This window comes from Manacus candei, unplaced genomic scaffold (assembly GCF_025592945.1).
Source record: "Manacus candei isolate 608988 ecotype Guabito, Panama unplaced genomic scaffold, ASM2559294v1 h1tg000124l, whole genome shotgun sequence".
In the NCBI taxonomy this organism is placed as follows: Eukaryota; Metazoa; Chordata; class Aves; order Passeriformes; family Pipridae; genus Manacus; species Manacus candei.
In genome coordinates this window covers 16,860-286,520 of record NW_026138172.1, presented here as the reverse complement: position 1 = coordinate 286,520, position 269,661 = coordinate 16,860, and the positions used below count along the sequence as shown (strand labels likewise).

Sequence of the window (269,661 nt, the reverse complement as noted above, 5' to 3'; positions counted from 1 at the left end):
TCTTGGCTAGTTTTTAATATTCCCAAAGCAAAAGCAGGTCATCCCTTCTTTTAATTCAGCAAGCATTTATTTTCCTTTTTGTACAAAAGCTTCTAACAAAATTACATGTTTGGGATTCTAAACTTCTGAAAATCCACTTTTTCCCAGGATAAGATGGGAAAATATCCTCCTCAAGAAAGAAAAAAAAAAAAAGAAAAAGAAAAAAGAAGGAAGAAATAAAGGAAAAAGAGCTCGAGAACTTGCTAAAAAATTTAGCCATTAATTTTTCTCAAAGTCTGGCCTCGGTCTGAGCAAGAGTCTGACTCTGTTGCTTTGTTAGGACGGAATGATAGTTCCATGGTGGAATGATAGATAGAAGAATGGATAGTTTGTGATCTGATATCTCATAAGGAAGCAACAGAAGAGTTGCTTAAACATCCCAGCCCCTAATGTGTTGAACCAGAGTCCTGCTCTTCCCCTTCCATCTGTTCCAGGAGAAGCCAGAGCACCACAGACTTCTTCTTTCAGCCTGACAGATCCAAAGACACTCTTATCTGGGAGAAAAGTGCCCTCAGGGGGGAACAGTATGACATAAACCTTCTGCCAAGACTGTGCTTGCTCAAGGGCTGGCACTGGGGACATCATTCAGGAGAGCTCAGGAGAAGTGGGATTAGAGCAAAAACTGCTGACACGTGTTGAATGAGACCTGTGCAAGACTGTTGGTCAAACAGCACATTCCCTAAATTTGCATCTATTCCAGGGGCATGCTGTGATTGGTCTCCACAGGGGGTAGGGCCGAGCCAAAGGGAAGCAGATCAGAGGGTTTGGTTTTGGCATCCACAGATTTGGGTGCACAGCCACACCTGAGCAGGATCTTAGCCTGCCATATGGATGGGGCATCTTTATGAGGGAGAACCTTCCAAGCCTGGGTGGGCAAATGGAGCACCAGGAAAGGTGCTCCAGGAGCACCTGCCAGAGCAGGAAGCCAAAGCCTTGCTCTGCTTTGTGTCTGCAGGAGTGGCTGCTTCCATCCTACAGCCCCAGCCTGAAAGAACCAGCGTTGGGCAGGGAAAGCTATTCCTGGAGCTGCAGCAAAGCTGGTTGAAGGACAGAGGTGGCTCTGTGTCCATTCCACCATTTCCAGTGCAGATTTGTGGAAGCAGCAGAACAGTGTTCCCTTTGCACCCATCCAGCTGCTTCCTAGACCCCAGTGCACACACCCAGCTGTGCCCCAGCCCAGCTCAGCTGGGTGACCTTGGATCTGACTGCTGGGAAAGAGCTGAGAAAAGCCTTACTGGGAGGCTCTCCTCTTCCCTTGGGAGCCACCTTTAAGTTCAGTCCCTCAGTCTTTGCATGAGCTACAGAGCAGGTCACCTCAGTGATCCATGCCTGGGTCCTGACTCATTTTTCCAGACTTTTCTGGCCATCAGGGATCTTCTGGCTCCTCCTGCTCTCTGGTGTTCAGGTCCTGTGACATTTTGCATTCAGATTGCACCTGGTTGGTGAGGGTTGGAGACACCACCCTCTCCAACCTTGTGGTCTCCATCAGCTCCCAGATTGCCTTCCCATGGGAAGCAGTTCCTGGTATCATTAAACTCTCTGCTGTAGCTGCTTCATCACACCAGTGAAGACTCAGGAGAGATAGCTAAGCCATGTTTATTTACCACCTCTTTAAATCAGCTGGATTTAGGGACCTGTTTCTGATGTTTGGTGACCAGAAGAGAGCCCCTGTGTGTCCATTAAGAGTGGGAAAGGCTTCTGCATTTGTTTTTGCTATCAGGAAAATATTGTCCCCTGCAGTGTTTTCCCCAGAGATGCGTCCTGCTTATCTTCATGTGACTGAGAGACTGGAAAATTCATTATTTCCTAGAAAGACTATCATGCAGCCTAAAAAAAAAAAAAATCTCAGCATTATGAAATACTAAGAAAGAAAGAACTTTGTGACACATGGACCACTGAAAGTGTGGCCCACAAAAATCCCAGAGAAATCAACCAATATGTCCCAGGGAGCAGCTCTCCCATTGCCAAAGGTGCCAGAACCACTGAAAGCCACAGGAACTCAGATATCTGAGGTGGCAGGTCTTTACATTCCCCACCCATTCAAAGACTCCCATGAGCTCCTAAGCAGCTTGGGGACCTCCAAGGATCTCCCTGTTCCCTCATAGTTTGTTGCAGTTATGGCAAAGCTGTGTTTCAGGCAAGATGACATAAATGTCCATAAGGACAATTTGCTATTCAGGGAGAGCTGTCTTTGTGCAGTTCATGAAGACCTGACCTGCCATGACTGTTCCTGTGATTTGACACTACAATAAAAGAAATAAAGTCCCATGGAACCATTTGTTCTCCTTTTTCAGCGACCATCCCAACCTGACACAGCTGTCCTCTAATATCCTTCCCCTTTAGATTTATTATTTCCTAATCACACAGTATTTTTTAAGCATTATGAGTGAAGAAGGAGAGAGGAAGGAGATTCATTTTAAAGGCAGTGCAGTGCCTGTCTGGAAGCCCCTTTCCCAATCCCTATCCAAGTGTGGGAGGGTGTGTTTCTTTAAGGCTGGTTGTGTGTTCATGTAACAGGGCAAGTGCATACGTGAAACAAGCTTCTGCTGAAGCTTTAAGTCTGCAGGGAATTTTCTAATGATCGTTTTTAGTTAATAGGCACAAGTCGTTAGCCTGAGCTGGGAAAGCCTTTTTTTGTGTGTGCCAATTCCACCCCCTCTTTTTTTTTTTTTTTTTTGTCATGGATTTAGTTCCCACAGCTAATGCACCTAATAATGAGACTGGGCAAGCGAATGGCAGTGTAATGATACGGAGCTTGTTTGGCCCTGACAAAGAACACAGAGAGCGGCTGGACGGCCTGAACGACAGGCCAAGGGCTCTTTTCATCCCAAATGATCTCTCCCCTTGCCTGCCACCGAATCTCTCAGAAGGAAGGCTGCACCTCAGGATGGGAGAGGTGTCCAGCAAAGGCTCAGCTGTGCCCCACAATGCCCCCCACAATGCCCCCTGAGCCCTTGTCACAGGGCTTTTCACTAAACAGGCGTCGAAACAGAGGAACAATCAAGGGTTAAGCCCTCGACTGGATATTTTAATTGCTGTTTCCTAACACACATAGGCACCAATCAGCTACAGGGAGGGAAAACATCTTTAAAACCCACCGGGCAGGTTACAAGGACCTTGCTCAGCCACAGCTCCCCAGCTTTGGTGGAGAGTATTCTGTGTTTTTAACCAGCATTTCCCCTGCAGTGGTTTCACAGATTCATGGAATCATAGAATCAGCATCCCTTTCCCCTTCCCCTCCCTTTTCCAGGCAGAGTTAATGAACACCCAGCAACTCACTCTATGGCGTCTGTGTGCAAACAGCTCCCACTGAGCCAGTGAAAGCTGCTCCTGCAGGAATTCCATCAGGGCCTTTTCCACTCTGGCCTCCCAGAGCACTCCACAAAGGAAGGCGATGCTCCTGCGTATCCTGCCCAAACCCCTTCCCATGGTTCATGTTCCATAAGTTCAGGCACCAGGACTCCCAGATGTCCTCTATTGCTACGGGTTTGGCTTCATTTTTGCACTTGTCACAGCCCACCATATCCTCCTCAACTCAAGGAATGGGAGAAAAGCAGATTAAAATCACTGTGGGCACAAAAGACATTGGGGTGGGATAGGGCTGGCAGCAGATGGAAGCTTAATCATGTCCCTAGAAGACCCTACTAGGACTCCTTCCCTTTAAGAGGGATCCAAACAGAGGAAATTGTTATGAGCTAAGCCTTGATAATCATAAATACGAGGAAATTATTACGGGCTAAGCCTTGGTAATTAGAAATATTTAGTATTACATAAAGTATTTTATGAATGGTACATTTTCTGAATGGTACCTTTTCTGAATGGTGTTTTTCAAGTTTTTTTCCTGAAAATGTTTCTTTTTCCAGAAAAATTGCCTCATATTTTACAGAAAGAAAAAAAAAAGAAGAAAAATACTGAAATTTTTTCATCATCTGTAAGTCTTTTATCAGGAAGGAGAAGTAACAGATGAAAGTCTATCTAATACTCTGATTTTCGTTCTGTCAACGTTGTTCATTGGAGTGAACAAGATCTTTTTTTAAGTAGCTCTATGGATAAGTAATTTGAGTGAAACTACAAAAGAAAATACAATTTACTTTATTGTATTTTACTTCTTACAGAATATCTGCCAGAAAATGATCATATTCTCTGTACTGTACAAAAATATTCAGCACTGAGGAGATTTTTTTTAATAATTTACATACTATTGCATTATTTTAAACAGATTTCTCTTGTTGCTAGAAGAAATAACTTGCTTTGGTGTAGCTGAGTCTATGACATATGTTTCTTGTCCTGAGCTGGATGACCATGAACATGAATGTGGAAATATTGACCTACCCAAGGCTGGGTATAGACTGGTTGTTTGGGATAAATAACTGTGTAAATGCTCCCAGACAGCTGAACTGAGTGGAATATTAGTATGGCTTGAGCAAATTCATGGCTGGATTTTAATGAACACTCAGGGAAAAACGTTTGCAGAACCAGTTTGATGTGAAAGTGTCTGATGAGACCCTTCTCCAGTGCTTGATATATTTATTGACAAGACCGCCATAAAACTACCTTGGACTCTCTTTATGCTCTTGCAATTAGGCACAGGGTAGATTCCATGACACAGAAATCAGGTTCATTGCTTCTCTCTGAAGAAAAATACTGATGAAGCTTCGCCTTGGTTACGTCAGGCAGGTAGATGGCACGTGAGGTTATGGATTCTGCTTTGCTGCTACATGCTCTAGAAGGAAACTCAAGACACAGTGGTCTGGGTTAGAGGTACTACTGAGGTGTAACATTATTATTTTTTTAGTCAGAACCTTTTAGTGTGCACTGTAAAACCCCCCATTAGCATTTTCTTTTCAGATGCTTTGCTGCATCGCAGCTGCTGTGACTCTGCAGTCAGGAAAGCAGAACCTGTGTGACTGCAATTCAGGAAAGAAGCTGAAAAGAGAAAAGGAATAAAATAAGGCTTTCTAAGACAGCTTGAAGAAAGCATGCCAATTAAATTTTTAACGAGAGACAGAGGGTGGGAAGGAAAAAAAAAAGAAAGCTAAAAAGCTGGACAAACCTGAGGGAAACTGCGGAGGGGAGAGGGGAAGGAGCACAAGGGAACCATAGAAATGAGAAATGGGATGAAGGATGAGGTGAGGAAAGTTAAGGCATTGAACAGCAGAAGCACATGCATTGAACCAAATTACTGAGGGAGGAAAAGGAACGGAAGACCAAGAGAGGGCATATGATGAAACAAGGAAAGAAAAGTCCTTGCAAGGAAAGAAGAATCCACACAGAAACAAGGCAGAAAGCAAAATGGAACATGATCAGGACAAGAAACCTTTCTCAGAGCAGTGTTGTCTCACTGAGCAGTAAGAAAAAGGGAGAACTGATATGAAATGTGTGCTACCAATATAGTGGGTTGGTTGCCTGCCTTTGCTCAGCCTCTGTACCTCATTGCAAACTTCAGGTGTATTTCTTGGAGTTGGTGGAATGTTTCTGAAAATGAAATGTAATATTAAGGGCATTTTTATTGACCATCCTTCATCATAATAATTTCAGAGTGAAAACTATGGCTTATATGACAAGAACACACAAATGTTAATATTCCAGAATAATAATATTCTAGAAAATCCTAAATAATTTGCTCCAACCTATCAAGCTAGAACAGTGAGGAAACACAACTCATTCTCTTCTTAGGACAAGCCTCATATATCGTTCAGCGCAGTGAGACGCTTAATTTGACTAGCAAATAATTTGATTTCTTGTGCACATACAGAATACTTGGCCAAACTGGAACTTGGACTTCCTGCCACCAAATCAGCCACTTTCCAATAAAACCATCAGAATTGCAGATTAATCCTCAGGTACTAAATGATGAATCACATACAAATACTCTTTTTCCTAACTACACTTCTGTAAGACAGTCTTGGAAGTTAAGGTTGATAAATATAAGACTGGAAGCTCATTGATGTTGGTAAGCTGCACAGTTGTGCTCAAAGCTAGGGAAGGCTGGAGCTTTGCTTCGTTTTCTGGTGATTAAGGAGCAGTATCAGAAGCAAGAAAACAAATGTATCCCAGGGACCATAATAATGGTTAAATAAATATATCCCAGGAACCACATCCTATAGTCACACACATTTCCAAAAACTGCTGAATTAGAATACAAAGTCCCACCTTCAAAATTCTTTAGCCCACCAAAGGTATTAAATTCTAGTAAAAGTTCAAAAGAATTGCTCCTTTTCTGTCCCTTTTTTGCAGAAATATAATTAACATTTAGGAATTCTGTTCTCCACGTATACAGCATATTTTACTCAATTGTTACCCCTGTATTGCAAAGAAACTTTGCCTTTGGCTTGTTTAAGCTGATTTTTTTAGCTGTGTAGGTGCTTTAAAACAAACCCTGTCAAGCAGAGACCATCAGAAATTATATACTCTTTCTGGAACCTTCCTATGCTCTGATATCTTTACAGAGTATAGACACATGATCCATTTCACTTCTGTGGCACAAGAATCAGAAAGTTTGGGGTTTTTTTAACCTATCTCCTACTTTCACTGTCCCTTTTTTTCCTGTCTTCATTCTATTCTGACTTTATTATTTTGACTATTGCAATACAGGTAGAAGATTTGTGTTAAAAGACCTGTGCTGAATAGCAAGCTCGAGAAGTAGTCCCTGGGAACCTCATGGGGTTTAACAAGACCAAATACAGGATGGTGCAGCTGAGGAAAGGCTGAGAGAGTTGGGATTGTTCAGCCTGGAGAAGAGAAGCTTTGGGGGGACCTAATTGTGGCCTTCCAGGACCTGAAGGGAGCCCACAAGGATGATGGAGAGAGACTATTTACAAGGGGCAATGTCTTCAAAGACAGAGGATAGGTTTAGATTGGATATTAGGAAGGAATTCTTCCCTGTGAGAGTGGGGAGGCCCTGGCACAGGTTGCCCAGAGAAGCTGTGGCTGCCCCATCCCTGGAAGTGTCCAAGGCCAGGTTGGATGTGGCCCTGAGCAACCTGGGATAGTGGAAGGTGTCCCTGCCCATGGCAGGGGGTTGGAACTGCATATTCTTTAAGGTCCCTTCCAACCCAGGCCATCCTGTGATTCTGTGATTCTGCACCAATTTGGCCTCACTTTGAGGTCTACCTGGGGGCAGTTTTGGGCATCACAATATAAAAAAGACATTAAGCTATTACAGACCACTCAAAGGAGGGACACAAGCATGGTGAAGGGTCTGGAGGGGAAGCCATATGAAGACCAGCTGAGGGCACTTGGTCTGTTTGGCCTGAAGAAGAGGAGACTGAGGGGAGACCTCATTGTGGTCTGCAACATCCTCATGAGGGGAAGCAGAGGGGGAAGTACTGATCTCTTCACTCCCATGACCAGTGACAGGGTTGGAGGGAATGGCCTGAAGCTGAGTCAGGGAAGATTTAGTTAGGTATCAGGAAAAGTTTTTTCACCCAGAGTACTGGAACAGGCTCCCCAGGGCAGTGGTTACAGCACCAAGCCTATCTGAGTTCAAGAAGCACTTGGACAGCACTCTCAGGCCCCTGGTGGGATTTTGACGACTGTCCTGTGCAGAGAGAGGAGTTGGACTTGATGATCCTGATGGGTCCCTTCCAGTTCAGCATATTCTCTGATTCTATGACTGGTATTTCTTGGAGGACATTGAAGCACTCGGAAATGAGTCATTACCTTACAACAGTATTAGGGAAAGAGCTACTTCTGTTGGTTTGAGGTAAAGCACATGTTCAGTGGAAGCAGGAGCTCTGAATGGGACATCTCAAACATAGCTGGAATCACAGTGTAGTCATGTCAGTAATTTGCACACTGGTACCAAGAATAAATATTTATTGAGCCTTCCTTAAAAAAAAGTAACAATTGTTTTGCTTATCATTATTGTAGATGGCAGGATGTCGTGTACAAACATTTACATTTTCTCATCGTTCCCAGCAGCCACAGCAAACAGTGGCTTTGCACTTGGTGGGGAACACCAAGTGTCACATCACAATTTTGGGGGCAGTGAAGAGCCCTCTCTCAACACCACGGCTCAGGTGAGGAACCTCTCCAAGGAAAGGTGTCTCCAGGTGTGGGGGAGTCAACCCTGCAACTTCATTGAGATGCTCATTGCACTGCTGTGTGTTCCACGTGGATATGAGTCTATGCAGCCCCTCACACAGTAACTCCTAGCAGAGTGGCTGTGCTCTAATGCCATTCAAAGCACAAGATTCAAGTTGTACAGCCTACAAATGACATTTCTGAGGCTCCCTAATATTTCCCACCCAGCTCAGTTTAACCAGATCCTGAAATGAGAGAAACGGAGGCAGCTCTTGTGCTCTCCATGCCTGTCTCAGGGGCCTTCTGTGTTATAGCTGCTCTGGAGACCTCTCTTTTGGCCAGAGAAAAACATCTTAGGGACAGACTGTTGAAGGTATGTATGCACCTAAAGGCACAGCCAAACACCCACAGAATTTTTCAGGAACACCCTGGTGCTTTTCCAGGGCCAATCTGCATCTTAAGGTGCCCACATGCCTTTGAAAAGTTGGCCTTTGGCCCCTTATCCCTATAAAACTATTTCCCCGGGAATAAATGACAGGCAATCAGTTTAAGAATGAGGCACTCCCTCTTAAATCCAGTACAAATAGTGAGAGAAGATAAATCGCCACAAGACCGGTGACTCCAGATAGACATTTTGCCAAAGTAACTCATAACAATATAACTTTTAAGCCATCTGAGTATGTTAACGAACAGATAAAGTGGTTAAATCCTGTTACAGACAGTTTTTTAATATAGTTCTCACTTTGCAACTGTTTTCCAAAATTAAGATACTAATGTCAGAGTTAAGGAATGTTAAAAAGAGGTTTCCTGAAAGCTGATTTCCATACTGATTTACTGAGACGCAGATGTGAATGAACTATTAGATGTTTTAAATAATAAAAATCTTATAGTATTGAAAAAAACTAACACAAAATCCCTCAACTATCTGGAGCAAGGAAGAAAATTCTTTCATGAGCACAACGGTGCAAAATTCTTCATTATAATGTAGGTGATCAACTACTTTCAAAGATACCAAATTATACAGATACAATGAGATAATCCCCCAAGAGATGTTTTTCACATGTGCTTGAGTTGCATCTGTGTGTTCTCTTTGCTGAGCTGTAATTGTCCAGAGTGATGAGGTTTCAAAGTCCTGAGACCTTTCTACACGTTACCAGTTTCCTGCAGGTGAATGAACGGCCAAGAGTTTGTACTGGCCTTCTAATCACTTCTGGTGTTCTTCCTAGTATCTAACCTAAATTTCCCCTCTTGCAGTTTGAAGCCATTTCCCCCTTGTCCTGTCACTCCAGTTCCCAATGAAAAGTCTCTCTCCAGCTTCTTCGTAGGTCCTTCAGATACTGGAAAGTGCTGTGAGGTCTCCACACAACCTTCTCTTCTCCAGGCTGAACAGCCCCAACTTTCTCAGCCTGGCTTCATAGGGGACATGCTCCAATTCCCTTGTCATCTTTGTGGCCTCCTCTGGACTTGCTCCAACTGTTTCATGTCCTTCTTATGTTTGGGGCACCAGAACTGTGTGCAGTATTCCAGTTGTATCCTTTCTGTATCAGCTCTATATCATTTGCTATACCCACGTGTCAGCCCATGCTTCTTTTACACATCAGGGCAATGATGCCTTTCCTGCCCATCTAGAAGGGAAAAGATATCTATTTGTCTCTTCCCCACAGTAACTGGGAATAATAGTAGCAAAATTCATTTAGAAGCTTCTGGCAAACAGTTGTGTGTGCTAAGAAATGAGAAAATCTGTGCTTTCTACTGACATTGCAAAATCCTTTGAATTAGAGAAAATGTTTCTCCAACCAGAAATCACACTGATTTTCAGAAAGATATTTCTGATTCAATTAGTGTCTTAATGGTTCTGGCTCACACATCTGTAAAGGGAAAAAAAGGCACACATATGTCAACAATTCTTATGAAGAGGTGGGGGGAATACAGAAGGTATTGAAATATACTCAATATATTAAATTATCTTCATATTTTTGTGATCTATCATTAACTTCTATCCAAACACTCATTCAGTGCACCTTTACTTAAAGTTTATAATAGCTGTGAAACAATATATAGAGTGAACTCTCACTTGGGGGAGCTCTCTTGGCATTGTTGCAGGACAAACTTTATTAATAAAACAATAGCAATAAAAATACTGAAGTTTACATTCATCTCTATTAATGCTCACTGACAAAGATTCTCAATGACCACTAGTTATAAAAAAAAACCCTTCCAGTGAATTCAGACATTCAGGGATGACTGACTGATAGGGAGGAATGAAATCCATTAACAAATGAGGACAAGGAGGAGGAAAGTTATTGTTGAGTTAAAAAGAGCAACAATGAACTCCTTTTCAAAGTGTATCATCAGTTCCAGAAGGACAATAAGCCGGAGTTGTCTGCAGAGGAATGAATATCCTGTGAGTATAAACTGTTGGTAAATGGCAGGAAAGAGACCCCCTGGCACTTGTGAACATGTAAGAAACATCTGGCATCCCAAACCTCAGCTGACATAAAGTGCACAGTGACACCCTGGACTTCAGAGGGCAAGTAGCCTGACGAAATTTCAAAATCACAGGATGAGAGGTTGTGGGACATATATGTGGGTTTTAGTTTGTTGTGTGTTTGTCTAGTGAAATAATAATTAAAAAAAAAATAAATAGTTCTTGAATTTTGCTGAAAATTAAGTAGTCTTACATAGACAGAAAACCCAATGAAACCCATGGAGATTTTATCTACTTTGCCATAATTTTAACCTCTTTGGCTGCAAAACTTGATGCTGATTTACATCTTCTGAGGTAGCATCTCCCTTTCTAGAAAGTGTTCAAAGAAACAGAAAAATGTTCAGTGTGGGAGAAGTCTAAAGGGTTTGGGTTTAGTTGCATTTCAAGAGCACCTGAGGGGGCAGAGGAGCAAAAAAGATGCTGTAGTCTGAGTTGTGAGTCTCTCCACATTAGGAGAAGAAGGGATAAGTAACTGAGAAGAGAGTGACATAGTCAGAAGAGACAGTGCCATTAAAAACAGAAATAGGAAATAAAATAACTTTGTTTGGAAACAGGTTTTTTTTTAATTGAGAACTTTCCACATTTTATTTTGACTGATTATGAAGCAAGAAGAGAAGTGATGATGGGAAACCAACGTGACAAAAAAGGCATTGGGAGAAGGAAAGAGAGAGACGAGGACATGAGATGCTGCAGGCAGGAGTTGTGACAGTAAAATTCTCTTTACTCAGCCATGACTGTAATGAGATCCAATGGCTGGAACAGGAAACAAGACCAGCTTAACAAATAAGAAATAACATCAAGGCTAATAATGGCAACCACCCACCAAGGGAGTTGCTAGAGGCTCCAACACCATCAATATTTAAGTCAAGAACGTTTTTCTAAGAGCTTTGCTTTCAGTTGTCTGAATGAAGTGTGTGGGCTTTCTGCAGAAAGCTCTAAATTCTGCACCATACAGATGATCCAAATAGTATTTTCTGGCCTTGTACCATGACCACAAGACGTTTAGCCCCGTTCCTGGGAATAACATCCTGAGGTAGATCCCCCCCAGTGGTCAGTCACACCTCCCAGACCCACACACCAGATCTCCTCGAGAGCACCACCAGTGTAAAAGCATATGCAAGCAAGAGAGAAACCAGACTTCTTACCCTCAGCCTTCCCCACTCAGAAAACAGGACAGCTGCAGAGGCTCAGCTTAAAGATGTGGTGTGTGAGGTGGTGGCCCCAAGCCACAGATGCATATTTCAAATGTAGAACAGACCACTGTTTAAGAATTTTTAAGCTGGAAATGTACTTCAGCCTCATAGCAAGACAACAACCTCCTGTGAAACCCAAGTATAGATTTGAACTTCACTGTTCCACCAAAGCGTGGGTATGTTCAGTGAGCTCCACGTTTAATTTAGTATCATTGTCTAGCTAATCAGCACTGAAAAGGAGATATGCTCATGTAATGCATTGGCTACTTCTCTGCTGCTACCTTAGGAAAGACATTTTGGGTTATTTATTTATTTTTTGTGTGTGAGAAATTGTGTCCCCAAGCATATCCATATTCTTTAGGAACACTGATGCTCAGCCCTTCCTTATCTCCCAGCAAGCAAATTTAGCTCCAACATTAGCAACTGCAACATTTTTTTCTGATCTTGAGATCACCTTTTTACCAATTTTGCCCAAAGCAAGACATACCCTTTGCATTTGTACCATGTTTGTGGTCAATTAAACACCATGGCCACCAGCAGAGCTACGATTCAGAGCTCTGGAGGCACAGATCCTTATCAGTCAGGCTGGGGAATAATCATGGAATGGTTTGTGTTGGAGGGGACCTTAAAGATCATCTTGTTCCAATCCCCTGCTTCCAACCTTCCACTAGACCAGATTACTCCAAGCCTTGTCCAACCAGGCTTTGAACACTTCCAGAGATGGGGCAACCACAATTTCTCTGGTCCACCTCTTCCAGTGTCTTTACTGCCTGGACAGTAAAGAATTTCTTTCTAACATCTAATCTGAACCTACTTTCTTTCTGTTTGAAGCCAGTCCCCCTTGTCCTGTCATTACAGTTCCTGATGAGGAGTCCTTCTTTGGGAATAATAATAATAATAATAATGAGGGAAGGGCTTGCATCCATGTACACTTCTAACATATAACAGGGTCATTTAACAGATTTTCAGACCAGAAAGTTTCATTGTGATCATCTGAGACTTCAGAATCCAGGCAATAATGTCCATATTAAGGCCAGAGCTTCTAACTGAGTTAGATCAAACCATGACACTAACCCAAGAAAGCAATGAAGATCCTTTCAGCACTCCCCTGAGAAGCCATGCCAACAGTTAGTGCCTGTCCTCATTAAAAATGTGCATCTTGTTTCAGACATGAGCTACCTGGGGAGATTTATAACTGGATTTTGTTACACGTTCATCTACACTGAGAAAGGGGATTGTCCCGCTCTGCTCTGCACTGGGGAAGAGCATCTGGAATGTTGTGGTGGTTTTGGGCACCACAATATAAGATAGATATGAAGCCATTAGAGAGTGTCTAAAGGAGGGCAATGAAGATGCTTGAGGGGAAGCTGTGTGAGGAGCAGCTGAGGGCACTTGGTGTGTTCAGCTGGAGGAGACTGAGGGGAGACCTCACTGCAGTTACAACTTCCTGGGGAGGGGCAGAGAAGGGGCAGGCACTGATCCCTGCTCTGTGGGAACCAGTGACAGGACCCCAGGGAATGGCCCAGAGTTGTGTCAAGGGAGGGTTAGGTTGTATATTAGAAGGAAGTTTTTCACCCAGAGGGTGGTTGGACACTGAAGGCTCCCCAGGGCAGCGGTCACAGCACCAAGGCTGCCAGAACTCAAGAAGTGTTTGGATGATCCTTTCAGGCCCATGGTGTGGCTCTTGGGGATGGTCATGTGCAGGGCTAAGGGTAGGACTCAATGATCCTTGTGGGTCCCTTCCAAGTCAGCATATTCTGTGATTCTGTGATTCAGTGAAATGGTTCCTCTCCAGCTCTAATTATCCCCCCTCACGGAGTTGCTCTCAGTCAGATCACAACTTCACCTGCAGTGGGCGGCTTGTGGGTTTGACCATTCCAGGTCACAGGTTGACACCAGCACCTGAGTATTGCACCTGAAGCACCTTCTTCCTGGGCTTTTCCCTGCCTGCCAAACTTCCAGCTGTCCAGCAGCATCAACACACAGATCAGTGCCAGGCTCTGGACACCTCTGCAGCTTAACAGGGAAAACACACGTGTGTGTGTGTGTGTGTGTGTGTGTGTGTGTGTGTGTGTGTGTGTGTGTCCCTGGGATCTGCTGATTAAATGTTTTCCTTTCCCAGGGGATATATTTGACATCAAGATAAAGGGGCAGCGTGGAAAACAAACTTACTTTCCACCACCCACTCCCCCCCTCCCTGGAGTTTGGTATTGTAAAACAAGCCGCTCTGGCTGAGATTCCTTTTGAAAGCTCCCAGTTATCTTAGCAGCTGCAATATAAACCGCAGTCTCCTTGAAGTATCTCCCTGCCACAGATCCCTTCCTGGTGTGGGGTGGAGGGGCAACAAATACCGTAGTATTCACTGAGAATAATGTATTTTATGGTAAGTTCAGGCATTTTTTGAAGCTGGCTAATGCAACACCGCAGGTTTCCTTCTGGAGCTCTGCTAAACCGACTCATGCAAAAAGTGATAGCGTCCATCTCTCTGCACCTCATTAACAGTATCTCCCTTGCCTTTTGTTTTGGTCATGATGAACTAGAGTGAGAAGTAGAAGGGGTGATGGTTATGAAGTGTGTGGGTGAACGGCATAATCAGAGTGGTTCTGCATGAGTGTTGCTTGTTTTGGTATTAAGGCTGTTTGAGGTGCCTCCTGCTGAACCAGGTCCCATGCAAGCCAGCTCACGTCTGTGCGCTGTAGAAGAAGCATTCCTGTCATTCTGACACCCCGTGAGGATGATGCCTGGAGTACAAGCACCTGTGATAGGTACTCACAAGACTTTCAGTCGGTACCTCCTGTGGTCGCCCAAAAGGAGCCTTCCTCCTCTTTGCAACCTCTGGCCTTTGAAGGGGAGGGACCTGTCTCCGTGAGGAGGCTTTAAGAGGCGTCTGGGCTGTCTGGTAGGCAGTGATCTCCACACTCGAGTTCCTTAACCCACTCCATTTCCCCCCTCCCGCCCCCCTCCCCTCCCTTTCTCAGTTTCCTCCTTTGTGGGTGTGAAAAAAAAGGAGGAAATTGGAGGTGCCAGGCTGGAGAAGACATGGGCTCCCTCTTCTGCAGCTGATTTGCCACTACAAGCAGCAGCCAAAAACCTTCCCCCTCCTCCGAAAGCCCCGGGCCCCCTGCCAGGCTGGGGACGATGTTCCCAGACGTGCAGCGGCGGAAACCCTGCGCCGGGTCAAGCCAAAGGCACGGCAATAAAGAAGGAGCAGGTCGTGGAAACCTGTTTCCATTATGGTGCCTTGTAAATAGCCTTCCAGATTATCTTCTCGATTATCGTGCCCTACCTGTGCTGTTTCCAGCTCCGAGGAGCCGAGTGCTTTTAAGCCTTGCAGCCGCACCGATGTGGCAGAAAGTACCTGCAGGGGCAGAGGGCCAGCAGGAACCCTGTTCAAGGGGTTCAATGTCTCTGGCAGAGGGTTTTTCCCCCTTCTCAGGCAATTCCTGGCTTCCTAAGAACACTCCATGGAGGAGGGGTGGCAGCCCTGGAGACCGCTCCTCAACCACGTGCATCATTGGTTAAACTCTTGAGAGCTCTGTCTTATCCCACCTCTCACCGTAACTTGTACTTTAAGCTAAGTCCTGCAATTGAAATCCTTTTTCTCTGGAAAACAGATTTGCCACTCTTTCAACTCCCTCAAAGAAGCAAATAAATGAGTAATGCTTCCAGGTAACTCAGTAGCTTGTATCCCATTGTTTTTCATGCTAAGCAATTCTGATTAATGTGTAGCAACGGCTTCTCTTTTTTCCTTTTCTTCAAGTGCCCCGAGACACCAATAAATGGAGCTGTGCTGCATCAGCAGTGCTCCAAGACCCCAGGGAAGGGGCAACTCCTGCTGCAAATATTGGCCAGCTGGCATGGATGGGAGAGGTGAGGATGCTGCAGATGTCACAGCCAAGAAAACAAAGAGGTGACAGCAGAAAGGTGAAAAGTTCCCCAGCTTCCTCTTGGTGATCATGGTCAGAGTCACTGAGAAGCTGAAAAGTCTACAGAAAAGAGAGAGCAGCAAGGGCTGAAACAGAGCATAGTGGGAGGAACTTCAAGAAGAGGACAGGGGAGAAAAAAGAGACACAGTGTAGGGTAATCACCAAGCTGCTACTGCTGGTCTTTATCATGGTGTAAGCCAGCAAATATCTCTGCAAAATCAATGCAGATATACAGGGACACCACACCCATAAACCAAAACTGAGCCCACAAAATCTTCCCTGTCGATTCCAAGATTTTACTTATTTGGTTTTAAGTGAGAACTTAACAGCTAAAGCTTTTATTTTTGCTACCTGCAGAGAACATATGTAATGTTTATGAATTTCTATATTAGTATATTTCTGAAATTCCTGCAGTCATAATCGCTTCGTGTGGCTTGCATGGAAAAGGGCTTCACAGAAGTGCTGTAACGTGCCACATCCACACAACCCCATGGGTAACACTGAAATGCAAAAGGCCATGGATAACTGCACAAAGAAAAATTCACAAAGTGAAGAGCTGCTCAGCTGCTAAACCAAAATTGCTGCCTTGGGTTAGTCCATTGTGCAGCATATCAGAACAAGACGTAGGTGATGCTGAGTTGTGTTTGCACCTTCGGTGTTGATGTCTCTGCAGCTCTGGACAGCTTTTTAAAATTCCGTCTCCCTCAGTTAATGTTTTAAAATAAAAAAAAAATGTGAAAATTAGAATCATTATTCTAATGACCTCCGATATCATCGAGTCCAACCTGTGACTGATCTCCACCTTGTCAACTAGACCAGAGCACTGAGTGCCACGTCCAGTCATTTCTTGAACACCTCCAGGGATGGGGACTCTGCCTCCAGCACTTCATAGTGATAACACCACTAAGGACTTTTTTAAACAAAATAATCATAGTTGCCAATACCCATACCCAAAATTTGCTTATGGAAATGCCAAAGTTTTGACAAAGCCTTGGGAATGGTTCTAGGTTCTTGGATGGAGCCTGTTGAAGCAAGGCAGACCAAGAGCAACAGTGAGTTGTGCTATCCTGTTCCTCTCTCCCAGGGAGCCATAAAATCCCACCTTCTCCCAGCAGACCCTCTTCTCCTGAGCTAGCCACTTCCCTCTCAACTTTCAGCTGAAGCACCTCCACAGGAATTTTCAGGCTGAGGAAACCAGGTGACCTCTGGGTAAATGGTGACTTTAAGTTTCTTCCGTTACTCCCAGATGGATCAAGGAGTGGGATCAGTTTTAGTACAGGCAGTGATTTGGTTGTTGCTTTTTTCTCACTCCAAAACAAAACACTTCAAGTTGCACTGAATAAAGAACTCCGGGCTTGAAACAGGATGTTCTCGCTCTCCAGTTAAAAAACAAACAACCAAAGAGAAAAACCCAACTGAACAGAAAAACAGATAAAATGAATGGTGAAAAACATTGACCAGGAAGAGAAAGTAGTTGTGTCCCCTTTTTCCAGTTCCGAGTGCTGAGCCTAGATTAGACCACTCCTCTTGCCTTAGGATACTCTCATCTCTGGGAAGTGACTTCACCACCTCATTTCTTTCACCAGGAGATGAGAAGTCAAAGCCACTCTCAATTCCTTGGCTGACCTGAGTCCTCTTTGCCTAAATAAATGTGCAAGAGATCAGAGCCTGTGACTCAGATGCTCCCTCTCTTTGGTAAGTGTCCTGAGGACAGGCTGGCAATCAATTTATTCTCATTCCCAACCCTCCCTCCCCACCCCTGCTCCACAGCTTGGTAAATATTTAAGTATTCTACACAGAGCAGGATGGCTCTCATAGGAGCAGCCACAAATATCACCAACCAAAATACCCCAACTATAATGGAAAGTTAAAATCATATTACATCAAGAAAAAGAGAAGCTTGAACTTGTCTCTCCCACATCCTTGATGCTAAGAGATAAAAAGGGAGGCATAAATTTTTCCTTTGGTTTTCTTTTTTTTTCTATATTTTTTATCCAACCAACTTTTCAACAAATACCACATTTGTGAACAGTTTCCAGACAATAAAACCAATATTTTTCTCAGCAAAATTCCCATTTGCCACCAAGAGGGAAGAAAAATCACCCAGCTCTGTTATACTTACATGTACTTGAGCTACAACTTCACGTGAACTTGAATCCTACCCTGAAAAAATCTGCAGTTCACCAAGACCAACATATATGCTTGAGGGACCTCAGCACCATGGTCTGACTGTCCCAACATACCAATCTAATTTTAAACATTTCTTGTGATGAAGGGTGAGGATCCAGGGCAGGGAGAGGGTTGTGGCCCTCCCCCATTTTACCAGAGCAGTGACCAGCACCTTCCTTGCACACCCCCATGTATTATATTCCAGTTTTCCTTGTCACACTTTGTATAATGTTGATTCTGTGCTGTGAAGGGTGTCTGGCTCTCCCCTTGACTAATCACTGGGTGCTGGAGGATCCTCTCTGGAGCTTGAGAACTTGACCTCTGATGACACAAGGCTGACAGGGATGCAGATACATGTGGCTCCCCTCATTCATCCCCACTCACCCCAGGAGTTCTCTTCTGATGCCCTGTCAGCACAGGCTTTTAGACAAAAGATACTGGTGAAATCAACACAGGCCAAAGGAATGTGGCCTTCTGGCCTAACTGCCTTTGATTGATATTCTTTATTTCAACAAAACCTTAACTTGGTTCAAAATACAGTGTACAACCTGTTTTGGCATTTCCAGACAGGACATGTCTGCAGAACTTGCAGGGTCACCGAGGCAATGTGTTTCAAAACAAATAATGGGTCTCGCTTTCAAAATCGCAAGGTCACTTTATCTGTACATATTTCTTCTGTAGTCTGCCAAGCTGTCCCTCTAAAAGATTATCATACCAATACTCTTATTTACTATCTGCCTTACAGTAATGCCCAGAGGCCTGGTAAACCAAGGGTTTCCCCTTAATGAGACACATCCCCTGCCCTGCAGAGCTTCCCATCCCACCGGGCTGTTTACAGACAGGGATTTGGGGAAAGCCGAGGCCTTGGCGCTGAGACAAAGGCTGAAGTTTATTTTGGGAACTATTCCGTTCCCCTTGTACATCCCTCTCCAACACAAGAGTCCCCTTTTGCAGAAGGTGAGCCCACTAATGCCCTCCTGTGTGGAGCTTTCTACACACGCCATGGGAGCATCCTACCCACTGTGCCCAGCTTCTCATCCCCCAAGGAAGGGGGAAGACACCACCAGCCAGGGAACACCAGGAAAGCAACTATGATGTCAGACCAACATCACACCTTTCACGTAACAACCCTTGTGAATGGCTCCTTCCACTCTTTTCCTGCTCTCCACAGGAAATTTCACGGTCCCTTCCCCTCCTAAGAAAAATTGCAACTCTCTCAGACAAAACTGGAAGCATTTAAAAGCTCAGGCTATGGTTGGCATCTACTCTATGCCAGATTTTCATCCCTTTAAATGAAGAAGTGACAGAATTTCCATGAGAGATAGGGAGTCAGGAGAGATTTCATGTGCAGAGACCTCTGTCCTACAACAATATTTTACTGAAAAGCTAACTATAACATGGAGGTATTTTACAGCTCCACCCTTTGGAAATGATTTTCTTAGAGAAGAGGAAAAATGTTTAATGCCCTGGTTTTCTAACAGCCATTCAGCCCCTACTTGCAAACAAAATTTTTCAAAATATTTTCCTTTCCTATCACGCCCTCTCTCATTTCTTTGGGTGTCAGCAACTTCTTCCCTCTGATGCAGCGGCCCTGCCTTCCACCAGTGTGCCTGGCTCCTGCTGCTCTCACATTAGGAAGGAATCATTTGTTGTCCTTTGCAAAGCCTGCCAGGTACTCCTACATGACAAAAAGCCCCAACTGTGCCTGAGGCAGAGCAGCTACCCCCCTCTTGCACAGTTCTAGCTGGTTAATGAATAGAGCAATACCAGGATATCCCAATATTTGAAAAAGACACTTCCAAAGAAAACAGACAAGTGCAGCAAAATGCAGTTGCAAATCAGGAAGGTGGAGGAGGTTTCTTTGCAAGTCTGTCTTTAGCCCATCCTATCTAAGAGAACCTCTCTTCAGTGTAAAAAAATAGGGTGCTGATGATCTCACACTTAGGCCTTTATTTCTGGAAATGCTGATACCTTCACAGAACCTCACAGAATCACAGAATCATTGAGGTTGGAAAAAACCTCCAAGATCATCATGTCCAACCTTTGACCAAACACCACCTTGTCAACCAGACCAGAGCACTGAGTGCCACATCCAATCTTTCCTTAAACACCTCCAGGAACACTGACTCCACCACCTCCCTGGGCAGCCCCTTCCAGTGCCTGACCACCCTTTCAGTGTAGAATTCTTCCTGATGTCCAACCTGAACCTTCCCTGGCACAGGTTGAGGCCATTTCCTCTTGTCCTCTCACTCACCTGAGAGCAGAGCCCGACCCCCACCTGGCCACAACCTCCTGTCAGGCAGTTGTAGAGAGTGAGAAATGTCTCCCCTGAGCCTCCTTTTCTCCAGGCTGACCCCCCTCAGCTCCCTCAGCTGCTCCTCAGTCTCTAAGTCATCTTCACCATGTCAAGCTGCTGCATCAGGGACTCATTGCCAGTGCTACTTGCATTTATCTTCACAACTTGTATTCTGATGAATTCATTATACATGTGAAAGACATCTCTTTCAAACAAAGTTTGCCCAGTCCTCTCTGGAGACTGAGAATCCATGAAGAAGCATCAAAGGAAACAATTAAGAATTTGTACCTGGAGAATTTTGCATCACGAACACAAAGAATTTGTCTGCCTGTTTTCAGACTGGGACACCATTAAATACTGAAGTGATGAACTTAGTCTTTCTTAATGAGATTGTATCTGCTCAGCTGCTCATCACGTGTTTTAGGGGTGGTGGGTTTTGTCTGGAAGGACTTTTTGCCTGCATTGGTACCACTAATCATAACTAAGTTGTCTCTTAGCTTTCTTTTGGGTAAATTAGACTTGGTCTTCCCAAGTATAAACATTACAAAAGATACCAGGAATCACAATGCTCACTAAGACACATTAACTAAACTGCTTGCACCGATGAGAATCCTATCTGAGAATCTGAAGAAAACAACAAAATTAACATGGGAGAAACATATCAAAGGAGATAAAAGCTGCAGTTCAGTAACAGCAACCTAGATGTTTCTGCAGTTTAAGATCAATGAAGGAATGACCAAGATCTTCAGCCAGTGCAAACTGCTGCTGATGGGGCTATAGCAATTTGTATAATTTGAAAATTATCTGGCCCAAGGTGGGTTATGGCAATTTGTATAGTTTAAAAATTACCTGGCCCAAGGTAGATATCACCTTTTAGCACTTCTAAGAGAAAAAAACACGCTTATTAGTTAAGCTGTTCCTCAAACATACTACTTAAAAATGAAGCCTGTATTTTACCTTGGACTAACTGATCTTAACAGCAGTATCAAGGCATAAAAATGGCCTGCCCAAAGTAACCTCAACCTAAACATACTCATATCCTACTCTTCCCAGACAGGTAAGTCATTGTTTAGTTAAATACACTGCCCCACAGCCCCAGAACCAAAAAAATGAGAATGGGACCCTATGTGGAATTGAAAAAACAAAGGGTTGGACTTCACAAATCAGCATCCTGGGATGAGCACACCCAAAATCAGTGCAGCCTCAGGTTATTTTGTACGTGGAATATCACAGTCTTTCAAATAAAAGCCACATTTAATATAAAAGAACAACAAATCACTCTCCATTCCTCTTCTCAAGGTGCTTAGGAACAGGTGGGAGGCATTTACTCACACCTATGTACCCGCTGAGCTTTGGCTGTATTCTGAGAATTGTGCCAGCAGTCATGACCAGGCTGTATCTCACTGAAAGATCTTTGTTATCAGGGCTACTTATTGTCCAACACCATCCTCCCCCCAGAGCTGAGCAGATGAGATATGACTTCCATTATTAGAGTCCCATCTCTGATCAGATGGCATCTCACAAGCTACCTCTCCTTGATTTCCTGTGCTACACAAATATCCTGGCTTCCTCGAGGCTGTAGGAGATGTGGGATTGTCCAGTCTGTTCAGCTGAAAGCCTCTGGACACAAACCAGCTGCGTGGAGAACCATCACTTTTACAGAGATAGATGGTCAGGAGCTGCTGGAGGCTGAGGTCCAGAACCACTTTGTTACCAGTGATTTATGTGACACCCATAATTTCTAAAGGCCAGCTGCTTCCAAAAACAGCTACAAACAAAGAGGCCAGACTCTAATCTTGGTTGTGGCAGTTTATCTCTGCAGTTACTCCCAATTTACACCAGGTAAGCAGAGATCTGGATCGAGCTCCGTCTCGCTTTGCCTTGGCCATAAATAAGTCCACTGGGGTTTGTCTCGATGATGTAATGCAAAACCCCACATGTATTTGTGTCAGTGGAGCTGCTGTGAGGGCAGACAGAGCCAGGATTAGCTATTTCCCATGTTTTTCAGACAGGGCAAATTAAAGTTTTATTCCTAGCCACCATCCCAGCATCCCGGCGTCTGTCTTAACTCCCTGCTCCAGACAGCTGCTTAAATGTTGTTCCAAATGTGGTGTTAAGGGCAAACAACAGGGATACATCCTGCCACTGAGTCTGGAAAATCCCAGGATGAGACAGCAAGGGCAGTGATCATGCTCTTCAGTACACTTTTAACTATAAGGCCCCAGGATTACAGGGCAGGAGGAGTTTGTCACTCTTGGTAAGGCAACCTGCAGAGCGACTGCTTTTCAGACAGAAATATCTTAAAGGCAGTTCCTACAAATCTGGACTGTAACCAGCAACACAGGAATTTGCCCAAATTAAGGCCTCTGTACGATCAAAATATTAAACAATCGTTTAACCGTCTGCAGCTAAAAACATAAATATCCAAACACATAAGGAAACAGGCTAGAGTAAAAGGAAAACACAGGTTGTAGTAGAAGAAAATGTGGTGCTTGCTATCAGGAAAAGTCAACTACCTTCAGTTTCTATCTATCTCTGTGGGGAGAGAAAGGCATATCATGCTACGCTGGGTAGCATCTACATAATACCTGTATGGAGAGGTCCTTGATTTAGCTCTAAAACCAAAATACTGCTGCTTCCCATCACATGCTTGTAAATCTCATAGCAGTGTTTAGGGCAGTTTTATCTTGATCTCCTGGGTTGCTGTAGCCCAGTGTGAATCTCAGCTCTCCTGCTCAAAAATGTTTGTATTCTGTCCCTCAGTTGCAAGGAAATGCTTGAAAACACATACTGAGTGATGACTACTAGTGAAAAAGAGTGAAAAAAGGGAAATAATAACTCAAAATTGGAGCAGGGTAGGGTTTGGGAGAGGTCCTCAGGAAGTGGAAGCAATGCCCACCTCACTCTGTCACTCTCTCATGTGCACCCAGAATGTTGGTGCAACCCACCCCACCCACTCTGGCACAGCAGCCCTTTGCCACCCCGTGATAATTTGGGGAGATATCTGAGATTCAGGTGCAGGCACTGAGAGGCTCAGCAGCATTTTACAGACTGCAGCCCGCCCTGGGTTTGCATCAACACTTACAGTTCTCAATGAATCAAAGAGTGGCTGTGTTAGAGAAACCAGAATAAAACACTTGGCACAACATTTGCAATGGTTACAGAGAAAGAACACAACAACCCTTCCTAGACTGGCCCCTCTGGGCAGACCAGAGCAATAAAACAGGCATCCTATTGGGATGCTTCCATCCCAGTGCCCTGCCTGCAAGCCATTGTCCTGTGTTCTTGTGCTGCAGCTCTGGTCGGTCCCCTACCAGCTGCAGGGAGGGTCCCTCTCCCTTTCAGGGTCTTCTGCTCCCAATCCTCCAGCCTCCATGCACAGCCAGCCCCCAGGCTCTGCACCTCTGCTCCTGTAATTTCCATTGACTGGGGCCCCTTTCTGCAGTTGGAATTGGTCAGTAGGAGCAGCCACCTCATGCAAACCAAGTATCTTCAAGGAAACACATCTGAGTCAAGAAAGCCTGACCCTGGAAATAGGGTGAGTGTCCTAGAAAATAAATCATAGAATCAAAGATGGGCTTGGGTTAGAAGGGACCTTAAAGCTCATCTAGTTCCAATCCCCACCACGGGCAGGGACACCTTCCACTAGCTCAGATTGCTCAAAGCCCCATCCAACCTGGCCTTGAACACTTCCAGGGAAGGTCTCTGATTTTTCCTATCATCATCACCTATACAAATTGGGTTTCCTGCACAGAAGTAGATTCTGCAGACCACCAAACTCTTCCCTTTTGCTCATCCTTCATTAAAGCAACAAACATACACTACAAATTAGTAGATTTCAAATAATTATAAAACATATCCAAAATATATAAATAATAATCCCATACATCTAAATATTTTTTTTTAAAAAGAGAAGGGAAAGTAAATCTGACTTCATTAGAGACAAAACACACCACTTGTTCTGGGTACATTTCACCAATATATGCCAGCACAGCAGGTGCATTCCATGAAATAGGCACACATGATTAGGGGGGTTATTTTTCATAGAATCATGGAATGGCTTGGGTTGGAGGGGACCTTAAAGATCTTCTTGTTTCAACCCCCTGCCATGGGCAGGACACCTTCCACTATCCCAGGTTGCTCAGAGCCCCATCCAACCTGGCCTGGAACACTTCCAGGGATGGGGCAGCCACAGCTTCTCTGGGCAACCTGTGCCAGGGTCTCACCACCCTCATAGGGAAGAATTTCTTCCAATTACCCAATCTAACCCTGCTGTCTGTCAGGGGATAGCCCAGTAGTCCTGTTCCTCCTGCCCTTCTCTCATATAATATAAACCTGCCACATATTGTGACAGGAAGGCAGCTGAGTCCAACAGTTCTCGTGGATATTTTGTCTGCAACTGCACAAACCAAATAAGAAATACTTTCCAAACTCATAACAAGTCCTCCCAAGAACACTGGGAAATGAAAAAAATCTACTTGTGAGTTACAGCTATAATTCCCTGTTCACCCTCGAGGAGCCTGGGGGGTCTTTAAACAGCCGAACTGAGAAGGCTCCAAGTGACACAAAAAATCAAATTAATGACCTGTGTACGTTTCCAGACACATTACCTTATCCCCTCAGTCTCTGTACTGGGCACTGAGCTCTGCTTGAGGCTTTAAAAGCCCTACCTGGCACTGTCCTTACTGTCATCTCATTCCTGAAAGCCACAGTCTCCCATGACAGCCAGATTTAGCAGGAATAAAAAACTGGTGTGCAATACATAGAGGCTTATGAACTCTGCCAGAACTTCCATAGGAGATAACCCTGCTGCATGCAGAGATAAATGTGCACAGAATCTGTATGTGCAGTTGGTCCCTCACTGGTGATCATTTTGCTCCTGTTCCTGCACTCTCTCATAAACTGGAGAGCAGTTACAAACACAGCTGAAGATGAAAATAATATAATGGGGAGGGAAAATGTGTTTGAAAAGAGTTTTGAATGAAACCATATCTTTTATAAAACTATTTTCAGGGATAAATCAATTTTATTCGCATTTTGACAGGCAATATTCAGAAATTTATGCTGATCACAGAACCACACCTGCTTAGTTTTCTGATAAGGCGCCGAGGAAAATCAGCTTTATTTTTAAATCAGCCAAAATGTTTGTGTCACTCTGGAATTTCCCCCAGTATTGCCACCTGATGATCATTTGAGCAAGTTTCCAGTAGGAAAAGGTGTTCATTACTCCTCGAGTTCAAAGGGAGTCCCCACCTGCCTCGCATCGCCTACGATTCCCCACATCATGCCATTGCCCCTCCAAACCAGCACTCCAGAGCTGAATGGCTCTCCTGGCAGATTGCTGGGAGCCTTCCCTTCGGACCTCTGAGTGTGCAGCAGCCAACTGGCCTGCGAGGAGCAGCAGAAAACAGTTGAGATAAAGAAAGCACCCAAAAGTTTGGATGCCTATCTGAATACTGGCTGCTTCCATTAGTAATAATCCATTGTGCAGTGAGAGAGCTGCTGCTAATGACCCCTGTTCAGGAAAGCATTTAAACAGAGGCTTAACTTTGTCCCTATTCAGGCTGGCACTTATGTCTCAGTTTAAGTGCTGTGCTGAATAGACTTTTTTTCCTGAATTGGGGCCAATTTCAGTTCATCATCCCTGAGGAACAGATGCATTCTTTCTCCCCTTTCTAACAAATGTGGAAAAACATGTAGCTAATATTTAACATGGAAGAGAGGATAGTCTAGGACAGAAAGAGGAACCTCCTGGCTTCCTATCAGCACACCTGTGTTCCCCCAACTCTCAGTGGTACTCAGTTCTCTTGGATGGATGGTGGAGGTCACTGAGATCCCAAAGGACGTGTCACATCTGGGTGGGTTGATGGGTTGTGTTCTTAGGAAGCAGCAGTTTGGGGTTTTTTTGCAAAATACTGTAAGATTCATGGGAAAAGAGCTACAAAGTGCAAAATATTATTAGTCATTATTTGAAGAGTCATGATTACCCCAGTGGTAAGAGCACGTCTCATTTCCTAAGGTTCAGCTGTGGCCTTATGAACAGGGGATGGGAGGGGATGCAGCAGCTCCACGTATCATAGAGTGGTTTGAGTTGGAAGGGACCTTAAAGATCACCCCATTCTAATGCCCCTGCCATGGGCAGGGACACCTTCCACTATCCCAGGTTGCTCAGAGCCCAATCCAGCCTGGCCTGGAACACTCCCAGGGATGGGGCAGCCACAGCTTCTCTGGGCAGCCTGTGCCAGGGCCTCACCACCCTCACACACAAGAACTTCTCCCTAATATCCAATTTAAACCTCCTCTCTGTCAGTTTGAAGCCATTCCCCTTTGTCCTGTCACTTCAGGCCCTTGTAAATAGTCTCTCTCCATCTTTCTTGTGGACTCCTTTATGGTTTGACATTGAGAAAGAACCTCTAAAAGGTATAAAGGGCTGTTAAACATCAAGTTCCTGCATCAGTCTTTCAGATGCCCCCACCAAAAATTCCAGAATTGAGGTTTTTTTCCGGCAGCATATTTGCAGGCAGGGGCAATACCCCAACCATTGTTCTCTGCTCTGTAAGGCAAGGGACTCTCATGCCAGGAGACACTTCTCTTCCCAGAGGAGAAAGGCCACCTGAGCCCCCAGCAGGGATGTCCAAGTTACCTGAGCATTCAGCACAAAAATAGGCATATTTCTGCATGAGCTCAACCCAAGGAAAGAAAAGAGACATTGAGACTTTTGACGTTGTGATGGAACTGATGATGCTCACGCAACACATCCTGCAACTTTAACAGTCAACAGTATTGGCAAGCTAAATGCTGTTTATATGCAACACAAGCAGCGGAGGAAGGAAGCAGGAAGACTAATTAAAAGTTTTCTAGGTGGTAAACACGATGACTAGAATCCACAGAGCAGCCCTTGGTCCCGCTGGGAAAACAGTATCCTGATGTCTTTAGTCCCAGTACAACTCACAAGCATTCCTGTCACTATGATGCTAAAAACAAGTTAAAAGAGACATGGACATTTTCCTTTAATTTCATTGAGCTCATTTTTCACGTGAAACGGCAGAAGAAGAGGAATATGAGGAAGGTGCCTCTAAAGTCCCTGGAAATGTTTTGCCAGAAAAGCTTCAGAATCTGTTGCAGGGAGCCTGGAAAAGTGAAATCCACATTGAACTATGACAATATTCTCAATACATTCAACATATTTCACAAGCTCCAGATATGTAAATACAGGGACTGCTTTTTCCCTCCACACAGGGTGCAGCTTGCAAAGCCTAAGGAATTTCTGGTTGCATTTTCTTATATATGATCTAGTAGCCTTCCTTTCTCTTTCATATTATAAACATATTATTACAAACAGGCAGTGAATAGACCTTTTTTTTCCCCCTTGTATTACTTTTTTTTTAAAAAAATGAATTGTTATCAGATTTAATGATATGATAAGCTTTAAAGTTCCCCTGGGAAGCTACCACAGCCCTACTGATTTACATAAGCATTTTCCTACACATAATACAGCATGCAGGCTCTCTGATCTCATTATTCATTAGAAAATTAATGATAACTCTCAAACGTGAAAGCAGAGCAGTTCTGCAGAGAGTGCTGGAAATTGGCTAGTTCTCGACGCGGTAGTCATTTTCAATTTACTGCCTTGAAAAAAAGATGCTTTTAAGCAAATAAAAGGGTGCTGACATCAAACAGATACTTGTCTTGCTGCCAGGGAACGAGATGCCTTTTAAGGCAGGAAGGTGGGACTTGAGTGATGTGAATAGGAAGAAAAGAAAACAAGCCAGTCAGAGTTAAGCAGCTCTACCCCATTCATGAAAAATGTCTAGGCTCATTTCCTCATTGCCAGAGGTCTTTTTTGCTTAAATTCTAAAGCCCGTGCTCTGTTCTTGCCAATAATAAATAGCAGCCTGTTGTTAGAAAAAGTGCAAACTATGGAGTTTTTTAAGTGCTTTTCCCCAAGCTACACAAATTGTGACATCCCATAGACCAAGAGACAATGTTAATAAACCCCTCAAAACTTTGCTGATAACTATATCCTGAAACTGAGATTGTTGTGGAATGAACTATGGCATATTCGCTCCTGGGGAGCAAGAGCTGATAATCAAGGATGGAGTGAATTGCCATATGACTGAGCAGATTAAGATCTGATTTTTATCTTGGCTCTATTTAGATGACAGGACCAGCAGTGGGAAAGGATAACTCCTCTATGCAAGGCTGCTAGTTTTGGATATGACTAACAAACAGGATGATTGTTTCTGTCGCTGTAGTAACACAACTATCAGAGCATTGGGAAGGAGGGAGGGCTCTCTCACAGTGTCTCAAAGTGGAACACCTTTGTGTTCATCTCTTCCAGCAAAATGGATGAAACCTGTGCCTGCTGCTTGTTGAAGCAGATATAATCTTTCTTTGTGGGATTTGATTGCTGCTTTTTAATGCAATTCATAGCTCAGATAGCAACAGAAATTGCTCTGGGGTGTGGTAGAAAAGGGATATTAGACATGCACTGCAACATCCTGTTTTGGAACTAGTTTAGTATGAGGCTTACAGGCTCAACATTACAAAATTCTGCACTCAAGCTGTCACTTGCCAAATTTTTTGCACATTAGTTTTGTGTTTTTTTCTTGCCTGTGATCGGTAGCAATATAAAAGGAAACATCTGGTTCTGCAGGGTCTGAATTAGGGGATGCCACAGGAAAAACACTCCAGAGAGGCATCAAGTTGGAAATAACCAGGCAGCATTAAGAATGTGTGCCCCTTGCAAATTCTTCCAGGAGGGAACAGAAATCTGTCGCTGAGATGGAAATTCCACCAGCGCAGAAAAAGCACCACCATTGTACTGATGCTTTGACCACATCTTCAACCATTAGAATATCCAACAAATAGAGGATGCAAAACAGTCACACAAACTAAGAACCATCCAGTTATAGCTGTCCCTGGAGTGTCAGCTGTAGTTTGGAGGAAAAGACTTTCACACCTTTTCTGAGTTGAGATAAATGCCCTCCAAGGGAAGCAATGGTTCTCTCTGAGAGAGAACATTTCTGTGGAGGTCTAATCATAGAATCATAGAATGGTTTGGGTTGGAAGGGACCTTGTTCAACCCCCTGCCATGGGCAGGGACACCTTCCACTAGCCCAGGTTGCTCAGAGCCCCATCCAACCTGGCCTTGGACACTTCCAGGGATGGGGCAGCCACAGCTTCTCTGGGCAACCTGTGCCAGGGCCTCCCCACCCTCACAGGGAAGAATTTCTTCCCAATGAGTATATATGTATGGGGTTTAGATTAAAATCTCTGATGGTTCTTTATTAATAATTGGAACTGTTTGGCTAAAATATCAAGACACAGTTGCAGAGACAAAAAGAGATTTCCAGTCTGGAAAGAAAAGGAAAATCTTAGTTGTTCTTAGGTGATTCATCAGCTGCAAGACTCTTACATGGAACCCCTCAAATCTGCACTAGGAGCTATGGAACACAAAATAAAAATATCCACAGCATAAATCTCTGCATCCCCAAACCTGCAGCTGAGAACAATGTAATCAACATGTACAAATATCTGGAGTGGGCCTGAATTCCAGAAAAGCAAAGAAAGTGTCCACTCAAGGCAGCCAAGGGCAACCGCTGGCACACAACAAAAAGCATTAGATACAGAAACTAGAAAGTCAGGACAGACATGAGATGAGAAGTAATTTAGCAAATATTTCCCCTTGAAGTCAAGTCAGTTCAACAAATCCTTGAGGTTGACAGAAGACAACACTGAAAGTAACAGATCTGGTCTCCTGTGCCACTCCTCCCTTCTGCCAGCATGGGTCTTTCTGCAGCCAGGTGAAATGTCCTGGGGAATTGAAAAAAAAATAATATTTTTCTTTAATATGTTGGATTTAAGCCAATTTTTTCTCTCCACTAAGACTCAAGAAAAAGAGTAGACAGCTGACACATAGCAAAAGTAGGACTGTTTCTTTAGACAGCAGTGCTGGCTGGTTTTAAATGTCTATGGAACCACACACTGCCTGGGCAGCTACTGATTGTATAGTTAGACTAGAAAAATGATGAGCATGCCTTTAAAAGGAGTGTTATAGCTAAGGATGCTCCCAGGACTACTGAAATCAAGGCCTTCCTCTAGAAATCTCAGAAAATGCATTTGAAAGAAGTATGCATGGGATTAGTTGTGCCTTCCATGACGGCAGGAACCAACCCTCCTCCATCAAGGAATATTAAGAAGCAAAATTCTCTTTAAAAATCTCAAAATGCCAACCAGGTATGCCCCATATAAAATCAATAGGACACGCTTTGTCTCTCTGGGAAGAAGTCGTGAGTTTTGAAGGAATGTTATGGATACTGAACACAACTCACCATAAAACTATGGAGTGTTGTGATAGTCTTAAAAAAGTGAACAGCGAGAAAACCATGCAAACTCCAAAGAGTTTGCAAAGGAAGGTGAGCAGAAAGGACCATGGGATGATAGAAGGCCATGAAGGGGAGAGGTGGGTGATCCATTCTGCCCGTGAACTGAGTGACCACAAGAGTTGGAAACAGCAATCTTATGTGACCGGATTAAGGCGGAGAATTTAAGGTGAATTAAGCAGGGTATGGAAAAGGTGTAGGAAGCTTCAGAGAGATTCACTTGTGTCCAGCAAACCTGAAGCTTGACTGTGAAAGATAACCTTTAAGGTATGAGATGACCCTAGGTGGATGACCTGTAAATTTCTGCAGCTCAGGAAAGCCTCAAGAAAAACTCACTCTGAAGACCGTGCCCAATGAAAATGGCTCACTGCAGTCTGGGGAAAATCCTAGAGGACAACTGAGGGGATGAACTGAGGCCAGGGATGCTCTGAAATTGGAATCTTCTCTTTTTGTAAGAGTTACAAAACACCCCAAAGCTCTAATCAAGTCCCAGACACGTGGGTTTCCTCCAGTGGGCTTTGCACTGTAGACATCACTTGTAGGGGATGTCTGCAATTAATGCAGGAGGATCTGGTAAACCCAAAGTATTTCTAATTATTATGGCTCGGCTAGTAAACACAGACAAACCCTTGGGTGACCACAGCAAGATGGAAAACTGAAGGCAGCGGGGCAGATTTCTCACCAAACTACAGCCACCAATTTGAGGGCTAATATTGCCTCATACTAGTTTCTGTGGAGACACTTTCTTATGGAAGTGTGTAAGGTCTTTGGCAATAAGCAAGTCATGGAGAGACACTGACACAGGACAAGTGCACAGTGTCATACTTCTAGTTCAGCCCCCAAGTCTGGAGCCTGGATAGCAGTGCATTGCTGTGGGCTACATTTTTAAGATGGGTGCCTAAATCCACAGTTCTGCTTCTAAAAGCAGGTACTTAAGAATCTAAAAATAGGTCTGCATAATTATCCTTTGGAAGGCAGTTTTTAAACTGTGCAGCTGACACTTGGGAATTCCAAGTGGCTGATCAAACTGAATAGAAAACTGTAGCTATAAAGTGAATGAGACACCAGACTAGATTGAAAAGACCAGCTTATTATGACTAGAAAAGCCAGTAGCACTTTTCCCATGATCACCAGCACTCTCATTTCCACAGTACAAAGTCCAAGGAAGATGAGAATTTAGTCCAGTATCCCACATCTGGATATTGCCCTATTCTATACTTTGCCTTGTGCTTTTGTCAGACTTGAATTTTATTTCAGTGAGATGTTCTCTTTAATTGGCAAAGTTTGTATAGGCAGCCTGTGTATCCAGGAAGTTATTAACCGCAAACCTCTGAATCTGGGGGAAGAGAGGGGAGGGCAAAATTACTGGAAATTGAGATTTAAAAAAAAAAAAATGGTGTGGGTACTAGCTGAAGAAAGCAGAAAGTATTCTGTACGAATCAAACTGAACAGAATAAAACTGTGGGTGTGGAAATCTACACTCAGGAGTCCCTCACATAATCTCTCTCTCTTTCAAGGCAGTCATACCCAGGATGTGCACCTGGTACCTGCAAAGTGACTCACAAACAGCAGATGTTGGACTGCAGGATTAGAACTGTAGAGTTGCTTCAAAAAATAACAGTAACATCAGTTTTAGTATTGCTATTCCTGATGTGAGCACTGCTTTAAGAAGTATTAATGCCTTGAGTATTAATGTGGTGCTACCACATGTACATGGTCCAGCACAAAGCACAACACCTGGTGTGGCACAAACCCTGCTGGAGCAGGACTGACCTCTCAACAGCTTCCTACAACCTTGGACCAACAAGGTGAGATGACACAATGCTTATCTTGGCTTCCCGTGGAGGTGACATTTGTGACCTAAATTAGATTCATCCTTGTCTCAAACTACATCCAGAAATGTATCATTTCAGATGAACTCAACGGTGGAGAAAATTTTTCCTTTCAGAACAAGGATATCTAAGAGACATCAGAACACTAAAACTGGGAATCCACGTTTCTGTCCTCTGACTGGTGACCCTGCCCATGGCAGGGGGTTGGAACGAGATGATTTTTAAGGTCCTTTCCAACCCAAGCCATTCTGTGATCCCCCCATGATTCTATGAGTCCAAGGGAAGCCTACATGGCAAGCTCAGACGGATATGCCCAGAGACAGGCAAGACAGCTGTCATTCTTCTGTTGCCTTTAAGCAGCCATATCACCTTGGTGTTAGGTGAGCCTAATCCTAACTTGGATTTCCAGAGATATATGAAATTGTATAAGACTTTTTCTGCAAATCATATAAACTTCTCTTTGGCTCCTGGAAGGTGTTTCCATTACATGCTGGTAGCAGGCAGCTTGGGATAGAGATATTCCAGAGAGGCAAAAAATGTCTGATATGATGGTCCTAGTCTGCTGCAGATCCTGGAATAATAAGAAGGTCAACTAGATCTGAAGCTCATCCTTTGGGACAGAGAAGACAAAGAAAATTTAGTCTTCTCCACTGGATCTGTGCAGGAGGTGATCTGTAGAAGATCCCTCACAGTTTTTTTCTCCTCCTCTCTGCAACCTAAGAACCATTCAATGTTTTTATTCCAGTAGACGTGCTGATGTTAACTCATACAATTCTAAATGAACACTTGATGTATTTAGATCCATATTCTATTATATTTACAAGGTGCTTTGCACATTTCACTACGAAAGTTTATGCTGTGTAGCAAGATGAATTCACCATGACTGATCATTTCATGTGAATATTAAACATAATTCAAAGTGATGGATCTCAAATAAACAAGTGCTGGAGTGTTTTAATAAGATCAAACTCCTTCAATACTGGAACAAATGTTATTTTTTCCCTTTAAATCTTTTAAAGGGATTTTTATTTTTGTAATGTAAAGAAGTAAGGAACACAAGTAAATGCTTACTTTTGATTCCTCAAAGTTCGAATTACTCCAAAATATATTTTTATGATTATTCTGGCCTAAAATACTTTTTTTTTTTTTAATAGCAGGGAGATCAATCAAATACTCAGTGCAAACATGGCATGTCCTGGATGATGGAGGTTATGGAGTCTGACCAGCAGTGTTCCTAAGGCAATATGGAAAGCCAGAACCACACAGCTCTTCCTCTTTTCTCATCATGTGCTGCTCCTCACTGATTTCAAGGACTCATTCTATCAGGAGAAGCTCAGAGAAGATGCTGGAAGGCCAGGAAACTTGAAAAACCCTCAGAGTCGACAGTCAGTGTAAATCTGTGTCAGCTCTGTGCCTCTGGGATTTCATGCCATCTGACTCCCAAATATTCCCATGGGAAAGGCCAATCACTGGGATAGAATTAAGCTCTTTGCAAAGGTTCCACATGACATCTGTGCTAATCTCTGTTGTACCACACCTTTTGGAACTTTTTGAGCTCCTAAAACTGAAGAGGAGAGTAAAGCTACCCTTTTTCTAAAGAGTAAGTCCTGCGAGGAGCAGCAGAGGAAGCTGGGGGGGCTCAGCCTGGAGAAAAGGAGACTCAGGGGGCCTTCTCAATCTCTACAACTCCCTGACAGGAGGTTGTAGCCAGGTGGGGGTCAGGCTCTGCTCTCAGGTAACAAGTGACAGGACAAGAGGAAATGGTCTCAAGCTGTGCCAGGGGAGGTTCAGGTTGGATATCAGAAGGAATTTCTTCACTGAAAGGGTGGTCAGGCATTAGCAGGGGCTGCCCAGGGTGATGGTGGAGTCCCAATTCCTGGAGGTGTTCCAGGAACACCTGGATGTGGCACTCAGTGCTCTGGGCTGGGTGACAAGGTGGGGTCGGACACAGGTTGGACTCGATGATCTTGGAGGTCTTTTCCAACCTTAATGATTCTGTGATTTGTTTTGTGGTTCCTTATGGTCTGTACCTGTCCTGACAGCTGTGCTATCTTATTTCAGTGGGATAAATCTGCACAGCCCTGTAATCCATGACATTAGCCCTTCCAAGACTCCTGTGCTAGTATGAAGAGTACTGGACCACCATCCCCACCCAGGCACTTTGGCACAAACAGCCAAGAAGATAAAGCAGTAGATCTTGTCACGTGGAATAGGGATGACTGCACTGCATTTCTTTTTACTTCTCTGCATCTGATAATGATGTCCTTTGGATGAGAACTCTTACTAACCCCGTGGCAAACACACATTGTATGATTTGTGTAGTGCTCTTGTAAAAGCATTTTTGTGCTCAGTTTGACAGAGATGAGTTTATTGGTATCAGCTGCAGCACCAATAAAACATAGATGCTTTAAACAATGTCACTGATGGACATAACATAGTTAACACTGATTGTGTTCCTAGACACCAGGGGGACAGCTTCTTGCAGTAGGTTGTAATTAGTGGGGGTTAGACCATGCTTTAATTTGTTGCTTAGTTCTCCCATGGAATTGGTTCCTTGGGACACATGAGAGAGGAAAAGAAGTAACTGGAAAAGATGTTTCCCAAACTTTTATTCCTGTGACTTGCCCTGCTGGAGCCAATGAAAACATCCACATGTGAAATAGGTTTCTTCCTTCTGACTAAATTGCACAGAGAGGAACGTAAGTTACAGGATGATAATATCGATCCCCCAAAGCCAGGCACTTCCTCCCAGTACTTCACATCTTAGCTGAGCACTTTTGCAAGATTTCTTATCTCCATAGCAAGCACTGGGAGCTGGGAACAAAGACAACCAGGGAAGCTAGGGACACTGCTGTTTCCCACCCTGCAAGCCCAGCTGATGGCTCGGAGCGCGGAGCTGAACGGTGCGGAGCTGAACGGTGCGTCGCCTCCTAACAAGGACAGCAAGCCTGAGAGTGTTTGCCTCCACTGCAATTCAATCAGGGTGCCTTGCAGCTCGAATTGCTACTATTTTGTGGGTCACTACCTCCTCCAATATTCTGTGCCCTCTCTTGTTTTCTTTTCATTTGCTATGCAGGCTCGCAGACCTTCCTGCTAGATTTCACTTGGGAGGCCCAGAACCCCAGTACTGCAAATTCTAACAGGACCTTGATGGATGTTAATGTCTCTGCCTTTCATATCATTTTACCAGTGGAACCTTTGATCTATCAGCAGTCTTTATATCAATGCAGTCATTGCATAAAACGGAGAATATGACAAAAATATCTGCTGTGCTAATGCAGAGTATTTCCCCTTACCCCTCATAAAAACACAGTACCGGGGAGTTTATTTTGACCTCCAAATGTGCCATGAGGGTAGAACTGGGAGCAAAAACTTTTTTTTTCTTTTTTTCTTTTTTTCTTTTTTTTTTTTAAAAAAAAAGCATTCTGGTAAAGGAAGTTGTAAAGCAACAAGTACTGTACATTATGATTCAGAGCAGCAAGGGACAGCTGGAGAGACTTGATTGGCTCCAGCCCAAAGAAACAGAGGCTTCTTGTGACCAGCTGCTGTGCTGCAGCATGAATGACAAGGGTAATAATTGATTACTAACTGGCAGCTCAAAAGGAAGAAAGAATTAACAAAAGCAATGAGGTGCTTTACAGCTTGGTAACTGTAAAATCAGCAGAACAATTAGGGGAAAAAGAAACGGGTTTCACTTCTTACCTTAGTGTTACAAGGACAGTGCTGGTTAGTATAAATCGCATGACAAGCAAGCCAGAGGGGCAGGTCAGTAGGTAATAAGGGGGCTCTGCACACCCACAGGTCCCGCAGGATCATTCAGCAGATTTGCCAGTGAGCAGCTAAAACTCCATCAAAAGCATCCAGCCATGCCAATGACATTGGTAGGCAAGGCAAGGTCTCTGAGGCACCAGTCATAATATCATAGTGAGGGTGAAACCTCCAGCAAATGGTGCATTGTGGCAAACCAACCCTTTGCCTTTCAGAATAAACACATGCCCTTTTTCTTTTTTTTCTTTTCCTTTTTTCCCCTTCTTGTAAATGGCTTTTGTGTTTACCAGTAAATGCACTGGATGCATTGTTTGCTACACCTTTCTTTAAGGGGCTTGTAGTGACCTCATGCTCTGGGCCCTCTGAAACCTTCTGGTCACTGAGAGCTGGGCTCTGCCCCTTTTTTATGCAGAGTGGCACCTCACTTTGGGCCAGATCACTGCCAGCATGCCAATGCAAGGAGTAAGGGGGCATAACGTGTCCCGTGTCTTGCTTCTCACACACAGGGGAATAATAGCCTCTGCCCTTTCCTCAGCCCAAGTGGGGAGAAGGGAGAACTTGATGGATCCTTCATTTCCTTTCCCAAGGCATCTGGCAGCAAGAAGCATGTGCTGTGCCAGCTACAGGCCCGTCATGGTTTGCTCCCTTCCCAGAGCAGCAAGGAGACAGGTCTGTCCCAGCAGGAGCTCAGCAGTGGGTGGCTCCTTTTCTGGTCTAGCTCTCTTTGAGCAGAGCTGATAAAATCAATGGGACTAATCATGGGGAAAGGTATCATTCAGCATGAGCAAAGCTGGCAGCCTCTGGTCTGACATATGGAAAATGTTCTTCTAGCTGGGTGAAGCCTCCTCAGCCCAGCCCACTCTCACCCCTCCTCCCGCTCCAGAGTCTGCCATCCTGGTGCTTATGGAGTAACTCCTTACCCAGGCACCTTCCAACTCCCAGTTGATAAGGCCCATCTCTCCTATCTTTAGCCATTTAAAAGCTAAACAGCCCATCCAGCTTGGGGTTTTAGTCATCTTCTACAGCCACTACAATGAAAGCTCTTCCCCCTGAGCTGAATTCTTACTACCTACCTCAGATGACTACCCAAGAATGGTGCACCATTCACTTGTGACACCAGGCTATAAACTTGCCTCGACAACTAGCTGAGAGCTGACTTTGAATTTTTTTGAGGATAAAGACATTGTCATGGCCTGTTTGGGGTCTTACTCTGACCTTTGAGACCAGTGAAGTAAACAAGTAATGCATGAAGGCAATTGGAGTTGGTCCCTCTCTGCAGTTAGAGGCACCACACCCTGGGCAGGGAGGACAGTGGGCTCAGGATACTGGCGTGGCATTCCACCACCAAGGAAAGCTGCCACGACAGAGGGGAGCTGAGCTGCTCCAGGACAGGGTTAACTGGGGCTGTCTTTGCTCCCACTGAGTGGAACACTCGTGGAACCAGTTTCAGACAGAGGAAATGGCAGTGGAGCTCAAGATGTAAAAATGCAAATGGTACAAGGGGCATGTCTTCATCAGTTCACCCTTGAAGGCTACCCTAAGAACTGTAGAGGGAACTTTACTAGAAAGTCTACCAAAAATTCAAGGCCTGGGGGTGGGTTGGCAGGTCTGGGGTTTTTGTTGTTATATACACAGTGCAAATATGACCTTGACTAATCTAAACCTTGTGCTGCTTTCTTACACTGCGAGAGCAATTGCGATTGAGAAAAAAATCCCACGCATCACCCAATATGGAAACACTTTTTTTTCAAGTTTGACATTTTTACATTTTTACTGACAGGGCAAAGCCTGTAATTTAACTGGGCTCCATTTCCCATAACTGCTGAGAAGGGACTGGCCCCTCCTCCACATTTCTCAAAGGACTTATGATCAGAAAGGCGGCCATGGAAAATCCAAAGGAGTTGACTTTATCTATCTTGAAACACTGTTGGACCAGGAAAATTAAAAAAAAAAAAAAAAAGAAGAAAATAAATACTTTCTCCCAAGGGTCTTGGTGTGTGCACATAGTGATTGTGAACCTGTGCAGCAGAAATGGCATGATTTTGAAGAAATAAAGTATTTTTGCCACTTATCAAGAAAATGAGAAGTTATTTTGCTTTTCTTTTACTGAAGAATATTCCTTCCACGTATTTTTTGTTTTTATTGTTCTTATTGCTCTTTGAAGTAGGAGCTCCACAACAGGAGGGGAGGAGAAGGGGAGGAGAAGGGGAGGAGAAGGGGAGGGGCAGGGCAGGGAGGGGAGGGGAGGGAAGGGAAGGGAAGGGAAGGGAAGGGGAGGGGAGGGAAGGGAAGGGAAGGGAAGGGAAGGGAAAGGAAGGGAAGGGAAGGGAAGGGAAGGGAAGGGAAGGGAAGGGAAGGGAAGGGAAGGGAAGGGAAGGGAAGGGAAGGGAAGGGAAGGGAAGGGAAGGGAAGGGAAGGGAAGGGAAGGGAAGGGAAGGGAAGGGAAGGGAAGGGAAGGGAAGGGAAGGGAAGGGAAGGGAAGGGAAGGGAAGGGAAGGGAAGGGAAGGGAAGGGAATGGGGAAGGGAATGTTTGGGCTCTTTAACCTTGTTAAAGGTGATGGACCCTCCTTAGAGTGTCAAACAAATTGACATTTTGAGTGACAAAGTATGTACCAAACAAGACACAAAGTACCAGCATGCTGGCCCAAGAAAAGTCAAGTAGCAGCTGTTTCCTCCAGAGAAGGTGTAAACACACGGCTGCAAGGAAGAAAGAGGAAATAATCAGGTGGTGACAGAGACAATAGAAACTGGAAACTGAGCACAAGTTATGTCATCACTGCTGATCATGTTTTTCAGAGTTTGGAAAGAAGTAAACATTAAAAATAGAAGCCACAGCACGTCTCAAATCTGTAAGAGCACAGTTAACTTCTCTCAGCCCTCCTCCATGCACTGTACCCTTGTGCTGGGAATGGGAGGGTGCCACAGGTGACTAGAAGAGATCTCACTCTGTGGTATTATGGCATGAAAGTGCTCTGGGCATCTAGAAGCAGCCAGAAGTAAGACACACATTTGCTCTCCAGACCTCTCCAGACAGAAAGGTGAGTTATTGTAGGTGCTGTTAGCAGATAAAACCTTGTTTTCAGTGACTTATCACTTTACCACATACACTAAATACTAGTGTAACCTATGGAAAACCTTTGTCCATAGTGGAAAGGAATATCATAGAATCATAGAATCAACTGGGTTGGAAAAGACCTCCAAGATCATCAAGTCCAACCCTTGATCCAACCTCGCCATGGTTCCCAGCCCATGGCACTGAGGCCACATCCAGTCTCACCTTAAAAACCTCCAGGGACGGAGAATCCACCACTTCCCTGGGCAGCCCATTCCAATGGCTGAGCACCCTCTCTGGAAAGAATTTCTTCATAATATCCAACCTAAACCTGCCCTGGCACAGCTTAAGACCATGCCCTCTTGTTCTTCTGCTGTTTCCTGGGAGAAGAGACCAACCCCCACCTGGCTACAACCTCCTGTCAGGGAGTTGTAGAGAGTGATGAGGTCTCCCCTGAGCCTCCTCTTCTCCAGGCTGAACAGCCCCAGCTCCCTCAGCCTCTCCTCATAGGACTTGTGCTCCAGTCCCTTCCCCAGCCTTGTTGCTCTTCTCTGGACCTGCTCCAGCCCCTCCATGTCCTTCCTGAACTGAGGGGCCCAGAACTGGACACAGCACTCGAGGTGTGGCCTCACCAGTGCTGAGTACAGGGGAAGAATCACTTCTCTGGACCTGCTGGCCACACTGTTCCTGAGCCAGGCCAGGATCCATTGGCCTTCTTGGCCACCTGGGCACACTGCTGGCTCCTGTTCAGCTTCCTGTCAATCCAAACTCCCAGGTTCCTTCCTGCCTGGCTGCTCTCCAGCCACTCTGTCCCCAGCCTGTAGCCCTGCAGGGGGTTGTTGTGGCCACTTCCAGGGATGGGGCAGCCACAGCTTCTCTGGGCAACCTGTGCCAGGGCCTCCCCACCCTCACAGGGAAGAATTTCTTCCTAATTTCCAATCTAAACCTGCTCTCTGTCAGTTTGAAGCCAGTGCCTCTTGTCCTGTCACTCCAGGTCCTTGGAAATAGTCTCTCTCCATCTTCCTTTGAGCTCCTTTCAGGTCCTGGAAGGCCACAGTTAGGTCCCCCCAAAGCCTTCTCTTCTCCAGGCTGAACAATCCAAATTCTCTCAGCCTTTCCTCTTAGGAAAGGTGTTCCATCCCTCTGATCATCTTGGTGGCCTACTTTGGACTTGCTCTGACAGGTCCATGTCCTTTCTGTGCTGATCTCCAGGAGAAGATGTGTGCCAGGGATGGTCCTGCAGGACGGTTACATCTGGGCACTGTGCATCTGGGAGCAAACCCAAGAGGGAGGATATGATCTTGCAGGATGTGTTTGTCACCTTACTTGAAGTTTTGAAGACTAGGTTACTGGAAAGGCAGCTCTTTCCCTCAAACATGCCTCCAAATCTGGGACCTTCATGATGTCTCAGAAAAGCAATGCAAGCACAGAAGTGCTTTGGTGCACTTAGAAAAGTGCCACTGATGAGAGATGAAATGAGTGAGCACAGAGCAAAGCTCTCTCAGTTCATTAAAATGTAAGGCTTAGAGCCTGGAAGAGGGGAGGTTTGAACCAAACCTATGGAAAACTACTGTGAAATTTAATAGAAAAAAAATATTACAGATTTTGAAGGTTTATTGGGAATTTACGTCCCCCTGAAAAGGTTTTGGGGGTTTTGAACTCACTTCCTTGAAATCTGTTCTCACATATTTCTGTGGATCCTCCTGGATTCATACCTACTACATTTCACCAGACTTTTCCATGCAGACATGCAAACTGAAACCACAGAAAATATTTTCATGCACCCTCCACCCTCCAGAGCAAACCCACCACGTTCTCCCTGACTCCAGCGAGGTGTGACGTGGCAGCTTTCTCAGAGGTGCCAGCCAGGCAGAGAGGCAGCACAACCTGGGTGGAAGGAAATAAAGCCAGCTTTTAGGGGAAAATCCTGCTTTTTCCCTTCTTTCTTTTGCAGCCAAGCTGCACAGTACTATATCAATAGACTCAAAACTCCAAGGAAGTTTATAATCCTGTTTTAGTAGAGACTGGTGACAATCCTAAACATAAGGTGTCCACAAGCTACCAGATCCAGCTGTGGTGAAAGTGAGTGCATCTCCTATTGGGACCAAAGGGAGTTGCTCCCAATTGCATTAGTGCTGAATGTGGCCCCTTCAGTGACTTATTTTTAATTGTTGGACATGGTTTTTAAAAAAAAAAAAACTGGAAAAATGTGCATTCTATCAAGTGTTGTGAAACTGTGTGGGTTGGAGAAGGCTCAGTTTTTAATAAAGGAAACATTCATTGCATCCCATTTCAAGGACTTCCATTAGATAGAAGGGAGGAAGCAAGCAGGAAGCTCAAGCCTTGCTCTTGCTAGTTCTCCCTTTGCTACCAAACAACAACACTTTAAATGAAAAGGAAAAGGAAAAAAAAAGGAGGGAGGAGTAGGAAACTGTGTAACCCTGGAGGCCAGAGAGGTTTCCTCACCTTTGCCAAGGTCAGAGCCTGGCATCACATAGAGTGTGAGAGCGCTGGGAGCTAAGCTGGCTCTGTGGGAATCATGACCATATCCCATTGACAGGAAAAGGTGACAGATGAGCCATTTTCCAGCTACTCTCAGGTTAATTTTTGAGAGGGTCCTATGAAATGTAAAAAAACCCCCTAAATAAAAAAAAAAAAAAAAGAGTAGTAGTATTTTAGAGGCAAATTTAAACAAACGTGAAAACTCAGCATATGCTCCTTGAGTCATTTCCCAGCATACCCACAGTCTTCAGTCCTATTACGTTTCCAAAGGCATTTTCCACCAGGATGGAAGAGTTTTAGGTATAGTTCATTCTTCCCAGCTTCCCTCTGCTGTGCTTCCTCCTTATTGTTTTCATCTGCCAGTACATCCCGGCCTGATTTGTCATAATTTCATGTTGACATACTGTAGTAAGACAATTGCAGCTGCTCTCTCTGAAGAATGCAAACAGGGATCTGTCATCTCCTCTCCCTTCCTCCCCTCCCCCTCCCGGGAAGGATGGATTTCACTGGGAATGACGGGAACATCGCCACCAAGCAGCGGCTGCAGTTTGCCCGTGCCCAGGGGCTGGCAGATGATCCCTTGTCACTCACACCTTTGTTTGGATATCACAGTTTCTGCTCGGGCTAAATGCTCACCCTTCCGAGTGTGTGTGTATGTTTATGTAGTCAAGTCCAGGATGCAAACGGCATTCCTCTTATCATAGGGAGAGAGGATATGAGCTCATTCATAAGGAATCCCAGCTCTGGGGTGCCCCACTCAGTTAATCCAAGCATCCCCTGCATGCCCCTTCTTCTGAGAGGGTGGAAGAAAAGCAAAGCACAGTGCTATTGGCTTTTAATAAGGGGGATAATATATTTCAGAGAAGAGCTCAGACAGGAGAGGAAATGAACTTGGCTAGACAGTCACTTAAAATAAAAAAAAAAGGGGGAGGGGATTTGCAAAACTCATTCCATTATTTCATGTAAATATACTTGGCTGGGTTAAGACAGGCTGATATAAGATGCTGAATAAGACTACAGGCTGCCTGTCCCCTTTAGACAGATTTAGCAGCACAGCACCATTTATTAGCCTGCTTGATAAAGAAATAAACAGATTATAGGCTTGGCAGTTGCTGACTGTCAAAATAAGCAAAGCCCTAAATGCTGTGAGCCTCTGATCTTTGAAAAAGGCCCTGGGAGTGTTACAGCACCCAGGGGCTCCACCTGGGCTGAGGGATCTGCTTGTGTGGTGTTCTTTGCATGTCTGGGCTTAATACTGGAGCGATGAGCAGCTCGTAGTGTGGGCACAGGGCTCAGCATCCACACAAACAGGAGTGCAACTGGGACACAGCAGGGCAGAGGGAAGGTTTCCTGCCCAGGGTCTTTGGCTGAGCACACAACTCCCAAGTGGTGAAGTAATTAGTAAACGAGATTTAGGTGGAAGAAGAGCAAGGAAGGCTGTTGGCATTGAATGGCCAGGTTGGATGGGCCCTGAGCAATGTGGTCTAGGAAAAGGTGTCCCCACCCATGGCGGGGGGTGGTGGTGGAATGAGATGATCTTTAAGGTCCTTTCCAATACAGGCCATTCTGTGAGCCTGTGATTCTGTGGTTCTATGCATGGGGTGTCACTGGTCCAGTGGAGGGCTACAAAGATGTTTCAGGGACTGGAGCATCTCCCTGAGGAGGAAAGGCTGAGGGAGCTGGGGCTGTTCAGGCTCGAGAAGAGACACTGAGAGGGGACCTCATCCATGTGTGTCAGTGTCTGCAGGGAGGGGGCAGAGGATGTGGTGCTACTGTTCAGGCTCTTTCAGAGGACTTTAAAAAGCTGGAAATGGTTCAGAAAGGAGCTTCAATGATCCTGAAAACCTGTTATGAGACCAGACCTGACTCCCACCATGGGCAAAGCAGGAAGCTACCACTGAAGAGGGCTGACAACTCAGGCTCACACCAGAAGGCTGTGCGAATGCAATGTGCACAAGTAACCTTCTGACTCTTGAGCTAGAACGTCACCCATGAGATACATCTTTCCTTCGAGATTTTATTTAGAAAAACATACCTGAAGTCACAGAATCATAGAATATTCTGAGTAAGAAGGGACCCACAAGGATCACCAAGTCAGCTCCTGGCCCTGCATAGGACACCCCAGCAATCCCACCATGTCCCTGAGAGTGTTGTTCAAACCCTCCTTGAGCTCTGTCAGCCTTGGTGCTGTGCCCACTGCCCTGGGGAGCCTGTTCAGTGCCCAGCCACCCTCTGGGGGAAGAACCTTTTCCTAATATCCAACATAACCCTCCATGACACAGCTCCATGCCTCTTTCCATGTTTCTGTCTTGTCCCTGCACAGGTCCATAATCACTCAGTCAGTAGGAACAGGATCATCCTTGTACAGTACTGAATTAAATTATTAGAAGTAGAGACAGATACACATTACAGTGAAGGCAACTTTGCCAATGTGTGGGATTTATTGTCATGACAAATCCATGATTCTCTTCTGTTTAAATTTCCAACTCCTGAAGGTATGTGGTGACATAAGCAACTCACTGGTATTCTTTCAGTGATTCATCTGTGTTTGTTTTTGATGAGAAAACTTAAAAATGTAACAGTAGATGAATGAAAACTGAAAAATGTGAACAGAACTTGAACTACTTCCTAAATCTCATTTTTCAACCACTCCCGTAAATACTTGCAGCCTGAACTTTTGGCACTGGTAATATTTCTTATGCTTTAAAGTGCAGGGTGCAGATCATAGTTTTCAAAAATTAATGGGAATTTATTATCACAAATATGCAAACTTTAAGACCTGTAATTTTGTAACTGGTTTATAATTTTCAAAAATTATTTTTAAAACTTTTTTTAAAAAAAAATCTCATTATGTGACTTTTTACTAATGTTTTCAGCCACATGATAAAATTTATTATAAAATAACAATAATAAACCACTTGGCAAAAATTATTACAAAACAATTTGAAGGGCAAATACAAACTGGAAATTAAGATGATTTCAAAACCTTTATCATATTTATTGATTTTTCAGTTCAGCTGGTAATTTTGAATACTGTTTTCACACCCTAATCTCGAATTGATTTAAAGGAGCCCCGTTGTCAGAAGAATTCGGTTTCAGCTGTGAATGTACAGCACACAGAAAACCCAGTTCCTCTAAGGCATCACATTATGAACAGCTGGAAGTGAGGCACAGAAGTTCACCAGCCAGTTTAAAAGCTCTGGCCCATAAGGAATTGCTGGAGTTAAACTCTTTAAAGTGCAGAGGGTAGAATATCCTATCCTGCTGTACTATATCCTACACTGGATTTTTCCACATGTGCAGTGGTGAGCATGAGAAAGGTGGCAGTTGCTCTTTCCTCAGGGTTCAAATGGTGAGTTACGGGGCTGTGCACTGATGATAAAACAGAACCATGGAATCATTAAGGTTGGAAAAGACCTCCAAGCCCATCAAGTCCAACCTTTGACTGATCACCACCTTGTCAACTAAACCAGAGCGCTGAGCACATTGCTTTGCCCATAACACGGGTATGGTTGGCTGGGAAGATCTACTCCCCCCTTCAAAAAAATACATATAATACTGACAAAATGAGGTTTGCTCTTTTTCACTTAAGAAAGTACCTTTTAGTTTTCTCATTTTTGTTTTTTAAAAAATAACACTCGCCCAAACAAACGTTCTCTTCAGTTTGGGAAGAAAAACTCATACGCTTTCCAGATACAAATGTTACATCCAGAATTAATAAGCTTCCTTGTCAAATATGTTCTGGTAGAAAAAAATTCCACTGTTTCCTCCATTAGTATACACACTTGTACACAAAATTTCATGCATGTTTCTTTCCACTTCTACTCAGTTGACTTGTAAAGGTCTAAAAGGCTCGCAGCAGCTTCAGTGAACAAGGAAGAAGAGCAGTGCATCCATTTTACAGATGTGCAGCAAGATTTATCAGATTTACTCCAGGACACACAAGAAGTCTGTGCAACAGCTGGGAAGAAAACCCCAAGTCCTAGTCATGTGCTTTAGCCACAGAATTATCCTTACTCTTGGAAAAGCAGAGGGGTGCTTTTGTGGAAAACAATGAGTTGTAAAGCCTGAGGAAAATAAACTCTCCCAGGCTTTTTCTTAAGCGAGGCTGGAGAAAGATTTGTAATGGAGGCGTTGCTTGTAAGGATGTTTAAATGCAGATTTTGGTCCTATTTGTAGCCTGGTTTGCTTTAGTAAATAAATATGTACATGTGTTTAGGTGGATCTGGATAAACCTCCACCAGTGAAAGACTCCTTCACAAAACCAGTGGTGCAGAGAAGAGCTCAGCTTCCCCCCAGTTCGCTCGCAGGCAACTCCACGCCCAGGCCACCCCACTGATGTCATAAATGCTAAATTCTTTCATCCTTGTTTGAAACAAGACCTCCATTATAAGGCCCATTTTGACTCCCTCTCCAGAGGAAAAATAATCAGCCTGAACTTTCACAGGCATGATATTAACTCAGGGTGGAATGTCCTTTTAGGAAACTTGAGGCTAACTGAACTAAGTTTTCAAGAAATTTTTGGGTGAGGGAAGCAGGGGACAAAGGGTGACAAGGAAATACACCAAACTGAGCTGGTTTTACGATTTTCTAGCTCAGTGTTTAGGAAAAACCTTTAAGTCAGGAGTAACCAGGGGGACTAGGCAAGCTTTCTTTTCCACACAGTATCATGAAATGCACACACTGACCAAGCAACCCTGGAGTGGCCCACACCAGGAGTGTCAACACAATGTGGAAAGTAGCTCTGGAGAAGCTGGAACAGCCAGTATGAACTTTGAGACTTTAAACCTGTTTTAACTGAGCAATTCAGGTGATGAGGGACCTCTGGATGTTCCTAGTCCAACCCCTTGCTCACAGCAGGGCCAATTCCAAAGCTGGATGAGATCTCACAGGACCTTGTTGAGTCAGACTTGGACAATTCTCAAGGATGGAAATCCTTCACCTTCCCTAGACTCCTTCTCCTGAGTTGCACCACTTCACAGAGAAGAATTCTTCCCAATGAAAAATCAGAATTTTTCTTGTTGCAGCACGTGCCCCTTGTCTCTGCTCCCTTCTCTGTGCACTTCTGAGGAGAATCTAGTTCTGCCTTTTCTAAAACTGCCCTTTAGCCAGTAGAAGTCTGCACACAGACACACCTGAGACTTGTCCAACCCAGTGCCCTCAGACTCTCTTCATACAGAGAATCACAGGATGGGTCAGGTTGGAAGGGACTACAGTGGGTTTTCTGGTCCAGACTCCCTGCTCAACTAGGATCATCCCAGAGTACATGGCACAGGATTGCTGGGAAGCAGCTCTGTGGAGAAGGACCTGGGGATCCTGGTGGACAACAAGGTATCCATGAGCCAGCAGTGTGTCCTGGGGTGCACTGGAAAGAGCACTGCCAGCAGGTCAAGGGGTCTGATCCTGCCCCTCTCCTCAGCCCTGGTGAGGCACATCTGGAGTGCTGTGTCCAGTCCTGGGCTCCTCAGGACAGGAGGGACATGGAGCTCCTGGAGTGGGTCCAGCAGAGGCTGCAGAGATGATTCAGGGACTGGAGCATCTCCCTGAGGAGGAAAGGCTGAGGGAGCTGGGGCTGTTCAGCCTCCAGAGGAGACACTGAGAGGGGACCTCATCCATGTGTGTCAGTGTCTGCAGGGAGGGGGCAGAGGATGGACCAGGCTCTGCTCGGGGGTGCCCAGCAATGGCACAAGAGGCCACGGGCAGGAACTGATGCCCAGGAAGTTCCAGCTGGACATGAGGAAGAACTTCTTTGCTGTGCAGTGACCGAGCACTGAACAGATTGCCCAGAGAGGGTGTGGAGTCTCCCTCACTGGGGATGTTCCAGAGCTGTCTGGACACAATCCTGTGCCATGTGCTCTGGGATGACCCTGCTGGAGCAGGGAGGTGGGATGACCAGATGACCTACTGTTGTCCCTTCCAGCCTGACCCAGTCTGCGATCCCTGTTTCCTTTCCAGGCCTCTCCACAGTCACCTCCAGTTTCCCAGCTTTGCAGGCACACACTGGTGTTTTTAGCATGTGTGGGTATCTGAAGTGCTCACTCGAGGATTTTTCCAGGTGGTGGGCACAGCTTTCCAGCTGGTTCAATCCCACCGTGTTCCACTGAAGACTTCAGACTTCCCTCTGCCATCTGCACAGAAAGAGAGTGCAGTGGACAACCAGGACAGCACAAGTCAGGCAGGCACTGCACAGCTCTGAAAATTGGCTGTTCCACAGCAGACTGTGCCTGTTGAAGGCACGGTAATGCCTGAGCCCAGTGATACTACATTTGTCTACATGAAATGGTTCTTCATCCAGCCTGGAGTGAGCCCTGAGGACTACAGGTGGTCAGGTTATTCAATTCCTCCTCACAGTAGCAGAGGGAAAGGGAAAAGAGGCATGATCAAGATATCCATGGATGACGGTCAAGCCTTCCTGACGGAATTGCATTCTGGGGTCATTCCTAGCTGAAATAATAGCTAACTCCAGGGGAGCTGCCTGGGCCTGCATCTTAGAACACAAAGAATTTAATGTCTTTTTTTATGGTCTTATTTTTCCTGTATAATACAGGTTCTGACTGTAGGTGAAGACTCAGGTTTTGGTATTTCCTAGAATCCTCTCCTTTCCTTAAATAATTCAAGAAAATAGTATTAACACAAGTTTTTGCAAGGAAATCAAAACCTAGGTATGTCTGGTATGTTGTAGAGATAATCAGAGCAATACTGAAGCAGCAGATGACAAATTTTGCCTTTCATGCATCTTTGCCTAGCTCTCCAGCACTTTTGCTGCCTAATTTGTCCTCCACAGGCCCTCTGCCTGATCTCTGTGTGGCTTCTTAGGGCCATCTTTGAGGGGGGAAAAAACCAACAACAAACCGACAACAAACTTGTCAGGGGAATATTTTTTCCATTTTCTTCAAAAACAAAATACCCACACACACTAAAAGCTACAGCAGCCAAGTTCTGGCAGAACCATCAGGAAGGAGACTAAGCCCAGTGGCAAACTGAAGACCTGATGTGCTGAGGCAAAGGATGAGAGAAGTTAGAGCTTCCTATTTCTGAAAATAGGGAATTCCCAGGTCACCAGCAGAGCATGTATCATTTCCTGACATCTCCAGAATACCCACTGACACAAGGCTTCTAAAACCACGATGTTATTCTGGTAGAAAATCTATTTTGCTCTTACTTTCTGACTTAGACAACAGTTGTAATATTTTTCTCCTCCTGAGGTTTACCCAGTTGCAGAGCCCTGGTAAGTAAAGAAACTTGGTTTTTCTAGGAATAGGTCCTCTGAAAAATCTGTAGTCTTTTCAAGCTTTCTAAAAACTCTTTTTAAACCTTTTTTTTTTTTTAATAAATAGAACCCTTACTGACATGACCTTAAAGACTCACTAGCACTTATACAGAGCAAATCCATACATTAGCTGCATGCCTTCAACATCCATGAGTAATGAGGCATCTCCAGCCCCACAATAAGGTTTTGATGCCAGACACCACTGCCATGTATTTTCTCCCTCTCATATATATGCATCTGTGTGTGAGAAAACCCCACCTTCAAATATGGTATGTCTTTTTAGAGACACTTTCACATGAGAGAGGGAGGCTGAGGTAATCTTATTATCACCAAAACATTGTAAAAACAGCAAAGCATTGGAGAACTTTAATCCTTTTCTAAATTATGGACTGAGAACATTACAATCATGCTGTGCACAAAGGCAGAGCTGTAACTTGACAGGCTTGTATAATTTACAGCCTCCACAGTAAAAGAGGTGTTTTTATTAAATGACTGCCTGAATTTCTACAGCCACTTCAGACTCTGATGATACTGGGGAGGTTTGCATTCTGCTGCCATCATTAAAATCCTTCCCTTTCACCACAAGAATATGGCTGGGATTCAGGTTCAAAACCCATATCCAGTTATTTATCTATTACTGCTCGTCAATTCAGAGCTGAGGTTGTTTATGCTGGTACCTTATTTCACACACCTTAAATAGTTTTTGTTTCTCATCTTATAAAGCTGAGCTTCCTTTATCAAATAAGCATAAAACATTAACTAAACAATTGCCAAAATCCATTTATCACCAGGAAAATGCCCCTTGCAAAGAAGGCCTGTGTTTTATGTTCACGTATTCAAATTTCTATTTAAGCTAAAATAACATCCAACAAACAAAGAACTGATGCTTTTTTGCTGACTGCAAAAAGGTACCTAACAGTAATTTTCCCTTCTGTATTGTACACAAAAGAAGAGCATTTGTATAGTGAAATACTTTTATCAGAATCCACAAAAGAATATTTTTGCACTGATAAAATAAGACCAGGCAAATAGGGTAAGTGACTTCAATCTCAACATTACAGTGCATACTCCAGAAGGATGTTTACACTGCTGGAATGAAAACAATTCATAACCAAGCTTTTAACTTAAAATCAGTAACATAAATATTTATCAGAGTAGTGTTTTAAGGCCTATATTACTGAACTATTTCTGTATAATATTGGGAGTGACAGCTATTGTTAAAATTGAAATGCTTTCATAGCAGAAAATTAACTGAAATCCATTTAGCCAGCATGGAATTTTGCATTAGTGAGTATCCATTTACCAGGCTTAGAAAACTCAGGTCAGAAATTTCAGACAGATAGACCTTATCCTGGGAATGTGTTTTGTCTTAGCTTGACCTCTTCTGTGAATCCCACTGATATTTAGTAGAGAGTCTGCATCCTTCCCTCTTTTAACACAGGTCCTTGAGGATGAATTCTGGATATCATTGCACAGTACACAAGCAGCTGCTGAGCTTTAAGGCTGTGAATGCCACCACTGACTCCAGTGCAAGCAGATACACACTTAAAGTGACTGAAATTCTCTTTACTTGGTGAGATGCACAGCCCTCAAACCCTTGCAATGCCAAGGCTTCGTGCCTCAGATGGTCATCCTGGGATCACCACTCCCCTTTCTCAGGAAGAAGCTCCCTGGCTTTTCTTTATCACCTTTGACTGAAATCCCTCTACAGTCTTCAAAATTAATTTTTAATCTACTTGCCAAGCCCTCTGTTGAGGCAACCAGAGGAGAAGCATAACAGCCCCAACACAAATCCACAAACTGCATCTTCAGGCCATCAACTCACATATGACACTCTCTCCTCCCCTCCCACAGCTACTAACATGACATACCTCCCACAGGCTGCTGTGGGGACTTGGGCCAAGCTCAGAAAGCCCGTGGTGCTCCTTGGCTTGCTTGGCAGCATCAATTCATTCCCTTCCCAGCTTCCCAGCTCTTCCAAGACAGCACCACAAGCCCTACCTAGAGCTGCAGATGTCGTCTCCACATCTGTGCCAGATCCCATCGTGTCAACACTGAGGCCAAAGTAATCACAGAATCACTAATGTTGGAAAAGACCTCTGAGGTCCTCGAGTCCAAGTGCTAACTCAGCACCACCATGTTCACCACCAAACCATGTCCCCACAGGTGCCACAACCACACATTTTTGGACATGTCCAAAGACGGTGATTCCGCAGCTTCTCTGATGCCTGATCATCACTCCAGCAAAGAAATGTCCCCTAATGTCCAATCTAAACATCCCCTCGTGCAACTTGGGGTCATTTATTTCCATCCTGTCACTTGTTACTGGGGATAAGATTCCAGTTCCCACCTGGCTACAACCTCCTGTCAGGGAGTTGTAGAGAGCAATAAGGTCCTCCCTGAGCCTCCTTTTCTCCAGGCTGAGACTCCCCCCACCCCAGCTGCTCCTCACAGGATTTGTGCTCCAGACCCTTCATCAGCTCTGTCACCCTAAATAATAAACTTGATTGGACCTACTTGCCTCTATCCAAACCCCTAGAATTCCTATTTCCAGGAGAATTAAGCAAAGACCACGAGCAGAGACTCACCAGTGGGACTCACCCACCTCAGCCCTGTACAGTGGCTCATCTGAGAAACATTTACAGCTGCTTGAGGACTATGGATGCTGTATCACTCATTCCATATGCAAACTTTATTAGGCTGGTTTTTCCCCTCCAACTATCTCCTGCAGGAGTAAATTGTACTCAGAAATGCAGTTTTGGAAACAGGTGGTTGAAGAGGAGACACGAAAGGGAGAAGAAAAGAGAGGTTTTGTCAGAATGGTCACAGATCAGAACAGAGGATGGTCAGTAAGCTGGAACATCAGTAGAGGTGAAATGTGCTCCTTGTGAGTGACAGAAGAGAGGAGAATGCCAACTGGTTTAGTATTTCTCTGACTTTACAAGTCTAAATGAGGTACATTCATAGTCATGGAAGCCTTATTACCTGCTGTGATGTTTTGCACACCAACTTGCACAACTTTTTAACCACTTGAGCATAGGAATGGACTGCAGATGGATGGGGACAGAACACACCACCAAAGAGCTCCAGGTCAATGCTTCTACATCTGCAGCACCACCAGCACTAGCAGAGAATAATTGTTGCTGAAATTCAAGGTTTACCAGTCAAAGAGGGGTGTAGTTATGCCCATCCCAGTCAGCAAGATCTATGTGCACTCAGCCCCATCAATAACATGAAGGTGGTGTTGCTTAGTTACCCCGTGGATAATGGCTGGAAATGGAAGGGAATCTAATTTCAGTTTTAAATCAGCTGTTAAATCAGAAAAACTTAGCATCCATGATGCTGACCTTTTTAATTGACTATGTGTTTTTATATGTATGTGTAGTCCACCCAAAAAAAAAGTCCATATGTAGATGTATATATGAATTTAAAAGCAAAAGGGGTTGAATTTTAATCAGCACTTGATTTCAACTACTTTCTGTAAGAGCTTTAAGAGAAGGGAAAAAAAAGACGTCAAAAAAAATCCAAACTGCAAAACAAGTGTCAAACTAAGCTTACATGAAATTTCACACCAATTGACCACCTAGATTAACCATGGAATTTATGCTCCATTTTCATGACATCATACTCCTTCAGAGTAATTTCAAGGCACCACTTCCATGAACTTGAACAGAGGGAATTGAATTTGGCCACAGAAAGGCACCCTCCTGATTGTTTTTCCAGGTGGCATCTCGAATATTGTGTCTGGTACCTAACGCTGTTCCAAATTCCAGTAGACTTTTAGGACTCTCTATATTTGAATGCTCTGATGCTTAATAAAAATTGACACTTTTGGTTCATTTGCTGTTCTTGTCACACCTAAACATTTCATGGTGGCTAACGAAGTACAAAAAAAACTATGGAGGACTTTCAAAATCAGTTTGGGAATTCTTCAAAACACAGTTTTCAGACAAAGGACTCTGTCAACCTTTCAGAAGACTGGTTAGGCATCCATTAATGAACAAAGCATCCACTATCCATATGATTTTGGGAAGGGGATGTGGTAGTTTAGTCTGGGCCTTCCTTGGTGACCAGTTTGTAACCAAGGAAGTGCCCAGATTTACCCGGTATTCCCTACAATTTTTACACAAACTGGAGTATAAGAAGAAAGGAGGAGAGGCCTTTGCCCTCTTTCCTTCTGGCAGCTTTGGAGGTGCAGGTTCCCTGCTGTTGAGTCTGTCGGGTTGGGCAGTGAGGCCTGGTCAGGCCTTGCCAACCTTGGCAGGCGGAGGTTGCTGGTGATCATTCCAGAGTGACCTTCTGTTGTCCCAAGGAGAGTAGTAAGATATCCTTTGCTAATTCTCTCAGTTGCTAGATCTTGGGCTATTGATCGTGTATATTTTATTTTGGTTTTGTTCCTTTTTCCCCTTCCCCCTTCCCTTTCCCTTTTCCTTTTGAAATTGTACATGTATTTCAATTGTATATAAATGTAATATAAGTGTAAATATATTTATATATATATATATTGCTTTAGCTGCCTCTCTCTCGTTTCGGTTCTCTTGGTTTTTTTTCTTCTCTTCTCCTTTGGTTTTGGGTGGGGGGGTAGTTCTTGTGGTGAGGTTTGGAGAGTTGGCAGGGAGCCAGCTTCAAACCACAACAGGGGAGAAGTCAACTAATTTCATTGCCTTTGTGTCTCATCCATGAAAAATAAGAATTATAATCTTGATAACTCAAATTTGATCTTTTTAGTCATCTCAATGTGTCTGTTACTCAGAATGAAGATCTTTCCCTCTATCCAAGCAGAGTTATGAAAATAGCAGTAATTACTAACGATGAGAAGATGATTCTGTAGTGTCCATGCCCTCAATACAAAGAATGGGGAAGAAAATCAACTCTAGCAAAAAACAAGACTGTGATGACACAAGAATTTCCTTGAATTGATGAAGTCCAACTACTGGCTTCACACAGGACAACCTAAAAATTAAACCATACCTCTAAGAGTGTTGTCCAAACTCTTCTTGAACACTGTCAAGCTTGGTTCCATGGCCACCTGGGGAGCTTGTTCCACTGCTAGGCCACCTTCCCAGTGAAGAACTTTTTCCTAACATCTAACCTGACCTTCCTCTGATGCACCTTTAAGCCACTCCCTTGTACCCAGAGAGAAGAGATGAGCCCATCCCTCTCCTCTCCCCCTCATGAGGAGGTTGTAGACAGTAATCAGAGGGAAAGGATCAGGATTATCTGAATTTGCAGCAATTCAGAGGCTGTTCAGATCTGCTATATGGAGAAAAATGTGCACTGCTCAGTTTACCTCTTAATCCTGGATTTTACCAATTTTTCTGACTCAAGACCTGTAGCTACTGCAACACTGTCCTTTACTGTGTTTCCTGAGTGAGTCTATTAAAAACCTGAGCAGCTCCTCTGGTTTGGGACTGCTGGTCCTGGAGGCAACCTGACAATAGGAAAAGTCATGTTTTTAATAAAAAATGAAAGAAGAGACACTGTCTGGCCTACCCTGCCCTATAAGATTTACCATTCTTTCACTTCGCTCCATCTCCAGTATTAGAAGGTGGTAGAAGTAGAGAGCCCCTGGGATGAGCCATTCCAGCAAAATGTTTTCCAGTCAGATTTGATGTCTCAGGCTGGCATGGGCAGGTTGTTGTAACACATTCCATGATCAGTATCACCAACCAACCAACACCACCTCTACCTCCAAACCAGTCTGCTCGTGTATCATAACCGAGAAGAGACTGAGGAGCTTTGAATCCCTGTAACACCCTGTAACACTGAACGCTTCCAGGAAAGGTTTTAGGATCATCACACCCTGCCCGACAGACAGCTGAGCCATGGTTCAAAGTCCAAGGTCTGCACCTATCTAGGAAAAGAAAAATGGTTGTCCACAGCCTGGTTAAGGACCTTAACCACTACATAAACCTGTTGAGGTGTTGCCAAGACCTATCAATGTGACAGGCAAGCTTATTTGTTCTTCTTGCTCCACAGGCCTAAGTGACTGCCCTGATTGCCTCTAAGCCCATCACAAACTGCCACACCAAGCACTGCCTGATCCCACTGCCCCTGGGAGCTGTAACCATCCAGTGCTCCAGCACTGCTGAGGCAAATGCTGAGTTTTTAATGACACCTACTGCACACAAAGAGCCATGGAAGCTCCCCTGGATCATCCAGCACACACACAGATTGTGGCAGCCAAGTGTGTGTTATCCCTCGGCACCTGGAAAGGGCAGCAGGGCACATCTCTCTTCTCAGCTGTGGCATAGTTTCAGTAGCGCTCAATGTGGCCCCAGAGGCATTTCCCTGGATGTAAAACACCGGGCAGGCTTGGATTTATTTTTATTTTTTATGGAATTTAATGCTAGCAGTATGTTGCCTTCAGGAGCCATAGTGCAATAGAAAATTAATCCAGTCTTAAGCAGCAAAGGGGAATGCAATGAACATATGCATGAACATATGACTGTAAACAACAGGCTCAAAAGCCCTGCACTCCCTGCTCACTGGGTTTTGCACTACTTGCACTATTCCAAATACCCTGGGATGTGCAGGCAGCCATCTGTCCTTCCTATCCTTTCAACTACAAGCTCAAGGCAAACACCCATCAGCCAAATGCTTTGGGGTTTTCCACAGAGAACTGGGGCAGTCAAAGGGTTAACCTGGGGTACTAAAAGCTGTAATTTCACAGCTCACATGCAGAGGTGCAACCCTGTCTCAGGAAGCCAGCAGGACCACCCCAGCTTTGTCATTTCACAGCTGAGGAACAAAGGTGCTGCACTGCCCTGTCTCAGGAAATTCTTCAGGACCTCGGAGGCAGGGAGAGCTGTCAGCTGCACTGGCACCTACCTGCCAAGATCTGTGTGCCACAAGCTCTGCAGCTCAGCTGATTTCTTGCTGAACTAATTTGGGGGACAGGGACACACACAACCTAAACTGGCACCACACTAGTGCAGCTTCAGCAACCAAACAGCTTCCTGGTGGGTCAGGCCTCAGTGCTGCCTCCCTGCCTGACCCAGGAGACTCCACCACTGGCACAAGAGAAGACTGAGAGGGAATTTCATCAATACAGACAAGTACCTCCAAGGCAGGTGTCAAGAGAACGGTGCCAGACTCTTTTCAGTGGTGCCCAGAGACAGAACAAGGAGCAATGGCCATAAACTAAAACACAAGGAGTTCCCCCTCAACATGAGGAAGAACTTTATGTTAAGGGTGGCAGAGCCCTGGAACAGCTGCCCAGGGAGGTTGTGGAGTCTCCCTCTCTGGAGACATTCCAAACCCACCTGGGCACGTTCCTGTGTCACCTGCTCCAGGTGACCCTGCCCTGGCAGGGGGGTTGGACAATGATCTCCAGAGGTCCCTTCCAACCCCAATCATTCTGATTCTGTTAAGAGAGGTGAAGGGGTCATGTGAGGAGGGGGCAGGACTGCCCTGGTAAGTCCAGTGGTTGTTTGACCATGTCACACCCTCGGGTACATTATCTTAGTCTTTTCATACAAGGGTTAATGATGTTTAATTGTTTTCCAGATAGGAATTTCACCAAGGAGTGGTGGACCTCACCCACAGGCACAGATCAATGGGTAGCATGTCTTAGCCTCTCCTCCCTCATTAGAAATAGTCCACCAGTGCCCCAGGTGTCTGTAGGTAGAGCACAATGTCAAGCAGAATCACAGACCTCCAGATCAACAGTTGTATTGCTTTCTCTTCAGGCTCTGACTGATCAGTGAGAAGGAAAAAGAAAACCTACAAAGGTTAAAATATATCTAGTGCCGGCAAAGAACAGGGAAAAATCATGCTGGAAATCCAGTGGTTTACCCTTGGAAACTCTGCTTTGCTAATGCACTGAACTGGAGATGAAGAAGAAACCAGTATTGGCACCAGAGCTTTGGGTCTTCTTCAGCACACAAAGCTCTTTCATAGGCAGAGAGCAAGGACAAAGCCTAAGCCCAGCCTATTCCCATTCCCTACTGGAGAAACAACCAGGCAGCCTCAGGAAGACAAGTAAACTCATGACTCTCCAAAAGAGTGCAATGGATTAAGCCAGGTGGAACTGGGCTGTGGGGGAAATGTTTTAGGTACATTAGGTCTGTACCTAATCTGATTGTGCTGCATATGCACCTCAATTTACTAAAAGCGTAGAGGAAGTACAGTAAAATTTTACAAATGTATTTTCTACACAAATCTGTGAGCACCCATGAGCTTCTAAGATTATAAAATACGTGTCCCCAAAACCAGATGGAGAAGTATAGCTCTATTTATAGCCTTGCTGCAGTGACTTTTCACAGAACAGGCTGCTTGACTGAAAATCCATTGGTGCAACCCCACATGGAAGGCAAACTTATGCTACAAGGTATTCATTGTGCTTACTGAGTAGCCAACAGTGTATCAGTCCGGGTAGAGCTTTTTAGGAGCTGGTATACAAAAAATACCACCCCATCCATGCTCTCCTGCTACCTCACTTGAAGGGTAGACCACACTGCCTCACTGGGGTTCAAGGTCTGATCTGAGCTCCCAGCCTCAGGACTGCAACTCCCCTCTCCCAGGAAGCAACACCCCACAGTTTAACGTGGAATCTCTGCCAGTCAAAGCATCTGGAGCCATCTCAACATCACACCGACCTGAAACGAAGTACTGTTGGGAAGCCTGCTAGAAAGAGTCAGATAGTTTTGAAAATCTCAGCAAGATTTAATTTTTTTCCTTGGAATAAAGGAAATATTTTGTGGTCACTGAATTGTTATCAAGTATTCAATGCAAGTAGCTCTGTTGGAGCACCAACACACACGGGGAAAACTCACAGTATGAAATGCCAGATGTACGAGGATCTAGTTTTGATTTTCATTGTTTTCTCTACCAGGTGGTTTTATATCACACCCCTGACCACGACTTGCAAAGCACTGAAAATTTAGCAATTAAAAAAATAAATTTATTATATTTGAGTTCTCATTTTACTGCTTGGATTGCATTTTGTTGTGATAGCTACTTGTTAAAGTTCATTCTCTCCTTCCGTGCATTTTTTTCTCTTCCCCAGCACTTGCAGTGCCTACATTCACCCTTTGGATTAGAACATTTATATCTCCATTATGAGCTCACAAACTTGTCCTTCCCCTCATTGCAGAGGCTCTTTTCCTTTAAGTGAAGAGTAACTCAAACCCTGGTCACTCCAACATACCCACTTCCATGAAGTCATAGAATCAAAGAATGGCCTTGGTTGGAAGGAACCTTAAGATCATCTCACTCCAACCCCCTGCCATGGGCAGGGACAACTTCCACTGTCCCAGGTTGCTCAGAGCCCCATCCAACCTGGCCTGGAACACTTCCATGGATGGAGCAGCCACAGCTTCTCTGGGCAACTTGTACCAGGGCCTCACCACCCTCCCAGGGAAGAATTCCTCCCTAATATCCAATCTAAACCTCCTCTCTGTCAGTGTGAATCCATTTCCCCTTGTCCTGTCACTACAGTTCCTGATGACAAGTCCCTCTTCAGCTTCCCTGTAGGTCCCTTCAGGTACTGGGTCATTTCAGACCACAAGTGAGACACCCAAATGTCCAAAGAAATCAGTGATTAAGTTTGCTTTCCTTTGACTGCTTAGGAGTTGATGCCTACCCTTTTGAAAGTGCCCTTTGGAACACAGGCTGAGGATGACACCATGGGAAAGCACTTCCAGTCACTGCTTATTTGGCAGGGAACTGTTTCATCTGGTGGTGCATCCAGTAACACACCCTCCCCGTCTCCCCAGGACAGCCCAGTGTAATGCAGGGTGGTCATGAGAATCCCTCATGCTGTTAAGTCCAGCTTCTGTACAAAATACAGCAGGAAACAACAAGGAGGGTCGGGAGGGGGTGGGACATCATTAGACATCTCCAGGGCAAGCAAGTAATGGGAAATAGGCAGCAAGAGGTTCAGAAACCTGGGGATTTGACAGATAAATTTGATTAATTTGTGGATGGGTTACACAATTAGTGGATGAAAGTAATACAAGAGGATACGATGTGCTTGGGTTTTACTAAAATATTTGATCCTGTGTCCTATGAAACCATCAGGAGAGAAATTAGTCCAAATTGGCTTGGGAAAAAAAAAAAAACCACAACAAACAAACATGTGGGCACCAAACAGGCTGGAAGGCCAGAAAGAAAGAAAAGTGAAAAAAGCAATGAATCATATTGGAAGAAGTTTGTTTTCTTCACTTCTGAGGTGTTAAAATGATCATTGTTAGTACTGGTGTTATTAAATTGCATTCAAGGATGAATGATGGACCTGTGCATGAATGGAAGTTGCAGATGATAATAAATTGGGAAGAAATACAAACACGAGTGGAATTTGGAAAAAAAAAATCACCAAAACAAAACAAAAACAAAACCCCACAAAAGTCAGAGGTATTCAGGAGTTTCTTAAGGAGACAAACCCAGCACTGTGGAGTCTGCTCACACAGAAGGATTTTGGAAGTCCAAATTCAGCTCAGCTTCAAGCTGAGTGAAAATTCCACTCTTCTCCACAGACAAAGATTTCATCAGCAATAATAAACTGCTTCAGGACAGTCCTGAGGGTTTCAGTCTGTGTTCAGATTTTCTTTGACAGAGAGATCACACAAACTCTATATAATGTTTCATTGAAAAAGTTGTTTCAAAAAGAAAAATGACACTATCTTATTTAAAAAAGGGGACTGGATCTTTTCCTGAGTTTTCCTTTACGCTATTTCAGAGACAATGAAACCAGTTTACAAAAGAACTCAACATTTTACAGGCTTGCTATTTTCTAATGAAAGCTGTCTGATCTGTCCTTCTCTCCTTGTATTTACCTAGTGCCCTTTTATCTTTGTAATTAAAAATAGTGATAGTATATTACTGATATGATTGTCTCCATGCCTTGTACAAGAAATTCTCATTTTTTTTTCATTCTCAACAGCAATTCCCATGCTGTTTTGTTGGACTTTGATGATCCTTGTGGGTCCATTCCAACTCAGAATATCCTGTGATACCTAGTGCACACTGTTCCCACTGCTCTCCAGTCCCCAGGACTGGCAAACAGCCTTTCCCTTTCCACATCATCAAAAGCTTTGCTTCCAGCTCGGCTCAGCACTAAAAACTCTGCATCTGTCACTTTTGTGTCACTTTTATGTTTCTGCTGGGTCAGCTCTTTGTGGGGAAAAATAAAAAAAACCAACAAAACACCACGAAACAAACAAACAACAAAACAAACCAGACAGTACCATTGATCTTCCTGCACACAGGCAGTCTCTAGACTTTTATTAGGTCTCGTGGCTTCTTTCTGTGACCCCCCCCCAAGTTCTGGAGCCACAAATTATGGCAAGAATTTTACCTTCACAGGAAAAACAAAAAAAAAACCCAAAAAAAGTTTGAAAGTAAGGTTCCAGTGTTCAAACTTGAATGAAACAATGAAACATACCACTGGTTTTAGGCTTGTGAATTTTAGGGGATCCTTGCCCAGGGTATGTTAAGGTTTATGCTGGCAATGTAGCAACTCTCACACCAGGGCAGAATCATAGAATCATAGGATCATAGAATGGTTTGGGTTGGAAGGGATCTTAAAGATCATCTCATTCCAATGCCCTGCCATGGGCAGGGACACCTCCCACTAGCCCAGGTTGCTCAGAGCCCCATCCAGCCTGGCCTTGAACACTTCCAAGGATGGGGCAGCCACAGCTTCTCTGGGCAACCTGTGCCAGGGCCTCACCACTCTCACCAGGAACAATTTCTTACATTGTTGGATGCCATCCACCATCTTGCTACATTACTATTTTACCTCCTCACCACAAGGCTTTGTCTTGTCTCCTGCTGTCCCAAAATCCCCACCATAGCTCTGCCTCAAAATCCAGCTTGGACTGTGCCACCACTCAAAGAAACCTCCATCCTTCAGAAGAGAAATCACACAGGAGAGCCTCTGACTTCTTAGAAGCTCTTTTTTCTCCACACCAAGGTGGTTTTGACTTGATAGTGACTCAAACTGTGACCTGAGGACTTCTGGGTAGAAAGTTTATGGATATAAAGTTCTATCCCTGACTATCCGACCTCTTAACCACCAACAGCTGGGAGCAGAGAGGAGGTGGGAGCAATCCAGCAGGGCCTCACAACGTCCCCCAGTTCCTGATCTCCTTGCAGAGAGGTCTCTTCCATCCCCTCTAATACTGGCAGATAAAAAGGAGCTACTCTAGGGCTCACTCACAGCCTCATTCACACCTCACTCAAGTATGTGATGTGTAACTGGAAAGTTCCTACTGTGGTGCATGAGGGAAGAGCTTTATCAAAAATGCCACCCAGTGAAACACCTCAGAAGTGGTTAAAACTGGGCAGGATGGTGCCTACCAGCAGAAGACACCTGGGCTCCCAGAGATATCAAGAGACACAGCAGGCACACACCTTTTCTGGTGTTCCATCTGACCTTCCAACTTTCTTTCCCCAGTGCAGATGAAATTTTAGCAACTTAGGGAAAGGAGGTGGGAAAACTCCCAGATGAAGAGAATTATGCCTGTGACTGGTGTCCATAGGTGTAAACATCACCTCCATGGGAGCTGGGAAGGAGATTGAACTGCTCTTTGCTTGCTCCAGCTGATGAATGCAATGCTTCCATGAAGACCACGAGTTTTGCTTTTCTCTGGTCAACCACAGCTTAAAGGAACATGTGGGTCACCACCCAGGGCTTCTCAGAGCACTGGAACCTCCAGAGTTCCTGGCTAGTGGTCAGTGTATCCTCTGAACACAAGCAGCCTCCTGACTGACAGAGCCTTTGGAAGCCATTTGATGAGGGACCAATTTTAGGGAACAACAGTGAAGTAAAACTCCCTGTTAATGCAGGAGCTGACCATCCCAGCAAAGTCCTTCATCTATCCCACTCTCCCACGACACAATTTTTTTAGGATTTTCTTATGGAGTGCTGAAAAATTTTCTGAGCTCCGATGGATTGTTGGGAATAAATGGTTGATGAACCCCTTTGAGTGTGCAATGGCCTGTGATGTGCAGAGGACTTCCCTTGGGGATGGAGGTGATCCCTTCTAATCCCAGGCTACTTTTTAGAGCAAAAATTTTGTTTCTCTTGTTTACAAAGTACTGTCCCCACTAATAAGGTTTTATAGATAATGCTAATTCCTCAGTGCAAAATATTAAGTCACTGTGTAAGCAATCCTACCAAAATACATTGTTTTCTTTGAGTCTTTGGCTAAAAGCATTTACCAGTACTGTGTTCCTTCACCTCAGCTCCTCGCTTTGCTCAGACTACTGCCAGATTTCTTAATTCCCCGTCATGCCAACTGAGATTGTGCAGGGTCTCTGGGCCAGTACCACGCTGCAGCCTGTCAAAATGTGATGGAAGATGGCCCTGAAGACTTCCTCAACTTAAACCACAGCTGTCCCTTTCCATCAGCCCCCACTGCTGCAGCTTAGCTCCTGCTGGCACAGCACCCTCTGCACAGTTTAAGCTGTGCTTCTCACTGCAGGTCTCCACTTTTCACACAGCTCACACTTTTTGCTCTCCTCCTTTTCCCCCCACCAAAAAAGCTTCCTCTTGTTACTCTGATTTTTGTTGTCTGTCCCTGTTCCTTCTGTGCCTAAGGTCCCACACACTCCCTCACACTGCCCCTTTCATGCTTTCACCACAGTTTTAATCCATCATGAGGAGGAATAGGAAACAAAAGGATTCTGAGGAACCTCTTCAGTGTCAGGTAAAGAGTATTTACAATAAGGTGGGGCCATCTCCCCAGCATGAGACCCCACTCTTAGGATGACACTTCATCCCCTCTGTCCCTGTGTGGCTGGAAATCCCAGCCCAGGCTCCCATTATGTTTCTGGCCCCACGTGTGGCAGCACAATGAGAGGCAGCAGGTGGGTCTGAAGGGGAGGGCAGGGAGCCCAGGGCAGAAATTAGTTGGTACCATTCAGCATGCTGAGCAGCAATCACAGGACACCAGAGGCACTGCCACTGCCAAGTTTCTGCAGGGGGCCGAGGAAGGGAAGAGCAGCATGGAAAGGTCTATGGGACAGTGAAAAAGCTCAGCTGTATTTCATAAGGAGCACCTTTCCTGTGTGAAGATCAGTAGAGGAAAAACTTGTTGGGAACTGCCCACAGTGGAACAGCTGTATCCCAAATACCACTACCGCCTTCACACTTCCTTTCCTCACCCCTTTCAATTACATGTCCTGATCTCACTGATGGGATGAAAACGGGGAATAACTTTTCCAGAGCAAAATCTGGCACTCTGGCTTTGTGTTACGTTACATGACAGCTAATTCAGCCACAGTACTGCACTTTCATCAGCTGACCACAAGATAAACGCCCCTCAAGTCTGACTCCCCTCCACCAGGCTGTAGTGGCTACAGACCTGCACCAACAGGCAGGCTGACATTTGCCCAAAGTTGGCCACACTGTCTTCAGCTGTTAAAAATCAGGTAATATTTTCCCTCTGCCCTTCTATCCACAGGTGAATGCCATGGAAACCTTCACATATTTCTCCTCTCAGCTCTCTCATTGTTGGGGAAGTAGATCACAGGTCTGTAACAACTGGGTTGCCCTAAGAGAAGGTGGAGATGAATCTTGATCTCCTTGCTGGCACACAGACAGTGTTTCCCCAGGTGCCTGACTCTGCACAAACACAAATCAATGGCACAATCTTTTCCCCCAGTAATCTTGCAATACTGGATCTGAGACAAGAGACACACAAAGCAAAGCAAGAAAACAATGGGACACAGCTGAGCCAGTTCAGACCAAGGATCCACCTATAAACCCATATTTTGCCTCCAGCTATTCCCAAATTTCTTTTATTGCTTGCTTTTTCTGTACCAGTATCAGGCCTGGGTTTGATGCTTCCCTCTGCCTCTCACCATACTCACACCAGAGCCCACCACTGGCAGTGTCCCAAGCAGCTGTGACACAGGGCTCTCTCAGGGAGGCTGAGCAGAGCTCAGCACAACTCTTGTACCCTCCCCTGTCCATCTGTCTGTACGTGCCTCCCCCCATCCTGAGCCCACACTGCTCTCCCCATCACACACAAATGTCCATGTTGGCAGAGCCCCTTGGCAGAGGGGGCAAAGGGTGGCCAGCTCTGTGCCAAACCCATTGTTGGCTTCTCTCTTTCCTCCTCAAAAAAAAGCCTCCTGTACTTTTCTTGGGGTGAGCTTCCCACAGCACCAGGATCTGCATCTGTCCTTGTGCAAGAGTGGACTCTGGATGGTGGCAGCCAAAGGGGTCAGTCACTGCTGGTCTGCTTCTTTTTTTTTTTCATATATATGGAAGAATTACTTCAAGAATGGAAAGAGAAGTTAAGGAAAAACAAACAAATTAAACTGATGTCCCCAGGGCCCACAGGCAAAACCCAAGGCTGTAAGGAAACGTAAGTGAGATGCAAGAACAGGACAAATGTACATTATACTTCCCCACTCACGCTCCCATTTCCATCCCCTCGGGAGACAATGGCAGCCACTGTGCCTGGCTGGGCCCAACAGCTGGAAAAATGTACTGAATCGAACCTCAGAGCATGTCTGAGATGGACACACATCGAGATAACTGTATCTGCTTTCCTTGGAGACAGAGGGAAGCTCTGTGATTCTCACACGTCCGATCTGGAACTGACAGGGAAACCCTGATCCTCCCTTAAGCTCTAAAAACAGGGGCTCCCCTCAGAAGGCCACGTCCAAGTTACACAGCAGACAGAAATGCAGGCATTAGACTGTGAGATAGCATTTCCCTTTCTGTCACATGAAAGATGAGTTCATTAGAGAACATCCTCTTTCAAGCCTGTAGGGAAAAGCTTGGAGGCTCCCAGATAAAACAGCTTGAGTTATGTCTTCCTTCTCCTCTAGTGAGTACAAGCACAAGGATTTTTATTGTCCACATTAGCAACATTGCATCGTCCAAAAGACCTTGTTCATTTATCAGCTTCCTTAAAAATCTTTTGTTCACAAGCCTGCTTGTGTGTGAACACAGAAAAAAAATTCAGCTCTATCTAGTATCAGCCTGCAGCTGTTCACTGACAGAAGGACTCAAAAGCTACGGATATGAACATGGGAAAATCCACCCAAAGCAGAAGGAAGACACAGTGAGCAACAGCTGCATGACAAGAATATGCTGTTTCTGTAGTGTGAGGGGAAAAGAAAAAGCTACAGTTACAGTAAGCATCAGAAAGTTATCAGCAAACAGTATAGTTGGGATTCAGCTCAGTAGATAAGCAAAATTACTTCTACTTCTAAATTTTTCTAGGTATCCGATGCTCTTCTGGACATATGTTCTGATTCCCAGCAGGGTTTGGAAACTCTGAGCCAGGAGTGGGGTCCTTTGAACCATCTTCTAAGTGCTGGAGTCAGCAGGTTTCAATATGTCCCTGATTTTCACAGGAAAAAGGACAAAACGAGAAAAAACACAAAAAAACCAAAAACCCCCTGTCCCCCAAACCTGCTAAATCCTTTCAAAACCCTACACGTAATATTCTGATTATTTATAACAGGGTTGTGTTTGAGACACGTGTGCTTTTTATGCTTCCTTCAACCAAACAGATCCCAGGCACCAGAGATTTTCAAGTGTGTTCTCAGGACATCGATCCTCCCTTGAGTACTTCTCCCAGAGACCCCATAGATAGAAATAGAGATTAATGCTGGCTTTTCCAGCTCTCCAGGAGTTTTAGCTTATATTTCTGTATGCATCCCACCCTTGAAATCCCTCTACTTTATGATTTACCACCTCAGGGATAAATGACTATTAAAATACATAGCAGAGCGATTGTGCAGTTTTTGTAAAAATAATCACCCTCTAGAGATGTGCAAGAAAATCTATAGAGCCAAACAGTGCAACAGCAGAGCTTTATCTGCACTTCCCTGCTTCTGGTTCTCTACCACCCTTTGTCAGCCCCTTTTCAGGTCCTCTTAGGAGGACTTTTTTCTCAAGTTGTCCCCACATCAAATTGAAGCCTTTCTTCCACAGCTCCCACTCACAGGTACTTGTCTCATTATAAGGGATTCTCTTCAGCAGAGGTGTGTCCCCTCAGTGATTTTTTACCTTCCAAGCTTTGTTTGTGAACGGCTTCTTAGCCCTGCTTCTAAGGGAATGCTTGTCCCTCAATCTCAGCCTGCTCCAGGGAATCTGTGCAGCCTGACCTTCTCCAGGATGGAGCAATTCCTTTGTTATCTGAAGATAACAAGCCCATTCAGGTGCCAACAGTCTCTAATAGTCCATCTATTCATAGACAGAGAAACCAGTTCCACTCCCTTTTTTCCTCGTGAAACGTTTGTGAGATAAAGGAACAACAGAAGACATAAGGGTGGAAATCACTTATAAAATGAACCTTCCTCTCTGAGGAGGGAAGTGTTACCGTTCAGGTAACATTGGAATGGCAGTGCTACTCCAGGATGTGCTGTGGAACTCATGTAGGACATCGTTTTACATCACAGAGCCTCAGCTGTTTGCAAAATAGAAACGATGCTTTCCTAACCTCTGGGAAGCATCTGTTCCGAGGATGGCAATTGCTGTCAATCAGCCTTATAAATAAAAATTTGAAACCTCAAAAAAAGACACAGTTCATCTCTGGGCATCAGAACAGCCCCTAGTCCAGTGCCCTGACTGCCAGCAGAGAAGACCTAGGGAAGAGCTGAGGAACAGGATGAGGAGCTGGAAACATTGCCCCAGGAACTAACTCCCTTTCAAAGAGAGCATTGCCATGTCAAGACGAGGTGAAAGCCCAGGTGAGAGTTTCAGCATGCAGAGAAATGAGACAGCAGCACAACAGTTTTGCTTGGGCTACAGATTTACACCATCAGGGATGAGGAAAGAGCACTGCTCACAACCAAGAATGGAGCCAAGGGAGGAGACAGTGGAGGACATCTGGAGGTTTCAGTGAAGAAGAGCAGTGTGGGACATATGCTACTAATTTTCTTAGTTAATAAGGCAGTTTAGTTCCATTTACCAATAAACTCCACATCTACAGATCCTGCATGCTACATCCTGAGCTATAAATATGGAGTTCTGGCAGTGGACAACAAACACCTACCTCTGCTTCTTTCTGCTTTTCAAATACTCAGGAGACTTCAAGGGGATGGACAAGCATTGCATCCAGGCAAGCCCTGATCAGGCACAAGGATTCCTAACGAAGCAAAAGTTAAGTTCTTAGCCTTTCTTAACAAAGGTTCTTCCAGCACAAGGGGGGTGCAGCACTGAGGCACTAGTCAGAGAGACTGTGGGATCTTCATCCTTGGATATTTTGCTTTGACAAGGCCCTGAGCAACCCAATCTGGCTTGGTCCTGCTGTGAGCAGTGGGTTGGACTAGACTGCTTCCAACCTAACTCTTTCTACGAGCAGTGTTTCCCCCAGAGCTGTGTATATTTACATGCACTAAAATAGCTGAGGGGCAGCACCACTCTTTAGGGGGCAGAAGGTCATGCACTGGAAGTTGTGTTTGCCTGTTAACTCCAGCTCCAGAATCAGGGAAAACAGCAATGGAGAAAAGGGTGTCCTAGTGGAGAGCGAAAAGCAAAATGCTGCAGAAGTAAGGGAGCAGAGATGCAGAGAGTGGAGGGCATTTCCTCTGCCAGCCCTTGAGAAATCCCTCCCCGTTGCCCAGCTGCTGCTGAAGGGTTTTGCCCCTGTGGAGTGATGGAGGAGCTCTGGGAGCTCTCCAGGGGCAGCAGCAGTGGATTTTGCAGAGACCTGTGAGAATTTCTTTCCACTTCAACAGGAGGGCAGCTATCATTTCACCAGCCTTCCTGTCTCTGCCCAAACAACCTTCTCACCCGCAGCAGGAGTTTTGCCCAGACCAAACAGAAACCTCTTCAGACCTTTGGATGTGACTCAGACAAAGCACACCTGATTTCACCACGCCTAGCAAGGCACCACAGTCAGCCAAAAACTGCTGGGAGCTGAAATCTTAAATAGCTGGGGCTTGAGCTTGAAACAAGGATGTTTATCAACCCATTGCACAGAGTTACTAAGACCTTGATTGCCCATCAGTCACTCAAGTGCCCAGCAAAGCCTCAACAAGGGCAGCAATGCTGAGCACGAGATTCTGGGGGAGTTCAGGGGTGAGAGGGGTTTCACACCACCCACTATGCCTTAAACCTCAATAAAGTCATTTGTTCAAAAGCCATGTGGCACCTGGTAAGTGACTGAAGACTCTGGCTGTAAGTGCCACTGGGAAAAGGGGGGACACCTTTCAAAATGCTTCCATTTCATCCTTAACTTTAACATGTATACATCTTCCTTTGGAGCACATCAGTGCTGGGACACTCCATTTTAGGACTAAAATGCTGCATTCCCAAAAGACAAGGAGAGAAAAAAGAATTCAATGCTAGTACTGCGTTCAGGTGGTCATTACTATTATATGCAATGTAAAATTTTAGGCTATTATGTTTCAAAAGCAATTATTCCAGGTGTAGGTGTAATTGCCACAGACTAGAATAGTAAGATATCCAAACTATTTATCCATGGGGATAGCTTTTAATTCAGCAGTTTTGGAAGAAGAAATTAAAAAGTAAAATTGTTTACCTCAGTAGAGAACATTTATTCGCACTGTTTTATTTTGTGTTATTATGGTTTTAGGGAGTTTATTTGTTTTTATTTGTTTGTTTCCTTGTCAGGCAATAAAAGTTTATTCATTGTTTGTTTGATCATATTAAGAAGAAGGAAATCAACAGATTTAGAGAGTTTTCTGGAATGCAAAGGGGACATCCAAAACACTGTATCAACCGGTTATTTAAGCTGGAATACTTGTGAGCCTAACATTTCTTCATGGACAGTTTTTGATGCTTTTACAGAGTTAACAAGCCAAGCTTTTCTTCCCTTTAAAAATCCACCTGTTTTCAGAACTTGGATGTGCTCTACACATCTGCACACAATGCGAAGACCGACTTATCCCCAGCACACACTCATTCACCTGGCTTCCAAACCATAATCCCATACTGATGTAGCTCTATGTTAAATGTCTCATTCCTTGCCAGACAATATATGCCTCATATGTTTCTGCAAACTATTCAGCACGGGAACCTGTGTCAGGATAATTCTCTTACCTTTAAAATACAGCTGCTCCTGGAAGTAAATATTTAGCAGCTCACAGCAACGTTAAGACAACCAAGAAGTGCAGGATCCCTTCCCAACTCCCCATAAAAGCAGCAATTTGCTCTGGAGGTCTTCCCCTCCCCTTCCCTGTTTGCATAGACCTGGCCATGCTACACACGTGTATTAAATCTAAAATCTTTGCCTCAGTGTAGACAGAAAGAAAATAGAATGGAACTGAAGCTCCACATTTGTTTTAGCAAGAGGAAAACCACATGTATTGGATCAACACTGAGAGACTACAGAGAAAAGTCAGAACATTACTTTTGAAGGAAGGAGGGTATGTCACAGCAAGATGCTTTAAAAATTGGAGATCAGCTAAAGGTTTGGGGACAGAGAGTCTTTTATTGATCTTTCCTAACAGTCTGGAAAGAAAAAAAAAATTGTCCATTCAATGTTGAAGTTCTTGAACTACATTGATAAGAACACCCCAGAAGGCAGGGAAATCATCCAACAGAATTCAAGAGGTTAACAGCAAAGTCATTTAAAGCAGAAAAGGAAGTTGATTCATAAGCAGTGAGGAGAAAAAAAAACCAACAGGGATTGTCACCTTTAGCTCCTGTCATAATATTAATGGTGAAATAGATACCAATGGTTCATACCTGTAATTTGTCAGAACTGTTCTTGCTCTTTCAAATATCAGCTCCAAAAGCAGGGAAAATAAAAAAGAAAGAAAGAAAGGGGGAAAAAAAAGAAAACAACAGAAAACTGATGGTGTTTATGCACAGTTCTGCATACCAGGGGCCTGATCCTGTAAAATATGCCACGAGCGAGCTTTCCCTTTCAGTTGACTTCCTGGCGTGTGGGAGGCACCTGTTCTGTGTTCCTACTCCCTGGAAAGGAACAGCAGCCTTATCACCCGGCTCACCCAGGAGAGGATCCAGCACTGGCTACAAAGTGCTACTGTGGCACCCCTGCAAGATAAGGCTGTGGCACCAGGGGAGTCAAGCAGCGCACAATTTTCCCTGTCTCCTATACAGCGAGAAAAATCCCAATCCCAGGCTCAAAGCTCCAGCAGAAAATTTCTCATCGGTTTCAGCTCCTTTGCTTCAGGAAAAACTGCAAGATCTCACCTTGATTCTGCAGTTCTCCGTTACCACAGGTTGTAGGTTCTCTAGAGATACACAGATCCAGTAATTGTAAAGCCAGAACACATCACAGGGATTATGTATTTGATAAACCCACACAGTAACTCCTCCTTCAGCTCAGTGAGTGGAATTTGTGGCAGAACATACTTTTTTAAGTTTTAACCTCATGTAACCTTAAAGACACAGCTCTAAATGAAACAGAAGGGATCAAGGAAACTTGCAGTTGACAAGTTCACTTTGCTGTTTGCCTAAATGTGGTACCTACTACCTCTACTATCCTAAATCTCCCCGAATTTCTCATTCATGTCAAACCTGGGAGTGTCTTTGGGCTAACTGTGATGAATTTACTAGGTCTTCCAGCCTAAAATTTGAGTCCCAGGTACATGATCATTTTTGTAGCTGTTTTTTGACTCCCTTCCCATCTTGCCTAACAAAGAAATGTGAGTGGATTTGCGCACTCCTTGCACAAACACAGTTTTTCTAATTATTGCTCTGACGAAGTTCAAGCTAAGGAATGAGAAAAGCTAAAGAAGAAACTGCATAAAGCAGAAAGAAGTGATCAATTCAAAATATGTTAATCAATCAACAAGAATTCATTAGTTAATGCTGTTAATGGTTGTGTCTGCATGAAATCTCCCTGCCAAAAATAGTTTTATTACAGGGTATATTTCACCTGTTCAGTACTTATGTTCTCTAAGGTGGCTGTTAATTATAAAGCTGCCATCACACAGGTTTTGGGTTGAAAATCACCTGTACAATTGAAATACTCCTTGAAGACACATGGCTTATGAGCAGCAGACCCTGTGGCATCCAAATCTTTTTCTAGTCTTTCATCCAAAACCAGAGGAAATAAAAGGTTATTTTTATCATGTTGTTCCTGTTGAATGCACGGCACAGAATTTTACAATTTACCTTTGAACAGCTAAAAATCAGACATATCAAAAAACAAAAACCGAACTACCAGGATAGACTGTTTCCAGTGATTGATGCCGGAATAATTTTATTTCAAATCTATTGCACATTTTAATATTCACGGTGTTTGTTTGCTTTCAGGGCTTTCCTCAGCTTGGACAGTGGAAACACGTTCATCTGTTTCTTTCTTGGCTTCCAGTCGGTTTCACTTTCAGATTCTCATGTTTCACACTCCAGCCTTCAGGTTTCAAGCACTGCGAGGGTTACTTATTTCATTTAAACAAACAAAAAACCTGCGGCCGCAGGGCACACACACGCAATGTGTCTATTGGTCTGCAAAGCTTGAGCCCATCCTGTCCACTGAAGCATCTTCACGATTTTTCTCTGGGATTTGCAGAGAGAGGAGATTAAACAAATAGGAGTGATGATGAAAAAAGGATCTATTAAAAAAAAAAAGAAAAAATAATAACAAACAAGAGTTTTGCAGGGCTCTCAGACTGACCTCAATAAAACATCATTACATCTTGCCGATTGCATGATTAATGTCGGATTAATGATGAGGAGCCGCCACACCGGACTTGATGCCCTGAAGAAGTGACCCAAGACCTAAATAGTGACGGCGGCATTGCCACTCGGCGGCTGCGGTGGGGTTTGGGAGCAGGACAGCCCCTTTCCCACGGGGCCGCGGGGGTGGGAAGGCGGCGGGGCCTGTCCCGGGAAGCGGATTTCCCAGGAGCGCGGTTCTTCCGCGGGAGCGCCCGCCCGGGGCTGCGCCCACTCCGGGGCTGCTTAATTTAATCATTTATGCTTTTAAATGGTTGAAGCAGCTCAGCAAAAGCAGGGCAGCGAGTGCGAAAAGAGGGGGTTTTTTTTGTTCTTTTTGTTTGTCGGTTTGGGGTGGGTTTTTTGTTTGTTTGTTTGTTTTGCGGGGGAGTTTTTTTGTTTGTTTGGGGTTCTTGGTGGTGGGTTTTTTTTGGTTTTTTTTTGGTTGTGTCTTTTTTTTTTTTTTTTCCGGAGGAAGGGTGGTATTTAACATATGGCACTCGGTAATCTCTACACGGAGGCTGTTAAAACATCTGCTGCCTCCCAACGCGTGCGGCAGCGCCCGTGGGCACGGGGACAAGGCGAAGGGGCACCTCGGGCACAGCCGCGCTTCCCAGGGCCGGTGTTTCCCAGCTGGAAACGGCCACTGCGCCTATAAAAGTCGTCGCACCGGGGCAAAGAGTTTGGGGTTTGTTTTTTCGTTTTCTTTTTTCGCCTTTTTTTTTTTTTTTTTTTTTTTCCACGACGTTGCTGCAGATCAACGGCACCTCCTCGTGCAGAGCTGGCATGACTCCATTTATTGATTTAGGGAGGGTGGTTTTTCTTTCCTAACGGGACACCCCCATCGCGCACACACACAGAGCAAGGTGGCCCTTGGCTGCTCCCCCGTCCGCCGCCCCATCGCGGGGTGCGGGGGGCTCGCCCGCATCCCTTCCCCTCCGTGCCCCAGACATCACCCCACTTCGGAAAGTCGGTGCCGGACAATTAGGACACCCGTTATCCTCCTCCTCCCCCCCCCCCCCGAAACCCACATAAATCACAATCGCTGCATTGTCGGGCTACAAAGCCAGACGGGAGCGCTTATGAATTTAAGTTTGGAGAAGGAAAACGTGCGCTGACACAACACGCTCCCTGTTCACAGGAGTAGCCAGGAAGGGGAAATGAATGGTGGAAGTTAAAGAGCCTTTCATTGCGGAGCGCGGCGGGTCCCCGCTCACCGCCCTTGACGGACGGCAGGGGGGTGCCCCCTCTGCGCTCCCTTCCTTCGCCCTCCCGAAAACGCGAGCCTTGCCAGGCAAAGCTCAGCCCGATTCCGCCCCCGGTAAGCCTGCGGCTCGGGGGGGTGCGGCTCTGCGAGGGGCCACACACGGTGCCCGGCGGCTCCCGGCGTTTCGCGGACGGGACGAGGGGGCGGCGGGGATGATTTTGCGGGAGGATGCTGCTACTCGGCCCGCCCCGGCTTTATTGGGGGTGGGGGGCGGCGGGAGGAGGGCGGACCACACTCCTGCTGGGCTTTTTTGGTGGTCAAGTAGCCCTCTGCTCCGACGGGAGTCCCAGCCGGTTTTTGCCAAGGAAGCCTCGCCGCTTGACTCCGACGGGAGTCGGCGAAGCCGGTCCCACCCCTCCCATCCTCTTGGATGCGGAGGGCCGAGGGCTGGCGTGGGAGGGGGCAAGTGTGCCCACTCGCGGGCATCCACGGCCGCTCACCCCATTTGCCCCCGGTGCAGCTGCCGGGACCGGGCGGTGCATTCAGGTGAGGGAACTCCCCTAGCCCCCATCCCTCCGGATGCTTGCTCTCTCGACGCCGGAGCATCAAGCGTCCTTAAAATATAATCTGCCCGGTAACAATCAGCGCGCAGCGGCGAGAGCCCCAGAGCCATTGGCTATGCAAATAGCGGGAGGGGAAGCGGCGCCCCAAACTCCCCCCGCTCGCACTTTTAAGGCGGTATTTCGATGCCTGCCGCTCCCCCCCCCCCCCTCCCCGCTCACCCAGCCCACCCTCCGTGCCGCCCAGGGGCGGGGGGCCGCGGGGCGGCCGCTGCGGGCACCCAGTGCCCCGCACGCCCCGGCAGCGCTTTTCCCCTTCGGGAGCCTCCGCTCTGCTGCAGCCGCCGGAGACTCCGCGGAGCTGACACATTTTGCAGCTCCGACCAAGTGCGAGCAGGGTGGAAGTCACCCGGTGCGGGACGTAACCCCTCTCACCTCCCCCTCCGCTCCCCCAGCCAACCTTTCTCCCTCCTTCCTCTCTCCCTCCCTCCGCCGCTGGGTTTCCTAGAAAGTTATATCAGTGTGGCCATGCAGCGCTAAGGCGGTTCGCGTGCTCGAAACACGTCTGTGTGCCGCAGGAAGTAGCGTGGTGGTTGTTAGATTTCGCCCCAAAAGGCGCCGCGGAACCCCCACCCCTCAAGGAGCGGGTTTTTTTTTTTTGAGGTTCTACCCTTCTCTGGCTGCAGATTAAGGAGGTGCTGAAGCGGGGAGGGCGAGACGTGCATCTGGGTACGTTTCCCGTTGGGTACCGAGGGGAGCCCACAATTCCTCGCAATGAGAGGGAAATAGATTGGGACGGGCTCCCGCAGAAGGAAGTGTGGAGCGCAATTAATTTGGTTGCTAGAAGGAAGAAAGAGAGAAGCTGTCATTCGTGTGTGTGTGTGTCCCTATACGAGGGCCTCTTGGTTCCTTGTTAGCTTATTGAGAGGGAGGGGAAAAAAAAGCGTTTGATGTTACGTCTGACCAGCTGCTGTTCTCCATAATAACAAGAGAGAGAGAACTGCCTGCCCTGACGAGTTGCGTCACTTCGCTTCAACTTTAGGCTAGAAATCAAGAGAGAGGGAGAGACAACTTTCAAGTGAGGCAGGAGCGAGCTGGAAAGCCCTGTCTCCTCCCACCCACCTACCCTGTCTTCCTCCCACCCACCTACCCCTCCTCCTTTACCCCTCTCCTTTCCCCACCCCTTCCCCCCCCCCTCCAAAAAAGAAAAAAAAAAAAAAGAAAAAAAGAGAAAAAAAAAAAAAAAGAAAAAAACCTTTCCCATCAGAGAAAGAGGGAGATCTCTTTGGAAACATGGAGCTGCTGTGCTGCGAGGTGGACCCCATGAGGAGAGCTCTGCCCGACCCGAACTTGCTCTACGATGACCGCGTTTTGCACAACTTACTAACCATAGAGGAGAGGTATCTGCCCCAGTGCTCCTACTTCAAGTGCGTCCAGAAGGACATCCAGCCCTTCATGAGGAGGATGGTGGCCACTTGGATGCTGGAGGTTTGTACACCCTGGGAGCTGGGGGGAGGCAGAGCGGCCCCGTCCCCTCTCCCCCTGCAGCCCCCTCGCCCCTCCGCTCGCCGTGGGGTTCCTTCTTGTTCCTTCTCCCCCGCTTCCTGAGCTCCCCCGGTGCGGGAAGGGGCGCGGGGGCACCGGCAGCCCGCGGGGGAAGTCGCCCCTTCCGGGGGGCTCCGTGGAGCGGGTGCAGGAGAGGGGAGGAAGCGCGGCGTGCCGGGGATGGGGGTGGTGGTGGTAGTGGGTGAGTTGGAAAAGTCATTTGCAGTTAAAAAGCAAAGCCGCCTCCGGGAGCGCCTGAGTTCGAGGCATTCCTGGGAAAAGCGAGTTGCGCCCGGGGCAGGGCGAGGGTCGGGGGGTCCCCCCGCGTTTTGCCCGGCGAGGGTTCCATGCCCACGTATGCACTGGGTAGGACGTGCCTGTTCCTCGCCATGTTGCGCTGCATGCGGGCTCTGCTCGCCGGCGCCGAGCCCGGCTTCCCCCCTTTTCCTTTTCCAGGGGGTCGGGAATGCCTCCCCGGCCCCGCGGAGCGGGACCCCCGGGCAGTCGGGGTCCCGTCGGGCGGGCGCCGAGCCCCCCGTTCGCCCCGATGCCCCGGGCGGTGCTGCCGCGGGCCCAGAGCCCCGCAGCCCCGCCGCCCATCCTTTGCCCCTTCGCATCTCCTTCGGGGGGCACCTTTCCCTGTCCAGACCCCCCGGGTCGTAAAGACCAGACTCCCCGCTTGGTTTTCGTGTGAGATTTGTAGTTTTTCTCCGCGGCGCCGATTTTTGGTGAATTTTTGAAAGAATTTCGCCCCTCGCTCCCTGTGCTAAAAGGATCCAGGCGGCTCGGGCTTTCCCCACCCCACCTCGCCTTCGCTGCGTCTCTCCCGTCCTTTCCCCCCCACCGCGGGATCGGGGGCGCAGGGCTGGCGGACACCCCGCGGGGAAATTTTTGCAATTGTCGGAAACGATAGGGGAACGTTCCGGGATGCCGCCGGCCCCAAAAGCGGGACCCCTGGGGATGTTTTGATATTTTTTATCGATTTTTTGAAAATATGACGAAATAAAAAAAGGAAAAAATTGGGTCGCAAAAAAAAAAAAAAAAAAAAAAAAGTCGGAGGCTGCTCGCTTGCTGCTGGATGGGGCTTTTCGGCTCTCCCACACAGTGTCTTGAATTCATTTCTTACTGAATGAACTAAAGGAATGTGAAAGCCGATTGACAGCCTTCCCAGCGTCTCCGGAGATCTCCCCCTCCCCCAAAATTTAGCTCCCCGGGAAACAAAAATAGCAGGAGCCAAAGCAAGGGAGGCAGTGGGTTTGTTTCGTGGGTTCATTCATTTATTTATTTTTTCCTTCTTGTCTCTTTCTCTCTTCCCGTCCCTTCTATGTGCCCCCCCTCTGACCCCATCCATCCCTCCCCACGCTCCTCGCCTGCAGGTCTGCGAAGAGCAGAAGTGCGAAGAAGAAGTTTTCCCTCTGGCCATGAATTACTTGGACAGATTCTTAGCTGTGGTGCCCACTCGGAAGTGCCATCTGCAGCTGCTGGGGGCAGTGTGCATGTTCCTGGCCTCCAAGCTGAAAGAGACAATCCCCCTCACAGCCGAGAAGCTGTGCATATACACGGACAATTCCATCAAACCCCAAGAGCTGCTGGTAAGCAGCCCCCTTATCCCCTCCTCTTTGGCAGTGCCAGCATCGCTTCCCTGCCCTTCGCTGGCACCCATCACTTTGCCACCCATCTCCTCTTTTTTTAAAAAAAAAAACCCACACTTTCCCCAGGTTTCTGAACGGCCAGAAAGCACTACAACACTCGGGGGGGTCAACCAGAGTGGCAGGGGGACACACACGTGGGGACATTGCCTGGCCCGTGCCATGCGGCGCTCAGACCTCCTTCCCGCCTCATGCGGGAAACCCTGGGGTTGCCAGGGTTGCCGTGGGGTGCTGTGGTCGCCGGGAGGATGTGTCGGTGTCCCGCTGTCCGTGTGTCCCGGGGTGTTCCGGGGCTGTCCCTCTGTCCTGTCCCGGGCTGTCCCTCTGTCCTGTCCCGGGCTGTCCCCCTGTCCTGTCCCGGGCTGTCCCTCTGTCCTGTCCCAGGGGTGTCCCCCTGTCCTGTCCCGGGCTGTCCCTCTGTCCTGTCCCGGGCTGTCCCTCTGTCCTGTCCCGGGCTGTCCCCCTGTCCTGTCCCGGGCTGTCCCTCTGTCCTGTCCCGGGCTGTCCCTCTGTCCTGTCCCGGGCTGTCCCCCTGTCCTGTCCCGGGCTGTCCCTCTGTCCTGTCCCGCGGGGACACCTCGCCGGCCGCACGTGCGCGGGGCGGGCGGCGCGGCGGCGCCACCTGGCGGCAGCAACGCGGCCGTGCCGGGAGCGGGCGGGGGCGGCTCCCTGAGGAATTTCGGGGGGATCCGCCTTGGAGGGGACGTGGGAAGGGGTGGCTCCGGTGCCCCTCGCGGCGGGTGTTGCCTGCGGGCTGTCGCCGAGGCCGGTGATATGTGTGTGTGTGTGTGTAAATGTCATCTTCAGAGAGGGCGGACCGGCCTCTGCCCGGCGGTGCCCGGCAATGGGAGAGGAGGCCACGGGCAGGAACTGATGCCTGGGAAGTTACAGCTGGACATGAGGAAGAACTTCTTTGCTGTCCAGTGACCAAGCACTGGAACAGATTGCCCAGAGAGGGTGTAGAATCTCCCTCACTGGGGATATTCCAGAACCCTCTGGATGCAATCCTGTGCCATGTGCTCTGGGATGGCCCTGCTGGAGCAGGGAGGTGGGACCAGATGCCCCACTGTGGTCCCTCCCAACTTGACCCATCCTGTGTCTGTTAAACCATCCTGTGCCTGCTAATTCTCCATGGAGGGCTCAGCCCAGACACAGAGAAAGCAGAAACAAACTGAAAATTATTGAAGGGAATAGCTAATAATTTTTGAAGGGGATAACTAACATTTACCTGGTGGTACAGGGCGCTGGGCATGCACAAGAGCCCCTTGGTGACATGGATGCTCTGTCACAGAGATGCAAGTAGCCATCCATCTGAATCCCAGGAGAATTTCTCCTATGAATCACTGAGAATTTAAAGAGATTCACATGGCCATCTGAATCCCAGGAAGAATTTCTCCTCTGAATCACTGGGAATTCCCCCTGGGGAGGGGCTGGAAGCTCATGCTTCCTCAGAGTAAAGAGGCTTGCCCTGCCAAGGCTGCAAACTCATGGACATGCGTTGTCCCCTTGGTAATATGGACTGGCAGAGGAAGTGCTGTGGTGCCCATAGGAGAAGATGCAGAATGATGTCCCTACATTTTTGTAGGATTTAGGCATCCTACACATGGATTTAGGCATGTGTTTTAATTGCTTCCCTGTAGTCAGTCCTCTAGATTTACTGTTCCACGTCACATCAGAAATATTGGGAAGAGCAGTCTTTAGTTTACGTAATGGCCATTACGTTCAAACATTTTACAGGTTTTCTTGAGAAAGGAAAAAAAATCTCCACCTGGTTTTTGTGGCCTTTTGCTTATATGTGGATGTGAGACTTTTCAGGCTGTGGAGGGCTCTGTCATAATCCCGTAGGAATGTCCGTAGGGAAGGTGAAGTGGGCATCTATTCAGGGGAACGGCTGCAGGAATGGCATCGTGGGGTCCGTGTTTATGGTTTCTCAGTAACGCTGGTTGATGTCTCCTTGGCTGCAGAATTAAAGGACTGCTTTTTCAACTTGCCAGCTCCACAAGCTCAGCTGGGGCTCCCCCACCACACCTGGCTCTGTCAGGGTCGTGCATCCTCGGGACGCAGGAGTTTAGTGAACACCAAATAGCTGGTGGATGAGACAACAAACGAGTTGGAGGCCTGAGCTTTGTTCACTCTGTGGGGCACTGAAAGGTGTTCAAAACTTAGTTTTAGTTTAGGTCTAGCCCTGCTTGAACCCTGGGGCTGGGTCTGGTGATTGGGCACCATTTCCACATGGAATCCCATTGTGGGGAATGGCCAGTAGTTACATACACGCCCAAGTTTTCCTTTGATTTTGCTGGGAGTTTTGGGTGTGCGAAGAATGTGGGAATGGATCCTGCATGATTTACTGGCAGATAATTTACACAGGCTACTTCTTGGCTGTGTTGTTTGCATTTCCTTCCTGCAAAGCCTGTCTTGAAGTAGTTTAAGCACCATCACATTTATCTGCAGGACATTTTGAATACAGTTTTGGGAGGGAATGCCGTCAAGCTAACTTCCCAGTTTTGAAAAAAAGGAATGTATATCTAGGTTATTTTTGTGCATGGCTATCCCTAGGGCTTTAAATGGCTATAAAGAAAGGACTATAGCCATTTAAAAGAAGTTACCAGGAAAGGACCACAGTGACCTTGGCAATATCTAATTGCAGGCTAAACTTTCTGGGTGGGCATTCAGCACTGGATGCAAAAAAAAAAAAAGTAAAACCTTGGCAGGAGCTGCCAGATCTCATTATTTTCAGTAGAGCTTGACATTTCTGGTGTTTAAAGAAAAAAAAGAATATAAAGTCAACAACTTCAAAGCAGTAGAGGCCTATGGAAAAAAAGGTTTGAGCAAAACCAATTTAGCAGTGATAAAGTTATAATCAGAGAAATAAGTGAAGTAGGGTTGGTTTATTTTTTCAGTTTTGCTTATGGCTTTTCTTCTCTTCCTTCTGCTGCAGGAATGGGAGCTGGTGGTGCTAGGGAAGTTGAAGTGGAACCTTGCAGCCGTCACCCCTCACGATTTCATCGAACACATCCTAAGGAAGGTGCCTCTCCCTAAAGACAAGTTGCTTTTGATCCGGAAGCATGCGCAGACCTTCATTGCCCTTTGTGCAACAGGTAGGGCTGAGGGGCTCTGGGTGCTTGCTGTGAAGTTGAAAGGGCAGATTTGTTACTGGTGGTACATCATCCCCTCCCTCCATACACGATGTGGGAGCAGCTTCTGAATCCCATGGGACTGTTGTGAATCAGGCCCCCATTTACGGTGTAAAACCAGAATTCCTGCAGTGGGGAGCTGTGGTTCAACTGCAGTCCTGCTCCTGCAGTGCTTGTGCAGTGAAGTCTGTAAGGCTGGGTTAGACCATACTGTTCTCTGCCCATTCACTGATTTTTTTGAAGATTGTTTGTAAGGACAGTTGTGGGACAACCAAAATACTGGAAGCTGTTATAGTACATTAGCCCAAAATATATTGGGCTAATGCATTGCATGAATGTGTTCTTAAATTTTTCACTAACTGGACTCTGTCCAGATAAAAGGTAAAAATGGTGTCTTAACGTGTGTGATACTACCACATCCCTGAAACATAGGGAATGACAATTCAGAACATAATGACTTTTTAAAAAAAAAAAAAAAATTGGATTCTTTTTCTAACTTGACTCCCAAGAAAGCAGTGAAACAAATGTGTTTCATGTGGAACATTACACTACCTTTGTGTCGTATGGCTGAATACGGTTTCTGAAGGTTTAAATGAGGATCATTGCTTCTGTGGAAAAGAGGCTTTTTAATTTATACCTGTGTGCAAATCAGTTTTTGTTCGGTTGGTTTTTTTGGTGGTGGGCTTTTTTTCCCCTCAGTGAATTTTAGAATTTTCATCCAAAGGGTAAGACCATTTTTTGGAAGCCAGACCTGGAACAGATAGACAGCATGCTGTATTTTCCAGAGTTATTATCAAGTAGTGTATGGCTCAGTGTTTGAATTCAGTAGTTTGACCTGTCTAGTCCTTTGTGATAGTAACTGTTCTGCTTGTGTGTTTGCACAGAGGAAAGGAAGACTGGGTGCAGCTTTTGGGTTTGAATGTCTGCTGCTGTTTCTTGGTATTTAATAGGTAGTGACTGCTTTTAAAATGTAGGCCAGTTTTTCCTACCCCTGTCGGTCAGTTTTAGAGAACTGTATATAGGCTGTCTTAGGGTAATTGATTTTCTGGTTACCATGATGCTCAAGCTTTCCCTCCTTTTCCCTCTGCTCCATGATCCCTTTTCACACAAAAGCCCACAGGGCTCGATAGAAATATTGCTCAAATTCTCCAGGATCACTCTTGGTAATTTATCAGCCATTTCAGACTAATCAGCTTTATACTTTAGCATTAATATGTTCAATCAGCTTTGCCTTCTTTCTTTGCCTCCTCCCCTTACTCATAATTCATTCACACTGCCTTTCCCATGGGTATTTCTCTGGATCCTCACAACACCATCAGCCATCAACCTCCAACACATCTGCGTGTGGTCTTCCAAACCAGACCAGTCTTCCCTCTCCTTTGTTGCTTTCACTTCCTACAATAGTGTTTTGGTTTGTATTTTTTTATCCAAGAGGACATTTTCTTGAGTGCCCTAGAATTTCATTATGCTTTAACTTTTCAAATGCTGGTCTATAATCCTTTGCCCATGAGGTTTTCCATAAAACCAAACCATTGCGAGACTGGGGGCTGTGAAAGAGTCTCCAAAGTCTATGTTTTCTTTCCACTCTATGAATTCTCTGATAGTTAGCTCCATGCTTTAGTAGTCCTTTCACTGAGATCCAAATTTTCCATCCCTTAAGCCTAGTCATGCAGTTATCTCATGTGTTTCCCCCATGTGATCTGCCTCTCATGTTATATGTCTCCAATGCACGAACTGAAGTCCTTTATGTAGAGTTTAAAGAGGCAGCAAATCGAGATTACAAATGAAAGATATAATTCTGTGTACAGAGCTTCCCAAAAGTCAGGGCACTGTGGTGCTGGCTGTAGGTTTTCTTTTCTTCTCATCCCATTTTCCACAGACCACTGTGTTGGCATTTGGTTTTGAGGAGGATCCCCAACCCTTTGCCATTTTGAAAGGAGAGGTCTTACCCAAGCCCTCACTCCCACATTCTCAGTTTACCAGCGAACTCCTACCCCCATTTCCATTGTAGAAATGTTGTAACTAATGTATTTCCCTTTCACTGCCACTCTTTGAAGAAAAGCCCTTTCTCATCAGACTTCCTTCCAGATCCAGTTGTCATTTCCTTTTCTTGTCCTGTTTGTTGCAGAGCTCTCACCAGCTGTTCTGTTTGTTCTTTCTCTTTCTCCCTCAAAGCTGCTGCTCTCCACCAGCTTGGGTTAAGCCTGGTTTTTCATTTCCCCATTTGGGTTCTGTCAGCAGTATGACCTCCTTTGACGTGTGGCTGGCTCTTCCCTTGCTCCCTCCATGTGTGGTTGACTCTTTACTGTTCCCAGACCTGACCTTGCTGCCTGGCTCACAGCTCTGGTCTGGAGCACAGCAGTGAATCCTGATTCATCTCAGCACAGCTTTCTCTGCTGTCAAGTACTTTTTCTTTAGTGTATCGCGCAAAATCTGGCATATTTTGAACTTTATTCCTCTAGCCTGAGTTCTTCTTCACTGCCTGCTCCATTTTAATCTCCCAGCAAAAACATTATACCCGAAATTCCCGTGTGTTCCTTGCCTGTACAGAGCTGGCTGTGATCTCAGTCCTGCAACACTTTGTGTCAGCAAACAGAGAGGGAAGCAACCATGCACAGTTACTGGGTGTTCTGCTGGATGTGTAGGATCGCTTTGATACTCATCTCTATTCTCCTTTCCCTGTGAACCTCCCTCAAAAGGAGATGATAACTCAGTTCTTCTGTGTATTCCTTTCAGTCATGTTTGATCATTTTGGCATTCTTTCCCTTTCTCTGCCTTTATTTTGAACCCAGTTCCTGAAGCAAGCTGCCTGGATATAAACCCACAGCCTCTCCCCAGTCCTTGCAGTGATTAATGATTCACATGAGCATGACCGAAACTGGAATGTATCCCTCTTTGCCCTTGGTCCCATCTGAACACATGGCTGCTGAGCAAGACAGACGCTTGTTCCCTGAATAATAAGTTTTCTCTTTCTGCTGCCCTGCACTTGCAATGGTCTCCATGAGAAGGGGGTGTAAGCAGCATCCACCCCCAGCCCAGGTGGTGCTGCCAGTGCCATGGCTGTGCAAACAGGGAACTGTCATTGGGAGCGAGCTGATCTATTGGCTGGGAATTGCCCGTGTATAAGGACAACTTTCTTCCAGCTACCTTGCTCACTGCACAGTAAGACTGTGTAGATTGACATTATGCTCAGGCATAGCCTGGTCTGTCACCTTGTCATTCGTTTTCTCCTCCCACTGGTGGCTCCTTGTGCAAGGTATAATCTCCCTCAGGAGGCTTCTGAAATTTAAAGGCATTGAGAGGCTGCATTTGGAGCCTTTGTCCTTACAATATGGCTTGGCAAAAGTGATGCCTACTGCTTCTTTCTTACAAGGAGAGACTGCAGGAGCTGAGCCTGTTTAATTTAGACAAGAGAAGACTGGGAGAGGAGCTGATCAATCCATAGAATTTTATATATCAAAGGTGGATGCCAAGAGGATGGTGTCAGACTCTCTTCAGCAGTTGCTAGTGACAAGATGAGCAATGGCCATGAACTAAAACACAAGTTCCACCTCAGCATGAGGAAGAACTTCTTTACCCTGAGGGTGGCTTAGCACTGGAACAGCTGCCTGGGGAGGTAGTGGAGTCTTTGGAGACATTCCAACCCCACCTGGACACATTCCTGTGTCACCCGCTCCAGGTGACCCTGCCTTGACAAGGGGTTGGACTGGATGATCTCCAGAGGTCCATTCTAACCCTAACAATTCTGTGATTCTGTGATTCTTCAGGATGGGAGGATCCTGTTTAAGCCCAATGGAGATGTCCTTCTTTTGCTCACTGGGAACACGTTGCTTTTCCACTTTGCCCACACCTCCATCTGTCCGTTGCTTGCACCCTTCATTCCCCGTCTGGCTCTTTGCACAGCGCTCCACAGTTTGGAAATGTTTTTTCAGGGGTTGACTGTGTGCCTGTTCTGTGCTCCAAGCCAGGGAGTCACTCCTGGAGGAGTGGGAGAGGGCAGTGGTTACAGGGGTGTGTGTGGAACATGCCACGCTGCTGCTGGAAAGAGAACCATGCATTGTTTCCTTGATTTCAGAGTGCCCTTCATTTCTTCTTCTCTCATCCTGTTCAGAGTCACAGATGCACAGCTGCTTCCTGGTGTTCCACTGTCTTCTTGGAGGCTGCACATGCCACTGCTTTGGTGCAGTATACCCCTTTCTGTGTGAGGGCCTGGAAGGGGCTGATGTGTTTTGGGGAAGGACAGCCTGTGCATGTCAGACTTTCAAGAAGAAGAACTGCCTGTTTCTGAACACGAGCTGTAATGGAGAGACTCATCTCAGTGAGGAGCTTTGCAGGGTTTTAGTTGAGTGGAGTGCAAAACTTGGAAGGAAAAATCTCTGCAGACTTGCAGGGACAGAAGGCAACTTGTGTAAAACCCTGGACTGAGCCCTTTGCATGGTCTGTTCTCTGAATCCTACAGCGAGTGGGATGTTCTCATCATGGCTGCAGTGCAGCACCTCAGACCAGTGGCTTTCAGAGCCTGTGTCAGTGAAGGCTCTAAGAAAGAGTAGGAAAATTTCAGCTTTAAGTCAGTTTTGTACAGTGTGCCAAACCTCTGCCCACTGTCTCTGGGACATTAATCATCTGCACTTGAAAGCTGAGAAGCCTTTTCTTTAACTTCTGGGCCAAATCCTGTGTCCTTCACAGAAGTTCTGTGAAAGTCAGTGGGAGTGTTGTCTGAGCAAAGACTGCAAGATGAGGCCCACAGCCCTAGCAGTGATCTGGAGTGTAACCACACAGAATGCTTTGTAACACAAAGAGGCGTGTTTGGTCCTCAGGACTCCTGCTGGGCAAGCCTTCTGTGCATCACCTTCTCATCCAGTGTAAGCTACCAGGCTCTGTCCCTGAAAGTGTGATACGAGTTTTATCTGGGACATGTTCTTTGCAGAGGGAAAGAAAGAAGTCTGCAGAGGCTTCATTGTCTGAATTAATCTCTTTGAAAATTAAATGCATGTTGCAAAGGGGCAGTGTTTGCACAAATACTTCTTGCATGGCAGAGGGAAGAATAATCCAGATGAATTTATTGCTGTACAAAAGAAGGCTCTTGCTTGTTCCAGGGAGGGGCAGCTCCTATCAGTATATTGAGCCTTCCAGACAAATGGAGCCACAAGAATCAAGGAATTGCCATCAACAGGTAATCAGGGCCTGGGCAATGTTTCATGACCAGTCAAGTCTGGGAAGATGAGGTAGAAGGAAATGAAGCAAGAGAGCCTGTTCTGAGACAAGCTGGCATTATTTCAGAGCTGCCAGATAAGTTACCCTCTTTCCTACCAGCTGCAGGTCTGACCTTTGGGTGCTTTGAGCACTAACATCATCCTGATCCTTGGTTGGGCTTTCCTAAGGAAGGTGTAGAATAAGGGAAAATAATAACCAGTGCGAAGAGTTGTTCAGGAGTAGTATTTACAATCAGTTACTGAGCATATTGTGGTGACTGTGCATATTACATAGGCTGGAATGCTGGAAGTGCATTTGGATCAAAACAGGCAAGAATTAAATTCACTACTACCACTGTTTCCCTTATACCTTTCCTTATAAGCTTAGATGGTTAAATATAGATCCATGCTTGTCTTCATAGTACAGTCATTGGTTGGGGGAGGTTTGAGGCTGGTTGTGACCATTATCTTTAGATTGTTTTAAAAAGTCAAGTATATAAATACTTGTTCTCCTGATGGAGGTAACATACCCTTTTTTTCTGTCTTTTTTTCCCTTACCTTCCCTAAGACAGCAGTTTCCAATTCTGTAGTTGCAACTCCGAAAATAAACCTCTATCAAGCCATAGAGATGAAAACCAGCTGCTCAAAAAAACGACCAGCAGCCAGAGCAGCAACCAGGGTCTTTGTAAGAAGAGTTCCCCACCTGGCTTTGACACACCAAGAACATTTAGCCAGGATATTTGGTCACTTGTTTTTAAGGTCCTTTAGGAAAAACATGATACTGAAATGGGAATGGGATGGTGTCTTGTGTTTATTGGCTGGGAATAGAAAGTAAAGCAAGTCCTGCCTTCTAAAAAGCCAGTGTCTTCCCTTGAAGTGTTCGTGTGCTCAGATTCTTGTACACTACGCGTTGTGACAACACTCCTCGAACTTATAACAAGACTCTTTTGTACTTTCCCATGGAATGGCATAATCACAGAATCAGTTAGGTTGGAAAAGACCTCTGAGACCATCGAGTCCAACCTATAAACCTATAAATCACAGCAAAGTTAGAATCAGAGCCATGCCTTTGATGCAGGCTCTGGATGCCCAATAACCAAGATCTGAAAGAAGGATTTAGCCCACAGCCTTGCTTCAGGTGTTCAGGAAGAAGTGCTTTGGATAAAATTTCATCTGTAGTTCAGGGTTCATCATCCACAACAAGAATTTGAAGTCATTTGAAGTTTCAGTTTTACATGTTTAGGTCCTCTGTCTCCACCTTTTATTTATTTTTTTATTTTTTTTTTTTAAATCTCAGGGCAAATTTTTTACTTAGATCTGGGAGGGAGAGTTTTACCTGGGTGAAAACCGAGTGAGGATGGCAGGCCTTGGCTTGTTGCCATGGGGGAAATGGAGATAGAGGTTTGTAATTGAAAATAGCATGTAAAAAGCTTGTTTTGAATTTCTCAGTGGAATCTAAGAGACTCTGAGGGCGGTTCTGCATCCCCTCAGATACGGTACTTAATATTTATGCTTTCACTGCACCTTGACAAACACTTCACGTAGTTATTGCTTTGCTTGAATATGGAAATATGTTAATTATGGCCTTTATTCTGCTGCCTGCTCTTTTCCTCAGCCTTTTCTATTCAACCCTCTAGGTGGCCCAGCACAATGTGGCTCCTTTTCTTTCAGTGAGCTCTTTCCACACTAATAGGGTCCAGGGTGATGTGGAGAACCATGTGCACAAAATTGGTGCACCACCCCCCATTCCTTTGTGGGCATGTCAGGTTAAATTCATATCAGCAGGAGGGTCACTGCCATGATTTTCAATAGCTCAAGATGAGGTGATGACTCCAGACAATGGTGCCACACTCTCCAGTTGGAGACACTTGCCTCACCAGTTGCAGTAGTTAATTAATATGCTAAAAATAGAAGCCAGTGATACAAATCGCTGCCTGTTGTACAACAAAGACTGGGCATGTGTAGCTTTGATAGCCAAGTTTATGGTGCTTGTTATGGAGGGAAGTTAGTTTAGAGCTAGAGGCGATGTAAGACTTTCTGGATGCTGAGCTTTAGTCACTCTGGGCCTCTGGCCATTTGCTCGCTGTCTCATTTGCATTATGAATGACATTAAGGGAACTAACAAGGTTATTGGGCATAGAAATGTTCGCATGTGACCCCACGTGGAAGCAGACCTACAGCAGTGCTAGTTGGCAGGGACACTGTGCCTCTTTATTCAGCTTCCTAGGAAGACAGTTTCTGGGAGTAGATGTAAAATCAACCACGGGAACACCACTGTCGGGATAACGTGGAGGTCTTGGGGCAAGCCCTTAGGAGGTGGGGGAGTTCAGAGGGCAGGCTGGACCTGTGTCCTCTGCTGAGCCTGGTGGTGAGCACTGAGTGCAGGACATGGGAGCTTCCTGCTTGGAGTTCCCCACCAGCCACTCAGATCTGGGTGAAGCTGCTCCTTGGTGACTACGAAGGAAGGTGTGGGTCCATCCCAGCCTCTGAGTGAGTCCATTTCTGCCTGCTGCTGGCTCAAAGGAGGGGTGGCACAGGGTGGGTTTTAGTTCTCACCCACTACATCACAGCTTCAGTAGGGACTGTGAAAACACTGGCAGAGTTTGAGAGGTTTCTCATCATCTTTCTACAACTTTCCTGAAACTCGGGACGAAGAGGGGTAAATCATGGACAGTCCATTACTACCTGTATAACTAAGAGACAGTTTGGTAAAGCCCAAATATCAAACACAGCAGTTGCTTCCCAACTTAGGGCCACATTGGCCAAGTGAAGCCTTGTTCACACCAGTAATAGCACATGGGATTTGCAATCCCCAGGAAATACAGCATGTGCTAGAGGAAAACAGACTCATGTACATGTAGTCTGTTTTAATTTATCCCTTTTCTGAAGAGATGAGTGGGGTTGCTGAGGAACCACTCAGTGTAGATCAGAGCAGATTTTGGGGATGCAAGGTGTGCTCCACAGATGTTTGACCATTCTTAAGTTTTACAGGTTTTTGTTATTTGCTCTGTGGATCAGGAGGACACTGGACAGTTCACTCAGGCACATAAACACTTGCAGCCTTTATAAAAACCTCTTGTTATTGTTATCAGAGTCCTTTAAGCACTCCTGCTCTTCTTGTTGGACTTCTGTAAACTGGTGTATACTGGTTTGTATAAATCCACATGAGGTAAATGTGAAAACAGTTTTGATCACAGAATCATTAAGGTTGGAAAAGACCTCTCAGATCGTTGAGTCCAACCACTGACCCAGCACCCCCATGTTCACCACTAAATCATATCCCCAAGTGCCACATCCACACATTTTTGAAGACTTCCAGGGACTGTGACTCCACCACTTCCCTGGGGAGCCCGTTCCAATGCCTGACCATCCTGAAGGAATTTTTCCTAATATCCAAACTTCTCTTGGTGCAACCAGAGGCCATTTCCTCTTGTCCGGTCCCTTGTTCCGTGGGAGAAGAGCCCAACCCCCACTTGGCTTCAGCTTCCTTTCAGGTAGTTGTAGAGAGGAATAAGGTCTTCCCTGAGCCTCCTTTTCTTCAGGCTTAACACCCTCAACTCCTTTGACCACCCCTCACAAAACTTGTGCTCCCAAGCTTTCCCCAGATCTGTTGCCCCTCCTTGGACATGCTCCAGCCCTTCAGTGTCCTTGTAGTGAGGGGCCTAGAACTGGACACAGGATTTGAGGTGTGGCCTCACCAGTGCCCAGCACAGGGGGACAATCCCTGCCCTGGTCCTGCTGCCACACTATTGCTGATCCAAGCCAGGTGCCATTGGCCTCTTGCCCCCCTGGGCACACCTGGGCTCATGTCCAGCTGCTGTCACCAGCACCCCCAGGGCCTTTCCCGATGGGCACTTTCCAGCCCCTCTGCCCCAGCCTGGAGCTGCAGGGGGTTGTTGTGACCCAAGGGCAGGACCCAGCACTGGGTCTTGTTGAACCTCATGCTGTTGGTCTGAGCCCCAGCCTGTCCAGATCCCTCTGCAGAGCCTTCCTGCCCTCCAGCAGATCAGCATTCCCACCTGACTTGGTGTGATCCACAAACTTACTGAGCACTCAATCCCCTCGTCCAAGTCATTGGTAAAGATATCAAAGAGAAATGGCTCCAACACTGAGCCCTGAGGGGCACCATGAGTGACTGGGGGAAAGTGCAATCATGGAATTGCAATTCCCATTACCTTGCTGAGATCAGCATCCTCAGGGCTGTGTCCTGCACTGAGGAGTCAAGGCTCTCCTGTTGACTCTCTCATCAGTGGGGCCAATATAATTTCATTTCCAAGAATCAGCTTTCATGGGTACAGTGGGTTCTTACTATGATAATAGTGCATAATTATTACTTTTAGAATAATGGCAGTCTATATTCCTTGCTTCAGTCTGTGGGAATTTGTTTCTTTTGAAGTGTTTGTCAGAGTGTGATGTCTGCTGAGCTCCCCTGGTAGGAAGCCACGTGCAGTGGTGGGCTTGCTGGTGGCCACCTCCTGGCGACTTTGTGAGACAGATAAATTCGTGTCAGGGTTTCAACTCCTCCTTTTCTCTCCATACTTCTAACTTCTCCATCCTGTTCCAGTCCATCTGAATGAATGCTGTGACCCAAGTCCCAGTCTTACTGGAATACATCAATCCCAGGGACATATTCCAGCCCAGAGGAGAACATGCTGTCTCTACAGCTCTTGAGGTATCTGCCAGCTCTGAGTCTAGGAGGCCGAGGACAACTCTCCGTGTGTCTAAAACTTGAGTGGTTACTGAGGCATCAACAGGGTTACAGAATTTGTGCTGGATGCACAGAGAAGATTTGGGATCTGCAGTTGGGCAGTTTTCTGGAACAGTCTGTTTCTATAGACTGAATAGATTGCTGGTGGTTTATTTCATATTAAGTATTGCTTTGCTTTACTCTGCATTCGCCTCCAGTCTCCCCATCTGAAAACTAGTAGAGGAAGGTTTGTTAATGAGTTATTGTTGAGCCAAAGAACTTGAAAATCAAGTTTAATTTTAGGAATATGTCAGTGATGTAGAAGATCTGAAAATGGTCTTTAGTAAGGCATGCTGATAAACCAGGTCCTATGGCAGCATCCTAAACCATAAAATTGTTATATAAAGACCACAGGATTTTATGTGATTTTCTCTTCTGATTTCACAGATGGGTGAGAGGAAGTTCTGAAATGTATTTTCAACTTGTTTATTAAGAAATAGTAGTAATGACAAATGGGATCTTTTTTTTTTCCTTTGATTACGTAGCTATGGGCTTTAAGTGTTCTCACTTCCTAATTGCTAAGGTAGTAAAGATGAACTGTTAATTAAAATCTCTTTCCCGGGCAGGTCTTTAAATGCTCGAATTAATTAAGTCTTTAAAAATTGACGTGATTAAAAATCTCATTTTGGTCCTTTGTGATACCTTATTCCAGTTAGTTTTCCAGTTATACAGAGAGGTCTAATGTGACCAAGACCCAAATTTCTGACATAAATTACAGAAAGCCTCCTTCTTCTCTTTCCTTTTCTTTAAAACTAAGGAAAGACTATTAAAAATTGTCCAGGTTTACTTTATGCATCAGTGAGAATAAAAGACTGAACTGCATTTCCATTTTAATTTGCAGGTCTGTTCCCCCTCCTTTGACTGCTTGTGATGAGCAGTGTGACTAATGAGCTCCACGGGACCAAAAAGAGTGGCACTTTTCCCTTTCTTCTCCTTCCCCGGGTTTTATTCCTGGGTGTGGTTTTTTTTATGTTGCTTGCCTCTGATGTTTTGCAGCTTTTCTTGGTCTGGGCTTGGACTAATTCCCAGATCTGTTCTTGCAGATTTTAACTTTGCCATGTACCCACCATCAATGATAGCAACTGGAAGTGTGGGAGCAGCCATCTGTGGCCTTCAGCTCGATGATGGGGACAGCCTCACGGACCTCCTGGCCAAGATCACAAACACAGATGTGGTGAGTGTCCCACATTCCTTTCCTCTTTTCACTTCTCAGGGCACAGTGGAGCACCAGACCATGAAACCTGTCCTGATCCTGAAAACTCAGTGGAGCAAGGCAGAGTGATGCTTCCGAACTGACTTGCAGACATGGAACCAGCTTTTGAATCTCTAAAGCTCCGTGGACTCCAGGGATCAATTTTTATTCACCCTTACTGGTTCAGCAGCTTGGTGGGGAGAGGCTGTTCTTCCTGCCCTGGCTGGTGGTCCAGCACTAAAGCCCCCTTGGGTAGCCTGAGCGATGGGGTGAGCAGGCAGGCAGCATTCCCTGGGGGTATAAAGTAAACCAGGAGGTCTTGTGGTGGTGTTGGTCCTGTGTTTGCAGCCTTGAAAACTGCTCTTCTGGCCCTCGTTGAGCTATTATCTAAAAATAGTTGGCTTGAAGGAAGTGAATAAGTAGTCTAGTTTAACAAAAAAGGTGAGGATTTCAGTAAGTCTTTTTTTTCTTATGATCAGATTTTCGATACGATCCTAATTTTCAAGTGCAGTTCTGTGGCTTCTCATGTCTTTTGATTGGAACTGGATTTGCACAGGAAAAGGGACATTTCTAATTCTGAATGCTTAGAGTGCAAATCATAGAATCATGGAATGACCTGTGTTGGAAGGGACCTTAAATATCATCCAGTTCCAACTCCCTGCCATGGGCAGGGACACCTTCCACTAGCCCAGGTTGCTCAGAGCCCCATCCAACCTGGCCTTCAACACTTCCAGGGATGGGGCAGCCACAGCTTCTCTGGGCAACCTGTGCCAGGGCCTCCCCAGCCTCACAGGGAAGAATTCCTTCCTAATATCCAATCTGAACCTGCTCTCTGTCAGTTTGAAGCCATTGCCCCTTGTCCTGTCACTCCAGGCCCTTGGAAATAAGTCTCTTTCCATCTTCCTTGTGGACTCTCTTCAGGTCCTGGAAGGCCACAATTAGGTCTCCCCAAAGCTTCTCTTCTCCAGGCTGAGCAATCCCAACTCTCTCAGCCTTTCCTCACAGCTCCATCCCTCTGATCATCTTGGTGTCCTTCCTCTGGACTCGCTCTAACAGGAAGGACATTGATGTTTTTGGAGCGAGTGCAGAAGAAGCCACCAAGATGGTCAGAGGGATGGAGCACCTGTGCTGTGTGGAAAGGCTGAGAGAATTGGGTGTAAGACCCTTTTGCAGCATCTTGCAGATTGGACAAACTTTTATCTCCTGTGTTGAATTTTTTTACCCAGATTGTTTCAGTTTGAAAGCAAATACCTACCACAATAGCTCAGTAGTTCTTAAATGATTAGAAGAAAACAAAATGGGCTTTTTTTTAATTGAAAACTTCTTTACACCTTTTAAATTTAGCAGATTTTTTTTGTCAGAAATTTGCTTTTTGTCATCCTGTTGAAAATCTTTCCAACTGAGACTATGTTCCTTCGGATAAAAACAAAAAGACACTCTTCCCAAATAACAAAGAACTCTGAATGTTTTACTGGTCTCATCTCCTTTCCAAATATCTGTTGGCACTGGGTAGAGACAAACTTCCTTCCCTTTGCTCCTGGGGTCAGCCCCCAGCAGCACAGACAATGGAGGAGAGTTTCAGTCCCCAAATCGGAGCACACTTGGGATAAAAGGAGCTTCTGGATAATTTAATTGCTAAGAAATGGAAGTCTCTGCAGAAGTTGGAGCTGCTGTCATTTTTTTTCAAGGTGTTTCCATTGCTGTGGCCTTAATTCCCTGCAAGCTTTGAAGTCTCAGTCCAACCGAAGGTGACCAAAATTTTTAACTTGGACAAAACAATGTATTTTTCATTAGCCAGCTATTTGGATTTGGGAGAAATATTTTGGTAGAAATTTCCTTCGTGACTTCTGCTTTGGAAAAATGCAAAAGGGCCCAGGACTGGAAACTTTCATCCCACATGTTAACACTTGAGAGAGAAAGAAACAACTGAAAACATGGTTTCAGGGGCAGTCTTAGCAATAGGTAGTAATACCAGCCTCATGTGTAAAATGTATTGTTGGAAAAAAATGTACTGGCTAGATTGTGTAAGAGTTAGCCCAAGGCTGTGTTAATAAAGAGTAAAGACTATTGTAATATATTTTACACTAGGACTTAATTAAAGTTGAATGAACAGATTCAGTTCTCTCACTTCCTAATTTCTGATGCCTGAGAGCTGTTCTTGCAGTGACACAATTAATTCCTTGTCACTGTGTGAATGATTTTGTTTTCAATGGGGAGGTTAGGGAAGAGGGGGAAGTGAGAGTTCCTGGGCTTCAGGAGCATCACATGGTAGAAAAGCAGGGGAACTCACAGAAATTACAGTTCTACAGAGCAAAAACTTCTTGCCCCCCTGTGCCTCGTGGCACAGGAACCATCAGGAGGCTGGGGGAGGGTCCTTCCCAAGCCAGATGGTGCTGGGGCCTTCTGATCCTTTTTGGCTTTGGAGTGTGTGATTGCTTAGCATGGGAACAGATGATAGGACTTTCCTATTGGCTTTTCAAAAGATGTCACTGTCCGAGGTGAAGCATGAAATTTTTAATAGAATCATAATTGTATGATTCTATGAAAAATTTCAGCTTCAAAGCTCCAAGCATATGAAAAGAGAGAGTGATAATGAAACCCTGATGCAGCTTAACTGCAGTGAGCTCTTCTGAACTTTGAATGGTTTATAATGATAATTTAAGGGTGCAGTCTATTTGCTGGGAAACAGCAGCATAAACCAGGAGGCTGAAATCAATGGAGTTACTCTAGATTGTAATTGCACTAGAGTTTGACATTTAGTGCTAAAATGAATGTTTTTAATGTACATTTCATCAAGAATTAGACCAAAAAATATGTTATTAATAAACAACATGTAATTTAGAGCCCAGCTGTTGGGTAAGCAAGCAACCAACACGTTGGTTGTTTGAGACACACTGGTGTTGGATATCCTTGTAGGAATCCAAAGCAGCACTCCAGACTTTAGACAGGATTGTACAAAGCATCCTGTCAGTGTCATTCTAAAGATAACAGTTATTTCTGATAAATCAGTGCCCTGGGCTGTTTGGCAAAGGGTAAATCACAGCCTGGAGAAACAGTGACAACAGGGCCATGCAAACCTTGGTTTCATTACTCCTTCCCCCTACCAAAATAAACACCAGGGAGCTGCTCTTGGAGGAGCTGAGAAGCTCAGTAGCCTTAGGGGTAGTGAAAGTAGCTCTGCATGGTGTATTTGAGTTGCCTTTTGTGGTTGTTATTGTCCCAAAAGGTCATTGAGAGCTACTCCCACATAACTTAGGGAGTGATTTGCCCCCTCTACTCTGCCCCCATGAGACCCTACCCGGACACCTGTAGGTTGTCCTCAACATAAGGACATGGAACTGTTGGAGCAAGTCCAGAGGAGGCCATGAAGTTGATAAGGGGATTGGAGCACCTCCCCTATGAAGCCAGGCTGAGAAAGTTTGGGATGTTCAGCCTGGAGAAGAGAAGGTTGTGTGGAGGCCTCACAGCACCTTCCAGTATCTGAAGGGGCCTCAAGGGAAGCCAGGGAGGGCCTTTACCTCAGGAATTGTAGGGACAGGACAAGGGGGAGTGGTTTCAGACTGAAACAAGGGAAATTTAGTTTAGTTGTATGGAAGAAATTCTTCCATGTGGGGATGGTGAGGGCCTGGCACAGATTACCCAGAGAAGCTGTGGATGCCTCATCCCTGGAAGTGTCCAAGGCCAGGATGGATGGGGCTCTGAGCGACCTGGGATAGTGGAAGGTTTCCCTGCCCACGGCAGGGAGTTGGAACCGGGTGATCTTTAAGGTCCCTCCCAATCCAAACCATTCTGTGTTTATGTGATTCTGACTTCACACAGCTCTGCAGGATGGGGATTGCATGTTCCATTCTGTTCTCCTGCCAGGGGGTGGGAACATTCCCTTTGCTGTTGCTTGCAGAGGAGAGGCTGGTGGGCAAAGAGTTAAGAGACCTACTCACAGGAAACCGTGGAGCTCCCTGTGCATCTCTTGGTGGGTCATTGCAATGGAAAAACAAACAACTCAGGAAGTCAGGAATTTCCACAGCATCCCAGACCAGCACTCCAGTGGGAGCAGTATCCTGTCCCTGGTGGAGCTCCATGCTTCGGAGGAGGATACCAGCATCCCTGCTGAGCACAAGTACGAGATGTGAGGAAGGATAGCTGAGTGGGCAGGGCACATTTTAAGGCCTTGCAGTCAGTATTCTGCTTTGCCACAGACCTGTGTTGGGTAAATCCATTCTTTCACTTCCTGGATGAGCAGCCATCTGTCAGTTCAGTGTGTCAGCTTGCTAGCCTTGGGTCTGGGAGCTGTCTCCCTGGGCATGCCTGGGAGTGTTCCTATAAATCATGTCCAGGGCAGGTGTGCCCTGGCCTGGTTTCTGCTTGCAGGGAATTTGGTCTGGGCCCCCAGATCTCCTCCCAGAGGAGGAATACAATAAGGTTTCTGAGGAGCTGGAGAAACCACTGCAGAGGTAGGTAGATGAAAATCTTCACCTTGGACCAGAATTTTGTAGGTTTAAGTCAGTGAGAACAAGGCACACAACTAAGTTTTAGACCTCCAAAGGCCCCTTCAGTCTCTTTTCTATGAGGCCAAGTAGAAATGTTGAAACTGTTATATCATATTAAAAATTTTTTCAGGGTTACATCACTGACAAAAGTCAACAAGGTTGCATTCCAAATGAAGCTGATAGTATCTGTTTAATAAGCTTGTAGTACCATGGTCACCAGAAGGGCTAGTCAGGTCCACTGTGTGTGATGAAGGGGTTGTATGTGCACAAGAGGAGCATCTTCTCTGAGCCCAGCTCTCAAGGTTGCATCCAGATGGCACAAGGAGTTGTCCTTCCCCAGCTTCAGCAGCTGGGAAGAGGTTTTTCAGGCAGAGACAACGTGTAGACCTGTAGATGGGCACAATTCCTTTTTAAAAGTCTGTTTCCAGATGGAAACTGGTGTGTATTGAGGTGTTTGGAAAATCCAAAGCATATTTAAAGGCCTGAGGTAGAAAGAAAATAAGGAATCGGGATTTTCTTTAGGTCCTGTCGAACAAGCTGGCTGTGAGCCATTGAATATGTGGAGTGGGGCTGTTTTTTGAAGACTGGACCCACAATAAACGGCATTTAAAATGTCTCCACTTCTGTGTGCCACAGACATATGTCTGTGCTGGGATTTTTTTTTGTCCCCCAGTCCCTTCCTAAAGATCCCTGCAAATTTCTGCCCAGAAACAAAGTTCAGAACCCCCGTGCTCAAGAATTCAGTTTCTGTTGAGCTGCAGTGTAAAATCATGGAAATCTATCTTGAATGGGTCGCAATTGAACATTGTCCCTACAGCACATACACCATTTATCCCTTCCTTTGTAGTGTTCAGGGCCTGTGGTTTTGGAACCAAGAAACAGGACTCGCTGTATCTTATCCTGCCTTATTTGTTGCAAGACCGCATTTTGTATGCAAGGAAACAACAGGCAAAATAGCCTCTAAAAGAAAGGAAGAATGAGATAGTTTCCTAAGTTGTCTTTGCCTGAGTTGGCAGCTGCTCCATTTCATTCAGCTTTTTGTTCCCTAGTGAGTGCTGTGCGTGTGTAGCAACAATGGGGTGATGCAGTTACACCGCGGGCTCATGGCGGAGTTCCGTCAGATCCATTCATAAATCCGGCACTCCGAGGAAGCCAGGCCCCCTGAGGAACCCTGAGGAACCGGCTCCACAGCCAGGGGAGCTCACAGGCCATGGAGAGCCTGGTCGGAGACTGGCCCTCGACCTCTGGTGGGGAATCCTCACTCAGCTCTGTGTGACACAGGCAGGTTGTCACAGCTTTTTTAAAAGCCCCTTTCTCAATAAACCCTCAGGGCGTTTGTTACAGCAGGGTAAAATTCCCAGCTTTTCACAGCTGCAAAGTATTACCTGTTTGACAGAGCTTGAAATCCCAAGTCACACTGAGCAGGGAGTACCATTCCAGGTACTCTGCCCCTGGATCACCCTGCTGGTGGTTTGGCTTTACTCTCACTTTTTCCCTGTCCTAAAAACATTGTTCTCTCCTACTGCAATGAGAAATAACCCAGAGGAGCAACAGGAAACAAACTGGCTGTTGAAGCAAACAGTGAATCTGAATCTAGAAAGAACACTGGTGAAAGTGCTGGAAAGACCTAAAGATTGCAGAGAAAAATGACCCATCTTTCATATGCTTAATGCTAGTCACCTTATTTATTGCATCATTGCAGTAATGTAGCAATAGTAAGTGGAGAAATTCTGGCATAGATGAGGTTTTTTTGGGGTTGTTTTGTTCTTAAGATGAGATGTCCTTGTTAATCCGCATGAAATGCCCTTTGGAACAGCACATTGCTTTTCTGTACTTGCAGGTGGAAAAAGAGACAAAGACACTATCTGTAATTGATGCTCTTTGTTACAGTAGCGAAACCACACATTTAGAAGGGAAAATAATTTTGTTTTTTAAACTGCACCCGTGAGCTGCGAGATCACTGTGATACAGTAAATACAGTAAATGGATATGATATTCCTACAGCAGCTTTCCAGGCTCTCGCTCTGGAGAATGCTGGCGAGCTCAAGGACCAGCACTCGGCATACGAAGGCCCCACTTTGGGAAGGCATCCCTGTTTATGTCAACAGTGAAGCATGTGCTCTGGAGAGGTTTGAACTGGGGCTTAAATGGGAACCAGTGGAGGAATCCAGCCCTCCTTGTGTAGTCAGGAGTACAGATGAAGCGTTCCACGTTGGAATTTATGTAAACCCCAACTCTTCAATGCATGTATGATTGCTGCTTTCTTAGATTATCCAAGCGATGCATACGTGACCTGTGAACCATATTGTCACTTCAGATATATCCAGCATCCTTCCCATTTATCATACCAGGTAAAAAAAAGTCTTTTCCTGATTTCCCTTTTGCAATTAGTTTTAAGCAAGAGGAAGAGATCGGGGTGTTAATTTGTGAATTAATTAATGTATATGTGGAAGACCAACCACCCTTTAACACAAAAATGCCGGAAGGTGTTTTAAGCATTCCCAGATTTGGGGCTTGGAGCACTCAGCCAAGCACCTAGGGTTTGGATCTAGGCTCCTAAATCCAGTCAGGAAATGCAGGGGCATCAAAAAGTGTCCAGTAGAGGTATAGCTCAGTATTTTGCGCTGTTTGCATACATATATTTTGTATGTATATATTGCTTGTATGTATATATGTTATATATAACAACGGCCCTACTGTTACTCTTCAGCAGCTGATTGTAAAGGAGAGTAGGGTTGCATTTGGCTTTTGGAAGGCCTTGAGAAATGATCCGCTCGGGCAGCAAGTGGGATTGTCCTCAGCCTGGTTTTTAACTGGCTCAGGCTTTGGCCTTATTTATTCTGTGGTTCCTGATGCACAACCCCTCACCACATAGGTAAGATCTTGTCAAGGGCTAAGCAATATTTAAATTTAGCAGAATATTTTAACCTTGTTAAACAGCACTTTTGTTTTCTTCCTTAAATGCTGCCATAATGTATTTTTTCTGGATTCCCAAATGAGTGCCATCTTGGGTGTGCAAAGGCTGCATTGCTGCAAGGATCAGACCAGTTTCCATGTACCCAGATGTTTCCCTAAATGTAGTTTCTAATAAGCAGACAAAGGTTAAGGTGCTTTCTGGGGTAAGCTTTTTTATTTCTTCTCTCAGGCAAGACCCAAACTGAGGCGTTAAAGGGGAATCTAAAAATCACAATACAAAAAGCACTGTGTCCTGAGGCACTGTGGAACAGACCAGAGCTGAGTTCATTCCTTCTGTAAGGCATGTCTTCCTGCTGGCCAGAGTCAGGGAGCACCTAGTGGGATCCTGGGGTGCATTGGAAAGAGCATTCCTAGCAGGTTGAGGGGGGTGATCCTGCCCCTCTCCCTCTCCTCAGCCCTGTGAGGCACATCTGGAGTGCCGTGACCAGTCCTGGGCTCCTCAGGACAGGAGGGACATGGAGCTCCTGGAGTGGGTCCAGCAGAGGCTGCAGAGATGATTCAGGGACTGGAGCATCTCCCTGGGGAGGAAAGGCTGAGGGAGCTGGGGCTGTTCAGCCTCCAGAGGAGACACTGAGAGGGGACCTCATCCATGTGTGTCAGGGAGGGGGCAGAGGATGGACCAGGCTCTGCTCGGGGGTGCCCAGCAATGGCACAAGAGGCCACGGGCAGGAACTGATGCCCAGGAAGTTCCAGCTGGACATGAGGAAGAACTTCTTTGCTGTGCAGTGACCGAGCACTGAACAGATTGCCCAGAGAGGGTGTGGAGTCTCCCTCAAAGGGGATATTCCAGAGCAGTCTGGACACAATCCTGTGCCATGTGCTCTGGGATGACCCTGCTGGAGCAGGGAGGTGGGAGTAGGTGTAGTAAATACACAACTGCAGTCCCTGTATGCTCATGGAAGCTCTGGACAGATTCAGAAGGAAGAAGGAGGTAGAAGAGGCATGACTGAAATGGTTTACTGACTGAAAGGGTGATAGCCCTCCACTATTGGCATTTGAGTGATCTTCTTTGTGGAGAAGCACACTGCTGCTCAGGTGGGGTGGGATCTGATGCAGGGAGTACCATCATCCAAAGGGGACTATTTGGGTGGGGGGGCAAGGAAGACTTGAAACCAGCCGTATAAAGTCTATGGCAGAAACCCAAGCCAAGTTCCTAAACCAACTGTAAAATGCCTCTTCAATATCCTCTCCTTTTTTTTGCCTTTTTTTTTTTTTCATTTTAATTTATCAGTCCAGCCATGATTTTGCAAGATGGAGAGGACGTGGGTCACAGGCTGCTCCTGGAGCTTGGAGCCATCGTGACTGAAAATCCCAGTAATTGCCAGTGCAAAGCAAGAGCCTGTTAGTTAACTCAGAGTGGCTTTCCCTCATAGCTTGCCGGTGAACTGTAAATTCCAGTTTAAAACTGAAAGCTAGGGGCCAGTATAGGACTTACAGAGGTGTAGAAAAGTTCAGGAAAACGAATTACATAGAATATGCTGCAGGATCTTTCCTAGTGGCTGTACTTTCTTTCAAGATTGTCATGAATGGAAATTGAAATCTTCAATTCTTATTGACTTGAATACGTAGATCATGCCATAGAGCTGCTGATTCCTCCTTCCAGTTATTTTCACTGCCAGCATTTCCATCACAGCCATGAAGCTATCCCTCATCAGACACAGAAAAACTTTTCTTTTCCTTCAAATACATTTCAAGTGTGCTAGTAAAATCACCTAGGGATGAAAGAGTTTCAGAAAATAAAAAAAAAACAAAAAACACCCCAAAAGTTAATGCCTTTTTAGTTCTGTACATGCTGAAGTAAAAATAAAACTATGGAATGGAAAGTACCGGAACTATTTTAATCATTAAAACTACTAGACCATATAGAAGAATGGGGAAGTTAATCCATGTGACACACACTTAAAGTTTTTTATAAAAAACAACAAAGGCAACCATGCAGTATTCTGAAGGAATGGCCCAGTCCCTTTATTGGAAAATCTGGGGCCACTGCTGCAGTGCATTACAGTGTTCTTTCAAGGAAGATTTGCTGAAAACAATGCAATTCATGTTTTATTTCTCTGATACATTTGTAAAGCTTTAATTTTCTCTTGTCAGGGCGATCTAGAGCAAAATGAAAGCCCGCTAGTAAAATATGTACACATACAGCAGATCCCCATGAAACTAGGAAGGGTTAAAAAAACTGTGTCATGGGAATGCCAGGTTGTTTGTCCTGATGGCTTTTTTGTATTCTGTATGTCACTGAACTTTGAATTGACAGAAAGTTCCAGTGGTGCCCCCATTCATAAAATAAAGCCACTTGCCTTATCACACTATGACAACTGGGCTGGTAATATACTGTAAATTAGGGGTTTTTTTCCTTTCACCTGTGAGATTAATATCCAAGGAGCTTTAGTATGCAAATGGAAACACTTTTTTGGGAAGCTATGTCATGCTGAATGCAGTGTGCTGGTCATTTTACCATAAGTTTCATTGTTTTAAAGAGTTCAGTGGTACATTATTTTAGGTTCAAAACAAAAGTATAGACCAGAGAAATAATACACAGTGGCCTGTGGATTCCCATATGAAATAAAATCCATGTGGCAATTCCAGTCGAGGCTCCTTAATTGATTTTATGTACAAAATGAAGACATAAGAAATGACACAATTTCTCCATAGGGCTACCTAGAGATTTTAGCATCTTCATACATTAAATGAATCATCATGTTGCCCATCAGAAGTTTGTATAGTAATGGTGTAAATGATCATATTAAGGGTGTTTAGGAACTGACAAAGTGGACTCCAAATGCTCAAGCCTTATGTTCCTCCTGTCACCACCCTTCCTTCCCCAGGCCTGGCTGCAAGGAAATTGCCTCATTAAGCTTTTCAGTCTGAAGCTGCTTTAAAAAAAATCTGGCTTGTTTTCAGGAGGACAAAATATTTTGAAATTGTGCACCACTGTGCTTTAAAAGAAAGGATTCTTATAACAAACAAAAAAAGTGCATTATGAGTGTAGTCTGTTACAAGAGTCTCCAAACAGGTGCCCCCACACTGAAAAATGTCTTGACCCATGAAGTGACTTTTTGCCATTGCCCTCTTACAGGTTATGATGGACTTAAAACCTGCCCATGCTAATAACAGAGGATTTTTTTTTAGCTGAGTTTCTGGTAGCTTTTGCCAGTTTCAGGACAAGGAGAGGACAGGAGCCAAGAAAAATGGGTGTTCACAAGCTAATTGCACCCATCACAAGCATCAGTGTAATCAGCAGAAGAGATCCTCCTCCCTTGGCATGTTTCCCCAGACAAATCAAACCTCCATACACGAATATGTTGAGCATCTCCAAAATAACCTGATCTTGCATTGGGAAAGTGGGGGGTGTTGGTCAGAGCCCATCTCCCCAGCGATGCTGTGGCATCCCACAGAGGATTCCCAAGCACCTGTGGAACCCTGTGGAGCTCAGTGCCCAGCTCTGCCCTTCAGCTCCTCTGCCTGAAAGTGGGAAGGGTGATGCTGAGTCTCACTGCCCCTGCCAGGGCTGTGCTGTAAAGATCCTCCTTCCAAAACCTGTGTTTCTCTGCTCTCTGAAGTTTCTGGGAGAGTCCCAGCTCTCAGGCAGACTGAGACTGCAGGAAGTTTTTGCAGTGTTAGTACCTTTTCCAGTGTTGTAGAAGGACTGCTTTTAGAAAATGCCATTTGTCACACACAGCACCACGTGGCAACCTGCACAGTGTCATATTGATACTCCCAGCCCACCGCATGTAATTGTGTTTATACAGTCACAGCTTGGGTTTTATTTTTCAATTTCTGCTATAATTGTTTGTCAATGTTTTCTCACGCCCTTTTTTTTTTTTTTTTAAACCATATTATTTGGTCTTCCAGTGTGTTATCAAGAATATGGAACATCCCATAAATATTTTAATAGTCATCTTCTTAATGCTGTGTCAAGTTTAAGGGTGGTGAATCCTTCTCAATTATTTCTGTATTCATGCCTCATGTTTATTGTCGGACTCCTGATGCACAAGGTTCCCACATTTGTGTATCCTGCTGTTTCTCTGAGTGTTATGTAGTATAGTTTGAAATACAGTGGCTTCTGAGGCTTGGCTGTGTGTTCTTGACTTACATATTTTTCTAGTATCTAGTCTTTGCTTTATTGTCTTCTATGAATTATTGCCAATAACTATTCCTAGGGCTGTTAAAACAGTCCTGCTCTCAGAGTAAAGAGCACACCCTACATTTCCTCCTCCTCTGCTGCTGAAATCACTTTTCTTCTCTAGAATGTGCTCAGAGGACAAATTCTATCAGCAGCAGTGTGGCCAGCAGGACCAGGGCAGGGATTGCCCTTCTGTACTGGGCACTGGAGGAACCAGTACCAGTGTGTCCAGGAAGGGCAACAGAGCTGGGGAAGGGTTTGGAGAGTAAGTCTTATGAGGAGCATCTGAGGGAGCTGGGAGTGTTTAACCTGCAGAAAAGGACGCTCAGGGGAGACCTTCTCACTCTCTACAACTCCATGAAAGGAGGTTGTAGCCAGGTGGGGGTCAGGCTCTGCTCCCTCTCAAATAACTTAACCCTGCATAGGAAAATGAAAAAAATCATATACCCTTCATTCCCTTGCTTTTTTTCCTGCTCAAGAAGACCACACAAATCATAGAATCATAGAATGGCCTGGGTTGGAAGGGATCTTGAAGGTCACCCAGTTCCAACCCCCTGCCATAGGCAGTGACACCTTCCACTATCCCTGGTTGCTCAGAGCCCCATCCCAGTCTGGCCTTGGACACTTCCAGCGATGGACATCTGCAGCTTCTCAGGGCAACCTGTTGAGCAAGGACCAGTAAAATATTAAGATTTAGAGTCTAATAAATATGGCATTAGCACTGTTTAACCCAAGCAGTTTGTACACAGAGGTTGCCCGTGAGAATTCAAGGTCGTGTTGCATCAGAGCAGACGCTCCTTGGGGAACACCAGATTGACGCTCTTCTGACTAGCGCCCAGTAAGGAAAAAAAACCCTGTGAAGAAAAAAACCCTACCTTGCCTCCACTAACACATCAATTTGCTTTCTGTCTAGGACTGCCTTAAAGCTTGTCAGGAACAGATCGAAGCGGTGCTAGTAAACAGCCTTCGGCAAGTCCGGCAGCAGCAGCAGCAAAGCAATCCTTCCAAGACGGTGGATGAACTGGACCAGGCCAGCACTCCCACAGATGTGAGGGATATCAACCTGTGAGGACATCACCACACGAAGTCACGCTTGCTCCTCCCAGCCCAGTTTATTTTTGTTATTGTTTTTAGAGTGAATTTTTTTTTTTTTTTAATCTGCTCCCACATAGAGCATATTTAAACCTCTTTTAGGCAAAAAAAAAAAAAAAAGCAACAAAGAAACAACAACAACAACAAAAAAAGACAAAACAAAAACTGAATAATGAAAAAAAAGCATTTGGTGCCTGTGATGTTCTACAGAAGGGAATCCCACAATATATTTGGTAATTGCTATTTGATTATGTATCAGTGATATTAAATGCTTATAAAAGCATACAAAGTAGCTAGATCAATGTAAGCCTGCATTTGTGGGAAGAAAGTAGAGTATACTTGTCTGTGTATTATGACCTAGTGCATACACCCCTTTTTTAGATTTAAGAAAGGAATCGTGTGTGCGATTTTATGGCTTGACTAGATTGCAAAGCAATAGAATAAGGGGTTTAGGGCAAAGTGGGAAAAGATCCCCAAAGCAATTGAACCATTTTGAATGCAGAAGAGATTTGCTGATCTGTCACCTCTGTTATTAGTCAGAAGTGTTTGTTGGATCTCTGTATGTTAGTTTTGTTTACTCTTGCTGTCTGTGGTAGCTGCTACCTAAGAAAGAAGATGCTTTATTTTACCAGCCAGAAGAGCAGGTGTTTTTTGGTTTTTATTTTTAGTTGATTTATTTTTCTTTTTTTCTCGACTTCCCCTCTCCCTTCTTGACTTTTTTCTACTTCTCCTTCAGAAATGGTTCATTCTAAACACAGCAGCGTCTTTGGCATAAGGGCAATTCTGTTTACCCAGCTGTGGGCCAAGCCAAAGTTACCGAGTGTCGATGTTCAGTGGGGGAAATGCATGAATTAATCCCAAGTGGTTGGCTCTAATTAGACCACCTCCAGCCTTTGGATTGCAAGATGTGGTGGATCATCTATGAAAAGCATTATATTCCTTCCCAGTGCTAATGCTTCACATCAATGTTAACTTCTGGCAGCTTCTTAGCTTGGCCATCAAGACATTTAAATGATGCTCTGTCCATCTTCCTTTTTGACATAAACCTCACTGTGTTAAAGAAGATGAGATTTGGTTTGATCCCTCGTCTACCTTCCCATCTTCCCCCGCCACCCCCACACACTTTTTCAGCATTTCATTAACTTTATTGATCCACAGTGAGCATTTTTTGTAAACCATTTCATTCGAAAAGCACTTTGAAAATTGTTCCTAAGGGATTAAATGAGATGGTTTATGACAATTTTGCCGAGGAGGAAAAAAAAAAAACCAGAAAAAAAAAAGAAAAAAAAAGGAAAAAAAAGAGAAAGAAGACACAAAAACAAGGCCTATAGCTTTTTATAGTCAATATTTTCCAGTATTTGGTGTACTTGGTTAGTTGAGGTGTTGCTGGAAATACCAATACCCACTTCAGATGACATTCCTGTCATGACATTCCGGAAAAAAGCCTGACCATCTGTATTGTTCAGTGTCACAGAAGGATCTTAATAACCACCTTCATGCTCATCTGTGGACAAGGCAAGAACATTCCTGGTGCAACAGACATGATGGGAAACATCGAGGTGTGTGACTTGGAGTTTTATTACAAAGGTGTATTCAGTGTACTTGAATTTATTTTCCTGCTCCACCTGTAACAAAGAGGCATTTAGATGGCAAAAGGAGTTGGAGCAACTTGTTTTTTTTTTTTTTTTGCACAAATGTATTAACAGTTTGCAGATATCCAATATGAAGCTGTTGGTTTGAAATGTTAATGTTTGCATTTTTAAGAAAAAAATCCAGAAAGAACATGCTACTTCGAAGAAAATTATATGTATGGACTTAGCCATATTTGGCTAGATGAGGGTAGAAAAATGGAGTAAGATTCTAAGGTTTTGTTGGGATTTTTTTGGTTTTGGGGGGTTTTTTTGGTTTTGTTTTTTTTTTTTTTTTGCGCTGCTAAGAAGCTATGATTTGTTTCATTCTTATTCACATTAACAGTACTTAGCTGTATTGTTTCACTGAGTGTGCTGCTATTTTATAAACATTTTTATAATATATTATTTTACTGCTTAAATTTCAAATCCTGAAGTAGATGGTTAAGTGGAGATATGATGAGTTCTTTTGATTTACTGGAAATGCCCTGTACAGTCGTTTGGTTTTTTTTTTTCCTAATAGCGTGTTCATGATTATTTTTTTTTATTTTATTTTTTCCTCCTTTCTTTTTTTTTTTTTTTTTCTTTTCCCTTTCCTTCCTTATCACATCCTGCAAAGATGGTATACTTACCTCAGGTTTGCTGGACAAAACAAATGGTTCCCATTTTCACAATACCTCACACAGTGACAGTTCGGTTTCGCCCCGGGGCCCGCGCTCTGTCCGCACTGGAGAGGGGTTGCAAGCAGCCAAGGCGGGGCACTGGCTCCTTTTTTTATCTTTGGTATTCTTGTCATAGTGGAAAAAATGCATTGACTCTCCACTGGCTGGTCCATCTTTCCCAAAGTCACAGGTGGGCACAGCCTTGTCCTCACCTCCTGCCTCGATGTTCCGCGCTGGGAGCGCCTGGAGTTCAGCGACAGTGTCTCTCCTGGAGGAAAAAAATAGTTAATGTTGTTGAAGCCAGACTCCACGCAGCTTGTATGTGACAGATCACACCATTCCCAGACAGCACATGTGGTTGCATGTGCCAGAGGGTCCCAGATGGTGGGATGGCCTCTCTGTCATGGCATGAGCGCTGGCACCATGTTCATCATGTATGGATGGTTTGCTCCCCTCTGTGCTGGAGGTCAAGTGTTGGCAGCACTAGTATTTAGGGTGCCTGCCCTTGCTCTTCATCTCCTGCGTGCCCTGGTCCCGTGGGATCACAGGGGTGATCCCTGCAGGATCACACCCCAAGAAAGGGGCTGAGGGCCACCGCCGAGGTCAGATCCGGTTGTGCTGGAAGGAGCAACACCGTTCAGCATTCCCAGTCCCTGACAGGGACCTGGAAGGCCTGTGCTGGCCCCAGTCCCTCACAGGGACCACCTGGTTACTGTATGTTTAAAGTCTGGAAAACCTAGAACTTGAGTGTTTTCAGAGTAGCTTCCAAAATAAAATTACTGTCTAGTGCTCTCTTCTAACAGATGTTAAAGGGAGTGCCCTGTTATTGCAAATGAGGTGTGAGCGTCCCCCTCCCCCCGAATTGCAGAAATCCTAAACCTTCCAATGGATTGATTAAAAAAAAATAAGGTGGTGCTGATTATGCCTTCCCAGGTGCCAAAGGATTGGCAGAATTGCTAAAAGCATTTCTCTCTCAGCTTCCTATTGATGGTACTTTGTGATGATTTTCCCCTCCCTCCTGTTCCTGTAGTGTAGGAGCACCTCATAGTGTATTTATTTGTATTTCCAACATGCTTGTGAAAGAGAAAAATGATAAATCCCATGTCAATGTCGATGATTTGTGCTTGAGTCATCGGATGGCTCTTCATTACTCAGCAAGCCACCTGGCCACTGGATTTTTTCCACTATGTTTATTACCATGTTCTCATGTACCTCAGAAATCAGTCTCGGTTGCACAGTTTCTGTTCTCAAACTTCTTTGGGTTTTTGGTTTTTTTTTTTTTGGTTTGTTTTTTTTTTTTTTTTTGGCTTTATTGAGTGTGATGCCATATCAAGTCAATGTTATTCTCTCACAAATGTGCTCTTTAAGAGGTGTGGATGTTTATGTGGTCAGGGGATGCTAGAAAGTGTGGTAGTAGACATCAGGGTAAACAAAAAGTATTTAGAAAGTACACAAGGTTGTTTTCAATGGATAAGACTCTGATACGGTGTAGTCTTGATTACCTTTTAAAAGGTCTTTGTTCAGTGTTGTCATTTTTATTAATAACCTGTTGTTTTGACTAGTTTAAAGATGGTTCTAAGACAAGTGTTTTGGCGGGATTAGGTATGCTGTATGGACAATAAACTCACCTTGACCTACATTTGCCTGCCTTGCTTTTATTCCTTCCCTGAATTTGGCTGCATTCCTCACTTTATGATGGTGTTTTCCTGGGTGTGACTGTGATGGTGCAAAGAGTGTGATTATAAAGCCTCTGATCTGGATTGGTGGTGTCAGCAGGCATACAAAATGTGCACTGTTGAGTGTCACAGTCCCAGAACAAGCTTTCCTGCCTACTGGATAGGCAAATCCTGGCATGTTTCTTCTGTGAAACAATCCAGTGAGATTTAAGGAGAACAAAGCCCTAAAAGGTAAGTACAGGATCAAAACATTTTGTCAGAATTAACTGGAGCTGGTGAAAAGTAATTGTAAGGACGTGGGAGTGCCTGTTTTTGCAACCTACCGAAATATGATTTAAATCCCCACTCAGTTATTTGTTGCATTGGAATGCTACTGCAAAAACTAGGTGGCTTTTGTTTCTGTAATATTCAGGCAAACAGAGTAAAAGGAGTGGGATTTATGGTGAAGGCAGAGCCTCCATGTGCTAAGCCTGTGGCCAGAGGTGGGATGCTCAACCTCTCCCTCTTCCACATCTGCTTGTGGATGTTTGCTGTGAAGTGACCAGCCTGTGTGATGTGCTTGGCCTGACCTCAGCATCCCTCCTCCACTGCCATCCAGTAGGAGTTTTCTCCTGAATTTGAGAGAGCAAAGAAGCACTGAAGAATGAAGAAGAGGCATTTGGGCAGACATGCTGGGGAAACACCATCATCAAGTGAATAATACTGCCAATACTAGATAAATGAAAGAAAAAAAAGAAACTCCAAGATATAATGAACAGGGAGAAGAAAAAAAAAAGGAAAAAAAATCTTGCTGAAATAAACATATGAGCAAAAATAAACAGATACGAACAAATAGAAAAAATGATGGAAATATTTAATATGAATATGAATTAAATATGAAATATGAATTAAATTAATAGGAATGAATAAGAAATTAATAGGAAACATGAATTAAATCAGGAGGCTGTGAATCAGGACATACAGATCTTTTTAAAAATAATCACATGACTTTGGGACCTGTGGCTTTAGGCAAAGTCTCCTAAGACTTCCCTGCAAAGTGGCCTGTGAGCCTCATATTTCCCAGGTTGTGTGCACCAAAGGTAGAGATTCTAAAACATAACAAATCCTCTGTTCCTCTGGCCACCATTTGACAATGTGACCAACAATTTCTGGCACCTTGTAGGCACAACTTGGATCCTTTGAAGAACTGGAACTTGTGAGGGTTCTTACTCCTTCCTTTTGTGGTCTAAGGCTCAAAGGGGTGCTCTCCAGCCTAATTTTGGGTTTTAGGGGATTAATTCCTTTCCTGATACAGTGTCACCAGCCCTGGAACTGCACGGATGTGCTCTGTATCTTCATGTTTTGAGAGGTTTGACTAAATCTAGATTTAGAAGGAAGGAGATTTCTGTTGCCATTAAGTGAATATATATTTTCAGAATTGGGGCACAGAAGCTAAAATTGAAATTAATTGGACAACAGCCTGTCCTTTCCTTTGAAGAAAGCTGGCTGGATGCTGAGAAGCCACAGACAACAGGGTTAAGTTTCACTACTATGTGGCCTGTGAAACTATTTTGTGTTGTCATCTCCTTACCATCTGCAAACAGTCTCTGCCCATCACGATCCTATACTTTATATAAGTACAGCCTGAGGATTATAAGAAGGGACAACACAGAAAAATCATGCTTAAAACAACTGGATGGGCACAGGCTGGACTGACTCCTGTGTTTAGGGAAATTTCTGAGGCAAAGGAAAGAAAGCTTTAGCACCGAGATTCCAGAAAAAAAAACCCCAAACACATAATTGCTTGGTGTTTCCAATCTCAGAATACGAGTTAGGTTATTTTTTATTTTACATTTCCCAAAATTTTTCTGTGGGGACAAGAAATGCAGGGAATTTTCCTTTGTGTTTCAATGAACTTATCCTGAATGCTTGTTCCAGGAGTCTTCAAAGACTTCTATTGCAATTGCTGGGTGTTTTTTAATTTGTCCAGTAACTATGTAGTCGCTCTTTATTCCATGCTGCCCTAAAAGCAAAGTTCCCATCAAATCTCATGCAACCAGCACAAGCAGAATGAAATTCTTTCCCTGCTGGAAGACAGTGGGAGTTCTTCAACAGATTAGTAATTTTCCCACCAACTCCACCTTGTTCATGCCTCATACTGTAAATTATTAGTCACCTCAGTAAATGTAATGTTGATGGAAAGGCAGGTAGAAAAAGTCTATTTTAACTCTTCATGGGGAAGAAAAAGCCCGGAAAACCACATGGCTTTGTAGCTCTATTGCTGATACACTCTCTCACCTTTCTGCATCCCCTTGCAGGTATAAAGACAGAGTAGTTGCATTCAGGTATTAAAGAATTGTGGTAGAGCCTTCTCTGTGCTGTCAGCAAATCAAAGCTGGAAGGGAGGGAAAGAGGCTATGCTCTGCTTCTTCACCCCCACAGCTTGCTGAGTCTTTCCTCCCAGTTAAGGGAAAGTTTATTTTCAAAGCTCTTTGGGGATCCCTTTAGATCTGTGGAGAAAGCTAAGTGTACCACATTTACTTTGTACCTACTTGAAATATTAAAAGCAAACCAAACACTCTTTTGCTTTTCTAAGTGTAATGATGATATCTCTTACGATGAAAGGCTGAGGGAGCTGGGGCTGTTCAGCCTCCAGAGGAGACACTGAGAGGGGACCTCATCCATGTGTGTCAGTGTCTGCAGGGAGGGGGCAGAGGATGGACCAGGCTCTGCTCGGGGGTGCCCAGCAATGGCACAAGAGGCCACGGGCAGGAACTGATGCCCAGGAAGTTCCAGCTGGACATGAGGAAGAACTTCTTTGCTGTGCAGTGACCGAGCACTGAACAGATTGCCCAGAGAGGGTGTGGAGTCTCCCTCCCTGGGGATATTCCAGAGCTGTCTGGAATCCTGTACCATGTGTGTTGGGATGACTCTGCTGGAGCAGGGAGGTGGGACCAGATGCCCCACTGTGGTCCCTCCCAACATTACTCTGTGATTCTGAGATTGTGATTCTATTTAAAAGGCATTGTGATTCTATTTAAAATGGTTCTCAAAGGTGATTTGCATTCCAGCTGTGTGCAGCCTCGGGGGAACAGGTACCACAATATTTTGACACCAAAAAGTGTGTGTGGCAGCTGATGTTACTGCTGATGCTTCCAGGAGATAACAATGAAAATTGTGGGAGTCTTAGTGAAGACACTTGCCAGGGAGAACATGAGGCCAGTGCTCAGGTGGGCTTCAAGTGAGCATCTCCTCTGATGGACACATTAAATCAAGACCTGTTAGGATTACAAAGTAAGGTGAGTAAAGCTGAAGTATTTAGACTTAGGTAGTTGGCTCCTCAAACTACTTGGTAATACTTCTTAGAGCAAAAGCTCTGGTTCATCTGACAGGGGACCCACAAGCATCCCTGAAGAGCAATAGATTGACCTTTCTGACAAGGAGGGTTTTCAGAACTTGAACAAAGTTGTGAATGGGACATAACCAGCTGAAGGATGGGGAATGAAATCAGCATTGTTACCCAGCACACCTAAACAAAAATTTCTCTCAATTTTTCCAGCTTCCTCAAGTTCCCTCTGAGAGGAGACCTCTTTGCAGCCTACAGCTTCCTCACAAGGGGCAGTGAAGGGGCAGACCCTGATCTCTGCTCTTGTGGTGACCAGTGACAGACCCAAGGGAACAGCTGGAGCTGCATTAGGGTAGGTTTAGGTTGGATCTCAGGAAAAGGTTCTTCCCCCAGAGGGTGGTTGGGCACTGAACAGGCTCCCCAGGACAGTAGGCACAGCACCAAGCTTTACAGAGTTCAAGAAGCATTTGGACACCACTCTCAGGCACGTGGTGTGATTCTTGGGGTGTCCTGTGGAGGGCCAGGAGTTGGACTTCCACGATCCTTGTGGGTCCCTTCCAGCTCAGGATATGCCGTGATTCTATGATTCTAAGTTCAACTTCTCTGCTTCTCTGAGAAGCCTTTTATTTCAGCTTCTTTGCATTTGCTTCTTACCCACGACAAAGATCTTTCTGGAGCGCGCTGATGGCTACTGTTTAATCTCCCAAGTTTAGGTACTAAGGCTTGGCCTAACGCTGTAGCGATTTGCAACAGGAACGCCTAAAACGCGGACGCGATTCTCCTTAACGAGAGCAGCAGCACCAGAGCGAAAGATGGGGTGGGACGTGCCATCCCAGGGGAAGGCGGAGGCGGTGGGATGGAACGGGAAGGTGCAGGGCGCGGGGTGGACGCGCGGTGGCGGCACCGCCGCGCCCACGGCCCGGGGCCTGCCGGGGCTCCCGCCGGAGCAACCCGGGCATTCCAGGCCGGGAAAGGAACGGCACGGTCCCTCCGCGGGATTTATGCATCTCTTCAACACCAGCGGGCACGGATTACGCGCGGGGACAAGCGGGAGAGGACAAGGCTGAGGCGGTTCGGCCTGGGTTTCTGCTGGGCTGGTGTACTCGTGAGAGCAAGATCGGATCCCAGATGACAAGTGGGCTGCACTCCTTGATGATTTCACTTTCGTGTTCCTAATTGCCAGCTGTTGTTGCATGGAGACCAGACCAGTGTTATTTAATATCTTCATTAACGACACAGACGAAGTGCACCCTCAGCAATTTTGCAGCTGAGGGGTTGATATGAAGGACTGGAACCATCCACAGGGACCTGGGCAAGCTCCGAGAGTGGCCCATGGGAATCTCACGAGGTTTAACAAGATCAAGTGTTGGTGCTGCACCTGGGTCAGGATATCAACCACCCTGGTATCAACCCAGGCTGGGGATGAACAGCTGGAGAGCAGCCCTGGGGAGAAGGACTTGGGGGTGCTGGTGGGTGAGAGGCTGGAGCCAGAACCCCCCCGTGCCCTGGGCTGCACCCAAAGCAGTGTGGGCAGCAGGTGTGAGTGGGATTCTGCCCCTCTGCCCTGCTCTGGGGAGACCCCCCCTGCAGTGCTGCCTCCAGCTCTGGGGGCACAGCACAGCAAGGACATGGAGCTGTTGGAGCGAGTCCAGAGGAGGGACACCAAGATGATCAGAGGGATGGAGCAGCTCTGCTGTGAGGAAAGGCTGAGAGAGTTGGGATTGTTCAGCCTGGAGAAGAGAAGCTTTGGAGGGACCTAATTGTGGCCTTCCGGGACCTGAAGGGAACCCACAAGAAAAATGGAGAGGGACTTTTTCCAAGGGCCTGGAGTGACAGGACAAGGGGCAATGGCTTCACACTGACAGAGAGGAGGTTTAGATTGGATATTAGGAAGAAATTCTTCCCTGTGAGGGTGGGGAGGCCCTGGCACAGGTTGCCCAGAGAAGCTGTGGCTGCCCCATCACTGGAAGTGTTGAAGGCCAGGTTGGATGGGGCTCTGAGCAACCTGGGATAGTGGAAGGTGTCCCTGCCCATGCCACAGGAAGCAGATGATCTTTCAGGTCCCTTCCAACCCAAACCATTCTATGCTTCTATGATTCTATCACAACTCACTCTGGATTTAGGATATTGTCTGATGTTCATGATATGAGATCTATATGATGATGAATTTACTAGACAGTCAACATTACTGAAGTTTAAAATTTCTATTGGGGAAAAAAGATTCTCATTCAAAAATGCTTAATTTCCAGCTTCACAAAAGCTTTTCCTTCCCAAGATGACTTCCTCAAAATACTGCTCCTCATCTGGTGAGCTTCTGTGCTCATGGTAGCAGTTGTGCTTTATAAACATTTTGTTTCAATGGGTCAGTTTAAAAAAATAGACTCGTAAACACGGACTGACACGATGTGCTGCTGCAGATCAGAGAAATTTCTGAGGAGGAAGAAATGAAAAATAAGGATGTTAATGCTGTGCAACTTCAGGCAGTCTCTTTAAAACTTTGCCTGAAGGGCTATCACTTCTGCAAATGGACCTGTATCAAAACATGCACTTATAAAAATATAGATGCCAACAGCGTTGGCTCATGTTTGATTCTTGTCCTTCTAAAACATGCTCAAGACACAGCCGGGGTCTCCTCATCGCAGTAAAACACAGTTGTTTTTAACAGTGATACAACAGAAACAGGCCAGGGCTGAGTCATTTGGCACTGGCTCATTTACAGAGGACAGACATGTCACTGGTCTCACTCCTTGAAAATGTCAGCTCTGAAATCTGTGGAGCAAAAGCACTGCAGAAATATGAGGTTAATTCCACGCTGCCAAAGACGATAAAACAGGAATGAAGCAGACCTGCTGTTGCATTAAAGATTTAATTTAGCAGCTGGTTTAAACTATCAAATGAAACAAATTATGTTTTAGGCATCATTTAGGATGTGTTTGGTGTTAAACCTCAAACCAGTTGCAAAGTTAGGTCAGATCTCTGTGCAAACCAGAATTTCTGATTTTTAGATAGCGTTTATTCCATCCGGTTGTGAAATCCAAAAGGAAACACTCAGCCATCTGACCAACTAACATTTTGGTTAATCACATTTTCTGTAATCCATAAAAATTCAGCCTTCTGAGGGTCAGAGGATGATTTCCAGTCACTTCTTGTGTTACTTTGTCCATTTCACCAGCAGTAATTTCTAGGCTGCCCAGAGAAGCTGTGGCTGCCACATCCCTGGAAGTGTTCAAGGTCAGGTTGGGCAGGGCTGGGATCAGCTTGGTCTAGTTGAAGGTGACCCTGCCCATGGCAGGGGTGTTGGAACAAGATGGTCTTTAAGGTCCCTTCCAACCCAAACCATTCTGTGATTCTGCAGCACAGGTCCCAGCTGGCTGTGGATGCCCACACCACATACACTTTGTACCCTGTGCACCGCCGGTCTGACACTGCTCTTTTGAACCAGCTTTCCTTTGCTGATGGTTACTCCGGGGTGTGATTTGGCTCCCAAGACTTTTAACTGCCTTGTCAGTAATGCCATTTGCATTTATCATATAAATTTCATCCATCATAAAAATATCAATGTATTGATACTACTCTGAGCAAAGCCCTGTTGCCGATTAAGTGTTCTTAACTGAGTCGATGTAACCAGGCTGAACGTCACCAAGTATTATGTGCTCTGCAACATGACAGACTTACTGAATTCTCTGGTGCTGGAGCCGAGGAACATATTCAGTGCAGCTGCAGGAGGACCGAAGGCGGTGCAACAGTGTCACCGCCAGAGCGGCTCCTGCACGGTCGGGCAGGGAAGTTTCCTTAACACCAGAATCGTGAAATCACGTGAAAACCAGGGTTTTAAGGCGAAAACCACCTGCTTACAACTGCAAAGTGACAATCGGAGCATCATTTAGGGTGGAGGCGACTTCTGAGTCCGGCTGCGAACCTAACACCGCTGAGCCCGGTTCGCAACGTGCCGCAGCCACGGGGCTTTTAAATCTGTTTTAAACACCACCAGGGACGGCGCGCGGACTGTTTAAATGCTTGGAAACCCTCTCCATGAGGAATTTTTTTTTTTTTTCCTGACGTCCCACCTGAACTTCCCCTTCAGGCCGTGTCCTCTCGTCCCGTCGCTGGTTCCCTGGGAGCAGAGCCCGTCCCGCACACGGCTACCCGCTACTGTCCGGGAGACGCCCGGAGCGATGAGATCTTCCCGGAGCGTCCTTTTTTCCCGGGAGCCACCTCCTTTTTCCCGCGTGACGTCACCGCGGGGCGCGAGGCGGGCCCGTGACGTCACGGCGGCGCGCGCGGCGCCGCAGTGCGGGCAGCGGGAGCTGCGCTCGCCTGGGATCCCGCCGGAGTGAGATCCAGCCTGGAATCCCGCCTGGAATCCCACCTGGAATCCCGCCGGAGAGCCCGCCTGAGCCCGGCTCTGAGCTCACCCGAGCTCACCTGAGCCAGCCTTGCCATGGTTCGCTTCGGGCTGACCGTCGTGCGGCAGTGAGTACCGACCGCCAGCCCCGGCGCTGTGGGCGCTCCGAGCAGCTCCCGCTGCCTGCGATGGGCAGGAGAGAACCCTTCGGTTTTTATGAAAGCTGAACCCTGGGGTTCTCCGTTAGAGTAAGGACTGCGTGGGCAGCAGGGCAGGGCGGGGTTTTGCCCCCTCTGCCCCGCTCTGGGGAGACCCCCCTGCAGTGCTGCCTCCAGCTCTGGGGGCCCAGCACAGCAAGGACATGGAGCTGTTGGAGCGAGTCCAGAGGAGGGACACCAGGGTGATCAGAGGGATGGAGCAGCTCTGCTGTGAGGAAAGGCTGGGAGAGTTGGGATTATCCAGCCTGGGGTGACCTAATTGTGGCCTTCCAGGACCTGAAGGGAGCCCACAAGGTAGATGGGGAGAGACTATTTCCAAGGCCTGGAGTGACAGGAGAAGGGGGAATGGCTTCAAGCTGACAGAGAGGAAGTTTAGATTGGATATTAGGAAGAAATTCTTCCTTGTGAGGATGGTGAGGCCCTGGCACAAGTTGCCCAAAGAAGCTGTGGCTGCTCCATCCCTGGAAGTGTTGAAGGCCAGGTTGGATGGGGCTCTGAGCAACCTGGGCTAGTGGAAGGTGTCCCTGCCCATGGCAGGGGGTTGGAACAAGATGATCTTTCAGGTCCCTTCCAACCCAAACAATTCCATGCTTCTGTGATTTAACGCTTAATCAGTAAAACTGATTTTCCTTTCTCATTTTCCTCCTCTTAAGAGAAACTCTTCCCTTAAAGACCTGGATCTTGCTGATGTGGTGCTGTGACCACAGTTAATTTTTACATCAGTTAGAAAACCTGAGCCTGGATCAGTTTGTTGAATTCTTGAAAAGTTCATGTGAGTTTCTTGCAGGCACTTTAGAAAGATGCCAGATCATTCAACAAAGGGATGGGAGCTCATTTTAAAGGTACTGGCCTTCTGTGAACAGTTACATGTTTGAGGCTCATCTTGAGGTCCAGTTGGCCAACACATGCCTTTCATAACAGGGCTCCAGAATCTTCCACCAACTTTATCCTCTCCAGCATGGAGGTGTAGTTGTTATAGATAAATTATGCTACATTGTTGATAAATCTAAGTAGTTACTTCATTTCCTTTTATTCCAGGTGGGTTTGTCTTAAAAATATTGATAGCATGATTGGGGCTGACTGGTTGAAAATGGATTTTTGTTGTTGTAAAGCCTTTAGGTGCATCCTTTTGAAAAAAATCTGTGCTGTATTCTGTTTTTCACATTCAGGCTCTGCTGTCTCTTGGTGTCCAACATAAGAACATTTTTGAAAATTCAGTAAACCAATTCTGAGTTAATTTTTTTGTTGTTGTTTATAATCTCTTTCAGTGGAGAAACAAGATACAACAAAGACAAGATACTACAAGGTTAGTATCAGTTATTCTGCTGGAAAATCATGGTGAAGCCCTGTAACCAACTGCTCAGCTGTTAAGTATTACTACAGAATAATATTGCAAAAAGATTGTTTAAATGCTTTAATTGTTCAGTCTCAGCTCCTTCTAGGAAGGCAGTCTTTATTAGATACATTTAAAACTAGACTTCACCTTAGTGGCTGCTGACTTGGACACCCAGAACTGAAAACACACACACTGGGCTGCTTGGATGTCTGTTGTAGGAAAATCAAGGCATCACTACAAGGATCCTGCTGGGGTTGTACTCTGAATAAATGAACTTTATACAATGCCATATTGTGAGGAAAAGCTCATGCTCCCAGATTTTCTTACCTCTGTTTTCTACCTCTGTGACATTGCTGTTTACAGATATGGCAACAGGGCTTTGTGCTCGTAGTAAAATGAATAAAGAATATTTCCCTGCCTTACTTTCTTGAAAATACCAATGATGTATTTTAAATTCCAGGGTCTCTGGGTCAAATGCAGTGGGTTTCTCTCCCCTCTCCAGCATAGCAAGTGAAGGTAGCCTTGTGTTTTTGAGAGGTCTGAGGCCTATACCAGCATGGTTTTAAGTTTAAATTTTTCAGAGGTATAGGTTAATATAAATATCACTGACAGTGATCCTTCTGTGTTCCTATCCTGTACTCCTTTGTTTTGTTAAAATTGTGTGACTGAGTTTAGGGAAGACCAGAAGAGCAGTAACTTTTCCCAATGCTTGGCTTTACTGAAGGAGAAGGGTTTTATTGTGACTGAGCAGACTCTTTATTGTCATACTTGCTCAGCTGCTCGATGATCTAAAATTTGCACGTCCTAATGTTGATGGGTTTTTATTTTGCAGGTCAAGGAGTGGATGAGCCACTCTCTGCAACTGGTTTCAGACAAGCAGATGCTGCTGGTGTATTCCTCAGTAATGTGAAGTTTACTCATGTCTTTTCAAGTGACCTCCTTCGAGCAAAGCAGGTGAGTGCTTCTTGAGGCAACAATTAGCTGCAAAATTCAGCATTTGTTTGCGATTGATGATGCAAAAATAATGCAGGGAGAGCCAAAAGCTGTTTTGATGGACCTGCCACTGCAGTTTAAATTGTTTAGAACTGCAGGAAACCTCTATGGGTAGGGAAATTTTGTTGAGAACAGCTCAGTTGGGAATCAATAAAGGCCAGCTCATTTTGCAGGATTTCATGCACTGTTGTGCCTGTGGATTTGTGGAAGAAATTCTGAGGAATCCAGGCCAATATAGGCAAGATCAAGTTTTGCTGTGAAGTCAGAGCAAGGGATCATTAGATGTGCAGAGAGGTTGGATTTTGCCAGGAACGTCACACCTCTCACCTTGATGCATTATATGTTAAATAAAGAGGAAAAAAATGTAAATTACTGAGTGGGATTACATGGGATTTTGTGTGCAAGATTATGAAATACTCAAAATTAGGGAATCAGAAGTTTTAAAGTCAGAGATCAGTTGTTCTAGGACATATCTTCTGTGGAAGGCAGTGATTATATTTTAAATCAATAGTACTTTCTGACTTTCATAAAACTGTCTGGGCTATGTGCCTGCCTTAGGGGAATTGGGTTTGGATTTTTTTTCCTTGTATTAGAGACAGCCTTTTTTGTGGAAAGCATTTGTACTCTCACAATGGAGAAGACAGACCTGAATTTTTCCTTTGCCTAAAGGACATGTGTTTTGCCATTTGTTTGACAAGCTATCCAGACTTGGTGAAAGCTTTTCCAGAGATGTATAAAGGTGCAGTTTCCATGTGGTTGGAATTCCCTTTCTTGGCAGCTGCAAATCTCTGAAGTGTCTTGTTACTAAACTGTCACTTCATAGATCAAATATGAGAGGAATGTACAAATTCTGTTGAAAAAGAGGAGATTCCAGCATATAATCATACAATTAACTATGCTATTCATATATACAAGGAAGCAGACTCGACCCTATCTGAATTTTGATGTTATTCTGTGACAGAAATTTAAAGTTACAAGATAAAGCTTTTCCTAAGCAATGCGTTAAATCAATCGTAAAACCTTGTCAGTACAACAAGGCTGCTGCTTCTTTGCCAGAATCCAAGGAGCCTTTTCCAAGTGAGTTATTTGAACTTCAGTTTGGGTGTGGATGTTTGCACAACACTACCAGCAGATATTTCCAGTCCAAAGTTCCTGTGAGCCCAGTACAGCCTTCACACTTTGGTGCATGTAGGAACTGGAGCAGGTTGGCCATCCTTTAGTTCCCAGTTTAAGAAAGGCAGGGAGCTGTCAGAGGGATCCAGTGGAGGCCACAGAGATGATCAGGGGTCTGGAGTATCTCCCTGCAGGAGCTGGGCCTCATTAGTCTGGAGAAGAGAAGACAGAGAGGGGATCTCATTAATGCACATAAATATCTCCAAGACAGGAGCCAGGAGAGTGGTGCTGGGCTCTTTTCAGTGGTACCCAGTGACAGGACGAGGAGCAATGGCCACAAACTAAAACACAAGTTCCACCTCAACATGACAAAGAATTTCTTTCCATTGAGCACTGGAACAGCTGCCCAGGGAGGTCGTGGAGTCTCCCTCTCTGGAGACATTCCAAACCCACCTGGACACATTCCTGTGTCACCTGCTCCAGGTGACCCTGCCTTGGAGAACTGGACTGGATGATCTCCAGAGGTCCCTTCCAGCCCTAATGATTCTGGGATTGACTGTGGCAGCCAGGCAGGTGTCAGACAGATGTTTTTTGCAGTTGGATTAACTGAGCAGTTTTTAGGACCTGAGTCTGTCCCACGCAGTACATGTGAAGAATGTGTGGACATATGGATTTGTGAGCTCATGATGGGGCTTTTATCCCAGTAAATCCTGCTGCCCACCTTTCATAGGTGCTAAGAGTTTCAACTCTTCTGGACTTTGAAATGTGAAGGAAAGTCCAGAATCTTTTCCCAGTCTAGGCCATATGTCCAATTCTCACAAAATTCAGCTGGAAAACTTTTTATTTTGTTGGTTTGGGTTGTTGGGCACTACTGATGTGATTCACCTTGGCTGTTGTGGTGTAACATGGTCTCTGTTCCATCCCATTGATGTGACTGTATATTCACTTTTTAGACTGCTACTGCCATTCTAGGAAAGAATAAGTTCTGCAGAGATTTGGAAATCAAGTATGATGCAAGACTGCGAGAGAGAGTAAGTGCCAGAAGAATTTGTTTTAATATCAAATACTGAAGAATTTGAAAATGTAGCTTACTGCTGATTGATATCTTGGCTTATTAAATTGTAGATTTAACAGTGGAGAGCATTATTTGCTGTGTTCTTAATCACTGAAGACTGAACTCTTCACGTCAGGGACAATGAATTGTTTGCAGAATTGTGAAGCAAAGCCAAAATTTAGTGATAAATGTTGCAACTGTGATGCTTTAATGATTTAAATAAGGTAATATTTATTGTTTAAGGAACAGCACATGACTGTAGCATTTCCTGTTTGAATCCTTTTTTTCTCTCAGAAATTCCAACTCTTCCCCTGAGACCAGCAAGTTAAATACCTCCCAAACTTCTTTAGTTGCTTTACCACCTGACTTTTTAGAAAAATATTATGGCTCATGATACCAGATTTTAGAAAGAGTAATCTTACATCTCTGTTACACTGTTTTATATGGTGTTTTTATGGATGTATGGAAATGCCAGTACAGTGTCTGCAGGTCACTGGTTGTGAGTCACTACTAGGATAACAGGTATTAAGTGAATTGCACAAAAAGAAGCAAAGTACTTTAAAAGAACACATGTCATTGACCTTCTTAAGAAAGTTTTATTCTCTCATGCCTTGCTTTCATGATTTTTCTGGAAAAATCTTTAGGATTAGGATTTCATTTCCAGCAGCTTCAGAGCACTGATTTCTTCATATCTTTCTTAGTGTTCTTAAATTGCTGCTATTCTGCTTTAGAGAAGGGGATTGAGAGAGTAAATGTATTTCAGTATATTTAAATTCTGAAGACTGTAGTAATTTATATATTATATTCCATGATAATTATGTTAGTGGCAATGAAGGATTAATCTGCAGAGATTTATCCTCTGCTGTGGAGATTTCAGAAATCTGTAGAGAAAACATTTGTTTCTTACTTGTGAAAAATAATTCCCCTTGGTGTTTGTGCAAATGAAAAGTAAATGGAGTTTATCCTCATGTGAACAGCTGTGCACAGAAGTGTTTGCAGTGTAACCTCAGTTATAAAGACACTTGAATTTTGTTAGCTAGGAGTGTCATTGGAGGAAACAATCTCAAGCTAAAGATCAGGCTGAAGGTCATGTTTTGAATGTCAGTGCTTTAAATGAGATGCTACTCTTAATATATTTGTCTACCCAGCATATATATATATACACACGCACAGACATATGTCTATAAAAATATATATATTTTATATATATATATATATAAAAATACATAGTTTTAGAAAAATTTTAAATAGCAAATATAAAGATACCTCCTCCCCTCAAAATTGGCATAAAATATGAAAGGTGGTTAAACTTTCATGTTACACTGGAGAATTCAAGAAAACAAAGCTGTTTGCATTGGAAGGGGAACAGGAGACCTGACACACCTTGACAACCCCTCTTTTTGTACCTTATCCCTCACAGAAATATGGTGTTGCAGAAGGAAGGCCCTTGGCTGACCTCAAAGCTATGGCAAAGGATGCTGGAGAGCAATGTCCTTCATTCACCCCCTCTGGAGGAGAGACACTGGATGAAGTATGGTATTTATTTATTTATTTGTGCCTTCCTTTTCTAGGCTGTTTTATCAGTGCACTTGCAGCTTGTGCTACTTAGGAACTTACTGAGAGCTCAGCCCAACCAGAGGTAGTTGTTTTCTAAGCTAAAAACACTGCTTGGCCTTATAACAGTGGCTGCCAAGTAGGAAAGCTCTTTGCAACTGAAATATTGATTTTGAGGTTGACTCCTTGTGAAAGAGGAGGATTTGCAGGAGGATGGTGGCAATTACTCTCAGCCTCAGCTTTCAAGGGGAGTTTGTACAACATCCAGTAATTTGACACTGACTTCTGAGCCTTGTCTGTGATAAATATTTGTCTTTTAACTGAAGGAGTTATAGCTCAGATTTCTGAAAGTCAGAACCTCTTGCTTTGTTCACAAGGATCTCTTATGTCTTCACGATCTCTTCATTCTTCACAACAATCTCTTTGTTCTTCCCAATGTTCCCTCCTGGTCTTTCTCTTCAGGTGAGAGAACGTGCAAGGGACTTTTTTGAATTCCTGTGCCAGCTAGCTGTTGGGTTGGAACAGAAGGACCCTGGTGGATCCAGCAGAAGCTCAGGAACACCTAAAGAACAGTTTGTTTTCCCTTGGACAGACCACTGCAGTGAAGGAGAAGCGAGTTCTGAGGGCAGTGGATCCTCCAAAATATTAGATGCCAATATACTGGTGGTGAGTCATGGAGCATACATGAGAAATTGGTTTGGTTATTTGGTTTCAGATCTCAACTGTACTTTGCCAGCAAATTTAACCAAGTCCCAGTTGTCTTCTGTCAGTCCCAATACAGGAGTCAGTCATTTCGTTGTAAAACTTGAAAATGGGAACCTGTCAAAACCTGAAATCATGTGTGTTTGTCTTAACCAAGACTCTCACTTAGTGGATGTGGGAGCTGAATGTGTAGCTTCAAAAGTGTTTTAGCAGCCCCTTCAGGGAGGAGGTGGATTTAGATCATCATTTTGCTAAGCATGGGAAAAGTACCTGTACTAATTACTGAGATGGACTGGAGTTACTGACACTAAACTGCAAGTGCTTACCATCCTGAAAAACCTCAAACTGCATGGTCCTAGTGCCCAGCATAAGTTTTCAGTAGGAAAATAAAACAAATATTCTTTCTGAACAGAAACATGACACTTCAGTCACTTACATATCTGCTCTTATAGCACATAATTTGAAAAACTCCTTTGCTTTACTCCATAATTATTTTTATGACCTCCATGTAAAAGAGTTGGGGAGGGGAGAGGAATGGTACCTCAAAGATGAGCTATACTGTATTCTTGTTTTATTACAAAATGCTATATTGTAATATCAAACATACATGTTGTCTTAAAATAAAATTTTGAATGCAATAGTATAACCTAAAAAAGGAGCATTGCCTAGTGGGAAAGGTTTGTTGCAGAGTCAGGGGATGTGGCTCTGGCACTAAACAGCTGGGAGACTCTGGGAAAATCTCCTTCCCATTTGTAAAGTGGAAATTCTGATATACCTACCTCGCTGGGAGTATTTCCTAAGAAATTGTTCAGGTTGTTGTCATCTCTGTTGAAGAGCACTGTACACAAACATAAAATATTTATTTTTAAGCTGCAAGCAGGAAGAGGAACCTTATGTGCACATAGTTGGAATAATGGTCTCTCTTCTAAAAAGGAACTTTATCAATAGGGGGAGTTGTACCCAACTAAAATCCTTCTGTCTGATTCTGTGAATATTTTTGCCTAGAATTAGGCAAATTTGATTGCTTGGCAATTTTTGATGTTAATACTGCATTCTTTCCCCTCTGGGATGTTTGTAGTGTTACTGTGTAAGCTTATCTGGTTTATGTTATTTATAATATCCATGTATTTTTTCTTCATTTGCATATTTTAAACCTGTTCAAAAAAAAAAAAACAATTAAAGGCTTCTGAATAGAACTTCCATTTCATCTGTATTTCTTGTGAGGTAAAAATCTTTCTTAATATTAATCCATGAATAACGAGTATGAGAAATGAACAATTACTCTACAAAGCTTTGTTCAGATCACACAACTTCCTTTTTTTTTTTTTTTTCTGCAAAACCCCAGGCCAGACTTTTACTGTGAAAAAGACTTCCAGGGCTGATGGTTCAGTGCTGTCCTGCCTCTTAACCTGGAAGCACTGATGTAAAAATGTTAAGGACATGCCTAAAATTGCTTGCGACTGTACAGAATTAACTGTTTGACTCAAGTTTTAATGTTTTATGATTTTTAAAAACAGTCAGTTCTCTGGGCTGTTTGTTCAACACTAACACTACTGAAATGTAGGGGATGGAGTGGGAAGTGTTCAGTCCTGTGGTGACTGGAGGTGGGATTTTAGAGTTCTGTTCTCCAGAACCTGGAAATGAACATTAGGCTTTTAACCTGATTTTTACCTGTTTTTTGCCAAACAGGGCTTGTTTATCTAGCAAATAACCATTAAACCCTCTGCTACTGTATCTGGAAATTAGTCCATAGAGAGGAAAGTATATTTTTGACAGATGGTGTGACTACCCCATCCCTGGAAGTGTTGAAGGCCAGGTTGGATGGGGCTCTGAGCAACCTGGGCTAGTGGAAGGTGTCCCTACCCATGGCAGGGGATTGGAATGAGATGATCTTTGAGGTCCCTTCCAACCCAAACCATTCCATGATTCTAAAGTGGCTTATCTGATCTGTAAAAAATGGATATTTGTATTCTGGTGTCAGCAAGGTTGGTCTTTCAACCTCAAACACATAAAATTTGAAGGACTGGGTGCCCTTAAGCTGGGTTGGAAAAATCCTTGGTAGCCAACCATTATTGACCACATCATTGACCCAAACAGTAAGTTTGTACTTGTGAAATTAAAAAGGACCTGTTTAAAATCAGAAGTACAGAGATAACAGTGGCAGCTCGAGGAGCTGCTCAAGACTCGTTTAAAAGTGTCCATAGCACTTTTTCCCAACTAAAAGAATTCCTTCTCAGTGTACTGAAGGAAATAAGTTGTGTTCTCAGGAAGGAAAAAAGGGAATGTGGGGTTTTTGCACAGGCTCCTTGAGCTCCTTCCTAGAGGCATCTTCCTAGAGGGCTCCTGAATACTAAATGATGATCACAGCCAAGGAAGGTGGAACAGTTCTAAGCATGACTTATAACAGACTTAATGGCAGAGGGTGGGACAGGAGTTCATTCTTACTTTGCTTGTCCCTGGCAGTGCCTATTTATTTCAGGAAGGGCAGTTACATAGCAGGAGGCTCTCCTGTCAGTGCTTTAAATAGCTTGAACTCTTCTGGAATTGCCATGTCCTGAATTTTGTCAGTCATTCCATTAATACTTCTTGGAGCCAGAGTAACTGGGTTGAAAATGTGCCTCCTTCATCAGCTGAAAGATGACTGGAGATATAACACGTTTTTTCTCCCTAAGTCTGTAACTTCTGTCAAATATTTCAAAACACTCTAGTGATTTATGTACTTCTCAGTTTGAAAGACCTCTTTTTCTCTCTTTCTTGCTTGCTCTCAAGCAGGTAATTAACATTTTATTCTTGCTGATGATGTAAATAATTTAGGAGAACATCTACCTTTTTAATGAATGCTTTGCCACTGCTTGGGTGATACTCTTCCCAGAGGGGTTTTTGACTCTTCCTCTATAATACACTTTGCCTTCTTTAATGTGTTTCTAGGTGGTTAAAATTTAGACCCATGCTAAGAAATAGGATCATGTCTATAGGATTGTTTTCTTGAAGTTATTGTTACCAAATCCTTTCCTCTTTTGGTAACTCTTACACAGGGCAGGCAGAGGGTAGGATGAAAAATACCACAGGGTGAAACCATTCAAGTTTTCTGAACAGCTCCTCTATTAATGAAGTAACATTTATTTTTCAGTGAAAAACTTCTGAGTCAGAATCTCCCAATTCAGACTTTGTAAAACACACTAAAATGGTGCAAACACATCTGCCAGTGGCCAAGGGAGTACAAGTAATCAAGTGTGTTCTGCAGTTGCCCTGTTGTATTTTTTCCTTATTTATCTGCCCTTGACATTGTAGACTAGCCTAGATGATCTTATAGCCTGCCCTAATATAGTTATTTCACCTTTGTTTTGTCAGATGTAAGGTTCTCTATGCATTAAAAAGTCACCAATTCTGGAAGCTTCTGAAGTTAATTCTAACCCCTGTTTTCTTTAGGTCTGTGTATAGTGCTGCTCTTTTCAAGTCTTTAAATTGACACTGAGACTAAATCTTTCTTCTTGCTTTTTTTAATCAAGTGGCTCTTGTGCATTTGTGCAGTAAATCTGTACAGTTTTTTGGGATCATGGGAGAGTTGCAATGATAGATGCTTCTGTTAGGAATAGCAACAGAACATAAATATTTGAGGGATTACTCAGTAGTGGGCAATGGATGTTTTGTCCCTGTGATGTGCCAGTCTCTAATTAGCAGCAGAAGACAAGGCCTTAACTACAGGGTGGATTTTCAGCAGTAGCTGCCAAGATGTGAGAGAGGCAGAGAAAGCAGATCAAGTTGTTAGACACTGCCAGGATCAGGAGAATTTTGGGTGATAAGAAAATGTTGCATTCCTTTTGAACACCTTTCTAGGAAGGTGGTGCTGAAATAAATGTTAGAAACTTCTCAACTTGCCTGTCTGACTGTAGTCAGATCTGGCAGAACTGATGTGTGCTTGAAAATTGGTTTTGAAACTGGTGAAAGTTAAAATAAAAACTGTCTTGGCAGGCCTTTTCATCTGAACATCAGGAGAGAAAAAAAGGTGGCTGTGGAGATCACCAGAAACAAGAGGAAACTCAGCTCCTTTCTAAGCTGATGTTTTCTTTTGCTGAAGAACCCAGTTGTATTCTGCTTCCAAAACAATAATGTTTCAAAAGGTAGGGGAGTTGTGGCCTCCTCTGATGGAGTTGTTCATGTTTAGCCGGTGCTTTATCAGACCAGGCTTAATTTGGAAGAGGTGACAGGAGAGAAAAAGAGCATGTCAAAGCTCATGGCAGCTCATGTTCCTTAGTGTTGCTCCACCACCATCATCTCACAGGTCTGACCTCCAGCAGCCATCAGGGGAGTGCTTTGGCAGAGAGCTCTGGTACTATCACAGTTTCCTTCCTCTAAAATAAAGATATTTTCTTCATTCCCACAGTTCTCTGTTAGGGACTGTTTTCCAGACATAGCCCTGTCTTTGCAATAGGAGGAGTTTTGGAGGGTTTTTTTTTTCTTTTTTCCTTCAGAACAGAATTTAAATCAGATGCATTCTCTGTCTAAGCTTTTGGCTGCCTCAGATCCACAGCCCACATGCCTGGACCTAAAATATGTCAGATTTCCCCCAGATGTGTCCCTCTTTTCAGGGCTTTGGCCATGAGCCTGAGGTTTTTGGATATATAGTGATCCCAAGGCAAATGGCAGCTTCATGGGCACAGTGTGTGAGCTGCTTTTCCAGCATCCATGGATATGGAGGATCTGTGCATGCAGGGTATCCAGTGCTGTTCAGGAAGGTCTCCTGAGCTGAGACAGCTCTGCTGTCACTTGCAAACAGTTCTTGGATTCCTGGCATGCAGGGACCCTGTGGGACTATGGATGCCTCACCTGAATGCCAGAAGCTCCTGAGAGCACAATCAGAGGATATGGCACAGGAAGATACTGGCATAAAAACCACAAATCATGAGTAGGGTGTTACCAGTCACCACAGGAATGCACTTGAGGTCCAGGCAGAACCCCTTTGGTTGTAATTCTTTCCTTGTGGTGCCCAGCTGGCTGATCCATCCATAGCTGAACAGAAGAGGGATGATGCAACAGACTTGACTGTAATAAATCCTGAATATATTTTGGAATATATCTTAAAAAGTTAATTTACTTAAAGTTGAGGTAAAAAAAGAAGGTTTGATTTCAGAAGGACAAAAATCATAAAATTGGTTTAGTGATGTCAGGTATACTGAAGAATCACAGAAGTTTTATAACCACAGAATAGCAGAATGTCCTCAGTGGGAAGGGACCAACAAGGATCATGGAGGTCCAACTCCTGGCCCTGCACAGACACCCCAGCAATCCCACCATGTGCCTGAGTGTGTTGTCCAAACACTCCTTGAGCTCTGGCAGCCTTGGTGCTGTGCCCACTGCCCTGGGGAGCCTGTTCAGTGCCCAACCACCCTCTGGGGGAAGAACCTTTTCTTGATATCCAACCTAAACCTCCCCTGACACGGCTCCAGCCATTCCCTTGGGTCTGTCACTGGTCACCACAGAGCAAAGATCAGTGCTTCCTCTCCTCTTCCCTTTTAAAGCCAAGAATTCAAGAATTTAGTATGCTCGTGTCAGATGAAATCACTAATCTTTATCCCAGAATAAAGCACATCTAAAATTACACATCTGTAAGCAAGTATTTTAAACAGATCTGTCCAACTGGATGTGGAACCATATAACTAGAGAATGGGAAATAAAGTAATTTTTATTTGAGAAGAGAGGACAAAGCAATCTTACAGGACTGTCAGTTTGGCCTTAATAACACTCAGGGCTGAATAAATTCTGAAGGAGAATGTAATTACAGACAAGAGTGGTAAATGAAACCTGGAATAAAATTGAGTTTTTACCACAAGCAGTTCAGACTTACGTGAGTGGTTCTTTGATGAAATAACTGATGTATAGGCAAGGGAAAAATGATGGTGAATTTTAATTCAACATTTGACACGATGCCACAAGCTTAACTGGAAAAGGTAAATGTTACTTAGGAGATAAAAGAAGGTGAAGTAGGTATGCAACCAGTTATTGGGCACAGGAGTAAGTAATAATGTCCAAGGTGAAGCACTGGGCTTGGGTAAAATCAGTATTTAAGTTCCTCGTGGGGTTATTTTTTTGTAATGACTTTGAATAAAATTTAGGAAATGTGGAAATGTTCATGAGAAAGCACCATCAATAAGTGTGTGGGGCAGAATAACATGTAGAGGAGGAAATGGTGAATTTGAGGAGTGAAATCAAAGACATGTCTTGAAATTACCTATTGCCAGCTCAGGCTCTTCAATCCCAATGACAAGAATTCCCTCTCTGAGTTGGAAAATAATTGTTGAAACAACAAAAGAGGAGAATAACTTGGGGTAACATTGACCTCCTTCCTAAGCTTGTTGCTTACCCTGAACGCTGACAGGCAGGAGTGAAGTTCACTTTTGGGCACACAAATGGTACCAACCCTGTATCTCATTTAAATGCTCAGAGTAGGGCTGAAGAAGGGCAAACCTACTTAATAAAGCACCAAAAAAGTCATAGAAATGGAAGTTAAATTTAGTTAACTTGCCAGTCTTGCTACTTCTTGAGTCTTCTCTGAATCACAGACTGGGTCAGGTTGGGAGGGACCACGGTGGGGCATCTGGTCCCACCTCCCTGCTCCAACACGATCATCCCAGGGCACATGGCACAGGATTGCATCCAGATGGTTCTGGAATATCCCCAGTGAGGGAGACTCCACACCCTCTCTGGGCAATCTGTTCAGTGCTCGGTCACTGCACAGCAAAGAAGTTCTTCCTCATGTCCAGCTGGAACTTCCTGGGCATCAGTTCCTGCCCGTGGCCTCTTGTGCCATTGCTGGGCACCCCCGAGCAGAGCCTGGTCCATCCTCTGTCCCCTCCCTGCAGATACTTTTAATTTACCAAGTATCTTTTACCCTAAGATCTTGGAGCCAGGTTCACAAATATTTCCTAATGGGACTGAACTGCCAGAGCAGTGGTTTTCCACTGCTTTGGCATTGCAGAATTCCCAGTAGACAGTCATGGTCAGTCTAGACCTACTAAGACATTGTTTTTCTCATCATCTTTCACAAAACTTTTATACTTGTGGTCCCTGAAACACCCAGGAAGCTGCAACCTGTGAGACTGGAACTCATGAGATAGGGGGACACAAAAATTTTCGGACATACCTGCTACTCAAATCCTTCTGGAATGGGGGATTTAGACAGACAATGCAGAATCTACCATTTGGAGAAAATGAAAAGTTTATTGGTGCTTTTATTAAAGGAAATAATCTCTATTATACATTATTATAAATATTTATAAATATTCTGTGGGATTTAAGACCCACACAAATAAATAAATAAATATTGCAACATAAATAATAATGCTTTCTTACCAGCTGGTGATTGCCAGCATTTCCATTGAAGAATTAATTCTTTTGATATTTTGATACAGTTGTCTATAGCTACAAATACATTTTTTTTAATGCAAAATCCACTGTGTATTCAGTCTTAGCTTAGGCACTAAATCCCCTGGCTACTAAGAGAGTGAGCAACCTGCTTACTTTGTTCTAATGTATGGATATAGAGATGGTGTAGAGATTAAACCCCACATTTCTCATCAAAGTTTGATATGGACAGAGATTCCAATTGTTGTAGGTCCATTGTCTTGGAGTCCCAGAGAGCCTGTGGAGCTTCCAACAATTTATGCAAAAGGCAAACTTTACTGTTGTACTTGAAGTCCAGAGTTTTCAAGGAGCAAAAGCCAAGAACAGAAATCAAGTAAAGTTATTAAATAAAATCACACCTCTGCACTGTACAACAGACAACAAGGTAAAAAGTCCTGCTGCATTTTGAATAAGCAAGAAAAAGCACAACTCTCCACCCACCTGCAATTCTCCTGAATTCCTTAGAATCACTCATTTCATTCAGAAATTAATCAAAACCATGATGAGACAGAACTCTTGGTCTAATCTTAATCATTTGGCTTGTCCTGTGCTCCCTAGAATTTACATGAATTAGGAATCACTCTAGATAGGAAAACTATTTAAGAGTAGTATCAGGACCTGTGACTTTTCTAACATGAGTTGAATGTTATAGATAAAGAGATATCATGTATTTATACATATATAGGGAGGGAAAAAGAGATTATTTAAATGCTGTCAGCAGGACAGACCCTGTGCTAAATCCAGAAAAATTCCAATGAACACAGGAAACATGGAGGGCCTTATTTTGATTTTGTTGCATTGATGTAACTCCAGTGAATTGATTTCTGCAGAGTTGCATCACAAATAACTTTCAAAGTAAATTTATCCATAACATAAATCAATCTAGGGAAAAAGTTCTGTAAATGAGAGATCTCTTGATTAATGGTAATTTCACTCTTACAAATATAAAGCATCTAGTATCTGCTCAGAACTGAATAGAAACATGGATGCTAATTAGATGCTCCTTTCTAAATACATACCTAATTTTCACTCATTAGATGAGAGTCTTCATTATAGTGAAACTATTAACAGTTTGACACTTACAAGGCATAAATTTTTGGATTTTTTTCCCCCCCTGTGTAGTTCAGCAGTATGCAAAACAAACCATCTTGACACACACTATTGGTTATTAGTAATCCTAGTACTTCTCTCTAGGTTGGAAAGATGCAAAACTAATGATCTTTACATTATTTTTCCACATCGTGATGCCAGAATTCAGTGAATGTAGAACTGTGACAGAGAAGCACTTGACAGACAGTGAGACTGTTCTCTTTTTTCCCCAAACCTCAGCTTTGATTCAGAAAGTGTCCAGAATTGCTCTGTTTACACAAGACCATTTAATCCTGTCCTGTCCTTCTGTCACTTGCTAGTTTTCCACATGTGGTGCTCTTATAACAGCAGAGTGGTCATTTTTTGACTCATAGGGGCATGAAAAGAGACTGAAGCTCCAACTTAAAAGCTAAAAACATAGAATGGTTGGGTTGGAAGGGACCTTAAAAATCATCCAGTTCCAAGTCCCTGCCATGGGCAGGGACACCTTCCACTAGCCCAGGTTGCTCAGAGCCCCATCCAACCTGGCCTTCAACACTTCCAGGAATGGGGCAGCCACAGCTTCTCTGGGCAACCTGTGCCAGGGCCTCCCCACCCTCCCAGGGAAGAATTTCTTCCTAATATCCAATCTAAACATGATCTCTGTCAGTTTGGAGCCATTCCCCCTTGTCCTGTCACTACAGTTCCTGATGAAGAACTTACTCAGAAGGAAAATCCTTCTCTGGCTTCCTTGTAGGCCCCTTCAGATAATGTATATATTACATATATAGTAGTTTTTATATAATAATATAACACACTGCCAGAGAGTTTGTCTGCTGTGTTTGAACACTCAGGGACAGTGCAATAAGAGGATTCCCTGACTCTGTTGGAATGTCAGATGTTCCAGGTCTCTTCCCAGTTACATCAGGAACATAATATCAGTTCATTCAAGGGATTTCTTTTTTCTTCATTGCTGGAAAGTTAAGGTGATTAGGATCCTAAAAGGTTTGATTTCTATTATTCTTTTAAAAAATATATCTTTTCAGTCCACAGAGCTCTGGCTGGAAAAGTTCAACTTGCTTTGTCAGTAATGTGTCATCTCTGAGTACAAAATTTGAAATATAAGGAACTTTTCCCGATGTTTCCCATTGGACATTTAGACTGAGAGTGTGTCAGACAGTTCCCTTTGCCTCTGTCCTCACTTTGCAGGCTCCGGGGTCACAGTTATCTGGTGATGTAGAACCGGGGGCTTGGGTACCTCCGAGCGTCCATCATGGCATGGGGGTCATCGGGGTTCACCACGTCGTTCTGGTTGATCCTCACGGGTTCCCTGGGCACGTGGGAGAAGTCTGCTTCCTGCTGCAGGGCAGAGCCAAGCCCAGAGGTCTTCCTCTGCGGGACCAGGACCTGGTGAGGATCCGTCGGATCCATGTCTGCACTCCTGGTGTTCCTGTGGGGCTTGGGGGTGTTGAAGCGGAACAACGGGATTTCGTTTCTCCTGGATAAAAACTGGGAGTATGGTGGCGGGTTCGTGCCGGGGAAAAAAGCTTGCTTAACTCTGCCTAAGCTCACCAGGAAGTTGTGTTTGGGAGATTGGTACACGTCGTATCCGTTCTCCAGCGTCCTGTGGTTGAACACACAGTCCTCTTGGCTGAAGTAATGCTGAGGGGAAAAAACGTGACACCTGTGAGCAGAGGGGTTTGGCACAAATTAAAGAGGGAAAGAGGGATGAGATCTTGCTTTCTAATCTCCCAGGTCTGTAACTGAGACAACTCAGTAGATCTGAGATATATGCCAATGTTTTCAGCAATGGTATTTTAATGATAACATTGTTTTCTTTTGGAGGGTCCCAACCCGTGGCTCTATGCTACATCAGGAATTCTGACTGGTCCATCACTGCATCTCATTTTGCCCTAGTTTACCCAAGCAGGATCTCAGATGATTTTGGTCAGCTCTACAACTCAGTACAATCAAAGAGGAAAGGAAAGTATTACCTAAGTGGCACATCCTCTCTTAAATCTGCACCTACACAGGTTGTCCCCGCCTGGGCGGCACAGCAGCAGGCTGCACCTGCCCTTCAACCTTGAGGCTTAGCAGAGGTCACTCACCGAGCCAAATATGTTTCCTTTCATGTCCATGCATAGGTAACGTCCACTCTTCACCCCTGTGATTATTACTGAGCCAGCATCCTCAGACTTGATCATAAGGGCACCTGTTTAGAAGAACGAAGATGTCAAATCCAAGATCCAGTTTGACCCTGCACCACTGCCTTACAGATCCACAGGTGCTCTGGCTGGAAGTGCCCTGTGGGAGTCCAAACCAACCTCCCACATGACCTGGGGTGTTGTCCACCCTAGATCAGGTCAGCTGTGGCTTTGGAAAGCTCCCAGGATGGAGACCACCTCTCCAGGTGCCCTGTTCCAATGTTGTGCTAACTAACCTCCCAAAGACAACTCTTTTCTCTGAAGTCCTAGATCACAGTCTGGGGACACTGCCCTTAGTTCTGTCCTTGGCAGTTTGTCTCCCCGTCTCTGTGACTGCCCTGTGGTGTTTTTGCTGGTGTGCCCAGCAATGGGACAAGAGGTCACGGGCAGGAACTGATGCCCAGGAAGTTCCAGCTGGACATGAGGAAGAACTTCTTTGCTGTGCAGTGACTGAGCACTGAACAGATTGCCCAGAGAGGGTGTGGAGTCTCCCTCACTGGGGATATTCCAGAACTGTCTGGGCACAATCCTGTGCCATGTGCTCTGGGATGACCCTGCTGGAGCAGGGAGGTGGGACCAGATGACCCACTGTGGTCCCTTCCAAACTTACTGGGGGTTTTTGCCACCCCAGGGCAGAACTTTGCAGAACTTCCCTTCTGCCTGGTGTCTCAGTGGTGCCGTGGTGACCTGGCAGCAGTTCAGTCACCCTCCCTTTCATAACCCCTTCTGTTGTCTGATTTCAAATTCCAAATTTTGGTGTACTTGTTTCATGGCAGATATGAGAAAACATGACAATTTCCTGCCTGTTGTTCTCTAAAATCCCACACTGGTTCTTGACTAACATACCTAAAATGAGTTTTATAAAATCTTTAAATATGCAGGAAGAATAACAAGACAGTGCAAGTGTTCCTGCAAGTGTTTCCTTAACAATTCCTTAAAAAAATAGAACATGATCCTTTTTTTCTCCTTGAATAAATTATAACTTTATCCTTATATGTGCTGCAAATATATTATGCAAAAACACTGTTCTATGTGCTTAGATTTTTAATTGAGTGTGTAAAGAAGATGCTATAATAATAAGAATAACTTAACTTTATGTTGCCTACCTACTTGTGATTTGAGTGCTGCTAAGACAGAAGTACTTTTGAAATGCTATAAAAGAACACCAAGTCTTAAAAACCCCACCATTTTTCTAGTAACTAAAGAGTTCGGGTCAAGTATTTAGCAAAGGAAGAAATTTAGTAAACTATTGTATGTTTAAATAGAATAATAAAATAAGCAATAAGCATATAATAAAATAAACAGTAAGTATTTAATAAAATAAACTGTGAGGACACAATTTGAGAACCTTTTAGTTATACTAGAGAATAGTTATTTCTCATGAACCCCAAAGGCTTAGCACTTCTTTTATGGCCTTTCCTAGTTTTCCCCTTTTTAACTGACCTCTGTATACCCATGTTCTATCCACATTCAGAGTTAGTTTTGTAGTTATCAGCCTTGTACCCCAAAACACAGATTTTAGGACTGCTATCAGTTTTCCAGCACTGGTGTGGTGAGTTCCTTCAGTGCAGTTCCTTTGGGAATACTGTCACCGCAATGGGAAGCAGCTGTTTGGGGAATGTCATCCCCAACCTCTGATAGGAACTCCCACAAGAAGCTGTGGGTAAAATCATGAAGTGAAGGATAATTCAGGTAGTTTTTGCTTGCAGAGGAAGCAAAGGACTTTACTGAAATTCCCCATCCACTACATTTCTTCGGAGTGATTTTATTTTTTAAACAAAAGGAGGATTATAATTATGCTTGTTTTCCATCCCGTACCCATGCTTGTCAGCCTGCCTAAGGAGAACAGGGGATTTTTTTATAGGTAGTGAGAAACTAAAACTGTTGTCATCCCTCCCCTGCTCCCATGAAGGCTGAGGATCCATAGGAAGCTACTCACTGTAGATGGTTTGGTGAGGGGCACCATCAATGTAGCCGTCGGCATTGATTTGGAGGTGGAAGCTGTTCCTCTCCGTGTCCGTGTAGAGGTGCATTAGGCAGTCTCCATTCCCCCAGCTGGGATTCAGCAGTGGAGAGGAGTTGGGGAAGGCAAAGGTAGCCTTCAGGCTGCAGAGTACCAGGAGCAGGGAGCTGCAGGGTGCCATGGATCGCCTTTCCATGGTCGGTCGGGATCTGCAGCTGGATTCGCCTCCACGCTCCTTGCTCGCCCTTGTGCTGGAGTGTGGATCCTCAGATAGGTTCCCTTCTTCTCTGCAGAGGCTTATAAAGGGCAGCAAAATGACATCACACAGGAAAACCTTCTCCACATCCTTGATTTTTGGCAAAGCAACATTTTAAGTGTCCCGAAACCTCAAGGGAAGGATCTCTGGCTAAGGTGTGGGGGGGAAAAAATGTAAGGTTACTAAAGACAGCTCACAAAAGCTAATCATATGTTCAAATGTTATCTACAACCCTGTGACATCTGAAAGCTTCCCACGCCCCTACTGTTGGATCCAGGAAGGGCAATCCACTGCACTTGAACTGAAGGGAATGACCCTTCGGACCTGAATTATCTTTCTTTTTTTGCAGGCATGTTTATTCAGATTCCCACCTCCCCTCAGAGTTTCCAAACTGCATTCTGATCTAGCAAACACATTGAATAGAGCTGAAATTTTGTTGCAAATATATGAAAAGCTCGTATTAGGTTGCCCTGGGCCTGATCCCTCCTTAATTATGGTGTAAATTCCACACCAAGCGTGTTGGGATGATATTTGTGTCACTGCATTTAAGCAAAGGGAACTTGATATGAGCACACAACCCACTTCAAATAAACTTTTATTCCCTTTTATATCTCCTGTTTCATTTTGAGCCACCTAAATATCTGAAGTTGGCCAAACAGCTGAAAATTATGTGTAATACACTTAAAAACTGGATGTTTGTTCCTGCATTGCACATCTGGCTGGCAGTTTTACAGTCATACAGGTTTGCTTGGGCAGTAGTTATGGGGTCTGAATCAAACCTGAAATCACTCATATAGGCACATTTTTAGTATTCCAGGTACAACAGGCAAGCGTGGAGGAGCTAAAAAGGGACATAGAATATCCTGAGTTGGAAGGGACCAAGCTAAAAAGTAATAAGCGGATAGTGGTGTAAAAAGTGTTCCAAGATACAAGCCCTGCTTCTCAATTGTCCTGCCAATGATCTGTGTCTTTGCAAACAAATCTGCTTTAAAAACAAACGTGGTTCTATTTATTGTATGAAAATGCTGTGCTGATGGGACACTGTATACGGGGAATCATAGGAGGAACGGGTTCTGTAACGAGACTGTGTTAAGATTCCTTTCAAAAATTAATATAAAACTGAGGAGCACCAAACAATAAATGAATAATTTTCTTTGATGAAGCCCAAGGATTTTAATTGTAGCACTGTTAGTTTTGGTTACAGTCTCTAGTTGGACACAGCATGAAAAATCCTGAGTTTCATTAACAAGCCGTGGAGCGGTGCCATCAGCACATAATGGATTGATAACATTAGTGGATTGATACAACTGTAACCCAGTGCAAAAGTGAATCTCTCTTTTTTTTTTTTAAATTGTTTAAAATTAGCAAAAGCCTGCCAAATCCTTCTGCCACACCTGTGTAAATCCAGAGGCTTGCATCAGTGTATATTCACCTGTGTAAATGACAGCACTTTTTAGCCAAAGTGTATAAGGGTCAGGTCTTAAACTGAGCAGCCTGACAAAGCTGTCTTCCCTGACAGCTCATCCAGGCTACAGATATTTTACTGGTTATAATGTCTGAAAGGCTTTAATTTAAAAGATAGCTGTGAAGGAAAGGAGAGTTATCTTTTTCTTCTCTTTTAAAAAGTGTTATCTCTATTTCTTGTAGAAATTATCCACCCATACTTTTTACTCTGATATTAAAACAAGTGTTGGAGATTTTTGTTGGTTTGCTTTCCGCGGTTTTATTTTTCCCCCTTTATTTAGACTCCTATGGAAATGTGGATATGGATTCAGGAGCAATTGCAAAAGCTTCTGCCAGAGGTGCTTAGAGAATAGTGTGTCCTCTTGGAATATTTCGTGATTCTTTGGTGGATGCTGTTTTTCTGGTTTGATATTTCATACTCACCATGACACTTTCCTGGACTTGCCAGCATGCTCTGATCTGATCTCCCTCTGGTGTCTTGGTGGCAGAGGAAACGTTCTCAGATATTTAAAAAATTGATTCAACCTCATTTAAACACACGTCAGTTGTGAGCAGCTGTTTCTGTATATGTCAAAGATGTAAAGATTACTTTTGCATGCTTAAACTGTTGAGCACTTTTCAAAAGTTTCCCACAGGGTCAACAAAACTCCAGATTTTCCTAAGTTCTGTTTAAGATGCTGGGCTAAAGTGAATTTATTCAAATCTCTGCTTGTGAGGATGATAATGCAAATTTTGCTTTTTCGTGGACTTTTGGTTTGTTTTGTTTTAAACCTACAAATGCCCACTGCATGTGTTTGGGGGTTTGTGTGGATTTTTTTAACAATGCATTTCTTTTTTATCTCCAGCTAATCCATTTATTCTTTCTGTTGGTATTTTACTTATCTTCTCCTACACATTCAGCTGTTGATGGAGTAACCAGGTGTATGAAAGCTTGTTTACTTCTCCAGCTCAGCCTGTTAGTCTAAGAGAAGTGATGGCAGCCTTTTTTTGTCTTGCATTGTTATGCTGATGCATCAGTAATAATATTTCTGCAACTTTTACCACATATAGTGATATTGCTTTTTCAGGTTTCTATATTGTTCTGTGATGTTTGATGAACTGAGATGGCTTTTCTCAGTTCTCAGCTGTAACACCTGTGATGCTCATACTTTGCTGGTGTGCTCATTTAACTGCAAATTATATCAAAAACTGTGCACAGAAGGCAGCAGCTTGGGGTCTGACTTTCCTCCATTTTGACTGCTTTGTGTTTCAGCTCTAGCTCATTTTTCAATCAAAACTTACCATCTCAGATCCGTAAAACCCCCATTTCAGCAACTGTGTGTCATCCCTTGTGCTGCTGCAAGGGAAGTAACTCCTTAATTTCATTGCTTATCACTTTAAGTCAGCTGCAGAGGACTTACAAGGGAAAGGCAAGCTTTTTGTCACAACAAATTTAAGATACTACAAGTGACTTGCTCTCAGTTACTTTTTGCAGACCCCCTGGAAGTAGTTTGTGGACCATCAGAAATTTGCAGGTTAATAAAAAGGAGTTTTCTACTCAGCATTCCAGGATCCTCCTACGAGCAAAATCACACGTTCCCTCGCAGTGCTGGACTACCTTTCATCATGTAGGAGCACCTGTAGCACTCTTGCTTAATAAAACATATTGCCTTATATTTAAACAGGTGTGTGGGTTGCCCTTTTGCAGAATTCTGTGCCGAGTGTCTGTGCTGGCTTCAGGAAGCTTCAAAGATCACAAGGGAGTTTGGGTTGACAGATTTGAAGCTGCCTCTGCCTTTAATAATTTTCTTTGCGTCACATCTCTCCAAAAGGGATCACAGAAATCAGGGGCCCTTCCCTCTGCCTCCCCTTCCTTAAAATCACTGTGACAAGTGGCTCTGGGACAATCACATCTGCAGGGTTGGAAGCACAAGGGTGGAGTGCCTCTCCAGAAGTTATTCTAGGAATAATGATGCACTAAGCCAAGGGTATGTAGAGTGGATGCTCTGTGTGTGTGTGTGTGTGTGTGCACAAGCCTTTGCCACAGACTTTACCCGGTGTTGTTAAACACATCCTGAGTGACCTTATTTGGATGTCCCATTCTTGTCACACTGCCCACGACTAAAGAAAACATCCTGGCTAAGTTCACCTACGTGAAACAAATGAGGTAAGCACAGCCCACTGGGTTTGCGACCACAAGGGTGTATGAGCAGCTGTTGCAATCTGCTTGCTCTGAGGAACAGAAATGAAGGGCCTCATTCCTCCTCCAGCTGAAATCCTTGGCAGAGCTCCCAGTCAAAGCTGAACCAGTCCCTAAAAGGTTTTGTTTTCGGAACACAGAGTGTTTCTGACATTTTAAGGGGTCTGAATTTTCTTAGGTATTGTGGAAGAGAGAGTGGTTGCAATCTGTGAGGAGAGCTGCTGATACCCTCGAGTTCGGAAAATCGTAGAATGGCCTGAGTTGAAAGGGACCTTAAAGATCATCTCATTCCAACCCCCCTACCATGGGCAAGGACACCTTCCACTATCCCAGGTTGCTCAGAGCCCCATCCAACCTGGCCTTGAACACTTCCAGGGATGGGGCAGCCACAGCTTCTCTGGGCAACCTGTGCCAGGGCCTCCCCAGCCTCCCAGGGAAGAATTTCTTCCTGATATCCAATCTAAACCTCCTCTCTGTCAGTTTGGAGCCATTCCCCCTTGTCCTGTCACCACATGCTCTTGTGGTATCTCTCTGCATCTTTCCTGTAGGCTCCCTTTGGGTACTGGAAGGCCACAAAATGTTGTTTTTGATGAGGTGGCATGGAAGGGCTGAAGCTTCTCTGTGTAGATTCTGAAATGTACCCTGTGCTACAGTTTGTCTGTCACTGGCACACCCAGTTCTGCTCACCTGCCTGCCTAGGCAGTGTGTCTTACATGGGAAAGTGTGGTGTGCTTGCTTCCAGGTGCTAAGGAATCCCATGGACACAGATATACAACCTCAACAAGAAAGTCAGTTCAGTCATCCATCTCCTATTGTAATATACTGCAAGGTGGCTAAAAGCAGGCTGACTGACCATTTTATTTGAGGAAAACTCTTTGGTTTATGTAAAGTTTCCTATTTCCCAACATTGTTATCTCAGCTTGGACCAGCAACATCCAGGAGTTCCTTCTGACCTATTTCTCTGATACATGATATATGTGACTGCATTCATTGACAGCTTCCAATAAACTAATAGGATTATCTCCCTTGGTTAGGTAGAAAATGAGGGTAAATAATAAACCTTATTTTAACCTTGTTTTAAACCTATTCCAATCTCTCGGGTTCACATGTTTCACTTCAATCTGTCTCCCTGAAGAAGAGATAAAAAAAGGCTTAGGAAACTTTCAAAAGACAAAATATGCTGACAACACCATCATCACCCAAGGGCTCTTTTTCTGGGGGCAGGAATAACAGAGCATGTGACTGGTGTGATTAAAGCTGCATCAATGCAACTACAGGTGCTGCTCTTTAGCTCTGAGACTTATTTTTTTAATGAGATCTCTTTGAAACTAAAACTTGATCATAGAAACATTTTCTCTGTGAGTTTTAAGAGTAATTTTTTAACCTTAAAACCTAAACAGCAAATGAAGAAAACTTCTGACTGAACCAAGCATTGTACTTGTGCCCAGTACTTCTAATGCAAGGAAAGTAGAAAGATTTCCTAAGCTACTACAAGCCCAATATGTGTTTCTGGACTCCTTTAAAGCAACATGGAGATCAAGCTTTGCAAGGGACAGGGCAAGATAACTAACAGAGACTTCATTTTTTTCACCTAAACTGTGTTAGCTCATCTTTGCTCAGAAGCTGGCTTCTGTTTGTTGAGGTGTTTCTGTGGTGGGGGCACCTGGAACAAATAGATTAGGATCTATTAGATTGGATGGAAGTCTGGCAAAGATATGTCTTGAACTCTGTCTCTGATTTGGGTTTCTCAGGTAGATTTGCAGCTACAATATTTTTTTGGTGTATTGTAGGCACAGCAGCTCTTCACGTTGCTTTCTCAGCCTGTCACGTTGCTTGGCAAGGAGGAGCTTGAGTGTCACATTGTGCCCTGGATGCACAGGTTCATCAGCTGCTGGGACACTGATCCTGCACCTGGGCCCTGCTGATCTTTGGCCATTTTCACAGCTGTCACAAACTGGTGCCACACCAGGACTGATTGAGAAACACATTCCCTTTCAAATAAGTCAAACAGACTGTTCTTGTCATTTTTATGAAGTTCTGGACTCTCATCAAACTGCCCAATTTTCCAAAAGCAAAGATTTCCTCACTGACAATTTTTAAAAAACTTAGAAGTGCAACTTAACACTTTTCTTTTTTTTTTTTAATTAAAAAAAAATAAATTGTTCTTTATTATCTTTTCCATTATCCCAAATTATCTTTTCCATTATCCCTTCTTACATACCAGTGGCCAGTTAGTCCATCTGCCTACCCTGAACATGACTATGTCTCTTTGACACTGGTGTCACTTCTTCAACCCTTGCTCCATAATTGATTCATTCCCCAGTCTTCACTTCTGGTAAAAAAATTGGAAATTAATTCAAGTTAACACCTTCTTGACCATCTGATGACCAGCTCAACATAGACTGAGGTGCAAAATGCAAACATACAGAAGAAATTTCATACAGAAGAAATTCCACAGTCACCCAGCTGGCCTGTAGACCTGCATGTTGATTGCTATAGGTGTGTAGGAAATAAATCCTACTTGAGATTAACTTTTTCTTCTTTAAAATCTGCAACTTTCTTTTTGGAATGTGCAAAAACAGTGCCTGCAGAGTTGCTCAAGGTTTACAGAACGTGGCACCCATGCATGCCCCACACGCGTCCCCTTTCCCACAGTTTCTATTCCTGTAGTTGTTGCCTTTGCAAAATCAGCATTATCATAGAATCACAGAGTGGTTTGGGTTGGAAGGGAACTTAGAGGTCATCTGGTTACAACCCCGTACCCAGGGCAGGGACACCTTCCATTATCCCAGGTTGCTCAGAGCCCCATCCAACCTGCCCTTCAACACTTCCAGGGATGGGGCAGCCACAATTTCTCTGGGTAACCTGTGCCAGGGCCTCACCACACTCCTAGGGAAGAATTTATTCCTGATATCCAATCTAAACCTACTCTCTGTCAGTTTGAAGCCATTCCCCCTTGTTGTGTTTTGCCCCTGTGGTGAATGCAAGCTGGCTTGTCCCTCACGGGATAACTGAGGTAGTTAAAGTGCTATTGATCTCACTGAGTTAAACCTAGGCTAGTTATCATAACTCCCTTTTTGCATCATTTTGCTTTATTGCCTCTTCAATAAATTCATGTTGGACCAGTGAGTCCTGAGCCCAGGTCACAGAGCAACCCCAGAAAAAAAACAAACAGGCTCTAATCACCTGGAATGACTCAGGATGGATCAGTTCTCATTTAATTAAAAAAAAAAAAAAAAAAAGAGATGTTCTTCTCCAAACAGCCCAGAGACAAACGTAATTATAAGCTCTGTTGTTTTATCCATCATCGCTGCTGATTACTCGTTTGACGTAAGTTGGTATGGTCACATTGTCCTTGGAGAAGCTACTCCAGAGCTGTGAGCTATGGGCCATGAAATCACAAGCCCATAATAAATTTGTGAATTGCAAACAGTTGATTTAGGGGACAAAAAATTTTGTCCTAACCAAGGCATTTTTGTCCACACCCTGTGACAAAAAATAGTCAGCAGTAATATGCATGCGTGAGATTCAGGATTGAATAATATGTTCAAATCTCATGATCCAAGGACACAGCTTGTTCAGCTCATCTGGACTTATTGGCCCCTTGGATTTTGGCCAAACACTTTTCAGTAGACTATGGCTTCCAAAACAAACATGCTTTTGGATTGAGCTGGATGCAGAGCTTGGCTGGAGAGGGAAAAAAAAAGAAATCTCTGCTTGTGGCTGCATACTTGGTTGTTTGTTTTTATGATTTTTTTTCCCAGTGACAGCTATTCCCTCAGCCAGGATTGGTCACCGCAGTGAACTGCAATTCCAGTTTGCATTACATGTATTAAACCTAGAGATTCCTACGCTGTTTATCTGAGCTTCAGTCTCCTCCTCAGTTACCCAACAGCTGGAAGAGATTCTTACTTCCTCCTTTACTCTCAGGTTCTGACAAGGGAACCAAATGTCCTCTTGACTTCTGCTGAGTCACTGTGATTCCAAACATGAGGCACAAGAGCTTGCAGTTGGGTCATTTTTCCAAGGAACGAAGTAATCTGTAGTTAAATAACTTGGTCCTAAGTGTCTCCTTCATTGCTTAAACCAATGCAGAGCAGGGTGGCTTCAGAAAACGCCAAAAGTAAAACAAACAAACAAACAAAATAAACAACAACAACAAAAAAAACTAATGCAGAAGAGACTTGGGGCTGTTTATTTTCTTTTATAAGCATATCTTAAGTTAGATGGCAAATACTGACCAGCACTCTTAATCTGAGAGCTCTTTAGATCACGGCCTCCAAATGTCTGAAAAGGTAATGAATATCCACTGCTTTCCTTAGGAACAGTGGGAATGGGATTGGGCATTGCTAAGCTCCATGGGGACCAGACAGTTTCACAATATTTTAATTTGTTTGCAAATCGCTTAATGCAATCCAGACAACTGCCTCACCCCATTGTCATGCTCTGCCTTAAATGAATGTCTGGCTGTTCCCTGGAGAGGCTGGAGGGGGAATCCCTGGGTTACACACTCTGCCTTTGCCATTCCTTGCCTTCTGGGTCTCTTTATTAAGAGCACTACTTACTTCTTAGTAAGGAAGACTATCAATGCAACCATTAAATAAAACAATGGCATCCTGGGTTGCACTGGCAAAAACACATCCAACAGCTTGAAGGATGTGTTAAAATGCCCCCACATCAGACATGCATTAGAAAACGTGTCTAATTTTGAGGTCCATTTGCAAGAGAGATTTAAGATGCAGGAGCAAGTCCAGATTGGTCATAGGAAATACAGGGAGAGACTACTGGAGTGGGGTTTGTTCATCCTGGAGATGAGAGGGCAAATCTGGATGCAGTTACAGAACCCCTGTGGGAACCTTTTCCTAGAGGAAAAGGTCTTTCTCCTCCAGTTCCAAAATAAGATTAATGGTGAAAATTCACATTGCCTCTCCCTAATATTGCCAGTTTCCAGGCAGACATGTTCATCTCCAGAGTTATGAGGATGTATCTCAGCCCAGGAGGTCCCAGGTGAGGCTGGTCAGGGCCACTAAGGTCAAATAGTGACCTTGGGGCTCCAGCAGCAGCCCCTGCCAAGCCAGAGCTGGGATCAGGAGAGACTTGCTGTCGAGGGATGAGATTGATGTGGGGCACCTGTGGGATTTTATGGGGTGTACAGCTGCAATGGAAAGAGCAAAGTGGCAAGGGAGCGATTTAGGGCTGGGTTTGGGCCCCTTCTCTGCCCCAGGGGCTGGGTGGGCCTGGGGGGAAACAGGCAGATGGCTGCAAGGCTGGGGTTAGCTGGCTTACAGCAGAGCCAGTCCCTTTTCCTGACTGGGAGAAGCTGGGGACAGGCATCCCAGAGCTGCTGGACACCCTGTGACATCCATACTGAGACCTCCCATGCGCAACAACAAGTTCCAATAAGGACAAAAAGATCCAAGAGTCAATTGGGTCCTCAGATCCCCATGAGATTTCAATGATGCATCCCCACCCCTTTCTCCCACTCATAGGATCAACATTGGGATCCAGCACAGAAAATCACAGAGACTTTCTTGGAGGCCTGGATCAAACACACTGAGCAAGCCTGAACCTTAAATGTCAGGTGACACTTATGGACATAATGTACAGTGGTCTCAGACTGTGTCGGCCTGTTCGTTCCCATTTTTAAAAGAATTAGCACTAAGGTGTCTCACATAACTGTCATGTAAACTAGAAGGATTTCTTTTCCCACAGTACAGAAAATAAGGATCTATTAAATAAAATTTGATGTTTTCCACCATAAACTTTATTGATCTAAAAAGGAAATGAGTGAAAATTACAGAAAATCAAAATGTTTTCGCGTATCGTTTTTCTGATGTACCTGTACAACTTACCTGAAAGGTTTTTGTTTGTTGTATTGTTTGGGCTGTTGTTTTGGGGTTTTGGTTTTAGGTTTCTTTGTTTGTGGGTTTTGTTTGGTTTTTGTTTGTTGATGTTTTGGTTTGGTTTGTTTTTTTTTCTGAATTGGAAGCCTATTTTTTTTTTCCACTGAGGAAAGCTGTGGCTATATTTTTTCATGAAACTCTGTAGCGTTTAGCTTCATGGACCAAAGCTATGCATGTGCAACTGATAAATCGTTTATTCGCGGGCTAACAAGCCCTTATAAACCTCCCGTGACATCCCGTATTTCCCCCGGTTCTTAGCGAGTCCTTCCACTGAGTATATGCTCTGTTGAGAACTGTCTCCAGGGGCTTGCTGTGGAGACTACATCTCCCATAGTTCCTTGGGATGTGTTCCTGTATAATGTTAACCCTTTCCCCACGAAACTCTGGTACCTGCTGCTCGCCTAGAAAAACTGTTAACTCAGCAGTTGGTGGAGAATTGACACTACTGTGATGCTTTGGTTTTTGCTGGTGGGGTAAATCTCTGCTCAGTACATTTCTTAACAATATTCTTGTTTCTAACTGTGAGTGAACCCCGCGTGGTTTTGAATTTCGTTGTGTATTTCCTTTTCCCCAGAGTTGTGGTTTCCTCAGGTGGCACACTGCCCCCTGGCAGCCAGACCCCCGGAGCTCCTCATCCTTAAAAATATCTCTAGTAGTTAAGGAACTTCCCTGGTGCTGGAGCACCTCTGCTATGAAGAGAGGGTGGAGAACTGGGGGTGTTCAGCCTGGAGAAGGGAAGGCTTTGGGGTGACCTAATGGTGACCTTCCAGGACCTGAAGGGAACCCACAAGGTAGATGGAGAGAGACTATTTCCAAGGTGTGGAGTGACAGGACAAGGGGGAACGACTTCAAACTGACAGACAGTAGGGTTAGGTTGGATATTAGGAAGGAATTCTTCCCTGTGAGGGTTGAGAGGCCCTGGCACAGGTTGCCCAGAGAAGCTGTGGCTGCCCCATCCCTGGAAGTGTCCAAGGCCAGGTTGGATGGGGCTCTGAGCAACCTGGGATAGTGGAAGGTGTCCCTGCACATGGCATGGGGTTAAAACAAGATGATCTTTTATGTCCCTTCCAAACTCCTCTGTGATTCTATGAACTGGAGACTGTATCATTTGTGATCACTTATGGTGCCACAGCACGATTTGTATTAATGCACTCAGTGAGGTAACAGGAAAAACAGGATTTCTTAACATGCTTTAAAATCTCTCTCTTCAGTGTAATTTAGAAAAAACTTGTGCTTTCTTCTTTCCCGTTCAAGGTGCTCCGTGCTGCTAAACAGTATTTCCATGGAATAATTTGGCTTGGGAAGGATCTTTAAAGGCCATTTAGTCCAATCCCCCTACAATGAACAGGGACATTTGCAACTAGGAGCTGCTCAGAACCCCATCCAGCCTGACCTGAAATGTTTCCAGGGATCGGGCATCTACAGGTGAAACCCGTGCCAGTGTTTCACCACTCTCACTGTAAAAAACTTGTTCCTTATACCTGGTCTGAATCAACCTTCTTTTAGTTTAAAACGGTTACTCTTTGTCCTATTGCAACAGGCCCTACTAAAAAATTTGTCCCCATCTTTCTCATAGGCCCCAAATACTGAAAGGCCGCCCTCAGGTCTCCCCAAAGCCTTCTCTTCTCCAGGCTGAACAATCCCAGCTCCCTCAGCCTTTCCTCACAGCAGAGCTGCTCCAGCCCTCTGATCATCTTGGTTTCCCTCCTCTGGATCTGCTCCAACAGGCCCATGCCTATGTCTTTTAAGTCATTCTGCCATCGAGGCCTAGGCTCGGGTTTTATGTTTGCAAAATCCTTGGCAAACCTTCGAGTTGGAAAATTTGGAGTGAAAACCAAATAGTTTTCCTGAACCATCTACCTGCCTATTGTTACGAAAAGTTGCTTGTCAAGGAGAAACCTGAATCTCAAATATTGTGTGGTGGCTTCACAGTTAAAATTGTGACTTCCCTATATAATGGTGCAACAGATACCAACACAGTGAGGGGCCTGAAGCATTTAAAGAGTACCAGCCATGAGGGGGGAGTCTCCTTTCTCACTTGTGCCCAGGTCTGTGGTACAGAATCCATGCTTGATCTCTCACATCTCGCTGATAAATGAACAAAATAACCACCAGAGGGCAATAATGATAGAAATAACAGCTGATTAAAAATGGCAGTAATCAGCCTTAGGAGGCCAGACTCTTTTTATCTGTCTCTAGCACCATAGTCATTAAATGGCCCTCAGATAGCAGAATAGAATCATAGAATTATAGAACAGTTTGGGTTGGAAGGGACCTGAAAGATCATCCAGTTCCAACCCCCTGCCATGGGCAGGGACACCTTCCACTAGCCCAGATTGCTCAGAGCCCCATCCAACCTGGCCTTGGACACTCCCAGGAATGGGGCAGCCACAGCTTCTCTGGGCAACCTGTACCAGGGCCTCCCCACCCTCACAGGGAAGAATTTCTTCCTAATATCCAATCTAAACCTGCTCTCTGTCAGTTTGAAGCCATTGCCCCTTGTCCTGTCACTCCAGGCCCTTGGAAATAGTCTCTCTCCATCTTCCTTGTGGGCTCCCTTCAGGTCCTGGAAGGCCACCATTAGGTCACCCCAAAGCTTCTCTTCTCCAGGCTGAACCATCTCAACTCTTTCAGCCTTTCCTCACAGCAGAGCTGCTCCATCCCTCTGATCATCTTGGTGTCCCTCGCTCCAACAGCTCCATGTCCTTGCTGTGCTGGGCCCCCAGAGCTGGAGGCAGCACTGCAGGGGGGTCTCCCCAGAGTGGGGCAGACGGTCAGAATCCCCCCTCCCCTGCTGCCCACACTGCTTTGGGTGCAGCCCAGGGCATGGGGGGTTTCTGGGTGCCAGCACTGATGCTGCCCTTTGCCCTGAACATGGTTAATACAGAATCTCTGTAATCAAGGAAAAAACCCGAATATTAAGAGGGACATAGAGTCAAAACACTACCAAAAATGTATAAAGTTTTATTTTAGGAATACATTAAACTATTGTGCACAGCACATACATATAAAAATAGAAGCAATTTCACAAACAATTGATTGGACAGTTTCGTGTTTCTTGCAAATTTACAGTCTCAGTTGTGAGTCCATATTGATTCAGAATATGAGGTATATTTTAGTGAAAAAAAAGTAATCTGAGAACTTTGGCACCATTTTACTGTGCAAAATAAAATCTTGGAATTGAAATAGTTAGTGAGGTATACAAATATTACTCTGCTTTTCCACTGTGTGTGTATCTGTGCCTCTGCACATTTGGGAAAAATACAGTTATTTAAGAACATGACTCAGTTCTAACGGGGGTGGATTAAGTCTGAAATTGTTATTGGATTTGCCTAAGGAAGAAGAAACCTTAAAAACAGGTATCAACTCCACAGGAGAATCCCATGTGGAAAATATGGGCATGACAGGCTGGTGTGGGGCATTCACAGCAATGCTTTCAGAGCTGTAGCCCATGTCATGACCCCCCATTAATGCACACTGAGATGAGATGTGCGTTGCAGTTCCTAATTTGGCCCTGGTCTGGGAAATCCCTTCACTTTCATCAGTTTTCTTTATGTAGTCACCCATCCATGAAACTTTTCTTTGGAAGAAGGTTTTTTGTAAGAGTTTGTCAGATGATGTTCATATTCACTCCACAGCCACCGTATCACGTACATTAGGCTTTCAAATGGTTTGGGTTTTGCCAGCTTAACAAATTTATCCTAAGGTGTGCAAAAGGAATGGTGGGCTTCCTAATTCCTCCTTCTCCATGATAACAGCCTAAGAAGGAGGAATTTAACTAATCAAGCATGAGGCAGAACAGGACCAGGCCATTTCTCAGGCAGAGCTTAGCTGCATAACTTCTTGAACCCTGCTACCATGAGCAGCCCCTGGACTGCTTGCAGTGTGCCAAAACATTCCTCAGCTCCTCTCTGGAAAGCAGACTTGCATTAATTTAAGAAGCACCTCTGTCAAAGCATATATCCAACTGGTCTAAAACTCCACAGGACTTCAGTTCTGCACTATTTGTCCTGGAGGGGTTTCTTCCCACAGCTATCCCTCCTGACATATCATATTAGTCAGTATTCCTGGCATCAGGAGACCTTTTTTGATTTCAGCCTTGACTTCAGTGTTGATCTGGCTGTCACTGATGTGTAATAAGGAAAAAATGCAGTATTGTAAAGAGTAACTCAGCAGAGTGACTGATGGGGCTTTCCAAATGCCCACCAAAACTCCACCTGAAAGGATCTGCAGTTCCAAAGAACAATCTCAGCCCAGCCGGCTGTGTCTGCACAGATCTGTAGCATCACAGAATCATTTAGGCTGTAAAAGACCTCCAAGATCTTCGAGTCCATCCTTTGACCGTCCCCACCTTGTTAACTAGACCAGAGCACTGAGTGCTATGTCCAGCAGTTTCTTGAACACCTCCAGGGATGGTGACTCCACCACCTCCCTGGACAGCCCCTTCTAATGCCTGACTTCCCTTTCAGTAAAGAAATTCTTCCTTGTGTCCAACCTGAACCTCCCCTGGTGCAACTTGAGGTTCCTCATTCTGGCTTCTTGTGACCTGGTCTATGGTTTATTCTCACCTTGACCAGTGTGTGAAAAACAGAGCCACTGAATCTCATTCTCACCTTTTGTGTCAGCTATCCCATTGCTTGTCAGTACTGGCAACAATAAATTCCTCTAGGCTGCACTGGTTTAAGAGGGAACAGATTTCATCCTATCCTAAGAAGACTGATTTAAACTATAATCAGAAACAAACTTGTGTGTCAGAATTCAAACCACATTTTCACATCCATGCACTCTTCCATCCTTCTACAAACTTCATTTCAAAGACAATTAGGAATATAACACCAGGATACTGGTTGCCAGCTTATGCATTTCATCACAGCTGCAGTCTTCCTGTCTCTACCTCTAGGAACTCTATGCGACTGTCGGATACCCTCCAAACTTTCCTCTGACCCACTCTCCCCTCTCAGAATATCCTGATTTTTCACTTGAAATGCACATTTTTCCAAAGCAAACTGCTGTGCATGTTGTGGATGAACAAAGTGTGTCAACTTGGCTTCTCTCTACACACTGCAAGACCAGAAAATGAAGAGTAACTCCTTTCTTTCCAAAGCATCATCCAAAGCATCTCATTCATGTCCTGTAAGCAGCATTCCCCTCTTTTTTCTCTTCACGTAAACTGTGATCAGTTTAAAACCAGCACTTACATTTCATCCAAATAAATTCAAGTATCAATCACACAAAAGATGCTGGAAAACTGTATCTTGTTCACAAAACAATTGTCTTGGCAGTTTTTCAGGAGTGGTGGCTGTCGGTACATCCTCGTGGGTGTGTTCTTTGGGCCGAATCTTCTGCACCTATAAACTGATAGTCTTAGTAGGCTAATTTACTCCAAGTGAGGATCTGGCCCTGACAGTGTTTTTCATGCATGTCAGAAGGCTCAAATTCATCACGAATAGACACTCCCTGCAAATAGAATGGCATGTCAAGGCTAGACATAGCCCCATTTTGGCTGGCCGTGGGAGATAATCTTGCACTCATATATTCCCTGCTGCAGCAGCACGGCCCATCTATGCTGAAAATGCTCGTGCTCTGACATTGCATTGAATCTAGTTTCAAATTTAGGAGCACACCATCAATGCAGGAATCCCAAGGCTTCTGGTAACTGACATTTATAGTGACTATTGACTTAGGGCCTCTCAGAATACTCTTTCAAAGGCACAGGGAATGCAGCTTTGTTGGTGATCTGGAAGAAGGTTGTCAAAATAGCAAGGCGAGGTTATGCCCCATTTGTACGGCTTCTAGGAGAGCTTTGAAGAGTATTTCACACAGCTTGCTGTGTTCTTTTTGAAACTGATGCTTTGCAAGTGACAGAAATTGGAATTATGGCACAAATTCCTCTGTCCTAACTTGGGAAGGTTTGCTTATATAGCCTCCTTCTTTCTCTGTCCTCCATACCTCATGAGGTATGACAGAGAAGAGCCAAATATATTTAAGGCGGTAAATAGAAAATTCAAAACAGAGAAGTTTTCTAAAATAACCCTTTGCTGGAAGCTTCCATGGATTTCTTACATTGTATAAAATGCATCCTGCAGATCACTTCTAGTTCTTAGAGATTAACAAAGTTCAGCCTAAATGAAACACAGTGCCTTTAAATATTTATGTTCTTTTAGGTGTGTATGCATATAAAGGCACCTGGGCTTTGAGAGACTGGGATGATTAATTCATTAAAAGCATGTAATTACATAGATACACACTCACACATCCCATGTCTATATATATACAAGTACTTATATTAAAGATGTGCACATCTATATTTGAGGTAAGTCTAAACTAAGCTCACAAAATGCCATTCAAAATCCTCAGCTCCAAATAAGTTTTGCATTTGGGACCCATCTGTGATTTATCCCATGGCCCTTCCTGTGGGAAATTGATTGTAGGTCTTCATTTTGCCAACCAGTCCATGTGAGGAGACCCTGGAGAATCCCTTCAGAGAGAGAGGGTCTCTGGGGACAAACAGTTTGCTTGTGTAGAAACAGTTGTGGAATTGGCACCTTAGTGATCAAAACAGCTTGAGGACTTTGCAAGACAGGACACAGTCTGTAGAAGGGGAGGTGCAGGCAGATATTCAGGTCGAGTGAACTGCCTGAAACTCTGGTGAAGCAAAATCGTCTGGTGATTTGGCCCATGATATGTAAACAGCTCACTAGGAAAGGTTATTGTCTGAGGTAAATAATATTATTTAGTAAATAATAGTAATTTAGTGATTGATTAGATGGTTGCCCACAGCCGGTCCGAATACTTCTTTTGTATACTTTTGTATAATTTTCTTCCAAATCCTTTGCACTCCAGCTTGCTTTTTTTTCTCTGTACAGCACCAAAGGAGGCACACAGCCATGTAAAATTTGTACAGAGTAGAAGAGAAGCAGCATCATATTATATATGCTATGTGATGAATCTAGTACAAATATTTTTATCCAAATATACACATACATATATAGATTTTTTTTTTTCAATGACCAGTATAAATACTACTTTACCTGGGAGCTTATTCCCCATGTGCAAAATGAAACAGTTTTTCCTGGGATCCAATCTTCTCATGTTCATATTCTGGGTAAGAAGTGGGTCACTGTCATCGCAGGAGAAACCTTGTTTCCTCTCTTCACTCTCCCATGTTTGCTGAGGGCTATGTAAGTACCACGGTAAGCATTTGATTCATATGCATTGTAGTTATTGGGCAGCAAGGTTTCCTTGAATTTACACTCATCTTGGAAGACAGCCTGAAGCACAGTAAGGGGAGGGGGGTGGGAGAACAAAGCAGGTACAATAAATACTTCACAAAAGCCCAGGTCATTTTTCTTGCTCACATTTTTACAGAAGGGCTCGTTGCAGTGAGCAACAGGTGGTGCCTCAGCGACTGTGTCCAACAATAAATCTCCCTTCTCGGTGCTAATTTGGTGTCAGATGAACTCAGATGCCACCTGTCCACATAATGGACTGTGCACTTCCTGCAGCAGATCAACTTAATTAATTCTAAATGATGGATTTCTTCATTTTATTTGCAAGGAAAGATTTCTGTCAGCATCACGCCTTTTCATAGCTTAATTTAATACCTCCCCTCTGCCAGAAGTCCTGTAAAAAAACTACATGCTAGATGTCAAAACTTCAGTTCTCTTACAAACACCAATGTCCAGGGAGAACTGCTTGCTCAGATAAGAGATTTGATTAACAATGATAAATCATTAGTGATATTTAACTATGCAGCGGGTTCTAACCTGGGAAGACAGTTTTGTTTTTCTCCACATTACATCATGTAAATCCAAGGATAAGGAGTCATCTGGGAGAGTGGAATGCAAGGACAAGGAGGAGACAAATGCAGAAGAAATTAAAAGAGACAGAATAATTCTCTGACTTCAAATATTTGACACATGAGATGCCACCAGTGCTGTGCTATTTGGACACCTGTGTGATAACACCATTCAAAGCTTGTTGTGTGGGGGAAAACACACATCTCTTACAGCTTTCAAAAGTGTCTTTGAAGATAAAAAAAACTGGATTGAAACTGGGGGGGAATAGGGGGCAATCAAAGGGAGCTCTGAAGCCAGACCCTGCATTTCTTCAGGAAGACCCAGTCAAGCAAAACAGTTGGGTTTGTGGCACTCTTTAAGGGCTGGTGATCAGACACGACTGAAATAATATTCCTGGGGTGGAACCTCAAAATGTCCCTTATCTATGTGAGAAGGAATCAGTCAAGTTAGTAATGGCTACTGGGCTACGGGTCCTTCACAACATTTGCCATTTTATTAAGCAACTGGAATGTTTTGTTGAAATTACAGCTGTTTCAAAGGAAAGGACTCTGCTATTCCTTGACAAAAGAGATCAGTGCTGTTCATTACTTTGAAATGGGTTCTTCCAAATGCACTTCCTAACAAGCACTTTTACTGCTGAATGTCCTGGAGATGTCTTGCTCATACCTCAGAAATTAAATTGCATTTAGATGACAAATCATCCAGATGAGGACAATCGTGACAGTGTTTCAGTATGGTTTTCATTCCATTCTTAATAGCCATTATTTTCTCATCATTTGCAACTGATCTCACAAAACTGATCATTAAAATAGCCCCAACTGCATATGTTGGCCTTGTAGGGTAGACTTCCTATTTATTTTCCATGCTGGGGTTGTTTTTGGTAGGGGGAAGCATGTGGTCATTATTTTACTAATAGCTCTAACTGTACCTCTCCTACACACAATGCAATGCAAAAGGAAATCAACAGGGCTCACTTTTACTAGAATGTGTTTGCAGCACTGAGACCTTAGAAGAAGCCACTCAATTAATCTGTCCTATTTGTAGGACACATTCATTTTCCCAGGGTGCTCCCTGTACAGTCCTATTGGGAAGCTTTAAAATCCCAGACCTCCAACAGCACTAAATAACACTGATGACACCAGGCTGGGCACGTTCCCTGTAGCTGCAAGGCTGTTTTCTCTGCTTGTAATCACAGATTTCCACCAAGAAAAAACCCAAACCAAACCAAACCATTTTAAAACCTCTGCAGTCTTTGTTTAAACCTTGAAAAAGTGTTTGCACTGACACTCACCGTTCCATACAACCTCCCCTTGCTGTTCATTGCGATGAAGAGAGCACTTTTCACCCCAAGCAGGCTGACAACACCTCTCTCTACAGTGGATATCTCAAAGAGACCTGAAGAATAAGACATTAAGCAGAAGTGTTATCACAGAATCTAGAGCTAATCCAAGGCAATTCATATATCATTATTTATTTTAAAAACCTAAGGAACTCATATTTTCTCTATTAGAGTTATCTCCCTAGTCTAGAGGTATACAGAGATCTTGCATTTTCCTGCATGCCATAGGCTTGAAAAATAATTATTCTGAAATCATAGTCACACACTGCGTAATCCCTTTGCTCTATCTGACTCTTTTGATCTGTCAAACTCTTGGGCTTTCTTATAAGCAAATTATTTTTATCTAATATACTATACTTCCAGAGGGTTTGTTATTAGCTTTAGAGGAGTGTGGCTTACTATTTTGAAGTCCCACATGACATCTTAGCTGCAAAAGATTTTAGCAACTGCCCTGTGCAGGAAATTCAAATCCATATGACTAATGCTTTTCGTTATTCTTACAGCTACAGAACAGCACCCACAAGAATGAGCAAACCAGGAACAGCAAGCCCCTTCCATGGGACACACCAAGTGTCCCAAAAGAAACAGTCAGCTGGGATTCAAAAATCATGCTTTGGCACTTGGAACAAAGCGACGACCTCCCGGATTCAGAAGGCAAATGAGAAAATGAGGACTGAGAAAATGCAGCAGAAGAGTCAGTTTTCAACGTGCTTCGTTTTTTTTCTCATCCGTGCAGTAAAGCAGAGTAACAATAAATTCTACCTAAATTTGGCTAAGCATTTGTGCCATGTTTCAAACAAAAGGGTCCTGATGTTTATTGATCCCAGAGACTTTCAAAAGGCAACAGATTAATAATACCAAGTAACAACATTTGCATTCTGCGAAGGGTAATTATTAGAGTTCACAGCAATTAAGTGACATCTATTCTATTTCATTTCTGGATGCAACTCACTGTATTGGTTTTCATTGTGAACTCCGCTTATCCTTCCATCTGGGAGGATTTGAAGGTGAAACCCGATGCCCACGTTGCAGTAAAGCCTCCGCTGCCTCTTGATTCCTAGCAAATAGTCACTCTCCCAGTTCACATCTGACTTCTCCCCTGACATCCCAGCAATGGACCTGGACAACAGAGATTGCCATCCTCTCTCCAGCAATGTGCCATTAGTTCTGCTTACAACGGGATGTGTAGAAGCAATCCCAGCTAGAAAGCCCAGGAGAACGAAGGCAGGGAACGTCCGGTGAGCGCTGGCTTCGCAGGACATAGTGATGAGGAGTCTTTGTGCAGTGGCCATCCGGTTCACCTCCTGGGCACGTGGTCTGAATTAATGGCCCTAAAAATACCGCCCTTCTTGTTTTTCTCCCTTCAGCATGGTGGCAGAGGCTTATTTTTGGAAAGCAAATAGAGATTGCTGACCTGAAACTAAAGCCCGAGAGCAGTTGGGTTGGGAGCAGAGACAGGCCAGCAGGACTCCGACTGGTGGGGAACATGTTTTGTAGATCCTGCTCCCCAGTGGGCAGCCTCGGTTATATTTGATTGAGCCATCTTTATAGTGCAGAGGCTGTCCCTCCCCACATCATCACTCTGACATCAACAGCCTGCCAAAGGTAAGCCTGCCACGGCTGTAACAGTAACCTGCCGTCCTCCCTGGCTGGCCGAGCTTTGATGAACGCTGTCACCCAAGACTGGAGGCAGGAGTGGGATTTCATTGGCTGTGGAAAGCAAAGGAGTCAAATTGGCCGGCTAGTCAGAAGCCTCACAGCTTCCTTATTTAGAGGAGAAAGTGTAAAAACAGTTGAGGACCTCATCAGTGAGCAATGAAAAGTTTGCAGCCACTTCCTCGGTGGCACTATCACCAAGCGTCTCAGTATTTTGGGGATAATTGGCTCCAAGTGGCCATTGCTCTTTTTGTACACACCCAGCAAATCCAAGGCATCTCTTCCTAAGCGATCCACATGCTAAAGCTTGGTCTGTACCTCTCAAAGGAGAACTCCTGGCTGGTTAACAGACAGGTAAGCCATGCTAAAGGGAGAGGAAGCCCCTGGGCTTGCTCCTGCTGCCTTTATTGCAGTGGCAATTCTGCTGAGCAGGGCGTGCAGGCTGGAGCATTGATCCTGCAGTGACACGTAGCCGGGTACATTCAGTGTTCATGTCGTTCGCTGAGGTGACTTCAAGATGATCACATTTATTTGGGGAGGGTGTAATTGCCTCCTGCAGGGGTGCAATTTTATTTGTATGTGCAAGACAAGGACTTAGGTAATGTGCTAAAGAAGAGGGAAAAGGGGAAATGGCCACAGCTCCCTATTGTTTCACTGTCTCCTTTCCCCAAGCGCAAATACTCACTTTATTTTTTTTAATAACATATGACTATCTTAATTTGCCTCTCCTTCCATCTGCCTTGCTTGTTTCCCCTCATTTTGCACTGATACCGTTTCAGCTTCTTTGGGGTTGGACAAATTAATCTTTTAAATTAGTTTCACGGGAGTTATTAAGATATTAGTTGGAGGAAAACAGCTGAGATTTATACAAATATTTTTTGCCAATATGACTGTCAGCTTTTCACAGCAAAGAAACTGCATCTTCTGTGTCATTTGAGATGCCTGCATGTTAAGGAGGAGAGTACCTGGAAGTGTAATTGAACTGAGCACACCCAGCGTGAGAGAGTTTCACATTAGGAGCAGTGTAATATGAGGCCTGAGCCACTGCAAACCCTTCAGTACAAGACCCCTGAGTGAAGGGGAGCCCATGGCAGCCCTGAGGCAGGTGAACAGTCAGATCCAGTGAGGTATGTAATCATGATGGCTCTCTTGAGAGAGGCTTAGCTGTAAAATCATTGGGAGGCACTGGACTAGACCCTGTGCCAGGTGACATTCAAAACCTCTGTGCTTTTGCTGAAGCAGCACTTGAATATCACAGAATCACAGAATATGCTGAGTTGGAAGGGACACACAAGGATTATCCAAGTCCAACTCCTGGCCCTTCACAGAACAGCCCCAACAATCCCCCCACATGCCTGAGAGCATTGTCCAAACACTCCTTGAACTCTGCAAGGCTTGGGGCTGTGACCAAAGGAATTGTACCTTCTGCCTTTTGCTCACAAGAAAAATCTTCAAATCTTTGTCTCATCCTACTTCACCTCAAGATTTTTCATCTATGCAAAACACATATATAATTTTTAGGAAGGAATATCACTAGTACTTTCTGGCCTCTTAGCCCTTGTGAGAGGGCAGTGTCAGTGGGAACCAAAGCCCAGGGTCACTGTTACAAGCATGGAGCACTCATTTTCTAATTTCTCTGCAGTCTGAAGACCTGCCCATTCCCAATGCACATGACTCCTGGAAACATTGCCTGATTTCAGAGCCATCACTGTCTGTTAAAATATGCATTGTAGTATTTCCTTTCCGCTTTTTTCCCCCCTTAAAGAACGTTTCAAGTGTAATGGATAGATTTCCATCATCAGCTTTAATCATCTTTTAATCACCTTTGCATTTTTATATCTTATTCATTAGGTTTCTCATTGCAAAGACAAGCCATGGGCTAAAAGAGTTTCTCTAACCTGTGCTGCAGATTCCCTACAAGGTATTCTGACAGCCCAAGTCAAAGGAACACTTTGTGGGATACACTGTGTCTCATCCCAGCACCCTTGATCCTAGAAGAAATACCAAATAGCAGGACAAAAAAAAAAAAGGGGGGGGATAAATTCTGACAAGTCTATGGGATGCATTGCTTTGCCTTTTAGTCAGCCCAGCTGGAAAGTGACTGCTAAGGGCCATGGTGGACCAGGGGACAGCCTTGCTCTGGTGGTTTCTTCCCAGCAAGTAGATGTGACAGCATTCTGTGTGGAGAGGCTGGCCAGAATGCTTGCAAAAATCAGGACTTCTCCTACTGGACCTGAAAACCAAACTAAATAGCTAAAAAATTGTGATTTCACTGGGACACCTGGCCCTTATCAGAGCAGGAGCCTTGGTATCTGGCCCAAGACAAAGTGGTGTGCAGCTGGGAGATAAAGTGAATACTGCAGTCTTGTGTTGCTCAGCAATTCTGCATCGGAGCTGAAATGAGTCTGGAACCATTCTGAAGTCAGACCTGTGGCCAGCAGTTTGCTGAGTTTCTGTGTATTTGCATATGAAGATGAATTGTAATGTTAATCCTGGAGCTTCTCATTCAACTAGGCAAGCCTTGTTTCCTCTAAAAGATGTCTCCTCCTTGAACTTGTGCTCTTGGCCCATGAAGCAGCTGTTTCCAGAAAACACTCTGTAACCTTTTAATTTTCAGACAGAATGTTGTCCTGGATTCATGTGCCTTCACAGAAGGCATCAAGGGAGAGACCTATAGCATTTGCAGTAAAAGAAACCCTCCAAAAACTCAAAAATGGTAAAAATTTACTTCAGCAGTCAACCTCCACTTACTGGAAATCTTAAGACCCAGGATGACAGTGCTCACTGCCTAATTAAAGTAATGAGTTTTCATTGTCGGTATTTTAGTACAATATTAAAATAATCCCCTTTGGAACACAGCAGCAAGGATCCACTTTCAGATAGTCTAAGAAAAGTCCTGCAGCTGAGCAGTAACATGATATGGATGCAGAGCACGTCTTTCAAAAAAATGCATGATGACTTAGGGATCCTAAGTTCCATTTTCAAATCTCTTTAAAGTCTCTCCCTATTTTAAGGCCTGGAAAGAGCAATCCCTCATTCAGAAGGACAGATTGAAACTGTTCACCTCTCCTGTGAAGCCCCAGGCTGGTGGTGGTCAGAGGAGATAGGAGATTTCCAGGTGGCAAATCTGACTGTTGTGGCAGGGCAAGTGTTGCAGACTCTGGACAGCCTGCATAAAACTCTGTAAGCCCAAGAATGACCATGGAGCCCCATCAGACCATCTTTAGTGGTTTGGCATTTGTTGGCCAGCATGTAGAGATTTATAACACAAATACAGGGGCTATTATGAATGAAATACGAATCACAGTATGAAAGCAGCAGGAAAAAGTGATCAAGAATCACAGAATATGCCAAGTTGGAAGGGACCCACAAGGATCATCGAGGCCAACCCTTAGCCCTGCACAGGACCATCCCCAAGAGTCACACCATGGACCTGAGAGTATCAAATACAGCAAAGGTTGTAGGGCTGGGCTGTATTGACACCCAAGGACCCCCAATAGCCATAAAACTGATAATCACTGAGGAGTGTGTTGTTGGCATCAAGACTAATTTGGATAGGACCACAGCATAGGTGATTAATCAGCAGCAGTCGTGAGCCCTGGTAGCAGGAGGGTGACAAAAATGGTTATAGCACAATTAATTTGTTATTTGTCTCCCCGTTATCCAACAGAGAGGCGGATTTGTTGTCATACCAAAACCCAGAATGAACAAACAGGACAACAGGCAGCAATCTTGGCTAAGACTCTTGGGGGCTAATAAGCTCTTGGAGGCTGAAGCAAGCAAACTTCTGAACCAAAACTGTCACCTCATTACAGCTGCTGCCTCTTAAAACATATACAAGACCTGTTCAGACATGGTTTGTTATTGTCAGTAAAGAGGAACCCAAGACAGTGGAGAGTTAACAGAGGTCCTACTTCATCCTTCATGTCACACACACAGAGATCCTGGCTAGGCCACTGGGGCACATGCATGTGAGTACATGGGTAAGAGAGAGGTCTCACCACAAGGGCTCTCGCTGAGATTTCACACACTACAGGCAGGCATAAATCACAGAACAACTTACTGCTATTTTTTTTTGGAGGGAAGTGGCAAAAAGTATCTACTCCCAAAGGAAACTGTGGAAGATTTAGGACTAGGGAGATTCTAGTTTCCTTGAAAAAAAAATCTTGGTTTACTGCTTATTCGTGATAAATTCATTTTCTGAAGAGGGAACATCAAGCACAGATACAGTCAAATACACCCATCTTTGCCTCCTGAAGTGGCCATGTCTGTCTCTCCATGTCTTACAGGAGTTGGAATGACAGTCAGAAGACAGAGTGGTGACTCCACAGAGAACCTGTGGCTTCCCAACTGCTGCTGTGCCCACCAGCCCACGCTGCTTCTCTCATCACCTCCTCAGCTGTTCCCACTCTGCAGGGACAGGCAGTCCAAGGGTAAAAGGCTGAGCTGGAAAAAACAGAAGTGACAGCCACCAGCCCCCACAGGGATCTGCTTGGTATTATTTATCAGAAGAGAGGAATGACACGGTGCATGTTTAATTTGGGTTTAGTTTGTCACGTGAATGGTTTTCTCATTACAGCAGGAACAGGGATGCTAAATGCCACTTTTAAGTAACATAATGAATAGAAAAGCAAAAAACCCTTGTTTTTATTGTTGGTGATGAGATTTTGTCCAATGGCCCAACTGATCAGATCTCTGGGTGACTCCTGACCATGGAAACTATTCAGATTAAATGATGCAATCCAGTATAGATGATTAAAGGCAATTTCTGCCATTTTCCAGGTAACCTCCTTGTGTTGTTGAGGACTTTCTTTCTCTTGCATGTCAATTCTTCATCTGTTGGTCTGAATCCTTCCTCATCTCTTGAAGGGGAATTCTGAAACCTTTTGTGCAGTCATCTGAGCTTTTCCCTGTTTTTTTTCAAGCTTTTTTTTCCCTGCATGGTGGGCAACACTTGAAGTTCTGAAGCTCGTAATTCATTTTTTGACAGCAGTTTTGACTTGTAGTTTAATTTCCATAGAAAGAATCCTGTTTTTGAAATCTCCTCCTGTCCTCTTCTCCTGCCCTTTTCCCATTCTCCCTGCTGTGTTGGTGGGGGAGGAGAAGGTGGGAATATGCTGGGTGGATACTGCATCCTGGAGTCCTGGTCACAGCTACTTGAGGGGTGGAAGTGAAACTCCTCAGATCCCTGATATTTAGGGAAGTAGCATTTAGTTTTTAAATGGAATACAAGACTTGAACCAAAGCATAACAGATGTTTCCAGCACGTGGCAGGATTGCCCACTTGTCCCCAGGAGGTGAGGAAAAGCAACACTACCTTCAAAATCCCATAGGTCAGACAGGTGTGTTACCCTTGTTGTTGTTTTGCTCTTCCACAGAGGAAGTTATGAGTTACTGGAAGAGTGACAGGAAGGGGAAAGGGGAAATATGCAGGCTCTACCACAAGGAGAGAGGAGAGGAGAGCTTGGTTCAAGGAGAAGGATTCTTAGACCGCTTGAGGTGGGAATCTGCTTTGTATTCAGACACCATTGTGTAGGTCCATGTCCACTGAGGATTTCAGGTTGCAGAGCAGCCAGTGGGGATTTAATTAATACAGTCAAGGAGCCCAGGAACTGACGCAGCTCACCCCCCAGTAGCTGTCTTTTTCGGAGGGAGCTGAAACACTCTTGGGACTCCACCACCTTCATTGACAAGGTCTGTGTTTCACAGGAGCTGAGACACATGGATGCCTTCTACTCTGGAGACAAATCTCTTCCCTGGCACCCAGCAGCCTCCCTGGGAATGGAGCAGCAAATAGACTGCAGGTAAAGGTGTGTTAGCTGGTTTTGGATCCAGCAGCATCTGCAGGGACGTCTGCTTGGAAACCTCTTGCACGTCTGTTCCGATGGCACAGACGTGTTTCTCAAAGTCTGAAAAGGGAACTCAAGTCCATAATCAGCATACTCTTCCTGCACTCTTGTATCAGGTGGGTGTCTCAGTATTCTGGTTGCTGCATCCTGGATGTTTTCTGGGGTGAGATATGTGTTCAAAGACCATGTTCCTTTGGTTTCATGGAATCATAGAATGGCCTTGGTTAGAAGCTGCCTTAAAGATCATCTCATTTTAACCCCCTGCCATGGGCAGGGACACCTTCCACTATCCCAGATTGCTCAGAGCCCCATCTAAACTGTTCTTCAACACTTCCAGGGATGGGGCAACCACAGCTTCTCTGGGCAACCTGTACCAGGGCCTCACCACCCTCCCAGGGAAGAATTCCTAGTATACAGTCCAAACCTCCTCTCTGTCAGTTTGAAACCATTCCCTCTTGGCCTGTCATTACATGCCCTTGCAAATGCTGGAGTATTTGCACATTCCCAGCTACACAAGGGTGGGTGGAGGGTGGCAGCATAATGCACAATCCCGACCCTGCCTGCATCCAGATCTGAACTTGAGAGAACATTTTTAAAAGGCATCAAAACTCCAGGCTGAGCTAAGTGACCCATGAAGGGTTTTGAAACACTTGGCTCCTGTCATCAGTGGCATGAGCCTTCCGTGTGATTAAGACCTTGGCTACCTAGCTAGAAGGAGTTCAGGGACACAAGGAATGCCTATTCTGCAGCTTAGGCCAGGACCGAAGGTGCAGCTCTGAGCTTAAAGGAGCAATGGGTAGAGGATGAAGTTTGGAGGGCAGAGATGGGGATGTACAGATCAATTACAGCCTCCTGGTGCACTCAAGGCTCTGAAAAAAGTGTCCTTAAAGACTGGGGATTCCTGGGGATTCCACACTCCCTCTGACTGTCCGTTCCAGTGCTGCACTACTCTAAAGGGTAAATATTTTTTCGTTATAGAGCTTTGTCCTTAAAATTGTCCAGAAGATCGAATTATTTGCCTTCAGTTCCTGGGACCATAAATTGAACAGGTGTCATCTTGAATTTTCAATGGCTCAAAAATGTCATTTTAGCTTAAAGATGGAGCTGGAGTTTTCCTTTCATGTTGCTATTTATGTGAATCTCTGTAAATAGGCAAACAAGGGTGGGAGGGTAGAGGAGTTTTATTTCATCGTTATTTAGTATAAATGCATTGATTCCTGAGACTTATTAAAAGGGACCTGAGATTAAACTGAATCTACAGGAGTAACAGTAGATTTTTAATTCCCTCTTTGCATATAGAAATTAATTCCCTCTTTGCATATCACCAGAGGTCTGGTAAACCTGCAGGCTGCATTCTCAGAAAGCCATGTAGATGTGTGGCTGAAGCTCAGTTAGCCACCAGAAATTCATCCAAAGAGGAGGTCCACTGGCTAAATGATGAAAAGTAGCCATTTCAGAAGTGATTCTGCATTCTAGTCAGGTTTGCAGGCTAAAGCAAACAGGATGAGTTTTCATAACGTTAGTAATTCAGGTTTTGTTCCTACAGCTCCTTTTCTGAATAGGGGAAAGAGAAAGGGGTAATTTTTGGCTCCTCAACAGCAGCAAAAGTAATACAGCAAAGAGGGCTCAAAGCTATGCCATATCTTATTGAGGAGTTCCAAATTTGTATAGACCTTGCAAGGGACCATTGCTGCAAGACAGGTGAGCTGTTTAAGTCAATGCAACTGCTAAGACTCAGTTCTGCAAAGAAAGATTGAGGTAAAAAAGTCTGTCCAGGAAATGTAAACATGTGGCAGATGGTTGGGATCAATCACTACCCAGCTTTTAGCACTCTGCACTCTTGGAGTCTGTGGTTGTTGGCACCTATGGAAACTGGGACTGCTCACACTCTCAAAGTGCTGCTGCAGATCAATGAACTGGCCTGACTTACGTAAAGAAAGGCACATGTAGAAGGTAGAATGAGCATTAAGGAGAAGAGGGTGCAAAATAAGCAGTATTTTGGTGTGAGATGAAGGAGATGAGACAGCCTCTATTTCAATGGTATAACAGGATTAGTAAAGAAATTATGAACAGAAACATGGAAAAAGGTAAAATATGACACTAGAAAAGTGGAACTGAACTCTGTTTATTCTATGAGACCTGGACTATTGACAGGAATAATGTATTCCCAGGGCCAAGGCTTTGCATTTGTTAATGGCAGACTGCATGAGAGTCCTGTCAACCCATCCCTCCACCTTTCCAGGGTCCTGCTGGATGCCAACCCTACCCTCATTGTATCAGCCTTTCCTACAATTTATTGTTGCCAACTACAAACTTGTGGAGTAAGGGAAATTAAAATAATCTGGTGCTAGTGGTGGATTCTTCCTCAAATGCCTACTCCATTCATGCAGCGTATTGTTTCCACTCCCCAGATTATTATTCATTGTGATTTTCTACCACGTGGTCATCATACATAGTACCCAGAGTAAAAAGGGATACTAAAAAAGCAGGTTGGGTTTCTGCCCGAAAAGACCTTATTCTTTAACTTCATCTTTTTCATCATCATGGCTGGGCTTTATGAACGAAGATTTGGGAAAGGGCTCTACCCACGTGTGACACAAGCACACTGGTGGCTGAAAAGGCCAATACGAGACAGGCATGTCTGGTTGCCAAAGGCACAGCAGAAAGACTCCTTAGGTGGTGTATTCTGCAAGGCACGATTCTTTCTGCATTGTCTTTTCTCCTCGAGAGTGATCCTGCTGTGTTCTCAAAGGAGACAGCAGCGTTATAGATGGTGTGTCTCCAGGTCTCCCGGTTGGAGGCCAGAGTAGACCAGTTATGCTGATCAATGTGGCCAAGGCTGAGATGTTATTTCAGGGAGTCCTTGTATCTCCTCTTCAGGGCTCCTCTCAGGCAGCAGCCAGTGGCAAGTTCACCATGAAGCAGGATCTTAGGGAGGCGGTGGTCCTTCATCCTTGAGACGTGCCCTTTTTAACACCCACTTTTTTATCTGTGTATGATTCTAGATCACAGAATATTCTGAGTTGGAAGGGACCCACAAGGATCATCGAGTCCAACTCTTAAGTAAATGTCTGGTTTGCTCCTAATCCATGACCATACAATACACTGAAACCAACTGTAGCTTCCCCCCAAAGCACAGCCCAGAGGTTTTTAATCAACTAGTTTTAATTGATTACACCAATCATTGCATAATATTTTTAAAGCCTGCAAGTCCCATTTTCAGAAAGGGCTGCAGCCACCTTGTTACTTCTTTGTCGGGAACCACAGTGTAAGGTATTTGTTGTGATGGTTTTTAACATATGGAAGATCAAGATCAGATTCCTAAAATATTCTGAAAACCAGTTATAGCTTTAACAGTGACTGCGGTTAAATATAAAACCCAAGTAATTCGTTCTATTAAAAAGCTCAAGTCTTATTTTTATCAAGTGATGTTATGAGGGCATGTTCTAAATCAGCCTAAAGCTCTTGTAGCTACAAGAGCTTCACTTCTGCAACTTTTTAACAGCCCAATTAAGTTGGTACAGCTTCTTGTGCATGTTGTTAGTACAGAATTCTTCCTCTGACACTGCCCAGATCTGACAAACTCCAGAAGATTAAACATTTGAAGAAGACAGACGAAGAAAATGCAAGAGCTGAATAATAATGTTGAGTTTATTTTTCCCCTGCAAAGACGAGTCTCATTTGGACAGGGTCAGGTTGTGATGGGCACAAAGGACTAAGAAATAATACCATACATTTTATGCATTCATGTAACACTTCTCTTGACATCCCTCTCCACACTACCCTGCACTGCTCCACAAGCACAGGCCCAGTTTAAAGATTATGCTGCTAATGATGATATGCAAGTATTCCAAGCATCCCCTAACCAGAATGTATATTCCATGCAGGATTAAAGAACAGTTTGCCTGATGCACACTGGACAGGCGGTATGGAGCAGGGTCAAGGCAAGCATGTAGCAGAGCTCTGAAATTTCCTTTTTGATCAAGCAAGTAGTGAGCATATGTTGGCTCACTATGGAATGTGTGCTCAGCTTACTTTAGCGGAGTTTCAGCACTGACCTTTTGCTGCATTCCTCCAGCAGCAGTAAAATGGTTCTGCTTAAGTAAACTGACATATACCACGTGCAAACGCAGCTGTCTTCTCCAGCCCATCATTTCTCCTACTGTTACAAAAAAGCCTGGAGGCATGGCAATGCTGTAATGTAATGTGTAATAAACTCCCACGAAAATAATGTTGTGAAAATTAATTGTGCTCGTGGCACAATAAAATCCACCTTGAGAAACCAGAATTTGCCACAGGAGTGCATGCTAATAGGCCCTGGATTGTTGTACTTTATTACTATTTATTACTATCTGTGTGACAAACACAGGAAGCACCACCTCCAGCTTGACCCATCCTTACCTCTCTCTGATTCCTTTATGTTTTCCATCTTTTGTTCTTGTTCAGCTTAGTTTTTGTAAGTGTCTGGCAGGTCTGGTCTCTCACCTGCAGCAAGCAGGTGACTCAGCAGGCAGTTATTACTGGGCAGAATGCTTCTTTAAAGAGCTATTTGTGATGTCAAGTGCTGCCATCAGTGAGAGCAAACCACAGGGACACAGCCAGATTTTGCCCCAATCTGGTGTCATTGCTCTGCATGAAGACCAAGGCTTTCCCAGAGAGCTTGCAATTCTAAATACCCCTGTTTATGAGATGCATTAAACTCAGACACTTGGGCTTGGCTCTCAGAAAGTGCTGAATGTGTCCCATCTGAAAGCCAACCTGCTTTAGTTTGGGTACTCAAAATGAAGACATTGCTTGGTGTTTGGATACTCAAAAATTAAGACCTTGCTTGGTGTTTGGATGGACAGGAGAGCTCTTTCCTTTATGTGCATGGCCTGAGCTTCCCAAAAGTCACAACTGAAAGCATCTTTCCCCATAAAAAATCAAGTAGAAAACACAAAAAAGACATGGATCCAACATTTATTGCATAAAGCCTGCACTGCCAAATTCTTGATGCCTTTTTCCTAGAATCATAGAATCATTTGGGTTGGAAGTGACCTTTAAAGGCCATTCAGCCCAACCCCCCTGCAATGAGCAGGGACATCTTCAACAGATCGGGTTGCTCAGAGCCCTGCTTAGCCTGACCTTGAATGTTTCCAGGGATGGGGCATCCACCACCTCTCTGGGCAACCTGTTTCATCACCCTCATTGTAAAAAATGTCCTCCTTATATCTAATGTCAGTTGACCCTTCTTTAATTTAAATCCACTATCCTTTGTCCTGTCACAACAGGCCCTGCAAAGAAGTTTGTCCCTCTCTTTCTTATAGATGCCCTTTGAGAACTGAAAGTTCCCCTGGAGCCTTTTCTTCTCCAGGCTGAACAACCCTAATTTTCTCAGCCTTTCCTCGCAGGAGAGTTGTTCTATCCCTCTGATCATCTTGGTGTCCCTCCTCTGGACTCTCCAAAAGATTCTGTGCTGGGGACCTGAGGGCCCCCTCATCGCAACAACCAGGATGTGCTGACTCACCTGGTGGGTCTCACACCCAGACAAGGGGGTAGACTGTCCTAATCAATAAATATCTACTTGTTGTAAAATAATTATGGGCAGAAGAAGAACTGGAAAATGTTGTTGTCGTCTTTCAGCAAAAGATTCCCCACTGTAAACCAAAGTAAGATATAACTGTGGTGGTCAGATATAAATATGGTGTACATAGATAAAGAATCAGCATGACTGAAAGCCTCTTCTTCCAAACTCTATAAATGAATACCCTTCATGTGTTCTGCACATCTCAAAGATTCTTTTTTTTTATTTTTAATTAACATGATCCTTTTAATTACAATATAGGTGTGAGATCATGTTGGTTGGAAGGGACCTTTGGAAGTCATCTAGTCTAACCTCCCACTTGTATTAGGACTCCTACCAGCCCTAGAAAAGATCAAGCCATGGCTGACCTTCATGCTGTATTTCCAGCAGTAGAGAGACAGCCATCTAACTTAACATATGATGATTACTATAGGGCTAAGAATAATTCTCTGACTAGGGGGATCTTTTGAATACACTGGATGGTACCTGTTGCAAAGACCTCTGGCAGTCGATTTTCCTCTTTTCTTTATTTCTTTTTCTTTCTTTCTCTCTTCCTTCCTTCCTCTTTCTTTTTTTCTTTCTTTCTTTCTTTCTCTTCTGTGAAAATGTAAGCCCCTGAATAATGTTACTGATGTGAATGAATGGGTCTATTAATTTGTTTTATTTTTCATGAGATATGTACTGCCTACACTGATGCACTGCCAACAAGGGGGATTTGGAAAGCATGGTTTGGAATTTTGTGGAGCTGTATATGTTCTTACTGTTAGAGATAGGCTGGGAAGTGAAATCTTGGGCCAGATGCTGCCAAAACTCCCACAAAGTTCAGTAGGGCTGGTATTTAACATTGTGTTGCCATAAAAAGCCCTGAATTTGGCTTAGGTGGGCAACTGAGTGGAGAAGACTGACTTTAAAGTCAGCCACTATAAGAGCACCCAGCAAAGATCATCACATGAAGGTTTTGGGGCTTTAGCTTTTCAAATTCTGTAGTTTCAGTACAAACAACTTCGATGGTCCTCTTTACAGAGCCATTCCAGTTCAAAACCTGCTGTTTTCATGGGGAGAGCTCCCAGCTGCTTGAGTGTAGTGCTCTGGCTGGAAGGCCTTTGTAATGACCTTTTTGACCCTGTAATGATCTTTTTCCTGGTATGGGACTTCAATTATAAGGAATTAGCCTCAAATTACCTGTGGGTGCTGGTATTTTCTTCTGAGGCCTTATCAGAATCTGGACATATTACTTAATTCCCAGGTGATTTTAAGTGATCTAACTTTTCTATAGCTGTATAATGTTTCCAATCAGCATAATTTCCTGATCTAAAACTACTTTTTGTCTCTTTCTAATTTATCCTATCATTACCTGGCCCACAGTTTGCAGCTTCATAGAATCACAAAATCACTTAGGTTGAAAAAGATCTTTAAAGACAATGGACTCCAAACACTAACACTGCCAAGTCCACCACTAATCCATGCCCCTGAGCACTACATCCACATGTCTTCTAAATCCCTCCAGGGATGGTGACTCCACCACTTCCCTGGGCAGCCTGTGCCAGTGCTGGATAACCCTTTCTCTGAAGAAATGCTCCCTAGCATCCAATCTAAACCTTCCCCTAGCAAAACTTGTGACCCTTTCCTCTGTTCCTATCACTTATTCCTTGGGAAAAGAGACCAAACCCCACAAGGCTACAACCTCTTCTCAGGGAGCTGTAGAGAGTGACAAGGTCTCTCTTCAGTGCTAACAACAAGAACTCCTCAGGTCTGCTGCCTGTCTTCTGCATGACTGTCAACTGTGTATCATTCAACCTCTTGAGTGCCTCCATTTTTAAATCAATTTAGTAGAATAAATTGTTTGATGCAATGGTAGGCTTTCTAAAGGGACTAGATAATTTGAAACACAGGGACTTTGCTGGGTGTTGGGCACTTCAGGGGTGAGGCAGCTAATTTTCATTAAGGATACAATAATTTCATTTCAAGCTTTGCCTTCTGCGTTGTGGTCACTCAGAAAGATGCCAACAGTGTATTTTTATCTGCAGTTCATATTTCTCAACAGGAAGACTCCAGAGAGCTGAGGAGCACTATCAACGCAAGAGCAGCGTGGACCATTTTACATGTAGCAACATCAGCTTGCAAGACTTGCCTGTAATTTATGGACTGCCTGGAAGAAAGAACCACTTCCATCGGCAGGGAGAATTGCCTAAAATGGCTAAAAACACATCCAAGATAACAACTGGTGGTCAGGCAGCGGTTTCCAAACAACTACTCAACAGAAGGACTCACATCCTCTTGTGTAGCTGGTCAAGCTCGAGGCCAAGCTCCTGTCAGTGACCCACTGCAAATTCCATCTTTTATTGGCGAGCAAGGAGAGATTCAGTCCTCAAAAAAGGAGGCTTGGCTGGCTTGTGCTGGTAGGATTTCCGCTGTGGAAATAGGCACGGAGAAGACTGATAACATGGATGAGGAGGGGCGGAAGGAAGCAGGCCCCTGTTTGTGGAGTGCTGCTATTTCTGCTGGGATTTAAAACTGTCCTTTGGAGCAAAGTTGAAACAGTCGCTATAAATGACTTGCATGAGTGAGTACAGAACATTTTGGAGGATTATAATTTATGCCAGGCAGTTTATGGGTCAGTTTAAGGAACTCAAAATAAGATTTCTGGGAGATAACCAAGCTAGTTTCACCTTTGGTAACTTCCCAGTCCAAGACATTCCTAACTTTATGTGTACCGGGTCTGTTCCTGCCTGGGGGCTGAGGGCCTTGAACTCCTATTGAAACTCCAAGATGCTCTGATGGCATTTGGCACTGTTAAGAGTTGGAAAGAGCTGGCAGTGCCATGTAGCACATCTCTATGCCCCTTTATCCAAGCCTGAATTAATTCAGAGTAAGGATTCCTTCCCCCAAGGTTTTGTCTTCCATGGAAAATCTCTCTTGAAGGAATGGAGAGATATTCTCCATGGGATACTCCTTTGTGCAGATTTAAAATAAATCAACATATTAAGCCAACTGGAGATGAACCATGTCTGCCTGGACACAGACAGTCATGCACGTGCTTCCCAAAGATGGAATAGAAGGTGAGAAAAATTAATCCAGTTCTGCTGAGCAACCAGGAAGGCAGACATGGAGCCCTGTCTTTCCACCTCCCAGGCAGATTGAGAGCACTTCATAACACAAAAGCATAGCTGTATCCTGTCACCTTGATCCACACAGTGGATCCCTCTCCATTCTCAGAGAAATATTTGTACATTACGAGACTGATTTCTAAGTTTTTAGAAAGGCTGCTTCTCTAAATCTTACATAGTTTTTTTTTGCTAGTTTTATCCCTGTTAGTTAAGTCGAAACCCTTCTTGGAACATGAGGGACAAACCCACCTCCTCCTTACCCTTTGCACCCTTAGAATATTTACAGATGGTTTTCATATTCCCTTTCAGTTGTCATTCAGCCAGTGTCGCTCTGTGTGTATCTCTTCAAACGCAGCACCCTTGGAAGGACACGCGAGGGGGACACAAATTTTGCCCTCAGTTACACCTGTGTAATTTTGGAGTAAGACAGTGAACTTTGGTAGACTTTGAATTTACATGAGCAAAACACAGAGCAGGAAGTGAATGCCAAATAAAAACTAGGAAGACAATCAAAACTAACATCACATCCTGCACGCCCCAGACTGCACACAAGGTTAGTGCCTTTTCTATCATGATATTTTTTCCTTGCATTCACACTGAGTGAATATTTAGAAGTTTGGAAGTGCAACAGCCACCTGGAACATGCCAGTACAGACCATGGCTCTTGTGAGAAGTGAAGATATCACCATTATGTGCTGGTCCATGCAGATTTCTTTCACGATTCTATGTTACATAGATTATTTGATACTAGATACTTCAAATTTATAGGACCGTGTTACAAACATGACACAGTAACCTTGTTTTGCTCTGTGACTTCTTTTTCCGATAATTATTCCCACTAGAGAAAATCTCTCCACCTTTTCTCAGCCCTGCATAGGACTGGTTGAAAGTGCTGTTCCATGTCAGTTCTGAAAGCAGAGGAACTGGTGAATGAGATGGGAACTGTGCATCACATACTTATGTCCACAGTACATTTTCCAGTTAAAAACATACATGACATAGAAATGAAGTGCCCAAAGGAAGTTTTGCTTGCTCAAACTGTCTCATCTTCCCCAAGCTGCACCTGCCACTCCACTCTTTATACAGTGTTCCAGCACCTCTGCAGTCTTTTTGGTGGCCTGTCCATTCTGCCATATTCCACTAAACATATAGGCTGCATATATGGGATGCAAAATTACATCAGCTATTTTCCAGCCATATCCTTTGGCCTGGTCTAAATTGTGTTCCTGTTCCAGCTGGCTTCCTTGATGGAGAGGGACTCTTTATAAGACTTTTTACAAGACTTTTTACAAGACTTTTTACACAGGTGTGTAGGGACAGGACAAGAGGGAATGACTTCAAACTGACAGAGAGTAGGTTTAGACTGGATATAAGTAGGTTTAGATTGGATATTAGGAAGAAATTCTCTACTGAAGGCACTGGAACAGGTTGCCCCAGAGAAGTTGTGATACCTCATCCCTGGAAGTGTTGAAGGCCAGGTTGGATGGGGCTTGGAGCAATCTGGTCTAGTGGAAGGTGTCCCTGCCCATGGCAGAGGGTTGGAACTGGATGATCTTTAAGGTCCCTTCCAATCCAGGCCCTTCTGTGATTCCATGATTCCCTATAATGATAGTTGATAGGTCCTCCTAAGCAATGGACTTTGGACATGGCACTCAGTATGGAACCTTATAGAACAAGACAGAGCTTGCAAGACTGACTTCACATCTTAATCTGACTCATTTCAACAGCTTTTCTCTTTATTATAAACGATAACCCTGTTTTTCTCCCTTTCCAGTTTATTCTGAAGTGGGAATTGGAAATAAGGAACTATGAACCACCTGTCTTTACCCAGAATCTGGCCTAACCTCTGAGAAACAACCTTCAAAAGAGCTTTACGGATTTCTTATGGGTTTCTCTATAGCTTAAAATCATCAGGGCAGCCTGTACCATGTGCAGAGAAAGAAGTTAGCCCATTCCAAATGGGAATTAAGATGCAATTTATATGCCCACTTCAGATGCTGTGAGCCTGTAGTCACCCATGGAAGCACTTGGTACTGAAGCATGGGACATGAATATGTTTCCAAGAACTGAAATGCTTTGCTTCTAAATATTAAAAAATGCATTTTCAAGAGTAACAAGCACATAAGACAACTGGCTGTGTCTGAGCTCAGTCAGATTTGGTAACCTCAGGCTGCCTTCACCATACATGCTCTCCCCAGGGCCCAGCCCAGGAGCAAGTTGTTTGTCCTTGTGCATAAGAATATATTCTTCTAATTCTGTGGTCCCACGGGACCACAATCCTGTGGTTGCTACTGACTTCTACCACATCCACTATCTAGTATGAAGTAATAAATGTATTTTTATGCAGTACTGATGGTGTGCCCTGGTACCTCCATGAGGCAAAGATACAAGAAGAGGGCAGGCATCTCTTTACACTGCTGACCTGGTGTGAATACCAGCAAATAGCTATATATTTTTGGATATAGCACAGGCAAGAAATAAGAGTAAATGAGGCCTGCAAGGACTAATGCTCAAAATATCATGCAAGTGTAAATTAAACTTTCCTCCAATGAGGGGAAAATGAGACACAGATGAAATAAACTGGTCAACTTTTAAGCTCACAGAAATCACAGAACTGGGTCAGAGTGTGTGATCTCAGTCCTAACTGAGATGGAACCAGGTGTTCTTTAAGGTCCTTTCCAACCCAAACCATTCCGTGATAATTTCCTCCTTTACACTATATCCCTTCTTCCATAATCACCTTCTGTGGCTTCACTCATCTCTGATACAATGGGAAAAATTATAAAATAACTTTTTATAATAAGATTGTGCTCTCCAGAGAGAACTACTGCAGAAGGAAAGACCCCAGATGCCATTCCCACCCCTCTGGGCAGTGCCATCTACCAACAGGGAAATTTCTGGCATGGCAGCAGGGGCAGGACAAGGTCTGTACATCTGTGCCTCAACTGCCTGCATTCTGCTGCCCTTGTTTGCCACCAGTTACCATGTGAGCAAACAGACAGGGATCACAGAGCTGGGGACAATAGGTGAAGGTCAGTAACTTAGATCCTTGGCAAATCAAGACCCTCGGCAATTTTTTTTTCCTTGCAACAACCTCAGTTCAGACTCTGCAAAGGGCACCTGCAGTTTACAGTGGTCGCCACGAGCAGGTTAATAAAGCTGAACGACGGCATTTGCTCCTCACTCCTCCTAGTGGCAAAAATTTTTTATTCAATACGAGCCATGCCTGCAATTTTACACGACATTTTCAAGGCATTAAATCCTGTCATCCTTCCAAGGAATAGTGCACTGCATATACAAATAGAAAACCTCATTCCCATTAAGTCACTTTCCTCTTAATCTTGAATAGCTTTTCATGACCCAAACAGGGTTTCTGAGAAGTTACAGCCTGGATGTTACAGTTGCTGGGTACAGATCAAACAGAAAGTACAGTTTAGGTGATCCCATCTCTATATTCTGGTTTTTTTTTTTTTTTTCTAAAAGGCAGCTAAAAATCTGCTGTTACCACCACTTCCTTGGGAATAGACATGAAAAATGGGAATAATACATGTTGTGTCAAGGATCCTTCTGACAAAGATTCCCTCTGGCAGGACAATTCAGCACTTCCAAGGGTCAGACTTCAGTAAGCAGAACTAATAGTCTCCCCATACCATTCCAAACCACTTTGACTTTCCAAAACCTCATCTCTAGAGCTTGTTTGTTCTTTTTAGTACCAAAGACCAACTGCTGACAAGTTTCTATGCAACCTCCTGAGGACTGAAAACACACATTCAAAAAATAAAAGGCAAAAAGCTTAACTATTTTCTTAGAAATTAGCAGCAGTTTCACCAAAGTGCAACTAAATTAAATGGTGTCTTCCTGCTTTGGCAAAGGAACGGGCATAATTTTTATTAACAAATAGTCTAGAAGTATAAGCAAGATGTTTGCTCAAGGACTGCTGGTGTTCCACGGGCTCCTTGTTGGTGGATGTGATGACTGAAGGGAAAAATAAAACTAAAAATCTGTAACACAGACCTTTATCACAACACAGATAAGTCTTAGAGCTTATAAAAAGGGGTACTTCTGCCACCACACCTTTCCTAAACAGAATAGTGTTAAGAGCACTTGCTTTTCTGGGACCAGAGTTTGATTTCAGCTGAAGGCCAGCAATGTAAAATGAGCTCTAATAGGATTAATCCAGCTCCTTCTAGATGAATTCACATCCTTCTTTTCCAGAACACCAAATTAGGTTGCATAACTTGCGTGATTCCTCTTTAGAAGTCGCTGGCAGAGGAAAAGAAAGTATTTAACAGTTCAGCAAGAGATGTTTGCTGGGTCACTTAAGTGGCTTCTTACAGCATGCAGGACTCAAAAATACTAAGCTGAGAGTCTGTTATTACACAGTGACTTTATACACATCATGAACTGGTGATTATTCCTTGGATTCTCTGTGAGAATTTTAAATTATGCAGTTTCCCCACAAGGGAGCTTTGCCATCTTTGCATTTGTCAAACTAAATCACTTTCAAAGAAAATCACAATGGAGATAGAAAAGAATTTGGGTTTTAATCAGCTTTCAGGTTCTCCAGTTTTCAAGTATTGCAGAATTTCAGCAATACACAGGCAGAGATTTCTGATTCCAGCTCTGCCAGGATCCCCACACTTCCTACACAGCAGAACTGGGGATCTGAGGAGTCACCTGGGACCTTCCCCTCCCCACCTGCTTTGCCACGAGCCCAACAGTCCTGGCAATCCCAGCAATCCCAATTCCAGACAGGACTTTCCCTGTGGCCAGTCTCTGCATAGAAGGGCTCCTTCCAGTCTCCTGGGTCCACAGCTGAGTTCCAGGATGTCCAAGAAGGAGGAAAACCAGTTCCCAATATTGTCCTTACCTGCCATCACTGGGATGCAAGGTTGGTTTGGTTGGGGTTTTTTGACTGGATTCAAGTTCGTCCCAAGAAATTCCATAAGAAATGCATCTTGAGCTGTCTCCCCAGAATTTCTGATTATTCATAAAATGTTAATAACTAATAAGCAGCAAATTATACCTGTACAACAGTCCAGAACACTTTAGTGTTCCTATTAAGTTGTTCATATGACACACTTGTCAATATGAAGTCTGAAAATGAAGCAAAAAGCAAACATAGTAAAAAAAAAAAAAGGAAGAAATAATAATTAAAAATTCTAATTATTGTCACAGGTGTATAATAATTTGATTTTTTAAACACTCCCATGATTTACAACATGTAGCAGGTTAAATGTTTGATTAATGTCTTTCATTCTGTAAAAATGGGGCAGTAATACATTTTATTTTGTGGTCACTGTTACAAATTACACCAAAGTTATTCCAAGTAGACACCTGACATTGTTTTTTTAAATCACTGAGAAAATTCAGAAAATGTTTGTAAAAGTCAACAACTAGAAGAACCTTGTTCCTACTCTTATGCCTACTTACGTATGAGGATCGCTCATATATTTCTGTAGATTACATATGATAAGTTACATTGAATGTCTTTCACATAAAGTTTAGGACTTCAACATTAATACTGTGCTGAAAAAAAGCAAGAGGCAAAAATCAGCTGCTCACACCCAGGTACAGACAGCATTTATCTTTTATTACGATGACACGATTCTTGAAAATGCAACAAATACCATTTCAGGGTCATCATCCCTCAGGAAAGAGACATTCTAGTCCAGAATCTCTTTAATATCATCCTCTGTCCACAGGATACAGCTTTCTGCTCCTCAAAATTCAGTGCTTCGAGGTCAGAGTCAGTGTAGAGGATACTCTGAAGATCTGGGGGAGCATGTTGCTCAGTTGGTAAAACATTTCCTCGGAAATTGTCTGGGGAAAAAAAAAACCCACACCAGTAAGCTTTGGCTTTTGGAAGAATTAAGTCTCTCTCAACCTTGGTTCTTGATATTTCAGAGAATTGCTGCTTTTCAGAAGACCACACAGATAATTTTCAAACTGTGTGTTATAATCCTACTTAATTAAATTAAAAGGAAAAGACTGACCTAAAACCACTGTATTTATGTGACATATCCATTTCCAGTAGTTTTCTTGTTCCAATAATTATTTCTACCTAACAAAAGTAGGATAGTGCTGCTTGTTATCTACAGAACTCCTGCCCTCTGAATTCCAGCATTAAATTAAACTTCAGTATTTATTCTTGGCTTCCTCCTTGCTCAGCAGCTTCCTACTTTGTCAAGAAATACATGTTATTTCTTTCCTAACATAACTCTGATTTTATGTCCGGCACTGCCTTTTATCTTTGGAAAACTTCCTGTTTCTGAAGATCCAAATTAAACCATTTTAGAACCTTAATTACAAGTAACTTCAAATACCCGGAGTAATTCAGGTTTTTGTGGAAGCATGACTGAAGCTTTCAGCTTTGCAGCTTTCCAAGTTGTTAGATGTTATGACTAATAAACACCTGAAGTTCTGTAATGCAAGGTTAGCCCATCTCCTCAGGGTAACAGCAAAAAAAGTCTCTTTTTCAAAAATGATGCACATTTGGAAAGCTGAACTTCCCAGTTTGAAATTTTAGCATCCTCAGAAGATACTACTGGATATTCAAAAATATAAACCTTAATCCTGTTTTACAGGCAAGGAACCAAAACCACACTGATTAATTTAAGCTCACCCCAAAAGAGCAGGGAATAGCAAACACATCAAAACTAGATCTGCTGACATGTAACTTCTTTTTCCAACAGTCTCCTAGGTTGGATGTGAATTTGGTTTAACCTACCTGTGGTACCAGGAATTGTACAGTCCGAGAAATTCCTCCATCCCACGAGGCCATTTCCATCATGAAACCTAAAATAACAGCATTTCTTATATATCCATGCAATATTTCCTGTTAATCACACCAGCATCAATCAGTGAGGGAGTTTTCACATAAAAGTAGGGATGGATGACATATCCATCAGGAATTACTAAAGGTCACCATAGGAAGAGGTCCCTCAAGTAGGTGGTAGAAGGAACACTACTAACATTTTAAATTGAATGACTGGTTCAAGTATTTAAGTGCAGCACACAAAAATGCAGAAAGTAATAACACCACTTGGAAAGACAGAAAACCATGCTGAGTCATGAGGACTTTCCATCAAGGAGATGAATTAGTATATAAATTAGTGTTGGAGAAATGCAGAGAATTCCATTGTTTGAGGCAATCAAAATACAAAGGGCACTGGAAATTGCTGAATCACAGAGTCATAGAATAGTTTGGGTCAGAAGGCACCTGAAAGATCATCCAGTTCCAACCCCCTGCCATGGGCAGGGACACCTTCCACTAGCCCAGGTTGCTCAGAGCCCCATCCAGCCTGGCCTTCAACATTTCCAAGAATGGGGCAGCCACAGTTTTTCTGGGAAACCTGTGCCAGGGCCTCCCCACCCTCCCACGGAAGAATTCCTTCCTAATATCCAATCTAAACCTTCTCTCTGTCAGTTTGAAGCCATTCCCCCTTCTCCTGTCACTCCAGGCCCTTGGAAATAGTCTCTCCCCATCTACCTTGTGGGTTCCCTTCAGGTCCTGGAAGGCCACCATTAGGTCACCCCAAAGCTTCTCTTCTCCAGGCTGAACAATCCCAACTCTCTCAGCCTTTCCTCACAGCAGAGCTGCTCCATCCCTCTGATCATCTTAGTGCCTCCTCTGGCCTTGCTCTGACAGCTCCATGTCCTTGCTGTGCTGGGCCCCCAGAGCTGGAGGCAGAACTGCAGGGGGGTCTCCCCAGAGCAGCGGGGCAGAATCCCCCCCTTCACCTGTAACAGCAGCTCTTGCCCCCCTTCAGAAACTTCTCAAAGCATTACTGTGCACTTTTTCTTCTCTGTGTTTAAGTTGTAAAGATCCTTCTGAAACATTTTTCATCTCAGTACTCTAAGTGTCTGAGAGTATTTCCTGGTATGACAGTTAATAGTTTCAAAGGAAAAAATATAAGCGTGTTTAACAAATGATAAATTTTGAAAAACACTTTTTTAATTTTTTTGTAAAATACACAGCCTGAGCTGAGAGTGGATGTCACCAAATGCAACACAAACCAAAACCCAACCAAAGCATTCACTGACATACCTTTGACACACTTGAACACGAGCTCCGCCCTCTTCAAGCACCATGGAATGGTCATTTCCTAAAAATGAATGAAAGAAAAGCCTCAGTGCACAATGGATCTAACCAACAAGAGTGGCAGGGTAATTATTAAAAGTAATATATTTTTGTTGCAGAACCTCATTTTTCCTGCAGCATTACAGACTGAGTTTTCCAGAGTGTTCTGGGCAGGTGGTATATACCTTACAGGAGATCAGAAAAGCACTGCCCCTGCTTATTGGCAGGAGACTCCCATGTCAGAATGCTTTTATACAGGAAAATGCAGGAAAATGTCCAATATCCAACTGATAAATGTCAGGTTCATGCTTCAGCTAGTCAAAACCAGGCTCCTGACCACATCTTAACAGCATAATGACTTCTATCTGCTCTTGATGATTTTGATGAAGGTTACTTGGCACACCCACAGCCTTCAGCAAAACCTTCTGTCTAATACTGGAACTAGAAGAAGCCCTTCTCCTCTAAAACTGCATTTATGTTAACAGTAAAAACAAACAAAATTCATCTTCATCTGATGAAGGAGTTTCAGATATAACAGAGAGCAAATCCTTACCTAAAGTTCAATAGCAAAACGTGGCATGCAAACCACATGTGTTTAAGATATGGCTACAAGTATTGGACTAAATAATTTAAGTTAACAGTTTAAATAATCTCGTACATTAAACATTCTTTGGTTGAATATTCCTAGTCAGAGACAGAATGACTCACTGTAAACACTTCTCAGAAAGAAAACAGTCTCTATTTGTTCAGATGTACTCTCAAGATGAAGATGAGCACTTCCTAGTCTGAAACGTGGAAACCAATTTATCTTCCCAGGTACCTTTTCAAATGTAAGCTTTACATCATTTTCTATTCACAAAAAAAAAAAAAAAAAAAAAAAGCCAGCCTTTATTTTTCAATGTCAAACACTGCAATCTGCCATTATCAAAGAGCTTAATTTCAGGATTAAAGAAAGTTATTTGAGAGGGAAGGTTATCTAAGAATGATAACTGATAACACTGAAGCAATAAACTGAATGTGTGGCCAAAATTCCTACTTAGGTGGGAGTATCCCTTGCCCTCCCCAAAATACACAACACGTTAAAAACAGTGTAAGTTAGAAATGTCTTTTCAGAAAACGTTCATTATGTAAATCACTGCAACAACAGATGCTGCTTTTAGGGTATTCAACACATTAATCAGAACAATGCTGAACAAGTATTGGTTTGGGGTTTTTTAATTTCTAAGCTTTCTAGAAGAAACACTTGATCTTTATTACAACTTATCTGCCCACATGTGCTTTCTGCCACAATAATTTAGGTGTTTATTGTTGGTTTTGATCTCTGTTTTGGCTTGGGTAAAAAAACAAGTGACTAAGAAGAAAAGTTCTCTCTTGGGACTACCTTGTGCAATTACTGATGGGAACTAAGCCTTAAAAGGATTGATTGAAACAGCAGGATATGACACTATTCCTTGGACTGTTTTAGAGGAACACAGATGTTAAATTTTGTGGGCACTCAGGGAAATAACAGGTTGAATCCAGAATGTCACTCCATGAAAGCCACAGGAACTCAAAATGATGTCGCAGTGATTCATTTCTAATCCATCTTTAACAACGTAAGTTCTCATGAATTGGCCATATTATCAGGATTTTTCTCTGTGTGCAGACTAAGTAACAGTTGTGAAAACGATGATCATTTAAGTACCAATTCAAGATACAGTGCAGAATACAGGAAGTAAAATCATGCTGAAGAAGATTGTGAATAGGGTTGGTGCAAGAACAGAGCTGGGCCCAGGGCTGGGCCGCGTTGAGCGCACGCGTCCCGGGAGGAGAAGTGTAGGGAACAGAATAAAGGTCTCTGTGTAACCTTTGTTGATCTCACCAAGGCTTTCGATACTGTGAGCAGAAAAGGTCTATGGCAGATTTTGGAAGGTCTAGGATGTCCCCCCAGGTTCCTTAAAATGATCATCTCACTCCATGAGGATCAGCACGGCCAAGTCAGAAACAGCGACACACTTTCTGAGCCCTTTCTAATAACCAGTGGTGTGAAACAAGGCTGTGTTCTTGCACCAACCCAATTCACAATCTTTTCCAGCAGGATGCTCCAAAGGGCCACAGCAGACCTCGAGGATCAGGACGGTATCTACATTCGATACTGTACTGATGGAAGCCTTTTCAACCTAAGGTGACTGAAGGTCCACACCAAGACCTTAAACCATCTTGTCCGGGAGCTGCTTTATACTGATGACACGGCCCTTGTTGCCCACACAGAAGCAGCTCTGCAGCCTTTAACATCCTGCTTTGCAGACACTGCTGAGGTTTTTGGGCTGGAAGTCAGCCTAAAGAACACAGAAGTCTTCTATCAACCTGCACCTCAGGAAGTCCCCCATCATCCCCACATCACCATTGGCCAATCAGTGCTCAAATCAGTCCAGCAGTTTAATTACCCAGGCAGCCTCATCTCCTCGGATGGTAAGATTGACGGAGAGATAGACAACAGGTTAGCAAAGGCATATAGTGCTTTCAGAAAACTTCATAAAAGAGTTTGGCAAAATAAACACTTGAAGAAAAGTACCAAGATGAGTGTTTACAGAGCCATTGTGCTGTCTACTCTCTTATATGGATCCGAATCCTGGGTCATCTACCGCCACCACCTGCGTCTCCCAGAACGCTTCCATCAACGCTGCCTCCGTACAATCCTAAACATCCACTGGGCAGATTATGTGACCAATACATCTGTTCTAGAACAAGCAGCAATCACAAGTATTGAGGCCATGTTGCTGAGAACACAGCTGTGTTGGGCAGGGCACGTCTCCAGGATGAAGGACCAACCACCACCTCCCTAAGATCTTGCCTTATGGTGAACTTGCCACTGGCTGCCGCAAGAGAGGAGCCCCGAAGAGAAGATACAAGGACTCCCTGAAACAACATCTCAGCCTTGGCCATATTGATCAACATAACTGGTCTACTCTGGCCTCCAATCAGGAGACCTGGAGACACACCATCCATAACGCTGCTGCTTCCTTTGAGAACGCACACAGGATCACCATCAAGGAGAAAAGACAATGCAGAAAAAATTGTGTCTTGCAGAATTTACCACCTAAGGAGTCTTTCTGCTGTGCCTTTTGCAATCGGATGTGTCTATCTCATATTGGCCTTTTTAGCCACCAGCGTGCTTGTAACAAATGTGGATAGAGCCTTTTCCAAATCTTCGTTCACGAAGCCCAGCCATAAACAGTGATCAGAGAGAAACAGTGTCCATCTCTGGAAGTGTTCAAGGCCAGGTTGGATGGGGCCCTGAGCAATCTTGTCTAGAGGAAGGTGTCTCTGTCCACAGCAGGAAGCTGGAACTGGATGATCTTGAAGGTCCCTTCCAACCCAGGCCGTTCTGTGATTCTGCGATCACTTCTCTGAGGTTACAACCTTCCAACCATAAAAGAAAGCACAGAGAACACTCCTAATGAATGCCTGTCAGGGGGAAACATCTCTGCAGCTGGGCTCCTGGTTAACCACTTTACAAAAATGTTTTTATGTAGGTGGCAAACGCAGATTCAGAACTGGGGCCGCTAAAGGCACAGAGTTCAGGTTGAGCTTTCAGAAACCTGTCATTATTCACTTCTCCTTCACCAAGAAGTCACATATTTGCATGTTTCAAATGAGGTCAGCCAGCTGCAAAGCACTGTAATAAGCAATGCTGCCAATGCAAGTCACACAGGGTAGTTTTGCCTAAACATACACTTATCATATAGGTCACTTTCTGCTTATTCTGCAAAGACTTACAACTTCATATAAAGCATAAATTGTTTTATCAGGACCTTTAAAGAATCCTGCACTAGACAAGAAGATTAATCTTCAGTTTCACACATTCTCAAGACATGATGAACACTTGGTCTTCTGCTTTATTTGTATATTAAAATACAGATATGCAAATGAAAGCTAAAACTAACAAAGTTTAAATAAAACAAAAGAAGAGAAGAAGAATATAATCAGATGGCAACTTGGCTAAGAAAAAGGTAAATTAATTTGTGAAACACAGCAACTGGGTCCCATGAGTGACCCACACTCCTACCCTGCATGTTGATTACTTGCATTTGTGCCCAAAACAAAGGACTTGATACAAATTTCAGAACTAATTCCATCTGTTCCTAAAAGTCTGCTTTTCTGTATGGTAGTATATCCTTTAGAAGCTTCACTTTCCAACATTTTTACCTTTTGCATTGCTTGCTTTTTCATAATTGACCCTGATCCTGCAAAAGGGGGGCCACTTCTACACTGTGCTCCAGTCAAATTCTGTTACAAAACCAGTCACTGTTTAAGGGAATCCTCTCATGAGCCTTTACCTTGCTGTGACTCAGGCACTTCCCAAGAGGTGAAGGCAATATTGAAATTACAAGTGAAAAATCAAAGGATTATTTAAAAAAAACCTACAACCGACTATAATTACCATTGATACCCTGGCATGGATGGCAAAATTATCTTTTTTTTCCTCATTTCTTTAGGTTTATAGACATTCCACCTCTTAAGGATATGGCTGTGCTGCCTGTCCATCACTTCTCTCCCTGCCTTTCCACCCCCTTTTCTTCTCTGCTGGCGTCTTCTGAGCCAGGTGTGACAGAGAAAAGAGGTTGCCAACAGTTTTAAATTACTGTGCACTGTGAAAACTTACTGACTGAGAGGTAAGCTCCACATCAGAATCCCACTAAAGAAAATAAGACAGAACTCAGCCTAGTAGGTAAGAACACAAAGAGCCTCGGCAATATACTGCCTCTTGCCCAGCTGGTATCTGGGAGGACTTAGAGGAAAGAGGGACAAAATTTAAGGATGATATTGATTAGACAGTGAAGAAGGAGGGAGTTAAAAGTAAAGGTGAAATTTGGTTGCTGTTGTGCAGGGCTGAGGTGCTACAGAGTGGTGTTTAGGAATACAGAACTCTAAGCTGAGCTTTGCTAGATCTGCAGCTCCTAAAACTTAGTTTTCAGGTTTTATAGCTAATGATAGTGAAAACTGGGGATCTGGTATCACTGCTGCATCAGCAAGTCTGAAGGTACAGTTCCTAAGCAAGAGCTGTTGCCACAAGACTCCACCTTTCATTAATACTCGTACAACTGTGCGACGAGCTGGATCCAGGAAGTGAAGTGTCCAAAATGAGGGGTGGGAATAACAACTCCAAGTGATATAGCTGGCTGAAATGTTTTTAATTGGTTCAGTTCCTTTACTTGGGTCACCACACAGATCCAAGTGCCAGGACAATGGCATGTGACTGAGATAGACCATCCCCATTTGGCTTAAACCAAACTCGCCCTTTGCAAAAATCACTTTGGTCGCACCCAAGGATATAAAACCAAACCAAACCCTTCCATTCTGACTTACTTCTGACATTTCATGCACCAGCAGGAGAGGAATGCTGATGGTGGTGATGTCGTGTGTGCAGCAGACTTTGAGGATGTTCCTGAGCCCCATGATTGCAGGATCCCGAGCAGTCACATTAACAGACCTCACGTTGTCATCCACGCACAGGTGAAAAGCAACATGGATTTCAGACAGATTGGAATGGCGTGTGATGTAGAATTCTCCTGCAGAATAACATAAACCAAGATCTCATGGTGGTGATCTGCATGAAATCCCCTTGTTAGGCAGTGTAAGGACGGGGTCATTCAAGATAAAAGTCAAATAGAAATATACAGCAGAGATGGGAACAAGGAGATTAAAAAAAAGAGGTTAGGAACCGAGTGATCTCTTGGAATATCACTGTTTTACATTCATCCTACACTCATTTTCCTGCTTTGATGGGTTCCACTGGCATCATGGACATGTGGTGTAATAACACAACAGTGCCAGCACAGGCGGATATGATCTATATATAGTACGAAGCAGCAAAACAAACACAGAGGAGGTGTAATACTCAAAATACACAATGCAAGCACTGAATTGCAGACAGATGTGGGAGGAGGAAATACCAAAAATGGATGGGTTCAAATAAAGGATGTGGAAACAGATAGTGGGTTACGTAACAGCTGAGATATGGTACTGGAAGACAAAGGTATCGGTGATCATTAGAATTTAAAATAATTCATAAGAATGAGAAGATGAGTTGCAGAGTTGTTTGCAAACAACCATGTATTCATCTTCAAGCTCCACAGTAGTTTTCATTACTAAACATCAGGATATAGATACTTTCTCTGAGGTGAATGGATTTCTCCATTCCCAAGTTAAAAAAACATATCCTGAAGTGCTTTTCTGCATCACAACAGTGATGTACACCCAGTTATTTTAAAAAATAAAATTAGCTGCTGGCATTTCAGTTTCATCTTTTCCCCAAGACGCTCAGAGATCTTTTTTTTTTCACCCTCAAATTCTGAAAAGAAATTTTAGGCAAAGAGAAGTGATTTGCCCCAAGTCATATGATGCAATGGCAAAGCTGGGAATAGAAACCAGATGTCCTGACACCCAGTTCTCTGCCTTAGCCACAAGAACATCCTTCTCCTCTGATTGAGGTCAACTTGGGTTTAGTTTGTAATTTATGTTCTGACTTTAGAGCTAAAAATGTGCATGTACAGAACACAACTTGCTTCAAGAAGTGGGGGGGTCACTGCAACACAACTCACCCGGCAAAATATTGGACTGGTTTCGTTCAATATTCTTTAATTTATCTTCATTTCCACTCATTTTGTTTTCTGTATATAAACACACAGCAGAAACATTAAACAGGTCCTCTATTAATCACATTTTAGCACGAAAGTTTGATGTACTAAGATGATATTTGGCTTGAACTTTTACCACAAAAGTCCACCAAAAGAAGGAGGATGGACAGAAGTGTTTTTGCTGCCTTCAAGACACACCGAACTGAATCCTACCTCAAATTATCGACTTCCTCATCATATTCTATGATATCTCTTCATTTGGAAAAAACAAAACACAGTTCCTCATACATGATACTGAACTTTCCAAATTGCCCCCACAACTACATCGCACCTATTACACTTTAAATGATGTAACAAATTTAACAAATAAAAACAGTTTTCACTATTTCCCTCAAGACCACAGCAATATTTCCAAGAATAATGCAATATTCCCAAGAAAACCTGGTTTTCTATGTACTCCTGTGAATTTTTTTCACATTCCTGACATATTTAAATCACACAGGTAGCTCTTTGCAAGAAAAAACAAAGTTTTGGGATGTACAAACACCACGTGGTCAGAACATTTCATAGCCATTTGTAAATACAACTGCAAAGGAAACCATTCACAAAGATCTGGTCAGCACTAAAAGGTACACACATTTAGTCAATTTATTATTCAATTTTTAGCATTCACTTTAAAGGAAGGGGAAAAAGTCATAACTCCTCTCCTGCTATTTTTAAAGATTTAAATTTAAACAGAAATAAAATGTAACCACAGATAAAGTCTGTGTTGCTACAGGCAGTTTAAACTGCAGAGGAAAGCAGGATGGCCTGATACACTTCCCAGGTTGTTAAAATGTGACCAGAACCTAAGGACTTATATGTTGGGTTTTAGTAAAATTATATCTGTTATGGCAGCAAAGAGAGACTTTTATGAAAAGAGAATTTCGTGCAGAAGTCTCAGGGTTTATTGCTAAACCCAAACATCCCGATTTTATAGCTGAGGTAACTGCAGAAGAGTGGAATCAACTAGCCCCTGCCCACAAACATCCAGCTGCCCACTGTTCTATTCCAAGGAAAGTAATTTTGGTTGTCACTAACCATGGTGCCTTTTCGACTTACTGCTGCGCTGTGCTCGGGCCTTAAGTACAACTTTCTGGACAATTTCAAGCTGTTCTTGAATTCCAGGAAAGTGGAAATCCGTGCATTCTTGGCAAACAGTTGCAAAATCTAGGAAAAAAATAAGATTATGATCCGCGTCATCGGGTTGTGCTCAGTACCATTACATAATTCTACTCTACTGTTCAAGTAAGGGTACAAAGCTACAAAGTCAACCCCCTCAAAAGCAGACAATTGCATGTTTTTGCAATTGCTGCACCCCCTTTCAATTTCTAAAACAAATTCGGAGAGGAACAAAATATTTTTTGAAATAAATTAAATGCTCGGGGAAAAAAAAACCAAAACAAAACCAAAGGACCAAACCAAACCAAACCAACTTTGAGTGTTGCTGCTCTTTAAACAAAACCAGCCAGAGCAAAAAAAAAAACAAAAAAAACAAAAACCACAAAAAACCCCAAAACAACAGCAATAATATGAGCATTAAATGTAATTGTGCTTTAAAAATGACGCCTTGTTACTAACAGTCTTTCAATCTGTGATACTTTGTTAAAACATATATAATAGATGCTTCCTACAGTAACAATAACATTCCAGTTTGTTTTGAAAAATGAGAGCTATTAATGAAATTCTTAAACAGTGCATCTGGAAAACTGGAATTACAGTTCTTTCCTTTCAGTTCTCAAAACACAGATCTTGAAAGCTAAAGAAAAGTGTCACCAGCTAAATAGAGCTGTGAGTTCCTTTTCCCGATAAAGAAGGTATTACGTCAGATTTGGAAATATTATACTGATAATTAGAATCACAATCTCTGTCTGGAGAGCACCATATATTCCTATGAACAGGCAGTGACAAGAACAGGCAGAGTAGACAGAAAAATCTTAATGTATTTTATCTTTTTGCATGACATCTCCATCTTAAAAACTATTTTCAAAAGGCTTTATTAAATTCTGGTGTCTAAAACCAAGGGAGAAAAAAAGCTGATACTCCAAAAGAGTGTGTTTTCTGTGTGCATCAAAGTAAAATAAGGTTAGAAGACATCAGCTGAAAGCAAATAAATTATACTTAACTTTAATTTTAATTCATAATTTGTCTGGGTGCACTACAACTACTCCAAGCATGAGCCACAGTAGCCTTAAAAAGCTCTAATAAAACACTTGAGGTAGGCAAGGCATAAAGTATATAAAGAAACCATTCTCAGAGGTTTGAGAGAGTCCCTTCAGAAGCCAAAGAAATCCAAACTTATTGAGGATTATATTTTACAGGTTGTGATATGGTCCATATTTTCCTCCTTTACTGTGGCTGCAGGATCTCCTTGGTGGCTGGGAAACGCAATTTTGTTTTTAAAGTTATTACCTAAATGTCTGTCTTATCACCTAAAATTTAGCATAAAAACAGATCTTCTGCTTTTGTTATTCATTTAAATATTTAAGCAGTTGAAAAAGTAACTGCAAGTAAGTATGAAATAATACTGTTAAAATTAAACAGCTTGGGAACCATAAACAGCACAAATGCAACTGCAATTTTTACTGGTACAAGCCTGATTCCACACTGTTTCCAGGGAATATCAACCTCCAAAGTATATTTTTTTATGGCATGCTGGAATAATGACAAGTAGTAGTGGTTTCAGTCATAAAAAAGACATTCCAAGTGCGAATATTTTGGAATTGAACTTCCAGACCAAGGTGGGAAGGTCAGCAATGTGATTCACAGAAAGTCCTGGTGACCAAAATCAGAACAGGAACAAACACACCTTCAGTTGGTTAACCTTGATAGAAAACACCTTCATCATAGTGTCCAGTTCCTCAAAAGACATGCACTTCAATCAATGCTACTAATCAAGTTTTCCAGGAATAGACCTGGAAGTAATATTCCTGCTGTTCATTTTTAATGGAATTCATGATATCAAAAGCACATGGCATTTTTATACATTTACTTATCACTTTAGCATACTCCCTTTTCATTTTTGCAAACAGGTTTCAGCATGCTAATCTGATATTAGAGAGTGAGAAGCCCCTATAAAAAGTCAAAGGCAGCAAAATCAACATCGAAATGTCCTCTCCAGCATGTTCCTCACTCAAACACAAAACCTAGGCAAGAGATGAGAGGGGTAACAGCACAACACTGTCCTCCACCCTTACCCGTGTCTCTTTTTGCATTTGTTACCCTTTTGCAAGGCCATATCCAAAACACTAAGGTCTCCACTGAAGTTAAATTTTACATTAGGGTCTCCACTAAATTTTAATATTACAAGGACTGTTTTTTTTGTGGGAGAAGACAGCAAGAATTTAAATGACACACCCCCGGGAAATCTCACCTCTTTTGATCCCACTGTATGAACTGATCCTGTTGTCCACCAGCAAAACCATGCCACAAAGAGAAGTTGAATAGAGAGACATTGCAGTTTGAAGCCTGTGAAGCTTCACTCCGCTTCGATGGTTGCGCTTGTGTTTGCAGAAATCCAACATATCAGCTCTCAGCAATCTCAAGTTGTGCATGGTCTTCAACTGAGCTCCTGCCCAGAACACACACAGCTCAACACACACAGTACAAGACAAACCTCAGGATTGTGATTAAAATGCAAGAGATCAAAGCGCTCCCCTAAGTTTTGTTGAAAAAGATCTGTGAGGGAGTTATAAACCAACACCACTCAAAAGAAGTTCTTAACCCTACATTCAGTTTCACAGACGTATCAGTAGTTTGCAAAGGGTATTTTCAAAGTAAAGTATTTTCACATGCTGTCACAAAGCAAGGCTTGTTCACTCCTGAAATGAGCTTTGTTCCCTATTACAGAATCATTTAGGCTGGAAAAGACCTCCGAGACCATCAAGTCCTTTGACCAATCACCACCTTGTCAACTAGGCCAGAGTGCCACATCCAGTCTTTCCTTTAACATCTCCAAACTGGGGACTTCCCACCTCCCTGGGCAGCCCATTCCAATGCTTGACCACCTTTTCCAAGAAGAAATTCTTCCTGAGGAATATTGTAAGGCTATGGATTCAATTACTTGTGTGTGGTGGCGTATCCTCTCCCCCCTTCCTTAGAACCACTCTACAGCCTCAGGAATTCCCGGTGGGCCTTGGTGTTTGTGTAATGAGTGTAAAGGTGAGGCATCCCTTGACCATCCTAGGAAGTCTTGCTAAAGTGGGAGCTGCACGGAGGTGAAGGACAAGAGCAGGGATCATCAGTCATCCCCTGATGGCCTTGAAACATTCTCTACCTGAACCACGGCCTGAGGGGAATGGTACCATTGCTGCTGGAGTTTTGGAAACAATTCCCAGTTGGTTTGGAAACTCCAGTAATTACCAACCTGAGGATGAAAATTTTACAGATGACTAAAGCCAATCATCATATGACTGCTATGGACAGCGGTCCTAAGGGATGTCTTTGAGCTCTCCTGGACCCCAGCAGGATGCACTGGCATCTTCCTCTTACAGAGAAGCTTCTCAGAGCTGGCAACCTCTGAGGTTTGAGACACTTGGAGGATTGTCACTGCCTATCTCTGCCTAAATCACTTTAGATTGATTACAATCCAATTTTCCTTTGTGTGCTTTATCTATATAGTAAGCAACAGAGTGAACCTTGCCTTTGAACCTTTTTGCTCCTTTGCAAATTTATATTAAAACTGCTTTGGCTGATGCCTTTGCTGGTGATTTTTTAAGCCACATAACAAGGTCAAAACAACACAAGAAGTCTCTACTGCACAAACAAAAAATGCAAATTTTAAGTACCTATTCTTCTGTTAACTGAGCATGAGAACTGAGTTTGATAACCACGTTTTCTTACCGAGAAAAGTTAAAATATCATTTTTAAACACTACGGGTTTTGATGTTACTGTGCTTTTCTACATGAGTCACTTTGCTAAAGTGGATAAAACCTTACTTCTAGAGATGTTTTCCATGAAGTACATTTCAGATAGCTAGATAATGCTTGACACAGTTTATACCATCCTATTCTTCTCTTACACAAGTAAAGAACAAATACAAAACAAATTGTACATTATATACATTGACACTTAAATACTGCAAACAATACATGGTTTAGATCCATTATTTATAAGCACCTCTTATGTTTGGTTTTGGGGTCAGTTTACTCCACTTACCTAAGTGAATAGTAAAGCTTTCTTCTAACAGCCTTTGTTCTTCATAAATTCTTCCATTTCCTTCCACAGATTCTCTCAGTTGACTGGGCTGAACCTTAATTTCATCACTAAAATCATGAGAAACATACATAATGAGAGGTTTATCCTTAATTTTTTGTTCAAGACCAACAACTCTGTGAAAGTTACCTAAAGTTTTCTCAGCTGGTCTCTAGAAACCAGGACACTAAACCTCCATGAACTCCACTAATCTGGGGCTTTTTTACCTTCCTGGCAGCAGGGAGAGTAGACTCCACTGTTAGATTTACATGATTTGGCTTATTTGTAAAGCATTCCAAGATTGAGAAATAAAAATAAGTTTTATAACAAAATAAGAATGCAGGAATAAAAGGAAAAAAAAAATCTTCTCAGCCTATTTATAATAGCAAACTTATTTATGAAGTTATCAGATAAAGCATTTTTTTCTCCCTGCACAAAATTGGAGGTTAAAAAAAGCCTTATCAAATGTTCCACAGTGTTCAACCTACAAGGAAATTTTTCAGATATCAGTTTCAATTTTTTCCCTAAGTTCAGCTGTCTGTTAGTGATGCAATAAGTGCTGCTGATGCTGCGTGAAACAACATGAACATCTCTACAATTTGAGTCTGCATCAATGAAATGTTTCTCTCTGTTTTCAAAGTGCCTCATCTCCAAAGGTGTTTTATAAACTTACAAAGGTGTTTTATAAACATTGCAAATGCCTAGTGATGAGACAGGACTGAAATATACCACTGATAAATACATATACACACATACAAGCAATATAATAATGCATAAATATGTGCATATCTCTCTTTTATGTCTACATGTGTGTAACACACACACATCTCTCTCTCTCTTTAACCTTCTAGTTGATCTGTTACAGACTTCCTCTGCATTATTTTCAAATGCATTAAGGACCTATAGTTTTTAAGACTGAACACAAGCAGAGAGATCCCCCTTTCTGCCACTGCATGAGGGTGCAATGATTAAAACACCATCACTTCACATCTACAATAAACACCCAAAATTATGAAGCTGAGACATCCTCACTGTCTCTCTGGAATTCCAGCATTCCAGTTCTAGCTTTCAGCTCCAAGCAACCTCACTCTGGTCTTATTTTACAGCAGCAAAATAAGAAGGCCAGAACCTGGAAAGAGGTTCACACTGTCAAGGACGAACAGCCTTTGCAATTTCATTATCTTTAGAGCCTCATGGAAATAAATCAACGGAGCCAACATGAAAATTCTGTGGAAAAATATTTGAGGATTGGGCTTAGAGCCTGCACAGGCTGCAGGGATTAGAATCACTGGATTATAATGTGGCCAAACTGCTTGTGAGCTGTGAAGTCCTAGGACATTCTGGGACTAACCTCAGAACTGCACAAGAACTTCCAAAACATGAATTCACAGACAAAAAAAAAAATATCCTGAGGGAAGTAGTGAGAAAGCTAAACATACAGCACGATCTTCCAACATCTTTGCCCTCCTCTCTCTCTTCCCTCATGCTCTATATGTTCAGTTTCCTTATCCCAAAAGGAAACACTTATGGGAAAGTGAAGTGTTTCATGCATTACAATCCATCCTGTCTCCTCCTATCCCTGGTAGCCTCTTTGTTCAAAGGTGGTGTTTCCCATAAATTCTTTACTGTGTCCACCATCAGACTGGCTCTTCTACCAACATGAGGGATAAGAAAGCATCAGGTTTTACTCCTTCTGTTTTCCTGTTAGTAGCAAAGGTGGTGGTTACTAGTGATAAAGACTAAGGATCCCCCCCACCACTTACAAATTCTAATTTCCCTGCTATTTTCTCAAACAGAAAGCTTTTCAATCCACTCTCTCCATAAATGTTCACACTAAAAAATGCCATTTTTTTAGCTGCCCAGTGATGTACACATCAAGTGGCTTATTAATTCCAAAAGTGTGATATTGTTACCATTATAACTATTATTATGGTATTGAGTCACCATTATTCTGCAGAACATCCTTAACTGATAACAAAAAGTCTTGTGAAACAGTGTTAAAGACAGACATAGGAAATAAAGGCAAAATAGGAGGAAATTCCATTCAGCTAAAGTTGTATATCAGTGCAGTAGAACACTTTCTGATACTGAAAGGTTATAGCATTACATAATGAAGAAACTCCTAATAATACAGACATTTAATTATGGTGGTTTATTTGCCTTTGATTTGCTTTGATTACCCTATTTCAATGTTTATACAGATATTATAACGACCCTAATAGGATTATATTATTCTATTTAAAAGATTACATAAATGCAAGTCCTTTGAACTATTACAGGTGGAAGTAAGGATCACAGAGGAATTAAATACCCGATTGAGCTGTTGTTGGGATTCTTTAGGTCCTGATGAAGCTTTATCACCCATTCCTGATATTCCTGTTTCTGGATAGCAGTAGTCTGTTTTAATTCATTAGCCCACTTGTTCTCCAAATCCTGACAAGACAACAGTGATAGTTTGAGTGGTTTGGGTTTTCTTTTTAAGACATTTATGTGTATGATGTGTTTTAGTTGACTGGACCTCAGTTTACCTGCTGGGATTCAAAATGCTGAGCTGCTAAGGAATTCACATCCTGGTCAGTCAGTGATTTCCCAAGCTCCTGCATCACCTTATCCATTTCTGCTCCTTGTCTGAAAGAGTTGAGAAACACAGACTTCAAAAACCTGGCAGAAGAACACCCTTTGCTGTGATAAGAGTAGAGGTAGTGGTAGAGTGAATAGTTACATCACTCCCAGATTTAGCAATGGATATCCACAAAACAAATTAGAGTTAAGGATCAGGGATTCCAAGTCAGCTCCTGTGTCAACAAAACAACAACCTAGACTCATTTGAGACACTCTCAGCCGCCACCAGAATAGGGAGTTTTCTGGTTATGACAAATAGATCTGATAAATTCCATCAGAGTCAATACACAGCTGCATCACACCTGATCTCTAAAACATTACTGCTCCTTCACATTTGAGAAGAGCCAATAAGCAGCAATAAAGTTTACAAACCCGTTACTGGCAACATTTATCCCCAAATTAGAAATATGTACAATTCAGTCTCAGAGAAACCATATGAACAGATGTGCATTGCATAATGTGAGCTTGAACACTCACAGTTCAAGAGCAGTATTGCCACTCAGAACGCTCAAACACACCTACTCAGAGTATTCTGGCAGGAAAAGAAAAACACTGTTTGTGTTCCCTCTTGTGGACAAAAAAGTCACCTGCAGCTATCCAAACTTATTCCAGAACTTGGGATTCAAATTCAACAGTTTCTGATTTATAGCTGCCTCAAGTCTTTTGCTTATCTTTTCATATTCTTTATATCTTAAGCCCTTTAACACTTAAAAGGTGGTTAGAACAACAGAAATCAAAACTTATATTCTCCTCGGTCATTGAAAATAATAAAAGCTAAGGCCATCAAAGTAATATAAGACAGCTGTCCCTCATGAATCATGGAATCACAGAATGGTGTGGGTTGGAAGAGACCTTAAAGATATCTCTTTCCAATCCCCTTGTCATGGGAAGGGACACGTTCCACTATCCCAGGTTGCTCCAAGCCCCATCCAACCTGCCCTTCAACACTTCCAGGGATGGGGCAGCCACAACTTCTCTGGGCAACCTGTGCCAGGGCCTCCCCACCCTCCCAGGTAAGAATTTCTTCCTAATATCCAATCTAAACCTCCTCTCTGTCAATTTGAATCCATTCTCCCTTCTCCTGTCACTACATGCTCTCGTACTTAGTGTTTACACAAAACAAGTTGATGCATTGTCCTAAAAGTTTATACACCCAGTGACATGCAATAAGAGAGAAGAAAACATAAAAAACACAAAAAGGAATACCTTTCCCGTAGTTTTTTCAGTTCCACATCCCTTTCACTTATTAATTCCGAGATGCTGACAAAATAATTGTGCTCCAGGTTTAACAGCATTTCAGAAGCTGGAGAATGTATCAGATCATGATAAACATCTGCAAAATCTTCATCCCAGCTGGTTTCTTCAGGTCTGGCATGTTCTAACGTTGTCTAAGAATTTTAAAGAGATTTTAAAGCACATGGTACCTTTCAGGACATACAAGGATCCCTCATAATGGTGGGGCAAAACCAAGTGGGCACACACACAGCTTTTATCATTCGTACGTCATCTCTCCTAATTTAAACTTTCTACTTTAGCTTTAAATTTTCTCCTTTCCCATATTCTTTCTTGTTCAAAGCAACTGAAGGCAGAATCACTAAGGTTTGCACTACAGGGAGGACTTAGGAATTTTCACACAACACCAACTTGGAAAGAACAGCAATGTCCACAGTATCTGCAACTGATGAATTTTAGATAAGGACCAAAATACCAGCTATGCAAATAAAAATGCTTTACTATCAAGGATGACTAACCTCTGATGTCACTAAGAATTTGATCAACAACAGTGATTTAAGAAAAGCTACTTTTATTGAACAAAGACTGGCCCAAAAGTGCCAGTTTTGCAAGCTCTTTATGAAATTTTTCCCAACATTTTTCTATATTCCATGAGAAGCAAACTCAATTCCTACAAACTTCTCCTCAAATACTGCAGTTTCTGTCAACTCTTTTTTTGCCTTCACTAGGACCCCTCCAGTTCTTTCCCATTCCACTATTTTGAAGATCACATGCAAAACTGGAAACCTTATTCCAGCTAAAGCCTCATCATTCCCAAATAATGTAAAAGAGTCACATGAACTCAAAAAATGAGCTAAAAGGTTGCACTCCATTGTACACTTTCTCTTTATAGCCTTCATTGCTACTACTGAGATTTAGGAGTACCACTTTAATTTAATTTAAAAACACCACTCTTGCTTTAATTCTAATGCACTATAATCCTTATGCCTATTTTTGTCTGAATATCAACTGGTAAATGAACTAGCCCTTTACTTCCTCATTTTGTATCTTTTGAATCTACTAAATTCAAGAAAACCCTGACGCAGAACTTGTAGGATGAGGACTTAATGCTCACGTTCACACAAAAAACTGCACGAATTACTCAGTAAAAGTGAATTTCACTGTAATTTTGCCTCTTCACAACTGTGATTCTGTCTGTACTCACACACTCTCACAAAACAAGTCCTGAATATTAACTTTCCAGCCTTAATCTTACCTCTTTATAAGCTTTAGCCCAAGTATCTGCCAGCTGGTTGATGTCTACTTTTCCTGATTTCACTGCTTCCAGGGCCACTTCAGCTTCTCTATCATAATCTTTTATAGTTTCCTCTTTTATGAACTTGTTCAGAGATTGCTTCAGGTCTGTACAACAAGAAGAGAATGGTCCCTCAACAAAACACACCAATAGAAGTACCAGTAATCATCTAGGAAACATAAATAGTTTTTCTGAAAACCTTTTCCTTGGCCACCTTACTTGTTTGCACTGACAGTGATTTTCTTCGATGTTTTGCTGTTTAAAAAACTTTTTTTAACACTGCTCTACTAAAATACCCTTTTTTTTTCCCTTAAAGCAAGTTGCAAGACAATTGTGGACAAAGATATGTGATGCTGATTCATGAAATGGGTTCATACCATTTTCTACAAAGCATGGTAGGTTGTGCAGAACCATCAGACGCCCGTGCAAATGACTGATATTCTCTTGCACGGGGAATTTGAGAGGCACAGTGAGCACAAAATGTTCATTTCCAGCACTGAATGTGTACACATAGTCTCTCTCCCGAGTGTAAGTCTTTCCTTTATTAGGTTTCATCTTACTGAGGTGATTTCCTGCACTAGGAATGAAAATAACAAGAATTACATTCTTGTAAAATAAGAAAAACATAGCTTTGTTAATAATTTATAGCTTCTGTCACAAAAACTTAATCCCCCACATTTTCATAGATACTCCCCTCAGTTTTGACTTCCAAACATATACAGCTGGAACTGGGGCATAAATCCCAGTTTCCAAAATACCAAATGCTACTAAACTGTATTTGTATATCTAAATTATATCACTATATGAATTTGGGTCATTACTCTCAGAAATTACAGCATAAGTCTCCTGATTTAAAGGTATAACCAAGACAGATGGGAATCCTCATAAACAGAAAACTAACTGAAACACTCTAACTTCTGCCATGGATGTCTCAAAATCTGAAATCCTTCTCAGTGCACAAAGGTCTTCTTTCCTCCTTTGAGCAGATGGCACAGCTAGGGGGGAGTAGAGCGGATGTTTGCAATAAGTTTTAAGAGTTTATTTTGTCATTCTGTAACCTGTATTAAAAAAAACCAAAATCCAAAAGAAATGTAGGAGAGCTGTCTACAGAATGAAAATACAGGATGGGAGAACATACCTGCGTCGGTAATTTTACCCTCCTCTCGGGCTCCTCTGCTCATTCACATCCCTCTTTTTTGGACATTACCTGCAAAGCCGGACACATTGCTTCGGATGAAATCTCCCCAGTGCTAAAAACCACGGCCCAAGGGGAAGACAAAGAAAGGGAAAAAAAAAAAAAAAGTAGAATTCATGGGATCAGTTTCTGGCGTTTAGTTGTTTTGTTGTTTGTGTTTTTTTGCCGGATTTTCCTCTGAACAAACCCACGTGTTGGAAATAGATGAGACAGGTCAGATACATAAACAAACACCTCGGGGCAACCCATGCTAAAGCCAGGCGGTGTCCCCGCCCTCCCAGGAGTTGGATTCAAAGGGAAAACACTGGGAGAAACACAAGCCTGACCAAGGTCTTCCTGCTGTGCCCCGAGGTTTAGTGGGGTACAGGAGGTGGGCGGGACGAGGTGGCGGAGAGGCAGGCGGGGGCGAACCCCCTTTCCCAAATCTGCTCCTGATTAAAAAAAAAAAAAAAAAAGCAGGAGCAAAGCCGGCAGCGGGAAGGCACGGCCCGCAGGATGCCCTCCCCGTTCTCCCAGCCCCGGGAAGGCTGCCGGGATCACCGCCTGCCCGTGTCCCCTCCCGCGGGCTCACCTGCTCCGGGCGGGCGCTGCCATCACCCGGCCGCCGGGGCGGTGCCGACCCGCCGTGTTCCCGCCTCCCCGGCACCGCAGCTTCGCGTCCGCAGAGGCAGATTCGCCTCTTTTTCCGTGGCGAACGTGCTGAGAAAGCGCCTCTGGAGGGAGGGAGGGAAGGAGGAGGGGAGGAGGGAAGAAGGGGAGGGAAGAAGGGAAGGGCGGGCGGAGCGGCGGCGGTGGCGGCGGGAGCGCTCGCCCGTAGCGGGGATGGCGCGGCCGGGCAGGAGGTGCGTGTGCCGGGGGGAAAGGAGGGCTCGCCGCCTGCTCTCGGGGCCTGGGATGGCTCCCAGGGTGGCCCTGTTTTTCCTTTCCAGCTGGAAGGGAATTGGCAGCTGGCTGAGCGGCAGGTCCCAGGGGGTCGCGGTCAGTGGCGCTGGGTCCGGGTGGGGGCCTGTCGCTGGTGGGGTCCCTCGGGGTTCAGTGATAGAATCAAAGAATGGTTTGCATTGGAAGGACTTAAAAGATCATCTCGTTCCTTGCCATGGGCAGGGGGACACGTTCCACTATCCCAGGTTGCTCAGAGCCCCATCCAACCTGGCCTGGAACACTTCAGGGATGGGGCAGCCACAGCTTCTCTGGGTAAACTGTGCCAGGGCCTCCCCACCCTCCCAGGGAAGAATTCCTTCCTAATATCTAATCTAAACCTGCTCTCTGTCAGTTTGAAGCCATTCCCCCTTCTCCTGTCACTCCAGGCCCTTGGAAATAGTCTCTCCCCATCTACCTTGTGGGCTCCCTTCAGGTCCTGGAAGGCCACAATTGGGTCACCCCAAAGCTTCTCTTCTCCAGGCTGAACAATCCCAAACTCTCCCAGCCTTTCCTCACAGCAGAGCTGCTCCATCCCCCTGATCATCTTGGTGTCCCTTCTCTGGACTCGCTCCAAGAGCTCCATGTCCTTGCTGTGCTGGGCCCCCAGAGCTGGGGGGATCATCCTGGGCCCAGTGTTGTTTAACTTGTTCGTCAGTGACTTGGCTGAAGGGGTCGATGCCTCGTCAGAAAGTTTGGTGAGGACACAAAGCCTGGAGGAGTGTTTGGAGGGATCTTGACAGGATGGAGAGATGGGGAGAGAAGACCTCTCTGAAATTCAGCAAAGGCAAATGCAGGGTCTGCACCTGGGGAATAACCCTGTGCACCTCTACAAGCTGGGGGTGACCTGCTGGGAAGCAGCTCTGCAGGGAAGGACCTGGGGGTCCTGGTGGACACCAGTATGTCCCTGAGCCAGCAGTGTGTCCTGGGGGCAGGGAGGCCAATGGGATCCTGGGGGCACTGGAAAGAGCATTGCTAGCAGGATGAGGAGGGTAATCCTGCCCCTCTACTCAGCCATGGTGAGGCACATCTGAAGTGTTGGGCTCCTCAGGACAGGAGGAACATGGAGCTCCTGGAGTGGGTCCAGCAGTCTGCAGAGATGATTCAGGGACTGGAGCATCTCCCTGAGGAGGAAAGGCTGAGGGAGCTGGGGCTGTTCAGCCTCCAGAGGAGACACTGAGAGGGGACCTCATCCATGTGTGTCAGTGTCTGCAGGGAGGGGGCAGAGGATGGACCAGGCTCTGCTCGGGGGTGCCCAGCAATGGCACAAGAGGCCACGGGCAGGAACTGATGCCCAGGAAGTTCCAGCTGGACATGAGGAAGAACTTCTTTGCTGTGCAGTGACCGAGCACTGAACAGATTGCCCAGAGAGGGTGTGGGGTCTCCCTCCCTGGGGATATTCCAGAACAACCTGGACACAATCCTGTGCCATGTGCTTTGGGATGACCCTGTTGGAGCAGGGAGGTGGGACCAGATGCCCCACTGTGGTCCCCTCCAACCTGACCCTTCCTTAAATTCTGTGATTCTGTGAAGCACAGGGATTCTCCCTGGTGTGTCTGTGTCCCTGTCAGGGAGCACCCCTCAGGTAGATCCCAGGCTGTGTCCTCTCTGGTCCCCTCAAGTAACACCTGCCCTGACAGCAGCATTTCAAGTGCCTAAAAGTGACCTCGTAGATAAAGAATTTCCATTGCACAGTAGCAGCTCACAGGCAGTGTGTCCATAAGGACAATGCAATGCTCCCATATGACAACAACAAAAAGTGCTGTTATTTAAAGATTTTTAAAAAATCTGGAAGCTATTCCTGTTAACCCTGTTCTATACAGTAGTACTTGTTATACACATTATCTCTTCTCTCTGGTGACCAGTGACAGGACCCGAGGGAACAGCTGGAGCTGTGTCAGGGTAGAGTTAGATTGGATATTGTGAAAAGGTCCTTCCCCAGAGGGTAGTTGGGCACTGAACAGGCTCCCTGGGGCAGTGGTCACAGCACCAAGGCTGCCAGAGCTCAAGGAGTGTTTGGACAACGTTCTCAGGGACATGGTGGGATTGTTGGGGTGTCTGTGCAGGGCCAGGAGTTGGACTCAGTGATCCTTGTGAGTCCCTTCCAACTCAGGGTATTCTGTGATTTTGTTATTCCCTACCTTTGAACATGTATTGCTTTTTTTCTTGTAAAACTTGCTTTACCCAAAAATGAAATGTTAGCAAGTCAAGATACTCAGACAGAAAGGACTAATAGTCTATATTTTCTTTTGACACAGGAACAGGAAAGTAGTTGATTATTCTCAGTTTGGGGATTTGGAAGATGATGGTAAGTGGCGTGTTCCTGCATGTAACAAACATGCCAGGAACTAATGGAACCACCCAAAATGGGTGGGAGGAGAGATGAAGGGAGACCTCACAGCACTGCAGCTTCCTCATGAGGGACTCGATGATCCTCGATGATCCTTCCAACTCAGCATATTCTGTGATTTTCTGGTTCTATGAAAATACCATCAGAGTGTCTTTAATGAAGTATATTTGTTAAGAATAGTTTGTTAAGCTCTTACTTCTTTCAGCAGAAGGAATCTGGGCACACTGGTGAATATTCCAATTCCACAACCACGTCATGGCTGTAAAGCAGAGCAGTGTCCCAGGAAACTGTGGAATACACAGTATCTTGTTGCAGTTAAATCTTTCTCTCTGTGCCCCAGTTTTCAGTGGCAATTAGTTCCATGACACCCTGACTATTAGTTCACAGGGCTGTAAATGTGAATACAGAGGAAGTGTGAATCATCTCCACATAGGTCTAACATTTCTCCACAGCTCTGTCTCAGTGGGTTTGTGGTAAGGACATAGTACTCAAATTTGGAGTGTCATTGACCAGAAAAATAGATTGCAAGCTGTCTTTTTCCACAAAGGTCCTCCTTTCCTTCTAAGCCCTGATGGATGTTACTAATTTTTACTAATTTTTCTGGCAGAGTTTGTTTGCTTCCATTTTTGTTTGCTTCCATTTTTGTTTGCTTTTTTTTTTTCCATGCTGTTTGCAGGATCCAGGGAACAGTTTGAATTGGTGGGAAGGGGAGGGCAAAAATAAATAATGTTGAAGGCAATGCATATTCTTAGTTTAAATGTGGTGCATGACTTTTCTTAGTTTCTAGACCACTTCTAACAATCAAGAAAAACGTAAGTTCTCCAAAACCTTTGTGATCTTAGCCAAGGTTCTCCATCATTTAGAGAATACTGAGGATCATTATTTTTTTTCCTTATTTTGCACTGTAATGTGCAGTGCCCTCAATTGAAAGAAAGGCAGTTTTCGTGCCTTCTGTTTTTATTTGAAAATTGGAGAAATGCATTATACCTAATAGGAGGCAATATGAAAATGATAGAAAAAAGGGAGCAACATAGATTTTTTAAAAGTGGAAGTCATTGAAGGGAACAATCTCAAAACACCAGGAACTCAAATCACAGTGGTAGTGATTACTATTACAATATATAATATCAATCCTATCATATCATATTTTATCAATAAGATTGATGCTCAGTGTATCAAAATCTGGTAACACAGTGGACACTGAAGCTTTATTGCTAATAAAAGCATATATAAAAGAAGTCTTGTTGAATTTTCATTTCAAATACATTTAAGGATAGTATACTTACAGTTGTTGTCTTCTTTAAAAATTTCAGAAAAAAAAGGTTATCTGTGATATATTTTCAGTGTGTGTTGAGATTTAAGTCAAATGACTTCTTTTGGCCCCATGGAAGAGTGTAGGAAAACTCCTGAGAGCTCGTTGCTGTTTTCCAACAGATGAAGACTTTGCACCTTCAAGCAAAAAATCCAGAACACAGCCCAAGGAACCAAAGAAGGAGAAAAAAGAGAAGCAAAAAAAGCCACCCAAAGAAGTGACTCAGTCACAAACACAGACACTTAGTAAAAGGTAACAAATGTTGTGGTCAACTCTGTGCTAATACCAATTATTAGGTTTTTTATATATATATATATAATGTTTTGCAATCATGATACTTTTAAGTGTAGAGTGCTTTAAACATCAGGGTGTACTTTGACTAAATAATTTCAGAAGGTAGTGCTCAGAACATGAAATTCTATAAATAAGTATAGAAATATTTCTCTCTTTACAAGTATCTGAATTTCAAAAAGTTCAGTAAGTCAGAAGAAGATCTATAACACTCATATAGTTCTTTTATTATTTACCATGGTTGTGGTTTTTTTCCAGGTTATCCTTGGATGACAAACTTTATAAGAGAGATTTGGAAGTTGCCTTAGCCTTGTCTGTCAAAGAAAAATCTACAAATATCCTTGAGGTGCAAAATTCAGAAGAACAAGGTTACTTTGCAGTTTAATGCAACACTATTTATTCATATGTAGTGAATTTGAACATGAGAATTTATTTTTCAGTGGAATAGATTGAAAATCGTGCTTTATTTCAAGATGTCCTGATAAGGAAGTGAGCATTTTTAGGTAGTGCCTGTCTTCTTATGTTCTTGTTTTTTTTCTGTGAGAAAAGTAAGATCTCCCAAACATATAGTTTGATTAGAGACAGATAAAAACTGTAGCTGTTTTCATTTATTAATATTTCTACTTTTTATCATGTGGTTTTTGCGTGTTGATATTTTATATTTTTTAACTTTTTTTTCTGGATCTTAAAACAGATAAGAGTATTGAATCAGAAAACATACACAGGAGACCCCCTTTTTCCAACTGCAGTGTAGACAGTGAGGTTTTAGGTAAGTTGTTCTCATATTCTGTCTTCAGAAAGAGGATTTAAGTAGCTTCTCTCTTTTTTTATTTCTATTGTTGCTTTTCACTGATGTGAAAAAAAGAGTCTTTGTCTTAAATAAAGATTGAAGGATGCATTAATTTTTTTCATTAAGTCTTAAAATGGGAAAACCTGGGGATTGCTGAGTGAGATTGTTACACATCACTAAAAGTCAGTTGGAAAACACAACAGGCGTGTGACATTTTTAGATGCTTACTTCATTTCATTCTTTAAGAAGAAATACTCTTTAATGGGTCCGTAATGCCTAAGGATCAAATAAACATGACCAAGCATTTGCTGTGCCATTGGAAACTTCATTTTTCCAGTTTTTAGTTTGGTCCCTCTGTTAGCTTGATTACAGAGAAATGTCACAATGAGAAAGTACAGTTTGGTTGGTTAAAAGAGTAAGATGAGGACCCCAGGAAAGCAAAGTGTCAGTGATGTGTTTTTGTGTAGTATAACTCAGCATCACCACAAATTAGTTTCTGGGAACTCAAATACCTTCTTCTTTTTGAGAAGGTGAATTTCAGTTAATTGAACCACCTTCTTTCCTAGGTCTCAATCAGGTGATGGATGAAGACACACCCAAGGGTGATGGTGGGAAAAGAACAGTGACATCCAAAGTTCCAGCACAGCAGAAGGTGGTTGGCAGTGATGACAGAGAGCATGACACTGACTCTGAGCCAGAGTCTGTCCCCAGTAAGTTCTTCTCCACAAAAACCCTCTCCTTAAATGTGCTTTGAATGCGATGCCTTACATATAGTTTGTATTTTCAGTGAAATTCCTGCTGCTTCCACTGTATTTTCCCTCCCCCCTTCTCTAATACCAGTGACAACCCAATAGCACTTTCACACTAAATTTAAACAATTGCAGCTTATTCATACACAGACCCCAAAGTGGCGGAATTCCACAGCTTCCCTGCCTTTGTATGTCAGGACAAATTTCTTCTGCCCTCCTTGTCCAGGAAGCTTTTGTCTTTTTAAAGAGCCTCTGTTCATTTTTCCTGTGGTTTTCTGAGGTTTGCATCAACGTGAAGACTCTGGAGTATGAGGTGTTGCTGGTTTCAGTTTAAGCTTATTTATAAAAATAAGTAGCCTCCCTTCTTTCTTCCTTTCTTCCAATTCTCAGCTCTTAGGAAAGCAAGCTAATCCATGTCTCAGTCATTCCCCAGTAGGTGACATGTCTGTATAAATATTTACTGCTCAAAGATGGGACAGTCTAGTACCACATTTGCTGTTTCTGCAGAGAGCTTGTGCTGATCAGTCGTCTTACATAATGATTTCTCTGCTAAAGAGTGTCTTCCCAAAGTCACTTTTATTTTCCAACCAAGCATCACCTGTAGTTTCTCCTTCATGGACAATGGAACAGAAACCTGAGCCAAGGCAAAAGATGATGTCCAACTCCTCAGAACCAGTTGGGAGGCCTCTACTTGCATCAAGTCCTGTAACACACAAAAAGCCTAAATGGACACCCCCAGGTAGGTGTGAGGTTGTAACTGTAAACAGATACATTAGTTGAGTTTTTAGCAATCTCACCTGAAAGCAAAGAAAACAAACTATTTCAGCAAAATGCGTGCCTTTTTATAAAGAAAGGTTTTCTTTTGACAGATTTAAGATTAAAAAAGAGAGAAAGGATGAAAAACTATCTCTGTGCTTCTTTTACAGCATTATCCTTAACTCCTTTATCTGGGAAGGAGGGGTTAATGAAATATTTTTCATAGTGTGGATCAAGAGATTGTTTTATGTCCATTTCTCTCTTGCTTAGAGCTTTCTTTATCTCTGCTACATGCTGCTTAATTATCTACCCTAAACAAATAAATTAGAAAAATGTTTGAGAGTTTTAACTGCTCTAGTAAGGCAAGTGCTTAGAAGCTTTATTTTTGCAGGTGTTTGAACATGCTGCTGCCATTGAGTCCTGCTCTTTGCTTTGATTTTCCTTCTAATTTACTCTTCTGGTTCTCTCTGTTTGGCTCCTTTCCATCAAGCTTCCTTTCCCACTTGGAATTGTGCTGTGTGATTCTCTGTGGAGTGCCTGAAAATGCACAGAACAGTGGGAACAGTTTTTATGGGCAGTGTTACTCCAGTGTCTTGCTGGTTAATTAGAAACTGTGCACCATTCCAAAGGGATGGATTCCTGGGGAGTGTGCTGATTTTCACGTGCTGTGTTGTTCAGATCTCTCTGCAATATCTTTAGAATAGTTTTTTTTGTTCTGTTAGGAAAACTACAAAAAGTCAACAGTCATATGATTTATTTTTTTTTTCCCCCTCTAAACCTCTTATACCTTCTTTTTGTTTTAAACTTATTTTCAGCTCCATCAGGAAGCAGTAATTCCTCTGGGAAATACATTGCTGTTAAGTCACCTACTCACTGCCTTAGACTTGGCCTCTCCAGACTGGCAAGAGTTAAACCACTGCATCCCAGTGCCACCAGCAGTTAAATGGTCAGTGACAAGGTGCCACATGAAGGAAAAGACTGTGGAAAGTGTTTTGCTTATAAACAGCATCATGGCACCATCCATTTTCAAGGACTGTTGTTTATGGACGTTGTTGTAATGAGTTTTTATCCTGCAAGTTGCTGGGCATCCTTAAGTGCTACTGAATAATTGTATTATTTAATCAAGGTGACATCTGGGTCACCAGCTCTTTCATGTATTATATTCACAGACGTTGGTTTGTGATAATTTTAATTCTCTAATAACTAAACTCTTTGCAATAAAATAGCCTAGACAGCAGTATGTATGACAGGAAATACGTTTTTAGAATGTTGTATTTTTTAAAAAACTAAAATAAAGTATTTTATATAATCTGATTTTATGATTTTACTTTATTAATTTTGAAAATCACTTCAGATTTTGGCTGCAGTCTGGCAAATATTTTTGCATGTGTATGCCCTTACTGGAAGTCAGCAGCATTGGTTGGACTCAGACAACGAGGATTTTGGTTGGAGCTCCTCAGGCTTCTTTGAGGACCATGATACAAAGCTTAGAGAGGGGGTTTTGTAAAGCATTGGAGTGACAGTTACTGAGTAATGAAACTGAGCTTTCAAACTTATTGCCCCATAATGTAAATAATTTCCTGTCTAAGCATATTGATTATGTTGGGACGATGTAGCAAATGCGTTTCTTTCTTGAGGGATCTGGTCGTGACTCTCCAATTTGCATTATCAAAGGAATATCACAGAACCATGGAATGGCCTGGGTTGGAAGGGACCTTAAAGCTCATCTTGTTCCAACCCCCTACCATGGGCAGGGACACCTTTCCCTATCCCAGGTTCCTCAAAACCCCATCCAACCTGGCCTTCAACACTTCCAGGGATGGGGCAGCCACAGCTTCTCTGGGCAACCTGTGCCAGGGCCTCACCACTCTCCTAGGGAAGAATTTCTTCCTGATATCCAATTTAAACCTGTTCTCTGTCTGTTTGAAGCCATTCCCCCTTCTCCTGTCTCTCCAGGCCCTTGGAAATAGGTCTCTCTCCATCTTTCTTGTGGGCTCTCTTCAGGTCCTGGAAGGCCACCATTAGGTCACCCTGAAGCCAAGCCTTCATTTCCCTGGTCTATAACTTTCTCAGGTATTCTGTTAATGTGAAAATCTATATCTTGTGATTAAATAATAAAGATGTAACAATGCTTACTCAGAACTGTGGGATTTAATAAGGGAAACAAACCTTTTCCCATTATTTTTCTAATGGAAACAGAAGTGCCCAAATGCCAACAGGCAACAGGAGTTCCTGAGTGCAACAGGAGTTCCATTAACTGCTCTTTAATTTTCAACAAAAGGGTTGGGTATTATTTGCTCTAAACAGATCAAATGTAAACTGTGTTTCATGCCTGATCACTTTTGTTGTCTCAACTTCCTTTTCCCCAGCAGACTTGTAACCTATCAGTGCAAACCACAAAGCTGAAAACCCCTGTGTTACCACTTCCACTGAGGCCCTGTGCAAAAACCTGCCCTTTGCATTTTAAAACACTTTGTCCTGCTGCTCACAAAGAATTATTGGTCCATCTCCACTCATGTGTGACACGGTTCTCTTGGGAGGAAGCCAAAAAAGCTGTGATAAACAAAAGAACTTTGGTGGGTTAAGGCTGTTTCTGTTTGTGCTGGATCTTTCCTCACACCCACAATATTGTGTACATTTTAAATGAAGGCTTTGAGCATGAGTTGTTCCTGCATATTTGGGATATTGAAAAATCTGAAATTTCATTTTCTTATGTTTTGGGCTTTCCCCACAATTTGATTTTTTATTTTAATTGTTCTTGAAGGTTAGTTTTCTCTAGGGTTGTCTGAAAAAGAGTATGAAAGGACTTTAAGCTTGATCAACTGGCATTGAGTGTAAAAGACAAAAGCTACATACTCCTTAGTGTCTTTAAGCTTCTCTCTGTTTAATGCTCAGGCCTCTCAGTTCCTCTTACCAAATTCTTCTTCATAATGGCAGCCCTTGAGGACAAGGTGATCATAATTAGGATGTCATTAAAAGTTATAAGACTACGATGAACAAAGAAATCATATAAAAAAAATAAAACTGATTGAACATGAAAACCAGATATTTATCTGGTTGGTTATCTTTCTGTTTCCCTCCTTGAACACGTGACAGGTTTACTCAGATGTTTCACGTTTTTTTACTTCCAGTAAATCTGCATAAATCTTGCTTTTATTCTAAAATATCTGTAAGATTCATTGAACTGAAGGACTCTAAAGAGTTGTAATCAGACAGTTCTTTTAGGAATACCTTGTGAACCCCATCTCAGCAGAAAGTTTAGAAGACAGGTGCATATTTTTAAGAATTATATTAAGAATTTTAAAGAATATTAATATTTTAAAGAATTTTTTAAATAATTCTTGTCTTAAAGAGTAATATAAGTGTAACCATGTAGGAAATCAACATTAGAGGGCACAACAACATCAAGTTATCATTCCAGTGCAATGGAGCTATATGTATGATATACATATGATTTGTATTTGCATATCAAAGGGTTGGGTGACATTTGGGAGCAAAACATCTAGAATAGGAAAACAAACAGAAATGTAACAAACAACTTTTGTCCAAGTATATAAACAACACAGCTTTAATGCATTTTCATAGGTGAAGGGACTAATAATAGTTACAGTAACAATTTCTGGTTGGTTATGCTTGCTCATAAGATTCCAGACTTAAAAGAGAACGATTTTGGTAATTATCTCTCCTTTTCTAGGCCCCTATTTCAATCCCATAAGATGGAGACCTCCGAGGAAAATGCCTACATTCTGTGATCGTTTAAGAGTTTTTGAAACCTGGTAAAATGTTAGAACCTCATCCACAGAAATTTTACTGAAACCTATCCCATTCACGGCCTCCAGTGTATGGCTTGCTGAATTACAGCTTACTCTGGCATTAATGAATCTTTAAATATCGTTTTCTAAAGGTTATAAAATTTCCAGGAAAGTGAAGATAAGATGAAAATCATAATGATCATAGAATCATAGAATGGCCTAGGTCGGAAGGGCCCTTAAAGATCATGTTGTTCCAACCCCCTGCCATGGGCAGGGACACCTTCCACTAGCCCAGGTTGCTCAGAGCCCCATCCAACCTGGCCTTCAACACTTCCAGGGATGGGGCAGCCACAGCTTCTCTGGGCAACCTGTGCCAGGGCCTCACCTCCCTCACAGGGAAGAATTTCTCCCTAATATCCAATTTAAACCTGTTCTCTGTCTGTTTGAAGCCGTTCCCCCTTGTCCTCTCCCTACCTGTTCTTCTAAATAATCTCTAATAATCTCCAGAGGTTCTGCAGTGATTTTAGGTAGAACTCAATATATAACAGAGCATATAACTGGGAAGACAAAATGGCACATAGTCTTTCCTAGGAAGGGTGAAATGTACCCTTAAAGCAAAGGCAGATGAAGTATATTTCCTAAGAGTTGGCTGCACTTAGGACACCTGCAAAGTAACTGCTAATGTGGAGAGGTGCCAAAGATCCTGGGAACATTTAAATCAGCAAGATAGAGATGAAGCACTGAATGGGTTTGGAACGATCATTGTAAGAAAAAAATCTGTATGGGATGTGTTTTCCACTTCTAATTTATGCAGTTTGCACAGAAAGTCTGATTCTCCTCCTTCATCACCTTTGTGCTCTGTATCTTCATTACCCAGTGAGGTTGTAATGGTAAGTGAGAATGGAGCACATATTTTGTGCAGAACTGTGTTCCCTCTGGAACAGGGGTGAGCTTGTCTCCACTGAGATCAGCTCCCTCTTCCCCTTTTCTCGTTTGCTCAGATTTGTCTTTCTTGCCAAAGAAATCTGGAGGCAGATTTTTCCAGCTGCTCCCAAAAGAGTGGGGGGTGGTATGTTGTTTCAGAGATGGGAAGCATTATGACATCACAGTCAGCCTGTTCCCAGGTGGGAACACTGCCTAACTCCCAAATTTTCATCCATATCACTCCTGAGACATGTTACCCAGCACATACTGCAGTAGCTCCTCTGGAACAAAAAGGATTTATGAGCAAATTTTGGTTTTGATAACGTGTGATATGATTTATTACTGTCCTGATGATGATGTTATTTTGCTCTCCCTGGTTAAACATGCAGAGGGTGTCTGACAAAGAATGAGAAAGTGGGTGTTATTGTCCAAATGTAAGACAAGACTGTGGTAACACAAGTAAAAACGCAGATCTGATGTAATAAACAGTGGTACTGCAACACCATTTAGATTCTAGGTCACTTAGATTCTAAGGCAGTGCCTGAGATCATCTGCTTCAATTATTCTTTGGACAATAATATTAAGGAAATAGCTCTCCTTCAAAATCTCCCTAATATTCTGTGAATTTACAATGCATGTTAAGAGACTATTATTAAAATGTTTTCTAGAAATAATAGGAAAGTTCTTTTACTAAATACGTATTTCTCCTGAAAAATGTCATATGAGGAGTGTCTGAGGGTGCTGGGGGTGTTAAGCCTGGAGAAAAGGAGGGTCAGGGGGGACCTTCCCACTCTTTACAACTCCCTGACAGGAGGTTGTAGCCAGGTGGGGGTCGGGCTCTGCTCCCAGGGAACAAGGGACAGGACAAGAGGAAATGGCCTCAAGCTGTGCCAGGGGAGGTTCAGGTTGGACATCAGGAGGAATTTCTTCACTGACATGATGGTCAGGCATTGGAAGGGCTGCCCAGGGAGGTGGTGGAGTTCCCATCCCTGGAGGTGTCCAAGGAAGGACTGGACATGGCTCTCAGTGCTCTGGGCTGGGGGACAGGGTGGGGATTGGGAACAGGTTGGACTCGATGATCCTGGAGGTCTTTTCCAGCCTAAATGATTCTGTGATTCTGTGAGGTTTTGCCAGTACCTGGATCTAGCAGGGACTGTGATCACTCACTCTGAAGTACAGAGAACCACTTACACACTCCAAATTAGCTGAAATATCTCACTGAATCAGAGCCTCACTGGTAATTAACTCATGTCTCCCCCACAGAGGTGTTGCCTTAACCATGTTATTCAAGACATATCTCAGAGCTCAGGTCAATAACAGCACATGAAATGCAGGCTGGATCCCAGGGTTTTCCCTTGGTGTCCACTGGATGAGAGGAAGTAGACAGCAGTGAACCACTGCACTGCGTTTCTGATGTGCATGAGTGCCTACAGCGTTCCTGAAAACTGGATTTTGGCCACTGGAGCCTGTGCAGATAAATGTAGACATCTTGCAAGAGCTAAAAGTAGATCCCATGAGCACGCAGTCCAGCCTCCCTAAATAAAATCCCTGGGCTTCACATCCATTCCTTGCGGGAAGGCAGAACTACCCAGAACAGTCAGAGATGGTCTAAAGCAAAATGTAGGCAGAGGGATGTGCCTGGAAGTTGCATCCTGCCTTTACATATTTCCACCTAATCATTAGATCTGTTTTTAATTCTAGTCAAAATATATATGGTGTTTGTTTTTTTAGTAGGAGCCATGTAGTTGCAATTGGGATGATTAAGGTTATATGTAAGCTGAGGTCTGGAGAGAGGTGATTTCTTCCATCAACCTAATTTAAAATGTTAGGAAGTCACAGACTTACACCTTTTTTACTGCCTTCTCTTCTCCAGGTTGAGCAATCCCAATTCTCCCAACCTCAGAGGTTCTCCATCCCTATAATCTTCTTGGTGGCCTCCTCAGGATTTGCTCCAACAGGTCCATGTCCTGTCTTTTCCTTTTTTAGAATACTGAAATTAATAAGAGTTAATTTTCTTATATTTTTATTGTTAAAAAAATTGTTTTACAAACGCTAATATTATTTACTCTTTCTTTCAAAATATTTTAATGCAAAAAGTATTCAGGACCACAGAGAGATTAAATTTATATTTTGTCATTGTTCAATTTTTACTTCTTTTGGAAGTTTGAAAAAAAAAAAGGGAGGCAAGGAAAGAGAAGGATGAGAAAAAAGACAATCGGATGACAAAGCAAGAAGTGAAAACCCAAAACTGCTTTAATTAAAGGAAAAAACCCAACAAAAACAAATTAAAAAAATGTAAAGAAACAAACAATAAAATCTGAAGACTATAACTTTTCTTGCAAAAAAAATAGAAAACCAATTTGAAAAATATTTTAGAGAATCAGCAAAGAGGTTGTCTTTGGCAGGAAATACAGCAATAAAATAATAAGTGGAAGGGCTTGCACTATAAAGTTCATAATAAACAAATTCTGCCTTTGTCTTCATATCCTGCTCCAACTCACATCAGTGAAGTGCTCTTCTGTTTCCAGGAGTCAAATTTAGAGCTGGAAAGGAGACAAGGAAAGTGATGGAAAATGGAGAAACTGAAGTAAGTTTTTTATGAAGCCTCGTGGAAGATGGATTGTTCCTCACATCCTGATCTCCAGTCACTATGAACTCAGCAAGAGACTATTTCCAAGGGCCTGGAGTGAAAGGACAAGGAGAATGGCTTCAAACTGACAGGTTTAGATTGGATATTAGGAAGAAATTCTTCCCTGGGAGGGTGGGAAGGCCCTGGCACAGGTTGCCCAGAGAAGCTGTGGCTGCCCCATCCCTGGAAATGTCCAAGGCCAGGTTGGATGGGGCTCAGAACCTGGGCTAGTGAAAGGCATTCCTGCCCATACAGGTGATCTTTAAGGTCCCTTCCAAACCAAACCATTCCATGATCCTGTGATTCAAAAAAAGAAGGAGATTTGAAGGTTTATTTTCTCTGTTTTATTCCAAACCCACTATGGCTTTATTGTCCTAAGGCTAGCATTGCTCCTCTGCTTTTTAAAATCTTTCTTTCTCTGTGGTTAAGACTGTGTCTGCATTTTTCTGCCTTTTATGAAATATGAATTGCTTTCTCATATGCAAAGAGAGTAAAGTAAATAATTACTTGAGACTAAGTGTTGCCTACTTCCCCATGGAGTCTGTCAGGAGTATAAAAATAGACTATGGTGAGGTGAATAAAACATGACTGAAGTCTGTTCCCTTAATATTCCAAACTAAGGCTGTTTCTGCTGTAGGCATTTTGCTGATGGTTAATACATAAAGGGTGCTTAGAGAATTAAAATGTAAGCAGAGACAGGACTACCTAGAAACGCTCACTCCAAGACTGCAAGTAGTTTTGAGGGCTGAGAGAGAGCTGTGAGCCTAAATACTCTGAATTACCTTTGAATTACCTTCATTAGACAGTTAATGTTTCTAGCAGGTGAGGTAAAGCTGTGTCCTTTGAAGAAGAATAAAAAAAAAAAAAAAAAGAAGAAGAAGAAAGGAAAGCAAATGACCCTCAAGGGATGGTTTTGCAATCCTGCTGAGCCCAATTGACAAACATGTTGTGCTTGTGCTAAGTCCTCAAAGATTTCGTAGCACGTCAGCAGCTCTGCTACCATCCACAGTTCAGTTTAATATTATTTAGACTTTGTCAGTGCTGGGAAACGTGGTAAAACAACATGGGACTTGATTCCAGCCACCTTACACATCAAAATCATCAATCAGCCCATGCTTTTATTCACAGAGGGGCACGGGTTGGATTAGATTAACTTTAGTGCCAGATTTGAATGACAAAAAGAACAATTTAATGGAGACAGATGTAAAAGCTTTGTCGTGGTGGGGAAAGAAAGAAGGAAACAATGAGAGCTGCTGTGATTTCAGCTTCTTCAGTAACTCTTGTTTACCAGTGAGAAGAAATAAAAGAATCCAGCCTGAGGTAACAGTGGTTGGCATTTGTTTTTATTCTTTGATGTGCATACGTTTGTATCAGGTTGTGACACACCTGTTGTGAGGAATAGAAAGATAACTGCTAGAAAACAGAAGATAGTTTGCTGAGTTGCATCATCTGCCACCAACTCCATATGATATTTTTATTGTATTAACCATAAATTTCTTTGGAGAAGTTGAATTAAGATGTGGGGTTCTTGGGGCTGTCCTGTGCAGGGCCAGGAGCTGGACTTCAGTGATCTCTGTGGGTCCCTTCCAACTCAGGATATTCTGTGATTCTATGATGGCAATTTTTAATGGAAGCAACAGCAGTAATGCTGCAAAGATAAAAACTTAACATTTTTAAGTCACAGGAGTATCTTAAAGGTTTCTGCATAAATGATAAGCAAATTATTAATTTCTACACCCAGAGTAACTAGGGTCCTGCAAAAGTTTTCATAATAAACTTCAGGTTTATATGAAAGGCTTCGTGGCTTATTAAAAATATATGTATATTGTAGACAGCTGGCCTATTTTTTATTTTAGAGAAAAATAAGATACTCTATAGAAATCCCAGTGATTTACATTACTCTGAAATCAAAAGCTCTGCCTTATAAAAAAGTGTGCTTCTAAGTTTAAAGCTGACATTTGATAATTTTGTTTAAACTGACCTTCCAGAGGAAAATCAACATGAGGGGTCATTCATTGATGAGCTACTAGTTTCATATTTTTATAACTCCTCAGAAGTGATGAAGTTGTCAAGTTTTCCTCCCCAGATGGTACTATTCAGAAGGTATATCTGAGCGCACAGGTGAATATCTGATGTCAGGAGTATCTGGGGAGGTGTTTAGTAAGTATAGTTATGAACTATAAAAGGACTGAGAGGCCTTGATTCTCCTGGACCAGCCTCTCCAGCTTCCCCTTCCAGGGAATAACACAGGAGGTCACTTGGTCTGTTCAGACTGGAGAAGAGGACACTGAGGGGAGACCTCCCAGCATCTGCAGCTTCCTCACGAGGGGCAGTGGAGGGGGAAGGCTCTGATCTTTGCTCTCTGTGACCAGTGGCAGGACCTGAGGGAACAGCTGGAGCTGTGTCAGTGGAGGTTTAGGTTGGATCTCAGGAAAAGGTTCTTCCCCCAGAGGGTGGCTGGGCACTGACCAGGCTCCCCAGGGCAGTGGGCACAGCACCAAGGCTGACAGAGCTCAAGGAGCATTTGGACAACGCTCTCAGGCACATGGTGGGATTGTTGGGGTGTCTGTGCAGGGCCAGGAGTTGGACTCAATGATCCTTGTGAGTCCCTTCCAACTCAGGGTATTCTATGATTCCTTGATTCATTTGCCTACCAACTATTTTTTTTTTTTTTTTGCCCATGAATTTTCACCATATCCATCATTTCATCTGTGCACCCCACTCGATTTAAATCAGCTTATCTGGTCCATGTCCAATTCCTGCTTCTCATGTGATTTCTCTTCGTTTTGGGAGTCCAGGAATAACCATATTTTCTGTTCTTGGAATAGTCCTAAGAACAGATTGATGCATTAGAAAAGCCTGTTGGAGCACTGATTTCTGAGCTGTCATTTCTTTGCCCAGCCTGTTTTCTAGAAATGATGATGTTGCTAGGGGTCCTTGTGGCTTTATGCAGTCAGAGAGCTGTTTGGAAAATCCCCAAATTCTATTTGAATTCCATTGAGGACCCTTGCTCAGATGTTAGGAATTATCTCAAAGAGTTATGGTAATTACATCCTTAGCTACATATAATTCCCTCCTATGTAAAATTACATTCATGGTTCTTATACAGCTTTTGAGCCCTTTTAGAACCAGCATTATAAATTTTTTCTTGTTTGCCAGGTTAAAGAGCAGATCTTAACCATGATAGGAATTGTTAATAAAGAGCCAACTTACTAGCAATTATTTTAAATGTTAGAATCTTGATTTTACCATACCCCAAGCTTTTGCACTCTTCAGTGGAAGACATTTTCTAAAGAAGACAGAAACTGTGAAAACTGTGACTGGTTTTCCCATTTCTAGCAGACTTGGACTGATTGGACTGATTGGTTCATCTGGTGGGATCTTTGCCCAACTAAATGTTTGCAAAGCCTTAAATCACCCACTCCTTTTGCACTGATTTTGCCACAGTCTTATTGACACAGTTAATGTGCTTTATCACAGCAAATGGAGCAGGAATGGTTTAAGAAGATTTTTGTCAACTCCATTCACAGTACTTTGGGGAATTTGATATTTATCTTCCCTGCTTCAGCCTGCAGTGGTAGCATTTGACTTTCTCTGGGGCACTGCTCAAGCCTGTGTGGTGCAAAAGCACAGGGCTGGAGACAGTGCTCAGCTCATTGTTCCTCTGTGCCTTTTGCCCTCCCTCAGATCAGGACCACTGAAGTGCAGGAGTAGCACAGTAAATGCTATAAAGAGCAGAATTGATATAATCTGTTTCCTGGGATGTAAAAATTTAGGGTAGCCAGTCTACATTATTTGCATAGGTTCTTTCTCAAGCCAAGCCAATTAACAGACAGGGGCACTTCCATGGGGAAATTCATTTACCTTGAATATTTAGCTAAGATGGAATGAATCCTCTTCCCACTCCAGAAAGGGTTTTTTTTGCATCAGAATCTCTTTAATTTTGTTTGCCACTTATGCTAGTCTACTTCACAGTGCTGTTACCAAACTTAATAAATTTGTTGTTAAGGTGTTGTCTGTGTGATAAGCACTGCTAGTGATCACATCCACGAGGAATTTTTTTACCACTGTACTTAGCTCCATTAATGAAATTCCTTTCAGAGGTGGGTATTTTTAATAAAATTAGATACAAAGACCATACATATTTCCTTCAAATTTTAAATTTCTAAATTATGCATGGAATCTTTTATGCACTGCTTTTTACTTCAGGATATCATGACTGAGACTTTGCAGTAATCCTGGCAGGTTTCTCTGGCTTTGAGAGTATTGTTGAGAAATGTATGAGAAAACTTCATTCAGTTTCTTTTGTTGTCAAAAATTAGTTGGTCCTCTTCAGGTATGAGAAAATAATCATCCTGAAGATTGTTTTTATTCCTGCATGACTTAGCAAAGCAAATTTGAATACGTTTACAAGAATGTAATAAAATAAAATGAGGAGAAGAGAAAGCATTGCAAAAAGGGGAATGAAGAAAATAAAATATCATAGAATCATAGAATGGTTTGGGTTGGAAGGGACTTTAAGATCATCCAGTTCCAACTCCCTTGCCATGGGCAGGGCCACCTTCCACTAGACCAGGTTGCTCAGAGCTCCATCCAACCTGATCTTCCAGGGATGGGGCAGTAGAGGATGTTCTTCTTAGTGGGGGGACAACTGAATGCTTGGGTAGATCTGTCCTTCACTCCTGTCTATATAGGTTATCCTGGGAATGTTTAGATTGGATATTAGGAAAAAATTCTTCCCTGGGAGGGTGGGGAGGCCCTGGCACAGGTTGCCCAGAGAAGCTGTGGCTGCCCCATCCCTGGAAGTGTTCAAGGCCAGGTTGGATGGGGCTCTGAGCAACCTGGGCTAGTGGAAGGTGTCCCTGCCCACAGTAGGGAGTTGGAACTGGATGGTCTTTAAGGTCCATTCCAACACAAACCCTTCTATGATTCCATGATGTCCATGCCTCCCCTGGTGGCATGGCAGCCTGTGTGGTGGTTTGGCTGGAAAATGAGAAGATTCTCTTGCATGTGAGGTGTATAACACTGGGGAGGATTTGTTGGAGTGTTGCCAGGCTTGAAAGAGTGGAAAAGTGGGATTGATGGAAAAGGGTGTGATGTGCCTTTTCAGATGGTGCACCTCAACAATTACTTTAGGCAAAGGCGTTGCACAGACCACCATGAATGCAAAGGAATAACTGCTTTTCCTTTGGCCATGCTGTGGAAAGTGGTGCCCATTCCAGGAACATCCACAGAAGTGGCAGCCTTCTGTGGGTGAGCATGTATTTCTTCCTTGAAAACCTTGGTTTCTGAGTGAAAGTAGAAACTATTCGGGGGGTTTTGACAGATTTAAGACCAGCAGGGAACAGGCCCTATGAAGGAAGGGAGCACACTGAATTTTCAGTTGTAGATATTCCCCTAGGACAGTGGGGAGATAGGGGTGCCTCCATCAGTGCTCCATCGCCCATGCACAACATCCAAAAGATGAAAAGGATAGACAAGGTGGCAGCTAAGCTCTGTCTCATTATCCACAGTAAAATGAGAGCCTCATTATCTCCCAAGACAGAGCATCTCTGCATTGATGCCGTCAGGAACCCCAGCCCAAGGTGCCACAGTTTGGTCCTCATTAGTTGACACATAACGCCCAAGGAGAAACCAACCCTTGAGGAATTAATTTATTTCCATTTTCCAGTCTGTCAGTCTCGTTGAAAAGATTTTGCTCGCTGCATAGCGAGGTCTCTGTGACAAATCTTGACAAAATACAAGTTCGAGTGTTTTTTGGTTTCACAAGCACATGAGCTCAGTGAGAAAGAACAGACTGAGACGACAAGGAGAACAGCCAATCCTGTTATATTTGTCTTTCTTATTACTGACTTGCCATGATAAATATGGAAAATTATATTTGGCTAGAAGGAGGCTGAGAAAGGGAACAGATGGCCACCGAAAGAATACTAGAGCAGCTAATAGTCACTGGCATATTTCCGGGGTGAAAATTTAAATCTGAAGCCAAGCAGAAGCATTATCCATTTTTTCCTGATCAGGGCACTGTGTATGGAACTGCTCCTGCTATGCTCTGACTACATGAAGGTGGGCTTCCTGAAATGCCTTCGTTGAATGGAATAAACAACTTCTATCCTCCAGTTAACAGATCTTGCAGTTATGCTGACAGAAATAGTTGACAAGGTGGGGAAAATGTTTATGTTCCTACTGTGTTTTGAGTGAGTGAGAGTGTATTTGCTATGGCTTTTTAATGTATTGCATGATTGGACACCTATACTGCATTCTTTCCATGCATTCTACAGGCTTTATTCAGTTGTGAGAAGAGAGAGAAGAGAATACCTATTTAAATGAGGAGACAGTGGATTCTATATTTTATGTAGTTGTGTATTTAATAATTTCTAAAAGTTTAATGCATTTCTGTGGTTTCTGTGGTCAACGTAGTATTGAAAAAATCAGCTGATATTTTGGGAATTATGAAAATACATAATGATTTCTGATTTTCCAGAATGCTATATGCTCAGCACATAGTCCTTATGACTGCAGACTAGGCAGTGAACGAGGACATTGTTCTTTTTGTTTGGTGATACCTGGAATTATCAAGGTGATCCATGATTTGAAGGGCTGGAATAGCAGGAGCTGATAGTTTGGAATTGAAGTGCAATGTTGGAGCTGTGGGACAGGTTGAGTGCCATGGGAGTAGGACTAACAGAATGAAATGGAGAGGAATAGTAACACTTGCTGCAGTTTTTCTTTGAGTTGCATGTGCCAGAGTTAAACCAGTCACAACAGCTCAGCTGTGGACCCTGTACCAGAAGTGCAGGATGTTGCTAAAGCAGCTCTAATGTGTCACCCGGATCAAGACCATCAAATAAGCCACTGTGTGGATTAATTGATCAATCCACCTGCTCCCCATTCAGCCACCAGCAGGCACAGATCAGTTTTTCTACAGAAGAAATCTTATTCTATTTAACTGTTTGGGGGAATTTTATGAGGGTTGATCAGTTATTGATTTTAAGATGTTTTGAATAAATTGCTCAAAGAGCAACAGAGAGCTATAAACCCTTAATAACCAGGTTTTGAGAAAGAGAGACAAAAAGAATCACAATTTTCCAGGATAAAAAAAGTCATGGCTTTTTTGTCCCGGCCGATGGATAGCCTGAGGGACTGATTTTGCTTTTGCAGTGTGAAAGGAGAAATCAAAATCTTGTTAATCTTTCCCCACTGAATCGAAATCAAATGGATTTCAAATTCTGGCAGCACATCTTGGAGCTCATTCTCCTGCTTCCTTAGCTCTTACTGGGATTTAAAGACATTTGGTGAATTTTTTCATGCTTCGTTAGTAAATATAATAATGATTAAAAAATTAACAATATTTTAGTAATGCTTAGCCTTTTAAAAGGAATAAATGCCATTTTGGAGTGAAGATTCTGCAGTCTGTACAGGTATGCAAAGTCCATTGTTTCTTTGGGTTTCAGTCACAGCTGTTTCTCTCTAAAATCCTGGCTTTATATAGACTTGTAGTTACAAAAGCATGAAGTAGTTAAAAGAAACTGTCTCTAAATGAATTGGTATATTTTCATCAGCTCCAGAAACTGAAAATAAAAGCTAGATGAGAATAAAGTATGGATGAAGTGTGGGGAAAAGTACAACATGCACTAAAATTAATAGTCTTATTAAGAGCTATATTGATAAACCTGGTAGAGTTCTGAATGTGCATCCCAGACTCACCTTCATAACATGCAATTCTTACTTGAAATGCAAGAAATGTAGTTTCCATGTGGAGTGTTTTTCTGTAAAAATACTCTGGCACTAGGTTTTCCATAGGTCACCTCTAGAAATCTTTGTTGTGCTAGGCTCTAGGACAGTCACATGCAGGATGTAGAAGTCCAGTGGTTCTCTTCTGGATGTTGGTGGTTCTGGGAATGTTTTGGATTTACAGCATAATAATCCCTTACCCCTGGCAAGCTCATCTCCAGTTCCAAAAATGGGAATTACTATGTCCTGCAAAGACAGGTCTTAGTACACATCCCTTTCCTAACGTCCTCTGCTTCTGAGAGACCCATGACCCTTCCTCTCAAGATGTACCTAATTAGCATAATAAGGCTCAAAGTTGTTCTCAGTTTGTTCTTGATCCTAAATTTACCCTCTAAGTTTGAGGAAGGACTTATTTATTTGTGTTCAAATGAAAAGAAAGGACACATGAACATCACAGTTATTCAAAAGGCAGTTTCCAGCTGCTCTGCCCAACTCTAGTGGTGTCTTCATGGTTGATGGTGAGACAGTCAAAGGGCAGCATTTCCTTCATGGAGTTTTATCTCCATGTTTAGCTTGGAAATGTCTTCTGAAGGTCTCTAATCCAAACTCATATCCAAGGACGGATGTACCATCCGTCCTGAGCAACCTGCTGGACTGAGTCCAGTGGAGGGATGCCAAGATGATGAGGGATGGAGCACCTCTGCTAGGAGGAAAGACACAGAGCATTGGAATTGTTCAGTTTGGAGAAGAGAAGGCTCCGGGGTGACCTAATTTCAGCTTTTCAGTGCCTGAAGGGAGCCCACAAGGAAGATGGAAAGAGACTATTTCTAAGGGCCTGGAGTGACAGGACAAGGGGCAATGGCTTCAAACTGACAGAGAGGAGGTTTAGACTGGATATTGGGAAGAAATTCTTCCCTGTGAGGGTGGGGAGGCCCTGGCATAGGTTGCCCAGAGAAGCTGTGGATACCTGAACCCTGGGGCTCTGGGCAACCTGGGCTAGTGGAAGGTGTCCCTGCCCATGGTAGGGGGTTGGAACGAGATGATCTTTAAGCTCTCTTCCAACCCAAACTCATTCTATGATTTAATGATTCAATGATTCTATGATTTTATTCCTATCTATATATATATAAAAGTGATCCCCTGGCATTGACAGTGGCACTGGATAGGCTAAAAGTCATTGCAAGGAGCAAAGACTTTATCAGCAGCAGGTACTCTGCCTGTTTAAGACTGTGTGACAGGCACAGGCCCTGGAAGGCCTGGCTGCAAAACAAATATATGAAAATACCATGCTGCTTCATTCAAGTATTTTTAATCTGCAGCTCACATCCACAAGATAATTTTGACTGTGTATTTGTTATCTTGAAACTCTAGAGTTCCTCTGTTTCTCAAGAAAATGTTGCTGTTCTACAACTTCTATAGTGGAACTGGTGTGTCTATTTGGATAAAGGTGATTTTTTTTTTTCACTGTGAATAGAATGACAATGTGTCTCAAAACCCAGGGGACAAGAGAGCACTTTTTTTAAAACACAGTGAGGTTCACTCCAGCCTGTAGACCAGAGCTCCAAACTGCTTTAGCCACAGAGTTTTCAGTATCTAAATTATCACAAGACTTTTCAGTATCTAAATTATTGTAAAGATTTCTGCATTTCATTGCAGTTTGCTATTGGACAGAAATGTGCAATACCATGTTTATTAAAAAACTACTGAAAGCACCAGCAAAATCTTAAAAATGCTGAGCTGCTTAGCACTTTCCCCATGGCTTTGTTTTTTTGTATCTGTTGCTAATACTATCTGTCCATTGGAACCAGTAGAGTTTTTCCCATATATTTCAGTAAATTTAAACATTGATTTGTGTTTAAATCACGAGCTGAATCAGTTTAATTCTGCTGTTAACAGTGGATGAGCTCACAATCTACCTTGTGGGGCAGTTTAAAGTTATCCTTCTAAGAGGACTCACTGCCAGCTTTTGAGGACATATTTAGGGATGGGAAGGGCTGCCTTCCCCTTCACTGACCACATGAGCATATCAAACCTTCTGAGAGGAAAAATAACAAAGCAAGCTGTCTCTGCACCTGCCCACAAAACAGCTGCTCAACTGGGAGAGGAATTGCTAGACCATAATGTGTCTTCAGCAGCTTTTGTGGTCCTCTCTCCTACACTGGCACAGGCATTGTCACAAAGGAAGGAAACATGGAAACCATACAGAGATTTCATGACATTTCTTTTTCCAGAACAGTTTTTTATTTAAGCATCACTTCATGTTTGCAGTCTTCCCACGTGGATGCTTTTTCTCAGTCTCAACTGGCTGTTCAAGAGAGAGATCAGCTGGGATCTAACAGAGTCTTCCATCAGGTATGTGACTCTTGAACTGACTTCAAAAATATCTGAGTGCTTGTTTTCTAAGAACCCCCTTATAATAAAGGAATATGAGCAGAGACAAATCCTCCATTCCCTGCTTTCTTCCATTTCCACTGTATGACTGTCTCAAGTGCCTGCAACTATTTTGGTTTTACTGGGTTCAGTAGCATTTGAGGCATTTCTTCTGCCAAATCACTTTGGTTTCCTGAAGCTTTCAGAAAAAGTCCACCAGGATCTAAGTTCTATGGTTTTCAAGACTTATCCGTGGTATTGGAATAAAACACTTTCTCACTGAAGTTGATTGGATTGAGAGCTTTGTTTCTTTGCTTTTTCAGGAAAGATCAAACCTCATCTTTGTTGTCAAAAGCTTGAAAAACCTGTTTCTATCCTTGCCCAATGACAAAAAATTCATAGGTTTATAAGGGTTGTAGCCTCAGCTCTCTGGACCTTGTTCTGCATTTCACAGTGCAGAGCTGATCTACTTCAAATAATTTTTTTAATCATTTACCAAAGAAGTAGTCTACCTCAAAAATTCTCTTTGCTGCTAAAAGTGGGATTTCTCTGACTTTATATATTCAAGGGTATTAGAGGTTCTAACATTCATAAAACTGTGCCCTTAAATGGCTGGCTTTAAATAACGAGTGGCATAGAAGTGTTTTGCAAACAACAAATGGGAGAGGTTAGGAAAGGCTGATAATTCTGGATTATTCCAGTGAACACAAGCACACGTGGAGGTGTTCTTGTGAGGAAGCTCATGCCCTAAAATGTGCCAGGCTGCCCAATTGCCCGGACAATCTCCTCCTGCCGTTTGGTACAACCGGGAGCTGCCAGAGCACATGTGCTCGTTTCCCCTTTGCCATTAGGTGTCAGGAGCGAACTACAGACGTTTCCCAAGGTTGAAACCCCTCTGCTTTTTGTAGGTGTGACACAGAATTGCTTTGCTAGGTCGTTATATATATATTTACTTCTGCTTTCCATTTAGAGGGTCAGCCGTGGTGTTCTCTCCCTCCCACATCTGGAAGGTCAAGCAAAGCATGACTTGGCTGCAGACTCTGCAAACCCTCCCCCCTTCGAGGGCAGCCTGCCTCAAATAGCAAATAAGAGCTTGCAGAGTGTCCTCTCCTCTCTTCAGGTGAGTTATAAAGCTCTTGGACATCTTATGTTGGCCTGGTTAAACAGCCTCTCTCTAGGGACCACTGAGAGTGTCAGTGGCAAAGTGTCACAAGAGCGCTGGTGTGGGGGAACAGAGAAATCACTTAGTGTCAGTTTTTGCTCCAGTTTCTCTTTTCAACCATAGTTAAAAAGGGAAAAAAAGAAAGTAAGAACTGTAAACGGTCAACCAGAAAGTAAAAAGTCAAACCAGCACGGCTGTCTATAATGTCAGATATTTTAAAGGACACCCAACAGGAAGGTTTTGAGGTCATCTGCACTTTCACCATTCCTTTTTTCTCCTTGTTTTTCACAAATCCTGTGTCCGTCCTGTCTGTACTCTTCTTCCTTTGCTGCTTCTCTCCCCAGCAAATCAGGGGCTTGCACTACTCATCATCACTACCTTTTTTACCTTTCTTTTCCAATGGAGTCTCTTTGTTAAGAGTTTTGACAGGTTCTATGGGGCTATGATGTGAAGTCTTGTCAAATCTCTTTCACTGGAAGTCCCCACATAAAGCATTTTGTTTGGGAGGTCAAGAGTCTTATCAAATACTTTGAGTTTCAAATTGGCAGGTTGCTCCTACTAAAAATTATTTCATTTGGTTAGGGGCAATTATTTCAATTGTATCATTGGGCAAAGCTACAAGACACAAAATAGCATAAAGGGGAACAGGTTAGTCTTCAAAATAATTTAAATTTTTTTTAAAGCTTAATTCTGTGGCCTTCCTAAATCAAATCTGCACTCAGCTTCTGCAAAACTGAATGATTAACCTTTGCATGGAGAAACAAACCATCCCTCCATTTTATTTGCTGTGAAAAGATTGGACCCAAGCGTTTCACAGAGGGGATTGTATTGTTATTATTATTATTATTCTTTAAATGGAATTTATGGGCTTATATAAGAAGTTGTGTAAACGCCAGTAAGAAAGCCTTTTTCCTTGGCTTAGAAATGCCAGGGGACAGTAAACATTTTAGTATGGATGACATGATTATGCACTTTCTGTTTTGGAGACCTTCTTTGTTTACCCTTCCTTAGAAATAACACAGCATTGCTGAATTAAGGGAGTGTGTGTTGGAAAGGGGAGAGGGGAGTTTTCAAGGTGCAGCTCAGCAGGATAAAAATACCTGCCTCAGCACAGACCTGAGCTGTCCAGGTGTTGCCTTGCTTTTGTACCAGTTAATACTTAAAAAAAAAAAAAAAAAAGTAGGAAAATTAGAGACAAGTATGGAAAGACGATTTCATTTTGAAAAAAAAAACATTTTTGCTTGCACACACTTTTAACTCAAAATGGTACCAGTCAGGACTTCTCTCAAGGAGACAGGGGCCCAGGATTGCCCACTGGTTAGTCCATATCACATCACTTGCGTTCTTGTCTTGGCAACCATGTGCTGGTTATTGAATACATCTTTTGCTCCCTTCTGACACTGAGATAGGCTGATCTTTTTTATCTCCATCCTGTCCCATTTGTATGAGTCATCAGGACTTTCTCAAGGGATGACAAACAGTAAAAAAAAAATTAAGGAATAATTTAGGTTGGGAGATATCTAGCCAGACCTCCCACTACAAGCAGATCAAACTTGGAGAAGGTTACTGAGGACCTTGACCAGCTTGTCTCTGAATATTTCAAAGGTTGGAGAGTCAGTAGCTTCTCAGAGCAACCTGTTGCAATAGTGAACCACTCTCACGGTAAAAAATATTTCTCCTAATATCTAATCAGCTTTTCCTGTATGGCAACTTGTATGGGTTAGACACCTACCTTGTCCTAGAACTGTGCACCCAAGAAGGGTTTGGCTTTGCTTTCCCTGTACCATCCTGTCAAGTATCTCGGCAGCAGTGAGGTCCCTCCTGAAGCTTCCTCTTCTGCAGGGTGGACAGATGTATTTCTTGCAGCCTCTCCTTGTACATCCTGTGCTCCAGGCTCCTGACCATCTCCTGAATTCACTCCAGTTGGTCAGTGTCTTTCTTGTACTGGGAAACCCCAGACTAGACACAATGCTCCCACTGTGGTCTCACAAATGCTGAATAGAGGGGGAGATCACTTCTCCCACCCTGCTGCTGGCTGTTCTCTTGGTTATATTCAACCTGGAATCTGTTTGGCCTTCTTTTCTATCTCGTGCTCAGGTTGTTGTCAAGCCCTTCCCTGCAAAACTGCATCCAGTCAGTTGCCCACCAGCCTGTCCCGTTGCATGGATATATTCCTTTCCAGGTGCAGGACTTAGCATTTGTCTTCGTTCACCCTTAGAAAATGCCTGTAGCCCTCTTTTCCAGGCTGCTGAAATCCCTCTGGATGGCAGGCCTGCTATGGTCTGCATATTTGAGAGGGTAAACTCATCCATGGTCCAGGTTATTAATAAAGACGCTGCACTGCCTTCGGTATTGATCCCTGAGGAATTTCACTGCTAACCATTTGCCACTGACCACAGTCCTTGGAACCTGACCTTCCAGCTTATTTTCCATTCACATTATGATCCATTTATCCAGTTCATCTCTCACTTTTCGGGCTTCACATTCACAGTGGGAGATGGTGTCACAGGCCCTGCTCCAGTCAAAGCCTACCATGTCCACTGCTTTTCTCCCATTGTCCAAGCCAGTCACTTCATCAGAGAAAACAATCAAATTGTTCAGACACCATTTTTCGGCAAATCCATACTGGCTGTTCCAAATCAACTTCCTGTCTCTCATTTGGCTGGAAATGGTTTCCATGAGGAATTGTCCCACAGCCCTCCAAGTGACTGAGGTAAGGGTGACCAGCCTGTAGTTCCCTAAAGTCTTCTTCTTGCCTTTTTTTAAGGTAGGTAGGTGTGATGTTTGCCTTTTCCAAATGGTCAGGAACTGCTCCTGATTGCCAAGGACCTCCAAAGATGATACAGACCTGCCTTGCAATGACACTGGCCAGCCCCTTCCACACCCTCAGGCACATCCCACCTGGTCCTGCAGACATAGGTATGTCCAGCTACTTAAGTGTTCCCTGATTATCTTCCTCCACTTCATTACACAAACTGCTTCTATACTCAGGGACTTGGGAGGCCAGAGGGCAAAAATTCCCAATGAAAAGCATTGAGTACCTTGTTCTTTTCCAAATCCTTGGTCACTAGGACCCATATTCCACTGGGCAGTAGGTTCACATTTCCCTTAGCCTGTGTTTTTTTGCTGGTGATGTACTGTACAGCTAAGCTTTGACTTCCCCAATCCTTCCTGCATGTTCAGCTGGTGCCTTTTGCATGTTGCCCAGATAACCCATCCCTGCTCCCACCTTTTTTCTCTCCTTCCTGTGTTTGCCCTTGGTCAGAAGTTCCCTTTTCATCCCTGCTGGCCTTCAGCAATGTCTGTGCAACTTTCTACCTGTTAGAATGGACCCTTCTTGTGCCTTGAGGAGATTGACTTTGAAGAACAATGAGCTCTACTAATTTCCTTTGCCCTCCAGGGCAGTCTTCCATGGGTTTATGATGAGGAGATCCCTGAACAAGCCATAAGGTGCTTTCTTGAAGCACTGGGTTTGTAATTCTGTTTGTCTGTCTCACTTCTCTGATTTTAAACTCCACAATCACAAAGTCACTGCAGTCAAAGCTGCCCTTTCCTTGACCTTCACATCCTCAACCAGCTGTTCCTTGTGTGTGAGTAACTTGTCCAGTAGCTCATGTCAGGTCACCTGCATTAAGAACACGGTCCAAAAATCTCCCAGAATGATTTTGCACATCAGCAGGTACTGGGGTGACTGAATTACCATGTAAGCCTTTAGGTTATGATGGCTCTTCCCTGCTGTGCCTCATTAAAACCCTCCTTCACTAAGCCAGCAAAGCTCTTTGCAGACACTCTTGCTCTGCTTCATCAGATCAATTCTGTTTCTGCTCAGACATTCTTGTTCTTTGTCCTATAACCATAGAATGTATCCATCCATCCATCCTCCCTGTATCTTCAGCCAGTATGGATCCACTGGATGCATCTCCAGCTGAGTCTTCTCCCTTTAGTGAAGGAATTGAAGAGAACATGGCCTGGACCCCCTCATCCAGCATCCTTGTCCCAGACTCTTCTATCTGCTTATCTGGTGCTCTTTTATCCCCTTCATCTCTTCGTGGCTCGATCCTGTAATCTGTTCTTTGTTTTCCCATTCTGGGAGTCCTGAGAACCTGTGTGTGCTGGGATCTTGGTCACCTGCTGATACAGGTGACATCCGTATGTCTTTTCTTTTGCAATTTCTTTCTTCTAGCACTTCTGCCCTCACACATTCTTTTATTTATAGAGATTTATCTTTCCACGGTCCAATACCCTCTAGTGCTATTGGCAGAATTCACTCTCTGGGTAAGCAGGACATTCTGGTCCCCAGGCTTGCTTGTTCTGTCTCAGCACAAAATTTGCAGAGAGATTACTCAACAAATTCAAAATAAATATCTTGCAGCTTTGTCTTTGGGAATATGTATTTTCTAATTTTTTTTTTTCTCAGCAGGAAAACGGACCTCAAGGCAATTTTTCCCAGTTTAGCCTTCCAGACAGTCTTCCTGAAAGTGACACTAGAGCCCAGACAAAACCATCAGAACTGGAAAGCACCAGCAACGGGGTCAAACTGCCTATGACAGCTTCAGGTAGAATATAACTGGACATGCTAAAAAAACTGGAGTGACAGGGAGTGTGTGCAATCAGGATACTCAGGGAGTAGAGGTTCCATGAGGAATGGTTACTGGAATGTTTAACAAACAATGTGGAGCACAAGGAATATGGATGGGCTCAGAGACTTCTAAATATGAGCACAATAAGAGAATGAATAGGCTAACACAAATATAGGAGAGAATTATGAATTATACAAAAGAATGTATATTTGTGTAAGAGTAGGTCATGGAGGTGACAGCAGTATTCTATTACAGTGATAAAACTTTTTCCCACTTGCTGGTGGCTGTGTCCCACTTTATTGGTGTGGGCTAAACTGCATTTTGGGAGTTCTCAGTTCTAGAAAGTTTCTGGTAGAGATAATCTATTTTTAGAGGGAGTCTAAGAAAAAAAAAGTAGTGGCCTTTTGCTTTGAAATGGTTTAGCAGCCCTGCATTACTGGATGAAGATCTGCCACTGTTTAACAAAACACCCACACATGCATGCAACATGTTGATTTATAATGCTCCTGTCTGAATATATATCCACATTTAAATGATATAAGTGGAGGTGTTAGGGCAGCTGAAATGATTCCATGCAGGAAGAATCAGAAGTAGGAGAACCAGATTTGGTCTCCATGTAATCCCTAATGCATCTGAACTTGATATTTTTTATCAGAAAAACAAGCACTTGAAAGCTTTGGTAAACTAAACCTTACTGCCATTTTATAAATATGACAATCAAACCATTAAAAACATATATTTTTTATGCAAGCTATGAAGCTTGATGAATCTGACAGGCAACAGATGGGATTTTCAAAAACACCTAAGCACATAACTTCCCTCAGAATCAAGTAGTTTTTACCTAAGCTCTCTAAAAGTCTTGCTGACAAATGAGGAATGTAATATTTTTAGTAAAAAAAAAATAAAAATTATATATAAATTTGTACAAAATTGTAGAATGTTTGTTGGAAGGGACCTCTAACAGCTTTTCTCAGCATCCTGCTCAAAGTGGTGTGCTCTGCTGTAAAATGTTCCACTGTAAAAGCAATTTGCAATTGGGTTTCTGACATTTTATTGATTTTTGCTTTTACATTCTTGTTTTCTGATTTAGAAGCCTTGAAAAATTTTAGAAACCAGTTAACAGTCTATGAGCAAAAAGAAATTTTCAATTATACAGAGCTATGGTTTCTTGGCCTGGAAGCTAAAAAGATTGAAGGTTTGCCTGAAACCCAGAATAATAATTGTTATGATGATGAGCATGGTTCCTACTTAAAGGTAAGTGGAAAAATCATGGTTTTTATTTTCAGCTCAATAAGTTTGTAGTGACTGTGTGCCAACTCTTAAGTGTTATATATGAGATAAATGTTGTTTCTAGAAGATAAATGTGAAAAAATCATTACCAATCACTTCAAAGCTCAGAGGAGAATCTACTTTGCATTGGACTATTGGAGCATCACTTGTGATTTTCTCATTAAACCCTTGTTTAATGTAGACTTCACTTGCTACTGGTCCATCATCTTTCATAGATAGCAAACTCCCACACACAGGAGCTACTTTTAAAGCCTGACCTTTGCTGTGCTGTTTGAATCTGAACCCTTCTCTTTTCTTTTTGAAGGTTTTACATGACCACATTGCCTATCGATACGAAGTGTTGGAGGTCATTGGGAAAGGGTCCTTTGGGCAGGTGGCCAAATGCCTGGATCACAAAACCAATGAGTTAGTGGCACTGAAAATAATAAGGAATAAGAAAAGGTGAGGCATCCTTTGCCTTTAAAGCAGTACAATCATCTGTGTTGTATACAGGCAGTGACAAACCACAACGATGCGAGCAAAGCAAAATCAAACCTCCTATACAACAGGTTTTCATTAAATGCAGTGAGATCAGAGTGAAGAAAAGGGATGTCAGGGACTCAGAATTGGCCTAGACCCAGAGAAGACACAGCCTACGAAAGCAAACACAGTTCTTCCAGGCTTCCATGGAGGTCTCTATATCTGTGACACAGTTCACTCACAGCCCAGGTAACCAGCCCTGAATGACTGAGAGCTGAGAGCCTTCACTTCCCCTCAAGACCCCAAAACCACAGGAACATGCTGGGATGGTCCCCTCTCTCACTTTAATATGAAAAATTCTACACTGTGGATCCTAAGCAACCTCTTCTTCTTTTATGGCTGGTCACAAACTTTTTATTGATGTTGCCTTGAACTAGAGTCAATGAAGCAGATGAGAATGATGCTGTTGACTCCAGCAACAGAGTTTTAGCTGTTCCATTTTCCCCCCTCAGTGAACACTAAATGTAAAGACACTCTTCAAAACTGACTGTCTGACTGTGATAGGTGTGAAATATGGCCCTGCTCAAGTAAACAGAAGCGTTCCTATGGACTTTGAAAGCACCAGGATTTTACTCTGGATGCTTATTTGAAACTTTTTCATTTAAGGGCTTTTTCAGACCAGTCAAAATAGCAGCCCTTAAGTGTTATGTAAGACTAGGAACCAACAATAATGAGTCAAAATTACAGTAGTTATCAGGGGTAAATGACACATTTTTGATCATTGTCCCACATGCCGAGTTTACAGTAAGATTGTGGTGTTTGTAACATTTATATTTCTACAAATACTACACTGAGTTAATATTATCATTCCTGTGTCACATGGTATTGCAGATTTCACAGCCAGGCTTTGGTGGAAGTGAAGATCCTAGATGCTCTCTTGAAGAAAGACAAAGATGATACTCACAACATCATCCACATGAAGGAATACTTCTACTTTCGCAACCACTTCTGTATTTCCTTTGAACTGCTGGGGTAAAGTACATTTTCCTTTACACACACCCTACAGAGCATTTTAGACCTTGTGCCTTACAAGCTTTAATTTCTATGTCTTCTTCTGAAGAATTGGCAGCTCTTCCTGTTGCAAGAAAGGAATACTGAACACACACTGAGCCTTTTGATCACCCAAGGTGAACTGAAAAAGACTTCACACAGACAGTCACATGACACAATCCCTTATTTTCTGTGCTGTGTATTGAAGTATTCTTCCCTGAAAGACATCTGAGGAAAAGAATAAAATGATGAGTTCAGGACTGGTAAACTTCAGGGTATATAAATATGAATAATATAAAATAATTTAAAAATAAAGCTCCTTCTTGCTTTTTGATGAACCTTTGCTGCAAGACACATCTTAGGAGGAATTTTGGAGAAATTTTAGAGAAGTCAGGTAATTTTAGTCATCAACCTCGTTATAATGAGAGAATTAACCTGGAATTATGGAGGTTATCCACAGTTCCCCATCCCTTACAGTAGAGCCCCCATTTCTACATGTGTTACAGCCTTGCTGAAGATTCAGCACCCCATGGATGGCTTGATCTCAAAGAAACCTAAATTAATTGTGTTGTTACATGTGAGTCTGTCACTTAGAGACACACGGGGTAAGAGTTGACTCCTCTCCAGAGAAGACACAGACCAGTCTTTTCAGAAAGCTGCTATGGAAACGCAGAGGAAAATATTCATGGGACAGACACTATGTTTAACTCTTTACAGAGGAGTTGAAGACTGGTTGTCATAGAAAAATGCTTGTCTGGTAAAATTTTTATTGCCTTTAAAACATAGTGAAAACCCCTTTCATTTGTGATCTTCCTTCTCTGTCAAGTCCTGGTAAATTCAGATCCAAAGGAAAGGACCTTGGTTGAGGCCAGTGGACACACAAGGAGGGAAGACAGAAAGCTGCAGTTGTTTATGTCCTTCCAGGCACGTGGGGTCGTGCTGAGGACACCTCCTGAGATCATATTGCTGAGGAAACACTGGTGCATCCCTTTAAGAGCCACCAGCCCTGTGGCCATTTCCTCCTCTGAAAAATGATCACAAATTAAGCACTTAGTACTTCATAGAGTCATAGAATCCTAGAATGGTTTGTGTTGGAAGGGACCTTAAAGATCATCCCATTCTAACCCCCCTGTCATGGGCAGGGACACCTTCCACTAGCCCAGGTTGCTCAGAGCCCCATCCAACCTGGCCTTGGACACTTCCAGGGATGGGGCAGCCACAGCTTCTCTGGGCAACCTGTGCCAGGGCCTCCCTACCCTCCCAAGGAAGAATTTCTCCCTAATATCCAATTTAAACCTCCTCTCTGTCAGTGTGAAGCTATTCCCCCTTCTCCTGTCACTCCAGGCCCTTGTGCATTCACATGCTGGCAGAAGTCAGCAACCTCATTTAAGGCCCCACTGGAAGGAGCTAAGATATGATGGTCACAGGAGACATACAAAAACCTAACGAGACCTGAATTTATGGAGGAGTCTATCTAGAAATATTTACTGCTGATTAAAGATCTTTAGAGAAAGATGATTTACACAAGGTACCACAGCAAAGAGAAATGAGGGTGAAAGGAGACTGCAGAAAATTTATTTCAGTTCCTGAATGCTGATTGTTCTTGGTGAAAATCAGCACAGCTGCATAACATAGCACAGAGTTCAGCAAGCAGGAAAGTTCACTGTGTTACGACCCGCCCCAGAAAAAGGGGAGGGGGGTAACCCAGGTTCTTAGCAATAATTCCCTTGGGGTGGATTAGAGTGAAACAACACTGAATAATCGGTGTCTGAAGGTTTGTTTTAACAATTCTGTATCAACAGGTCTGCTAGCATTTTGGGTGTTGTCATATAACAATGTGACATACAGATAACCTTTGGAGGGGGAGGAGAAAATGCATAGGGGAGAGAAAGACAGGATAAGAGTAAGGGAGAGCAAGGAAAAAGAAAAGATGAGAGTGGAAAAAACGTATGTAGTCACTGCCCACAGGGTCCAGCAATGCAACTTGGTATGCATTCTAGGACACTTTTGCAGGCTTTTGACTTTTGCATCATACCTCTGATGGGCAGTTGGGCCCATCCCTCCCTCCAGTGCTGAAGGTGTCAAGCCCTGAAAAGGCAGGAAGAGCTGAGTTTACCATGTTTGTTGCTGTGCCCCTCAACTCTGCCAGCATGATTGCTAATCACGAAAGGCAAGAAAAATACTGGGGGTCAAATGCCTGCAAAAGTCTCCTAGAATGCATAAATCATTAACCATTTCAGTCTCTGGCATACTGACAGTACATCTTCAGATGTGGGAGATGTTTGGGCATATTACATGCAGAACACATTCTCCAGGAGGAAAATAGTTGTCTTTTTCTTCTTCACGAGTCCTCCCTCACGTAAGAAGAAAAGCTAAATACCCTCTAAATGCAGTGGAAACTAATCATGCCTTAAAAATAAGTTCCCCTAATCTCTTTTCTGCCTTCTGTCTTCTGTTTCTTCCATCTCCACAGAATAAATTTGTATGAGCTGATCAAAAAGAACAACTTCCAAGGTTTCAGTCTGTCTTTAATCCGACACTTCACTCGGGGTGTGCTGAGATGTTTACAAGTGCTCTACCAGGAAAGAATCATTCACTGTGATCTGAAGCCTGTAAGTACAAGCATGTCATAACCTGTTTTTCTGTACAGAATACATTAGTTCATCTTACCTTTCTTTTTATTGAAGGAACTCTAAGAAGAATCCATAAAACCTGGCAGGATATTTCTACAGAAGCTATAATTTATTCGTGTTAGTATTAGTACTACAGTTGGCTGATTTTTTCCATTGATTCAGTTCATTCACTGAAGTATTAGACAAGATTGTTTGGTAGCCAAAATGTAAGCAAATATGAATCCAATTCAGGTAATGACATTTTGCTTAGAGAAAAAGAATACTTGTAAAATTAAGTGTTTTGCTATGAGGGACTTTGTAATGTTAATATTCACAAGGCAGCCTGTTATCCCATGAAGTCTATTTAATTTCATATGCCTAACTATAAAATTAAGTAGACTAGTAAATGACAAAGGAATTCTGTAGAACAGTATTTAGGGTATCTACCTGTTTCTGGAGGAACATCTGCCATCCAAATTCTGCAGCTGGATCTGCTAAGTATTCCTGCTACATGAAGCATTTCCATTCTCCTTAAGCCCCAACCTTAAATTGTTGCAATTTTCTGAGATTCCCGAAGTATTTTAACTTTATTTTCATTTCAGATAAATATTTCTCTTGATTTCATTTTCAAAAGGACAAATGAACCACTAAATCAATAAGCAAGCTCTCAAATAAAAATGCAAAGGATGAAGTTCTGTTCTCACTTTGCTCAACGTATCTGAATTCAGAATTCTGACAAGTCACGTACTGTCTGTACCCATTGTCTTGCCAATATCTTTGCCAGATCAATCTGCAGTGAGAAGTGAGGGTTGCAAGATAACCAAAGTATCTGAATCAGAAACAATTAACCCAATGGAAATGTGTTTCCAGGTGGCCACTGAGAAGGACTGAGGTCAGCGACATCAATTAGTGTCGTCTGTATTTAAACAGAGTAACATCAGTGAAAATTTAGTGAGTTAAATAAAAGAGAATCTTGTTGTCACTCAACAATTGTACGGTTTTAAGAATTTAATTTATGTTGCCTGAAACTCACATCTGTTATCCCATCTGCCTCCTGTGATATTTCACAACATAAGGTAGAATACGGAGTTTCTCTGGATTTAAAGCTAACTAATGACTGCTTCCAAAGCCTGGCTTTCCAGCTGATCAGCTCCCTGGCATTGTGAGGGATTCAATACTAGAGACAAGAGTCCTACCATGAGCACGAAGGGATATTTATCTGCAGAAGGGGGATGCACCAAGAACCAAGAGCATCGGGGGAGTGGAATTCAGTCCTTGCCTTGACTTTCATCATTAGCAGCTTCTCCTTCCTGCCACATATCCTTTTGAGTTAATTAGCCAAGAAACTACTTTGTCATTATTTGGCACCCACCTGGGAACTGTTCAGGCCTTCAAAGCTTTGACATATAATCGTTATAAAGGTTGATAAAGGCAGCCATCTCTCTTCTGCCAAGTAGAGAAGAATGTATGATCAGAAGGGAAATCAAAGGAAATCCTTGATATAGATAGATTTTTTTCAATTAGGTTAAAATTCAACTCTGCAGGAGGAAGCTAATAGGTTATGTTTGCTCATCAGTGCAAATATTCTTGAGTTAGTGATTTGCATTGCTTATTTTCCAGTGCTCACTGACTTAATATGGTGTTAAAACCCTCTTTTCCCTGTGATTTTATTTTTTAGGAGAACATTCTATTATACCACAACGGCCAAGGTTCAGTTAAAGTTATTGATTTTGGATCAAGCTGCTATGAAGACCAAAGAGGTTTGCAGAAAAGTCAAGTTGATGTAATTTTCTTAATAAGCTTTCTCAATTTTAAATGATGTAGTTAAACTTATCTTTGCTTGGGCTAATATATTGACCTATGCCCCTAATTAGAACCTAATGAACTGGTGGTTAAGCCACTGGTGGTGGAATAAATACTGGTAGGAGACAAAAAAGACATTACCCTGCTTTTTCTTTGTCCCAAACCTGATCAGCTCCTCTACTCCTTTTGAAATCAGAATTGCACTTGCAAGAGTGGTTACTGAAACAGACCTATGATGATAATCCAAATATTTCACTTAACAGAAGTTTGTGAAGTACAGAGACTCTTTCTCAGTGAGATGGTTAAATTATAATTGGTACTTTTTATATAAATACAACAGGGAGGGGAATGGGAACTGTGCTTTTACTTTAGAAAGTCTAAATTCAGTTTTGGGGTTTTTTTTCTATCAAAGATTTGAATAGAATGAGCAGGAGTTAACCAGAACTAAATCTGAAAAAGGAAACGAATATATAAAATTAACCTAATAGTAAATCTCAACAGATTTACAATAGACATATTTGATTTACAATAAACACCTTGTAAAGTAAGAATGATATCATCATCAGGAAGAGAAGCAATATAATAAATAACAAATGAAACAAAAAAAACAAACCCCAAGAAGGACATCTGCATTGCATTTTATTAACTTAGAAAAACAAAACTAGTTTTAAATGGCTTAATTTTTTTTTCTTATGAAAGACTGATATTTAAGCTAAGCCAAACCTGCTAATCTATATTTTGGGATTCAGACTTTTAGATTTACATCCCAGTTTTGTAGGAGGGCGTAATCTATTTAGGTTTGCCCATGTTTGAGAAGAATGTAGTCTGAGACGCAGCCTGGAATATTTGTGGAGAGTAACAAATTGAAACACAAAATAAGTGAAAGATGGAGAATGACTGAGGAGACTCTCAGCTGGAAAAAGAAAGGCAGGAATATAGACAAAGTGACCCTTAGAGAGATAGGAATAAGAAAATAACAAAGTTTTTACACTGTAATCATGTTCAGTTGTCTGAATGTCGAGAGGTAGAAGAATTAGTTTACTCTCTCCAATGAGTCTCAGTCTTGGAATGAGATCCTTTGGGGCTATAATATATTAATAGGGAAATCAGAAGGCAGTAGAAGATAGGTCCTACTGTCAGTGAAACCAATATTTCCTGCAGTGATAATGAAGACCTGTTGATTGATGCAAGGGGAAGACTTTCAAACAAGAAAACGAACATGGAGCAAGCTGAATCATAGCATTATCAGAACAATTCCCAGAGAGAATAGTGGAAAGCAAATCACCCATTAATTTTAGGATGGGATTAGAACAAGTTTTCAGAGCCTCTGTGAGCAATCCCTAGATAGAGCAGAGATATGATGCCTGAACATGTATTTCACTCTTCTGTGAAATCTGGAATCCGCATTTCAATCCAAATGATGACATTTTGCTTCTTGTCCAATTTTCTGTTTTGATCCAGTGTACACCTATGTCCAGAGCCGGTTTTATCGCTCACCTGAAGTGATTCTTGGTCATCCTTATGCTATGGCTGTTGATATGTGGAGCTTAGGCTGTATCATAGCAGAGCTTTACACAGGCTACCCACTGTTTCCGGGAGAAAATGAGGTTGACCAGCTTGCCTGCATCATGGAGGTAACTTTTGGGATTGTCTTTTGATTTGCATGCTCATTTGGTAAACTGCAATGCCAGCAACAAAGAGAAATCTCAAGAGATAATGAAATATTGCTGTGGCCTGGCCTTTCAGGGGGAGGTTTAATGCAGCCAGCTGGCTATTTGAGAGGATGGGATCTAGCACAAAACTGATTTATTGGAACATTTCACGTGCCAAACACTGCTTTGTACACTCACTGTCTTGCTTCTGAAGGAAACATACTTTAATTCTGGATGGAGAAGTTAGGACAGAATAAACATATCTAAGGTGAAGTAAAACCCATCCAAATTATTACAGGCCACTCTTCTCATAGAAATCAGATATGTGCTAGTCAAATGAGATGTCTTTAGTCCGTAGTCCTGCTGAGAGAGATTTTTACTAGCAGTTGAGCAGTCAGCTGTGGCTCTGACTAGTAAACCTTGAAAACCTCAAAGCCTCGAGTATAAACACGCTGGGTTACCAGCACAACTGCTGCTCTACTCTCCTGGTGGAAAAACTGTTTCCTAATAGCCATTCTTCACTTCTCAAGTCACAGTTTGTGGCTGTTGCACCTTATATTGTCTGAAACTACCAAGGAGTTTGGCTCTATCATTTTTTGTAAATGTTTTCAAAGAGTTTTAAGAATGTACTGTGACATTTCCTCACCAGTACTCAGTAGAGGGGGACAATCACTGCCCTGGTCCTGCTATTTCTGATACAAAGATATGTACAGACAGCACTGAGAAATCCCTTAATTCCTTCCACAAAAATGGCACAAGAGGAAATGTTTTGTAGACATTTCACAGTCAGTTGAGACGTTCAACTTCTTTTCATAAGACGGGTAAAATACCACATCTCACCTGATGGTTTTTTAGTATCTTTATTAAATGAGGAGTAACTCTGTGAATTCGTTTTCTGTGTTGAAGGTACTGGGTCTTCCACCAGCTGATTTGATTCAGGCTTCGTCAAGGAAGCGAACATTCTTTGGTAATGGCTTCTGATTGTTTGTCCTTGCTGGATCCCTCCCTGCTAATTAATCACTGGTTAATAGCACTGACAGAGAGCAGGGCCAGAGACCCTCTGCTACTTCTTAGCTGATTAAAAGCTCTTTCAGGAAGGGGTATTGAGGAGAAGCAAAAAGGTATCATGAGGCCTACAAATGAACCTGATGCTGTGCTCTTCAAGTCTGATGGGCCTCTAATTGCCAAGGTGATAGGGAAGGGATTGGGAGATCCATTCCAGTTGTACTCTTTAAAAATATTGTTGTTAAAAGTGGGCTTTGGGAACTTATTTATGTTGTTCGTTCCTCTGTGTATAATTTGGGTTTGGAAATTGCACGAAACAAACAAAGCAGCAAAGTGTAGGATGAAGTCCCCAGAATGTAACCAATACTGTTTGCCACAATGCTGGCAGACTATCAATCCAACAGGAAAAAACTTAGTGGGATGGATATGGATACTGTTTTTGCAACTCCTTTAAACATTTAGAGAGGATTTTTATTGTAATTTATTTGAGCATGTCTTTATTTTTTTAAGATTCCAAAGGTTTTCCTAAATCCGTCACTAACAGCAAGGGAAAAAAGAGATGCCCAGACTCCAAGGATCTAAGCACAGTGCTGAAAACCCACGATGCTGGTTTCTTGGACTTCCTGAAAGGATGCCTAATGTGAGTTCATACGATGTGAAACAGGCTAGTTTTAACTTTGCTTTCATTCTCTTGTACCTTAAAAATCTTTGTATCTCTTGGGGTGGTGTTTTTTGTTTTTGGGGGGTTTTTTGTTGTTTGGGTTTTTTTTGGTGGAGTGTTTTTGTTTCTAGTTTGTTTTATTTAATTTCATTTTCCATATAGTAGCGCTTGTATATCCATTATTATTCACAGTTCATTGCAAATTATTGCACAGAAAGATATATTGGATTAGACCAAAGTGTGAAAGAAACCTGACATGCAGTCATAGACTCACAGAATGGTTTGGGTTGGAAGAGACCTTAAAGATCATCCCATTCCAACCCCCCTGCCATGGGCAGGGACACCTTCCACTATCCTAGGTGGCTCAAAGCCCTGTCCAACCTGGGGCTGTGAAACAAAACATCATCACACTTAAAAGCAGATCATCTTCTGATGCTGGAGACTGAACTCTAAAAGCAATGCTCTTTATCCACTGAGGCCTTTGTTTTAAATCCTTTCTGTTTTACTAGATAAAGGTGTATCCAGATAACACAGATAACAGCAATGCACTGGCCCAAGACAGTGTGTATCTGGAGATCAAAGTCTGGCTTTGTACTTAATTCTAACTCCTGCGCCAGCAGGAAGAAAGTCTTCCAACTTCCTCCAGTATGAATTATATTTGGTGCTGATTTAGCTGGTTTTGACTGGATTTTCTGTGCTAAGCCTTGGAAATGGCAATGATACACTGTGGTATATGTATGAAAACAGCTCTTCTTTGAACATATTCTCAGAAAGATCCTGCGTCAGGTTCACCTGGGTGAGATGAGGCTCTTTTTAGTTCCAATACACTGTATGTCTTCCCCTTAGCCAAGGATAAAAAGGCAGAGTATAGTCAGCCATGCCTCCACCCCATATGGTCCCATATATTTTCTAGTGTTACCTGGAACTTATACAAGGTTAATATTTTATGTCTTCTTTAGCACTGGCTTTAAGTTTCTTTCAGCAGTTCAGTAGCACTTCCCTAAAGAAATCCTAAAGAAACTGCCAACTTGTGGTTACATGGGGGAAAAGATCATCCCACTCTGTTTCACAAGAAGGTTGCTTTTAATGTTCTCAGTTTGCTACGTCTCTATGAATCACTGATCCATTTTGGTTTGCTAGCTGAATCAGAGAGTTTAGAAAATAACTTTAGTGAAGCAAAAAACCAAACCTCAAACAGGTAATTTTGGGTCCCTACCCTAATAACACTGCATATTAAAAATGGTTTGATGCTGCAGAGGGTTTGATCAGCAAAGCACACAGCACTGAAGCAAGTTTTGAGGGATGGAGAAGATCATATAAGGTTTTTCCTTGTTTTCAGTATTATTTTGTTTCATTAAATGCCCTTATGACCAGACTTCCAGAAGACAAGACTGAATCTTCTAGCTTAAACTAATTTTCAGTTATAAATCATTCAGTAACTATTTCTCTGCCACGGATTGAAGGTGGGAACCTGCCCTGCGCATGACCCCCGATGAAGCAATGAAACATTCCTGGATCCAGGAACCAAAAATATACCGAGCAAAGCAGAAAACACAGACCTTGAGGAAACTGAGTGATGGCTCTTTCTCCGCAGCAGAAAAGAAAAAGGAGAATATTCGTAAGCATGTTCTACCTGGAGAACTAAGAGCATTTATATCAGTGTTTGGGATTGCATTGTATTTGGTATCATCTGTTAAATGAGGTGATAATGGATGGTCACTGAAATGTGGTGGGTGAAGGCCTTATTTCTCACTTGCCTAGAGCTGCATTCCAGATGTTAGAGCAGCTGCCAACAAGAAGGCTGGAAGTGCTAAAGATCCACCTTTTACTTGCTGAGAGCAAAATACTTATGGTATCTGACATCACACCGTAGTGTATTTCACTTCCAGGCAAAAGAATGCATCAATAGGGGTTTTAAGATACCAAGGAAAATTTCCACCTGATTTGTTGTGAATTTGTACCAATCATGTTTTTTTAAGAGTCTGTAGTCTTACCCTATTCTTTTATTTGTTTGTTTGTTTGTTTGTTTTTTATTGCAGAGAATATCTGGGAAGATCCATCTGATCAAGCGGAAAGTGAACTGGCAGAAAGACTGACTCCCTTCACAGACACAAGAGAAAGTGATGTGCAGAACACCAGGAAGCATGTTATCCCGGAGGAATATTTGGAAAACCAGATGGAAAGGCCTGTTCCATATGATCGAGCCGAAGACAGTGGTGAAACAGCTTTTCCAAAAACTTCTTTTTTTTTCCCACCAATTAAGTAGTGCACAGCACAAGCTATGACTGGCTCAGTTGCATACCTAGTATATTTTGTAGGTATTATTTGTACTCAGGAATATAAGCTGTATCTGTCTGTACATGGGCTGTGCACATTGTAAGTATATTTAATGTTCTTTTTAGCCTGAAATCATCCAGCCAACCAAAACAGAATTTGAAAACCATTCCTTTTCCTCATCTACATTCTTGTGATCGGAGATTCTTCACAACCAGCAGCAATAAAATGGAGACTGTAGAGGTGGAGAGTGGCTTATTCTTGGTATTATAACAGACTTTTTGAATTTTATATTTTCCTGGATCTAAAAGAACAAATGTGTTGACTGGAGAATCCTTTCACTTACATCAGCATATATCAGGAATAATTAATGGATAGATTATTGGATTTACTTATACATAAAAAATAAGAGAAATCAAACCCAGCATATTCACTTTCCTCCTTCTCTATCTTCCTCTTTTCTATACTGCAGCTACTGCTTGGAAACCATTTGTCACACCTTCCTAGCAGATTTAGAAATGTAAATTTAGCTCTATAGCAGCAACAAAGAAAAGTGATAATCTGAGCCCGTTTCTGTGGGGACTCCACTCAGTATTCACGTCAACAAGAAGAATGGATTAAAGCAAGATTTGGGGAAATTGTCCTTCACAGGAAGTTTAACTTCATACTATGAAAATAAAAAACTCAAACCAGATTTCTATGATCCCTATGACTTATCTGTTTAATTAATTTAAACATTTTGCTCTTTGAGCAGTAGGCTGTCTTTTCATTGCATTTGTAAAGCACCCACCCCATTACAACTCCTCTATTTACTGTAGCTTAGAGATAGTACTGCCATTTAAATGCAGCTGCCACTTCAGCAGTGACATTGCAGTGATCCCAAGAGAAATAAGTGTTGGTAGGTGTTTGGAGTCGCCATAAGAATAAACTCCCACGGGCTCTTTGAGCAAAAGGAAAACCCAAAGGATTTGGAAATGGTCCTCAAACACTTCTAATGTAAAAGGAGTAAACAAATCATCTGACGGGGTAAGAGGTGACAGCACAACCAAAGGCCATTCCTGACAAGCAGGCCAGCTTGCAGTGCCAGAATTATCTGTATCTCTGTCTTCCTTTGCAGCTGAACCCTCCCAGAAACTATAAAATACTGCCAGAATGGTGTACTGGGAAAAGTGAGTTCTGTGATGCAGCGTGTTTTGGCACAGTGTAGCTGCAGTGGGTGTACTGCAAAGTGTGGACAGAACCCTCATCACATTTCAAAGAGAGTCCCACCCCTGGTGGGGGCTGAATGAAGGCATCAAACACGTCATCAGGCTTAGGGAATATTCAGATAGAGTTTTGCAGATATTTGGAAAACACTTTATTTGCAAGTAACACGGAAGACAGGAAGCAAAAGTTTTATGATTAACTGGAAGGGTTCAAGGCGGGCTAAGAAAATAAGAATACTGATCCTAATATCAAATAACATAAAAAGTCAGATTCTTAGCCATTTGGAAGTATAATTTGTACTGTTTGGGCTCAGTTGCTACTCATTCTTCATCTGCTGTGTTACATTTCCTTCACTGCTTAGGCTGCTCCAAGTTAAAATATGTGATTATCACAACTGTGCACTTGTGTATTTGTCTGTTCTGCCTCAGGGGCAAAGTTTGGGATTAAGTATATCAAGGTGCCCTTGACAGTATTGCTTAGTCCTAATGAAGCTGTAAACCCCATTTGATGTATGGGCTTCTGCGCTGGAGCCACGTTTTCTTCATAATTACTACATTTCAATAGCTTTTTCTAGTAAGCAGCATCATATTACTTCTGAGGGCATTTGCTGAAGGGTTTTTCAAGGCATTCAATGTTGAGGGAAAAGTGACAAAGTCATCTGAGCCTGTAATTCAGTTTGATTATCCTTCTATTCACAGAAGGCAGATGGATGGCATTTCACTGTAGCTGCCATGTATTTACTGTCTTCCTTGCTGACCTGCTGTTCTATTTTAACTCCTTCAGCCTTCACGGTGAACACCATCTTCAAAATCTTTCCAATTAAGGGCTCTTTTGGATAGCTGTTGGAATTTTTTTTTTTTCAGTGATGACAGAAATTAATAGAAATTACTTGGCAGAAAGATCCAGCCCAGAGATATCATCACTGCTTTCATATCCCTCTGCAGAAACCAGCAGATCCATCAGACGCAGGTAGGATCTTCATCTCTGTGCTGTAAGAGGACAACCAACAAAATGTTGAGAAGAATCCTCTGACTCATGCTCAGACTACACAGACAGTGCAAGACTCATAGCAAAAAGAAACACTGAATGATCAATTTATTGAAAAGCCCGATTCTCTATGATTTATTGCCATCTTTTAATCACATCTGCCAAGGAAATGAGGTGGTTACTCTTTCGTCCATCTCTGCACATTGCTCTGCCTACCTGGTCTAGTGGAAGGTGTCCCTGCCCATGGCAGGGGGTTGGAACGAGGTGATCTTTAAGGTCCCTTCCAACTCAAGCCATTCTGTGATTCTATGATTCTATCTTCCTGTGGGTATTTACAGGATGTCAGATACAGATATTTAGGAAATCAAGCTGTGAGAACACAAAGGCTCGGTGACCAAGCTGTCAGAACACTTTTGTCTCTGAAACCTCATCAAGAAAATGTTTTTTGTAGAAAAATAGCCTTTCTGGAATTGAATGTTTTTTGCAATAACTGTACTTCACCCCTCCTCCTAAGGGCTGCCTAACTGCAATAAATCAAATGCACAGTCATTGCCAGAGCCCACACCAGACCATGGGGATTGTACTGGATCGTGAATTAATTCCTTTATTCAGAGTCAATAAAGATATCACCTGCAACCACCATCAAGAGGATGGTGCCAAGCTCTTTTCAGTGGTGCCCAGGGACAGGATGGGGAGCAATGGCCATAAACTAGAACACAAGAAGTTCCACCTCAACATAAGGAAGAACTTATTTACACTGAGGGTGGCAGAGCCCTGGAACAGCTGCCCAGGGAGGGCATGGGGTCTCCCTCTCTGGAGACATCCCAAACCCACCTGTGTCACCTGCTCCAGGTGACCCTGCCTTGGCAGAGGTGTTGGACTGGATGATCTCCAGGGGTTCCTTCCAACTCTAAGGAGTCTGTGATTCTGTGAAACACCACAGTCCCAATTTACGGAATGCAGAACTGCAGCTGGTGGTGAGGTGTTGCCTGAACACTGCCTTTGGATCCTTCACTAATGTTTTATTGCCATCTACTGTCACTCCAGGCTGCCTGTGTTCAATTTTGAATGCGTTGCTATCGGCTCTTCTTTAATGCCCTCCCTCTAAAAGAGTAATAACTCCACCAAACACACCTCATGGAACAATGAGCAGCAGTGGGGAGGTCCGTGTTTATATCCAGAATATTGTATCCCTACCTGGTGTGAGAAACATCTCTAATTAAAATTTAGAAGACGGCCAAATAAAGTGAAACAAAGCACTTTATTAACAGCGCGCTGGGTGCAGCGAACTTGTGACCTGGTTTGAGCACACCTGTCTGGGAGGGACAGAGTGTTCAGGGTTATACCCTAACCCAAATAACAATAAAAAAGCACCACATGTTAGATGAGGGCAGATCTGAGCCAGGAGAGTGCAGCAATATTTCTGTACTACACTGAAAAAAAGAGACTGAGTTTAGCAATTGCTTCACTGAATTAGTGCATTTAAGAAGGTCTCAGAAAAAAAAAAATAAAGTGCAAGAAATCTAACACAAACATTTTGTAGCTTTGCCTTGTCTTGAATTTATGGTGTACCATAACACACTGTGACTCCTGTAGCATCTGTGTGAGCAAACAGGGATCACCCACCCCAGGACAAAGTGCTAACTAGGAGTATAAATTACCTGTAATGCTGATTTTTGTCTGTTTATCAGACCTTTAATATTTGTCAGACTCGATGGATTAAAGACATTTCAATTTTTCAGTCTGCAGAGAGACTGAAGATTAAGTTTTTTAAAAGCAGAATTGTCACAGTATAAAAACAGGTCCAACTAATTGATAAATTACAGGTATTTTTGATAGGGAAAACCTAGGAAAATTTAAACTCTTAGAATTAATTTTTTCCCAATTGCCAGCTCTGTGAGCTTGTACTCCAAGGATACTACCTGCAAGAACCAATCACTGGTTTAACAGGAGTATGGAATAGGCAAAACACTAAGAATTATTTCCATCAAAACACCCAGTCTTGTCTGTTAGTTGACAGGAGCTTCTTTGTATCAGCACCAGTATCCACATGGCACTGCAATGTATGGGATGGACACAATGCACATTATACACAGGGAACTCGACTGCACAATTAAAAGAAAAAACTACAAAAAACAAAACCAAAAAGAAGGTGTTACAGTTATTCTTAATCATTTAGGCACATAAAAACTGCTAGTTCTTCACGTCCAAAAGGTTGGTCATAAGCTGAACTGTTGCTTCTGCCAGGAAGAAACAAGCATTAATAACAGATAATTTCCTTTGTGGGCTTCTATGTGTTTGTATAGGAGGTAAGTGGGTTCCTGCTTCCTGGGACCTGGCTGGAGTCCACTTTTCATTTTCACCATTCCATGCCGATTTCCAGCCAATGCATGGAAATGCTCAAACCCATTTGCTTCCTGTCACAATCCTCCTGCTACAAATCTAGTGGAAGGTGTCCCTGCCCATGGCAGGGAGGGTTGGAATGAGATGATCTTTGAGGTCCCTCCCAACCCAAATCATTCTTCGAAGGTTGCATTTCTTTCCACATTTCCAAAACAGGACTCCGACATATTTTTTAATTTAATATTTTGTTAGAATTTCATCTAAAAGAATAAGTAGAAGTGTTAAATAATCTCAACAAAAATTCAAAAACTCTGAAGTGAAATACTGACGTTGCTTTATCTGGTTATATATAACAGGATTCCTGTGCTTCCTACCACGCACTGCAGCAGGGAGTTGTTGAGCTCAGGAGACATGAGCTTGGAGTTGGCTGTGTGTCAGGGATGTGTGTGGTGTCAGCAAAGGGTTTCAGCAGTAGAACAGTCAGGGTTGTTTCAAAAGAGTCCTGGGCACAACATTTTCATTCTTCTTCATCTCCCGTGTGTTGTATGTCACCATAACCCCCAAAGAGAAAACTCAGTGAATCTTCACTCCTTTCCTCTTCTCTCTGTCTGGTGCCTGAGGCAGATCCTCAGAGGTGCCATTTGCATCCTTTGTTTCTGACTCTCCTCTTCCTTTTCACACTTGGTTCCTGTATGAGCATTTAGCTTTTTAAAGGAAGCAGTTTTTAGCTCCTTCCCTCTTCTCACGTCATCTATAATTTTATAATCTTCTTTGGCATGTTGCTCACTGCCAATCTGTGGTACCTTCCTGATCCTGCACATCTCTCCCACGCCTCTCAGCAGTGGCATGCAAAAGACCACATCCTGTTCCTTCAAAGAGACCATGCAATTCTAATCTTTGTCACACAGCTAAACCACCCCTTCTGGTAATTCAGGGACAGTCTTTTATTCCAGCAGCGCCTCGATTGCATCCCCAATCTCACGCTCCCCTCCATCTGAGAAAGGGATTTTCCATTTAAAAGTGGACAACTAGGAACAGTGAAAATTTCTCACACCAGCAGCTCTGCAACGCAGATTCCTTTGCCTGTTTTCGTCCCCACTTCATCATTAACTCTATCTTTGGTAGTCCCCACAAAAGCATCAAAGTCTCTCAGTTTCGATCTCCCTGTGCAGTCCTAACCTTCAAATTTCCTTTACTGCATCCCTCAGCCCTGCCTAGTTCCCCCCTAAGAGTGTCTTGGGCTCCTCTGGAGCAGAGAGTATAAAAAATGTCATCATTGTATTAGAGAATTTAAAAAAGAAACCACAAATACATTTACTGTCTCCAGCAGGACTGTGAGACACGTGACCTGGGATTCCAGCAATCTATGTGCAACTCAATCTCTTTAATACCTGAAGACCAGATCAGGTATCTCTCCTTCTCTGTTGTTCATCTGTTCTGTGAGCACTTGTCCCAGCAGATTAATATACATGGGCTTTTTTAGGCTTACCCAGCAAGTAAATAGGAATAATCTGCCACGTCCTCCAAAGTCCACAGACCTGGGCTCTGTTTTGTGGTGTACTATGGAACTGGGCACATTGGAGACGATGCACAAGGCACTTCCTGGCAGGACTGGTTGGAAACCTGCTGAGAGTCTTTGTTTTTCATGTCATTACACTGAGAAGTCTCAGGCAGGACAACAGATGATGCACTTTTCTCCTTCCACTCCCTCTCACCAAGGAATAGCACATGGAGCAAAGGCATTTTCCTTATTCTACTCTTCCACTACAGCCCAGATTGCTGCCACAGCAGCTTCCTCGGATAAGTATGCACTAAGACTTAGCCCATTTCCTACAAACTTGCCAATAATCGTCACACCAGACAATAATCAGGGCTCATTTCAGAATCTGCAATGGAAAGAAAAGTTAGTCAGAAGGGTCCCTTTTCCTTGGTGAGAAGAGCCAACATTCACCCACATAGAGGAGCACTGGGCAGGAGGCAAACATTTTGTTGCTTTTTCTTTTGGTTCTGTCGTACAAAGCAGCTATTAAAAGTGTTTAAAGATGTAGATGAGCTGACCTAGTACAGTTTCACTCAGGCAAGATGCCAGGGCATATTATGTAAAGTGTTGATCTTTCCTACATTTTAAGTTAGATATAGAACAGTCGGTTTCCAGCCCTCCTTTCTGGCAACAGGCCCAACCTCCTGCACTTCCACATAAACTGGGCCCAAGGTGTCACCAAGACTCAGAAATTGAAGTGGTACTGTTGGTGATGGCAATGTCCTTCTCAAGAATCCAGGGTATGCTCTTCCTCTTGTTCCTCCCATGCTTTTGTTCTGGTCAGCCTGCAGCTCCACTACTGCATTTCTCCACCTCCCTGGATCCTTCCAACACGGTCCACCACTACTGGGACCATGATGAACAGGAGCTGATGACATTTGAGCTGCAGGTCCATACAACTGGCTGGGTGGCATTTGGATTCAGCCCTCATGGAGAGTTGCCTGGATCTGACATTGTGACAGGAGGTGTCTCCCCAAATGGCAGCATCTACTTCTCTGGAAGTTGAAAAGACTTCCTCTGCAGGCTCCTTTGTCAGGGGTCATGCTCCAAATATATTGAAATAAAAGTATGTTGAAAGGCTGAGAGAACTGGGATTGTTCAGTCTGGAAAGGCTGAGAGAGTTAGGATTGTTCAGCCTGGAGAAGAGAAGGCTCCAGGGTGACCTAATTGTGGCCTTCCAGGACATGAAGGGAGCCAAAAAGGGAGGTGGAGAGGGACTATTTCCAAGGGCCTGGAGTGACAGGACAAGGGGGAATGGCTTCACACTGACAGTAAGTAGGTTTAGATTGGATATTAGGAAGAAATTCTTTATTGTGAGGGTGGTGAGGCCCTGGAATGGGTTGCCCAGAGAAGCTGTGGCTGCCCCATCCCTGAAAGTGTTGAAGGTCAGGTTGGATGGGGCTCTGAGCAACTTTTACTCATTCACTTGATTTCCTCTCTAGGAAGCAGAGACATCAGTTCCCCTCTAAAGGTTGCTTCTTAATGTGTTCTTAAAGGAATAAGACAGGACATCCTTGGGAATTGCTGTTTTTTTCATTGTCAGGCAACCACTAAGGGTAGATGCTTGATGTTAAAGGAGCTGGAGTTTAGAGGAAAAAGATGCCACTAAGGCTGTTAAATAAAAAACAGGCCATTGTTTTGTTTCACTTCATTTTACTTTTATTTTTTAACAGGCAATTTAATGTTATCCAGATACAGAAAAAACCACCCAGTTTATACCAGTGAAGTGCTGCCACAGTGGGTTTATTTTGTTCTGCTGTTTTCAGTTCCCTTTTCCACACGACAGTAAAATCTCTTTTGCATGAAATTGGTCTCTGCACTTGTCTAAAAATGAGTGGACTTCAGAGAGAGTGAGGTAGTGACCCTTCCTTATGGTCCTTACCTTGTTACAAAATAATTCTTGAAATTTCCACTTTTGAAATGCTTTTGTGATTGTGACACAAGCAGAACTTATGCCTGTGAATTACTGCAAGAAAAAAAATATGATTAATTTAAAAGAAAGACTCTTATTTTTAATAATAATTTTTAAAAAAGTGAGTTGAGGCAAACATAAAACATTTAATTTCTCCTAAGAGAGCATCCTGGAAGGAAAAACTGAAGTGCTTAGCTTCAGAAATATTCCATTATCTTCAGAAGATAACATTTAGCAGTGTTTTTTCCTACCTTGGTAGTGGAAACTCTTAGTTATATTAGAAAATAATTTTGGTTGCACAAAAGTTATTTTTCAACTCTTTTACAGAGTAAAAAATATCTCCCAGTTATTTACTTCTGCACACATTCCAGGTAAACAAGCCAACGCTCACAGGCTTTCTGTCCTGGGGCACAGGGCTGCTGTCCCCTTTGGTCAGCCCCGCCCCACCACTGCCGGCCCCCCCAGCCCGAAAACCGATACAAATCAGGATTCCTCATTGGAAAAAGGTGCCAGCACAGAAAGCCCTGGCTGCCCACGGAGTGCCCAGGCTGTGCCACCGACTGCACCTGAAAGCCAAAGCTCACAGGCTTTCTGTCCTGGGGCACAGGGCTGCTGAATTTAAGCCCTGCGCTGCAATAGATGGTCCCATCTCCCCAAAACTGATACAAATGAGGATTCCTCCCAGGGAAAAGGTGCCATCAGAGTAAGCTCTTGCTGCTCACAGAGTGCCCAGGCTGCCCCACCAACTCTACCTGAAATCAATGTTTCCAGGCTTTCTTTCTTGCAGAAAGGACTCCTGTTCCCCTTTATGAGCCCTGCACTCCCATATGTGGTCCCCGCTCCCTAAAATTGAATACAAATGAAGATTCGTCCCAGACAAAAGGTGCCACCACTGAAAGCTCTTGCTGCTCACGGAGTGTCCAGGCTGCCCCACCAACTGCATCCAAAAGGCAAATGCTGAAGGCTTTCTTTTGTGGGGATAAGGACTGTTCTTTATTTTTTTCAACCCTGTATTGGTACTGCCATTCTGACTCCCAAAATTCCATACAGGTCAATTCCTCCCAGACATGCTGTTCGTGGAATACTAAGGGTGGGCCACCAGGTGAACATGAGAGACATTGGGTTAAGGTTGTCCTTCCAGTGTTTAATTACCCTCATTCTGTTTTTGAACTCCTCAACTTAAATTGCAAGTATTACTCCACAAAAACACAGACAGCCACAGACCTACCTTACAGGCCACCAAAGAGAGCTGGGAGGGTGGCTGTGCTCTTCCTGTCTGGGTAACCTGGGCCCTGCCGTGCCCTCCCTACCAAGCCACACCCACATTTGCCTGCTCCTGTTTGCCACAGTCGAGGTCGTTTGAACTCCCTGGACCAGTTTAGATGACCCAGAAACAACCGGGACTCCCTTCCCTGATGAGCTGATTATGCCTTGCAAGACAGCTGGGCTCGGCTGGGAGCACTTTCTTGCAGCAGTTTAAATCTCCCACAAATGCCCTCAGCTCCATCCAATGATCAGATGATTAGAGCTTGCAGGGCAGCTGGGCTGAGCTGGGCTGGGCTGAGCTGACCGGGGAGGAGCTTCTCCATGCAGTATAAATCTCGGACAAAGGACCTCAGCTCCTTTCTTGGTCATCTCAGATGGCCTTGAAGGGCTGTTGAGCTGAGCTGAGCTGAGCTGAGCTGAGCTGAGCTGAGCTGGTCTGCTCAGATGCTAGGACAGAGAACACTTACTGCCCATGGAGTGCCTAGGCTAGCCTACCAACTGCACCAGAAACCATGAAGGTAAGTGGTTTCTTTCCAGGGAAAAAAGACTGATGTTTGCTTGCAGGAATTGCGGAGCTGAAATGGGCAGTCCCGCTCCAAAAATTTGATATGGATGAGGATAAATCCCAGACAAAAGGTACCAGGACAGAAAGCTCTTGCTGCCCGTGAAGTGCCCAGGCTGGCCTACCAAGTGCACCAGAGAGTCAAATGTTTCAGGCTTTCTTTGCTGGGGATAAGGGCTGTTGTTTGCTTTTCTCAACCCTGCACTCAAACTGCCAGTCCCACTCCGAAAATTCCATACGGACAAAGATTCCTACCAGACCAAAGGGTGCCAGGACACAAAGCTCTTGCTGCGCATGTAGTGCCCAGGCTGGCCCACCAACTGCACCAGAAACCCAAATCTAACAGGCTTTGTTTGCTGGGGATAAGAGCTGTTTGCTTTTTTAGCCCTGCGCTCAAACTGCCAGTCCCACTTCCAAAATTGCATACAGACCAAGATTCCTGCTGGACCAAAGGTGCTAGGACAGAAAGATCTTGCTGCCCATGGAGTGCCCAGCCTGGCCCACCAACTGCATCAGAAAAATAGATGCCAGGCTTTCTTTGCTGGGGATAAGGGCTGTTGTTTGCTTTTTTCAGCCCTGCGCTCAAACTGCCAGCTTGACTGCCAAAATTGCATAGGGGCCAAGGTTCCTCCCAGACCAAAGGTTGCTGTCCATGGAGTGCCCACTCTTGCCCACCAGCTGCGCCCAAAAGCCAAAGGTTCTAGGCTTTCTTTGCTGAGGATAAGGGCTGTTGTTTGCTTTATTCAGCCCTGCGCTGCAGCTGCCAGCCCGACTCCCAAAATTCCATACGGATGAAGATTCCTGCCAGACCAAAGGTGCCAGGACAGAAAGCTCTTTCTGCCCGTGGAGTGTCCAGACTGGCCCACCAACTGTACCCAAAAGCCAAAGGTTGCAGGCTTTCTTTGCTGGGGATAAGGGCTGTTGTTTGCTTTTTTCATCCCTGTGCTCCAAAAAGCCAACAACAGGCTTTTTCTCCCAGGAAAGAAAGTCTGTAAGCTTTGGGTCTCAGGTGCAGTTGGTGGGCCAGCCTGGGCACTCCATGGGCAGCAAGAGCTTTCTGTCCTGGTGCCTTTTGTCTAGTAGGAATCCAAGCCATATAAATCCCTGCTTTGCTTCAGCTTCTGCTTCTTTTTCCTTTGTTCCCAGTTCACAAGCTCAGGTTTTACTGCTAGAGGCTCAGGCTTTGTTCTTTCCATTCCCTACCAATGCATGGGAGAGGCCATAAGCAGCCCCCAGGCAGCTCCCTGGTTCCTTGACAGCCGGCTGCTCTGGCGCTTGCCAGTGGTGTCTCCCATCCCTGTGGCAGAAGCCCTGGGGGCCTTGGCAGGGGAGTGGGGACACCCCCAGAGGGGCCAGACAGGCCTGGCTGGGGACAAAGAGGGAAAGGGGGCCCTGCCGGGCCACCTCTGCTGGGTGCTGCCGGTGAGGAACAGAGGCAGAGGCTGGGCTGTGGGCCAGCCTGGGCCCCCGCGGCTGCCCAGGCCATGGGGCTGTGGCCCAGAGCCCACTGAGCCAGAGCTCTGGGCCCTCAGAGCTGCTGCCAGCACAGGGAGGGCACGGGGATCCTGGGGCAGGGCTGCGCAGTCGCTGCTGCCCGAGCAGCTCTGCGTCACAGAGAACAGCAGCAGGCTGTGCACAGGAGCAGCAGCACCCACAACGCCTGGGCCTCCTCACCCAGGCACCCACACCGGCCAGGATGCCAGAAGTGGGGATACCGTGCACACAATTGCATGTGGTTAGGAAAAGGCTTCAGGGAAAGTGGCCACAACAGCTTTCTATTGACTGCCCAGCCTCACAACAACACTTAGCAGCTTCAGGGGCAACCTGTCATACTGGCTCACTTCTGTGGCCGTGCCTGAGGGCAGAGTCACCTTCCAGACTCAGGTGTCCCAAGGCAGTGGCACTGGGGCCTTCCTTAGAGACTGTGATGGGATATGAGCCTTGGGGTGCAGTTGCTGAAAGTCTCCTCCATGCAGGCACCTTAAAAACACATGCATGGGCTTCTAAACTCTAAATCCAGGCCTTCCTGGAATGGAAGGAAGAAGCAGCAGAAGCTGAAGCAGGGCCTCATATGGCTCAGGTTGCAGGATGGAGGGAAGTCAGCACTGTGGTGTCTGCTGCAAAGATGGTCCATTTCACAAGCTCAGGTTTTGCTGCTAGAGGATCCTACTTTGGGCTTGCTGGAGCCCATTCCCTACCAATGCATGGCCCCTCATTGTTCTTGGATCAAGTGTTCTGGACCCATGGGAACATGTGTGCCCTCTGTCCATGCCAGAGCAGCAACTGGCAGAACACATCTGCTTCCAGCACTTGTCTTGGCTGCTCCTTCCAGTGGGGTGGCACCTTAATCAGAGACACGGAACAAGTTTGCATCCCAGAGTTCTCCCTATCCCCTTTGCTTTTCCCCAATGCCCTGGATATCATCTGAGAGTCGCATTCAGACACACAGCAACTGGAGCTTTGAACATCAGACTGGACAGCTTTTATTTTGCAGAATGCAGAAAAAAAGTCCAAAAAAACCAAGGAAGCTTGACGGGATTTCTGAGCAATCTAATCTTCGTGTGAAACTCAGCAACTGATGGTGGTTTTCTGCTGCAGGTCATCACTTCCATGCAAAAGTCATTCCTGCAAGGAGAAACTACTCCTGTGTTCTGACAGATGCCGAGCACTGCCACCAATTACTCCAGCTGCTGCTCCCAACAGCCCCCTGCAAGAGCACAGACATCAGTGCCCGCTGGCTTTGGCTGCCCTCTGGCAGAGAAGTCCCCCAGGGGCACAGTTCTTTGGGGCAGGAGACTGGCACCACTCCTGCCAGGACTCGGGGCGGTGGCAGGTCTCCTTTGGCGAGGCCTTGCCAGAGCTGCTGATTTTGGTGCAGCCCTGGCCAACAGGGTTGGAGCAGCATTGGTGCCCTTGCCCCCACATTCCTTCTGTGTGTCACAGCCCCGTGTTTGGGAGGGCCACCAGCCGGCACTTCTCCCAAGGAGCCCGTGCCAGCTTCTGTGGAGGCCTCGTGCCCTTCCCGCTGCGGCTGCGTTGGCAACCGAGGGGGCTCCTTCTGCTACCGTGGGCAAGCACAGCAGGGGAGGGTTTGCTTAGTTTTTGAACTGTGCCTAAAGTTTGTGTCCAGCTGTCTTAGATACTTTGGAGAACAGACTCCTTCTGACCTGGGGCAGGTGGCTGGGCTGGGGGAGGCCCCAGGGCATGTGGTAGTGTGTCACAGGGCCCTTCATGACACGATGGGCATCGCCGATGGCATGGAACAGGGCAGGGTGTCACAGGGCCTTTGTGACACGTGTTGACATAGTACTGGTGGTGACGTGGCGACGCCTCAGTGCTCCTTGGAGCATGCGACGGGACAGACGGGATAGAGCGGTGCTGTGTGGAGCCCCCACGCAGTCAACTCCTTCCTTTCTGACCCGGAGCGTTTTGGAGGTGTTTCTGTGTTACAGGTGTCCTCAAGGCCAGACCGCGGGACTTGGTGACACGGAGCTTTGGTGAGGTGTCCCCAATCCCTGTGGCAAGTGCCCTTGAGGCTGTGCTACACAACTTGATAACCCATAGCATTTCCTAGGCTTTTCTCTCATTCAGTTGCCCTCGAGGCCAGACCGCAGGATTGGTGATCCGGAATTTTCCGGGGAGTCTCCAATCCCTGCGGAAGGTGGCCTCGAGGGCAGCCTGCAGGACTTGGTGACCCGGAGATCTTCCGAGGTGTCTCTCTCTTGCAGGTACCCTCAAGACCAGACTGTGGGATGGTAGGAAGACGCCTGAGCCTGCTCAGAAGAAGGAAGAAGAAGGAAGGCCCTGGGACTACCCCAGCACAACCCCCTGAGGAGGTGGAGCAGTTCCAGCCCCTGCAGGAGGGTGAGTGGCAGAGCTGGGCCACAGGGCTGGTGGCTGCAGCCAGATGGGCCTCTTCCCATCCCATCCTCTATGGACATGGCCAGGGAAGGGGAGGGGCGAAGAGGGCCTGGGGCTGATCCCCCGGCAGCTCCATGCACTGGGCATGCCAGGGCTGGCCCTGCCTGTGGAGTGCAGGGCTGGGCTGTGTTCTCCTGCCTGTCCCGCAGCCCCTCATCTCTGACCACGCTCGCTCTTTGCCAGATCCAGGCCAGAACCGGATACAAGAGCAGGACCGTGCTCGTGGCCGCTTCCGCAGGGCAGTACAGGTGCCAGCAGCCATCCCCCCCTGGGCTGAGCCTGCTGTCAGCCTGGCACCACTATTGGAGCTCTCCATGGCACATCCCTCTCTTCCCTGCCCTTTGTTCTCCCGCAGACCTTTCTGAAACTGTTGGGCGTTCGCCGTAGAAAGTGCAGAATCACACCAACTGAGGTCATGGCACAGCCTGACCCCACACCGACTGAGCTCAAGGCAGACCCTGATGTCGGCACCGCATCAATTGATGGCACAGCAAACTGTGACACCGTGGTGACCGAACACGTGACAAACTCCAACATGGCACTGCCTGAGCTCACCATGAAGACTGATGGTGCAACGACTGAGGGCATCGCAGATGCTGACAGCACACCCGTTCAGCGCCTGCTAGATGCTCCCATTCTGGATATTCTTGACGAGGGAGTTACCCCTGTGGAAGTAAGCAGCCTGTGGGTAGGGACTGTCTGGCCCCTTAAGCTGGGTCTGCTGGACTCCCTCAGCCTTTGAGGCTTGCACAGTGTGGTGGGAAGGGAAGGACTTCTCGGGGGAAGCTGGGGAATTGCTCCCTCTGGCAGCTCTAACTGCCCCATGTCCCCTACAGGCCAGACTGTGGGACTTGATGACCTGGAGCGTTCCAAACAGTCTTCTATTGCAGACACCTTCAAGGCACGTCTGCAGGATTTGGTGACCAGAGATTTCCATGCCATGTCTCCTGCAGGAAACCATGAAGGTAGACAGAGACATGGAGCAGAGACCCCCCAGGGTGGTCAAGCTAGTCTGCGTGAAGAAAGCGAAGGAGGAAAGCCCTGGGGCTGCCCCAGCACTGCAGCCTAAGAAGGTGGAGCAGTTCCAGCCCCTGCAGGAGGGTGAGTGGCAGAGCTGGGCCACAGGGCTGGTGGCTGCAGCCAGATGGGCCTCTTCCCATCCCATCCCCAATGGACAAGGCCAGGGAAAGGGCGGGGGGGAAAGAGGGCCCATGGCTGATCTTCCCCGCAGCTCCATGCACTGGGCATGCTGGGACCATCCCTGCCTGTGGAGCGCAGGGCTGGGCTGTGTTCTCTGGCCTGTCTCGCAGCCCCTCAGCTCTGACCACGCTCGCTCTTTGCCAGATTCAGGCCAGAACCGGACACAAGAGCAGGACTGTGCCCGTGACCACTTCCACAGAGCTGATCAGGTACCTGTAGCCATCGCCACCTGGGCTGGGCCTGCTGTCACTGCTCAACCTAGCACCACTGTCAGAGCTCTCCACGGAACATCCCTCTCTTCCCTGCCCTTTGTTCTCCTGCAGAGAGTGCGGAAATCCATGGGCATTCGGCGTAGAAAGACCAGGACATCACCAACCAAGGTCATGGCACAACCTGACCCCACGCCGACTGAGCTCAAGGCGGACCCTGATGTCGGCACCACGTCAGTTGATGGCACAGCAAACTGTGACACTGCTGTGACCGATCACGTGACAAATTCCAACGTGGCACTGCCTGAGCTCACTATGGAGGCTGATGGTGCAACGACAGAGGGCATCGCAGATGCTGACAGCATTAGCGTTGAGTACCTGCCCGATGCTCCCAGCCTGGACGTTCTTGGGGAGAGAGTTGTCTCTGCTCAAGTAAGCACCCTGTGGGTAGGGACTGTGGGGGCCCTCAAGCTGGGTCTGCTGGGCCCTCTCAGCCTTCGAGGCCACAACAGTATGGTGGGAAGGGAAGGACTCCTTGGGGGAAAGTGGACAAGTTGCTCCTTCTGGCAGCTCTCCAACTGCCCCATGTCCCCTACAGGCCAGACTGTGGGACTTGATGACTCAGAGCATTCCCAAGGTTCCTCTATTGCAAGTACCTTCAAAGCACTTGTGCAGAACTTGGTGAGCCAGGCTTCTCCATGCCATGTCTCCTGCAGGTAGCCATGGACCCAGACAGAGACATGGAGCGGAGACCTCCCAGAGTGCCCAAGTTGGCTTGGGTGAAAAAAGGGGAAGAGGAAAACCCTGGGGCTGCCCCAGCACTGCAGCCTAAGAAGGTGGAGCAGTTCCAACCCCTGAAGGAGGGTGAGTGGCAGAGCTGGGCCACAGGGCTGGTGGCTGCAGCCCGATGGGCCTCTTCCCATCCCATCCCATCCTGTGGACATCTCCAAGGAAAGGGGGGGGAAGAGGGCCCAGGGCTGATCCCCCGGCAGCTCCATGCACTGGGCGTGCTGGGGCCATCCCTGCCTGTGGAGTGCAGGGCTGGGCTGTGTTCTCCAGCCTGTCCCACAGCCCTTCAGCTCTGACCACGCTCGCTCTTTGCCAGATCCAGGCCAGAACCAGACAAAAAAGCAGGACCGTACCCGTGGCCGCTCCCGCAGAGCTGATCAGGTACCTGCAGCCATCCCCCCCTGGGCTGAGCCTGCTGTCACTGCTCAGTCTGGCACCACTGTCAGAGCTCTCCATGGCACATCTCTCTCTTCCCTGCCCTTCGTTCTCTTGCAGAGCTTGCAAAAATCTGTTCCTGTTCGCCGTAGAAAGACCAGGGCCTCACCAACTGAAGTCTTGGCACAGCCTGAGCTCAACTCGACCAAGCTCAAGGCTAAGGCTGATGCCCCAGAGACTGAGGGCATCCCAGGCACTGACAGCACACCCATTCAGCGCCTGCCTGATGCTCGCAGTCTGCATGTTCTTGAGAAGAGAGTTGTCTCTGTGGAAGTAAGCAGCCTGTGGGTAGGGATTGTGTGGGACCTCAAGCCAGGTCTGCTGGGCGCACTCGGCCTCTGAGACCAGCATAGCGTGGTGGGAAGGGAAGGACTTCTCGAGAGACAGTGGGAAAATTGCTCCCTCTGGCAGCTCTCCAACTTCTCCATGTCCCCTCTTGGCCAGACTATGAGATTTGATGACCCAGAGCATTCCCAAGGCTCCTCTGTTGCAGGAGCTTTCATGGCACTTTTGCAGAACTTGGTGACCCAGAGTGCCATGTCTCCTGCAGGAAACCAGGAAGGCAGACAGAGACACGGAGCGGAGACCCCCCAGAGTACCCAAGTTGGCCTGGGTGAAAAAAGGGGAGGTGGAAAGCCCTGGGGCTGCCCCAGCACTGCAGCCTAAGAAGGTGGAGCAGTTCCAGCCCCTGCAGGAGGGTGAGTGGCAGAGCTGGGCCACAGGGCTGGTGGCTGCAGCCAGATGGGCCTCTTCCCATCTCCTCTCCTCTGGACATAACCAGGGAAAGGGAAAGGGGAGAGAGGGCCCATGGCTGATCCCCCGGCAGCTCCATGCACTGAGCAAGCTGTGTCTGGCCCTGCCTGTGGAACGCAGGGCTGGGCTGTGTTCTCCTGCCTGTCCCGCAGCCCCTCATCTCTGACCATGCTCGCTCTTTGCCAGATCCAGACCAGAACCAGACGAAAAAGCAGGACCATGCCCGTGGCCGCTTCCGCCGCACTGATCAGGTACCTGCAGCCATCCCCCCCTGGGCTGGGCCTACTGTCACTGCTCAGTCTGGCACCACTGTCGGAGCTCTCCATGGCACATCCCTCTCTTCCCTGCCCTTCATTCGCCTTCAGAGTTTGCAGAAATCCATGGGCATTCAGTGTAGAAAGACCAGGGCCTCATCATCTGAAATCATGGCAAAGCCTGACCGTAGCCCAATGAAGCTCAAGGCCAAGGCTGATGCCCCAGGGACTGAGGGCATTGCAGACGCAGACAGCACACCCGTTCAGCGCCTGCCTGATGCCCCAAGCCTGCATGTTCTTCGGAAGAGATTTGTCTCTGTGGAAGTAAGCAGCCTGTGGGTAGGGATTGTATGGCCGCTCAAACCAGTTCTGCTGGGCGCCCTCAGCCTCTGAGACCATCACAGTGTGGGTGGAAGGGAAGGACTTCTCGGGGTACAGTGGGCAAATTGCTCTCTCTGGCAGCTCTCCAACTGCCCCATGTCCCCCCCGGCCAGACTATGAGATTTGATGACCCAGAGCATTCTCAAGGCTCCCCTATTGCAGGAGCTTTCATGGCACTTCTGCAGAACTTGGTGACCCAGAGTGCCATGTCTCCTGCAGGAAACCAGGAAGGCAGACAGAGACATGGAGCGGAGACCCCCCAGAGTACCCAAGTTGGCCTGGGTGAAAAAAGGGGAGGTGGAAAGCCCTGGGGCTGCCCCAGCACTGCAGCCTAAGAAGGTGGAGCAGTTCCAGCCCCTGCAGGAGGGTGAGTGGCAGAGCTGGGCCACAGGGCTGGTGGCTGCAGCCAGATGGGCCTCTTCCCATCCCATCCCATCCTGTGGACATCTCCAAGGAAAGGGAGGGGAAGAGGGCCCAGGGCTGATCCCCCGGCAGCTCCATGCACTGAGCAAGCTGCGTCTGGCCCTGCCTGTGGAGTGCAGGGCTGGGCTGTGTTCTCCTGCCTGTCTCGCAGCCCCTCATCTCTGACCATGCTCGCTCTTTGCCAGATCCAGACCAGAACCAGACAAAAAAGCAGGACCGTGCCCGTGGCCGCTTCCGCAGCGCTGATCAGGTACCTACAGCCATCCCCCCCTGGGCTGGGCCTGCTGTCACTGCTCAGTCTGGCACCACTGTCGGAGCTCTCCATGGCACATCCCTCTCTTCCCTGCCCTTCTTTCGCCTTCAGAGTCTGCAGAAATCCATGGGCATTCAGTGTAGAAAGACCAGGGCCTCATCATCTGAAGTCATGGCAAAGCCTGACCGTAGCCCAATGAAGCTCAAGGCCAAGGCTGGTGCCCCAGGGACTGAGGGCATTGCAGACGCAGACAGCACACCCGTTCAGCGCCTGCCTGACGCCCCAAGCCTGCATGTTCTTCGGAAGAGATTTGTCTCTGTGGAAGTAAGCAGCCTGTGGGTAGGGATTGTATGGCCGCTCAAGCCAGTTCTGCTGGGCGCCCTCAGCCTCTGAGGCCATCACAGTGTGGTGGGAAGGGAAGGACTTCTCGAGAGACAGTGGGAAAATTGCTCCCTCTGGCAGCTCTCCAACTGTCCCATGTCCCCCCCGGCCAGACTATGAGATTTGATGACCCAGAGCATTCCCAAGGCTCCTCTGTTGCAGGAGCTTTCATGGCACTTCTGCAGAACTTGGTGACCCAGAGTGCCATGTCTCCTGCAGGAAACCAGGAAGGCAGACAGAGACACGGAGCGGAGACCCCCCAGAGTGCCCAAGTTGGCCTGGGTGAAAAAAGGGGAGGAGGAAAGCCCTGGGGCTGCCCCAACACTGCAGCCTAAGAAGGTGGAGCAGTTCCAGCCCCTGCAGGAGGGTGAGTGGCAGAGCTGGGCCACAGGGCTGGTGGCTGCAGCCAGATGGGCCTCTTCCCATCTCCTCTCCTCTGGACATAACCAGGGAAAGGGAAAGGGGAGAGAGGGCCCAGGGCTGATCCCCCAGCAGCTCCATGCACTGAGCAAGCTGCGTCTGGCCCTGCCTGTGGAGTGCAGGGCTGGGCTGTGTTCTCCTGACTGTCCCGCAGCCCCTCATCTCTGACCATGCTCACTCTTTGCCAGATCCAGACCAGAACCAGACAAAAAAGCAGGACCGTGCTCGTGGCCGCTTCCGCAGCGCTGATCAGGTACCTGCAGCCATCCCCCCCTGGGCTGGGCCTGCTGTCACTGCTCAGTCTGGCACCACTGTCGGAGCTCTCCATGGCACATCCCTCTCTTCCCTGCCCTTCTTTTGCCTTCAGAGTTTGCAGAAATCCATGGACATTCAGTGTAGAAAGACCAGGGCCTCATCATCTGAAGTCATGGCAAAGCCTGACCGTAGCCCAATGAAGCTCAAGGCCAAGGCTGGTGCCCCAGGGACTGAGGGCATTGCAGACGCAGACAGCACACCCGTTCAGCGCCTGCCTGACGCCCCAAGCCTGCATGTTCTTCGGAAGAGATTTGTCTCTGTGGAAGTAAGCAGCCTGTGGGTAGGGATTGTATGGCCGCTCAAGCCAGTTCTGCTGGGCGCCCTCAGCCTCTGAGGCCATCACAGTGTGAGGGGAAGGGAAGGACTTCTCGAGAGACAGTGGGCAAATTGCTCCCTCTGGCAGCTCTCCAACTGCCCCATGTCCCCCCCAGCCAGACTATGAGATTTGATGACCCAGAGCATTCTCAAGGCTCCTCTATTGCAGGAGCTTTCATGGCACTTCTGCAGAACTTGGTGACCCAGAGTGCCATGTCTCCTGCAGGAAACCAGGAAGGCAGACAGAGACATGGAGCGGAGACCCCCCAGAGTACCCAAGTTGGCCTGGGTGAAAAAAGGGGAGGAGGAAAGCCCTGGGGCTGCCCCAACACTGCAGCCTAAGAAGGTGGAGCAGTTCCAGCCCCTGCAGGAGGGTGAGTGGCAGAGCTGGGCCACAGGGCTGGTGGCTGCAGCCAGATGGGTCTCTTCCCATCTCATCCCCTATGGACATGGCCAGGGAAAGGGAGGGGTGAAGAGGGCCCATGGCTGATCCTCCCGCAGCTCCATGCACTGGGCAGGCCAGGACCGGCCCTGCCTGTGGAGTGCAGGACTGGGCTGTGTTCTCCGGCCTGTCCCACAGCCCCTCAGCTCTGATTGTGCTCGCTCTTTGCCAGATCCAGGCCTGCACCAGACAAAAGATCAGGACCGTGCTCGTGGCCACTTCCGCAGGGCAGGACAGGTACCTGCAGCCATCCCCCCCTGGGCTGGGCCTGCTGTCACTGCTCAGTCTGGCACCACTGTCAGAGCTCTCCATGGCACATCTCTCTCTTCCCTACCCTTCATTCTCCTGCAGAGGATGCGGAAATCTGTTCCTGTTCACCGTAGAATGACCAGGACCTCACCAACTGAAGTCTTGGCACAGCCTGAGCTCAACTCGACCAAGCTCAAGGCCAAGGCTGATGCCCCAGAGACTGAGGGCATCCCAGGCACTGACAGCACACCCCTTCAGCGCCTGCCAGATGCTCCCAGTCTGGACTTTTCTGGGGACAGAGTTATCTCTGCTCAAGTAAGCATCCTGTGGGCAGGCATTGTATGGGCCCTCAAGCTTGATCTGCTGGGCCCCCTCAGCATTTGAGGTCAGCAGCGTGAGGTGGGAAGGGAAGCACTTCTGGGAGGAAGCTGGGGAATTGCTCTCTCTGGCAGCTCTCCAACTCTCCCTTGTGTCCCCTCCAGGTGCCGGCTGTGGTGAGGTCCATCCACCGGTGGCTGACCTCCAATGTGTCTGCTGGGCACGTGCTGGATAACACCCTTCTAGCACTGACCGAGGCACACCCCATGGATGTCGCCATCACCCTCCTGCGCTGTGCCCCCTCGTGTGACAGGTATGGGCCCCAACCTTGAGGGCTTAGGGCTCACCAGCCTTTAGAGCCCATCACCCCCCCAGCCCCTGAAAGCGCTGTGGCTCTGTCCCCCGGCCCCTGCAGCTGCCCAGGTCAGGGCGCTGTGGTCGAGACCCCCCCTGATGCAGAGCTCTGACTCCACAGAGCTGCTGCAACCATGTGGAAGACCATCGCCTCATCAGGAACAACACTGGGGAAGGTGCTGCCAACACTGCTCCGCGTGATGGAGGACTGGCCATGGCACAACACATCCACCTCTGATGGGGACAACACAGCCATCTTTGCCTTGGCTGTGAGTTTCTGGAACCTTTGCTTGCCCCCCAGGTTGCCTCTCTGGCAGGTCTCCATCCTTCCCCAGCACAGCATATCCCTGCCCATCTCCCTGCAGGCACTGGGATGGAAATCTGCGCTAGGAGCAGGTTCAGGGGCACCAGGCTTGGCACTCCCCCTGAGTCTCCCCTGGCCTTCCCCTCCCACGCTTGGGTCCTGCCACATGGAAGTCTGGGCACTGAGCACTGGGTCCAGCTGGTTTATCTTTTGCAGGCAACTCTGGCACTGTGGATGATTGTCCAAGAGCCCCAGTGCCCAGGGCCGTTGATGGACTATTCCCCCCATCTCCTCGTGGCTCTGCTGTTCCAAATCTTCATCAGCACAGAGCAGATGTCAGAGGAGGTCGACAACTTCTGGAGGGGATGCCAGGAGCAAAACGACCTTCCCACCAACCCAAACAGGTGCTCCATCCCAGTCCTCCCCTCCCTCCCATGCCCTCAGGGCTGGGGCCAGGGCTCCCAACATGACCTGGACTTTGCTCTGCACACAGGTTTGCAGTGCTGACCGTGAAGGCCCTGCTGTGCTGTTTGCACTGTGAGGATGTGGTGAATTCGGTGGAAAACAGTCATGGCTGGGCGAGGCTCCTCAATGCTCGCAGCCGCCGCTATGCAGCGGCTCTGCTGGCCAGGTGAGACCCCCTTGTCCCCGCTGCCCCTGTCATTTCTGTCTGTGCATGGGGCACCCCTCACATCTGGGCCTTGTCACCGAGGGATGGCCGAGCAGAGTGGAAAAGGCTGGGAGAGGCGGGTGCACAGGAGAAGCCGCCTCCTAGAGTGCCCTCGTCCCCTCCCAGGCTGGTGGGGAAAGACCAGGCCTCTGTGAGTCCCTCCCGGGAGAGGTTTGCCCACCTGGCTCAGGTCGATGATACCTTTTTCCCCCTGCCAGGGAGATGCGCCGTGTCTCCAGCCCCTTGTGTTCCCGGATCACACTTCACCTGCTGGAGCTGCTGCGCAGGGAGGAGCCGTGCTGGGACCTCCCTGCCATGGCATTCCTTGTGGAGGTGAGCCTGGTGGTGAGCACTGCCTCACCGAGCTGCGTCCACCTCTCTGGCCTCTCGTGGCCGCAGCTGCCCGGGATGGTGCCGCACCCTGTGCTGCTGCCTGGGCCCAGTCCTGTGTGGGTCCGGGCTCCTGCCGGCCGGGCACCCCGTCACTGCTCCATGCCTTTCAGGTCTTGGACTGCCTGGACACAAGAGAATGTGGTGACAGGGTCCTGGAGATCCTTTCAAGGAATTTGGGAAGCACGAACAAAAAGTGGCGTCAACTGGCGCTCAGAGTCCTCGTAGCACTCAGCCAGGATCCCGAGATGGTGAGAAGGGGCAGTTGGCTGAAGCCGTGCTGGAATCCTGGGGCTGGGGAGCACAGTCGCTTGGGCTTGGCTGGGCTTCAGGAGCTGTGGCAGCTGCTCTCAGCTCTGCTGCCTCCCCGTTCAGCTGCCCAAGTCCTTTGGGACAGGCCTTTGGCCTCTGGGCCCTGCGGCAGCACGTGGGGCTGCCCCGCTGGAACAGGGTTGGTGATGCAGCCATTCATGGCTTCACAGCACAGCATTGTGTTCCTCACAGGCCAAGAGCATCTGGAGCCTGAATGAAAACCTTGTGCAGCTACTGGGGGATGCAGACAGAGATGTGGTTTGGATGACCCTCTCTGTGCTCGACAACGTGCTCTGGAGCCGTCTCTGGACACGGCTCCAGAAGAGAGTCCACAGCGAAGACCCCCTAATATCCACCCCCACTGCCCTGCAGTTGGCTGAGGCGCTCCGGCCACTCTTTGACCATGTAAGGCTCTGTGCCCCCCTCCCCGGGCTCTGGGTACTGCTGGGAGACTGGTCCCTGTGGATTTTGAGGCCTGTGCCCAGTGGGGCCTGGAGAAGCTGGTGCTGAGGTCTTTTCCTCTTTCTTTCCACCAGGATGACAGGAGTGTGCGGGAGGGCTCCATTGTCATCTTCACTCTTTTGATGAGACTGATGGAGAGAGTGGGAAAGAGGCCCCTGAAGCCACACGTGTGCCTGAGCCTGCTCCCACTCTACTTCCACCGGTATGATGAGAACCTGGTTGTGAAAAAGGTGAGGACTCATGAGCTCTGGTGTCCCCGTGGGAGGGGGCTGGGCTGCCTCTTGCCCTGGCACCTCCTGGGCTCCAGCCTCCTCCTGGCCTTGGTCCAGGGACATGGGTCCTGTGCTCTGGGCTGGAGTGCCATCTCCTGGTCTCTGTTGCTTTGCAGGCCTCTCAGAAAGCACTGCTGGCTGTGACCAGGTTCCTAAAGAGGAGGGATCTTGGGGGCCTGGTGAACACAGAGGAGCCATGGAAGTTTGGCGAGTGCCTGGTAAGGACAGCCTCAAAGCCCCAGTTCCCGAGGCCCAGAGTGTGGGGCTGGCATTGTGCCCCTGCCCACTGCTGCAGCCGCCCGTGGGACAGCAGCCTGCACCCCACAAGCTGCTGCCTTCCCTGGGGCGTGCGGGCTCCTCTGCAGGCTGCTCTGCCCCCGAGCCAGGGTGTTGGAGCCCCGGCCCAGGGGGGCTGTGGGGCAGGGCAGCCCCGTGGCTCCTGGGGAGCAGCCAGTCCTCTGCTCCCTCCAAAGCCCAGCCCCAGCAGCTGCTGCCCGGGCCTCAGGGCTGTGCGGGCAGGGGAGGCCAGTGCTGGGCACAGGCAGCGCCCGGCCAATGGGCAGAGCCCCAGCCAACCCTTCCCAACGTGCCCTGCCGCTCTCTCCAGCTGAAAAGGGACCGGAGCCAAGTGGCCAAGTACATGCACCAGGCCCTGCCTTACCTGCGGAGCCCACAGCAGCCCCTGCGAGAGGCAGCCATCAAGTTCATGGGTGAGCCACAAGCCCACGGTCCCTCCCTGCCCCGCTGCAGCTCGGCCCCAGCCCTGGCAGCTGCAGCGGCAGCAGGATGCGGCCCAGGGATGTGCTGTGGAGCCCCGAGTGCCCTGGTGGCTGCTGCCGCCCTCTGCCAGCCCAGCCTTGGGGTGTCCTGAGGCGGGAAGGCCCCGGGCTCAGATCTGTGGGGGCAGGAGGGCGTGTGGCCGGGCTGGCAGCACAGCTGGGGGGGAGCTGTGCCGCTGGGGCCCTGACACCATCTGTGTTCCCAGGGATCGCCGGGGGGTACCTGAGGGGACAGCATAAAGAGCTGCAGCTCATCATTGACGGTGAGTGAAGGCAGTGGGGGCTGGCAGAGGAGCACAGACTCTGGGCAGGGAGCTGCAATCCTGCCCTGGCTGTGGAGGGCTCTGCTCCCTGCATGGATGAGGGGCAGCGTGGGCAGAGCAGAGACAGATTTCAGGGGCATGGGGGGTATAAATGGCCAATGCCTTTGGCTGATCCCGCTGGGCCCTGCTCCCTCCTGGCAACGGTAAGAGCTCGGTGGGATGGCCCTGGCAGGAGGGGCTCCTCAGATCCCCACCAATGTGGGCTCTGACCTTGGCTCTGTTCCTCTCTGTTCCAGCCCTTCAAGCCATGAGAGAAGACAAGAGCCCCGCTGTCTCAAACCTGGCACGTGAAAACATCAACTTTGTTAGAGCTGTACAGAGAGCTAGAGCTCCCCCCTCCAGGTTCCAGCAGCTCCAAGACCAGCTCTGCAGGGCATGGAACAGCCTGCCTTCTCTGTGGGGATGTGTCTGTTGTAGCTGTGTGGAGAGTTGATCCTGGCAGCTCTGTCTGTTGGAGCCACCTGAGCCTGTGGGGAAGATGCCTCTTCTCCACAAGCCTTTTTTTTTTTACCCTAGAATAGGAATATTAAATAAATAATGTCATACACAGAAGACCAGGAGCTTTTTTAGGTGCCTGGTGTCCACAGGGCATCTGGAAAGAGGAGGAAAGGGCTCCTTGTGCTCAGCAACACTTGCCCAGGTGTGCACTGGGGAAGAGAAAGTGCCCCAAAGCCCCTTGGCCTTGGGGGGTTCTGCTGAAATCTCAACACTTCCGGCAGAGTGGATGGGCAGAGCCTGGAGCTGTGAGGATCATTGGGAACCTGGTCCTTGGAGGTGGCCACAAGCCCTGTCCCAGCCAGGAAGCAGCATCTGTGGCCTGCCCATGTGTTGCTGTCTGGATTGCTGAGGGCTGGGAGGTGCCTCAGGAGGTGGCTCCTGTGGAGCTCCTTCAAGGCTGTGCTGATGCTGGGCAGGTGGGCGGGGCTGGGGGAGACCCTGAGGGGAAAGGGCTGTTGTTCCCTTTTTCCAGCCCTGCACTGTAATTGTCAGTCTGACTCCAAAAACTGAACATGGATGAAGATTCCTCCCAGACCAAAGGTGCCAGGACAGAAAGCTCTTGCTGCCCATGGAGTGCCCAGGCTGGCCCACCAACTGCACCTGAAACCCAAAGCTTACAGGCTTTCTTTCCTGGGGGAAAGGGCTGTTGTTGGCTTTTCAGAGCCCTGCGCTGGAATTCCCAGTCCAACTCCCTAAATTGAACATGGATGAAGATTACTCCCAGACAAAAGGTGCCAGGACAGAAAGCTCTTGCTGCCCATGGAGTACCAAGAGTGGCCCACCAACTGCACGAGAGATGTGGGGTAAGGGCTTTCTTTCTGGTGTGGAACTGCCGCCATTCAGTTTTTGGATCCCTGCGTTGAAATTGGCGCTGCGACTCCACAAAAACACAGCCACAGACCTACCTCACAGGCCACCAGAGAGAGCTGGGAGGGTGGCTGTGCTGTTCGTGCTCACCCTGCCTGGGCGACCTACTGCCCAAACTGCCCTGCCACGCCCTCCCTAACAAGCCACCCTCCTGTTTGCCTGCTCCTGTTGGCCACATTTGAGATCGCTCGCACTCCCTGGACCAGTTTATATGACCCAGAAACAACCGGGACTCCCTTCCCTGATGAGCTGATTATGCCTTGCAAGGCAGCTGGGCTCAGCTGGGAGGACTTTCTCCCAGTAGTTTAAATCTCCCACAAACGCCCTCAGCTCCATCCAATGATCAGATGATTAGATCTTGCAGAGCAGCTGGGCTGAGCTGGGCTGACCGGGGAGGAGCTTCTCTATGGAGTATAAATCTTGGACAAAGAACCTCAGCTCCTCTCTTGGTCACCTCAGAAGGCCTTCAAGGGCAGCTGAGCTGAGCTGGTCTGCTCAGATGCTAGGACATAGAGCGCTTACTGCCCATGGAGTGCCCAGGCTAGCCTACTCACTGCACTACAAACCAGAAATGTAAGGGTTTTCTTTCCAGGAAAAAAAGACTGATGTTTTCTTGCAGAAATCATAGAGCTGCAATAGGCAGTCCAGCTCCAAAAATTGAATATGGATGAGGATACCTCCCAGATAAAAGGTACCAGGACAGAAAGCCCTTGCTGCCCATGGAGTGCTGAAGCTCACTCACCAACTGCACCACAAACCACAACGGTAAGTGCTTTCTTACCTGTGATAAAGCAGTGTTGAATTTCAGGAATCCTGTGCTGAAATGGCTGATCTGACGCCCAAAATTGCATATGGACGAAGATTCCTCCTAGACTAAAGGTGCCAGGACACAAAGCTCTTGCTGCCCATGTAGTGCCCAGGCTGGCCTACCAACTGCACCAGAGAGTCAAAAGTTGCTGGCTTTCTTTGCTGAGGATAGGGGCTGTGGTTTGCTTTTTTCAGCCCTGCGCTGAACTGCCAGTCCCACTCCCAAAATTGCATATGGACCAAGATTCCTCCAAGACCAAAGGTGCCTGCATAGAAAGCTCTTTCTGTCCACGCAGTGCTGAGCGTGGCGCACCAAATGTACACGAGAGATGGAGGGCCAGGGCTTTCTTTCCTGGGTGGAAGGGCAATCATTAGGGTTAGAGGTTTGAATTAGGGTTAAGTTTAGGGTGAAGTTTAGAGTTAGTTACGATTAGGGTCAGGGTTAGAGTTAGGGATAGTGTTAGGTTTAGAGTTACAGTTTGTTTTAGGGTTACTTAGGGTTACAGTTGGAGTTAGGGTTAGGATTAGGATTAGGGTTACGGTTAGGGTTTATTGTTAGGGTTAGGCTAAGGGTTAGTAACGGTTGAGGGTTTGGGTTATGGTTAGGTTTATGGTTAGGGTTAGGGATATGGTTTGGGATTCGGTTAGGGTTAGGCTGTCTGATTGCCAGAATTCCATATGGACGAAGATTCCTTCCAGACCAAAGGTGCTAGGACAGAAAGCTGTTGCTGCCCATGGAGTGTCCAGGCTGGCCCACAAACTGCACCTGAAAGCCAACGTCTGCGTGCAGCAGGCAACGGGGGCTTGCCCAGCGGCTTCAGAGCAGGCAGATGGCCCAACAGCCTGCCGCCCCTTCCACTCAGCCCTCTCTGGCACCGCCGGCCGGGATCCCCCAACTCACAGGCCCAGCCCCGCATGGCCACACTGCCCCAGCCCACGGCAGGACTTCCCCCTCTCGTCCCCGCACCCCTCCCACCCCAGGCAGCGCCCTTCTCCTTCGCCCAACCCCACGCACGCTGGCCCCGGCAACTGAAAGGCTTGGGTCTTCAGGAGCTTCTTTTCCCCCCAAATCAAGGAGCGCTGCTTCTTGATCAAAGCAGTAGTTTTATTTCAAGAAAGGCCTCTCGATATTCTGTTGTCATTTAGCAGCGGCCCAGCCCCGCAAGACACGTCTTCCAAGAACTCCTCCTTCTAAAATGGAGGGCAGCAACACACCAACCTCAGGAGATCCTGAAAAACAAACTTGCACTTCCAAGAAGGAAAGACCCACTCGCTGGCTGTTCCCCAGCTCTGCTTACAGACGTCCCTCTGCCGCCTTCAGCCTCCAGGACAGCTCTGTTGCACACACCCGCGCCAAGGGACACCGCTCAGCTGCCTAAGGAACAAGTCCTAGCCCAAGCCCGAAATATTATTCTCTTTCAAAACACAAGCTTCCTGACCCTTTTCTATCAAAACCAATCTTTATTTTAAACTTCCTCGAGTCTACCTTAAGCACTAGGCTCTCCTAGGTCAGCGCCCATGCTAAAGCACCGCTGGTAATTTTTGTCATGAAGTGGGACTAGAAAGCATGAGGCGGCCTTGAGCTTGTCCTTTGAAATTCAAGTGGAGAGCACTAGTAAGACCTAGCCCTACTTTATCCTATGGGACTTAACTGGTCTAATTCTTGCCTACCCCTACTTGAAGCTACAGAACTTAAGGAGACTTCTTCTCCTATTTGAGGGAATGGAAACAAGGACAGGTGGCCTGGGAGGATGGGGACAAGGGTAGGCAAGCTGGGGACAAGGGTAGGGCAGCTGGGGACAAGGGTGGGAAAGCCAAGGCCCAGCTCAACTTGAGTCTGGCCAGAGCTCTCCAGGAGAACAAGAAGGGCTTCTAAGGCTATCTTCCTAAAGACCACCTAGGGATAAGGTGGGCCCTCTCCAGAAGGAACTGGCAGACGTGGCTGTCCGGCACAAAGAGAAGGCTGAGGCTCTCGATGTCTTCTGTGCTTCAGCCTTGGACAGCAAGCGCTCCAGCCACGCCGCCCAAGTGGAGAAAGGCAAAGGCAGGGACTGGCAGAAGAAGAGCCTAAGTCCCCTGCAGCAGAGGATCAGGTGGGAGAGCGTGTAAGGCACCTGAATGCGCACAAGGGACCCGCTGAGGTCCATCCCCAGGTCCTGAGGGAGCTGGCAGACGAAGTTGCTAGGCCACTAGCCATGGTTTTGGAAAAATGGTGGCAGTCAGGTGATGTCCTGGATGACTGAGCAAAGGGCAATGCGAGCCAAGAGACCAGCAGGACTGGCCCCACCATTGAGCCCTGGGCGACACCACTGGTGACCGGCCATCAGGTGGATGTCAGTCCGGTCACCGCCACCCCCTGGGAGCCACCGTCCCATCCCGCCAGGCAGGGCCAGCGGAACGCCCTGGGCAGAGCCCGGAGTGCCTCCCTGAAGAGAGAGGGCCGCTGTGCTGAGAGAGCTGTAGGTGAGGGCTTGACTTGCCAGCGCTCCAAAGACTGTCTGTCCCACGCCAGCAAGTCGTCCTCCCAGCAAGTGGCCCCCCTGACGGCCTGCAGTTGCCCCAAGTTCTTCTTTGGGCTTTGTCTAATTGGAAAAAGGCCTCTTCCTTCAAGTGCAGCTGCAGGTGCCCCCAGACTGCCCCCAGCAGCTCAGTCCGTGGAGGTGGATGTGGACGTGGCCGATGAAGAGTCCCAGGGCTCTGACCATGCCTCAGATGGGAGGGAGCCAGAGCTACTTGCTCCGCCACTACTCCAGCTTTGGGGTGTGTTTTCTGGGCCTTGGCAGCGCTCTAAGAGGCTGGAGATGTCCCAGAGGCTCTGGTCCTCAGAGCAGGCCCCCTCCTGGCTCTGTGGCAGGGGCAGGAGCGTCTGCGCTGCTGCCCCTGCCCCCTGCCCCCTGCGAGCTTCCAGCTGGCTGGGCGAGAGGCTGGGGGGGCGGCAGGGGCTGCGCAGGGCAGCTGCCTGGCTCTCTGTCCCTGCTGCTGGGGCTGTTGCCAGCATGGCTGCGTCCATGCCTTGAGCCGGGTGCCGCTGTTCCCCCGGCCGCCGTCCCCGTCGCCGGATCACAGCTGCGATCCTGCTGAGGGTGGCACGTGCCGTGCGCTGCAGCGTGTCCAGCACGGCGGGGCAGCAGCCTGTGGGGCGCTGCGGGGCAGCAGCCGTTGGCCGGCTGTGCCTGGGACCCGCCGGGGCAGGAGATGTGCCGCGCGTGTCCCCGACCGCCTCTTGGGCCGCCTCTGCGCAGATGACGCAGGGACATTTGGGCCCTTCCTGGTCAGGAGGCTGAGGCTCCAGCAGCACCGGAATGAGGGAGGGCTTGACCCAGATGGTGTATATTTTGACGCCATCCCCTTTCTTCTCTGACGTCTCCTCCTCGTGGCTGTCTTCTTCCGGGGACAGCGGTGGGTCTGCCTTTTCTTGCCCTGGAGAGTCCCTGGAGACATCCGGGAGCCCTGCCCACTGCCCACTGGGAGTTGACAGCTGGCTTGGCGAGGGGCTGGGGGGGCAGGCGTCCGGAGTCAGGGCCTGTGGCCTAATGTAAGGGCTGCTGCTGCCACGAACTGGGGCACGG

At 44.6% G+C, this 269,661-nt stretch overlaps 8 protein-coding genes and 1 long non-coding RNA gene across 27 annotated transcripts; 6 read left to right on the top strand and 3 right to left on the bottom strand.

Moving 5' to 3' along the window:
• Positions 1 to 74,355: 74,355 nt before the first annotated feature.
• CCND2 (cyclin D2) lies at positions 74,356 to 107,349 on the top strand. Its single transcript, XM_051770754.1, has 5 exons — positions 74,356 to 74,768; positions 76,202 to 76,417; positions 79,413 to 79,572; positions 90,591 to 90,721; positions 103,242 to 107,349. Exons 1-5 carry the CDS (start codon positions 74,574 to 74,576, stop codon positions 103,395 to 103,397), a joined length of 858 nt encoding a protein of 285 aa, XP_051626714.1. The 5' UTR covers positions 74,356 to 74,573; the 3' UTR covers positions 103,398 to 107,349.
• A 7,635-nt stretch (positions 107,350 to 114,984) lies between these two features.
• On the top strand, positions 114,985 to 154,349 carry TIGAR (TP53 induced glycolysis regulatory phosphatase). 3 transcript variants are annotated; one of them, XM_051770743.1, is made up of 7 exons: positions 114,985 to 115,184; positions 116,543 to 116,580; positions 117,443 to 117,564; positions 119,670 to 119,747; positions 121,191 to 121,301; positions 121,787 to 121,990; positions 154,106 to 154,349. In XM_051770743.1, exons 1-7 carry the CDS (start codon positions 115,153 to 115,155, stop codon positions 154,262 to 154,264), a joined length of 744 nt encoding a protein of 247 aa, XP_051626703.1. In that variant the 5' UTR covers positions 114,985 to 115,152; the 3' UTR covers positions 154,265 to 154,349. The 3 variants fall into 3 exon arrangements, with proteins under 3 accessions (XP_051626703.1, XP_051626704.1, XP_051626702.1); XM_051770744.1 differs by lacking the exon at positions 154,106 to 154,349 and having other exon boundaries at positions 121,191 to 121,306; positions 121,787 to 122,016; XM_051770742.1 differs by lacking the exon at positions 154,106 to 154,349 and having other exon boundaries at positions 114,987 to 115,184; positions 121,787 to 123,540.
• FGF23 (fibroblast growth factor 23) lies at positions 131,069 to 135,165 on the bottom strand. The gene is made up of 3 exons (XM_051770751.1): positions 134,639 to 135,165; positions 132,604 to 132,707; positions 131,069 to 132,157 (listed from the first exon to the last, which is right to left on the bottom strand). The coding sequence occupies exons 1-3, from the start codon at positions 134,856 to 134,858 to the stop codon at positions 131,720 to 131,722; spliced, it is 762 nt and encodes a 253-aa protein (XP_051626711.1). The 5' UTR covers positions 134,859 to 135,165; the 3' UTR covers positions 131,069 to 131,719.
• Positions 147,436 to 155,130, bottom strand: FGF6 (fibroblast growth factor 6). Its single transcript, XM_051770753.1, has 3 exons — positions 154,555 to 155,130; positions 153,555 to 153,658; positions 147,436 to 151,735 (listed from the first exon to the last, which is right to left on the bottom strand). The coding sequence occupies exons 1-3, from the start codon at positions 154,892 to 154,894 to the stop codon at positions 151,559 to 151,561; spliced, it is 621 nt and encodes a 206-aa protein (XP_051626713.1). The 5' UTR covers positions 154,895 to 155,130; the 3' UTR covers positions 147,436 to 151,558.
• Positions 155,131 to 155,159: 29 nt separating this feature from the next.
• On the top strand, positions 155,160 to 179,952 carry LOC127462277 (uncharacterized). Of its 7 annotated transcripts, XR_007900384.1 has the most exons (5): positions 155,398 to 155,612; positions 159,548 to 159,753; positions 160,968 to 161,223; positions 168,715 to 169,233; positions 170,087 to 170,101. It is a non-coding gene; the product is annotated as an uncharacterized LOC127462277 (long non-coding RNA). The 7 variants fall into 7 exon arrangements; XR_007900387.1 differs by lacking the exons at positions 168,715 to 169,233; positions 170,087 to 170,101 and adding an exon at positions 179,938 to 179,952 and having other exon boundaries at positions 155,410 to 155,612; XR_007900383.1 differs by lacking the exons at positions 168,715 to 169,233; positions 170,087 to 170,101 and adding an exon at positions 168,698 to 168,712 and having other exon boundaries at positions 155,410 to 155,612.
• On the bottom strand, positions 175,350 to 196,710 carry CUNH12orf4 (chromosome unknown C12orf4 homolog). Of its 4 annotated transcripts, XM_051770730.1 has the most exons (16): positions 196,629 to 196,698; positions 196,384 to 196,488; positions 196,001 to 196,069; positions 195,240 to 195,439; positions 194,824 to 194,969; positions 193,542 to 193,723; positions 192,242 to 192,341; positions 192,025 to 192,146; positions 189,678 to 189,784; positions 187,893 to 188,090; positions 185,561 to 185,689; positions 184,445 to 184,513; positions 183,210 to 183,412; positions 177,828 to 177,885; positions 176,508 to 176,575; positions 175,350 to 175,600 (listed from the first exon to the last, which is right to left on the bottom strand). In XM_051770730.1, the coding sequence occupies exons 4-16, from the start codon at positions 195,415 to 195,417 to the stop codon at positions 175,508 to 175,510; spliced, it is 1,653 nt and encodes a 550-aa protein (XP_051626690.1). In that variant the 5' UTR covers positions 195,418 to 195,439; positions 196,001 to 196,069; positions 196,384 to 196,488; positions 196,629 to 196,698; the 3' UTR covers positions 175,350 to 175,507. The 4 variants fall into 4 exon arrangements, with proteins under 4 accessions (XP_051626690.1, XP_051626689.1, XP_051626688.1 ...); XM_051770729.1 differs by lacking the exon at positions 196,384 to 196,488 and having other exon boundaries at positions 196,001 to 196,112; positions 196,629 to 196,710; XM_051770728.1 differs by having other exon boundaries at positions 196,001 to 196,488.
• Positions 196,711 to 196,830: 120 nt separating this feature from the next.
• Positions 196,831 to 205,259, top strand: RAD51AP1 (RAD51 associated protein 1). Of its 2 annotated transcripts, none has more exons than XM_051770747.1 (8): positions 196,831 to 196,899; positions 199,234 to 199,283; positions 200,760 to 200,889; positions 201,187 to 201,296; positions 201,623 to 201,697; positions 202,285 to 202,428; positions 203,072 to 203,206; positions 204,039 to 205,259. In XM_051770747.1, the coding sequence occupies exons 1-8, from the start codon at positions 196,880 to 196,882 to the stop codon at positions 204,164 to 204,166; spliced, it is 792 nt and encodes a 263-aa protein (XP_051626707.1). In that variant the 5' UTR covers positions 196,831 to 196,879; the 3' UTR covers positions 204,167 to 205,259. The 2 variants fall into 2 exon arrangements, with proteins under 2 accessions (XP_051626707.1, XP_051626706.1); XM_051770746.1 differs by having other exon boundaries at positions 203,060 to 203,206; positions 204,039 to 205,255.
• Positions 205,260 to 216,325: 11,066 nt separating this feature from the next.
• Positions 216,326 to 239,889, top strand: DYRK4 (dual specificity tyrosine phosphorylation regulated kinase 4). 2 transcript variants are annotated; one of them, XM_051770727.1, is made up of 14 exons: positions 216,326 to 216,690; positions 220,531 to 220,614; positions 221,603 to 221,752; positions 226,215 to 226,350; positions 227,465 to 227,628; positions 227,969 to 228,105; positions 229,015 to 229,155; positions 231,647 to 231,785; positions 233,464 to 233,545; positions 235,050 to 235,222; positions 236,147 to 236,207; positions 236,756 to 236,885; positions 238,370 to 238,524; positions 238,946 to 239,889. In XM_051770727.1, the coding sequence occupies exons 1-14, from the start codon at positions 216,667 to 216,669 to the stop codon at positions 239,170 to 239,172; spliced, it is 1,803 nt and encodes a 600-aa protein (XP_051626687.1). In that variant the 5' UTR covers positions 216,326 to 216,666; the 3' UTR covers positions 239,173 to 239,889. The 2 variants fall into 2 exon arrangements, with proteins under 2 accessions (XP_051626687.1, XP_051626686.1); XM_051770726.1 differs by having other exon boundaries at positions 226,212 to 226,350.
• Positions 239,890 to 252,314: 12,425 nt separating this feature from the next.
• On the top strand, positions 252,315 to 264,426 carry LOC127462256 (maestro heat-like repeat-containing protein family member 6). 6 transcript variants are annotated; one of them, XM_051770716.1, is made up of 24 exons: positions 252,315 to 252,860; positions 253,101 to 253,165; positions 253,273 to 253,590; positions 253,871 to 254,018; positions 254,262 to 254,326; positions 254,441 to 254,758; positions 255,043 to 255,190; positions 255,432 to 255,496; positions 255,611 to 255,823; positions 256,101 to 256,248; positions 256,490 to 256,554; positions 259,839 to 260,051; positions 260,219 to 260,367; positions 260,530 to 260,677; positions 260,929 to 261,116; positions 261,206 to 261,343; positions 261,601 to 261,715; positions 261,886 to 262,023; positions 262,277 to 262,489; positions 262,621 to 262,776; positions 262,935 to 263,036; positions 263,426 to 263,528; positions 263,804 to 263,860; positions 264,157 to 264,426. In XM_051770716.1, the coding sequence occupies exons 1-24, from the start codon at positions 252,749 to 252,751 to the stop codon at positions 264,351 to 264,353; spliced, it is 3,582 nt and encodes a 1,193-aa protein (XP_051626676.1). In that variant the 5' UTR covers positions 252,315 to 252,748; the 3' UTR covers positions 264,354 to 264,426. The 6 variants fall into 6 exon arrangements, with proteins under 6 accessions (XP_051626676.1, XP_051626675.1, XP_051626674.1 ...); XM_051770715.1 differs by lacking the exon at positions 256,490 to 256,554 and adding an exon at positions 257,547 to 257,611 and having other exon boundaries at positions 252,316 to 252,860; XM_051770714.1 differs by lacking the exons at positions 256,101 to 256,248; positions 256,490 to 256,554 and adding exons at positions 257,158 to 257,305; positions 257,547 to 257,611 and having other exon boundaries at positions 252,317 to 252,860.
• The last annotated feature ends 5,235 nt before the right edge of the window (positions 264,427 to 269,661 follow it).

Coding starts and splice junctions, on each gene's coding strand:
- CCND2 (XM_051770754.1), top strand. CDS start 74,574: ATGGAGCTGCTGTGCTGCGAGGTGGACCCCATGAGGAGAGCTCTGCCC. Junction 74,769..76,201: donor TGGCCACTTGGATGCTGGAG/GTTTGTACACCC, acceptor CCTCGCCTGCAG/GTCTGCGAAGAGCAGAAGTG. Junction 79,573..90,590: donor CATTGCCCTTTGTGCAACAG/GTAGGGCTGAGG, acceptor CTGTTCTTGCAG/ATTTTAACTTTGCCATGTAC.
- TIGAR (XM_051770742.1), top strand. CDS start 115,153: ATGGTTCGCTTCGGGCTGACCGTCGTGCGGCA. Junction 116,581..117,442: donor CAAAGACAAGATACTACAAG/GTTAGTATCAGT, acceptor TTTATTTTGCAG/GTCAAGGAGTGGATGAGCCA. Junction 121,302..121,786: donor GAGGAGAGACACTGGATGAA/GTATGGTATTTA, acceptor CTTTCTCTTCAG/GTGAGAGAACGTGCAAGGGA.
- FGF23 (XM_051770751.1), bottom strand. CDS start 134,858: ATGGAAAGGCGATCCATGGCACCCTGCAGCTCCCTGCTCCTGGTACTC. Junction 132,708..134,638: donor CCCTCACCAAACCATCTACA/GTGAGTAGCTTC, acceptor TCTTCTAAACAG/GTGCCCTTATGATCAAGTCT. Junction 132,158..132,603: donor AAGGAAACATATTTGGCTCG/GTGAGTGACCTC, acceptor TTTTCCCCTCAG/CATTACTTCAGCCAAGAGGA.
- FGF6 (XM_051770753.1), bottom strand. CDS start 154,894: ATGGCCACTGCACAAAGACTCCTCATCACTATGTCCTGCGAAGCCAGC. Junction 153,659..154,554: donor TCACAATGAAAACCAATACA/GTGAGTTGCATC, acceptor CTTATTCTTCAG/GTCTCTTTGAGATATCCACT. Junction 151,736..153,554: donor AGGGGAGGTTGTATGGAACG/GTGAGTGTCAGT, acceptor ACTGTGCTTCAG/GCTGTCTTCCAAGATGAGTG.
- CUNH12orf4 (XM_051770729.1), bottom strand. CDS start 195,417: ATGAAACCTAATAAAGGAAAGACTTACACTCGGGAGAGAGACTATGTG. Junction 193,724..194,823: donor GGGCTAAAGCTTATAAAGAG/GTAAGATTAAGG, acceptor TAAAATTCTTAG/ACAACGTTAGAACATGCCAG. Junction 192,342..193,541: donor CTGAAAAAACTACGGGAAAG/GTATTCCTTTTT, acceptor CAACTCTTTCAG/ACAAGGAGCAGAAATGGATA.
- RAD51AP1 (XM_051770746.1), top strand. CDS start 196,880: ATGGCGCGGCCGGGCAGGAG. Junction 201,297..201,622: donor GCAAAATTCAGAAGAACAAG/GTTACTTTGCAG, acceptor ATCTTAAAACAG/ATAAGAGTATTGAATCAGAA. Junction 201,698..202,284: donor TGTAGACAGTGAGGTTTTAG/GTAAGTTGTTCT, acceptor CTTCTTTCCTAG/GTCTCAATCAGGTGATGGAT.
- DYRK4 (XM_051770726.1), top strand. CDS start 216,667: ATGCTGACAGAAATAGTTGACAAG. Junction 233,546..235,049: donor CTGCTATGAAGACCAAAGAG/GTTTGCAGAAAA, acceptor GTTTTGATCCAG/TGTACACCTATGTCCAGAGC. Junction 236,208..236,755: donor AAGGAAGCGAACATTCTTTG/GTAATGGCTTCT, acceptor TATTTTTTTAAG/ATTCCAAAGGTTTTCCTAAA.
- LOC127462256 (XM_051770716.1), top strand. CDS start 252,749: ATGGTAGGAAGACGCCTGAGCCTGCTCAGAAGAAGGAAGAAGAAGGAA. Junction 254,019..254,261: donor GTTCCAGCCCCTGCAGGAGG/GTGAGTGGCAGA, acceptor GCTCTTTGCCAG/ATTCAGGCCAGAACCGGACA. Junction 261,344..261,600: donor GCAGCGGCTCTGCTGGCCAG/GTGAGACCCCCT, acceptor TCCCCCTGCCAG/GGAGATGCGCCGTGTCTCCA.